Source organism: Desmodus rotundus, chromosome 3 (assembly GCF_022682495.2).
Source record: "Desmodus rotundus isolate HL8 chromosome 3, HLdesRot8A.1, whole genome shotgun sequence".
NCBI classification, from domain to species: Eukaryota; Metazoa; Chordata; class Mammalia; order Chiroptera; family Phyllostomidae; genus Desmodus; species Desmodus rotundus.
This window is the reverse complement of record NC_071389.1, coordinates 41,165,805-41,454,162: the sequence shown is the minus strand read 5'-3', so window position 1 is coordinate 41,454,162 and position 288,358 is coordinate 41,165,805. Positions and strand designations below refer to the sequence as shown.

General features: G+C 39.3%; 2 protein-coding genes and 1 pseudogene across 2 annotated transcripts; 2 read left to right on the top strand and 1 right to left on the bottom strand.

The window, feature by feature from the left end:
• Positions 1–84,220: 84,220 nt before the first annotated feature.
• On the bottom strand, positions 84,221–146,913 carry LOC112309080 (bridging integrator 3 pseudogene; annotated as a pseudogene).
• Positions 146,914–150,553: 3,640 nt separating this feature from the next.
• On the top strand, positions 150,554–219,688 carry C3H1orf87 (chromosome 3 C1orf87 homolog). The gene is made up of 13 exons (XM_053919692.2): positions 150,554–150,639; positions 151,635–151,817; positions 167,685–167,919; positions 178,425–178,553; positions 179,120–179,383; positions 181,131–181,252; positions 184,787–184,952; positions 192,450–192,548; positions 196,749–196,768; positions 203,994–204,058; positions 209,520–209,599; positions 212,856–213,063; positions 219,248–219,688. The coding sequence occupies exons 2-13, from the start codon at positions 151,711–151,713 to the stop codon at positions 219,406–219,408; spliced, it is 1,656 nt and encodes a 551-aa protein (XP_053775667.1). The 5' UTR covers positions 150,554–150,639; positions 151,635–151,710; the 3' UTR covers positions 219,409–219,688.
• A 39,344-nt stretch (positions 219,689–259,032) lies between these two features.
• Positions 259,033–284,489, top strand: LOC112297490 (cytochrome P450 2J2). Its single transcript, XM_053921591.1, has 9 exons — positions 259,033–259,323; positions 266,347–266,509; positions 269,114–269,263; positions 269,655–269,815; positions 272,631–272,807; positions 274,821–274,962; positions 277,346–277,533; positions 280,413–280,551; positions 284,049–284,489. Exons 1-9 carry the CDS (start codon positions 259,123–259,125, stop codon positions 284,225–284,227), a joined length of 1,500 nt encoding a protein of 499 aa, XP_053777566.1. The 5' UTR covers positions 259,033–259,122; the 3' UTR covers positions 284,228–284,489.
• The last annotated feature ends 3,869 nt before the right edge of the window (positions 284,490–288,358 follow it).

Here is a 288,358-nt window from a genome sequence, read left to right as displayed (position 1 = left end):
ACTATGTTGGATAATAGTAGCGAAAGTGAACATCTCTGTCTTGTTCCTGATCTTGAGGGAAACGCTTTTAGGTTTTGCTCATTGAACATGATGTTGGCTGTGGGTTTGTCATATATGGCCTTTATTATGTTGAGGTATGTTTCCTTTTGCTGAGAGTTTGCACCATAAATAGGTGCTGGATTTTATCAAATGCTTTTTTGTATCTATTGATGTGAACATGCAATTTCTATCCTTCATTTTTTTGTGATGTATCACATTTATTGATTTGTGGATATTGTACTAACCTTTCATCCCCAGAAGAAATCCCACATGGTCATGGTGTATGATCTTTTTACTGTATTGCTGGATCCAGTTTCCTAACATTTTCTTGAGGATTTTCAGCATCTATATTCATCAGAGATACTGGTCTATAATTTTGATTCTTTGTAGTTGCTTTATCTGATTTTGGAATTAGGATAATGTTGGCCTTGTAAAATAAGCTTGGGACTCTTCCCTCCTCTTGAAAATTTTTTAAGTAGTTTCAGAAGGATAGGTGTTAGTTTTTCTTTGAATGTTTGATAAAATTCACATGTGAAGCCATCCAGTCCAAGACCTATGTTTGTTCTTGACTAGTCTAGTTAAAGGTTTGTCAATCTTGTTTATCTTTTCAAGGAACTGGCTCTTGGTTTGTTTATTTTTAATTTTAAATATATTTATTGATTATGCTATTACAGTTGTCCCATCCCCCCCCCCTTCAAGAAAGGACTGGAAAGAAGTATTTGAAGTCATGAAAGGCAAGGACCTACATCCAAGATTACTGTATCCAGCAAAGCTATCATTTAGAATGGAAGGGAAGATAAAGTGCTTCTCAGATAAGGCCAAGTTAAAGGAGTCCATCCTGACCAAGCCCTTATTATATGAAATGTTAAAGGGAGTTATCTAAGAAAAAGAAGATCAAAAATAGGAACAGTAAAAATGACAGCAAACTCACAGTTATTAACGACCACACCTAAAACAAAAACAAGAGCAAACTAGGCAAACAACTAGAACAGGAACAGAACCATAGAGATGGAGATCACATGGAGGGTTGTCAATAGGGGAATGGGAGGGGGAGAGGGGGGGAAAGGAACAGAGAATAAGTAGCATAGATGATAGGTGGAAAATAGACAGGGGGAGGGTAAGAATAGTGTAGGAAATGTAGAAGCCAAAGAACTTATAAGTATGACCCAAGGACATGAACTATAGGGGGGGAATTTGGGAGGGAGGGGGTGGGCAGGATGGAGTGGAGTGGGGGGGGAATGGGACAACTGTAATATCATAATCAATAAATATATTAAAATATATATTTTATGTGCACTTGAAAGAGATGTATATTCTGCTGCTTTGGGGTGAAATGCTCTGAAAGTATTAATTAAATGCATCTGATCCAGTGTGTCATTTAAGGCCATTGTTTCTTTGTTGATTTTCTGTCTGGAAGATTTATTTATTGATGTCAGTGGGGTATTAAAATTTCCTAGTATGACTGTATCACAGTCAATCTCTCCCTTTATGTCCACCGAAATGTTTTTTATATATTTAGGTGTTCCTATGTTGGGTGCATAAATGTTAACAAGAGTCATATTCTCTTCTTGGATGGCTCCCTTTGTAGTATATTTAGCCTTTGTTCTCAGGCCTATTTTGTCAGATACAAGTATTGTTACTGCAGATTTTATTTTCATTTCCATTTGGATTAAATATTTTTCCATCCCTTTACTTTTAGTCTGTGTGTATGTTTCATTCTGAGGTAGGTTTCTTGTAGACAGCATATATATGGTTGTTGTTTTCTTATTCATTCAACTACCCTATGTCTTTTGTTAGAGCATTAAGCCATTTACATTAACAGAGTTGTCAGGTCCTTGCCACTTCTCCAATTAGATAAATCATTTCTCATGTCCTGAGGAGAGCAAGTGAAAGGATGGAGAAAGAAACTGGAATTATTCTTTATTAGTCCATTTTCTCCTGGCAGTGAAGAACAGTAATCTCCTACTGATACCAGGAAAATAAATCAGGGTGGTTCCTCCAATAGCAATGAAGAAAACCCAAAAAGCTAGTGATTAAGTTGAAAATCAAGAAAGTTCTAGGGTTTTATCTTCAGCACCTTTGCTAATGAGATGTGCAACAATGGGCAAATCACTCCCCCCTCTGGGCTGCAGTTTCTCCATCTGTTAAATAAGAGGTAATAGAAGATGATCTCTAAGGGCCCTTGTAACTCTGACATTTAATGGTTTCAATAAGATATTCAGAAATTATTCTTGAACCGCCTTTGTCAAAAAGCAATAAAATTTAATATAATATTTTAAAATCCACTATTCAAATACTAATGGACTTAAATGAGAAAAGTGTTAAGAAGAACTAAATGAAAAGCTTGAGCTTCTGACCTAATCCATCAACATAAATGGGTGGCAGAAAAAAGTGTAGAGGATAGAATCCTACACATTATCAGGAAAATTGACTTTTGAGTTAAGGAGTCAATCAGCAAGAATTTACCAATTGTGAAAGGTCCAATGTTAGGGATTGTGTGGCACCAACTCAAGGCATGGCAAGACAAAAAAACACATGGGCAGATAGTAATGAAAACCAAGGGTGAGGAAATTCTGTAATAGAAGGCAATGAGCTGGGCTGCTGTGTGACATGAAAGGCAGAGTGTACAGAGAGCAGCCATGGTCCAAAAAGGGAGGACACCATGCAACTATGCTGCTGGAGAGGGGCAGGCTATCAGAATATGGAAACATTTCCAAAGATGGTCAGATCTGTCCTGGTAAAATCTTTTTTCATCTGTTGGCTGCTTCAAATAAGCTACCTCATATATGATACTGATTTTAAATGCCTACTTTATCAAAGACTAATATTATATATATTATAGATATCTATTTACAAATACAAATTCTGGACTTCCCCCACACATTCCTATTCTAACATTAATACAATGAACAGCATTTTATTTGCTGTAGTTTTAAAGCATTTTACAGATAAGAATTGTGTTCTTCTTTGTGTCATAGAGTAACAGAAAACCTCCAATAATAGCTCAATGAGATAGGTTTATCGTTTGCACATAACAGGAAGCTGAAAAATGGGGAGTGCCTGGATTGATATGGACCTTGTTGACATCAGAAATAGAGTCCTCTCACATTTTGCTAAATATCTTGAGTGTGGTTTTCATACTCAGGTCATTAGTTCATGGTTGCAAGATGACTGCTTTGCCTCCATCATTACATATGTGTCACAAGCAAGAATAAGAAGGAAGAAAAAAGGAAAAAGGACTCCATGAGGACATGGACAACAGTGTGATGATTCCTGGGGGAAGGGGGTATAAGGAGACAAAATGGTAATGGAAAAATATATAATAAAGATTTTTTAAAAAGAAGGAAGGCAAAGAGCAGAAGACATGTATGGGAACTGAGCATGTCTTCTTTAAAGGGGCTTTCTCAGAAGTCCTGCCCAGAGGTATTAGTATGTGGAAGAATATATGGTCACTCCTAACTGAAAAACAGGTTGAGAAATGTGTTTTATTATCTAAGAACATTGCCTTGAATAAGGCAGAGGGTAACTTCAGTAAAAGAAAAATTTGGTGTAGATTAGGCAGCTGGCCAGATTTTCATCTCTCTCTCTCTTTCACACTCTTTCTCTCACTTCCTCACTCTTTCTCTCTCTCTTCCTCACTCTTTCTCTAGCTGGTAGGAAATTTTAATTTTATGCATATTTTTCAAAAGTTTTTTGGCATTTTATGAAACATGTCTTCAGAATAAACTTTAAATTCATAGGTTAACTTAGTGATAATTAATGGCTTCATAAAATTGAATAAATGCTTCCCTGTTTATTCAGTTCTGCTTAAATATCTCCTAATAAATATTATAATTTTTTTCATATGCTTCTCACATATTTTCTGCTAGGTTAATTCTAGGGATTCTATGTCTTATGAAGATTTTAGACTTTAATGTAATCTTTTTTTCTCCTAAATGTTTTGCTAATAACAGGAAAGCTGTAATTTTCACTTATTAATCATATACCAAGCTAACTTACTGAACTCAATTATAAGTTTTAATTGACTTTCATGGTGTACTCCTTAATTTTACGCATTTAAATAATAATATCTGCAATTAATAAAAGTCATACCCCTTATTTATCATCAAATATCTTTTTACTTTTTCTTGTCTTATTACATATTCTTATAAATTAAGGGAAAGCTTGCCAAAATAATTTATAAGAACTCTTCTAAATTTTATCAAATGTTTTTCAGTTATCCTTTAATATAATTTATTTTTTAATTGTTTAATGGAGTGAGGTATATTTAAAAATATTTTTCTGGTATGAACAATCCTTGTGTTTCTGTGATAAACCTTAATTATTAATGTTCTTAGTGTTATTGCATTGTTAGATTTTATACCCTGAAATTTTGCTCAGTATTATTCTACCTTTTTCATAAATAGTTTGACCTATTTTTTATTTTCCTTTATCCAATTTTTGCTCATTTTTGAAGCTGGGACTTTACTAGGCTCATAAAACAAGTTGGTAAGTTTTATCTCTTCTTATATGATCTTGAGATTTTATGTAATATAGGAAATAATTAATCACTGAATATTTATTAGGAATTGTAATAAAATTTTTTATGTTTTGTGCCTGTTTTAAAAGTAAGGGTTTTTTTTAAGATTTCTCATCATTTCAGGTTTATCACTTCTAATGTCAGTGTGGTAATTTTTAATTTGACTTCTAAATCAAATTTATTAGGCAGGGTATAATTTAAATATAATAAGTTATAACCACTTCAAATGTATAGTACTTTAAGGGTGCAATGACTTTTAGTGTAAGTGAGATTTGACAAATAAAAAATCCCGTGTAACCATATGCCCATCAAGATGCAGAACATTTACAACATTTCTAAAAGTGCCCTCAAGACACTTTGCACTCAATTTCTCCACCTCAGGCTCTGGGCAGCCACTGATCTGCTTTCTGCCACTATAAATTAGGTTCACTTATTCTAGCATTTCATATAAATAGAAGCATACTATATGTACTCTGGATTTTTCTGCTCAGCATAGTGTTTAAAAGAATCATTCATTTTATGGCATGAATCAGTAGTTTCTTCCTTTTAATTGCTGAGTAACATTCTAATGTATAAATAGACAACACATTTTTTTTTCCATTTGCTGATGAAGGTATTTGGAATATTTTCAACTTGAAGTTACTGTAAATAAACTGTTATGAATGGTTGTGTACAACTGTTTTGTGAACAAAATGTTTTCATTTCTTTAGAAACTAGTTAGTTATAGATTTACTGGGATGAGTAGTAGTATATGTTTAACTTTATTTAAAAAAAATACTGAACTACTTTTCAAGGTACTTTAAACATTTTAAACTCAATACAAATACTTGAAAGTTCAAATTGCTCTAATTTCTTTATAAAGAGTTTGCCATTTTAATTTTGGCCATTTTAATGGATGTGTAAGTGGTATGTCATTGTGACTTTAATTTGCATTTTCCTTATAAAGAATGACTTTGAACATCTTACATGTAACTATTGGTCTACTATATATCTTCTTTTGTGATATGTCTATTTATTTTTTGCCCATTTTGGTTTGGGCCATTTGTCTTTTGATTATTAAGTTGTAAGAGTTATTTTTATAATCTGGATACATTCTTTGCCAAATATAAAACTTGTAAATATTTTCTTTCCATTAGCAACTTAATATTTCATTTTCTTAATTGTATATTTCTAAGGTTAGAAATCTTTCATTTTAAGTCCAATTTACTAATCTTTTCTTAAGAGATAGTACTTTTTATTCCCTCAGAAATTGTTGTAACTCAATGTTGCAATGCAGCCTGCAATACTAGTCTCCCTTCTCCTTAAAAATGCATAATTGACTCTCATCACTGGGCTTCTGCAACTGTTTTCCCATCTACCTAGAGCCATGGCATACTCTTCCTCCAGATCTTTGCAGAATTCATTCCCTCATGTCAATCAATTTTCTTCTCAATGTCACCTCCTTAGGAAAGCTCTCTTCCTCCAAAGTTACTCTACTTTATTTTTTCTATGTTTATTTCAGAAGTTTTATTGTTTTAGCTTTTACATTTAGGTTTATGATCCACTTTGAGTTAATTTTCTTATATGGTATGAGGTAAACATCTAAATTCATCATTTTGCATGTGTATATCAAAGTGCATGTATATACCCGAGCACTATTGCTAAAAATATTAAGAACTGCCTTGCTATTTTTATCAGAAATTAGTTAACCATACATATAAGAGTATAGTTCAGAACTCTAAATTCAGTTTCACTATATGTCCAACCTTACTCCAGTACCATGTTGTCTTCATTACTACAGTTTTCTAGTAAAGTTTGTCATTGAAAAGTGTGAGTCCTCTGACTTTGTTCTTCTTGTTCAATATTAGTTTGCTTATTCTGGATTCATATGGATTTTATAAAATCCCATATAAATTTTAGAATTGGCTTTTCAAGTTCTGGAAAAAAAATACAGCTTAAAAGTTTTAATATGGATTGAATTCTATTTGTAGATCAGTTTAAGGAGAGTTGCTATCTTAACATTATTGAGTCTGCCAATCTAAGAACATGGAATGGCTCTAATTTTATGTAGATATTCTTTAATTTTTTCAACAATGTTTTATATTTTCAGTGCATGAGCCTGACACATCTTTTGTTCACTATATTCCTGAGTATTTTGTTCTTTGTAATTCATTATAATGTAACTTTCTTAATTTTATTTTCAGATTGTTTATTGCTAGCATATACAAACATAGTTGTGTTTTCTATATTGATCTTGTATCCTGTGATCATGCTGAACTGATTTTTTTGTAGATTCCTTAGAATTTTCTACATATAGGATCACGTCCTTTGCAAATACAGATAATCTATGACTTCTCTCCTAATCTCGATGACTTCAATTTTATTTATCTATTATATATGTATGTATATATTCATGTATTTCTATGTTGTGTTGGTTAGAAACTCCAGTACAATGATAAAGTAGAAAGAGCAGAAATGCACACATATTTTATATAACATAGATGACTTTCCCTTTGTTTTAAATAAATCCTTTGGGAAAGTTAGGAAGCCTCATCTGAAAGTAAAACATCTGAGTCTGATTCCTTTCCCACCTAAGGTTTCCAAATGTGTTTGAAACGAAACAACTAACACATTTCTGAGTGCTTTTTCTGCCTCGCCCAGCTTGACCTCCAGAAGCTATTTTAGTTCAAGCTTCATGAGACAGCTGGAGAGATCAGACTCCCTCCACTGGGTCCCCACCAGACAGAGTGGAAAAGAGGAAATGAAATGGCAGTGATCTCGGGATTTCTCTCAGGGCCCACCTGGACACATGGCCAGGAATCACGTGAGTGAACACTGTAAGGTTGAAACAGGAAACAAGAAGATAGAGAGGGAATGCTGTCAATGTGTCTTAAAGTGCCATAAGGTATCTTCCATAATCCTGAGGGAAGTGATTTCTGCCTATCTCATGGTAAACACACAATAAATGGTAGCTCCTAATATTAATATTACTGCCATTATCATTAACCTTCTCATTATTGTTATTATGTGTTCAGACTATACTCTGTTCTCTGAAAGGGGGTTTGATCATTCCCATTTTCCTAATGTAAAACCATTAGCATAAAAATCCATTATGAGTATAACCAGTGACAAAAATGTACAAATCTGTTAACAATTATGACTGCATGTCTCCTGTGTGCTGTTCCCCAGCCTAGAGGTGACTCGTGAGCAGGGGCAACAAGAGGAGTACAGAAGCTGTGAAGCCTCAGCTCCATGGGCTGGATGACCCCTTCAACCACCCCCCCTGCCTCCATCCCCAGCTGTATGTAGGCAAGCTGTCATTAGTTAGGGGAGCTCTGAATCCCAAGTGCAAGGAGCTTATGCTGTGCTTAGGAAATCACTCCTGTCAGATGCAGAGAGGGAAGTGTCCTGCTGGATCTTTGGTCATCTTCCCCTATAAGAAACTGTGCAAAGCTTGCTCTGAGAATCATTGCACCAGCCTCTTCTGTAACAATAAAGTGATCACCTCACCTCAAGATCAGGGTGTTCTTGGGTGTGATCTCTCTTTAATTCCCTGTTAGGCAGCAGTAAATTATTGAAGGTGGGTTTGTGAAGTAGAGTTCTGCCAGAGAGAGACTGGCACAAGAGAAATGGAGACAGCTAATTCTCAGGGGGTCGTCTTTGGCAAAACCCGCTATTGAGGCCTCATGCTACTTGTGCTCATAGCTGCCGAGAACCAGGAGTGCCATCTGCAAACTGTGATTCATAAACACTCTGTCAGTCTGCCATCTACCCTGACATCATAAAATAACAAGAAGAGGCATTGTAATAAAGAGGGGAGGTTTTCAACCTACCAATTAAATGCATCTAATTTATTTCTCTTACAGCTGAGGCTTTATTTATTAGTAAACAGCTGCATTTGTTACACTTTTTACTCAAAACGTGCCAACTGGCACTTTGGATGATCCATTAATCCTAAATAATCATCTGTGTACTTCATAGATCCTGGATATATAGGTCTATATGTATAAGAAGGGTATTAAAAAGCTAAAGCCTGCCCTTGCCAGTCATCTGGAGGGTGTAGCTCTGGGCATCAGGCTGGGTGAGTTAATATGACATGAAGTGTGTGCATATGAATGAGGTCTGGCTAAGTATTTGGAAAGATTTTGCATGTGGCTTTATTTCTTCCTTTTCCCCAAGTACATATACAGAAATGTGTTTGTTAATTTTCTGCAATTGAGTGTTGCTTACATTCTTGCCAAAGTCTAATTTGCTTGAGACTACCAGAAGCAGATTATAGGGTTACCTGTCTAAGTGGAACTGGGAGGAGATGGGATGAGAGGAAAAAAATATGTTCCCTCACTACCTGAACTTTTACAGCCCCTGCTAACTGGTGTGAGCTACTTGGGTTAGACTTCTATTTTAGCAAAAGTTATGCTAGTACATATACACACACGTACTCCTCTGTACACCTACACTCATACATACAGAGTATGGTATGTACAGGTGGAAAAGATCTAATGTAACCCAGTTTTTGCTTGTTTTCTTGATACTTGGGAAAAGCAGATTATTGAGAATCATTACAAGTAAGATGAGATGCATCAAGCAAAAGCTAAACATTTTGCTGGGCAACCTATGAAAGTATTGGATTTGTTGAATATCAATTTAGACCCATCCATATTGACTGAAAATAATGTTTAGTTCCATCGATTTTTTTATTCACATTAAAATAAGTTACTGAGGGAAATACCTTCATCTTCAGGGTGGGCTGGCCATCATCCTGAGTATAAAGTTTTGTTTTTATTTTCTGGGAAGTAACTGAAAGTATAATCTATGCAGAGAGGTGTGAATGACTGACTTTGGCCTACTTTAAATTCAGTTAAATTAGAAGTCCTCTATAATGTGGCATTGCATTTATGGTTGCTTAAATTATGTGGCTGTGTGATTGTCACTGACAGATACTTTTCAGACTAATATTTTATTATGGTGCTTTTGAATCAACAAACACTGATGAAAATGGCCAGACTCTCGTTTTCTCATTTGCTTTTATTTTTCACAATGATACCCAGTAACTTAAGTTGAGCATACTGTGTAACTTACATAATAACTGAGACTGTAAATTGAATTAAGAAGTGAAGAAAGTTTTGAATATTCACTTTGTCAAAATTATTTTTTTATTTTTATTATTTTTTACTTTGTCAAAAACTGTATTCATATATGGCCTTTTTTATGTACTATACTAATAAGATCATTACAAGCTACATGCTGAAACCATTTCTAGTAGTGGATGGATAATCATTAACTAGATATACGTACGCATGTTTATTTGTTAGAAAATAGCCACAAGTCAATTGGGCTATGTTGTTTACAAAGTTGGTTTGCTGTTAAAATGTGGAGTTTTGAGCCAGAATGCTTGGATCCAAATTCCCATTCCATTCTTTACTAGCTATGGAATCTTGGGTAAATTACTGTCTCTTCCTTTGTGAAATGTGGCTCATCTTCATCCTTGTTTCAGAGGATTATTACTCCTCTGAATGAGGTAATTCAGATACAGTGTTTAGCACAATGTCCAACTCATATAAGCTAGCGATAAATGTTACATTTAAAAACAAGCAAATCTCTGTAGAAAAAAATAACCACCAGTTAAGAATGCTATAGTAAGTGCACCTCATCTTTGTGAGGGACCACATCTCTATTGGTTTTGAGAATTCAGATGAATACTAATGTTAATGGGGTAGCAGGTTACCTTACATATGTCTCTTATTATAAGATAGTGTCTCCAGTCATGCCCTGGAGCAGGTCGGTTTGTGCTCATCTTCCCAATTCTGTGTTCAGTAAAGTAATGTTCAGTGACACCACAATCAGCCATAGTAGGATTATTTACAACACAGAAATCAGCAAATTCTACCAGTTGGGGCTCCTCCATTCCCAACTGGTATTGAATATTTAACGATTCATCCTCCCTATAAAGAACAAGCCCAAATCCTGAATGGGGGTCTCTTAAATAAAGCCACTATGCAGCCAATTAACAAAATACCTGATAACCTCATTTATAGCTTCATTATTTTCAATATGCACATACACCTAACAAGTTTCATTATTTAGTGTTTTACTTGACAGTACCCTAGAAACAGCAAATTAAAAGAGGCAAGGAAAATGGCAAAAAAAAATAGACAAACATCTGACTGATGTGAATATTCAAGCACATACAGTCTGGGGTTTTTTACTATAGGAAACAAAGAGCTCAGGATAGTCCAAGTCCTATTCCTGTGTTCATAATGAACTCTGAATTATCAAGGAAATACAACATGTGTTTATTACAATCTTTCCTTCCTTTAATAGATAAGTGTGAAGTATATGTAGTCATAGTCTAGAAGTCAGAATATTAAGGGCTGAATGGGGCCATCTTAGGTGCCATCAGATCCAGTAGGTTTCAAATCCTTTAGCCACTGGACAACATTTCAGATGGTCAATTATCACAGAAGCCGAATATTTGAGAGAGGGTAGTTCTAGTTGGGAAGAGCATTGATGTTTATAGCCTTGCGCTTTCACAATGAAGCACGTCCCTTCTGTGGAGGTCTTTGGGCACTCCAGTGGACAAGCTGAGAACCAGTGATAGAAAACACCTTCCACATATCCCAGGCTTAGACATGAGGAGGTACGATTACTTAATCAACCACAAAGTATTAGGAAGCCAATCTTAACCTCACTTTTGTTCTGGGAAAGGGACCACATGAGATGAGGTTCCTGGGGTTAAGTCAGGAGCTCTAAATATTTATACCTAAGAAATAATGACATTGGGAGTTTGCATAATAGTTTAAGCTAAACATTGATAATATTGATATCTACCATTTATTTGTCACTCACTAGATGTCAGGCATTTAATCCTCGGGAATTCTATGTGATACCTACTCTTTTAGATCCTATTTTACAGATGAGCAATGCAAGGCTTGGAAAGGTTAAGAAACTTCTCTAAGGTCACTCAACTGGTAAGGAGCCAACTGCTCAAAGTGACTTCAAAGACTATGCCCCCAAACACCATATTCATTTGTTTCCTCTCATACACTATGTTCATAATGTACAAAATCATGCAAAGTGAATTGCTAAGATCAACCAATCTGGGGGGACCAGAGACAGCTATCTAACTTAGTGCACAGAACTAGGACACAGAGCTGTCAAGACAAGGCTGAGCTAGAATATTGGGATCAAATGAGAAATTTGGAAATATGACTATCTTTGATGGTCTATAAGGAACAAGGCACATAAAGAATCCAGATTTGGATGGGCAGTTTGTGGCACAATTCCCAAGAGATATTAAGTGACTTTCAGAGGACTACATAGCCCATTAGCAGTCCAAGTCAGTAGTTTATCAACTGCAGCATAATTTGGAAAAGAGTCCCTTTGATATTAATGTGATAATATTGAAGAGCTTAGGCACCAAAAAGACTTTACTAATAAGGAAAATTAAATATTATGAAATTTATAAAGCCAAATAATTGAAAAAAAATCCTTTGCTTTATTTGGAACATAGATTCAGGTGTATGTTGCCAAATAATCTTCAAATCCAGAGCATAGAAATCAATGCTCATGACTTCTTTGTTTAAATTTTTGGTCTCTACTGACATTAGATAAGGAATAGAGAATCAGGAAGAGATGCTGAGAGAGACATCCTCCTGGTGGCCCAAACTGGAGTAAAGAGCCACCCTTAATCACCGCCAGATAGTCATCTCATTTCTACTAGCAAAGCATGAAAGAGCTGAGTCAGGAAACAACCTGAATTCTACAGCGGTGGGAAAAAGTAGGCTTATAGCTGTGAGTATGTGAAACAAAGTTTATTTTTGTATTAATACTTATTTATGAATCATTGAATTGTTTATTTGTATTATTGGTCTTACTATTATTATTGTTATTATTTTGTATCCTTACTTATGACTTACCTTTTAGGCAATGATGGCTGGTAATTTAACTTACTTTTGCCCACCCCTGAATATACTATCCACACATTCAACAACTCAAATTGCAGTTGGTCATAACATATGTTGTTTCTTTCCAACAACTCCATTTTAATGTTCTGTATGGCGTTTGGTGACTGGGCTAAAAGGTATTTGTAAAACTAAGAGTGTTTGTCGGCTCTGTCTGCTCCTTCCCTGACCCTCCTTGTTGATGAAACACCTTTTTGGTTCTATCTACTGCCCTTTAGGTTCAATGGGGCAGATGTGAATATATTTCATAAAATCAGGCAGATTATCTCCCCCTTCTCATCATTGTATGGTAATCATTAAGTCCCGAAAGCCCACGGTGCCAGGGATACTGGTCCAATAAGTAAAGCCGTGCTTGCTAAACAGATGGGAATGATGTTTCTTTGCCACTGGGTGAAATGGCTTTAAAAAAACATCAGCAACAAATATGGGAGCTGGGGGCAGGGAAAAACTGAACAATTGCTGCTGGAAGTCTGGCCGCATGGAATACTTGCCGCTTAAAAATCCAGTATTGCATTTGCTTCATTACAGTACTTTGTCCATCAGCTCATTTGAGTCTATTAACTTAATTGTTCTTTATTAACAAATGGGTCATTCTCTCTGGCAGCGGAGCAAAGCTCAAATGCCAGTTAAATACTTTGATAAATGCAACACCCCCTCCCACTCTGCTGCCTCCCCGAACATGCTGAACGCGCTATGAGTACGTGCGCGCGCACGCTCCATCAGATGTGCTTATACAAAAGGATCACGTCAAAAACTGGTTTTCAGGGTTAGCAAACTGAGAGAAAAGTGCTTGCTTTTACAAGGAAATCCTACTGTAATTACTTTTCATATTTCTTTTACAAATGTGTGTCATGCCTCTGGTAAAAATGTTTTTACTCTACAAAATGAGCTAATTTTAGCTAGAGGGAATAATGACAATAATCTTTTGGCAAATCTTTGTCAGGAAGTTCTCCTTTAAAATCATATGTACTTTTTCTCATTTTTCTTACACAGTAGTTCTTCTTCTTCTAATTATTATTCTTAATTTAAAAGAGAGAGGTTTTCTATTGTCTTTGTGTATCTTGGTCTTCCTTTCTCTTCTCTCCCAGCCCCCAACATATATAACCCTTCTTCTTAGGTGACATTATTCTACTCACCAAACCTGTAACTTTAACAGAGGGTGACAGGGTGACCTTGACGACAGATGTTCTTATGGCAACAGATGGCACTGGCAAACCCGAGAAGCTGCTGTATTCCGTCTCCATGCCACCTGTGCCTGGTCAGATTGAGTCCATCAATTATCCAGGCTGCCCGTTCCCCGCACAGCCAGCCGGATGGACTGGCCCAGAAGAGTTGCTGTGTGCATGACAATAGGCAAGGGGTTAGTGAGGAGGCAGTCAGGTGAGAGGCTCCCCTTCCTCCACTCTTCTACCTTCCTCACCTCTACTCCCCACCATCACTCACTCATATATTTAGTGACTTCAGTGAGTCAAAGGTGTTACACTGGTTTTATCCATTACAAGTCACCAAATGCCCTTTAAAGATAACCAGCTATGAGGGTGGCTTACATGAAAACAAACCAACTGTACTACTGTTTTAGACACAGACATATGTTTTATTATCTAGTGATTCTGCCACATGAGAAAGCTATTGTAGGACTAGGTACATAACGTGCAATATATTTTTTACTTATCACACTTTCAATTTGGCTTCTCCTTCCACATCCTGTCCCAACTGTGCTCTTAATCTCTTGTTTTGCTTCTCTGTGCCCAGGTTAAAGAAAATAAAGAAAACTAAAAGGAGGAAGAGTAAATAATAATAACAACAGTAATAAAATTAATAAACACCATGATTTCCTACTGTGTTAGTATGTGAAACAGGTACTTTGGTAGATATTCTATAGTCACAATCCTTAAGCTTCTTTTTTTTTAAGAATTTATTTATTTTTAGAGAAGGGAAGAGAAGGAGGAAGAGAGGGAGAGAAACATCAATGTGTGGTTGCCTCCTGTTCATCCCCTACTGGGCACCTGGCCCACAACCCAGGCATGTACCCTGACTGGGAATCAAACTGGCAGCCCTTGGTTTGCAGGCCTGTGCTCAGTCCACTGAGCTACACCAGCCAGGGCACAATCCTTAAGCTTCTTAACAAATTTACCACAGATAGAATTTTTCCCATTTTATAGTTGAGGAAATTGAGTCTCAGAAAGATACAGGGATATGCTGAAATTCTCATAAATAGCAAACATGAGAGCCAAGATTTAAACACAAGGTGGATGAGCTTTCCACTGCAAAACAGTGCTTCTAGCAACCAGGAAAATCCATGATCGGCTTGGCTAGAAACAAATAATATTGGGAGATGGGTTTGGGCCTCAACTCACTTTCTTAACACAGGCATCTGGCTTGCCTTCTGTATTCCCAGCTACCATGATAATCATATAATTTATTAATAAAGCAGTATGTGATCTCCAGTAAGTAGGTCAAACATAAGTGTAACCTTTTATTATTTTTCATTAGTACAACAGGGTGGTTAGAGTTGGAACAGTTTGGCCTCCCTCTACCCAAAGAAAAGCTGGAGTATTGTATGAAATCATCAGTGGACCTTAATCCAGATGGCGGTGTCATTTCTAAGAAATAGCATATGCTAGCTATTATGATACTTAAATGTAATGGTTTTATATCTCTCCAGTGGGCAAAGAAACCATACAACAGTTTTTAGTCTAGGAATTTTTTAATGGTACTTTAGCCCTCCAAAATAGAGTATTTCCACAAAGAAATTCAATTGATAGAATTTGGTTTAATAATAAAGGAATGTAAATTTCTGAGTTGTTATATGCAATAATAGGACAGCATCTGGATTTACTAATCTTTGAGTCTATTTTACATAATGTTGCCGAATTGGGGATGATTACATGCTTTTTTGATTTTAGAAAAATTGCCTTAAAAGTTATTTACACTCATTTTATAACAAAGAGGGCAGTATAACTAATTTTATTCTTAGTGTGATTAGCCATGAGTCATTTCCTAAGAAATGAGTTTAATTAACCAGGGAAAGAGAGTTGTAATAAATCATGAAAGTGGACTGTTTCTAAGTGGGGTTAAAAACATCTTATTTAAAACTGCCATCAAATAAATCACAAACCCTAAGTTATGTGTTAAGGGAATAAATTTTTCTGATTTTGAAAATTTCTGACAAAGGGGAGTAAAGAAGAGAAGAATGTATGGAAAGAGAAGCAGGTTAAATTAGTTGGAAAACTTTAAGAAAATAGTTGAGATAAGGAAAACATTATGCTAATTCAAAGTTAACTGTGTAATTTTAGAAATTCATTAATTTCTGTGTGTGCTTTTTTTTTTCTTTCCTTGTAAACTAAAGAGACTGAATGCAATCATTCTCCATCAGAGATTTGGGCAGCCATTCATATTGTTCACAAATATTTTGGGGGCTCCCCTATTTTAAGCACAGGGTAGAATTTCAATCTCCCACTAGTTTGAGGTTAGATATGGCCGTGTGACTTGCTTCAGCTACAGCATATGAGAAATGTTACCTGCAGGCAGAAGCTTTAAAAGCCAGTTCACAGTTTTCCCCATCTCCTTCCCACTGCTCTCATGGTCATAGTAGGACACCTCTAGATGTAGTCTCAGTTGATTGGACCTCTGAGTGACCAGGATGATTAATTTCCCTGCTAACCTACACTTTCCATGTGACATGAGCAAGAGATAAACTTTTGTAATGTTAAGCCATTGAGATGTTGGTGGGAGTTTTTGTTACTGCAGCCTAACCTATCTCATCCTATATAATAAATGAATGGATATAAGATCCATGCAGGGAAATAGGCCAGTAAATTTAAACTAGTGCTAATTCCAGAATTATTGAATCAGAATCTCCTGGTGCATACTTCAGATTTATGTGTTTTTAAAATGCTCCCCTGGTGATTCTGATGTATACTCTTGTTTAGAAAACACTAGAGATTCTGTGACTAAGTGAGTGAGTGGGCACATGAATAACAAAATAGCATTAATAGAAACTTTTAGTTGCATATTGCACTAATGGATAAGTATAAGAAAACCTTACAATTGCATGTTGCATTTCAGTTTACATAAGAACGTTTGTACCATTTACCTTATTTGGTAGTTAAAACATTAGTAGACTATAATGTGTGGCCATATATCTAATTGAGTACTGAGGATTTGAACCACCAATGTGACTTGCTGAATCAGTTCCCCTTACTTTCTCAGTACCCATTGTGCATTGTTCTCTCAAAAAATCATCTACTTAGTTGATTATGATGACTTTCACAATAATGAAAAATCTTTGTCCTCCAAAGGTCTCAGAATAGTTGTATTTTACTCCCTGTAAATTTGTCTTTCTCTCCATGGACAACCAAAGCTTCCTGGCTAGGTCCACATTGTTCAAAATATGTTGGGTTGGGTTTGAATATATGTAGTCACTATTTCTTACTTTTTCTATACTTATTTCTATACTGAAAGCCTTAGTATTTCTTTTACTCCAAAGTTGTGTGTAAGAAAGTATCATATGGAAAACTGAACTATTGAGCAAATATTAACTTGGTTAGTCTTAAATAGCATACTGAAGGCTCCTGAATTTTATCTTGGCTGGCAAGCAGAATACTAAGTTTAGTCTAATACATTAAACCACAAAATAATATCTGGCTCTTTATTTATCATAAATCTTTATATAGTTATTGCTATTTATATGTGAGGATTATATATACTTATTGACACATATGATCTAAACAATGCCTACATATAACCACATCTTGCTTTTAATATTATCATTAAGGGTTCAAACGCTAGAGTAAAACTCTTTGCATTGATATCTTGGCTCCTTCACTTGCTAGCTTATTTACCATTGAACAGAAAATTCTACTTCCTTGGTTCTCACTTTTCTCAGTTAAAAATGATTATCGTAATAGGACCTACCTTATAAAGTTGTTGTTAAAATAAATATAATCCAGTAAATTGTTTAGAAAAGAAAGGAGACATGGCTGGTGTAGCTCAGTGGATTGAGTGCTGGCCTGCAAACCAAAGGATCACCAGTTAGATTCCCAGTCAAGGCACATGCTTGGGTTTCAGGCCAGATCAGAGCCCCAGTAGGGTTCGCACAAGAGGCAACCACACATTGATGTTTCTCTCTCTCTCTCCTTCTCCTTCCTTTCCCCTCTGCCTAAAATAAATAAATAAGATCTTTAAAAATAAAAAAAAGAATGGAGAGAGGAGGAAGGAAGGAAGGAAGGAAGGAAGGAAGGGAGGAAGAATAAAGAAGAAGAAGAAGAAGAAGAAGAAGAAGCAGAAGGGAAGAGGGAAGAAGGAAAGAAGGGATGAAGGGAGGAAGGGAGGGAAGAAGGAAGAGAAAAGGATATGAAAATTAATTTAGGGGGTCAAGTAACTTTAGAGAAAACTGGATTTTAACAAATTCCCTTAGCAATCAATTTTCTAGAACTTTTAATACGTAATATTAACTGTGAGTCTATAAAAATTTTGACCACAGCTCAGGATGGGGACACCAAAGGCTCAAGGAAGAACTTCTGGAGGAGATTATATATGAGTTGCATCTTTAAGAAAAAAAAGAAGCAATAGCCAGAAAGAGTGTGAAGGTGGGAGTGAGGCAGGGTCTGGGTACAGAGAAGGTGTTTCATGCAGGGGAAAGGGCAAGGGCAGAGGCACAGATGTGTAAAACAGTACCATGTGTGGGGGGAGCCCAAATACATGAGCTAGTGTGGGCAAGGGCCAAGAGAGCGGAAAAATTGTCAAGGACTAGATTTTAAAGAGCCCTGTTGGCCATGTTATGAATTTGTAAGTTTCATTGGCAATGAAGGAATGTATCAGTTGAGACCCCACAAATGATAGATGGTATCTGCAAATATGTAATTGAGGAAAGTGCAATAAAGGGACTGTTTACAGAGGTATGGGCAGGAATAAAGAGAGTAGTAAGTCACAGTAAAGCATCCTGGGGTCAGCAACTGAGAGGAGGTAGTAGTATCCTGGGCTTTAAAATACAGAGTAGAAGGACTTTCAAGATCCTGGAAGGAGCTCCAGTTGCAGAGATGAAGCTGTAGCGATGAAGGAGAGGGCAACTCAACAGAAGGTAGGACCTTCAGGAGAAGGGTGCAGCTGCTGCCAAGAATGGGATGGAGAAATAGTCTACCTTTCTCTCAGCCTCCAGAGAGAGCAGAGAAGGGCAGAGAGCAGATCTGCTGGGAAAACCATGGAATGTACAGCACAGCATGAAGGAAAGTCATGTGGTCTGATCTGAATTTTAGATGTCACTGTAGCAACTCTGTGGAAAATGAATTGGAGTGGATATAAAACTTTAGAAAGGAAGACCTATGTTCCTGTCCATGCAAGAGATGAGGAAAGCCTAAAATGGAGATGCTCTAATAGAGATATAGTAGGAAAGACAGATTTATAGGAACACTGGATGTCAAACGAGGCGAGATTTAGTGACTAGCTATGGCTGGTGAGGAAGTTAGATGATTTAAGGATTTTTTACAGATTTCTAGCTTGGATGATAAAGAGAAAAGTGATATGAACAACTCACAGAGTGAATACAGGAAAGGAAGCGAGTACGTGGGGGAATTGGGGAATTCTACTTTGAACTCGGGGAGTTTGAGAGACCTGAGGAATGTTCATGTAGTGATTGGCCACAGGTACTTCAATATAGGATTCTGAAACCAAGTGAGAACAACCAGAGCTAGACACACAGACTTGTGAGTCATCAGACTGTATGATGGCCCACAGTATAAAAATGGAGGATGCCCCCCAGGAAGCCAGGAGATAAGAAGAGTAAGCTGAGAATAACACCAATATTTAATATCTGAATTCCACTGCATGACTCTTGGGAACCTGGGCACACTCTCAGTTCTTGGCTCTTGAATGCTGATAACCTAAATTTCCAGCAAGATATTCTCCTTAAAGTAATTGTATTGGTCTATTCCAGGAAAAGAGAGTTAATTTTCTGGGTCTCTGGGCCTGTCAAGCTTTCCTACATAGAGAGAATATATCTTTATTTTGGATTTATTGCTCTTTAAAAACTGAACTGATGCTTTTGTATAGACCTGGGCTGCCTAAAGGAAACGAATATTATTTAAACCATGTCCACTTCATTTGTGGATTCCTCAGCCACACAAGTCTTCAAAGAACACCTCCCAAAATTTTTTATCACAGAGTTGCTGTATGGAGCCCCACTGAAAACGAGGCCATCAGGTTCCACTTCCTTTTCCCTCTCCCATCACCCCCTTGCTGACCTCAGCTCTTCCAGCCTCCAGCCTGGATAGCTTCCCCATGGAACACATGAAAGCAGTTATGGCAACAGCAGCTATAAGCTGGGTAACCCGTTCACACATGGCTTACTGAGAACCTTACTTCAGTTGGTTGAAAACAAGCAATCTCTCATAGACATAATCACAGATAAATAGATCAGTAAATAGGTAGATAGACAGATGATAAATAGGGTTAGAGATTGATGTGTATGTACATATATATATCTCAAGGTGTGTACACATAGGCACACAAAGTTGTATGAATGCATGTGTGTGCACATATAAGTTAGCATGCAGGTGTGCATGTATGCATATGCATATAAATGTGTGTGTGTAGGTATGTTGTGTGTGAGGGTGCATATATGCATGTGAATGTGCCCTGATGCCTGTAAGAACAAGAGAAGAAAAACACGTCTATCTTCCCATCATAACAAGAAGACAGTAAAGAGTTAAAGCAATCACTTTGAAAACCATTTTCCAAAAAAGCTGTACCCTAAATTAATTTTGGCTGGTAATCTATATCGGGTTAAATAACTCCTCATTATTCTGTAACACAGCTGAGGCATCTCCAAATGTTTATCTTGTTTTGTAACCGGTACCTTCTGGTATATTCTAGTGCCAGCACTCCCGGCTCCTGCTATATTTCATTCTCACTATTTTTGGACTGGAGCTGCTGGTTCCAGGTGATTTAATAAATTGCTTTTTTTTTTTTTTGGTGTTCCTTTTAACTTACCCATCTGCTCAACACATGCGTAACTTGCAATCTGTCGGCAGTTTGCAGAAAGACAAACTGTCAGAGCTGCGTGCAGTTGACAACTTTGTTCCCAATTAGATTAGTGGTAATTTTAACAGATTTCAGGGCAATGGAGAAAGGGATGGCATGTTATTAAAGCATCAATTCTGACAAACCTGAGCACATATGATTTCAATGTAAATTATTTTAAATGCTTTAATTAAAACTAGAGAAAGATTTACCCTTTTAAACGGTAAGTGATAGCAAGACAAATTTAAAAGGAAAGAGAGTAACCGAGGTTTTTAAATGGTTTATGTTGTGCAAGGCAGTCCAGCAGTCAAGACGAGTGTAATATATGGTGGTGATGTAGAGGCCGAGTTAATTATTCATTGCTTCCTCTCTGTAGCAGATGTGATTCAATACACGAGGTACAGGATTCAGAGCCTGGAACACTCTATGTGAAAATCTCAGCTCAGGCTTCTTTGGAGCCATCAGGAAATTGCCAGAATCTGTTTAACACGTTAAATATATTCACAAGAAAAAAAAATCTTTTGGCTCTTTGTTTTTTATATGTTTCAATGCAGCTGCTTGTCTCCTCCACTAAACGCAGCACTCCAGCCTCTGTATTCCCACCCCATCTCCAGCCTAATACCCCTGAAGCACACACACAGATGTACACAAGTGGCTAAATCAGGCAAACCTGGGGATACTGTACCTCAGGTCACTTTACAGGCACACAGCTCGCCAGAAAATGCCGCATCCATAATTTAAATGTACTGCATCCGTCCCAATTCATAAATGCGGAGCGTCACTGACAGAATGTGCGGAGTTGTGGGAGGGAGCTCTATAGACTCAAGGACACATATAGGTGCAGAGATTTCCCTGATGAATTTGACAGCATGCTTGATTTATTCAGCCATAAATCTAACCATTGGTTTAATGCTTTCCATTTGTTCTTAGACAACACTGGGCATTTTATTATTGAAATCACCAATACATTAATTAAGGTTTAATATTCCCTGAATGTAATTGCATAAAATTCTTTTACATGCACATTTCTTAGTCACTTGGGATAGTCTCACCATTTTATATATGGGCCTTTTGAGTTGAGAGCTGTCTGCTCTTTTAGAATTATTGAAATGACTTGAAAAAGAAGGTTATTATTCTTGTAGATGTAGGTTTCATTAATTTTTCAAAATGTTTCAAAGTAGGTTGTTGCCTTGTGCCTTTAAAGGCATCCTTTAGGCGGATTGTTACTACACCTGAATTGGTTGAAAACTAGGCTGAGTTGGATCACAGTTGCACGTCTGAGGCAAGCTCAATCTTACCACATGTCTTTGTTAACATTACATGTAAGAAGTGCACGCATGCGCATCTTCCAGGGGAAGAAATTAGAAATAGCCCTTGAATCCATGCACAACAGATTCCGAGGGCTGTTTGGTGTGAGTATGGTGACTCAGTCTGAGATTGCATCTCAGGAATGACATAAGATGCTAGAATGCTGAGTCAAGTTCAACAAATAGCAAACTTCCCTCCCTAACAACATTCCACTAAGTCCCTCATATGAGCTTTTCTCTAAATTTCAGAGTCTACCATGCAGAAGGTTTTTATCTTCTTCAGTTTCCCTTTTCATTTTTGTAACAGAAGAAAGAAGGGGAAGGGTCATCAAGGAACATCTATAAAGGACCCATGGACAAACCAAAGTGGGGTAGGATTGAGGATGGGCGGTGGGGGTCGGAGGGGTGGGGGAGAGCAGTATTCTGAGTGGGGGGATGGAGACAACTGTACTTGAACAATAAAAAAAAGAAAAAAGAAAGAAAGAACAAAGTCTTTGAAATTCTCCAGACTCTAATAGGAATGTATCACTACCACCTCTTAGGTGAATGACTTCCAGCAAACCCTAGTATCTTTCTGAACCTCAGAAGTCTCTTGAGGATTAAATAAGACAATGCATTTCAAGTGTCTGGTATACAGTTGGTGTACCATAAGTGCAAATTTTCCCCATACCTCTCCTCTCATTTTACTGATGCTTTTACACAATTCTGTGTTTGGGGTTTGTTTATCCTTGAAGATAAAGAAATGCATAGGAGATAACAAAGTCCTCCTGTATCTCTTCTGATGGGAATCACACTCTGGTAGGCTTATTGTCCCTGAGAGGATACACCAACAAGTCAAGGCCAATTTGAAGAGAAAAGAAAATGAGTTTGCATATATTACAATTGACCTGATCCCTCACAGCTCTCATACCACCGGTGAACTAAGAAACTTGGGATATTTTTTAAAAACATATTTTCTTCATGCAGTTGTAATGGAATTATTTTCTTAGTTTTCCCTTTCTGATAGTTCACTATTGGTGTATAAAAATGCAACTGATTTCAGAATACTTATTTTGTACCCTGCAACTTCATCAAATTCATTTATCAGTTCTAGTAGTTTTTTGGTTGAATCTTTAGGGTTCTCTATGTGCAGTATCATATCATCTGCAAATAATGACAGTTTTACTCTTGCTTTACAATTTGGATGCTTTTTATTTCTTCTTCTTGTCTGGTTGCTGTGGCTAGGACTTCCAATAGTATGGTGAATAACAGTGGTGAAAGTGAACATCCCTGTTTTGTTCCCAATTTTAAGGGAAACACTTTCAGTTTTTGCCCATCGAGTATGATGTTGGCTGTGGGTTTTGCATATATGGCCTTTATTATGTTGAGATATATTCCCTCCATTCACACTTTGCTGAGAGTTAAAAATAAATTACCTATGAATAAATTTAATCAAGGATGCAAAAGACCTGTACTCAGAAAATTACAAGACACTGGACAAAGAAGTTAAAGAAGATACAAGTAAGTGGAAACATACTATGTTTATGAATAGGAAGAATCACATTATTAAAATATTCATACTACCCAAAGCAATCTATAGATTTAATGCAATTCCTGCCAAGATACCAGTAGCATTTTTCACAGAACTAGAACAAATGTTCCAAAAATTAATATGGACCACAGAAAAAACCTGAATAGCCACAGCAATTGTTGAGAAAGAAGAACAAAGTTGGAGGAATCATGCTACCTGATATCAAACTATATTATAAGGCCATAGTAGTCAAAACACCATAATACTGGTATAAAAAGAGACACATAGATCAATGGAACAGGATAGAGAGCCCAGAAATAAACCCACACCCTTATGGTAAATTAATATACAACAAAAGAGAACCAGAATGGCTATCATAAATAAATCCATGAAAAGCAAGTGTTGGCAAGGATGAGAAGAAAAATGAACCCTCATGCACTATTGGTGGGAATGCAGAGTGGTGCAGGCACTGTGGAAAACAGTATGGAGTTTCCTTGAAAAATTACAAATGAAACTGCCTTATGACCTAGCGATTCTACTTCTGGAATATATCAGGAGAAACCTGAAACACTGATGTGAAAAGATATATGCACCCCTATGTTCATTGTAACAGTATTTACAATAACCAAGAATTGGAAGCAGCCCAAGTGCCCCTTAGTAAATGAGTATATAGAAAATGTTGTGGTACATTTACACAATGGAATACTACTTGCCCATAAAAAAGAAGGAAATTTTACCTTTCACAACAACATGGATGGATCTGGAGAGTATTATGCTAAGTGAAATAAGAAAATAAGACAGAAAAAGATAAGTAGCATATGATTTCACTTATATGTAGAATCTAATGAACAAAATAGGCTAACAGACAAAATAGAACCAGACTCATAGATACAGAGAACAGACTGACAGCTGTCAGAGGGGAGGGGACTTTAGGGGGTTGGGGGAAAAAGGTGAAGAGATTAAACAAATGAAAATACTCATAGACACAGACAACAGTGTGGTGGTTACCAGAGGGAAGTGGGAGTGGGGAGATAGAAGAGGGTAAAGAGGGGATAAATGGTGATGGAAGGAGACTTGACTTTGGATGGTGAACACAGAATATACTATACAGATGTTGTATTAAAGAATTTTACACCTGAAACTTGTAATTTTATTAACCAATGTCACCCCAATATTTTTAATAAAATTTTTTCAAACCCCATGTCTTAAATTTCTGTATTATGATTTAATCTCTGGGCCTACATTCTGCCTCAGTTTCAGTCATGAGGGCTTGTGCCTCACCCAAGGAAGTCCCCAGAGAGTCTAACACCATCTGGAATATTCAGGACAAGCATTCTGGCACACAGTCCACACTGGTCACCTTAAATGTTCAGTGCCCTAGACTACATGGTCCTTTACAGTAACAGAGCTCAGTTACCGTCTTCCTAAAGTTGATCATAGGGAGTCTTGGCTAAAGGTGAGTACCAAGATGTCTAGTACCCATTCCCACTGGAGATCTGCTTTTCTCCAGGGTGTCATGGGAGAGGAACGCAGATTCTGAACCCTCGCTCTCTGGGGAGACCAAAACTAAACTGGCTGTCATCCAACAGCTTTGGATTTTGTAGCTCCAAAGCTCCTTCTCATACTACACCCACTAAATTCTTTATTTCAGGACCCTATGCCTTAATTAAAAATAATATTAATAATAAAATGACTTAATTCTGCCCTAAGGACTGGTAAAGCACCAGCTTGCCAGGAATCAATACCCCGCTGGGTTTGGCTTTGAGGGCCAGTAGTGAAATATTGTTCAGTCTTTCTGATTCTCCTACAGAAGGGAGAAAAAAAACCCAAAAATGTAAAATTCAATAATTATCTAGTCCCATGTGGGTGGCAGCAAGGATTTGGGAGAAGCTCTTTATATACATTATAAAGATAGACTAAATGAAATATAAAACCCATATGAATTTTCCTAAAGCCAAAAATAAGGATGCTGAGTATTACAATTCCTCAGTGGCTGAGTAAAGTAATGTCAGATTTCTTGGGCAATATATTCTAGTAGCAAAGAATAGGTACTCTTCCCCAAGTTCACATTCAGACACTTACAAGCTGTGTACCATTTGGCAAGTGCCCTCATTTGCATAATGAATGTCACAAATAGTACCTATACGATAGGCTGGTGGCAAGGACTAAATGAGTGAACACACTCAAGGTGGCTGGCACATTGTTAAGGCACAACAGACTAGCACTGAGAATGAACTGAAAGACCCCAGTTGGAGTTCTGGCCATGCCAATTCTGTCAGAGCCTGCTTCAGGGGCATGTGACCAGTGCATGTGACAGGGCTCCACACTCAGAAGGGCCTCTTAGTGCTCTATGGCCACCTTCTTGCAATCCTGAAAAATATATCTTTGAGTCTGTGTTTAAGTGAATTCTGACAAAACAAGGGAGCATGTGCCCTGATCCTGGAGTATCATATCTAATGTGGCCCCACTTCCAACCACCTCCTTCAGATGGGTTCTTGGCCACGTGTTACCACCCACTTGGCACTCTGGACCTGGCCTGCTCTCTCTGTTCCTGATCTCACCCCGTGCTGCTTCCTGACCCCACTGGGACCAGGAGTGCAATTTCTAAGAGTATAGATAATTTTAAAAGATTTTTCTCTAAATTTTTGCCCACAGAAAAGTGTACTAATTTTACTCACTCCAGCAGTATATGTATATATGCCCCTAATTATTTTAAATTATGATGTGTTTAGGTATTGTTTTGAATAGCATTATGTCCATTGTTTTTCTCATGTTTTATTCTCAGAAACTATTAGAAAACAAGCCATAAAAATCCAAACCTCCAGTCAGTTTACAATGGTAGGAAAGCTTTTCCTTCATAAGTAACAAGTGAACTCACAATCTGGAGGCTAGTCCTCAACTATTTTTTTTCTAGATGTGCCAGGGGACCCTCTTCATAGCATTAAGCATCATCCAATATGTTTAAGTATTTCTATGAAAAAACCTATCTGGCACAGTGAGAAAACATGTTTTTAAGTAAAACATTCAACAAACTGTTATGGATTGAACTAGATCCTCCTAAAATTTATTTGTTGAAGTCCTAACCTCCAGCATCTCAGAATATGACATTATCTAGAGATAGGGTCTTCACAGAGCTATTCAAGTTAACATGAGTTCATTTAAAGTAGGTCCTAATCCAATGTGACTGGTTTCCTTATAAAAAGGGGAAATTCGGAGACAGACACACATAGAAGGAAGATGATGTGGAAAAGACACAGGGAGAAGGTGGCCACCTACAAGCCAAGGAGAGAGACCTGGAAATGTCCTTCCCTCACAGCCTTCAGACAAAACCAAGCCTGCCAACAGTTTGCATTTGCACTGCCAGCTTTAAGAACTGTGAGACATAAATTTCTGTTGTTTAAGCCACCCATCTAATGATACTTTATTATAGAAGCCCTAGTAAACTAATACATAAAACAAGTTTAACTTTAGTGAAAAGAAGTAAAAAATGTCTTGAGCACTACACCTATTGTTATTTGCATCAAAATTTGATAATAAGTATTCGTATTTTTCCTCTACAAAGATTTTCCATGTGAGGTTTTCCTTGATTCTAAGATTCTGTTTTCTCATTGTCTCTGAAATTGGATGTACCTTGTAATTGATGATAATTCATTATTCATTTGGATGCATTTTTCTTCTTTTTTATTGATCCATAAATTGAATGCATCTTAAAATTAACAGCATCTTGGTTCAATGAACTGTAGTATTTATGCCAATTTATTTTAAATTATTAGCATTGATAGAGCATTTTCTATATATCAGGCTGCAAACTAGACACTAAATGTAAAGTGAAGGGAACATGCATGTATGCACATGAGTGGTATGGGGGGGCTGGCCACATGTACAAGGCTGCAACGCAATCATGAATGGGGCAAATATCATAAAGAAGATACAGTTGTATGCTGAAGTCCATTTATGAGAACTGATTACGTTTCACTCTTTACAGCTCTGCATTTTCTACCATTCTGCTGGTAGTTTTAAATTGTTGAGACAGAGAAAAAAATAGTAAAAAAGTAAAACAAAAAGATCCAAATAACTTGAATATAATCACAGTATCTATATGGTACTGTGTGAAGATAGGCAATGGAATAATTAATTATTAGAGATAGACTAAAGGAATATTTTTGATGAAGTGATTGGGAATATGTGTCTTAATGGGTTAGCAGGGATTTTCAAGTAGACAAGGTATAATTAGGGGACTAGAGAATTGAAGGTAAGAGATAATACAGGGTTTATATTCTAAAAAAGATAAAAATGCTTGAGTAAAGACAAGAAACCACATCACATATTAAGTGGCTTGGAATATGATGAAGTGGGGAGAAGCAAAGGCAGCCAAAGAAGAAATTGCATATTATGAGAAAATTAGAAAACAGTCTATGGAATTTATTATATAATGCAATGGATTAGCTAGGAGGCCTTCAGACTGTATGCAATGGAATGCCCAATTAAAAGTGGCTTAAATAATATGGACTTATCTCTTATATCAAAGAGTCGGGGAATAGACAAATTGGGGTTGTCAATTCAGCAGATCAACAGTGCCAAGGTTCTACATCAGTTTCACTGTGATTCTCTTAGGTTTTACTAAAGAATGTCAGGAGACTACTCAGGTCTAAATATCGCATGCCCATATGCTATGAGAAGACAAGAGGAAGGGAAAACCTTTACAAAAGTCCCCAGCTGATATGCACTTGTATATTGTTGACAGAATTGGGTCGGTCACATACTGTGTTGAAACAAACAATCTCAGAAGTATTGTTATATGCATATTGGCTTAGGGAACATCCACATTCCTTGAATAAACTATTGCCCAATCATGGACAAAATTGGGTTTGGATACCAAGAAAGTAGAAGTGGTATATGCCATATTTCAAAAGATTTGAAATTAAATAAAACTGGTAAAGATATTACTTTCATTAGACGCACTGCAATTAAAAATTTAAAGGCTTATTCATTCATTCAGTTAGTCATTCTCTCAATAGATATTATTCAAGCACTCAAGCATTTTTAGGAGGAGTGGAGGACATGGATGAATCAGAAAAAGAAACGGCACTTAAATATTGTCGAAGAGCCAAGAGACCTCTGTTTACAATGAAACAGAGAAGATAGGGCATGTATGAGGCTACAATGCAATAATGAGTGTGGCAAATATCATAAAGAAGATACAGTTGTTTGCTGAAGCCCATTTATGAGAACGGATTACATTCCACTCTTTACAGCTCTGCATTTACTACCACCCTGTTGGTAGTTTTAAATTGTTAATAGTGGAACAATTTACACCAGGGAAATTGGCAAGCACTACAAATCAGGGCTTTAAAATTTGTGGGGAGTTTTTTGTTTGTTTCCTTCAGAAAGCCAGTTGTTACGTATTTATACTAGCACAGCACTAGAGGTTTAGATACAGTGCTAAGAGCATGGTTTTTAGGAGGGAAAGATCAACTGTATTAAACTTATCATCTCATCATACTAAACAAATCACCAAACAAATGAATTAATTGGAGTATAGTTGCTGGCATTAACATCATAAATGTTCTTTAAGTTTTTCTTCTTCTGCTTTGATTTCTCTGTACCTTTGTGTGCTGATAAGGTGTATTAATCATGAAGACAGGAAGTCTTGGAAATCTCCAGGAAAATCTTTACAAGAAAGTATATTCTCTCCAGGTTTCCTACCCAATTTAGTAAAACAGGTGTCCTGGATTTCAGAAAGCATATTGCTAAAGAGATATCTCCCAGCCCTTCAGCTGTCTCTATATTTACACTGTCTTCTACATATAATCTCAAATTGCTAATCTCTTCCATATGGCAAGATCTCTCCTAGTGCTTTTTACGAATAGCTCTGAATACTATCTGTGGACCAGAAAGCCTAGAACCTGCGTGGTCTTAAAAGTCATCTCATCCAACTCAGTCTTTAGAAAAACCCAGGGTTTAGAATAGCCCACTCTTAAGTCACTTTCCTGTACAAAACAGAGAATGTAACCTTTTTGAAGTCATGTGGTAGAGTCCATAAGTTGCCTTCAGTAACCTAAGCATGTGATGAACAAGCCTACATAGATAATAAACTTCTTCCTTAGATAAACTTAAATCTCAAATTTTAGAATTCAATATCTTATTTGCTGCCCTGTGGGGATTAAAAAACAGTGGTGACCATCCTTAGTGTGAAAGGTATTTAGACAGATGGACCTTTTTTTTCTGAAATGTTTTGGGCAAATTAAATTTTATAAAATGAATTGATTTCTATCTGGGATATCTGCTTTGTAAACTAGAATCTGTTTGGGGGGTAAGGAATCCTCTTATGGAGTGATTGATTAGCCCCTCATTTAGGTTTTGTAAACATCAGTTATTCAGATATTGAGTCTTTTTGAATCAAGACCTGTCTCTATGCTTGAAGATCCATCATACATCACCATAATAACTCCTGTTCCTTTAAGCAGTCCTCAAAGCCTTTTTTTACTATTTTATCATATCTTTCTAGATGTAAACCCACATGTAAACTCATTAACAATTTTGACTGACTTAATATATTGCCAGTGAAAGAAAAGCAAATACTCAGGAAATAATTTTGTAATGAACCTGACTATTTCTTCAGAGTGACCTAGTTGGTCAAATCAATCACATCTGTCCAATCAACGTATAAAAGAAGTTATGTCACTTAACAGTTCACGGCCCTTGGTATTTCATATATACATTATCTCGCCAGATTCTCACAATAAACCTATCAGATGCATAAGTATCATCAATAGCATTTTCTGATGAGGAAGTTAATGTAAGTATATGTAAACTGATTTACTCAGAAAGCAAGCTTAGGGAAGAGCCAAATTTAGGCAGGTAACTAATGTTTTGGGCATATAAATTATGTATCAGACACTCTTCTCAGGAGTTAATTCATTTTCACAACAAACTTAGGAATTTTTCATCTCCATTTTACAGATGAAACTGAGACAGATGTAAAACAATACTCCCATGTTTACATAGCTAAAATGTAAGAGAACCGGCATTCCAACTCAGGTCTATCTGTCTCCAGACTGTGGAACCAACAGGCACAGTCTGACTAGAGGACAACAGTTTGGGCAGCAGCTTCCTGATCCTCAGATTGCAGCTAAGGTGATGTGATTTTGAAATCAGAAGTTGGCAATGGTAGATGCCATAATGGCGTGGGGTGGAGGGTTGGGGAGAAAACGCAGACAATTGTAACTGAATAAAAAGAAGAAAGAAAAGAAAGAAAGAAAAAGAAAGAAAGAAAGAAAGAAAGAAAGAAAGAAAGAAAGAAAGAAAGAAAGGAAGGAAGGAAGGAAGGAAGGAAGGAAGGAAGGAAGGAAGGAAGGAAGGAAGGAAGGAAGGAAGGAAGGAAAGAAAAGAAAGGAAGGAAGGAAGGAAGGAAAGAAAGAAAGAAAAAAGGAGATGCTGAGATCCTCAAACCTGCAGTTCACCCAGTGGATTCCTGTTGCTCCAGCTTCCGGATAATAGCAGATATCACGGTTCTCATGAAAGGCCAACTGTATGGTGGTTTGGGGGACCCATTTCTGTAGGTCTGCCTCTTCACCAATGTTTTAAGCCCCTATTTTGGGGTTTTGAGTCACCTTCTATTTAAAACAGGTCTCTATTTTCTGCAACTAAACTCTTGATGTTGATAAAGATAATACTCTTTTCATATGTATGCCTTGGTGAGGCCTCCAAAAAGCTTTAATCTTTTCACATTAGTGAAATCAGAACATTGTTTTATGCTCTGAGTCTCACTCAATGTGAATATGAAAGGAACACCTCCTCTTGATTTTTATAGTGTTGAGTGTAGGTGTTCTATGTCTCAATCATAGATACTATATAAATGGTAAACTGACTGTCCAAAGGGTTAGAACCAGGAAAAAGATCCCTGAGGCCATATTGAAGAACTGAAACTGTTTTACATGGTTGCATGTAGCATTACTGCTGGTGGAAAAGTCAAGAATTATTTGTAGAGAGGAGAGAAAGCTATTGCTAGGAAGACAACAGCTTAGAACTGATCTATAGGCTGAAGTAAGTATGACATTGAGAAAATGAGGAATAAAATTGGTAAATTGGATAGCCAAGTGCCAAATGAGATGAAGGATGAGTAATGATTTAAGGCAATTGCTTAGAAATGTCAAAAATGTTTATGGAGTACCCATTGAGCAATGTCCTAGGTGCCAGAGATAAAGAAGTAAAAAATGTAAATCATTCATTGTCCTTGTGAATTAACAGTCTAGCAATGTACAGCTTATTCATAATACCTAAATTAGTCACTAAGCTCTCAGGATCTTTATAGTCACATGATAATCACCCACACTACCATTTCTGTGTTCTGAATTTGCCATCTTGAACCACACTTCATTACATTAAGATAAAAAAAAGTGCTATGTTTTTTGTTTTTCTCTCCCATCATGTTGTCCAAGGTACACTTTTAGGAAGATGAGAAAGTTATCTCTAAACTACTAAGTAGATTCAAAATCCAGTTAATGTGAGAAATTGGGCAGAAAGAAGTAGGCTAATTACCTTCTAACTCTGCAATATGAAAAGTAGAAAGAATGGATAAATTATAAACAATAATCTTAAAATGTATGGATGAGCTCAGTAATATCAAAATAGGAGTTGGGATTTTAATGCCTTCATGAGATTAGCAGACACCAAGCAAGTGAAGTTGGAACTGGGCTCCTTGTTATGTGTAAGTAATTGATTATCCCATTGGAGTGTTCACATCTATACAATTTCAACTTATTTGTCCAGGCATCCTAGAGATCTATCACCTGCTTTGATCTATAAATGTGAAAAGAATCACCTATTAAATTTCAGAACCCCACACCTAAGCAGAATAGTGAGTAAAAAATCTAAATCTAGATAGTTCATACTAAGCAAAATCTCACCTGAGAAATAATGGAAGAAAGTGTAAAACCTGGAAAACCTATGAAACCAGGTAAAAGCAAGTGGAAATTCACCCATAGTTATATTCCACAACCCAGAGCACAATTGGGAAAACCAAGCAAGGTAATTCTCACTGAAAAATAGTTTATGGTTTATTAAAATAGTAAAGAATATGAGGAAATACACCATCATGAAAGAGAATAAGCAGATTCAATCTATGGGAAGAATTCTAACCCAAGCATCTGGAAATAATAAACTAAATTGAAAGGGACCTTAAAGTAAATATTTTAATATATTCAAATATATTAATGAGGAATGATGTTAACAATAGAAAAAAATGTCGGAGGGGTATAAAGGAACTTTCTGTACTATCTTTGTAATTTTTCTGTGAACCTAAAACCATTCTAAAATCTAAGCTCTTGTTTAAAAAAAATGAGCAGAGTCCTTAAGACAAAAATGAAACATAAAATAAATGTAGCAAATTAATAAAAGACTAAAATTCTAGAAATAAAAAGTAAAGTAATTCAAATAAAAAATTAAATTTGTTAAACTATAGATTAGACAGTTGAAGGAATTAGTCAACCCTAACATAGATCTCAGAAAATTATCCAGAAGGCATCAAAAAGAAAAGAAAAAAAAACCCAGAAACTATGAAGCAGTTATTAAGATGCAGAAAAACAAGAAAGAAAAGCTGCAACATATACTTCAGAAATTTCAGAGAAAAAGAATAAAGAGAAAGAAGAAAAGTCATAGACGAATAGATCATAGATGAAGTCATGATGGCTAAAAGTGTTTAATAATTTAATAAACACATGAATCTTCATTAGATATTACATAGAAGTAAGATTATCAAATATCAAGAAAAAGATTGAAAAAAATCTACCAAGGAGAGAATGCAGATTGTTCAAAACAGAACAGTAAGATTTTCATTTAGCAATAATAATAGATGCTAGAATATAGATTTAGTGCTAAGGAAAAACAACAAAAACCTAAAATTCTATATCAATCTATATATCATGTGTAGTCTATAATCTATAATCATGTATAATCTATATCATGTATTAATCTACTAAGGCTGCCATGGCAAATACCACAGAATGAGTGGCTTTATTTTCTTACAGTTCTGGAGGCTGGAATGCCAAGATCAAGGTGTCATCAGGGTTGGTTTTTCCTGAGCCACCTCTCCTTGGATTGCAGGTGGCTGCCTTCCAAGGGCTGGCACACATGTGCCCTTGCCTCTGTGCATGCATATTCTTGTTGCCTCTTCCTCTTCTTATAAGGACACCAGTCATATCAAATTAGATTATGACTTTCATAATCTTAATTACCTCTTTAAAAGCCCTATCTTCAAATGGTAACATTGGGGGGTCAAGGTTTCAATGTATGAATTTTGATAACATGAACTAAACAATTATCAAAAAAAAAAGGAGTGCAATAAAGATTTTTAGAAATATAAAGTCTAAAAGTGTTTTCCATCTCCATATCTCTTTTAAATAACTACTGAAGTAGGTACTTCAAAAAGAAGACATTTTAGTTAGAAGGTAATAGAGAGATGCAAGAAATAATAATGAGCAAAAGAAATCCCTGAAACATGTTGGTAAATCTAAATAAGAATTGATTCTAAGAAAAAAAAATACTGATAAAAGAAACAATTAAAAACAAGGCAAAATAAAACACTGGATAGTCTTATAAGCTCCTTATTTAAGAACATGGCTGTAGAGACTATAATATTATATCCATTTTTTCTTTTTTATTAGTTAAAAAAATCTATGTTGAGTTCGGCAATGTGACCGTCTAAGGTTTCATATTTCCCAGTTTCCTCTTGAGGCTACATATACTTGTGAATTAATATCCTGTCAATGAAAAGATGATACTGTGTGTGAGATGTTCAGGACGATTTCTTAAGATTTGATTCAACTACGTAGAAAAGCGTTTTTGCCTTTACCTGCTTCTCCTTATTCATGGAATGTGGGTAAAACAGCTCAAGTTCCAGTAGCCATATTGGATAATAAACTGATCTTGAACGTGGAAATCACACCCTAGAAAGGCAGATCAGAAAAACAGAAACGACCTGGATACCCAATGGCCATAAATCTTCTACATCATCCCTTGAACACCCATTTTTGAAATTACTTTATGTGATAATCTCTTGTTGTTTAATCTACTGTTATTTGGGGTTTTCTCTTAAATGCATCCAAAACAAACCTAACTGATAAAGAGAGAAGAGAAAGACATAAATTAACTTTAAATTTTAAAAAACACCTGTTTACAGGAAAATGCGAAAATAGTACAAATAGTATACACAACTTCTAAACCAGTAAAAATATAAAAATGTTGGTGGGCTGCTTGGAGTATTAAAAAATGTGTTTATTTGAAGAAAAATTAGGAAAAGAGAAAAAATGGCCCTAATAATTATGAAGACATTTAGGTCAAATATGCATGTAAAGAGTTGTAATAAAATTGTTTTATGAAATATAAGCATGGAAAAAGCAATATATTTATATTATGCTATTATTTTATATAATATATGACTTTAAAATATATGTAATAAATTTATAAATTAAATACGTTGTTCTGCCAATAAAAATACACCAAAGCCAAGTCAGCCCCACATGTTATTATAGTTCAGGACCCTGTTCACATACCTTCTGAACTCATTCTTTTTCCATTACCATCCTTGGCCTTGAGCTTTTTACTAATTTTCATTCCTGATTTTGACTTAGCTTTGAACTTGTTGACTAATCTGAGTTCTTTCAGATTGACTCCTGGCATTCTGAAGAATCAGATTTGCAGTCAGGTCTATGGATCACTCACTGTTGGTCAAGATCTACTGTTAGATTTGTTTCTAAATTTCAGGCTCTCGGCCAACAATACTCAAGGTTGGTTATAGGACATAGAAATAAGTATTCAGTTTATATTGGGTCATACTGGTGCTAAAAGGAACCTGCTTTAGAATCAGACTGATTTAACTATGAGACATGAGGCATATGTTAAGCGGTTAAGAATCAAGGTTATCCAATAGAAATATAGTGGGGGGCGGGGGGAAGAGAGGCATTAACAAGTAAATACAAAAGAAGACATATGAAGGGCCATAAAAGATATAAAAATATGTTCAACCTCTTTAGAGATTTTTAGAGACAAAAATTAAAATAAGGCAAGTTATCTTTTATTCTCTCAGACTGGCAAACATTAAAAAGGTTTCTTCTATTCTGTTTTGACAAGTCATAGAATGGGCACTCAATACTGGCAAATAGCAACTAGCTATTCATTGCAAGTAATTCTTTCCCCTGATGTAGACAGCTGGGTTATGTTTCTTTGTTAAGCTGTTGTTATTTGACTAAGTTCTAGATAACAACATATGGCAGAAGTGAAATACAGGGTCTGGCAGAAGTAAGGCCTGCTTGAGTGTGGTTGGTAAGGTAATAATATGAGTGTGATAATGTATAGTTTTAATTTGAACATTTCATCTAAAATGTCATATGGTATGCTTGAGTGTGATATTGTTATGTTACAGAATTACATGTTTATGATTTTTTAATAAAAGATTTTGTAATAAAAAAGAGATGTTATTTGTGCCGGTCGCTGTATGTTACTTCTAGGCCAGGCCCATAACATTCCCTGTTCTCTTCACTCTCACTCCCAACACACACATATACACATCTAGTCTCTTCCTTCCCTAACTGCTGGCTGGATTTAGAAGCTCAGGGAGACTTTGGTAGACATTTATGGAAGTTGGCAGACTCCATCAACCTGGTTCTCAATGACCACATGGACTCCCACTATGAAATCTATGGCTAAATAAATCACTGCATTCACATACTGGGTATTTCTTCATTCATTTACTTAACAAAAGTTCAGTATATGCCACATGACACTCACTGTGATGAATCCTAGGCAACATAGTGGAAAAAAAGGTAAGATACCTGCCATTGTGAAACTTCTGGCTTAGAAAATTAGACATTTACAATATAATTTTAAAATTTGCACAGCCACTATGGAAAGCAGTATGGAGGTTCCTCAAAAATTAAGAATAGAGCTACCATATGGCCCAACGATCTCTCTTCTAGGTATGTATTTGAAAATTTTGGAAACGTTTATGTTAAAGATATATATACACCTAAGTCCATTGCAGTATTATTGATGGTGGCCAAGACATGGAAACAACTGAACTGTCCTGTGATAAATGATTGGATAAAGAAAATATAGTACATATATACAATGGAATACTACTCAGTCATAAGGAAAATGAAATACTGCCATTTGCGACAACATGTATGGATCTTGAGAATATCATGCTAAGTGAAGTAAGTCACATGGAAAGGGACAAGAACTATATGATTTCACTCATATGTGGCATATAAACAGAAAGCAACAAGCAATTTATACTGAACAAACTCATAGACACATTCAACAGTATGGTGGTTACCAGAGGGGAGGAAGTGGAGAGAAGATGGAAAGGGTAGAGGGGTCAAGTTTATGGTGACAGAAGGAGATGTGACTGTGGGCCATGAACACACAATGCAATACACAGATGGTGTATTATAGAGTTGTACACTTGAAACATATAATTTTAATGAAATTCATCCCAGTAAATTTAATAAAAATAAATAAATAAAATAAAATTTGAATTATAATACGTTGTCATAAGGGAAAAGTATAGGATGCTGTGAAAGCATATAATAGATAATATGTAAACTAGGATATTGTTCAGGGAAAGCCCCCTATATTACATATATGCCTTAAATATAGCAATGATGAATAAAAATAATCATATTTTCCCAACAGTAATATTTCTACCAACCAAAATATGTTTAACTTACTCGAATAAACTTCTAATGATAGAGATAAAATAATCAAATATTTACTTTTAATATTTCATATATTAATTAATATGTAAATTAATGAAGTATACATGAGAGATATTGCTTTGTTCCACTTGATATTCATGGAATACCAGTTAGACTTCCTAGGATTGAATCTCAGCTCTATCACTCAATAGTTGTGACTTTGGACAAGTTTTGTCACCTGTAACATGGTGATAATAATGGTTACTACCACCAAGGTCAGTTGAAGCTTGGCTGTGGGACAACAGCCTGGCATAAAGTAAGTGCCAAATAAGTGTTAGCTATTACTATTAGTTTCTGTATATGCATCTTACATTCTAATGTCTTGGTTATCAAAATGATACAAATGAGATCATCTAACAAGCATCTTTACTTTTGCCTAACTTATGTGAGATTCTTTTACAACTATAATGCACTATCACTTAAGTTTTTATTATAAGCAATAAATACCCATTTGTATAATATTCAGCTAGTTTAAGTTCATTTATCCTGCAAGGTTACATTCATTATCTGCACAATAAAGCAACTTACCATAGTGTTCTTTCTCTTCTTTCCCTGTCTCCCTTCCTCATTCCCTTCCCTTCCTCATTCCCTTCCCTTCTTTCTTTTCATTTTTTAATGAAATAGGGGTTTTTTTTTTGCCAAAGTAAGAACTGTTCATTGTATAGAAAGGTAAATATTACTAATATATATTTTTTTAAGTAGTAGTCCCATGCTTCACTCTGTTGTGCTCTTCTATAGCCCCTCCCATATTACATAGATTTTCAATCCACTCCCCAGATTAACTTCCACCTGACTTTTCATTCATTTGGCAGTTTCAGTCCCCTTTGTGGTATTTAGCTTCTTACTTCTAATAATGATTATATTGCTTTTTTCTGTTTTCTTTCAACTTAAGACATTATTTATTGACTTCCTGATACTGAAGATAACATGTCACGAATTTAAACCTGCCCCACCAATCTTATTCCCTCCCTATTTACACTCTTCAGATGCATAGCTATCAATAGTTCTGTTTGAGTGAGTAGCCAGTGTTTACATGACCATAAATCATTGTTCATATGGAAGACACTTTGATATTAAAATTATGTTTCCCTATGTTGTACAAACTAAATTTTTTCTTAGAGTTAGTAATTGACTTAGATTTTTATTTTTCTGATTTTTCTGATATTCAGTCCTGAAATCATACCTAAACTTCCATCAAAAGTGTATTTATTTCCATATAAGTACATGAGGTAATTTATCTGTCAGTTTATCAATCAAATGTTCCAATCTACCATTAGTGATTGCTGTCAGACACATATAGGGAGCCTAAGTTTTATTTTTTGTGCCTTACTCAAGGAACTTTTGCCTGCCTCAAAATCACAAAGATTTTCTTCTGTGTCTTCTTTTAGATGGCTTATAGTTTTATTTAGATTTACTTAATTTTATGATTTATTTTGAGTTAATTTGTGGTTATAGTGTGAGATAAGGATCAGATAGTTTCACTAGAAAATTCTACCAAACTTTTAAAGAAGAATTAACTCCAATTCTACAAAATCTCTTCCATAAAGTAAAAGACAATCTAAATTCATTTTATCCAAGTCAGATTTCTCTGATACCAAAATCAGGCAAAGACAGGAAGAAAGAGAGAGAGACAGAGAGAAAGGGAGGAAGGAAAGAAGAAAGGAAAGGAAGGAAAGAAGAGAGGAAGTGAGGAAGGAAGAAAGGAAAGAACAAAGGAAGGAAGGAAGGAAGGAAAGGAAAGAAAGAAAACTACAAAACAATACCCTACATAAATATAGACACAAAAATCCTTAACAAAATACTAGCAAATAGAATTCAGCAACTTTTTTCCAGAGATGCAAATCTGGTTCAATATTCAAAAATCAATCATATAAAACTAAACTATCCTAATTTCTTTTTATATTTATTTGTTTATGTTTATTTGTTCCCACAACTAGATTAACTCAGAAAAATTCTATAGTAGTTTTAAAAGGGCATTCATCTAGGATTTGCAACATATCTGCTCACTTACCCAAGAGCTGATTTTTATTTGTCCAAAAATTTGGGCAAATGAACAGCTCACTAAAACAACTAAGGACAAAACACAATATAAAACAAAACAAACAGGTGTATTGATGAGGTCATATTTCAAAAAGACATATTTCATTAATCAAGGTCATTTTTTAAGGAAAAAACACTGAGAAACTGAATTACATTCAGCAAAGGACAACTAGAAGGTTAGCGTATGAACTATGTCTCATGAAGTAAATCAAAGGAAACTGGGATACTCAACTTGGAGAAGAGAAAATCCAAAGAAGCCATGAGTGATGTCTTCAGACAGCTGAAAGGTACTTGAATAGCAAGGGTAGTGTTATGGTACAGAGCCAAAACTAAAAAAAAATTAAAGGAAGTGAAAAAGATTTCATATGAAGTACAGAAAAATCCTTCTAACAATTAGAAATGACAAAATTTTCTTTTGAATTAGTGAGTTTTGTATCTGCCAAAGTACTCAAGAAAATTCTGGCAAAGCACCGAGATGGTTATTATAGTGGGATTTCCTGAATGGGTTAGAGATTAAGCTAGCTGACACCCTAATATCCCTTCCAACACAAAGATTCTATGATTTTATGGGAACAAGGTGCTAGATGAGTGATTTTGAATTTCACTGATGTCTTAAGCACTATGTCTAGTCTAAATTGTCCTGTTGCTTAATTTAAATGGCTTCAATTAGCTAATGTAGAGATGAGGTCTGAGTGATAAATGTTTACATTAACATGCTTTGAGACAGGATCTTGACAATCACGCCACACTGGTCTACTAAAACACACTTCAGGAGCCACACAAATAGTTCTCACTAGTTTTCCCAATTTTTAAATGAGGCTTACTTAAATTTTTCAGAATTCTAGAATGTATAATTACCTAAGGCTTATATGACAGTGAACAGCTAATTACTGTGTCTCTTTTTTTTAAGGCAAAGGATTCAGATTATTTAATAAAACCATCATTTGCCACTGGTGCCAGGCCAAGTCACAGGGTTCTTACTTAAATTACAGCTTCACCTTTAATGGTACTGATCGCTGTTGTATTCCTGCAGCCATCTCTTCAGACCTGCCAGGTAGCACACAGCCACCAGAAAGAGGGGCTTGGGAACTGGTGCAAGAGCCAGTCTTGTAGAGAGATTAGTTTTGACCCACTCTCAGTTACAGGTCCCAGGACAATCACAGTCAAATGTCCACCCCATACCTTTTGATGTGTAGCCTACATTTTTTAAAAAACTCAAAATAAAACAGCATATATTCAAAACTAAATGAATTTAATTTACTTCTCAGAAAAAAAATTATTGTTTCAATTTTGTAGATATGGCCACTGAAATTTAAAGGGTTACATAACCTGTCTCTAAACTTGTCTGTAAGAAGCAAAACTGAACTTTGAACCCAGGTATGTCTACCCCAAAGCATATTGACCCTGAAGACTACGGAGTTCTAGAGTTATGGCAAGGCAGGAGTAAAAGAGAAACAAACCTTTTCAACTCATGATTTGACTTAGGCACTACTTGCGTGTGCTGATATGCATGTGAGTGTTTTTCCACTGGGAGCAATAAGATCACTGCTGCGATATATACTTTTTATTATAAGAGAATTCTATTTCAGATAATTTTAATATTTTTACTTCAGCACCTGTGTTTTTATTGCTGTTCATTTTGGTTTGCATTTCAAGAGTAGTTTAAAAGCAGAGCTCTGATTCAGAATATTTTTTCACGGATGGTACAGCTAAAGATGTGAACCCATGTTCAGCTGATATAAACTGTCTCCAAGTGCAAATGCCTTAATTATTTTTCTCTTTATTGAAATATTTTTACAGTTGGACAGAGTAAGACTCAGTGAAACCAATATCTGAGTTACACATTTCCTAAGCCCCTTTCCATAGTTCACTAATCAGTTGTCAGAAGATGACAGCTAGAGAAATGTCCCTTAAGAGCAATACAGCAGAGGCAGTAATTAGAGAGTTCCTTGGAAATGGGGTTTGTTCCTCCTGAGGCAAGTGATCAGAAACTGTGAGGGAAGACCAGAGGAACTGAGTAGCAAGTGGTGGCAACTGTGGCTGCTTCCTCAGCTTCTTTGGGCTGAGAAATTCAAGGCCTCTTTGACCTGACCTGATGCGGATCCCCGGCCAGCAGGATCCTGTATTGTGGCAGCAATAGACAAATGCACATGGACTACAGAAATCCTGTGGAGAAAAAGGGACGGCATGGCCACTATCAAGTGAGAGAGAGCAAGAGGGCTAGAGAGAGCCCAAGAAAGACCCAACCCCTGCCTAGACAGGCTTTTATTGCTTTTCTGGGCACATTACATTGAAGATGGTCCTCATTTACTATGCACAGGATCACTGTAGGTGATTGATTACCTTTTGCGGACAACCAAGGACAGAATGCTGCTAATTACTTCAAAGAGAAGGATGCTACTTTCTCAAGGGGGAAAGTGGTTGAACTGGTTACACTCCATACTTGGGTGGTTTAGCACAGACTTTAGGAAGTTAAAGATACTCAGTAAACATTTGCTGCCTCAATCCAGGGTGAGGGAGTTTTAGCAAAAGCAAGTTTCGCAGCAGCCTAGGTACAATGCAGGCCTGATTCCCTGCGGGAGAACCTGTCCATGGGCATGGGTCCTGCCTGCCGGACCTCGCACCCACTGGCTTTTCCAAGTGGGAGCTGGGCAATATTTCCCACACATGGAACAGTTCCCTATACTGACCTCTGTTTACCTCTTATTTTTCCTGCTACTCCCTCCCTAGTAGCCTGCTTTCCTTCTACACTAATCTGCTGGCCATTCCTGGGATGCAAATTTTTTATGGTAAGAGCATATAACAAGATCTACCCTTCTAAAACAATTTTTTAAATACAGTGTATATAATACAGTACTGTTAATTATAAGCACAATGTTGCACAGCAGACCTACAAATCTTAGTCATCTTGTGTAACTGAAAGTACACCATTTGAACAGCAACTCCCTTTTCCCCTCCCCCCAGACCCTGTGAACCACCATTCCCCTGTCTGCTTCTTTGAGTTTAACTGCTTTAGATTTCTCACATAAGTGGAACTGTGCATTGTTTGTCCTGTAACCGGCTTATTCCACTCAGCATAATGCCCCCAAGGATCATCCACACTGTTGAACATGCCAGGATTTCCTTCTTTGTTTAAGGATGAACAATATTATATTTTATGTGTATTCCACATTTTCTTTACTCACAGTTCTATCTCTCCATAGACATTTAGGTTGTTTCCACATCTTGGCTATTGTACATAATGCTGTTATGAAAATTATCTCTCAGATCCTGATTTCAGTTATTTTGGATAAATACCCAGAAACGAGATTGCTAGGTAATATGGAAGTTCTGTTTTAATTGTACGGAAACCTCCAAAATTATTCCTGGATGCCTGTACTATTTTTCATTTCCCAACCATATAAGGATTCTAATTTCTCCACATCCTTGTCAATTTTGTTTTTACTTTAAAAATAGGTGTGAGGTGATATTTAATTGTGGTTTGATTTGCATTTCCCCAATGATCAGTAATGTTGAACATCTTTTCATACATTTGTTGGCCATTTGCATATCTTCTTTGGAAAAATGACTATTCAAGTCTTTTGCCCATTTTAAATCAAATTATTTGTTTTTCTAGCTATTGAGTTGTAGGAATTTGCTATATATTTTGGATATTAACCTGTGATCAGATATATGGTTTACAAATATTTTCTCCCACTCCGTAGGTTGCCCTTTCGTGCTACTGATTGTTTCCTTTGCTGTGCAGAAGTTCTTTAGTTTGATGTATTCCCTTTGGCCTATTTTTGCTTTTATTGCCTATGATTTTGGTGTCATGTCCAAGAAATCATTGTCAAGACCAATGTCATGAAACTTTTCCCCTATGTTTTCCTTCAGTAGTTTTAGTTTTGGGTCTTACATTTAAGTCTTTAATGAATTTTGAGTTGATTTTTGAATATGATACAAGAATCCAATATTATTCTACTTATGTTGAATTCATTCATTCATTCATTCATTCACTCTATGCTTTGTGTTGATATTTGGGCACTAGATAAAACAGTCACCTCCCCCAGTCTTCATGGTGAGGCCTTATCCAGGAGAAGCTCTCACCATTCAGCTTGACCAGAGTACATGGAGGCCTCTGAACTCTTACCTGCGTATGCATCCTCTCTGGACTTCTGTGTGTGAATTCCCAGTCACAGGGATTTGCTGGCTTTCTTTTTTTCTTCCCCTTGTCAAGGGTTCACAATTTCTTCTTCCCTTTTGTGTGTGTCTATTGCACCAGGGGGTTCTGGAGCAGCATTATGCCCTGAACTCTTCCTGTGTTCTCAGTGAGGGCTCGTACATTAGACCAAACTGCCGCATTTGTTGTCAGCATGCTCCAGTCGTCTGGAGTATACCTGGTCCTCTCAGCACTCTGACACAGGCAAGACACAGCCAATGCCTTGGGAAGTCCAGGGAAAAGATGGGATGTAGGTACATGGGCCAACTCTTTCCCTCCCCCAGAGAGAGAATGAAGTCTGGGATTTTTCACCCTCTTGCTCTGTGCTAAACTGTGGGGAGGGACTAATGGCGCATGCTTATGTACTATTCAAACCAACATCTTCGTTCTCAGAGGTTCCAAACTTGGGGTCCTTTCCTGTCACCATTCAGATTCAGGCAAAACAGAAACCAGTCAAGCAACCCTCATAAAAATCAGAACTTCAGATGATTTGTCCAGTCCTTTTCTCCCCTTTCCAGGGAGAATCTAGGTAGGAGCTGGAGGTTTCCCCTCAATCACATAATGCTGTGCGGGAGAGAGGGATTATGGTGACAGTGTTTGGCTTTTGCTCCCAGCTTCTTCACTTTGGTTGGTTTCATGCTTGTCTTGGGTGTAGGAGCCTCTCACCTGGTTTGTGGAGTTGCCACTGAGGGAAGTTGTCTTTGCTGTATTGTTCAACAGGTGTGTGCATGAGGAGGAAGAGGGTTCAGGGCTTCTTATTTCTTCCTCTTATTAACCCCACAGCCCGGCAACACAGCACTCTCTCACCTTAATGCCTTTGCACATATTGTCCCCTCTGTTGGGAAGGAAACTAAGTCCTCTTTTTCTGCCAAGTATCTAAATATCTTTCCAGACTCTTCCTTTATATCACTACTGCCTTATCGGTAGTCAACTTTATATGCCCCTCCTTTGCATTCTGGCAGGACCCTGTACTTACTTTCAACACACTTAACACTCTACTGTAATTACTGTTGTAGTGGTATGTTTTTTCCCATTGGACATTAACCTTCCTTTTGCTAGAAACTAGCACATTAACCAGAACATAGTAAGAAAAGCAAATAAGAAAGCTACAACATACACTTTAGATACATTCTTAAGACTATACTTTCAGGGATCATTTCTATAATTTGTTAGATACATTCCTTTTTTTTTTTTAAGAAAGAGAAGCCTGGAGCTTAGATTCTATAGAGCAATGCCACCAACTAGCTGTGCAATCTTGCATGAAGTCACACTCTGATTCTCACTCTCCATCTATAAATGGGGTTATTTGATTAAATCATGATTGGTCAACATTCTCGGTTAGCAGCAACACTCTTTTTACAATGAAATCATACTGTAAAGCCCAAACAAAACACTGGGGCTATTCTACATGGGAAAAAAAAAGACTAGAGCCCTGCCAGTGTGCCCTCTCCTTGTCCATTGCCCCACTCCCACCCTCCCCATTCCTGGAGCACAGTTTGAAAGCCATAGAACTAGGTGATATGTAAGACCCCAACCATCCGAAACACTCTTGGATTATTTATGCAATGGATTGAAGTTACATGTTTCTCACTGCTGTACCCCCTTCCCAGGCCCTGGGGTACATCTCTATCCTGACTAGGTTTTATTTTTGTTAGCCTAACAGAGTAAGGAAGTCAAGTTATTCTGGAAATCAATAGCTTTGTTTTGGCATCCAGAATATTTGTTGGCTGGTTTATTAGGATCTGTATTCTGTCTGACTAATGAAGAAAAAGAATGGTATGTGTATCTTGGCTTTGAAAATGGAATATCATTTTAGAATTCTGTGTGGGATTAAGACATAAAGTGGTGGCCAAGTGCTAGGTGTAGAAAAAATTTAAGTGATCCTGTATGTGTAGTTTTTAATTCCTTGTGGTTTCTGAAAGGTGCTATATAAAATTATTATAGACCTGAGTAGTCAGTTAAATTTTGGCACAGAGGGAACACTGGTTTATTTTTGGTGATATGGGGGAGTAATTAAAATAGAGTAATATGAGATTACTGTTTTTAACTTGCATCTAGTTGGTTGTTTGATTTATAGGAAAGATAAGATTATTTTACAATTGACTGGAGACAAATAAAAGTAGCTATAAAATTTTGCCTCTCTTCAAGCTACAGTTCCTGTTACTGTTAATTATGTCAGAAACATTTATCAATCTTCTTTTAAGGACCAGGCTTTATGTGTCTGATGATTTCTAGTCCTTACAACCTCATAGATTAATACTATTCTTCCCATGTTATAAGTAAAGAAAGTGCATCTCAGATATAGTTAAAATTTTACTGAAGTTCATCCCTGACCAGGTAGTTCAATTGATAGCATTGTCCCAATACATCAAGGTTGTGGGTTTGGTCCCCAGTCAGGGCACATACAAGAATCAACCAATGAATGCATAAATAAGTGGAACAGCAACAACAAGTCAATGTCTCTCTCTCTTCCCCTCTCTTCCTCTCTCTCTTTGCCCCCCACCTCATCCTCTCTCTAAAAATCACGTATATATACGTATATATATATATACACATGTATATATCCTTTTCTTCACAAAGAACTTACTGAAGTTCACATAACTTGTAAATTAGCATATATAATAGAACTGTCAAAAACACATGGAATAAACTATACACTTTTTATATCTTTTTATTCATGGACAGTGTGAAAACTGAAAATTTTACACCAAGAGATTAAAACCCACATTATCAACTCTGCACTAACCATAATGTAATAACTAGTAGCAGATTTGCCTTCTTACAGCACACAATCAGAAAAATGCACAAACTATGTGAACAACTGTTCTTTGACATCAAACAACAGGCAACTCAGGCGTGTAATCCATGGAAAAGATGAATAATAAAAGGCAGGTCCCGCAGTTGTCCACATTTTCTACCTGGAGACATTTCCTGTATTACTACACATATAGGGAGAACCCAAAGAGAATAATGGCCTCTCTGAAAGGAGACAGACCTCAGAATTTGGGAAGCTGAAGTGCATGTAATTTCCAAGGTACAGTAATAAAAAGAAGGAATTATGCTGTGAAAAATCTTAATGAATCTGTGTTGTTTCCTGTGAGTCTGGCTGAACATGAAGCTGTACATGTATAATGTGAGAATACATGAGACCAAACAAATACTAGCTATATAGAAAGAATAATGTATGATGCCAGTTGGGTACTGAAAATATCAAGGAGAACACTATGTAGAGTATATGATTGTCTAACCACTAAGCTGTATATCCCAAAATAAATAAATACTACATACATACATACATACATACATAAATGAAATTACCCCAAGGCTGTAAGCTGAACAATTTCTATAGCTCACACAGGGCTGCTTTCAAGATCTAACCATTCAGGGTGGAGAAACTGAGTTGAACACCAAGGGCATGCAGTAGGCATATTAAAAGGGCCTGTTTAAAAAGTCTAAATTAGGCATAAAATAAAGGCTTGTTTTAGTCACCTTTTAAAAATCTTAAAAATAAGGCTCAAAAGCCTTATTTGCAAGGGACTTAGTGACAAGTCAAAACCAAATTCAACAGCCTTTAGGAGATGACAACAAAATCCATGTGCTCAATAATGTTCTATTCACAAATTTAACATTTAATACAGCATATGTGATAAGGCAGAGGGAAACCTGACTCATAACAAGAGGAAAAAACAGTCAATAAAAACAAATTCAAGAGTGTAAGAACTGAAAAGAATTAGCATATGGGAATTTAAAACAGCTATTGTAAGACTAATGATTTAAAAGAAAATTTGAATATAATAAAGAGAGGCATAGAATATAAAATCCCTGGAGAAAAAAATATAATATCTGAAAATGTTTAAAATTACTAGATGAGATTAACAAGAGTAGATATGGCAAATGAACAGTGAACTTGTAGACATAGCAATGGAATGTATCTAAACTGAAAGATAAAAAAAAGGCTGAAAAAATAATTGAAGCTCTAATGTAATAAGAAACAACATTAAACATGCTAATATATATTTAAGTTCCAGCAAAGGAAAGGGGATGGTGAGAAAACTTATTTCAAAAAAATAATGGTTGTATTTTTAATCAATTTTATTAAACCACATGTCTATGAAGCAAAAAGCAAAAACAAAGTAGAACAAACAAAACCAAAAATCACACCAAGATATATAATAAACACATTGTTGAGAATCACTGATTGAGAAAAAATCTTAAAGGTATCCAGGAATGGTGCTGGGAGACAGACATGTTATATACATGAAAACAAATACAAGAATTTCTTCAGAAAAGAGGAAAATATAACAAGAACAAATGGGACACATAAAAAACAAATCGCAAATGATATACTTAAATCCAGCCATAGAAATATTGACATTAAATGAAAATTGTCTAAAAACTGCAATCAAAAGGCAAATATTGTCAGACTCGATAAAAAAGTATGATTACTCCATATTGTCTACAAAAAACTCATGTTAAATACAAAAACACAGACTAAAAGTAAAGATAGTGAAGATATATCATGTAAGAATTAGAAGAAAACTAGAGTGACTCTATTACTATGCAACAAAGTTGACTTCAGGATAAAGCATATTACCAGAGATAAAAAGGGTCAGTCATAATTATAAAAGGGCCACCAACTCATCAGGAACATGTAATAGTCCTGATATGTATCCACCTAAAAATAGAGCTTCAAGTTTGGAGCAGAAACTGAGATCTAAAAAGATAAACAGATCCACAGTTATAGTGAAAGATTTCAATGTGCTTCTCTCAATAACTGATAGAGTAAGTAGACAGAAAATCAGTAAGAACAACACTATCAACCAATTTCACCTAATCGACATTTATGGAACATGATACCCAACAATGCAGAATACACCTTCTTTTCAATTGCACATGAAACATTCACTGTAATAGATGATATGCTGGGCAATGAACAAGTCTAAATGCATTTCAACAGAGAGAAAGTACACAGAGTGTCTTCTCTAACCATAGCATAATTAAATCAGATGTTAGTATAAGAACAATATCTGGAAAACCCTCAATCATTTGGAAATTTGCCTGGGGCAAATGCCTATTAAAAAGCCTAAGAATATAGGGCATAGTTTGTTTTAATTTCACATTCAATAGCCTAATCACCCCCAACTGAGAATTATCTCTCCTCTCCAACAACACTTAGCATGCAACAGCTGATTTCCACATGTAGAGAACTCAAAAACGTCATCCATACATATTATTGTCCCAGAAAAATACAAGTTTCCTAAGATTTGGAAGGGCAACTGTATATAATTTATTTTATTTGAGAAATAAGTTGTATTCAATGTCAAGAATATAACAAAATTCAATGCAACCTTATTCTATCTGAACATACCATATAATTCTCACTACTCCATCCGGCATATATTTTTTATAAAGCACTCTTTCACTTATACCTCCTCACTAATCATGTTATGGAAAGTCTATGGAAACTCGTTGTATCTGTTGAGGTAGTCAATATGTCTACCACGTTCTCTCCATTTTATAAGTATCATTTAGACATCATTCATACTTTGATCCTGCTTTCCTGTTATTAAAACAGTTTGTACAACATGATCCTCTTTCCTTAGGGTAAGTTTATTTCCACAAGTCTCCTCAGTCCATTGCGTGAACAATTAGGACAATGAGGCCTTTTACCTAAAGCTAATAGTCCAAATATTTTAGAATCACCAAGGTGTATAGGTCAACATGTTTTCAATAAGATGATCTTGAAATACCAGCAAATGCCTAGCTTAAATCCAGGTATGCCAACCCATGGCATTTCCTTCATTTAATAAAAATGGCATGACTGACCCTTCAGACACTGTTCTCTTTAAGGCAGGGGAGGGACTGGTGGGGCTAATTTAAGAAAATGATTTCAGTGTGTTATGTTGTGTCCTTGGTGAGTTGGCCAACAGCACATTTAATAGCCATCAAGAACACTGCCCAAGTCTGGCACTTGCTGTTGATCACATCAACATGCAGTCTGCTGGTTTCTACAAAAGTGTTCCTGCGGCTGCCTCAGCCCACTGAGATCTGTGTCAAGGTTGTTAAATGTGGAGGATGCTGAATTTTGCATCAAATGCTCTGTCTTCCTCTCACCGAAGGAGTTGCTGTTCACACTGTAATTTATACCTATTTGTTTATCCATTTAACTGTATACTTATGTATACTCATTGTTTTATTGGAGTTCTAGAAAGCTGGGATTCAATTATAAGTTGATGGGGATTGTGTGAATAAAAACTCTTATTGGGAGATATGAAATTCATCGCCCTTCTCCAATACCAAGTTTGAATCCAACTTGTGGTCCCTGGTTTTCTCTTCCTTTAGGACATATTTTTTTTCAAGTTTACTGAGTCCTCAAACAATACACTCTTATGGACACCCTCCTGACCACATGATGATCCCACTCAGGCTCAAGCTGCAACAACTACTGAATATATCATTCCCCTTAAGAACCTATGGGGCACTCCATCAGGCTCTCTGGGCCATACAAAGATGAATGACACAAAGTGTCTGACCTCAAGGAGTTTGCAAGTTACTTTACCTAAATCCCCTTAATTAGCAGGATATGTTCATATAGTACAGGCCACTGATATGTTTGTGAAGCATTAATCCTTCCTAGAAAATCAGAGTGACCCAGCATCTTCTTTTGTTTTTGTAGGTGTCAATTCAGCACTCCAAAATTCTAAATTTCTGGTAGGTTGGAAAGCTGTTGACTTTACAATAAATTAAAGGACATGTGAGATATTTTTCTCTTGGGGTAGAAAAGGTGAGCAATGGGTGGGGGTGATAGTTCCTCATTTTTATATATGCCATTGGTTCTGAGATTATTGTCCACCTTAGAAGATAAAATTTCAAAAAACAGTAACCATCTAAAACTTTCCAGAAAAGAATGATGGGTATCAGGCATTAAAAGTTGTACTCAACACTGATGTATATTAGAGAAATGTTGGCAGTTATACTAACAGCAATTACATCTCCTGTCCATTGGGATTTGTTTCCCACTTTAAATGTCTAGGCACTTCACTCATGGTTCTGTGGCTCCTCAAGGAGCTTACTTTTCTTCCTTTGTTTTTTTCTTTTTCTCCAATACAAAATATATTCCATAAATATAATCCAGAAAGGTCCCCCTGCGAATCTTAAAAGTGAGACTTTCAGAGACTCTGTATATTAACAAAACCTAAATTTTCAGATGGAATAAAATTAAATAAAGCCAAGAGAGTAAAGGGCTCCTTTTATTTTCTTTTGCAAAGAATAAATTGTTTTTAAGTTATTGAACTGCTCTTTTTTTTTCTTTCAAGATTCTCTGTACTGTATTTATAACATGAGTCATTGTTTATATAATTTAATTAACATTGGCCAGTGCCTGCAAACTAAAACACTGTCTTAAGGCATTTGCTTGAAAAGTCTCTTTGTCCCTGAGCTGTCATTTCTTAGCATGATGGATAATGGATAGAAATAATTGCCCTGAACAGGGCTAGACAGCTTAAATGATTAGAGTTTCAAAGAATTAACAGTCTTAGCTAAACATCTTATTTTTCAAGATACATTATTAAATCTGAAAACCCTCTTAAAATGGAGCTATTGTCCATGACAGGTAAGTTTACACCAAGTATATTTGCAGAGAACTATTTAAATCAGTTGACCATCCAATACCTCATAAATTCCTCCACCGAAGTGACTTTAGGGAGCTTTGAATGTGAAGTGTCAATGCAGGACACACGTAAGTGGAAATGTTGAAGCTTGGTCTAACCATTCCAAGGCCCTGATTGATTCTTCACAGACAGCAGTGTGTGTCTCTTTTGTTGGTCTAAGTATGCAAGAATTTTCCATTTGTTTTGATTTTTAGAAATAAGATTCAATATTCTCCCATAAGTAGAATTGCATTCTCCAGGCAGGCCCATTCTCCTGGCTCTCCTGGAATTGCCTTCTGTGCCGGCTCTTGGAAGGATTTACTACCATTACTTTATTAGAGCACTTTTATTGTTCAATAAAATTTTTTACTTTTATGTCCAATATTGTAAATGGTGAGAAGATGATGGAAAACTTTGAGACTAATCAAATATCTAAAAAAGTAAGCAAATCAATTTAATAAAAGCTGTATTCTTTTCAAAACTATTTATTTTTTATATGCACAGTAAGCAGAGGTACCAGAGGACATTTGTGCTGACACTTCCTTTTAGGTACAGTTGGCATTCAATAGTATATTAGTTTCTGTTGTGCAACAGAGCGATGTAACTTTTATATGCCTTACGATGTGACCACCCTGTGCAAAGTCATTGTAGTATTATTGACTATGCCCCCCTTCACCTTTTTACCCATCCCTACCACCCCCTCTTCTCCGGCAGCCATCAGTTCGATCTCTGTATATATGAGTCTGTTTTTGTTTTATTTGTTCACTTGTTTTGTTTTTGTTTTAAGATTCTGCGTAGAAGTGAAATCATATAGTATCCTTAATCCCATCCCAGGTCAAGAGAAGAGAATGGTTTTCCTGCTTATGGTCAAGAATAGGTCTTCTCCTCCCTCCTGCTGACATTCAGTTTGAATCCCACCCTGTTCAAATTTCAGAAATATTTGAGGAATAAAATCTGAGGCCGTTTTAAGGAAGCTGTTACTGCTCAGTAGCACGGGAGGGGTAGAGTCTGTGATAACCCTGCAAGTTACTATTGAGAGACTGAGTTCCTGTTTCATCTCTAAAGGACATGTATCTCAGACTGATGATCTGAGATTCTAATGAGATTGCATATATGAAAAATTAGCACAAAACTGAGCCCTCTGCAGGCACAACAACATTTGCTTACATTGTGTAATGAGGGAAGTGTGACTAACAAATAAGAAACATCTTATTTGAGATATAAAGGAGGCAAAGGCAGCCCAAAGAAGATTTTCAAACAGGCAAATATAATATAGGGCCTATTTTTTCTGTGTCCTTCTCCCACCTCCCAATGGCTAATGCACTAGAAGGATTATTAATGCCTTTATAATCTCCTCCGGTGAGCAACCCTTCTTTATTACCAAGATCAGGTTTTGCTTAATATAATAATGTCTAGTATTTCAAAGTTACTTCTTCCCAGTGTATCTTCATCTAAGAAAACTCTCCTTCTCTTAGAACAATGGTTCTCAAATTTGGCTGCACATGTAACTAATTGGGGATCTTGCAAAACAAATAAATAACAGCAACAATAAAAAACCTGATGCCAGGATTCAACCCACAGAGATCCTGATGTAATTGGTCTTGGGTAGAGCCTGGCCATTGGGATTTCGGAAAGCTCCCCAGAGGATTCTGATGTTCTACTAAGGTTGACAGCAATGCCTTGGACATTGAATATCAGGAAAGCACTGTATAGCTAATGCCAGGGATGCAAATGAAAACACATTCAAGAGCTCTGTAAACTTATTTCAGAAATACAGATTCTAGAGCCTGGAGCCTGTCTCAGGTCTACTGAATCAAAATTTCTAGGAGTGGCCTCTGGAATACATATTTTTGGCATGTCTTTCAGATGATTCTTAAACAGTCTGCACAGCACTAATGTACAATGAAATCTGATTACTCGCTGTGACCTAATTGTAAGTCATATCTGTTACTCAGCCCTGGTGCTTCCTAGATCTGGTTCTTCCTCTCCAGCTGGTAGCTGCTGAAAATAATTTGTAGGCAATGGTTTGCCAAGAGAGGCAACAAAATATTATTTAAAAATTTGCTAACATTTACAAAATGCTTACCAAACTCCAAGCCGTGTGATGAGAAATTTGCATGCATTATCTTACTGAATCTATGCAATACTGCTGTGATCTGGTCCCAGGTTATAGCTGAGGAGATTGTAGTTTGGAGGGGTAAAGTCGTTTTCCCAGGGTCACGCAAGTGGAAGAGCTAGGATAGGAACCCAGATCTGTCCCACACTAAAGCCTGTCATTTTAGTTAACCTCCACATCAGTGGTTCTCAAAGTGTGGTCCCCAGACCATTAGTATCAGCACCATATGGGAATTTGTTGGACGCATAAAATTTTGAACCCTACCCTAGATGTAATAAATCAGAAATTCTGGGGCTTGGGTCCATCAGCCTCTGTTTTAACAAACACTTCAGGTAATTCGGACACATGCTAATGTTTGAGAACCACTATACTGCCTACCCAATGAAATAGGAATTTCCTCTCCAAGTCACTGAACAGTGTCACATGGGGATTCTGTGTGACTTTTCCAAGAAAATGAGATAGGACATGCCCTGGGGGTAGGAAGAGGGGGTCTGGATTCAGCTTCAGGTGGAGCAGATGAGATGTGTTTGGAGACATGTGAGTGACAAAATGATTGATTACCCCCAACAGCAGAAAAGGCAACAGAAAGACAGACAGAAGCCACTGTCTCCTTTCCCTTGCCTGGCTCTTCTTCCTGCAACCATTTCTTTATCCAGCTAACTCTAGGAATGCTAGAATTGACAGACTACAGATAAATGAGAAAGATTTAAGGTTGAAATTAAACAATAAAAAGTTTCTATTATGATGTGCACGATAATAATTGTTTTGTAGTAATGAGGCATAGATGATAAGTCATTTACAGTAAGAAAATAATTACTATTATTTGTACTCTGTCAATTCTAGCATTTCTAGAGTTAGCTGGAAAAAAGAATCTGAATGCCTCTCAAAAATAATTACAGTGAGTATTGCTTCTGCCCTCCATTTTGGCATGCTCAAACAAGTCTGATTGAAAGAGAGACCAAAATTTCCTATATTCTTCTATTTAAAAGCTGGCATGATCATTTTATATGTTTATGTAAAATGTTTGTAAGTGTTATCACTATATGTATATGCATTTTTTTAATTTAAAGTTACCACAATGATACCTCTTCCTTTTGACCTAATATGTTAAAAGACCTCTATATTAGTAGAGAATGATGGATTTTCCATATATCTTGCAGAGAGCTGCTTTATTCCTCCTGTGATAGCATGAAACTGAATGGGTGGTGATATTTCAGGAGACATGTGGGAAAAGACAGTTTCCATATAGTATTGGATCTTGGAAAACTCCACTCTTGCTTTCTTCCCCAGTGTCCTTTTAACAATGAAGTCTCTGAATAAGTCAAAGATTCTAGGAGCATTTTAAATTTTTGTTTACAAGAGGATCAATATGAAATATAGGGCAAAAATGAAACCATAGACTTAAGGACAAATAAAACACAATCAGTTAGTGGGTCACATTTGCCTTCCTTCCTTCCTTCCTTCCTCCCTTCCTTCCTTCCTTCCTTTCTTCCTTCCTAGTTAACCAAAGATTTCTTGAATATGCTCCAATGGCAAATAAAAAGACTAGGTTTGGAGTCACTCATCTAGATTTGATTCTTAGCTCCACCCTTATGATCTGAATGTCAGCTTGTTTAGACAATTCATTTACCCTCTCTGTGCTTCAGTTTCCTCATCTGTCAATGGAGAAAACAAAGTGAGGAAACATGCATAAAAATTCTTAGCATAGTGCTTGGCCCATGACTCAGTAAATGGATGTATTATTTATCTCTGCCCCTTCTACTTAGTTGGGCTGTAGTTCTCTTCAGAATAATGGTTCTCTTTTGCTCTTCAGAAACTTTCAAGGGTGAGTGATCAGCACAACAATCTCATAATATTGTGTATTGCATATTATTGTATATCCCTCTGGAAATAGGGTCCTAGAAATTTGAAGAGAATGGCCTCCTCAAGAGGATGTTATTGATTAATAATGATTGTTTTGGGAATTTCCCTCAAGTTTAGTTCCCATTGTCTACTAATTTGGAGCTGGCTGGAAAAATTAAAGAATTTCAGAATACCAAAAAGATTCAATACCCACATCTCAATTTCCCTATGATGCTCCTCATATCCTAATCCATTTTTTCACTTTTTTCCTTTATACCAGCATGCCATGCATGCATTTCACATGGGGGAACAAAAGTAAGTTATGTTCCCAATGGAAGAAAGCAATAAGATATATATTTAAATATATACAGTCTTCCTCAGCCAGAAATTCAGGAGCTTACTCTGAAACTTAAAATCTACAAGATTGCACATTCTGAGGCTGATATTTAAGCCCAAATTATTCTGAAGTAGAAATAGCTTGCTGTGTTAGAAAGAGCATGAATTTTATTATCAAGCAGACTGCTGCACTTTCTGGCCATGTGGGCGCAAAGCAATCTTGCTTGGAATTCCTCTAAGCCTTAGTTGTCAATAATACTTATTTACAGTGGTAAGGACTGAATCGAATAATGGATATAAAGTGTTTGGTATGTGGAAGGTATTCAACACTTGGCAACCATGAATATTTTTATTTGAGGTAGGTTTTTTATCCCCTACCCTTTTATCTGTTACTGAGCCCCACACTTTGATCTGAAAACCAGAATTCAACGCAATCTTCTAAGGCACCATAAGTAGCCATTAGTTGATTTCATCCACCATGAAGTTTAATGTAAAAAATAAACATTCATCAAGATGTCCTTCAGTAGGTGAATGGATAAATAAACTCTAGTATAGCCAGACAATGGAATTTTATTCAGCACTAAAAAACAAATAAGCTATCCAACCATGAAAAAACATGGAAGAATCTTAAGTGCATATTACCAAGTGAAAGAAGCCAATCTGAAAAGGCCATATACCGTATGATTCTAACTATATGACATTCTGGAAAAGGCAAAACTATGGAGACTGTAAAAAGATCACCAGTTGCCAGGAGCTTCAGGGTAAGGAAAGGGTTAAAACTCAGAGAACCAAGAATCTTTAGGGCAGTAAAAATACTCAGCATGATGTCATGATGCTGGATATACTTCACTATGCATTCCAAATGCGTAGAATTATGCATTTGTCCAAATCCATAGAATGCACAACCCCAAGAGAGAACGCTAACGTAAACTATGGACTTTGGGTGATTGTGATGTGTCAACACAGGTTCAATTGCAACACGTATAATGTGTCACTCTGATGGATGTCGATGATACAGAAGGATATGCATGTGTGAAGTCAGGGCGTATATGAGAAATCTCTTATCTTCCCCTTACTTTTGTTGTGAACCTTAAACTACCCTAAAATAATAGTCTTAATAAAAAATTAACATTTTGACCTTGGTCCAGTCCCAACTGTTTGCCTCTATCATTTATTATCTACAAAGAGAGAGAAATGTAGTTAATGGATCCAATAGTCACACATCCTATTTTATAGGGTTTGTATCACATAATCACAATTATAATGGATTGCTTACTGTTCAAATAGTATCACTCACCTCAGATTCTAAATCTCCATGAGAAATTATCTGCTTTACCTCAGCATCTCCTAGGAACTAGTACAGTATCTGGTACCTTGAAGATATGCAATATCTTTTGTGAAATGAGCCAATGAATACAACATGGGGGTATCGTAGAAATTAATTGTTCTTTTACTCAACTCCCTCAATCATTTATACAAGAAATATGTTTAAATTCTTGTGATGTGCGAGGTCACATTCTTTGTGTTTGGGTTGGCAAGGTAATATTCTCCTACATTATCTCAATTGTTCTTTACAAAACCCTGTGGGGAGCCTTTGCCACTAGGCCTATTTTACAAACAAGGAAAGTAGAACTTAAAGACAGTTTGGAATTTATCATCACACTAATGTCAGTGAAAAGGTGAGATGATACGTAATTTTTAAATTTCAAAATATTGTTATATCATTCTTATTATTGCAGGCACTAGTCTAAGCACTTTAGTTACATTAAATTCACTTAATCCTTGCCCCCAAAAAATGCTTTGAGGTGGTTACTGTTATTATTACAAGCTTTCAGATGGGGAAACTTGGGACCAAAAAAGGTAGATGACTTTCCCAAGAACACAAAAGTCCTTAGACATTAAGCAATTAATACATAGAGAAGCAGGACTTGAACCCATAGAACCCGTCCACTTAGCCATTATGCTATAGCAGTTCTCAGAAGCCTAAACAAAAATTCAAAGGAAATGCTGGATTCTGTGGAAGCTTTGGTTGGGGTTGGTTGAGTTATTGAGGGGATGGCTAGCAAATGGAGTATGGTGAAACGGAAGTACAGATGTGTTTTACGAAATGCTTGATTATTTGGTTTTTATGTCTAGGTTAACACAATGAGGTGCTACATTTGGTATATGCCCAGTCATTTTTGTTGATGTTACAATTGAAGTACACACTGTGAAACACAGTCTGAATAAGATCAAGAAATTCAAAATAGAGCATAAATCAAAGTAATTTCTAATTATTCAGCTGGCCAAATGTCCTTTTTTTCTTCGTATAATATACAGTAGTCCAGATAAGAGTTTCAACAAGAGTTGCCTTGGAATTTATCCTCAATACCTTTAGTTCAGTCCAGTTTCATCTCAGCACAGTAAATGTATTAATCCTTTCATTTAAAACCAAAAAAATATTTATTGGAAATGGGGCTGTAATATTGTTATTGTTATTGTTATAAGGTAAGAGCTTATTCTTATACCTTTGGGGATGGGGCATATAAATTGGAGTAAGAAATTCTAAATTCAAAACTAGTCAGTACTTGAGAAAAACTTCACCTCACATTTTCAGATGCTGATTGTATCCTGAGCAATTGAATACCCTAAAATATGGATATGGAATTTTACAACTTAAGGTTTGTCAAGCTGAGGACTTCCCTATGTCATTTAAAACAAACTAGCTATAAAATTATTAAACTTCAATTGTTTTCAATTCTAAGCAGTTGTAAAAGGAGATTGAGCTAAGAAAAACCTCAGAAGTAAGGGTGAAGGCACAAAATAGTGGGCTATAATGAGCCTTACCATCTTATAGCTACCTTAGTTTCAGCTAAGTATGTTCAAACAACATTGGCAGTAGCCCATCTGGCTGTCATTCAGAGAGAATAAACTCTTCCCTTCTTAAGGTAACTTTAAACCAACTAAACAACCTCTGGGATATGTTAACAAATCCTAAGTTTAAACATTTTTTCCATACCTATGTTTTTATTTTATCAAACTATATTGTAATTTTCCATTGTACAACTCATTTATACATTATGCATTCATTCATTCTTTTTACAAATATTTACCGAGTGCCTAATATGGATAAGACAATATGAAAACTTACATTTACTACCTCAGTGCCTGACATATAGCAGTTACTCAGTAAAAATAGTTTGAATAATGCAACATTTTCATCTGTTATTATACTCAATGTTCATTACTTACAGTGTGTCAACTTTTATTCATTCATTTAATAAATCTTTATTGATTGTTCTTGAGCTACTATGCCAAGCACTGGGGCCACAATGATAAGTCAAAGACACATAGTCCTTCCCTTAAGTGGCTTGTGATCAAAGATTCTCACCAACACATATAAAATGTTTATTGGGACTTGCTATGAAGGAGAGATTTTCATCAGTTGGAGTGGATGGAGGGAAAACAATTAATAGTCAAGAATTCTTAAGAAGTGATATTTGACTTGAGATCTAAAGAATCTCAAGCTGTTAGGTTTCTTAGAAGGGACTCCCCAAAGCAGCCAGAAGTGTAGGATCCTGCCCTAGAAATTTATCACAGAGAGATGGGTAAGGGCTAGGGGAGTAGCACAGAGAAGAGGACAAAGCCTAGTGATAATGTGATCTCGGGCACAGCTGTGCAGAGAGTATCTTCAGCCAGACCTTTCAGGGGCCCTGGACTTTAACTCTTGCCTCACAGTTGTTCTAATCTATGACAAGGTTGTGGGTCTTTCAAACTCTCACTTAGAGCCATTGATTAAATATCTCTGTGGGAGGGGTCTTAAACTCATAGGTACTTCTTGCCGGCAAAGTGGCTGCAGTAACCAGAGGGCAACCCTTCACAGAGGAGCTGAAGGTGCTGTGTAGCGTGAAAGCACACAGAAGGAGAAGGAGCAAAGAATTGACAGAAATGGCTGCTAGAAAATAGGGGTAAGGACAGCATTGTCCTTTACACTAGATGAGGGCAAAGTGTTCCAATATATGCATAGCTCCTATGGTGGACTGGAACCTTTCCAGGATGGGGAATTGAAAGAAATGCACAATGGCTGGAACCAGCCAAGACGACAAGGTAGATAGGGATCAGATGGGAGGGGATGGGATGGGATGAGATGGCTGGGATGGGATTGGATAGGATGAGATGGGATGGGGTAGAGTGAAGAGGCAGGTGAAGGCAGGTCATAGATTGGGTTAAGTCCACGACATATCCAAGACCAATGGGAGGTCACTGAGTGGTTTTGAGCAGGGCATAAACACACTTGGATTTGCACTTAAAGTTTTTTTCCAGCTGTAATATGAAAAATCGATTGAAAAGATGCATGTGTTGCAGGTAGGTAGACCCAATTAGAAAATAACCTAGAAAAAAAGTGATGATGCAACAAAGTTAGGTAGTAAGTAAGTAAGTAAGAGAAGTAAGAAGATTGGAATAATTATAGGTGGTAAAATAAATCACTAGGAATTGTTAATGAATTAGGAGTGTGGGGGGCACAAGAGCTACCACGATTTGGGCTTGCCTGACTGGATAAATGGCGAACACTGGAATGCTGGGACTTAGGGCAGATACACACAGTAATCACTGACTATCTGCTTTGACTCTAACAAATGGTTACCTGCTAACTGGCAATATTTTGGGACAAGGAGCGGAAACTAAAATCAAGACCAACTTCTAAGCAAGGGTTTGGCAGATCTAGAAAAGTGTCCAACAGTCCACTTGCTCCAGGGAAGGTCCCACTTTACGCACGAGACAGGACTGACTGGAGGACGGATCTAGCATCGAAAAACCATAAAACACCATTAGACAGAATATACTTTATGTTCATGTACATGATTCAACTCTAAGTCTAAAGTTTTCAATCAAGTGAAATAACGAATATCGTAGCCCTAGCTGGGCACCAAAGTTGGTCCAGTTTTTCTGCATTTTATGTAATGCTGGAATGAGTAACAAAGGAGATGGAGTTACTGGGTCACAGGGAATATAATTCCAAAGGCCTTGCTATGTTTGCTTACTCTCCAGTAGTACTTGAACCTGTATTCCCTGTACCCTCTTTGTTTTGCTGAAGGGAAGTATGTTATGGGGTGGGAGACTAGATTATTATTTTAGTTTATTTTTACTTGATTTCTTGTATAATTGAAGTTTTTAATGTCATTTTAACCCTTTTTTTTTAAAAAAAGGTCTTTATTTTCTTTACTCAAATATATATGCTGAGGTATTGATAATTTTTCTTATCCATTTGTATAAGTTCTTTATATATAGCAATATAAACTTTTTGCATATTTAGTCCAAATACCTTCCAAGTATAGTATTTTGTGTCCAGAATCTTTCATTCTAGTTCTCAGAAATTCTGTAAGATCTTCCTTTGGGATTTCTTTACTGCTTTTTTTTAGCTTGTAATGTTTTCCTTTATTTAGAGACGAAAGTGTAAGTCTGGATTTTCTTTTCTTTAAAAAAGTTCAGCAAGTACTGGAGCTGATAATGTGCAACTGTACAGATGAAACAATATTAGCCGTGTGTTGTTCTTGTTGAAGCTGAGTGTGGGAGTTCATTACACTATTTTTTTTACTCCTCTATAAGTTTTTACTAAAAATTTTTATCATAAAGATTTTAAAAATTTATTTATATTTCAAAGGCCAGAAAATAGTTCTGCATCATTGCTATAGTCTTCTACCTAGACTTCTGAGTCACTCTTCTTTCCTGTGGTCTATTCTCAACATGACGACCAGAATGATGTATTAAGATGTAAGCATTGTAGGTCCCTGTTTGACCCAAAGACCTAAGTGGCCTACAAGGCCCATACACCACCACATCCATTTACTATTCTTCCCCTTTGCAGACTTTTCTTCATACACACTGGCCTCCTAGCTATTATTTGAACAAGCCAAGCACATTTCCACCTCAGGGCCTTTGCACTTGCTTTTCCCTCTGTTACTCTCATCTCCTACCTGTGAACTCCATCTACTCCAGGTCTTTCTAACTCAAATATCTCCTAATTAGTGACACTCTCCCTAACCACTCTATGGAAAATAGCACCTTGCTTCACCCAGTACTCTATCTTCTTACTTCACTTTTTAACTATCGTCTACCATAGTATGTAGTTGTTGTTTTGTTTATTATCTACCTTCCAGAATATAAACTCCATATGGGTTCTTCTCAGTTTTAACTTTTACTCTATTTCCAGTGCCCAGAACAGAGCTGAAGAAAGAACTAGTCACTAAATAAATATAGGTAGAATAAATGAATTATACATTCAGGCATTAAGGAAATGTTAGGAACTATAATACATCTATAGTGAAATATAAAACAGTTATTAAAAATTGAAGAAATGCTAATGCGCTAATGCTAAGTGAAACTAAGCAGGACACAAAATTTTCACCTTTGGAAAAAAATATGAGTTAAAATAGGGAGGAAATTAATCTTAATAAGCCCCTCTGAATGAGAGAATTTTGTGTGATAATTTTGTATTTGTGTATATTTTCCAAGTTTTCTTGAAAGACTTTTAGAATAAATAGAAGAATTTTAAGAAAATGTATTTATCAAATTATAAATCTAAGTTTTTACTTCTGGGTCATATCTCATATGACCAGTAACAATATCTATACTCTATATTAATTTATACCTATTAATAATATAAATACTCACAATACATGTCACTAAGATTCTCCTGGACAACATAAAGATAACAAAGCTAATTATTTTATATTAGGTTATTAGTTCACATTTGTTCATAGGCAAGAACAAATATAACTGAGTACTTGATACACTCCACTTCCTGAAGTAGATAACTTGAGAGTTTACAGCATAAGCAGGGATAATGTTTATCTTGTATATTATCAAATCCTTTGCCCACAACATGGCAAATAATACAAAGCATGTGTTACCTAAAGAATTACTGAAGAAGTGAGGAAATAGAACCTGGGACCACCACCTTCAAGTAACTTAGACTAAATGAGAATGAATATCCATAGCATTAGACTTTGCTTCATCTTTTCCAAGATTTATCATACTGGTAATTATTTGATACATGTCTTTCCTCTTATGTTATAAAGTTTGTGGTGGCAAAGGCCAAACCTATGATTGTATTTCCATTACCGAGCCCAAGGCCTGCCACATAAGAGGGGAACAATGAATATTTGTGGCATGATTGATGGATGGCTATGCCCACAATTGCCAGCTAGCTAGAATGTATTAAAAGTCGTAAGAGGTGCAAAGAGGTTTAGGGACTTTAGGGAGGCAGACATTACATCTTCTTTAAAGGAATCTGCAAAATACAAGGAAAAGAGTGAACATTTGAGTTTGACCTTAAAGAACAGACCAGATTTTTTAAAGTATGAAGGAAAATCGAAAAGTATAATTTCAGGCAAAAGGAACAGAATGGTGGTATCCAGTGTGCCTCTCTGAGTTTTGGGGACTTGGCGCCTTTTAAAAGTTAGTCCTATTTAAAGAAAAGTTTAATTGTCAGGACCCACAGCTGGTACCTTAAGTGCCAGATGCTGGTTTTGTTTTATAGTCAACTGTGGCAACACCGTTTAATTGTATATTTACAAGCAAACACATGTTGTTTCATGAAAACTACTTGATAATTACACAGTGACTACTGGAACCCCTGATAATTACACACTTACACGTGTTACTGCTACCACGTTATCTCCTGATAGCTGAGTAATTAACTTGTCAACTCAGCAAATGGGGCTGGAGGGGAGGCGTCTGAAACGCTCGCGCCTTTCCTTATGAATGTCTATGGGTTCAGTCCGCACTTGTTGAACTTGGTACCGTCCTCCCCTCATTCACTTGGCACTTAACCTAGAGACCAAAACATTTTACACCTCCCTAAACTCCTAACCCTTGGTACTTCTTGTGACTTTGAACACATTTTACCTTGCTGAGAATTTTGGGAGTATCCTCCATGCACCCATCCATCCCTCCAGTGCATTCATCCAGCATGCCAGAAATACTTATCGGACCCTTCCCATGGGCCAGGCCCTGTCTGAGAGTCATTGTTGGTGCTTCAAAAAGAGCAAGAATCAGTTTCAAATGTTGAAACTGTTACTCTTCAGATCTGTGATTATTTTCCAGTTTCCTAACTTATAAAATGGACCTAATAGGGCCTAACAAGGTGCTCATTGGGATGACAGATCATGAAAAGACATGGCATAAGACAAGCACTCAAAAAACCTTAGTGACATAATGCCCAGCCACCACCTGCCCCCGCTCCAGGCTCCGGTTATTCTCTTCACCAAACTAGTTCTCAGAATCTCTACTTCAGATTGTTAAAATTATTGAATATGGATAAAATTAAAATAACAATCTTTTTAAATTCTCAAAATTCAGAGGTGTTAAGTCAAAAGACCTTTTTCTAAAATATATTAAAATTAATGATTTTGGCAAATAGTGCCCTAAATAAAAGGAGTGGTAGAGATAAGTAAGATACTGAGCCTTATCTGTTCACTATTTTAATAAAACCCACGACCAAATTGTTTTCTTAAAAAAATGGGTTACAATTACACAAAGTATATCCACTTAAAAGGTAGAATTCAGGAGTCCCTAGAACTCCTGGCCATTGGAAATTTTCACTGGCCTGACCTCTGCTCCCTGCTTTGTCATCCCTGTCACATAACTTCAGTTCTTAAGGAAGTGGCTTTCTGTCTGGAGAGCAGGGCACCAGACACTGTACAGGGACACAGATAACATAGAAGGTGAACATAACACCTACCTCTGGGATTAAATAAGATGTTATAGAGGCTGAGACCAATTAAATGACTTGTCCATGTTAACAAAAGTAGGAGGCAGCAGAGCTATGATTCAAACTCATCGTTCTGACTCCTAAACCATGTTCTTGATAGAACATCACCTTGCCTCAAAACAATTTACACAGTGCTCTGATAAACTTTCCATCCAATGCTTTATTATTTATTTGCATTTATTAAATGTCTACTATATGCTGATAAGATATTATGCCCTAGAAAAATAAAATTATGTGTAACTAGCATCTATTCAATGCCTGCTATGTGGCAGGCACAAATTTTCCCTGCAGAGTAGTTCATTGGATCATCCCAACAACAATATAGGAAAGACACCACTATTATTCTCACTAAATGCATGAACAGACTGAGGCACAGAAAGGTTATATAACCCACCCGATGTACATCCCACTGAGTGGTACAAGTGAGATTTGAACCTAAGCTCTCTCCAAAGTCCACACTGTTAGCCACCAGCCTTGCTCTGCTCTTTTTTGCTGAAATAACTTCAAGGCCCAGGACAAGACTGGAGCAAGGGCAAGTATGTTCCAGACCCTGAACACAATGAGGTCACAGTCTAACTGGGAGGAAAGACATAGAAAAAGAATTATCATTCAATATGCTGGGTGTTATAATGTGTGGTTGGAAGAGAGCCAGGATCCCAAATTCCTGCTCAGTTCATAAAGCTTTTGAAAAAATTATACAATAACATAAACAATGTCAACCATAGGTGCCCCGGTTATTCTTTGCCATGGTTTTTGTCTGAATCCCTGCCTACTCTAGGAATAGACTCCTTGTGAAATAAGAGAATCAAAAGTAAACTTGAGGGGGGACTCTAAGACAGAGCTCAGAATCAATCCCAAGTAACTAGTTTCCCTTTTTCCATTCTCTCATGGGAGCCAGATGATCCCGTCTGGCCCTCTGAGTCTTGGGAACTCCCTAGCAGATCTACCGAGCCTAAATTTTACATCCTAGCCACAGGGGAGGACAGGGACTGTCACATGGCAAATAATCATTATGACCCCTCTTTTCCACTAGTGAAAGGTTCTTTATGTATCACCAGAACTCTCCTTCTAGTTAAAGAAAGGAGAGGACTCTATGCAGCGGGAGCCCAGAGGATCAACTATGTACACTGCCTTTGAGAAGAGAGAGGGGCTACACAGAGGAGGAGACATTTGAGGGATGAGTAGGAAATACCAAGCATATGGAGAAGAGAATTCCTGACAGTGAGAATGTTCCGAGGCACAGAATGGGAAATGGTAAGGACTGATGTGCACTTGGGTACCTGGACAGGGAGGAGGAAGCACGTGATAAGAGATCTGGCCATAGAAATGTTTGGGAAGGAGTGTAAAGAATTTTGTTTGTCAAGTTGAAATAGTTCTAATTTTCAGGAGAAATCTTGAAGCATGGAACTGGCATGATTTATTTTAACAAAATCAGGTGCAGGAAGACAAGTCAAGAATGTCTTCCAACTTTTCAGAGAAGGTAAGGTTGTGAACAAGCCAGAGACCAAATCTGGGGGCTATTTATGAGGAATAACTTCAGGGTTTCGTGTCAGATGTCAGGAGAAAGGAAGCAGAGAGAGAGGAGCATGCCTCAAAACCTCCATGAAAGGGAAAGGGATGCATAAAATCACAAACAGTAAAATCCTATAAATCTATTCTTAAAGAATTATAATGGCAAAGTTACAACAATACATGAGCAAACTTAAGCTTCAGACTCCTGTTTTCCTGATGGGCATGGGTAGCAAGGCAGAAAGAGAGGGAGATTTAACCTGACTTCCAGGCAGAACCCTTCTGTCCAGTCCTGATACACCCCCATTACAGCCTACCGTGTCCAGTGTGGGTCAGTAGCCCTCTCAGACAGAAGAAGCCTGCCCATGTCAGAAGCCCCACCAGTGGCCTTGACTCACCTGTATTCACTCTGAGCACTACTAGAATGTTAACTTGCAGGTTGAATCTACCCAGCCATGGTATTCATCAACAACAACAGAAAAATGCTGGAGTCTAATCTTTTAAATTACGTTCATTGGGCTAACATATAAATTTCAGGTTTACAACTTTGTAATACATCTGCATACTCTATAGCATGCTCACCCAAAGTCTAGCCTCCTTCTGTCACCTTGTATTTGACCCCATTTACCCTGTAATCTTAATTCAAGGCACAAAACAAAAGTATTATTGACAATGGCTAAACCCATTCTCTGAAATATCAGTTTGAATAATAGCTAATATTTACTGAGAGCTTTCTTTGTTCCTGGCCCCATACTGAGAGATTTATATATAGCTTGCTAATACAATCTTTGATGTAGGACAAATTTGAGTTTAGGTGTCTATTCTCTTCCCAAATTTGCTCCTTATAATTCTCCACAGTATTACCAACTCCCATGGGAACAAAATTGGCCCACTGCTTATTTGGGCCAAAACGTAATAGAACTTTTACAGCTGGAATGGGATGCAATGAGGTATAATGGGAAATGTTTGAGGCTTTGAAGATGAGAAAACTGGCTTCAGTTCAATTCAGTGCAACAGAGAGACACTGAACCTCTATGCCAGGAGTTTTAATAAATGTGAGTTCACTATATGACAAACACTGAACTTGTGAGGAGGTTATTGGGAAAAGGAGGTACATAAATAGACACGTTCAGAATAAAGTGGGCAATATTAAGATAGAGGTAAAGAGAGTGACATGAGAGCTTGGGGGAGAAACACTTAGCACAACTGAGATGAATTGCTGGCCTAGATCTTAAAAATAAGGAATATCCCAGCCAGGAATGGTGAGAATCAAATCCCAGGCATTGAGAACATTGTAAGTGAAGACACAGAGGAAAGACTTACAGCATATGTATAAAAAATTATAAACATAAAGTGAAAAGTGGGGCATGTTGACTGTGTGAGCCTGGGAAAATTCCTTTACCTGTCTGAGCTCCAATTTTCTTATCATAAAATTATTTTAAGCAATGTCTATGTCATTGGCTGGTTACAAAGATTAAAGATGAAAACCTATAAAGTACCAAGAACAGTATTTATGTCAGAAATTCAAAGTAAGATAAGTCATAAAACGCTCACTCTGTGGGAAGGTAATTGATGTTTTATTTGAAGTTTCATGGTCAGTTATGATTTGGAAATATGGAGTTGAACTAAGTGCAAACTTTGAGCAGATTTGTTTACAACTAGAGCTTTTAATATGCTAATTTTCATTGTGCAGCTTTAAGAGAGAGAGTACATTCCATTTTTGCCAAAGCTTTCTTTTTTAAAAAAAATTACTTTATTGTTGTTCAATTACGGTTGTCTGCAAGTTTTGTTTTCTTTTTTTTTTTTTCCTAACTAAGCATCCCAAAGGACTCATGGCCTGTAATCACATGGGGAAATCTTGGCCAAGATGGGAAGAGCATATAGGATGCCCAGCGTAGCTTTAATCTGTATGATTTTTTCCTTTAGGGAAACTGTGTCTCATTATTTTATCACTATATTTGAAGGCCAGGATTGTTTTTATCCCATGATGAATCATAGTCTATGTTACAATGACCCCTAATAACTAAGGGTTCTATGTGTGTAAAGTCATTGAAGACTTTCCCTTCCAGCCTTAGAACAGCTGGCTTGGGCTTAATTCCCTGGCCTCTTAAGTATCTGATTTAATGTTGGATCAGAACCCCTTGCCTTATAAATAAGGAGGCAGCTTGGTGTTGTGGCTCTGAGCTCCACAGCGGTGGGAAAAACCACTGAGATACTAACTCTGAAGAACAGGATATTGTTATGCATCATCTAGAAGCACTCCTGTAGAGTCTACAATATTGTATCCTTGGTCAACCTAGACAATACTCAGTCTCAGGCCTCTGAATTTGGTGAGGCAGGAAGCCATGGCTTATGGCACAGAATTTCATAGTTCCAGGTGGATTTCATATTCAGTGATACGTGGGTAGTAACGTAAGGGTTGCCAGAAAGAAAGAATAAGCCAAGTAGAAAGACAATAGTATCTCTATCTAGCCTAAGGCTCTTAGAAAGAAAGGTCAAGCAGTTAGGAAGTATTCAATCTAGTTGAAGGAGGGCAGTGGACAGGGAAGACCGGGAAGAAAGTTATTTGCTTAAGTGCAATTTGACCAATTCAGGAGACTTCCAAATCTGGACCCAAAGCTTTTCCAAAACTACATCCCTGCATATTCAACCATCCAATAAACATATCCATCTACCTATCCGATAGGCACCTCTAACTTAATGTGTTTAGAACAGAACTTGTATTTCCCCCCCCACCTACATATCTTTAAAGCAAGACAGTTCCAAGAGATCCCACTGGTCTAGGGAAGCAACTTTCTGCCTGAGAAGGCCAGAGTCTGTGCGAACAATGCTAGAGCACAGGGTGCACAGGGTGCGAGAGCTCTGGTCCTGGGTGGTCTGTCACAAGGGGCCTCTCGGAGTGCTATGACTAGATGAAAGTCATAGAATAGTCAGGCAGGAAAAGAGATGTTAGAATATCAGTTCAGAAACTGTCTCATGGGATATGTTAGGAGCACTTCCTGTGCATGTCACCTGAGACACTCTCTCACACAAGCACATTGTATAGCTCATCCCACTACCTGCCCCTCTCTCTCTCTCTCTCTCTCTCTCTCTCTCACACACACACACACACACACACAAACACCTGCTTAGTTTCAGTGGTCAGTGAAAAAATGTTCGAGATACATTTTGAGTTACCAAATAGCTATCCCCAGTTCACATTTTATCCATAATAGCTCTCATTTACTAAACACCTATTATGAGCTTCTGCTCCACATGTCTAACCCAATTATTCTCGCAACATTCCTCTGAAATAGGTATTATAAATTGCATTTTGGAGACAAGGAAACTTAGGTAGAGAAAGTTTCAAACTGTCTGTGGTCACACAGCTAGTAAGAATACCAGTGTGACAGGAAGAGCACCCAGGTGCAAACCCAGGTCTGCCAGGCTCCAAAGCACGGGATTTGGTTAAGGCACCCGGCTGTCTCTGCAGGCTGTTGGTGTGGTGCTGAGTATGCAATCCCATCAAGTCAGCTTCCTGGTGAAAAAAAATTAATGTTAAAAATCACTGATCCTTTCATTGCCTTAAACTTAACACTCACAGCAGCTGGGCAAGCATATATCAAAGAGAGTTCTTATCCTTTCTCTGTGGAGCAGGAAAAAAATCAAATGAATGCTATTTCATTCTGGTTCACCTAAGAATTAGCTGTGTGAGGAAGGCAGGAAGCATTTTCTGCAGCCAAAGACAAGGTCCAGAAGCCTCGCTCCAGTGCAGCAACACTGACACCCTGTGGCCAAGTGAGCCCTCCCAAGGCTCTCCCGGAACCCCCTCCAGTGGGAGCCCCACCAGCCCTCCCAGACGCTCAGAAAGGAGCGCTAACCACTGAGCAGCAGGTCCAACCACTGGGTTAGAACAGCTGTTGGTAGAGTCCATTTTGTTCTCATCAGAAAGGCCAATACTGCTGTAGCCCACTAGAAAGCTGGTTTGTGGCATGAGAGAGCAGGAAATTAGTCTTTTTTCCTAATTTTAGTTTTGTTTATATATCAGTTATATATCCTTTACCTTGTTCCAAATATACTTATAGGCAATTTAAAAAGATACATAGACACTCAGTTAGATTATCTATTTTATAATTTGATGGGCAAGATGAAGCAAAGGTAGACAATGGTAGACACCAAAGCACAGGTCCAGACGTGAAACATATACAACATGCATTACCAAAAAATGCCATCCCAGGATATAGAGAAGACACACATTTTTCTCTGGTCTTCTACAAGCCAATGGAAGGGTGGAGGCCTCAGACTATGGTTACAGACTATGAGATGAAAACAAACCGTAAGTCAAAGAGGAGCACAGCTATTCTTAATACTAACAGCCAGGGAGGAAAAAAACCTTGCCTGAGGTCCTCAGCGAGGAAGGCAGACATAAAGGTCCTGAGTAACATCAATACTCAGAGGAGCATCTCTGGCCCCGATAATCTTTCTCTGTGGCTCAGCAACTCACCAAATACTGTGACTCTCCAGCTCACCCCTTCACTTTTGTATTCTCAAAATAGTACAAGGCGTTTTTTTTTCATTATTTGTTTGGATTGTGTATGTGTGTTTAGAACACTTTGTTCTTCCCCTTTACAATGATTGCTGCCAATTAGTTTTGTTTGTCTAAGATGCAATAAGATCCCATTTTAAGAAGTCAATGTGGGGCTTTTACTGAGGAACACGATAAATTAATCATTAAATCAATTGTATTGATTGGACCTTGCAAATCATGAACAAATGCAGTGCAAGAAATATTTCCACCGAGAGGTAAGGAAGGACTTTAGCACCCTAGGGGAAGGAGGGTTAGTTTTCGCTAATGTGCCGTCTCATTCCTTCCCTGAGATGTTAGCTTCATTCATCAACTCTAAAATAAATATGGAGACCATTTAATTTCAAACATCTACCCTCAATAATAGCTTCCATTTATTAAGTACTCAGTAAGCCCTCCACACTATGCCTAGTGCTCTTATACATTATCTCACATAAATGTTAATAAATCTGTGAGAAGTGCATTCCTATCCCCCTTTCATGAATGAGGATACTGAGGCTAATGAACATAGAAACTTACTCAAGGTGGCCCACCTACTGAGAAATGATGTCAGGACTTGAACCCAGTTCTGAGTAAACGTAAAGCCCATGCTCCCAGCAGGAAACTACCTTAAATTAATAAAAGAATATGGAGGTATGTTGGAAACTCTACAGAACACTTCCTTGCCTATTGCCAGGGCTTGCTCGGGCTTCCTCACAGTGCGCCAACACAAGTGCAGGGAAGCAGCATGTTGGAGACGAGATTAGGCTTCATGCGGAGCAAAAAGAATATTGATTACCAATGCCAAGACGATGAGCAGAGGCGCAGGACCAGTGCTGAGACCCCAGCAGACGCTGTGAGAAGCACTGAGAAGAGAGCCGGCAGTGACACACCCCGGGGAAGGCAGGAGGTATGCGGGCTGCGGCGCACTGTTGTCCACACGAAGTGGCGGGATTTGGGGGACATCCGGACATACTTTTCAACACAAAGTCCGCCTCATGCCCCTTGAGCACATCATTAAAAATCTCTAAGCCTCGCTTTCCTCATCTATAAAATGGGGAAAGTCATGCCTCCCTCAAAGTGCTGTTGTGAAGTTTAAATGAACACTGTCTGTGAAGCAACCGTCTGGTGCAGAGTCGGTGTGTAGAAAGGGTGTCCAATTCGTCCCTCTCTAATCTCCCTCCGCAGAACCTCTGAAATGGGCTTCGTGGTACAGTGTTTTTACCGCTAACTTTTGCCAGTAGTTCTAGTCAATTTGTCTCTTTATATTCTAAGCAGCATGCCATCAATCCATGCTGTGGCTCCACCACTTTTACCCTCCAGATCTCCCTTGGCCCACACTGCTCATGGACCAGGTAGGAAAGGGTGATCTGCTAGACAAGTGTGAGGAGTGGTGGTGATAGGCGTAATGCTAATGACAGAGGTCTCTGCTTTGTTGCCTGACTCTGCTCATTTTCATGGGAAAGAGCTATCTTGTCCCAGAAGACTGTGTTCATTGTTGAGGAAGCAAAGATAGAAACATAATGATCTCTCCTACCACCTTCTCTCCCAGAAGCATAACCTCTCCCAGGTCAGAAGTAAACTTCTTTTCAGGGTGATTCACTCAGAAAGACTGATATGAAAGGCAGACAAGGCACTATTGCTTGACAAAATATTAGCCATAAAAAAAAAGTAAGATTTTATTTTGCTGGGCAAATGTTTTCAACATATGCATATCCGTTGGCCTGTTAAAAATAAAGGTGGTTATTTATTCGTTCCACCACCTCCTGAAGAGGCCAGAACTAAAAGTAGTGGAAGAAAAGTCTCAATTCCAGTTGCAGCAGCATATAAAGGCTCTGGCTGAGTATTCAGCTGGGATTTGAGCTTGAGATTCAGGTACCAGATAGAGTTTAGGATTCTAGGGAGGAACAGGAAATGGCCTAGCTCTGAATATTCCTTTTCACTTCTTATGACCATTTATTTTACGGTTCTGACTGCATGCCAAAAGCCATTGGGAGTCCTCAAGAGTTTAAATAGCGATGTCCAATTAATAAGGCATAAAACCCTGCAGCTTCCTCAACCTCATGCATTTAGCCAGTCCTTCTGTGTTCTGAATGTCTGATTGATAGGAGACACTTGCAGGCCTGTGTGTCTGCATCCAGGCTGAGGATGGAAACAGTCGGAGTGGTTTCCACCACGACTGCTTGTGTTTGGAACCCTCCGAGTAGTCATGTCAAAATGAATTACAGTGCCTCGTGGATATTGTGTCTATGTTTGGAACAGGATGAAAGTTCTGGTAGTTTTATTTCTCTCTGAGACATTCTGGAACATTTTAGCAGTGGATTTGTCTCCTGGCTTTTTTGCACTACAAACTCCCCACATACTATTTTAATAATGAGGCATTCTGCTAAGGGATTAATGGGATGGAACTGTGGTGTTCAAAGTGACGATTAAAGCTGTTTGTTTTTTTTCCCAGTAATGCCTTCATCTCTTTCAAAATGATTATGTTTTTCTTAAAGCTAATGTTTAGATTTTAGATTTTACCTTTACTTGAACAGACTCAAACTGGAAAGTATATGGGAAGAAACTTGGTTCCAGGAATATCTGATCGTATTTAATGGGAGAGTGCATTAAATCTTTCCTCTTCTGTTCTTTTTTAAACTAGTGCAGGTATTCACTGCCCAGTTTAGAAAGGATAAAAAGCAGGGGAGTTTCGCAGGGAGGGCAGGGGCAAAGCTTTTCTTTGGGGTGAGGGAGAGATGCAGAAAGGATCTGCAATCTCTTCCCTTCATAATTTGTAGATTAGACAAACCCTTCTGCTTCTAATAGATGTTTCCTCATTAGACGGCACAACAGAATAAAATAATTGTGTTCTATTATCCTTGAGAGGCAGGGCCAAGTTTTCCCTCAAAAGACATTATCATATCAAACAACTGCTTTAAACGCAATGTGAAACACAGGCTTTGTGGGAAACCTTTGGATTTCTCCCTCTTGCCAAAGGAGTTCTAAAAGATGAGTCCCTTTGTTATGGATGGCTCTGGAGTTCCTCTAATAGGTGTACCAGATGAAAGATGGCTAAAGACATCCCAGATGGAGGAGTTGGCTAACAGCAGCGCCGTAAATACCTGATAGATATACAATCCTCTTGGCGTGAAATATGGTCTTTGCTCTGATTTACACTTTTAGTGCATATTTAAAAGAATGCCACATTTGCTGGTGGGGAGAGGGCATTAATAAAGAATTTAGATTTGTGGGGAGAGGGCAAAGAGAGCTCCACTCCTAGACATATACATTATTGTATTTCCCTTACTAGAGACCCTTTTTTCTCTCTAAGGACATACTCACTTTTCTGAAGGCTCCCCCCCCCCACCACACACACACACAAAGAGGGCAAACTCCATTCTTATAGATTGATTCTGAGCAATTTTGTGGGATGAAAAAGCTGTGGTGTTATGGAAATAGCACTGATTTTTGAGTCTAAAGGTAGGACTCCTTCATACAACTCTTTGCTTATTTTTGTCACACTATTGGCAACAGTTCTGTGACTGGTACTTAGCAGGCTCTTAGTATTTGTTGTTGATCCGAGCCTCAGTTTCCCAATATGCAAAATGGGAACTAGTAATATCTATACCACAGAGATTCAACCCACATTTCACAAGAACTCCTGGATGTCATGTTCTTTGCTCAGCACTTGTTTCAAGAAACCTACCTGCACATGTATCAGATGAAAGAGGAATGAATAAAAACACACCAACACATGAAGAGATCACAATGTAGGGAAGTCAAGCAAACCTGAGTTCAAATCCCAACTCAGCCACTTGCTAGTTTAGTGACATTGGGAAAATTACTTAGCCCATCTTGGCTTCCAATTGTCAACTTGTAAAGTGAAAAATTAATAGTTTCTACCTCATAAGGTTATTGAAAAGATTAAATAAGATGATGCATTAAAACTCTTAAGAAATTGCCTGCATATAATAAATACTCCATAAATCTCAATCAACAACTTGGCTTGACTTAATGAAATCTAGTGCCTAGAATGAACTCTTCACTAATTTTCCCTGATCAAACCATACTTGGAATGATATTTTTATTTTTTGACATTACAATTTGAACAGATGTTGGTATGTCCAAAAAAGAATCTCTGAACAGTTTGAAATCATTTTATGGGAAAAAATTGAATAACCTAGTATTTTGGTTTAAGAAAAAAAAAATCCATCACTATATGTAAATTTGAGGAGGAATTCAAGTCCTGGGGGATTTTCTAAGGGCAAACCTGGCCCCATCTGGCAGGGAGATAGGCACTGCTTTTATTTAGAAGAGGACTTCCGGATACTTCAGGCTTTCTGGAAATGGAATTTTCTGTGTCACATAGAAGTGAATCTCCTGACACCAAAGTTAAGAATATAGGCTTGCTCTCTGTGATGCAGATCCAAGCATAAGGTAGAGGATGGGACTTCCTTCAGCCTTAAGTGTTCTGTGAGTCCACATAAGTATTAGCGGGCTGACTCTCCCAATATTATATATTGAATGGCAAAAATCCAGAGAGATCCTGGCTCTCCAGCTCCTTGCTGCTGAGTGTGTGTCACAAATCCACTCTGCTAATTCCACTCCACTTATAGAAAGTCATCACTTTACTATGAGCTTCTCCAAGTGTCCTGCCTTGTGTACCAGGCCAAGCCCTTCCCATTTCCTTTCGATTCTGTTCCCTCCCATGCTCTTTAGATTTAGATCTTAGCCTGTTCCTCTCTAACTTTTTACCTCCCCGCAAAAGGAGCCAAAAATACTCTAAGTTCTCCTGTGTTCCTCCAACTAACACTTCATTTTTCATCTTTCATCTCAATCAATCATGTGCTTTTGCTCTCTCCAGTTACTGAACCCCTCTCTGTGACTCAATCCACCAACATCCCCAAATGCAGCTAACCTGATTCCAGCAAGAATCTCAGAACTCTGATATTGCCAAATGCAACAGACATCTTTCAGACATTTGCACACTATACTACTCTTACTGTTATCTTTGCAGGCTTGTATTTCCCTGTCCAAAGCCATTACACTTGTAGATACCTTGTAGGAACAGGGAGAAGCTCTCTAGAGATAGAAAGAGAATAGTCATAATATGGAGGCAGAAGATTCTGAGGACACATAAGAAAAATGACAAATGGTTCATTTGGGCTCACTCTGGCTTACGTACAATGTTGGTGGTGGGGTGTAAGAGAATTCTGCAAAGCCTAAATTTGAAGCTAAGAAATTGAGAATTGCTTATATTTTCTTTTTTTTAAATTTATTTATTTATTTTTATTCAGTTACAGTTGTCTGCATTTTCTCCCCTTCCCTCCACCCCACCCCAGCTAGTCCCACCTCCCTCCCCCACCTCTACCCTCCCCCTTGATTTTGTCCTTGTGTCCTTTATAGTAGCTCCTAAAGACCCCTCTCCCCATTATCCCCTCCCCACTCCCCTGTGGCTATTGTTACAATGTTCTTAATTTCAATGTCTCTGGTTATATTTTGTTTGCTTTTTTCTTTTGTTGATTATGTTCCAGTTAAAGGTGAGATCATATGGTATTTGTCCCTCACCGCCTGGCTTATTTCACTTAGCATAATGCTCTCCAGTTCCATCCATGCCATTGCAAAGGGTATAAGCTTATATTTTCAAAGAAAACATTTCATGTTTCTTCCTAGAAAATTGTCATGATCTTTAATTATAATGTATTGAATTGAAGACTTGTGGTCGGGAAACAATTTAGGAGGTTACTGCAACATTCCAAATCCATTTATTTTTCTGTGTCCTTCGCTTTGCTTCCTATCTAGTAAACTGTGTGGTTTCACTCAAGGAAATGGTATTCAAAGTGAGCACTTGTTGATATCAGAACAGAAACTAGTATCATCACCACTATCATGACGAGCTTCCCAAACAAAGTGTGGGCATGGAATATTGACAGTCCTCAAGGGGGTGCAGCGTGGGCTAGCGAAAGTAGCCTTGAAACACAGAATATGAATTGCAATTGTCTTTAAATTCATTTGATGATACCAACGAGGACAACATAGGTTTGGTGCTCTACATCTTTAGCAGCCTCGCTAACACTACATTATCTTTATTTTTCACAAAGGAAGTAAACCTTAGGCACAGAGTTTTCCAGACATAAGACCGTATTGCAAGATTTAATGACACTTTCATTTTCATTTACTTTTGTTATACCATCATTTATGGCAAGTGAAATTGCTTTCCTTTTAGGATGGCATTATACATCTTCTTTGTAAAATGAATTAAGATAAGTAAAAATTTAAGGAGGGTGGTGGCTTTTTGAAAAAATGTTAAATAGAAGTATAACTGCTGTGTAGCAATGGTGAAACATGAAAGGGAACAGCAGTGAATAGAATTTGGAAAACTGTAATTTGTTGGAAAATGTGGAATTTGGAATCAGACAAAATTGGCTTCATATCCAAGGCCTACTGAATAATGTAAGACAACTTAAACTGTTTTGGTCTTAACATCTTCATTTGAAAAATGAAGAACTAATACCTACTTAGGACAGTGGAGAGGAATTAAAAGAGGAAATATTTTAAAAGTGCTGAGCAAAACACAGTGCGCACCGTACATTTTAGTCCTCCCTTCCTTTTCCTTTCCTCCTGCTGATTGCTGGGATTGGCCATTGCTCTCTGCTCTTAATGCTCCCACCTGCCTTTCACGGTGTAACCTGCAGGCAGGTGCTTGTGTCTGACAGCCTCTGAGATCTCTGCTAGCCAGTTTCTTTACTGCAAGCTACCATGGGGCCTGCAGTCCAGCTTCCAAGAGGGTGGAATGACTGGATGCAGGTGGCAGGAGCTCCCAGACATCTCCCCACAGATGTCCTCCTTTCTCTTCTTTGTCAAAGAGTGGGGTCATTTGTTCCTCCTCTATGTGCAAAGCAGCTAACTCTGCCCTTCAATCGAAACTCCTAAGAACAGTCTAGGAGAAGAAACCAGTGCAGCCAAAACAATGAGAACTGCTGATTTTTGGCTTCTTAAAGATTCTTCACCAGATACAAAAGCAAACCCTACTGTAATTCTTACAAGCTTGGAAAAAAATTCATTTTTCTGTCTGAGCCACAATGTCCTCATCTGCAAAATGGAATTGCTAAGGCCCTCTTTTTAGGGTCATTGTGAAAATGTCAAGGCCTCTAGCACAGCGCCTGGCACCTGCTATAAAAGCTGCTCCGCAGGGTCCGCGGTCTCTGAGCATGGCTACGTTCATGGGCAGAACCACTGTTTTAGAGCCCCCCAAAATTAGAGAGTTTTAAATCTTTTCTCTCATCAGAAGAAGGTATCTTCCTCAGTATTAAAACTTTCCATTCTTCAGCTTGAAGCTCCCTACCTTGAGAGGTAGGTAGTTTCATTGTTCTATAGATTAACAGTTGTTACAAATTTGATTCAAACACTGAGTCTAAAATTGCCTTCATTTATCTGTTGTTCTTTCTGGAGCAAGACTGGCTAAGTCTAAGATTTAATTATTTATTCATTATTATTAGTCTGTTTCCAGGAGGCTTCTGATCTGTTATTCCTCTAACCCCTCTGGTTCTTGTGAAGGATTTTCCCACTGCCTTTGGTTTCTCAGTACCAGATGGTTTTTCTTTAAGTTTGTCCCATGAGCCTCATTATGGTCATTCTGATACAGAAAGAAAGGACCTTAAGACATTCACACAAACACCTTGTATTCTTCTAGGATTTCTATGCAGCAAAAACGAGTGGTTAATAATCTAGCATCTAAGTGAAAAGACAACAAACATTGTCTTCAAAACCTAGAGAGAAAGAGTGAGGGAGAAGGGCAGCCACATGGTGCATTTGGGAATAACCACCACATAGAAGAATAAATTCAGAATAGCATGCCTGGCAAGACATGAATAGCAGGCCAAAATCATATAAGATAAGAGCTGGGAGAGAGAGTTCTTGCATTTGCTGTATGTTTTGTTCTGATATTACTGTGAGAAAGTTGGGTGCTGCCATCGAGAAATGATATATGCAGCCACACAATACCCAAGTTAGCTCCCAGTTCTCTGAAGCCTAACCCAGGGCTTTTTCCCCTGTACCACAATGTCCCCCCCACCTGCCACCATTCTCCCTCCTGATGACTTCCCCCAGCCTCAAAGCCTCATTGGACCATGGTCAATGGAGTCATTTTCAGCTCTATCAAGTCTACACAGGAATAGATTTCCAACAAGGCTCCTGAAGCCTTCAATACTTAGAGTCAATGGATATAAAAATCTAGAATCCAGAAAAAAGAATTGAGATAGTCTAGTACAGATCATCATTTACAGGGGCTGGGAGGAGGGGAAGAAAATAAAAAAGAAAAGACAAGACCTGAATTTACTTTGTTAAGGTCACATATCTTGTTATTGGCAGAGCTGGAATGCAAGTAATTACAATAACTAATTTTAGTAAATAATTACTGTGTATTAAACGTAGCATGTTATGATCTTTATATACACTGCCTCATTTAGTGGTCTCAACAACTCTGAGGTGTACAGAACTTTGCCTGCTTATTTTCAGATGAGCAAACCAAAATATGAAGCACCTACCTTTCTCATGAGACACCGTACAATTAGTTATGCACAAGACACCAGGGAAACAAAGACTAAGACCTCACCGTCATCCACACAAAAGTGCACAGTCCAGTCGTAAAGACACACACACATGAACAAGTGAATCTTAGACACTGTGATGAGTGCAACGGTGAGAAAGATGGATAGAAGCGGCTCAGAAAATGAAGTGACACATTTTCCTCTGCTCTACATACAAACCTGGATCCCATTACTCTTTTTCTTAACATTATAGTAAAGGCATTTTCTGTGTTATAAGAACTGCTTTTTGTACAATCCTCATACTGTTCTATGAAATAAATGAACTATCACTTAAACAGAACTGTTTTATAATATTAACTATGACAAATAACTCTTCAATGAACATCCATAAATATGAAACATTTTTCCTCTGACCATAAAATAAAATTAGTGACTCAACTTGTTCCAATTTCTTTCCCCAAAGCCACTTCCCTCACTTTATATACAAGCAAGCTAATGTCCAAAAGCATTAAGCTCTTTGACCATATTAAAATAATTAATAAGTACTTGATCTGAGCCTGGAACACAGGTCACAAAGTTTTCAAGGTGATGCTTAAAAATGGCAGAAGAAAAATATTCCTCTAGGTCAGGTCTTCTCAGTCCTAGTATTGATACGGGCATCAGATAGTTCTTTCTTATGGAAGAGTGATTATGGGATATTTGGCGGCATCCTTTGCCTCTACTCAATATGCCAGTTGCACCCACACACATGCCAGTTATGACAACCAAAAGTATCTACAAGCATTGCCAAATGTTCCCTAGGTTGGGGGAGGGTAGTGGCAAAACTGCCCTTGGTTAAGAACCATTGCTCTAGAGGGTTCCTGCTGCTTAGTTTCTGAAAGCAGATAGATCCCCTTTGACAGAAATGCCAGTAAGAAGTCATCCTTTTTAATATTGAATAGACTTTGATTCACAACCACATGTGGACAAATGAATCAAGTAAAACCTACATATTAAACCTCAGCAAACTTAGGATAAAACACCTATAACAGTTTTTAAGTAGGTTACCCAAAGAACAGAAGGAATATATTATTTTGAAAAGCTTTTAGGATTCCTGCTGGTGTCCAGGAGAATATATGAACCACACAGGCAATAAAATGAAGGAAAAGAACATAGAAGTAGGCATCAACTCCATGGCTATTGTAGTCTTCCAAGCTGCTAGGATTTCTCTGAAAAGACAAACCATATGGAGAGCTTGTTACCTGGCACTAGTGTTTATGAGTTCTTAGGCAGTGATGCAGGGCCTTGGGAAGACACTGGCAGTCCGTGGGGAAGACGGTAAAGCTGGAGGAATTTTCAACTATTGCATAGGTGTACGGTTTCTTAGAGCACAGAATTCAGAAAATCAAAATCTTGAAATGGGTCCTGATATGTGACCACTGATTGCATCCCTTGCCAGTCTCATTTCAAGAGACCATGGGTAAAGAATGCTAGTGGATCTCCCCAAACCCATTGAGCATAAAGTGAACAGAATTTGGCACAATTTAAGCTTTGCTTGAATTGCTCTCATATGTAATATGGAAAGAAAAGAAGACAGAAGTGAGTAGAAAAATGGCCTGAGAGTTTGCTTGAAGATAAACTGCCCTATAATGCATAGAGTCAAGGGTTTTGGGGAAGGAGGACTGAGCCACTATTTTTCCTCATTTATCCTTGCATCCTGCATCTTCAATTTCACAACAAAATGACTGACCAACTGCACAGACTCCTGCGTATATCAGGGAAAAGGCTCTTAGTAATTACTAGCTGGGTGTTTGTATGCTGGTTTCTTTACTTCCCTGAACCTCAGTTTACTTCATTGAACAACTACTTCCCCAGGTTGATTTTGGGTTCACTGAGAAAATTCATAATTCAACCTGGACAGTGTCTGTTACATGATAAACACTCAATAAATGCTAGTTCTTTTTCACTTTATCACCCTTCAATACTCACGCTGTGGGCTAGTGACTATTTTTCTTATCTTGAATTTGTTTTGGCATTTTGCTGAATAAACTTTTCAATTAAAATCCAGATAAGAGTTGAATGGTAATCTCTGTGAGAGAAGGGATCATATCTGTCTTTTTCTGCATTATATGAGTGATATCTTAGTGCTTAGCATATATTAGGTGCTCAATAAACCTTGCTGAAAGAATGAAGGTATATGTATGAATGAATACACTGATCAGACAATAAAGTCACGGTATTGGGAAAGAAAAAAATTGCATTTATTCAGTGCCCACCCTTTGTTAGTCACCTTGATACACACTCTTTAGCCTTTGATTTATTTAATTTTCTCAAATTTTTGTCTCATTTTTTTAGAAGATGAAACTGGCTTGAGTAACTTGGCTGAGGTCACATGGCTACTACATGAGTTTGGCTGAGCTTCAAAGCCAAGTTTGTCTAACTTCTAAGCCCGCATCTCTGTAAGCTATAGGATGAGGAGCTATCCATAACACAGATGAATTATTAATGACCTTTATATCTTGTTATAAACTAAATTGTGTCCCAAATATGACATATTGCAGTCCTAAGCCCAAGTACCTCAGAATGTGAACTTATTTGGAAATACTCATTGCAGATGCAACTAGTTAAAATAAGGTCATACTGCAGTAGGGTGGGGCCTTAGTTAAAAATGACTGATGCCATTATAATAAGAGAGACTTATAAAGACAGAAGATGGATGGCCATGTGATGATGGAGGCAGAGACTGGAGTGAAGCCAAGGAATGCCAAGGGTAGCTGGCAACCAACAGAAACCTGGGAGCATTCAGGATACCAGATTGCTCAAAACTCAGCTCTGACTATGTTGAACTCTTGATTTGTATCTCAAATTGGCATTTTTAAAAATAGCCCTTTATTTACCTGGATATAATCATAGTGTCTGCCACCACCATCAGATAGACCTGGTGCTCTAATGCCAAGTTACACCCAAGGTAATTGCTGGCATGTCTTCGCTGGCACGACAAAATATGGCTGGGGAGACCAGCTCTCAGAGTAAAAAGTCCATATTGGCGGTAGAATATGGGGGGGGCTCCACCCGCAGGGCACCCCCCCCCCCTTGCTGCCATGGATGAAAATAAATCTACCAAGACATGATCTGCTTGGGGAGGAAAGGTGGCCTATCTCTCAAAGGAGAATGGCCAGAAGCACTTTCCTCAATGGGCTTTTATTGGGTTTAATTTGCATAGGAATACAGGGCTATAGTAAAGCTTAATCACTGTCAGGCAGTAATGATCAAACAATAGATAACATTCAAAGAACTCTGAGGGTTTATTTAGAGCCAGGGTCAGATAGCTAAAGGGCCATAAAACTTTGGGGAAACAAGCTCATTTCAGGCTTGGACCCTTATCATTTAAATTGAGGGTATTAGCAAAGTAGGTTTCATAGGATTTTATGCATTCTTTCTTAGGCCTGTTGCCCTAGGGAACCGGCCCTTTCTACCACAGGGCAGCATCCACCTCTGGCATTGTTTCAGGCTTAAGACATTGTTTCAGGTTTAAGTCAGGCAGGGGAAGTAGGCAGCCAAGAGATTAGGAGACTTCTTGCAGACAGAATGAGGACTCAGGCTATGTCAAAGCCAAGGGGGGGATATTTTCTATAGCCCCCCAAGTCCTTCCCTGAGGGCCTCTTCATGACCATGCCTGTCTTACATCATCCCTCCCTTGAAGAATCTTACCCAGCATTGGCTAACCGGTCATGCACTGGGGGCCAAGCAGGGTGAAGTAAAGTGCGCAGAGTATGTGCCCCTGCCAGGGAGATAAGTTTTGTCTCCTTAGTGGCTTATAGTCCCAAGGTCTCTCACTCAGCCTTAGCCAGGGGGGGTTTACAGCTTCTGAAACCAGGCAGGGCGGTTACCAACAGTAGAAAACTCAGGTTAGGAGTTCTTTTGTCATTAAATGCCAGCTATTTACCATTCAGCTCTCAAAGGAGACCTTTTGTATGAATCTGGGTGAGATGATGGACTCTAGCTGCTAAATGCTATTGTACATAGTATAACATTTTGAAAACTACCTAATGCATAAGCTTTTTAATGCTATAAAATATAGCAGCTAAAATTAAATGCCATTTACTTCATTTACTTTTTCAGAGATGAATTAATGGGCAGCCTGGTCAAATTCAAAGCTTTTGATGTGTAAAGCTTTATAAATGGAAGTATTTCATCAATAAGCAGAGTATCACAAAAACCTGTCTAGGTGGAGTGTTTTACTTTGTTTTGTTTTTTTGAGGGGGGGGATATATTTTTGAGCGGTTTATTGCTCCTCGAGCTAATAACCTCTGCAGAGCTAAGCAAAGATCACCCAATGAGCCCAAGCATTGCTCACTGAGAGCAAGAGAGTCAGCTACCACTAGCACTTGGCATTTGGCAGAGACTCAAATAAAGACTGCCTGAGAAGTGAGAAAGCTTTACAATGACAAAAGGGGAAGGTCAGTCCTAATAGAAGGTTCTTGGCCTGGGGAAGCTGGAGGTGGGCTGACTAGAAAAAGGGTATCCAATACAATTGGTGAGGGGGAGCATACCTGGCTTTCCCTTGTGGGTCCTAAGTCAGGGGATAGGGGCAAAAAATGAAGCAAGCTGTCAGTTCAGTCCTGACCTTTTGGGGCCCAGTCACTGCAAAGGTGTAATTTGGGTTTCAGGCTAGAACTCCTCCTTCATTGTCTTTACTCAATGGAACAACAGGAGGCCAAAGGCCCCAGGGGCAGCAATACAGGCTTCAGGCAAGGTACCCTGGGGCCCCAATTCAGAGTCATCCACTGTACTTCCTCCTCCTGGCCAATGACCTGTATCTAGAATTCTTTCCTGCCTATTCTTCCCTTGAAGAACAGCCTAAGGGCATTGCTCTCTCTTTCTGACCCAGGATAAACTGGCAGCACAAATCCACTGTTTTTGCTTTGAGGCCTGTGAATTAACCTGTGACATTTTCTGTGCTAAGATATTTATATGAGTATAAGCTAATTCTCAGTGACCTAGTGAACCTAGAACACTTACCTGCACTTGACCTAGGGATAGAAGTGGGCTAAATCAGCCTTTGTTGTGCTCAGAGGCTGGGTTTTTCAAGGCAGGAAAACCAGGCTCTCTCAGGTTCCCCAGGGCAGTATCCCAGGCATCTCTCAGGAAAAAAAAAATAGAAAGAAAGAAAGAGCAAGAGAGAGAAAGTCTTTGAAGTGGTAAAAGGAAATGAGAATGGGTGGACTCCCCACAACATCTTATGGAGATTGATGTGATCCCAACCATGCAAGCTAGGTTAAGACCTCAAATGAGCTGACAAAGCCCATGCCTGTCAAAGGCTGGATGATCTGGCCTTAGGCCAGGATGCATTTTAGATGGATTTTTGGAAATAAGAAAGCCCCTGGGGTTTTTCTACACTGCTTGCTGGTGTCTGCAAGCTCTTGCTATTGGGTGGGGAGATAGCCTGCTTGGGGCTCCTGGTGCCAGGCTTATTCTAAAGAGCTGGTGAGATAGAGCAGGAGCTTCCTCTGCCCCAACCCTGCAGCTGCCATCCTCTTCCCAGAGGGAGGGCTTTTGCTGGGTTGATGCCTGAGCCTACACTTGAAAAGACTAGAGAGATTGATACCCCAGGAGTCTTCCCAGGGTAATAGACACTCAGTCAGCAGCCACCATACACAGGGCTCTGAGCTCATTCAGTTTGGCCTCATTCTCCCACTCCTGATGCTTATCTGGGTGGCTAGCTGGTCAAGTTGATGGGTCAAGTTTCCAAAGATCTTAAGTATTTCAGAGTAGTGTGCCATCTGTGCTAGGATCAGGAACTCAAAGCTGTGCTGGAAGTAGTTGAGTTAGCTGTTGGAGAACCGCTGTATTTCATCCAGGAACTGCTTGATCTGGCTTCCAACTCTTCCCGCACAGGCTGAAGCTCATCTTGGGCCTGGCGAAGTTCGGCCAGCACCATCCCTGCCTTATCCTTTTCCTTGTACTTTCTTTCCCACATCGGCCTTCAATCGCCTATCATCCTGTAAGGCCCGCTCCCACTGCTTCACTGCCATGCTGAGGCTTGGGAAGACTCTGCCAAACTTTTTTAAGGATTCAGTCAAGGTCTTTTGGATCTGGCTCACCTTTTCCTGACTGAAGGCATCCATCTGCTTCATGGCCATGTCCAGCACCATCACCATGTTCAGAAAGTCCTGGTCTTGCATCTGGGATTGGAGAAGACGTCTAAGGATATTTTCACAGCAGATTTGAGTGTGGCTAGGTCATCATCTGAGCTCTCCTTCACGTCCTTCTGAAGACTCTTGGTATAGGGAACGGTTCCACGAAATGTGTGGGAAATGTGGCCCAGCTCCCACTCGGAAAAGCCAGTGGGTGCGAGGTTTGGCAGGCAGGACCCACGCCCACAGACAGGCTCTCCTGTGGGGAATCAGGCCTACATTTTACCTAGGCTGCTATGAGACTTGCTTTTGCTAAAACTCCCTCACCCTGAGTTGAGGCAGCAAATGTTTACTGAGTATCTTTAACTTCCTAAAGTCTGAGCTAAACCTCCCAAGTATGGAGTGTAACCAGTTCAACCACTTTCCCCCTTGATCTGTAACATCCTTCTCTTTGAAGTAATTAGCAGCATTCTTTCCTTCGTTGTCTGTAAAAGGAAATCACCTACAGTGAACCTGTGCATAGTAAATGAGGACCATCCTCATGTAATGTGCCCAGAAAAGCAATAAAACCCTGTCTAGGCAGGGGCTGGGCTCTCTCTGGCCCTCTTGCCCTCTCTCTCACTTAGAGAGAGTGGTCATTCTGTCCCTTTTTCTCCACAGGAGTTCTGTAGTCCGTATGAATTTGTCCATTGCTGCCACAACACACATATCCCATGGGCCGGGATCCGTATCACTTGGTCTGTACTTCCAGCTGCTGGAGTTTCTCATTACTCCCCTTCAAAATCTCTCTTCACTGTTCAGGTAGTAATCTGTTTCTTGAGCTGCTCAGTCTTGAAAGGCAACCAGCTCAGGGTCCTGAACCTGGCCCAGACACTGGGATCCTCAGCTGCAACTCAGTTTACCTTTATTCGTTCTCTCTTTTTTTTTTTAAACATGCTTACTTTACTTAGAGTGGGAAATTACACTGGGGCAAAGTCAATGCAGACATACGCATGAAACATATATACAAGGAATGCTCAGAGGGGCTCATGTCGGTGCAGAAGCAAGGAGCTCTGAGTGAGGCAGAATTCTGCTCTGCAGGTTTCAGAGGGAGCAGGGCGCTGCCAACACCTTGATTTCAAACTTGTAACAATCCGAACTGTGACATAATTAACTTCTGTTGTTTTACACCCCCTAGTTTGTGGTACAGTAGTCTCCCTTTCCCCACAGGGACACATTTCAAGATCCTCAGTGGATGCTTGTCCCATGAATAGTACCAAATTCTATATATATATTTTTTCTATATGCACACACCTATGATAAAGTTTCATTTATAAATGAGGCACAGAAAGAGATTAACAACTACTAATAAAATGGAGCAATTATAACAATACTGTATCCTATAATAAAAGTTATGTAAATATGGTCTTTCTCTCTCTGTCTCAAAATATCTTTTCACTTAAAGGAAGCACCCACGACTTTTCTTTAGCATATCTGAGTTGCCAGCATCACTACTTTTGCAGTTTGGGGACATTCCTAAGTACAATCAGTGTTCTTTGAACACAAACACCACGATACTGTGAGTCGGTCTGATAACCAAGTTGGCTACTGAGTGACTAATGGATGGGAACATATACAGGTGGATATGCTGGACAAAGGGATGATTTACATCCTGGGCAGGACAGAGCTGACAGCACAAGATTTTATCACACTACTCAGAAGAGTGTGCAATTTAAAACCTATAAATTGTATGTTTCTGGAATTTTCCATTTAATATTTTCAGACCACAGTTGACTGGCAGGGGGGTGGGGTGGAAGGTGGCAGGGACTGAAACCATGCAAAGCAAAACTGATAACAAGGAGGGAGACTACGAAAAAACCTCATAGACCCCGACAATGGTACGTTGATTACAAGAGGGAAAGGGGAGTGGGGAGGTAGCAGGGAGCAAAGGGGGGATAAATGGTGATGGGAGGAGACTTGACTTTGGATGGTGAACACACAATACAATATACAAATGATGTACTGTAGAACCGTATGTTCAAAATTTATGTAATTGTATTAATCAATGTCACTCCAATAAACTCAGTAAATTTTTAAAATAAAATTAAATTGTTAAAAGGGGGGAGACTACTGTACTGTGTCATGGCAGCCCTAGGAAATTAATACACATCCTCTGCACAACACATCAGAGCTTCCCGATGCACATGTGAACTCAAGTTCTCGGGGGAGCGTGTTTTTCTCTGTCACTGGAGGTGCTCAAGCACAAGGAGAAAAACCACTGAGTGCTGAGGCAGTGGAAGAATTTGAATTGTGTCTAAGAGTCCCACCTAAACCAGATCCTATAATCTTAAAATCTGAAGGGGACGAAGGGAAAAGATTCCAGGATTACAGTACAATATTCAGAAGTGACAACTTGTTTCTAATATAGTTGGATTTTTATGAATTTGCCCAGTCTTATAAGCTACAGCCATGAATTAGAAAATGATTTTTTTAAATGCTATTCAGGTCTTTCTCAATGGTTTATCCACCTTCAAAGAGTGTCTGTCTTCCAAGTGCATTGTGGATTTATTCGCTTTGTCTGTATCTTGCCATTTTTCAGTCTAGGACTGAAAATGTGTGTTGCATAGGTAAAACACCCTCCTGAACTAAGAAAACAGGAATGACCGAGACTCACCTAGGACCTCTGAAAGAGCCCCAAACTCCTCATATCCCCTTGGAACTTAAGAAGTATTAAATGACTGTGGTAGTGGAAACTACCAAAGCTACAAATGAAGCAAATTGTACCAAGTTCAAATTTCTTGGAAATGGAGCTTCCTGCCTTTTAGTATTAAAGGGATCTCAGTTTCATCTTTCTGATTACCCCCCACTATTGGACACTGATTTAATGTTTTCATAAAATTGCAAATAGGAGCCTGTTGCTTGACACCAGTTATAAATTAGGAAAACATATTCAGCTCCTCTGTAGGGATTGGTTTTCTTATGGGGAAAATGGCACAAGGCGAAGTGTAACTGCTTTGCATGGTTTTGTGAGATTTGTACTTCCTGGCCCTCTAGTCTTGAAGGGAAAGGAGAAAGGGAATAACATTTGCTAACCACTTACTAAAGGCCAAATTCTTTGCACGGTACTTAATTTAATGCTAACACAATGAAACATGATCACCCTCTGTTTTGACAGAAGACATAATAAGAAGCCCAGAATGATGAAAACACTTTCCCAAGGCTAGTGAAGGAGCACAGCCAGGTTCAAAGCTAACTTTTTCTGCCTCTGAAATTAACTTCTTTCCACTTCGTGCATTGCCTTTCTAAACTAGAAGAGTAATATCTCAGATAAGGGTGGACGGGGTAGTTTTTACTACCATCAACCTAAACCTTGTGCTCCTCAAGTTCTGACAGATTTTCTCCAAGGAGCCATTAAGAAATACCACTGATCCAAGGGCTATAAATTAACACTTTCTTCATATACTGCTATAAGCAGCTATTTCAAACCTGGGTAATATCTTCCTTAAAATAAGTATCAGTTGTCTGGGTATTTATGCTCTATCACTCTTGGATTTCCCATCCTTGACTTCATTAATAGAATTTTTCTTAATTCTTTTCCTCTTTTTATGGCTTTGCAAGGGGCTAATTTGCAGACAAAATTGCTAATTTTACAGTTGATTTCTGCTTTGTCAGCATGAAACTGACTGAGGAGTTATTAATAGAAGAATAGGATTCCCTTTTCATCCTCTTGCTCTTGACTGTAGCAGGAGGTGGGACGAAATCCATTATTTAACAACATTTGTTCTTCTTGAAAGGTCATCATTCCGGCCTTTCAGTTTTCACTAAACTATAGCAGTATCAGCAGCAACAGCAGCCACTTTGTCTTCTTAAAAGGCTTCTGGAATTCTTCCAGGTTATATGGTTGGTATAAAACTGCCTTTGAGATCCAACTTGGGAATGGGGTCCAGCTGGAAAATTTTCTCAGTATTTCTGTGCATTTTCCAAATAGTAATTTCTAGGCATAAGCATGTGTAAGTGTCCTAGTCACCTACATTCCTGGAATGGATGCTGAATTGGGGACATATCAGTGAGAATTGTATTTGGCTGATACTAGCACAGAGTAGAAATAATGGCAGCATAAATGCTAGAAATTTATTTTTCACCTAAAATGTATCTTAAAATAGGCATTTAGGATTAGCATGGTGACTTCACACTGTCATCAGGTACCCAGGCTCTTTCTGACTTTCACTTTATTACCAGGTTCATGTGGTTTCCATTCTCAAGGTTAACCCATGGTTTGTTTCAGATAGCCACTGGACCCATGACTACAAATACATCATGCACAGCAGGGATCAAAACACAAGGATAAAGGGAAAATCAGCTGTCTATCAATTTCTTGTGGAATTTTTCCAAAAGTCTTCTCAATAATTTATTTTTCTATTCTCAAGCTGCAAGGGAGGCTGGGAAACATAATCTTTTAGCTGAGTACATTGCTACCTCCATTAAAACTAGGATTCTGTTACTAAGAAGCAAAGGTAGGACAATTTTAGAGAAGCAAGTAGCATGTCTGCAACAGTGAGCAAAAAGGATGACTAAAAAAAAGTAAGCTAATAAGCCTTTATTAAGTACCTATTCTGTGTCTGGTTAATTAATTCCTTTAAGGCACAAAACTTACATATTATTGTTCATGTTATATTCTCAGCCTAGAATGCTTTCACCTTTCTTGCTCACCTGGAAAACTTGTATTAATTATTCAAAGTTGTTCTCAAATATCTTCTGCTGTCTGATGCTTCCCTGGAAGATTCTTCCCAGGAAGAACTCACCGATTGCTCAGCTCTATCCCTGTAGCACTTTAGCCTTACCTCTGTTATGCCCTGTAATTCCTCAGCAGCAGGATGCTAAAGAGAAAATAACAGGAGAAGGAGGTAGCACTGACTTAAACTCCGAGGTGTGCCACTTACTAGCACTGGGCCAGAAACATCTGCCATTTGAGCTGTGCTATTTTGTCTCTAGAAGAGGGAAGGCTAAATACCACCTCACAGGCTTAGCAAAGATTAAGTGAGATAATATGTGCAAAGCACAACTATGGGCACTTCTTACAATGTATTAGCTTATCTTATTAGGCTGTATTATACGCCTGTTATGATTTACAGCAAAAAGAAATAACACCTGTTTTATTTAAGCCATTATTATTTTATGATTTTTTAATAACATTCAATAGAAATTTAACATTCTAATTAATAAAGTTTCTGGAGCTATGTTATTCATATACCATTCCTCATAAACCTACTTAAACATATACTTTATCAAAAAAAAAGACATCAAAACTGATAGTCAAAGTAGAGAAATTGAATGTGAAATGACTGGCCATGAATAGTTACACATACAGCCTAGAATTAAATCTAGAGAATAGTAGTTATAGTTACAAAACAGTCTTTTGTATATCAAAACTATATATAATATGAAAATAACAATAAATTAACTTAACAGGAACTATAAAATTTCCGGGTCATATAAACCAAAACATCTAGTAAAAGAGCAGAAACTGGTGAAAAGTGATTGTCCTCATTTTTCACAGGACAGTCAATAGATAGAATTCTGATGCTGAAGATGCTACATTAGGGAATACAAATGTGAGCAAGTTACTTAAAATTATAAGTATAATTTTATTTAATGGAGCTAAAGCTATGAATGGAGCTGAAAGCCATGAATGGAGCTGAAAGGAAGCAATAACCTTCTAAATTACTAGATGAGAAAAACAAAGACAAAAATCTCCTAATATAGTAAGAATATTTCTAAAGAAAAGGAAAAAGCAAGGACAAAAGTTTTAAAACAACAGAAAATGTAAAAGAGAGATGTAAGACCATAATAATTTTCTTAAAATAATAGTTAAGAATTATAATAAGATTAAGATAAAATTTGTTTAATGTTTAGGTTAAATCAAAATAAAAACCGATATGCCTGAAGCAAAACATCTTTGAAAAATAATGAAAAGAAAGAGCAGGAAAAATGCCAGACTAGTGAAAAAATATAGAATACAGTACTATTATATGCAAGTAAAATTAAAGCAGATTGGATTAAATGTCTTAAACAAGGAAGTTTACTAAAAATACAAGATATAATGACACTATAAGTCAAATTATCTTTTAAGAATTAAAATATATAAAACTAAAGTGTATGAAGTAAAACTCATAAAAATGCAGGTTAAATAGCTGAAAATTTGTGAGCACAGAGCACTCAAATAACGTAATTTGAAATAAGTAGATATATGCTAACCTGGAGAAATAGCTAGATACATTAATTAAAATAGAGCTAAATCAAACTGTATCATCTGCTAACATAATATACACTGTCCTTTTTTTAAAAAAAGATTTTATTTATTTAGTTTTAGACAGAACAGAAAGGGAGAGAAAGAGAGGGAGAGAAACATCAATGTATGGTTGCCTCCTGAGCGGCCCCCACTGGGGACCTGGCCCACACCCAGGCATGTGCCCTTACTGAGAATTGAACCGGTGACCCTTTGGTTTTCAGGCTGGCACTCAATCCACTGAGCCACATAAGCCAAGGCAAATACACTGTCTTTTTAAGGACCCATGGAATACTTTTATTAAGTATCATATACTAGAAAAAAATGTAAAACCTTCAAGAAACTCAGAAAGTAAAACTATTACATACTATATTTTTGGCAAAAGTACAATACTAAAAACAAACAGCAAACCAATCATAAAAAATTTATTTCTAAATTGAAAATTTAGAAATGTAGACATGGTCTCTTAATTATATGTAAAAAATATAGATATCTAGAATATACCTAGGAATCTCTGAAAATTACAAATAAAAGCATTAATATCAAAATCTATTTAACTTTGACAAAGATGTACTAAGAGGAAAATTCACAGAATTTGAGTAAATTAAAATATATTAATTATATTCTTTCTAAGTGTTACTTAGAAAATAGATTAAACAAAAAATTGCTGAATAAGTCCTATATGAGTTCCCTAGACAAAGATTAATGAAATTTATTAGCCTTTCATTTTTCAAAAAAAGACAAAACTGAATGGGGAAACAATACAATATATAAAATAGGAATGAAATGGAGATAAATATGTACAGGTAACAAGGGAGATTATTGCAAAAATATTTGTGCAATCTAATGTAATAAATTTTGAAATTCTCAATGAAAGTGATTATTTTCTAGGCAAATATGTGGGTTTAGAAGTGGATTTGAGGAACAAAATTTGTGACTTTGTTCTGTAAAATGGTATACTGAAAACCCTATCAATCCTCTTGCTGTAAAATACCTGGAAATAATGAATAAAATAACAAAACAGGAAATTTGTAAATGCAAAACTGGGCTTACAAAACCATAAGAAAACCTCTTGATAGTGAGATATAAAGTAAAAACATGAACTTAGGCAGGTAAGCAAAACTGTAAAAGGATGCTACATTTTGTGTGTATTTACAGATACAAATATCTATCATGACCTACAATCTACCCAAGGTGACTTTATGAGGCACAGGGCCAGTGCAAAGTAAGAAGTTGAAATAGAGACCCCACAAATAGCTGAGGTTCCCAAATCACTATATCATTAATAAAAATGTGACCTACAAAATAAGGGAAAAAAGAAAAGTGCCCCACTAAAAAGTTAGCTGTTTTATCCTCGGATAGGAATAGAAAGATCAAAAAATCTCTCAGCAGAGTTGTTGTCTATACTGACAGTATCATCATTCCCAAAACTACAACTTAAAAATTTGATTTAGAACTGTTCTATTAAGAGTAATTTCAGGCAATTAAAATAAGCAAATATAATTCTTCTTTTGAAAAAAAACACCCTTAATCCAGGTCTCATGGAAGTTCCAAATGCAAAGCCCCAGCAAATATAAGTTCACAATAAACCTGCCTAAATCACACATCACACAAAAAAATCACAAAGCAAAAAAAAAAAAAATTACAAAGCCAAAGCACCATGAGTGAGAGTAAGCAGAAAAAAACCACAGTAAAAGTAAATCCCCAAAGACCTCATACATAAGTATTTTCAATATGTTTACAAAAGCGAAAGAATTTCAAGCTAGGGTCAAGCAATTATTAAAAATGCACTAGGAGACTTGAGAATGAATCAAAAAGAAATCCTAAATGTTGACTATGTAATAAGTGAGTTTAAAGACTTAAACAATACATTAGGTACCAGGTAAGATAGTTGAAGAGTACCTGCATCACCTGCAAAAGCATCTAATGATTTTGTCCATGTGTCCTTTATAGTAGTTCCTGTAATCCCCTCTTCCCTACTATAAAGGACACATGGACAAAATCAAGGGGGAGGGTGGAGGTGGAGGAGGGAGGTGGGTTCAGCTGGGGTGGGGTGAAGGGATGGGGAGAAAAGGCATACAACTGTAATTGAATAACAATAAAAAAAAAAAAGCATCTCATGAAATTGCCCACAATGTAACACATGCGAAAATACAGACAATACAAAAGAGTTTATGAGACCAGGGGAATAAAATGAGGAGATCTAATATATCTTTAATTATACTTCTGTCAAAGATGATTTTAAAAATGGGGAAGAGAAGATAGTTGAAGAGACAATCACTAAGAATGTTTGAACCTTGATGACAGAAATCCAATGAATCTGAAGCTGCATAAATAAAACAAATCTACACCTAGGCTTGTCCTAGTAACACAAAAGAGTACCCAAGATAAAGACCGATCTTAAAAGCAAATAAAGAGAAGAGTTAACTCACCTACAAGGAAACAATAATTAGACTGACACCAAGCTTCTCCAAAACCCCTAGAGAAACTAAGTAGAATGGAAAAAATGTATTTAGAAGGCTAAGAGAAAATAACTAAAAACTTAGAGTTATATACCCAATGAAACCATGTTTCAAAATCAAGGAAAAATTGGGCTTTCAGGTAAACAAAACTAAGTGTACCACCAACAGACCCTCAGTAAAAGATCTGTTGATGAAACAGGCCAGCCAAACACTTGACAGACACAATTTGCCAAAATCACACAAGAAGAAATAAACAACCTGAACAGGTCTATATCTTTTAAGGACATTGAGTCTGACTAGAGCTGGTCCTTGTCTGCTCTATGCTGGTGAATCACCATTTCCAACATCCACTCACTTTTTTCTCTGGAGAGAAGTTTTTTATTATTTCTATGTTCAATATTAATTTCCTTTTATTGAGTATTTTCTATGAGTTATTATGCTGTGCTAGCTGCTTTTGATATATACTGTTTAACTTTTTTTAACAACCCTCCCCATATTATAGATGAAGAATCTGTTCAGCAAATTTAGGTTTTTGTCCCTTGTCCAACAGTTAGCTGAGTGAATGAAATTGAATTTGAAAGTACCCTCCGACTCCAAAATCTATGCTTCCTCCACAGCCCCATGCTAATGCATAAAAAGATAGAGCTGATGCCCTGGAACATGTGAATCAATGAGACATAGCTTTCCAGTCTCTAAGGAGTTAATATTCTTGCTTGCTCCTGTTTTAGTGTCTTTTTGCCTCGACAACACCTACCATGACATCAACTTCAAAGCGTTAAACCTGGGTGTTTGATCTCCTGCCAGCATGCTTTCTGACATACACTGGAAAATACAAGTAGGAAACCAGAAATGGTTCAGTCATCCTGGTTAAACATTCAGGGCACCAGTCAGGAAAGATGTTGACCATATAATTAAGAATTAGAAGCACACATTAAAAAATATATATCAGTTCAAGCAGAAAGAGTGAGACCAGGGCGAGGTTCCTGGGTGCCCACAGAAGACATAAAGTATAAGCAACTGCTAAACGTTAAATTTTCTCTGGCTTTCGCTACATATGGTGCAATTCTAGGGTGGTACAGTTTTACCATGTCCACATGTGTTTTCATGAGTGAAGGGACGGGGAGGGGGAGACCATACTGGTTTTTTGTTTTTTTTGTTGTTTTTTTTTTTTTGTAGTTTCAAAGGCACAAGAAAGAGGAAGTGGTTTGGAAGGAAAAGAAAAGGTAGCCATGGTCTGCCTTTCAAGTGTGTGTGGCTTGAAGTGTAAGAAGTTAGGTAAATTGGAGAGTTCAACGGTTGTTGTAGTCATGTCTGCCTGGGAGATCATTTCTTTCATATGTTTTTATTGTGGTAAAATATATATAACATAACAGTTACTATTTTAACCATTTTGAAGTGTACCGTTCAGTGGCATTAAGTACCTTTACGATGTTGTGCAACCATCACCACTGTCTAGTTCCAGAAACTTTCTTTACCCCAAATGGAGACCCCATATCCATTAGTAGTCACTTCCCAATCCTCCTGACCCTGGAGATCACTAATTTTCTCTTTGTCTCTATAGATTCGCCTGTTCTGAACTTTTCGTGTAAGTGGAACCATGCAATATCATGACCAGCGACTTTCAATCAGCATCAGGTTTTCACGTTTGTCTACACGGTAGCATGAAGCAGTACTTCATTCCTTTGTATGGCTGAGTTATATTCCATCATATGGACATTGAACATTTTGTTTGTCCGTTCATCAGCTGATAAACATTTGGGTTGTTTCCGCCTCTGGGCTACTATGAATAGCGCTGTTTGGAGATCATTTTAGATCCACCCAAATCTATTTGTCAGGCCTTGAGGAAAGCTCTAAGAAGCCCACACTTATCCAGAGTGCCCCTGCCCCCCACACCTTTGCACAGGTACCAACTCCACTCTCTCACTGTGGAATCTGCTTCAATGTTATCCTCGAAGAGCCCCTCATCTTTCACCCTACATAAAGCAGCTCCTTGCCCTGCCAGTCTCCATTCTGGGCGTTTTCTTGTTTCTTTTCTTCATCACAATCATCACAATTTATTTTTTTTAATATCTGTCTTGTCTCCTCTTTTAAGGAGTGTGTTTCCCTTAAGGACAAGAGACCTTCTTTCTCTATCCATGGAGGAGTTGTTCTCAGCACCAGTGTCAAGGCCTGCCACATCACCAGCATTTAATAAAACTCTGGTAATGGAGATACTGAGCTAAATGGACTCCTGAGATGTTATGAAACCCAGTCCTTTGCTAGTCTTTATTTAAACTTGGCAAGTTTAAGTAAGTAAGGTGTTATAAGTAAGTAAGTAAGTAAGTAAGTAAGTAAGTAAGTAAGTAAGTAAATAAGGTGTTTAAGTAAGTAAGGGGTAAGTAAGGTGTTGCTTAAACACCTACTTCAGCGGATCTGTAAAGGTTGTCCAGGCACTGTGAGGGGAATGGTCCTGATACTATTTTGCTCAGCAGGCACCAGATTATGCAAACCTTTTAAACCATGACCGTTCTTCTTAGCCAAATATTCACCTGGCTCACTCCCTGGGTCTGCTTCAAGATCCCTGCTTTGTGATGCATACATTAACTATCTATTTACAACTGTGATGAGGGAGGGTCTCTTTTCTTACATGTCTCATCCCTCTTTCTAGAGTTAGTTTTCTCCTTAGCACTTATCGCCATCAAACTGTCTTGTCTATTGCCTGCCTTTCCCCATTAAAGTGTAATTTCAACAGGGCAAAAATTTCCAACAAAAAAAATTTTGTTCACAGCAGTGAACCAGTAACATTTCTTTGTGTAATGTACATGACGATGAAAAAGGAGATCTATAATCCAGTATTTTCAACAATTACCATGCATACAGGTGCTCCATTAATATTTGCTGAATGGATGAATGAATAGATTTTTTTCCCAGGAGGTGCAGGCTGGCACCACTGCCAGTCTGTAGATTTCTCAGCCACATCTGGATCATGGTATGTGGTACTCTATGATGCCTGGCTGTGAGTCACTAAGTTGTAGCAATGACCCTACAACTCTTGGGTTCTAGTCTTGTTCCAAACTACGGGTAATATGATGTGCTTTCCTAATATGGACCTGCATGTTCTTCTCCTGAGCTCCATCCTGCTCCCCTTCCAGAGATGTCTATGGTACAATTCCTGCAAGTCATAATATCCATCATGATCTGTTTCTATCACTTCTAAATCGATTGTCATGTTCAGTCTTATTGGAGCATGGGAAATAATATTTGTTGTGTAGTAGACATTGTATAAATGATACCTCATTTAATTGTGGCAAACATTCTAGAAGTCAAGTGGGTATTATTCTACCCCTTTTACAGATGAGGAAATAAACATTTGGAGAATTTAAGCCCAAAGTCATCCAGCACATAAGAAATCATGCTCAGAATGAACCATGTTTGACTCTAAATCTGTAGTTCAAAGAATTTCCAGCCTTGGATATTGCATTCATTTTCCATTGCTGAAGAAAATCCCTCATATTTAGCAACTTAACATGACACTCATTCATTATCTTAGAACTCTGATGGAAGAAATCTAGCACTAGATGGCTAGGTTTTCTGCTCAAGCTAAAATGATAGCATCAGTTGGCCATTCTTATTTGGAGCTCAGGGACTTCTTTCAAGCTCATTCCTATTACTAGTGGAATTCAATTCCTTGCAGTTGTAGACCTGGAGTCTCATTTTCCAGCTGGCTGTCCATTGGGGCTCTGCTCAGCTTCTAGAAACAACCCACATTTCTCATCACATGCCCCTCAAGTCAGTAATAGTATATCAAATCTTTCTCAGGCTTATAATCTCTCTGGTTTCTTCTGATACAAGCCAGAGAAAGCCCTCTACTTTTGAAGTGCTCATGCCATTTATTATATTAGACCACACAGATCATCTCTTTTTGCCATATATAAAAATGGCACAATCATGGAAGTGATAGCTCATCATATCCACAGGTTCTACCCACATACAAGGGGAAGGGTATTACTCAAGGAGGAGGATCCCTGGGTCACCCTTAGCCTTGTACCTACCACAGATGTGGTGAACCTGAAGTGAGACCTAGTGTTTCACTGGCAGCCACGTGGCTTTAAAGCAGGAGCCAATGTCCTGGTAGCTTTCTTGCACTCCACAAGGTTCCTAAGTCAGCCATGAACAGATTTTTACCTTCTATTTCATTCTCCTCCAATTCCATGAGATTCCTTCATTCTCTCTAAGAGTTAGATGTGCGAGGTGAGATCAACCAGTAACATCTCTTTGTGTACTGTACATGACGATGAAAAAGGAGATGGGGGAGAAATGAAAGCAAACTGAAATGAGTTCACAAATCTAACTAAAAACTAGAAAACTATATTAAGAATTAGTAGCCAAAATTACTTTTCTTATCTTTATGAAAGATACACTTGGAGCCAGACTTCTTCCTATTATTTTTGTCTTCGTGTCGAGTTTCGTGTTAAGCTGCAGCTGGAACAATGAAGCCCCATGCTGGTGCCTGCACAGTGAAGCCTGAAGTGCTCTGAAATGGAAACCAGCAATTGGTGCTAATTCGGATTCACAGCTGAGTCTCTTCAACTCAGACAAAGACTCTGCTACTTAGAGAGTAACTGGGCTCAACTTTCCCCTACATTTTACAAATTCTAAAATACTTTATCTTCCACTCTGTAAAAGACTGCAAATCTTGTGAACTTATATTGCCATTATCTTTCTTATCACTTTTGCAAAAGTTACTTTCTTATGTGTAAAAACTGCCATTTTATAAAATTCAATGTCTGACACACATTAATTGATTAACAAAATGTCTAGTGATACACCACAAGCTAAATCAGTGTTCTGTGTTATTTTACCTATTGTGCTGTTTTATTTCTAAGTCTCCTTTAAGACTAAGGCTACATATTTATGAAGTAGTGGGTTGAATTAGGGTACTAATTATTAGTATAAGCTAATCAAATTGACTTGGGTTCTGTGTCTGCTTGTAACCAGTCCTTCTGTGATCTTGCTTAGAGCATCTGAGATGAATCCACAAAGATACAGTGTAAGCAATGAGTCCACCTTAATCGATCAACAAAGTTCAAATGGGGACTGGCAAGTCCAGGAAAATGCTGAGCTACAAAAGAAGGTTCAGTTTGAACACTGACAGCCTCTTGCACCACTCAGATCTATTTGTTCTCTCTTGTCATGAGAAGCTCCAAAAGTACAACATAGCACCATTTTAAAAAATGAAGTTGTTCTCGCTGCTTCACTGAGAGGAGCGATGCCAGTCCAATGATTCCCATTCAACATGGCGGCCAGCTGTGATATCCTGGAAGACTAAAGTGAGTTTGTGAAACAAGCTACAGTCTACTGCTGTAGTTTTTGTGGAGGGAAAAACTAATACTCACTAATTCCTTCATCAACTATCCATCTGGATTCCCTCACCCTCATCCAGAGTGTTAGCTGGTTGGGGTTGTTCGCTTAGTGGGGTGACCCAGACTTTACTCCTAAGAGATCTGAGTACGTAGTTGCTCTGCCCTTCTTCAGGTATGTTTGTTGTAGTTGAGCATAGTCTTTAGGAGGCATGGAAGTGTAAAGAGACACCCCAGTGATTCTTGAATATTCCATACTTGCCCCTTTAGTGGAGCAGTCACCCCTTTGCCTTCCAGTGACAGGATAAATCACCACAGCCAGTACGGTGATGCTCTTCTCAGCCTGATACATGAGGAGACCAACGTGTTTTGGTGGTAGTTACAGCATTCAGTTTAGTGGAACTCTACTACCTGGAAAAGAGTTTGCCCCCACCACAGAACTAAGTTCTGTAAATTCTGTAACGGAAGCACAGATTCCACAAGTGGATGACTGAGCGTGAGAGTTGGGATGGGGTGACTCACTTCCATCCCTTATTTTCCAGAGCAATGTACTTTAGTTAAACAGGAAAAAATATCACCAAAGACATAAGCCACAACTTGAAGGACAGTATCCTACTCTGAAAGCCTTGTCACACTTCCAGTGCCTTAGCTGAGTGTTCACAGGCCATCCCATTCTTTTATCAGGCTGGCTGTTCCTAGGTGATAAGGTATATAGTAAGACCATAGACTCATAATCATAAGCCAATTGTCACACTTCTGTTGCTACAAAATGGGTCCCTTGATCAGAGGCAATGTTTTGTTGGACCCACATCAATGGAGACTTTTTATAAGCTTTCAGATGGTGTTGATGGGAGAGGTTCTATTAGAAGGGAGACAACACCAGTATATAGAGATTGTGTCAATTCCACTAAATTATATCCTCCTCCAAAGTAGAGGATTTTGATGTTGTTATCTGCTACTAGGTGGCTGCCTGGAATTCCTGAGAAATTGCTCCTTGGTCTTTGCTGCTGGCAAATTTGCGTTTAGCAGTGGCAATTGTTAGATCAGCTGTGGTGAGGGGAAGTTTATGTGGCTGAGCTCTTGCATAAGCTCTGTATCTGCCACCATGGCCTGTCTATTAGTTGCACCAGCATTGGAATACTGAAGAAAGGATATGGCTGTCATTCTGTCCTCCTGCATTGGGTGCTCTCCAGTGGCATTAAATGTGCAAACAGGGATCAGTGCATTCCAACAGCTATTCCCCCTGTTCTTCCTGATACACATTAAACAAATTCTGGAATTGCTTTGGCCTAAGCATTTTTCCTACAGAGCTAGGCTTGTACTTTTCTGTCAGGGCTACTATACTGAGACCTAACTCTGATTAGTATTTAAGAGGGAATGAGGGGTTTTAGGGGTCATAAAGGGAGTCATCCTATGAGGCACCTGCTTCAGGTGAAATAATAGCAGGGTCTCTAAGGAAGGGGAGGTTATTTTCCTCTGGAAAATGGGCTTTTGCTGCTTTTACTGGCCAGAAAGTTTCAAGAGCATTAGGGGTTCAAGTTTCTCATATTTGTTTACTCAAATGTTACCATCCCAGGTCTCATGGTTCCACTTGTTTTTGATCAAGGTCCTGATTTTGGCCTAGCAGACTTACTGAGATGATGCATGTACCCCCTTTGTAACTCAGACACCTTCATAATCAATTCCTGTGCCTGATTTTCATCACAGCTGTGTCCTAAGATTTCAGGCGAGAAAACTGACATTTAAATCTCTGAGAGAAGTCTTCTGGTTTTCATATTCTTCCTTAAGTTGAAATTGCCTCTCCTTTGTATTTCATTTTTCTAACTAAATCTCTAGTGCTTTCAAAAACAATCACCTCACTTTACAGCCTTTATAAACAAACAAAAACAAAAACAAAAACAAAAATCTTGTTCCTATACCAACTAAGGGCTACAACTTCTTGGTCTCCCAATGCCTTGCCCTTCAACTGAAGTCTCTGTTATCCACGGGGTGGGTGGAAGGGGGGAACTTAAGTGATTGCAATGCACAGCATCTTACTACAGTGCATGGCAATGGGTCTTAACTGCTTTTGGCCAAGTGGGCGATACCATTTTAAAATCTTGTTTTCTAGATTACTTCTGGTTTTAACCAAGTTTCTATAAAGCAGGGCCTGAGGCAAGGATTAAAGTGATGGTACTTTATATAGAAGAAGCAAGCCTAGAGATATGAAGATGAGAAAAAAAAAAAAAAAGGGAAACTAGGCCAGGAAATACGAGAAGCGATGCAATGCATTTTATCACCTGGTCACTCTTTCTCAATAAGTCAAGAAGACGTACAGTAACTTGTTGTTAGATGTGTTTGCTTGACCTGCAGGATTTCGTTGGAAGGTTTACAGAGAAATTTTTCACCTCGGAGAAATCCCCAAAGAGATCAATGAGGCGGAATTACCTGACTAGTTCCCTTCTCTCATTCGTCATTGCTCTTGGCTTGCCCCGTTGCACTATATCAACTTCTACAGCAAACGCAAGGCACAGGATCCTGTTTACAAAAATACCCAACCTTGAAAGTGTTTGGAAACCATAGGTTTAGAAACCATATAAATCAGTACGCAATCATGAAATCAAATAGCTATATCAAGCTGACTCTTAACTAAGGTATTCTAGGTAATTAATATTACATGGAGAGGATTAAGAAAGAAAGAATGGGACCAGAAATCCATAGAGAATTCTTGAGAATTTTCTTCTGGCTGACATGAAAATATGTTTAGATATTCATGCATATTTTTAAAATCAAGAAATAAAAATCACAATATATTTTATATAATCCTACCCTCAAAATAAATTTCTTCTTCTACTACAATAAATGACAATGATATAAATATCCACACACGAAAATTAAAATAGTTGGCATATATACATATACACATATATATGTGTGTGTGTGTGTGTGTGTGTGTGTATATATATATATAATCTTTAAAGCAAAACAAGTGCTTGAGTAAAGCACTTGAGTGACTTCGGGGCCCACACTAAGATAATTTTATTTTTACTTAAAGGTATGGTCAAAAAATCATGTAGGTCTCTCATGGATATGTATTTTTATACTGTTACTACAAGTAACAATAGTAACAGTAGTTTGTCTTTACTTGCAGTTCAATTTCCTGATACTTTTAGGCACCTCATTTACTCCAACAAAGATTAGACTTTCTGGATAGTAAGTATGGCTGATGTATGTCTGATATCATGGGCATAGAGAAAGTCATTGCTAAATTTTTGAAATTTGTAAACTTTTCCAAGTTTACCTTGAATACTTCTGAGGAACTTTGGAAGAACTCATTTGCATAACCAATCTCAGTGGCCTGAGTGATTTGAAACATGTCTCACACATGGACATATGAACTTAGTTTCATAAATGAGTTGGTCCCTGTTGGTCCTCTTTGGGAATAGTCTTTCTGCTTTAGAATATTTTAAGGAAGAAATGGGAACTATTCAATGCCTTGAGTCTTTCACACTCTGCCTCCTAGGTCTAATGGACCTTTAATAAGTACCCAATCTGAGAAAGAATCAAGGAGTTACTAAGACACTTGCAAATTACTGGACTCAGTAATTAGTGCTTCTTGATCTTTTATTATCCTCACTATGGCTGATTAAATGTGAATTCTTCACATATACAATTACCCAACGGTTTTTCTTTTTTTCCACAGACACTAATATATAAAACACAGGCATGAAGGGGTCCCTCAGGAAGTTTAACTCTTCCTATATTGGTGGGAAATGCTTCAAATCTGGCAAAAGACCAACTTCTAGAGCCTTTTAGAACATTGTTTGAAGGAGAGAACTTACGTGATATCAGAAGCTGTAAATTCTCACCTCAAGTCTACAACAGAGTACTCTTTCAGTAAATGTTTTCTCTTGCCATTATTATTATTATTATTATTATTATTCTCAGAAGTACTAATAACACTAGAGAATTGGCATTCTACTTGTTGTAACTCTTTTCCCCAGACAGCATCTTCACCAAAGTTCGAAGACTTAAACTGAACACAAATGGTATGTTAGATATCATCTGTTTCTTCACCAGATCTATGTTCCACCCTTCTGCACCATGTGATCCAGAAGGCTGATCCGTGCAAATGTGTAAATGGACTGCATTGCTCTCTAACTTCCAATTGGGTTTGGTCAATGGAGAATCCAACAGGATGTCAGAGGACAAGAGCAAAGTAAGGCTGTGTGTTGTCCCACTCCCTCCCATCATGATTGGTTAGTTGCCATCAACCAAAGGTCTCATCCCCTATCAGGCACTTCTCTTCACCCAGCTATCTCTGTCTTCAGGGTAGTAACCTTCTGTTCCCTTGCCCATTGAGCTAGTGCTTTCCTGTTACTAATCAGAAAACACTGCACTATTTGTGGTTTACCTGCACCCAATCATACCTTGGCAAATAATCTGTTTACTAAACTTTCTTCAAATTATCCAGTTTAAGTGTGGCATAGCTTTCCTGGCAGGACCCTGCCAGTCTTCCTGGTCTCTAGACTATTAGCTCTGTGAGGAAAGGGATCTCTGTTTTGGATTGTTCAGTGCTCTCTTCCCAGCCCCTAGTACAATGCCTGGCGTGTATTAGACACTCAATAAATATTTGTTCAAAGAATGACTGTTCTCTAAATAGGGCGTTAGCATAGGTTATGGAGTCAAAGGCTTTTGCAATTTTGGAGGCTCTCTTTAAGAAAAAGAATGTACAAATGTCTCAGTGCTGCAAAAACATGGTACCTTATTGCTCAGGTCCCTCCCATGACCTTGAATGGGTCCCATGCAAATGTAGGGCCCTGAAACTTAAGCTTCTTTAGCTTCAACCAGTCACTTCTTGGATCTCAACTCAGAGTTTCAAGGAATCTTCCAGTTGTCTTCACAAACACGTGAAGAAAGCAGCCTTGGTGTAATGCAAAATGCATAGAACTGGGAATCAGATACAGATGGGAAGGGGTTCCAACTCCTCTGCTTATTGGTTGTAAACTTGGATAGGGGATTTAACCTCCAGGAGACTTGGTCTACTTTATCTGTAACAGAGACAATTACCTGAAATAACTACGTAAAGGTCCTGGCATTAAAAGGTGCTTAGTGATTGCTCAGTTTTGCCTTTGCAGCCTCCCATCAAGCATTCCCCAGGCCTGCTTCCTACCTATTATGATCAAATTGGATTTTCACCCGAGTCCTCTGAGAGCCAGTCCAAGCAGCTGCTAGTTCAGGATCAGACCATGGCCCTGTTCACACCAAGTTCTGCAGTCAATATTTGCACAACAAAAACTTCAGCATGTAACACAATTTGCCTGCAGCCAAACATCCAGCCCTGTTTGCCACGGATTCCTTTGTGTCACCAGCCATAACTCAGCCAGATCTCTGAGGAACCATTTAGATGCTCTAAGCAAATTTTTTCATTGCTTTCTCGGAGAAAAAAATTCTCCTCATAATTCATTTTCTAAGTGATCCTCAAAGGCATGTCAGTTGCCTTCTACATAAACATTTTATTATAGGGTTGAACAAGCCACATTTTAGAGCCTGGGTTATAGGTTTTTTTTTTTAATTCAATGTACTCTGTTATTAATATTTTGTTCTTCCAATTACTTAAATATGAGTTATGCCCAAGTCCTTGCTTAAACAATGTAAAATTCATAAAGATAGGAATGATATGTGTTTTTTACATCATTGTGCTCTCAGAATAGAATATAGTGCCTGGCAAGTAATAGATACTCAATAAATATTTTTGAATTAGCAAATGAATGGTTGAGTATTTCCTAGGATAGCCTAGGAAATATGAGTTATAAGCATAAAATAAGAAATAAAATATGGGCAATAGTTTTTACTATATATCTACGAGGGTTAAATATCATGTGAGGGACAGAATTCTTCATGACTAGAGGTACTAAAGTAGAAACTGATGAACATGTGTCAAGAATTCTGTAAGAAAAAAATATTGTATCAAATTGAAGGTAATAGTTCATTATCTCTAATGTAATTCCAACTCTTAGAATATTTGATTTCCTAAATTCATACTGCCTCATAGCTATGTAGTGGTTTGTGGCAATTTGGGAACCCAATTGACCTTGGAGCTAATTCCAGTTCCAATACACTAGCTTTGGCCCTTTGACTAATTGAGCTTCTCTCAGCCTCATTTTCTGCATCTGGAGAGTGAGCATAATACAGACTTCCCAGAATTATTCTGGATTAAATGAGATGTTTAATATAAGAGCCCTCAAGTACCACTCTAAGTATCTATTAACTATTTAACAAATAGTACATCCCTTGTCTATGCCACCCCTCAAGTATTCCTTCTTCATAAAGTAGAATAGTTAGGGAATTCCTCATGAACGCAATGTAAGAAAGGATGGTGATGCAATTCAGAAGTCCTGGTCTCTCAGTCACTAGCCCTAACCACCTCCATGACTTTCTGCAAATTACTGTACCAGCTTTAGCCTCTGGTTCTTCAGCTATAACATGAAGGCCTTACATTACCTACTTCCTTAGATTCTCTCAAGTCCTGAAGAAAACGTATTTCTGCAAAGAGTTCCATTCACCTACATTTTAGAACTCAGAGCAGTATTAGACAACCCCACACTTCCGTGTTGATTTTTCTGACATGTCAGTAGGATCCTAGCATGCAGCTGAATCTGACTTGGTTTCATCAGCATATGATTATTGTGTACTTTGGGCTTTGTGAAGTACAATAAGCCATAATCAGCTACCATGACTAAGATGCAGGTGTCCGCTCTGAGGCAGACCTCTTCCACAATAACTTCATTTCTTCCTGGAATGAGACTGAAGAATTAATACACTGCAGCTATTAGGATAATATTTCAATTTTTTGAAAGGGAATGCTCTTAACACAGACGTGGTATCCCTCCTGCTGCTACACAATAGAGTCTCTAGCTCCTTCCATGAGGCCTCCCTCCAAAGCCCAGAAAACTCACTCTCTGCTAAATATGCACTTCCATAGCCATGTGGAGGAAAACAGATCATTTCAGCATCCTGCCCAGAAACCTGACAGCGCACGGGCGTGCCTTCCTAAAGTCTGATCAGTGCTTCACATAAAAAGTCTGATATCTTCTCATTATATTCTTTTCCTCTGGGAATAATTTTCAAAAAAATAATATGAATAATAAAGCATAACATTAAAGTGGGGTGAGCTATTCAGTGGATATGAAGAGCTAGGGGTCAAGAAAGGACTCTATTGCCTCTAACTGGGAAATTAAACTGCCCTTTCAGATTTTATTATAAAGGGAAGTAAAAGATTTTACTCAACTGTGAAGGCAAAAGGTTTGATTGATAGAGCTGTTATCCTTGGTTACCTTTATAATGACTTACTTTGGGTGAGTTGATTTTGAGAAGAATCTATTTCAGAAATAGGCCTCTGCCTCCATGTCTATATTTAAGTCTCAGCCACCCTTCCTCCACTCCCACAGCACTTTCATCATTGACGGGTAGTGCCCAGGTTCCAGAGGGTTTCAGGTCCCAATCACAGATGCACTGGCAGATCCTGGCTATACACTTCGAAATGTTCTTCTTGTCCATAGGTCTCAATGACAACCAAGCGTTTCTGCCACTTGTTCTAATTCCAGTAACTCACAAGGTCTGCTTTACTGAGGCTTTTCAGGAACTCTCTCTAGACCCAAGTTGCCCCAGCTGGAAAGATCTGTTTGGATACAACTGGAGGTTGAGTCCAGAAGGCACAGGGATATTGTGGACTAAAAGAAAGAGCAGAGAGGGCCATACTATAGACACCACCCTCCAAAGAAGGCTGCAGGAAAATAACTCCAATGTAGAAATCAGAGTGCTTGAGTTTCAGAATCAACAAATACTAAGTACCCACTGTAAGCTGCGGCTGTTCACATTGTTTCAACATAAAATCTGTATTTTAAGGCAGTCTCTGTTAACTGCATTTTATAACAAGGGCACTGAAGCTCAGAAAGGTTATATGACTTTCTTAAGGTCACAAACTTGCTCCAGAGTTGAAATTTGAACTTATTATCTCCTGACTCACATTTCTGTTCTTTTCATCATACTACAGAGGTTCCTTAATAACATTGGAATCGTGCTGCTGCTATTTGGTAGCTGGTCAAACCACTTACTCTCTCTGAGCTTTTTCTTTTCCATAAAATTTTGAGGATGGACCAGAGTGCTATTCTAGTCCCATGATGCATCAAAGAGGAAGAATTCTCCACCTATCTGGTATGAAAAGAATTATTACTCATTGCCTCCCAGAGCCAAAAGAACAGAATTAAAATCCTTCTCTGACCAAGATTAAAACCACTAATTATTAAGAGAGTCTTACAATCACTAAAATCTCATTTTCCAATGATTGTGGCTGTCCACAGCTTTTAGGATAAAGCTCAAAATTCATACCTTAATCCACAAGGCCCTTCATCATTTTTCTTACTCTCTCCCTAATCCCCAGAAACACATCTCACTCTACAGCCCCCGGCCAGTAATCACACCTTCCCAGTCTGCATGCCACTTCGCCACTCCTTTGTTCATCCAGATACTCAAACATATCTCTAAAAATAAACTCCACAGTGTCCTCTTCTGCAAAGTCTATCCAGACTCCAGGTTAATTTGGACGCCTCTCCTCTGTGTCCCCACATACACCACGTGTTGCTTACTCACAGAAAACCTCCATAATAGCCAACTGACTTGCTTTTCTCCTTGACCACATTCAGACTCCCTAAGGGCAGGACTAGGTTGAATTTGTCTTGTATTCTCAGCATGTATCAGGGCAACTGAGGCATGAAGTGATGAATAAATGATTTTGAGTAAATGATTACAACAAGAACAATCAGAAAATGGCTAAAAAGTCAAAAGAAAAATAATCTCCATTAAAGAGAAGACAAATTCTTTCAGCCAGAGAGTTTTACCTACCTGTGCAACTTTACCCATCACTCCCTGCTGCCCCCTTTAACCTTTTTCCATCTTGTTATAGAATGGCTGTTTTCTAAACCCATTCATGAGTTAACATGTTAAACTTTAGCTTATGCTCTCAATTTTACTGACAATTACTTTAAAAACTCATCCTAAAAACTCATTAATGTTCCTTATAGATTTCTACATTGGGAAGTTTTTATAGAGTTTAGCCCTAGGGAAGCTTAATATTCCCTTAATGAATTGGTATCTTTGCTCCTCTTTGACAATATAAGCTATATAATCAAGTCAAATTTCTCATCCGATCATAGCAACTATATAAACTCTCTAGTTTGAATATTTATATTTTTATTGTATTTTCTAGTCTCTGCTTTAACAACATTTATGGAGAGCTCATTGTATGTAGAAACTGTTCTGGAAGCTTGTATATCAATTAACAACATAGAATTAAAATTCTACCCTCATGAAACTTACCTCATGTAGAGGTATATAATTTTATGTACATTATACAAACCAATTTCAAAATTAATGCTGTACATATGATCTAAAGTTGAAGCTTATATTCATTAAATACCTGGCTGCCTCTTTATAATGCATTTATTTAAATATACTTCTCATCTAAATTCTGTAAATGCTGACATTCACAGATTTGACACCTATAAGAAAAACATAAAATGCTGATGGAATTAGCATCAACTCATTTCAGACATTCTTAAATAATGGTAATAGCAAGTTTATAGGCAGCCTCAGTAATCCCTAATCAGCATTTTCTAACACATTAGCAGTTGGTGTCTGGAGTCTGACATTTGCTGTGAATGAGTGCCTGACAGCTTTTGTTGTAAGTTTGGGCTTCTTTTGCCTAGTAATTTGCTCCCTGCTGTCTAGGGGGAGGAAACTTTACTTTCCAAGATGCCCTACAAAGTGTCAATGTCAATCTGCCGACCCACCCCAAGAGCTTACCACGCCCCACCAACACCAACTGCCCTGACCTGAAGGTTTCCTAGCCAGGGGCCAGGTATGATTTGTGCTGCGATTGTGAGGGCTCCTGAGATGCACTGGCCTGTCTCCAGAGGGTTTTTTGCTTTATTTTGTTTGTTTGTTTGTTTGTTTGTTTGTTTGTTTTACCCAGGACGTTATAAAGATAGCTGAAGAATCAGTCGAGAGCTGAACCTACTTCACGGACTAAGTATATACAGTTTCTAATACAGTTAACAAAAGCATAATTTACATTCTTTTTTACATACAACACAATGGGAACCTGATATTTAAGTACTAGTCAACTTCTCTAAAGGGTTGGAGAAATCTTTAGAGTGAAATGGCTAAGCCTATGGGATCTACTATATTTATCCTTTCTCCCTGTCATTGTATAAATGTTCCTTCTGGGACTCATGCTGCTCTTGTCCCACACTACCTGCTCTTATCAGAGCATCTGACTAGTGCAGTCCCGAGCTGAAAATGTATCACAGAGGGGAGAGAAACAGAAGTCCATTCTCTAAGTCTGACCACACCTACCCCATCTCTATTTCACTCTCAATACTATACAGATTACACATAGAGCAAAGCTATCTAATCTGGTTTAATTCACCAACCAATAATGTAATGATTTACTACTGGGCATGCAAAATAGACAGAGAGTGACTAGAGAACAGGCATAGCAACAATGACAAGGACTTGTACCTGGTACAAGGTTGCTCCTGATCCTGTGATAGAAGGATACCATCACCTGTTGACCCAAACAGTTTTGGTTTTTGTTTTCTGCATATTGAAATAATGTGACTTTGGTACAACAGCAAAGCAAATAGTAGCCTCTCCTCTTCATTACCTATGTATTTGGTTCCATTTTCTTTTGATAAATATACCACATTATCAACAGCTTTTTTTTCTTTCCTTTTAAGAAGTTTGTAGGAAACTGTGCTCTCAAGCTATTGATATATGAAACATCAACAAATCTTAAATTCATTTTACTAGAAGAAGCTCCTCCCAAAAGACTGTGTGAATATTGAGAAAAAGGCAAAACTATAGGGGTGGAGAACAAATCAATGGTTGCCAAGGTTGGCAGGGGGTGGTGCTGGGCTTGTTTGGAAAGAAATTACATGAAGGAATTTTGGTGGAAAGAGAGACATTGAATCTGTATGATGATTTTAGGAGTATTTACATGCTCTATGTGTTTATCAAAATCCACAGATTTGTACAGTCAGGAATTAATTTTATTTTATGTAAAATAAAAAATATATGTTAAAGTCTATGTAATTTGTTTGCATGATGTAGTGAGAACTCAGCTACCTATTTAATAATTATAGATTTGTTACACTACTGAAGATATAGGTTTATATCATCATTAGTTATTAGCATTTAGTTTTATGATGTCCAAAGCAATACTAGAATTTCAATAACCTATAATCAAAGAATCAGAGACTCTAAAGGCTGTAAAGGACCTTAAGTACAATTCATCATTAGATTAACAGGTTAATAAGATAAAACAATAATCATTTCAAGAGATTCAGAAAAATCATTTGACAATATCTGACATCCAATCCCACTAAGGAAAAAAAAAACTTTCAGCACACAAGACATAGAAAGGAACCTCCTCAATCTGATAAACCACATCTATAACCAAACAACAACAACAAAAACTAAAGCTAAAATCATGCTTAATAGTAAAAGATGGAATGTTTTCCCTTACAATGAGGAACAGTCAAGGTAAAAACCACTTTGGACCACTTTTCTTTAACTTTTTACTGGATGTTCTACCCAGGGGCATGAGGAAACTTAAGGGAGTTATGGAGTGACAGGTATTTTAGTATCTTGATTGTGGTAATCCTTTTATGGATACTTACCAAATTATACACTTCAAGTATGTGTGGGTTTTTGTATATCACTCTACCTCAATAAAGCTTTTAAAAATTATGCAATTAAACACAGTGACTTTACCCACTGGTAACCAAAGTCTGATCAGGATCAAGGACTCTCCACAATCACTTTGACAATAGTTCATCTTAGAAGTAAACAGGGAAATTAAAAAAAAAACAAACAACAAAAAAAACCTGACCAAAGCTGTTGTCAGCCCTGCTGACATAGAAAAAAAAAATGGAAAAAAAAAAAAAGAAGAAGTAAACAGGAAGCCAGAAAGTCATTGGATAGACACAGGCCTGACATTTGAGAAGTGGCTAAATACTTCCTTCTGAAAAAAAAAGAGTTTAAAAAATCAGACTTCAGAAAGCCTGGTCACTGGGAGCACAGACAAAATGAATTCCCGTCTCACTGAGAAGCAGGAAAGAATAGGGAGCATGACTATGGTTTTAGAATCCTACAGATTTTGCATCAAATTTGGAATTCACCAATTCTTGGTTGTGTGATTTTGATAACTTATTACACGTCCTGGGCTTCAGTTCCTGTTCTGTCAAATGAGAACAATAATACTTTTTTCCCTAAAGGGTGCTGCGAGGGACATTAAGGTATTCTGTTAGGTGACAGATACATTAGACATTCAATAAACATTGATTAATTTCCCCTTCTTTTCTCCAAAGTCTTTTAAGTCTTTTCTGCTTTAATTTTTTCCTGAATATTTGCAAATCATTATTTATTCAGCCATTTATTAAGTACTTTCTCTAACTCATAGACAGAGTGAGCATGGCATTTATCCAGAAAGAGCTCACAGTCTGGTAGGGAAGACCAATGTACAGACAAAATACTGTATGGCCATCCTACAGTCAAAGAGTAGAACCACAGCAAGGAGACTGACTAATCTCGCTTGGATGGCTCAGGCTAGATTTTTCAGAAAGGGAGTTAACAGTAGGCTTTAAAAGATGGGTGAGAATTAACAAAGTTTGTGTGGTTTTAAATGTGAAGGGAAAACATTTCAAGCTAAAATAACAAAAAGCTGTACATTACATTCACAGGCATTACTAACAAAGTGTTTTCTGTAGCTCGGGCTTCATAATGTAGTTTCTTATCCACACACATTGAGAACTACAGAGACACCTACAGCAAGAGTTGTTACTGCATAGCAAGTTGCCCAGAAACTCCGTGACCCACTCAGTAGGGCCTGACCTTCTACACAGTCTTCATGTCCTGGATCTTGCCCAGGCTCTGGGAAAGTAACTGCAGGAGGACCAGACCCTCAGTAATTTAATCTTGGAGAAGGAAGTCCTTCCTTCTACCAGGGGTGTCCAACCCACAACCCACGGGCTGCATCCAACAAGGATGGTTATGAATGTGACCCAACACAAAATTGCAAATTTACTTAAAAACTTTTTTTTTTTGCCTCATCAGTTTTCGTTAGTGCTTGTGTATTTAATGTGTGGCTCAAGACAATTCTTCTTCTTCCAGTGTGGTCGGTCCAGAGATGACAAAAAGTTGGACACCCCTGTGAGAAATTCGATAACCAAGTTTGTGTTTATCACAACATTGACATCATTTAAAGGCCTCTCCTTTCTTTGGCTATAGGAAACAGAAATTACAAGTCCCTTGTGCATGGAAATGAATACTAAATGTTATTTTTTCTGAACTATTTTCAGAGGAAATGAAACTAGTTATTTGCCTCTAATGAAACTGCTGAGCACCTTAGAGAAAAATACCAAATACGCATAATCATACCACAAGCAGCAAATCCGAAACATCTAGAATCAGATATTTAGCCATAAACATCAGGAGCCATGCATTGAATAGACCAGTGGAGTATCCTTCTCCGAAGCTAGACAGGTTAATTTGATGTACAGTCACAGACAGCAAACCTCCATTCCCATTGCCATCCCATTACATCTCCTTTCACAAAGAGTGAGTGTTCTAATATGCTGATTTGATTTGAAGTCAGCTGCATGTGAGAGACATCCATGAATATCTCCATGTACCAAATTCTTTATTTCAAGACTTGTGCTCATTTTACTGCAATATACTGCTTTTGAAAGAATGAGCATGCCTTTTAGAAGGAACTTGAGTAAACAAAATCCAGGATTGTTAAATTTTAGTGGGGAAAAAAGGTGAAATTAGGAAGGAACATGAGTCCAAGGTTATCCAAGGATGCAAGGCCCTACAAAGAAAAACTATACCTAGAAAGAGCTAAACAGAGGCAAAGGAAAGAAAACTATGTGCTTGGTACTGTACTTAATCAGAGCTAATGATAGCCAGTGATATCTCTATTATAAAGATAAATAAACTGAGACTTCAGGTAGTAAAGTGTCTAGTCAAAGAATACTATTAATAAAGGGCAGATAGAGATTGGAATTAAAATAAATCTGGTTCTAAAGCAAATGCTCTTAACCACCCTTCTATTCTAAAAAAAAATGCAGGTTACCAAGTTATTTATATAGTATATTCCACAGAACATACAATGTGTACCACACAATATACATAGACTAGTCAAGACTGAGCAAGTTACTCAGCCTTGCTCTCTAACCACTTGTACACCATCTTGAATGAGGTATAGAGAAGGCATTGGGCACAACGGAGCATTTAAACTAGGAGTCGCTATATAAGGCCAGATACTTCACACTGACACAACCGATACATTGTGATTAATCAATTAAAGGTGAGTATTCCTGCTAAGCCCCCAGGGTTGCCACTTCTTGAAAGGATCAGATCCATTGTAGAAAATGAGGTAACTACATTCTCTTCTATATGAATGTACTACGAGGATACTTTCCCCTCATTAACTACAAATGTAAGTAAACACATATGGAGCCATATAATCCATGACAGAGAAACCTCAACTAACCATGGAGGTAATGTGTGAGCTGAAATCAGAAGTGAGAGTTAACTAGGCAGCAGAGTTAAAGAAATATCCTAAACAAAATGACAACCTATAGAAAAGCCACCAGTGGTAGAATGAAGCAAAGGGAAATGTCTGAACAAGACCTTGACACTCTATTACAGCCACCTGTCACAGCCAAAATTGCTCTCTACAAATTTGTTGCATAAAAATAAAAACAAAACAGAACTCTCAACCTTCAGTCAGCCAGTTGGTTAAAAGCATTCTCCCTAGTGTTCTCTGCACAGTCTTACAAAGTGACCTGATTTCTCTTCCCAACACTAGCTCATTGTCCAGTAAAATCTGCTTGGCTGATTTTCCACAAGACCCTCATTCTGGCTATTTTAATGTCTCAACATAGTTGGAAGGTACAAAGTTTCATTCGAGTCCTGTCACTATGTCTTCCGTTACTGCCGATATAAAAAGGCCATTTGGTAGGGATGCTGCATACTGAAAAGGCCATGGCACTATAGGAGCATATTACCAAGACATGTGACTAATTAAAATCCTACACAAGCATTTATAAAGAATTTAACCTGTTCACACTCTCCCTTTGTGGGCTGTAGTCTTTGTATCTCCCTTGAAAGAAGGTTTAAAGATTTTCATAAAGCCATCAGCCTTCTATAATCATCATAAAAAAATCTCATTTAAATAGCACTTGGTTGTTTACAATATATTGTTAAATCCATTCTTTTATTTGCCCCTCCCACTTTCATCTGTATAAAGAGGACAAGAAAACTACTCTGAATTCTATTTTATACATGATCAAACTGGGACACAGAGTTTTAAATACTCTAATTTATTGCTGAAAAAAATCCCACTACCAAAGCTTAAAACACAAACGATTTTAATATAGCAGTTAAGTATTTGAGCAGGGCTCAGTTCTATATATTTTTTCTTCCCACACAGCATTGAGATCTCTCAGTGGAATTCACCTGGAACACGGCTGGCGTGGAAAGTCAAAATGGCTTCCCTCGTGTGTCCAGTGCCTTGGCAGAGAGAGCTGAAAGGCTGAACTCAGCTGGGAATACTTTTTAATTTTACTGAGGAGTAATTGACAAGTGAAATGATACATATTTAAAGTGTACAATGTGATGATTTGATATACATATGCATTGTGGAAGATTACCAAGATCAAGAAGACTTTTGAGCACAGTGACCTGCGACCCATGACCCCTCCAGCAGGATGGCCTCGGGTTAGTTCCCAAAGGGAGTGATCCAGTGAACAAGGCAGGAACTACATGACATTTATAACCTTACTTTGAAAGTCACATAGTTACTTCTGCTAGATTCTATTGGCCAAAGCAAACAAAACCTCACACAACTCAAGGGGAGAGAGCACAAATTCCATCTCCAGTTGGGAGGAAATATCAAAGGACTTGTGATGATGTTTCAAGCCTAACATAGGCTCACAGGAAATATTGAACTGCAATTTAAATCTGTGACTTTGACTCCAAACCCCACTCCCTTGATTCACTGTCTAAGAAGCCACCAACACCTCAAAAGCCTATAGCACTGGGCAACTACATGGGGAAAGAAGCTCGCAGGGAACTGTGGCAAACCAGAAAGCATCGACTCAGGGCTAGATCAAGAATCCATTGCCAACTTTGTCAATCTAGCATGAAAATCTAGACTTTTTTATGTGAAGTATCCCAATTGTTAATTATTAGTAAGTCATTCAAAATTTTAATACACAGTCTGCAACTTCTACCCTATATCACATTATTTGAATGGTTTTATTTTTGTATTTTGAAGTAATTACTTGTTTCCTTCAAAGCAAGAGTCTAGGTTACAAATTCAGGTTAGGAGTCAGACAGCCTCAGGTTCCAATCCCAGCTTTGCCACTTATTAACTCTGTGCCTGATGCTAAGTCACTGAGGCTCTGAGAGCCTGTCCTTGTCTGTAATATGGGGATAATAATAGTAGTTACCTCATAGGACTGCTGGGAGAAAAAATATCAGACGATGTACAAAGTAAGCCTAGCGTAGTTCATGACACATAGTAGGTACTCAGTCACTCTTACTGCTACGGAGTAAAAACATCCTCCCACACTTTGATAGGTAACAGTGTGAAGATATTTCACCAGGACTCAAAATACCTGAGTTTTATTCTGGGCTCCATTTCTGGAATAGTAATATCAGCCCTACCTCCCTCAATGTGCTGGGGGGAATCAACATAGCTATGCTAAACTGCTCCCAATATTTAAGGCATAGTCACAAATACCACGTGGGCCATTGAACATTCTGGCCCCCAGTCATTTGTCAGAATCAGAAAAGCAAAGGGCACGTTAGTTAAGAGTGAATCCAGGCGGTGGGTCAGCAATCAGGTAAGCCAGATGGAAGGAGGCGCCTACAGATCTGAGGTCCATTTCAGGCTGTGAATCAGAGTCCATAAAAACAGCCATGGTCTATACAGAAGCTGAAGGGACAAGCAAGTAGCAAGGTGAGCACTGGACTTAGAGTTAGGCCATTACTTAAATGACTGTACAGAAAGAAGTAGGTAAACAGGAACAAGTAATTAGAAAGACAGGGTGCACTATGGAATGTAGGAGGAGATGGGGGGAAATCGAGGCCACTGGACAACATACCAAAAATGGATCATTTGTTTCGATGTGTGTGGGTGTATGTGTGTCCCAGAACTTGTGAGGCAAAAATCTTGAATGGCATATTTGGCTTTCGTGCAGATTGGTGATTGTTTTCTTGTTTATTCGATCCACAGAAAGGTTAATTGTAGTAGTGACTGTGGCTGGGAAACAATTCTTGAAAAATGCTTTTGGTAACAACAGGTTGGCAGTGTATGGAAACCATCTGCTTCCCACAAATGTTAAGGTAAACTTTCAAACTTGTGGGGTTAGCAATTACAGATTGTATAGTAGTTTAGTGGAGGGAAAATACATGCTGTGTTGATGTAGACTTTCTGGGTCTTCTTGACACCCAGCCTAAAAGGAACACCATGTTATAAGAAGGATGGTCTCTGGGCATATCAAAACTTTGAGTAAGTCATCTTTGTTTGCACGTATTAAGACTCACAGAACAAGAACATCACACAAGGGAATATAGTATTTATACTGAATGTCTCCTAAGTAAATTAAGCCTCTCTGGTTTGCTCTTGCCTTGACCCACTAATGGGAACGGGATCATAGATGGAAGATTTGTTTCTTATAAAAATATTCAGTTTACTCTACAAAGGAACATAAAATGCTGCTCCTCTGACCCCGTGGTGTGAGCTGCTCTCAAGGGCTGCAATTGTGGTTGTTCCAGCTGCTTTGTCATGAAGAGGTCTGTTCCCCAACTCTTCTGACAACAGAGCTTCCTGGCTCCCCACCTCCACTCTGGAGGAGAGAAATGGAAACGGCTAATGTGCTCCCAACTTAGCAAACACTGTCAGGGCTGTTAATCCATCACTCTAAGAGTACGTCCCAAAGAGACAGATTCCAGTGAAAATCATTCAGCCGAAGCTGAGAAAGAACATTTTAAGTAGAGTGGAATTCAAAATTATGAATGGCAGCAGGGAGTGGACACAAATCATATCTGCTAATGGAAGTGAAAATTTTAATTGACCCCTAGTGGTTTCAGCTTGAACAGCAACACCTTATAATACTTAGGCCTTAGGTGGCTTATGTCCATTACTTATTGAGGAATGGCCACATAAATACATGAATTAAAGTTTTAGGCTATCATAGCTCTATAGGTGATTAACATCTTCACATAGCATTTTCATCCTGATTGACCATTTGTGATGATTCTGCTAAGGTCTGGAAAAGCAGGGTGGGAAATAGTGCTATCTACCTCAATTTGTATATGTGAACATCTTGCAGAGATACTTACAAAAAAGAAAACATAAACCCAGTCAGAGATTTCAGGGCTTTTAAAAGGGCACAGAATTTGGAATCAACAGATAATTTGTTTGAATAGACACTCTGCCACTAAACACTAAACCTTATGCTAGGGATTGTGCTGGGTATTTAAACTCCCTGAATCACAGAATTCTCGTAACCAAAACTGGGTGGATAACAATGATATGCCTCTTATAGGATTGCTGGATGTGACAGACAGCTGCCTCTCTACATGATGGATTATCTATTACTCCCTTCTTCCTTATTAATCAGGTTCCAGTTTTACTTAAGCACTCTTATACTTGCGGGCTATACGCTCAGAGAAAGGATCCTTCCCCAGGCCTAAGTGGTTTCTCTTTCAAACATGGCCATTCCATTGCCTTTGACAAAATCTGGTTTAGGCATAATCATGTGACCAAATTCTGGCCAAAGAGACATATGAGGGGAAGACGACCTCTAGAAAGTGACTTACGTATGTTAATGTCTTACATGGAACTCAAACCCATACAGACAAACATCACTTTCCTATCGTAGGACAGTGTTAGTTACATGTGACACCTGCAGCTGCAGCAGCCATATAAGGACCCTGAGAACAAAGCCAAGAGAATTTCAGAGAAGATCAGTGACAGAATGAGTTTGTGAATTAACAGCCAAAGAGCCATCTTATCTCTGGAGTTCTCATTATGTAAGATGATAAACTTCCTGTGTTTCAGCTACAGTTTTTGACTTGCAGCAACCAAAGGAACCCTCTCTAATGCAATATAAGGATCAAATAACTAATGCCTCTGGAGGACTACACTCTAGGTAGGGATGAACCAGAAGCAAATGGAGCCTTGCGATCCAACTTTAAGTCATCGCAGTCTCACTCAAATGGTATTCACATGATCTGTCCTCTACTTACCATCTTAAGCACAGACTCACTCTGGAGGAAAATGACATTACTGAGAGTTTCTGTAAGTCCCTACACACAATGCCTGGCATTCAATTAAACATGCCTGCCATACCAAAAAGCAGGACAAGGATCAAAACACAAACAATAGGAAAAGAACCAGAGGTGACCAGGTGTGGGGAGTCATCAGGCATGAACTTTAAAATAACTGTTAGTAACATGTGTAGAAAAATAGATGACAAGGTGGAGGATGTAATCAGAGAATAGGATTCTATAAAAATTAGATAAAAATTCTAGAACTAAAAAATATAATGATCCAAATTAAGAACTTAACATGGCTATAACAATGAATCAGGAGTTCGGTCAACAGAAGCGACTCAAGCTAACACAAGGAGAGCAAAAGTAGATGAAAATTTTAGGACACCATGAGAGACATACAAGAAATGATCAAAAGGTCAAACAATATGCAATTGGAATCATATAAAGGGAAAATACAGAGAAATAATCTAAGACAACACAGGTTTCCCTCACTATCTGAAAGTAAAGCATTCCTATGAAACCTTTTGTAAGCCGAAATGGTATAAATTGAAAAGGCAATTAACATTAATTTATAATGGAAAAAAATTTGAGTACTTTCACACCCAAAAGCAATCTACTACATCATACCAAATAACGCATTAAACCTGAAATAACACTTAACATATGGTAAAAGCAGGAATGCACAAAATAAACCCAGATTAAGCATAGGTGCTCACAGATACAGGTCAAAGCAATGACAGACTGATGATGAGATGCTTGCTGCCGTTCCCCCGGAAGAAGCTTGGCGGGAAGCTTGAGCCATTCTCACTGCTCCGAGTGCATGCTGCCTCTATAATAGCTCACTGGGAAACAAAACACTTGAACGCTATTTTCACTTTTTGCCTTTTTCTCATAAGAGTGGAAATCTGAAGATTTCTTTTGGTTAGCAGAAATGGGTGCTAATGTAGGTCTTTCATGAAAGTGAAGTGGTGTAACACAAAATTTCAAACATGGGGGGTACTTGTATTTGAGAGCTAACAGCTGAAAATAAGCACAGGTTGACAAGAGACTCAAAGTCACAGATTAAAGCAGGATATATATCAAGAAAATTATACCACATCATAATAAAATTATGAAAAACCAAACACAAAACCACTTTAAAAGCAGCCAGAGGAAACACTTACCTTCAAAGGAGCAATAATAAAACTTAATGGCTGATTTTTCATTAGGAAGTTGAAAAACTATAAAATGATAAAAATATTATTTAGAGCAGGGGTGTCAAACTCATTTCCACGTGGGGCCACATCAGCCTCAAGGTTGCCTTCGAAGGGCCAAATGTAATTTTAGGACTGAATAAATGTAACTATTCCTTAACAGTTAAGGAGAGCTCTTGGCACTGCCGCTGGGTAGAAACAAGGTGCCAGGCCGGATAAAACAAGGTGGAGGCCGGATTCGGCCCACGGGCCTTGAGTTTGCCACCTGTGATTTAGAGTGCTTAAAGGAAATGACTATCAACCCCCAAAATTAAAAACCAAAGAAAAATATACCTAGAAGAAATGTGTTTATGTCCTACACAAGAAAAACATGTATAATGATGCTTATCACAGTTTTGCTATTAGTAGCCAAAAACAAAACACAACCCAAATGTTTATCAATAATAGAATGGATAAATAAATTATGATATATTCATATAATGGGATACTACATGATAATAAAGGAAATGAATTATTGCACATAAACAATGATTTCACAGACCTAACATTGACTGAAAAAAGCCAGAAAGAAAGTACATATTGTGTGATTCCATTTATGTGAATTTCAAAAGCAGACAAGACTAACCCATAGTTAGAGAACACGGAATTGTGGGAAGGAGGAACACAGAGCTTTTTGGAGAGCTCTATATGGTCAAAACCTTGATTTGGATTGGGCACATGGAAAATTTTATCAAGTTGCACACTTAAGATTTGTGCTTTCGAATGTATGTAAGTTATTCCTCAATAAAAATTTTGTTTTAAATAAAGTAAAAATGTAAATTTAAATAAAAATATTTGCACAGAAGCTAACAAACAAAAATGCCTGGCAATAGAATCACACTAAAAGAAATGTTCAATGTAGTTCTTCAGATGTAAGAAAATTATCATAGACAATAAAACCAAAATGCAGAAAGTATTAAGGGCAACTAGTAAAGACACATAGTAGAGACACCTAGATGAACACTGCCTGTACGAAACAGTAACAATGCCTGGTGAACATTACCATGCACGTGGTACTTTTATCGGCATTGATAACACAAAATCAGGAAGAGAATAAAAGGAGTATAAATGTTCTACATCCTAGTAATGTCTGGGAAGTGGTAAAAGGTCTCATTTGTATTAGACTGTAATTAGTTAAGAATGCTTGTCATAATTTCTAGGGTACCCACTAAAATTATGGTGTGGTAATATGTAAGTGACAAGCTAATTGAGGGGAAATAATAAAATGATAGACATGGCAGAGAAAATAGGACCCAAAAGTTAACATATATTAAGTGTAAATGGACTAAATATTTCAATTAAAGACAAAAGTTATCAGACTGAATAAAACAAAGCACAGCAATATGCTCCTTACAATACACATTCTTTAAATATAAAGACATTGACAAATTGTAAGTAAAAGGATAGCTTTTGAAGCTGGATTTCCACAAATGCAGGCCCTGACACAAGAATTTGAGTACAAACAGTTTAATATAAGATAATGCCAGGGTTGTATGTACGGGAATGAAAAAAATACGACAGGAAAAGGAAGGAATACTGCATTAATGAACAGTTTAATTCTTGAAGGAGCCTTTAGAAGGACTCAGCAGGATGCTTGGGCATATCCTAGAAGAGCAAACATTGAGGAGATACGAGCAAGAATCAATAGCTTCTGCCACAAATGAAAGAATATACCACTAAACCCCTAATTAAAAAAATAAGTGCAGCCATACAAATATCAGACAATATAGGCTTTATGGCAAGACACATTAGCAGAAAATTTTAAAATAATATTTTATAAGCTAAAAGGAAGATTTAGTACTTATTAATTAATATGAACTCAGTTGCATAGCATCAATAATGAAATATAAATTGACATAAGTAAAAGGCAAAATAAATCTGTAATCATAGCTGCAAATATTAACATGCCTCTCTCAGTACACGGACAAAGATATCAGTAAGAAAAGAGATCTGAAAAACACAATGACACTATAGAATGAGTTGATGATATAGAACACAACAAGTGAAAGAAATAGTAACAGAACACACATTATTTTCAAGTGTACATAGAACGTTTATCAAAACTGACCATATGCTAGACCATAAAGTAAGTCTCAACAACTTGCAAATAATTGAAGTCATATAGAATATGTCCTATGAACACAGCACTTTACAGCTATAAATAAGTGATAAAAAGCTAAATAGAAAATCTCTAAAACTAACGATTATGCACATTATTTCTAAATGGCCCTTAAATAAAAGAACAAATCACAATAAGAAAATAAGAAATAAGACAATATTTTTAGTAATTTATAATAAAAATGCAACAGACCAAAATATTCAGAATGTTGCTGACTTAGAAGATAATGTATAACCTTAAATGCATATATTAGAAAAGAAATTTTTAAAGGCCGAAGTACAATATTTTTAAAAATCTACTCAAAAGTGGAAAGAAGAAAATGATAAAATTAAAATAATAGAAAACATGAATGAAGAAAAAGCAATTATTTGAATAACAAAATGAATAAATACCTAGCAAGACTGAGCAAAGCAAGGCAGGAAGGGAGGAAGGAAGTGGGGGGAGGGAAAAAGAGAGAGAGAAAGAGAGAGAGAGAAGAGGAGAGGAGCAGAGTGGGGGGAGGGAGAGAGAGAGAATCTGTTATTTTAGAAAAAAGCATATCACAACATATTCTACAGATTTTTTTAAACAAAGAATGATGACATAATATAAATAACTTCATGGTCATAAATTTTAAATTTTAAATGAAATTGTCAAATTGATTTAAAAAATAATAAAATTTGGTTAAAATGACACAAGAATAAGTAGAAAACATGACCTATCTATTGCTATTCAAAAAGTTAAGTCTCCAGTTAAAAAACATTCCACCAAATGTAGAAGTCTCCTCTAAGCCCAATCTGTTAATTAAGCCTCACCTGTTAATTTTACATATATGTAAGAAGGAAATGCCATCAATCTTGCACAGATAATAGAAAAGTAAGGCCATCTTTATGAGACCAGCATAATGTTGATTCAACAACATGGAAAGGATTTTACAAAATAGAAAAATGTCAGAGAAATTTTTCTCAAGAAGCTGTAAAAATCCTAAATAAAATATCAATATATCCAATCCAGTATTATGTAAAAATGATAGTACCCAAGGCCAATTAGGGTTTATTTCAAAAATAGAAACTCCTGCTTGATTTAGCTCTCAAAATTCAATCTATATAATTTAGCACAAAATGTCATAAGAACAAAGTGATATAATAATCTCAATAGATGATAGCATTTGATAAAATCCAACACCCTTTACTCTAAAATTCCTAGTAAACTTGAAATATAGTAAATTTCTTAATTTCTTAATCCACTATCTTTTAAAAACTCATATCAAGGAAACATTGAATACTTTCTCCTTGAAACTGGGAATAAGACAATATTGTCTGCTACTTCCACTTCCATTCAACATTGTATTGACTACTTGGCTGGTACAAAAAGAGAGAATGAAATTAAAAGTGTAATAAATGGAATGGAAGAAACTAAAAGGTCTTTATTCAATGATGATATGACTGTATGCAATAAACAATCTAAAATAATATACAATTAGAATTAATAAGTGAAATAGAAAGGTTAATGTAAAAAGTATATTTTATATAGTAACATATGGAAAATAATATATTAAAAATAATAGCATCACAGTAGACTCAGACAGAAAATACTTAGGAAAAAATTAACAACAGATATGCAAAACACAACTGTGAGATATGACTAAAAACAAATTAAAGAAAACCAAAATAAATGGAGGATAAATGGGGGTATATGCCATGCTGATGTACTAGAAAACTCATACTGTAAAAATGTTTATTCCCTTTAAAATGATTCAGTGGAATAGTATTGATTCAATAGTATCCCAGTCAACATCTGTAGCAGGATCAGTTAGTATAGTTTTTGTGAAAAATGGCCAGCTGTTTCTAAAAATCATGTCGAAATGTAAAAAGCTAAGAATTTTCCCCCCAAAAAACTTGAAGAAAACACTGAAAAATTTACTTATGAGATATCAAGACTTGTTCATATCTACATTGATTAAAACATTGTAGTATTGGTACACGGGTAGACAAATATGTCAATAGAAGACAAGAGAGGGTTTAAAAATAAACCTATACATACATGATCACTTGATTTCTGACAGATTTTCAGCAGTACAGTCAGGAAATAATGGATTTTTCAGAAGTGGTACTGGGTCAATTGGAAATTATTATGGAAAAAAGTGAATTTTTATCTCTTCCTAACAACAAACAAAAACTAATCCCCAATGAAATATAGATGGAAATGTGAAAAGTTGAAGATCACAGCTCCTAGATAAAAACAAAGAAAATATCTTGCCCTGGCTGGTGCGGTTCAGTGGATTGAGTGCTGGACTGTGAACCAAAGGGTCACTGGTTCAATTCCCATTCAGGGCACATGCCTGGGTTCTGGGCCAGGTCCCCAGTAAGGGGCACGTGAGAGGCCACCACACATTGATGTTTCTCTCTCTCTCTTTCTCCTTCCCTTCCTCTCTCTCTAAAAATAAATAAATAAAATCATTAAAAAAACACAGAAAATATCTCTATAACTTTAGGGTAAGCAAAGATTTATTAAACAGAATACAAATTCACCAATATAAAAGGAAATATTATAAATCAGACCATATAGAAACTAAGAACTTTTATATGCCAAAAGACAGCATTTAGAGAGTAAAAAGTCAAACCACAGAATAGGAGAATATATTGCCATATGAATATATAGCAAAGAATTTATATCCAGATTTTTTAAAGCCTATAAATCAAGAAGAAAAAGAAATACTAAATAGGCATTTCACATTAGAAGCTATCCAAATGACCAATAAGCATATGAAAAGGTACTCAACTTTATTAGACATTAGACAAATGCCAATTAAAATAAAAATAATATCACTAAATACCCAACAGGTTGGGTTAATCAACAAAAGTTCACTGACATCAATCCAATGCCAACAGGAGTCCCCAGTATGGAAGGTGATAAAAGAAGAGATTATGCTGGTGAATGGTTTGCAAACTGAGGAAAGCAGCCTTCAGGGGAAACCAAAAGTACACTCCCCCCAAACAAAGGGGAGGCCTGTTTATATAGAGAAAGTGTTCACCCTTGTCCCTGATTGACCCATTTCTATGTAAATGAGGAATCCAAATTTTCACAGTTTGATTGGTCCACATAACACTGTCCTGACTGGTTGGAACCATATATCCTGAATGGTCATTATAGAGGTACTCTGCTTGGTGGGTAAAGATGCAAATGAGGATAGAGCTGCCTGGCTTCAATTGGACAGAAATGGACTCAGCCCATGGGCTGAAATACAAATCCAGGAACTCCTTTATAAGGTTCAGCTCGGAAGGCAGTAATGCAGTACAGGAGGCTTGACATCACAGTCTGTAGCTTTTCACCGAAATGCAAGGTGGTGAAAGGCCTCTGGAAACAATGGCTGCTAGACTCTGATTATGAATTAAGGCCCAGTTAACCACAATGAGTCCTTTTAGAGAGGTATATTCTTTCCCAGGGACAACAGTATAAATAAAATCTCTGATAATACCAATGGTTGGTGAGTATGTGGAGCTACCAGAGCACTCATTCTCTGTGGTGAGAGAATAAACTGGTTGAACTATTCTGAAAAAACCTGTAGTCAGTACCTATGAAGCTAAAGATTCATCCTCTATGACCTAGCAATTCGGTTCCCAGGTACACAGCCAACAGAAATATGTTTCTGTTTTACCTGCATTTCAAAAGACAAACACTAGAATTCATAGCATCCCCAAACTGGAAACAATTCAAATGTCCATTAATAGTAGAATGAATAAAAACAAATACTTTACAGCAACAAGAAAGAAGAAGCTATTCCTACATTCAACAACATGGGCGAATCTCACACAAATCGTTGAGAGAAATAACCCTCACATAAAAGAGGATATAATATGTGACTCTATTGAATAAAGTTCAGAAACAGGTGAAACTAATCTAAGATATTGAAATCAGAGTAGTAATTACCTTTCATTAAGAAGAGGTATTAGGGGATTTGGGAGGTACAGGAAATGTTCTTTTCCTTGATCTTGGTGCTGGCTACATAGGAGCATGTACTTGGTAAAACTCAATTGATCACTTGTGATTTGTGCATATTAAGTAAATAAAGTGTATTGAACTAAGACACATGTATATTAATATATTGTGTAAAAGGAAAAGTATGTAAAAGCAAAATGAATGTACATGAAAGTACTCTACAAACAAGTTCTGATTACTAAATTGTGGAAGCATGGTAAATGACCAAGACATGTTTGATAAAGGCCAATAGGAAGAAAGAAAGAAATATACAAGTTAGACAAAGCCTGGTGGGGAGGCACAGAGAGAGGGAGGGAGAGGCCAACACCTCAATATACAGGGACGTTACACCTTGGGTGACCCCTGTTCTGCTAGATTGCCGATTCAGTGACATAACCTGTACTTACACAAAAACTTTACAACTGCAGTATTCAATTAACTCTTAAGTACCAAGCTCTGAGTTTTTCTTCAATTATGCCAACCAGGTATTTTATACCCATAATATACATGAGTATAATGATACATTAGAGAGATTAGATAACTGTGCAAAGTCATAAAACTAATAAAGACAGTAGCAAAAATTTGAATCCCTTTGTGACTTCCAGACCATATTCATAACTGCCACTGTCTACCACTAACACAATAGTCAGTAGTTACTATGTAGATACATGCTTAAAAGTCTAGCTAAATCTCAAGGCCTAGGGATCTCCCACTTCCCAAACCGTCTTCTTGATATTTATCTTCCTTTATCTTTGACAAACAGTGAAGATGTTACTCAAGAGAGGGAAGGTGATAAGGCACAGCAACAACTGGATTTCCTACAAAGCTGTCTGAAGTTGGGGCGCCTGAAGGGTTTGCAGGGTGTGCACAGGCAGGTGAAGACATGGAGCTCTACAACCGTGTTACCCACGTGCACTAACTTCCTGACTCATGAAAGAAAATATTCCTTTGCTCTGGAAGTGAACTGTGTCCCTTCCATCACGCAGAATGACCTCCTTTTTCTCAGTCTGGCCTTGGCCTCAGACTGACCCAACACCTATAGCGTCCAGACCATACTGAAAACCCTTCTGTGTGACACCTCCGTGCCCTCTGCACCACTTTCATGGAGGCACTGCTCGAGCTTTCACTGGCCTCATTTAGCACCAAGTCACTTCGTTCCCTGCTCTTCTGAAAATCTCTTTGAAATCACATTTGTCGTTCACCTACTGGGTGATTTTAAGGACTCATCTCAATTAATCCTCACCACACATCTTTGGGTCAGCTTATTGGATTCCCATTTTTGCAGAGGGGGAGAGTGAAGGTCACAGTGGTGAAGGGGTGTGTGCAAGATCACACAAATATTAAGGGATAAAGGCAGGATTTATCAGATACTAGAAACCTGTCTTTCCTTTCTACACACTGCCTCTATAAGGCCCACAGTTAGAGGCTGGTATGAACAGCAAAAAACCTTGAAAAACAGGAAGGAAAAGGAAAAACTAAAAAGCAGACAGAAACACAAAGTGTTTTCTGATCTGGGACTAAGTGGAGGGCCAGTCCTGTGTATTTCAGTAGCCTTTAAAACATTAATGATGGAATTGCATTATAATGACTCAGGTTCATTTCACAATCATTCAGCTACACCTATGCATGCATTTGTTAGACCTTTAGATAACATTAGGTGCCAGATACTGGGCTGAGAACTGGAAATTATTATTATTATTATGACAGCATGCTACCTACCCTCATTGACCTTACCATCTAACTGGAATGATAAACAATTAAATTAGCAACATGATAAAGTGTGCTGTCTGTTATGACAGGGGAAACTATGACCAAGATCATCAAGTAGAAAGCAAAATCATGATTCGACTTCTGTTGTTAACAAGGCATGAAAGTATAAAATATAACAATTTTAGATTTAAATCAAGATATTACTAAAGTAAGTTTGGGGGTTTCATAGGTAAGTGCCTTAATAACAAGAAAAATTAACTTTTTGGATGATACAAAATAAATAAGAGATTATTTTAACATGACTGAGGACTGTTTTTGTTCTACAGTAAAATCAAAGCTCATTAGCGTGTCTGGTTCCACCTTCTGTGTCTAGCAGGGTATTGCGGGAAGAGCAAAGTCTTTGGAGGCACAAACACTGAGTATAAATAGCAAATGTGCTATTAGTTTTCCTAGCTCTTTATTTTGTTTCCACTAGAAAAAGCCACTCAAGAATAATGGGCACAAGGTTGTAAGAACTAAGGAAGACAACATATATTTATATATATACATACTTTGTTATTATTCTATGAATCAGAACTTTCTGGTGGCAAGTGCCAAAAAACTAATTTAAATTAGCTTTAAAATTGTATTTATTGAGAACTATGTCCATATAAAACCTACACACAGATACTTATAGCAGCTTTATTCATAATACCAAAACCTAGGAGCGACCAAGGTATCCCTCAGTAGGTAAATGGATTAGTAAACTGTAGTACAACCAGTCAATAAAATATTATTCAGCTCTGAAAAGGAATAAGCTACTAAGCCATGAAAAACATGGAGGAAACTTAAATGCACATTGCTAAATGAACGAAGCCAATCTGAAAAGGCCACATACTATGTGGTTCTAACTCTATGACATTCTGGAGAAAGCAAAAATATAAAGAGTAAAAGATCAGTGGTTACTATAGATTGGGGGAGAGGGGCAGGTGAATGGGTGGAACATGAGGACATTTAGGGCTGTGAATAGTCGGTCTGATGCTATAATGGTGGGTGTATGTCATTATAAATTTGTCCAAACCCACAAAATGCACAACACTGAGAGTGACCTATAATGTGAACTGTGGACTGTGGGTGATTATGGTATGTCAATGGAGATTTCATCAATTGTAACCAATGTCTCACTCTGGTGGAGGATATCGGGGGAAGTAGTATACATGTGAGAATTAGAGGATATGAGAAATTTCTGTACATTCCTCTCAAATCTTTGTGAACTTAAAACTGACCTTTAAAAAAAAAAGTTTTCCTGTCTGGTGTTGTTCAGTGGATTGAGCTCCAGCCTGCAAACCAAGGGGTCACCGGGGTTTGATTCTTCATCAGGGCACATGCCTGGGTTGTGGGGCCAGGTCTTGTGAGAGGCAACAAATTGATGTTTCTCTCCCTCTCTTTCTCCCTCCCTTCCCCTCTCTCTAAAAATAAATAAAATCTTTAAAAATGTTTTTAAATGTCTATTTTATGATATTTATCGACTCCGATGACTAGAAAGGATGGGATGGACCTCACCTCATGTACTGCCGGACCTCAGGGCTTAAATGGCACAATCTGAATGCCCTCCATCTCTGGCCATTGGTACTCTGTTGGCTTCTTTATTTTCTACTGTAGAATAGTCTGAAGTTACCTGTCTTATTGACAACTCTACAGGAGAAAAAGTCTCTGTCTTTTTTTGGATATACAAATTCCAGGGGCTCTGATTCACAAGGCCTTCAACCTGCACCAACCCCTTGAGTCAATTAATGGGCCTAGAGTGAGAGAACTGTTGTGATTGACTAGACCTGGTCACACTTTTACCCTGTGGTAACATGGAGGGGTGTGTGGGGTTAGCAGCTCTATCAGATTACTGTGGAATATGTCTTGGGGAGGAGCGATTCTCAGAGCAAAGCATGCTGGAGAGTCGGTCTACACAATCTGCTACACACAGTGCCCTGACGACCTGTGGATTTCTACAGACACCTGTAGGTCTAAGCCTAGACACTGCACTTTTTAATTTTCCACATTTGTAAAATAAGGCACCGATAGGGCTGTTTGTAAGCAGTAAATGAAATAATAAACCCAAGATGCTTTGTACCCTGAACATAGAATAGCTCTGTAGATGGTAGCCACTAGTAATAACATTAATCCCGATCTCAAAGATGTGGGAAGAAAGGCCCAGAAAGGTTGTGACTCGCCCTTGGCCACATCCACTGAACACAGATGAGGAGATCACAAGGACAGGAGTCTGGAGCCCTGCAGACATCCTTTGTGCTCTGGGAATTATACAAATGATTTATCAATGATGACATCTTGCCCCGAGGGATAAAAGGCTCACTTTTAGCTGTGCTTAAGGCCAATCGTATAATAATCATAATGTCTTGTGCTGCATGGTGCTTTTATTTTTCAAAGTGTTTCCCATCAATTACATCATTTTACTTTTAAATATCCCTATGAGTCAGGGAAGACATTATCACCATTAGTTGTTGTTCTTATTATTGATTTTTTTAATGCTATGCTTGTTATAGACCAAACACAGCCATTCCCATTTTTAAACTGTTTGTAATATATTTTTTCATGAACCCTGGTGCTTAGCTTTCTCTGACTTAATTGTTGTCTTCAAATTCGAAACGGCAAATTTCCTTGACAAACAGCAAGATGGCTTAGGAAGAGAATGACTAAGGAGGGGGAGAGCTGGAGAAAAGCATTTTTACTACACACAAATGGATTACAAAAATCTGTGTTTCCCAATCCTGAACTTTTGCAGAAGTTCAAGCCAGGAAAACCAAAGAATCTGTGAACTAGCTAACACCACAAGTTAGCAGCTGTTCACATGAGTCCCAGGCAGTTGCCAAATGAATGCATTTCTCAATGTAAACAGAACCAATGGAAAGTCTGGGCCTCTTGAAATCTTGAAATCTTGAAATCTGCCAAACTACTCCAGCTACATGAAAATGAGTTCTTATCTTCTTTTTTCATTATACAGAGCAGGAAGTTTAACACAGAAAGGAGAGGTCTCATCTAGGTAAAGGTCAGGGGTCCCAGATTCTACCACTTGGCTCTGCCACTGAAAGCTGTATGATGTTAGGAAAGTGACAAAGGGTTGCTCCACCTGGGACACCACCTGGGGAATGCATCAAAGGGCCACCATATTAATCCTCAACAGAATTTAGCCAGGTGAAATCAGAGGCAGAAGATTCTAGATGGAGCAAAGAGCATGCATACTCTTGAGGAAGAGCTCTGAGGAAGATGCCAAAAGGCATTCATTCCTTAAGGCAGAACCTGTGGGAACTGATAGGCCAGAGATCAGATACTTATTTAATTATATAAAATAAGCAGCTACCATATAATGAAGATTGATCTTTCCATGGAATTTCACTCTTTTTCCTAAAACCATCGGTGTGTACATCTATAAAAGCAAAGCAGAGAGAGGCTTAGTTACTCAACTTGCTTTGGTAGCCAAAAATTCTTGAATGGGTCTCTCAAGGTAAACAGTTTCACAGCCCATCCAATGCGTTACGGAAAATCTGATTTTTTCCCCATAAATTACTTTATTGTTGTTCAATTACAGTTGTCTGCATTTTATCCCCACCACTCCCCCCCCACCCCACCAGAACCTCCCTCCCTCCCTTGCTTCCACCCTCCCCCTTGGTTTTGTCCATGTGTCCTTTATAGTAGTTCATGAAAACCCTTCTCCCCACAGTCCCCTCCGCCCTCTTCTCTGGTTATTGTTAGATTGTTCTTAATTTCAATGTCTCTGGTTATATTTTGTTTGCTTTTTTCTTTTGTTGATTATGTTCCAGTTAAAGGTGAGATCATATGGTATTTGTCCCTCACCGCCTGGCTTATTTCACTTAGCATAATGCTCTCCAGTTCCATCCATGCTGTTGCAAAGGGTATAAGCTCCTTCTTTCTTTCTGCTGTGTATTATTCCATTGTTTAAATGTACCATAGTTTTTTGATCCACTCATTTGCTGGTGGGCACTTAGGTTGCTTCCAGCACTTGGCTATTGTATATTGTGCTGCTATGAACATTGGGGTGCATAGGTTCTTTTGCATTGGTGTTTCAGGGCTCTTAGGATATAATCCCAGCAGTGGAATTGCTGGGTCAAAAGGCAGTTCCATTTTTAGTTTTCTGAGGAAATTCCATACTGTTTTCGACAGTGGCCTAACCAGTCTGCATTCCCACCAAGAGTGCACTAGGGTTCCCTTTTCTCCGCATCCTCTCCAACATTTGTTTGTGGATTTGTTTATGTTGGCCACTCTGACTGGTGTGAGATGGTACCTCATTGTGGTTTTAATTTGCATCTCTCTGATGTATAGTGATGCTGAGCATCTTTTCATATGTCTCTGGGCCCTCTGTATGTCTTCCTTGGAGAAGTGTCTGTTCAAGTCCTTTGCCCATTTTTTAATTGGGTTGTTTGTCTTCCTGGAGTGCAGTCGTGTGAGTTCTTTACATATTTTGGAGATCAGGCCCTTGTCTGAGGTAACATTGGCAAATATGTTTTCCCATAATTTTGGTTCTCTTTTCATTTTAATGCTCTTTTCTTTAGCCCTGCAGAAGCTTTTTAATTTGATAAGGTCCCATTTGTTTATTCTTTTTTTAAAAGTTTTTATTGTTATTCAATTACAGTTGTCTGCATTTTCTCCCCATCCCTCCACCCCACCCCAGTCGAACCCCCCTCCCTCCCCCACCTCCACCCTCCCCCTTGATTTGGTCCATGTGTCCTTTATAGTAGTTCCTGTAATCCCCTCTCCTCACTGTCCCCTCCCCACTCCCCCCTGCCCATTGTTTATTCTTTCCTTTATGTCCCTTGCTTTCAGGGAGATATCAGTGAAGATGTTGCTGCGTGGACTGTCTGAGATTTTCCTGACAATGTTTTCCTCTAGGACTTTTATGGTGTTACGACTTATATTTAAGTCTTTTATCCACCTTGAATTTATTTTTGTGTATGGTGTAAGTTGGTGATCGAATCTCATTTTTTTGCAGGTAGCTGTCCAGATCTCCCAACACCATATGTTGAAGAGGCTGTTTTTACTCCATTTTATGCTGCCTCTCCCTTTGTCAAATATTAATTGACCGTAGAGACTTGGGTTTATTTCTGGGCTCTCTGTTCTGTTCCATTGGTCTATGTGCCTGATTTTGTGCCAGTACCAGGCTGTTTTGATTACAGTGGCCTTGTAATACAGTTTGATATCAGGTATTGTGATCCTTCCTGCTCTGTTCTTCTTCCTCAAAATTGCAGCAGCTATTCAGGGTCATTTATGATTCCATGTAAATTTCTGAAATGTTTGTTCTATATCTGTGAAATATGTCAAGGGTACTTTAATAGGGATTGCATTGAATCTATAAATCGCTTTGGGTAGTATGGCCATTTTGATGATGTTAATTCTTCCAATCCATGAGCATGGTGCATGCTTCCATTTGTTTGTGTCTTCCTTAATTTCTTTCTTCAGTGTTGTGTAGTTTTCTGAGTACAGGTCTTTTACCTCCTTGGTTAGGTTTCTTCCTAGGTACTTTATTTTTCTTATTGCTATATCAAATGGGATTTCTGTTTCTGATATTTCATTATTGGTATACAAAATGCCTTTGATTTCTGAGTATTGACTTTGTATCCAGCTGTTTCGCCAAATTCATTTATTAGGTTGAGTAGTTTTTTGGTGGAGTCTATAGGATTTTTTATGTACACTATCATGTCATCTGCAAACAATGACAGTTTTACTTCTTCCTTTCCAATTTGGATGCTTTTTATTTCTTTTTCTCATCTGATTGCTGTGGCTAGGACTTCCAGTACTATGTTGAATAGGAGTGGTGAAAGAGGGCATCCCTGTCTTGTTCCCAATCTTAATGGGAAAGCCTTAAGTTTTTGTCCATTGAGTATGATGTTGGCTGTAGGTCTCTCATATATGGCCTTTATTATATTGAGGAATGCTCCCTCTATTCCCACTTTGCTGAGTGTTTTTATCATAAATGGGTGCTGTACCTTATCAAATGCTTTTTTGGCATCTATTGATATGATCATGTGATTTTTGTGTTTCATTTTGTTTATGTGGTGTATTATGTTCATTGATTTGAGAATATTGTACCACCCTTGTATCCCTGGGATGAATCCCACTTGATCATGGTGTATGATTTTTTTAAACATATTGCTGGATATAGTTTGCCAATATTTTGTTGAGGATTTTAGCATCTATGTTCATCAGTGATATTGGCCTGAAGTTTTCTTTCTTTGTTATGTCTTTATCTGGTTTTGGGATTAGGATGATGCTGGCTTCATAAAAAGAGTTTGAGAGTCTTCCATCTTCTTGAATTTTTTGGAATAATCTGTGGAGGATGGGGGTTAGCTCTCCCTTAAATGCTTTGTAGAATTCTCCTGTGAAACCATCTGGTCCAGGGCTTTTGTGTGTTGGAAGCTTTTTGATTACTGTTTCAATTTCATCAGCTGTTATTGGTCTGTTCAGGCTTTCTGTTTCTTTATTGAGTTTTGGAAGATTATATCTTTCTAGAAATTTGTCCATTTTACCTAGGTTTTCAAATTTCTTGGCATATAGTTCTTCATACTAATTTCTTACAATCCTTTGTATTTCTGTGGCATCAGTTGTAATCTCTCCTCTTTCATTTCTGATTGTGTTTATTTGGGTTCTCTCTCTTTTTTTCTTGATGAGCCTGCTTAAGGGCTTGTTGATTTTGTTTATCTTTTCAAAGAACCAGCTCCTTGATTCATTGATCCTTAGAATTGTGCTTTTAGTCTCTATGTCATTTAACTCTGCTCTGATCTTGGTTATTTCCTTCCTTCTACTTGCTCTGGGCTGTCTTTGTTGTTGTTCCTTGAGTTTTTGTAGGTGTAGGGTTAGGTGGCTTATTTGAAATGTTTCTATCTGTTTTAGGTAGGTCTGTATTGCTATGAACTTCCCTCTCAGGACTGCCTTCGCTGTGTCCCATAAGTTTTGCACTGCTGTGAGTTCATTTTCATTTGTTTCCAGAAACTTTTTGATTTCTTCCTTGATCTCATTCTTGACCCATTCATTGTTTAATAGCATGCTATTCAATTTCTATGAGTTTAAGTGTTTGGGTTTTTTTTCTTGAAGGTGGTTTCTAGTTTCAGTCCCTGGTGGTAGGAGACAATGCTTGATATGACTTCAATTTTCTTGAATTTGTTGAGGCTTGTTTTGTGTCCTATCATGTGGTCTATCTTTGAAAATGTTCCATGTGCATTTGAAAAGAATGTGTACTTTGCTTCTTTGGGATGAAAGGCTCTATATATATATTAGTTAAGTCCATTTAATCTAGGGCATTGTTCAATGCCACAATATCTTTGTTGATATTTTGTTGGGAAGATCTGTCCATTTTTGACAGTGGGTGTTAAAATCTCCTACTAGGATTGTGTTGCTGTCAATATCTTTCTTGAAGTCATCCAAGATTTTCTTTATGTATTTGGGTGCTCCTATTCTGGGTGCATATATATTCACAATGTTTATGTCCTCTTGATGGATTCTTCCCTTGAGTATTACGAAGTGACCTTCTGGGTCTTTTTTTATGGCTCTTCTTTTGAAGTCTATTTTGTCTGATATTAGTATTGCTACCCCGGCTTTTTTTTTTTTTTTTCCTGTCCATTTGCTTGGAATATTTGTTTCCAGCCCTTCACTTTCAGTCTGTTTCGGTCTTTTGTTCTGAGGTGGGTCTCTTATAGGCAGCATATGTGTGGGTCATATTTTTTTTATCCATTTCACTATTCTGTGTCTTTTGACTGGGGCATTTAATCCATTTACATTTAAGGTTATTATTGATAGGTAGTTATTCATTGCCATTTTTTCATACCTGTGTTCCTCTCTCTTTCACTGTTTTTCTTCTTGTTCCTAAAGAAAACCCTTTAGCATCTCCTGTAGAGCTGGTTTGGAGGAGGCATATTCTTTGAGGCTTCTTTTGTCTGGGAAGCTCCTTATTTGGCCTTCTATCTTGATTGAGAGCCTTGATGGATACAGTAGTCTTGGTTGCAGGCCTCTGGTACTCATTACTTGGAATATTTCTTGCCATTCCCTTATGGCTTGGAGTGTTTCCATTAAGAAGTAAGCTGCTAGTCTTATTGGGGATCCCTTGTATGTTACTTCTTATTTTTCCCTTGCTGCCTTTAAGAGTTTCTATTTATCTTGGAATTTTGCCATTTTAATTATGATGTGTCTTGAAGTGGGCCTCTTTGGGTTCCTCTTGATTGGGACTCTGTGTTTCCTGGATTTGTGTGACTTTTCCTCTCATCAAATTAGGGAAGTTTTCCATCATTACTTTTTCAAACAGGTTTTCTATTCCTTGATCTTCTCCTTCTGGTATCCCTATTATATGGATATTATTACATTTCATGTTGTCCTGCATTTCCCTTAACCCCTCTTCATTGTTTCTGAGCCTCTTTTCCTTTTCTTGCTCATTCTGGCTGCTTTTTTCTACCTTGTTCTCCAGTTCACTGATCCAATCCTCTGCTTCATTGAGCCTGCTTTTGATTCCTTCTACTGTGTTCTTCAGTTCAGAAATTTTATTCTTCATTTCCTCTTGGCCCTTGTTGATAGTTTCTATTTCCTTTTTCATGTTGATATAGTTTGCAGTGAGTTCATTGTAATTTCCCTGTAGTTTCTGGTAATTCTCTGTGAGCTCATTGAGCTTCCTTATAACCAGTGCTTTGAACTCAATATCTGATAGTTGACTTGCCTCTATTTCATTTAGCATTCTTTCTGAGGCTTCCTCCTTTCCTTTCATTTGGGGATTGTTTCTCTGTCTTACCATTGTTTGTGAGACTCTTCTTGTTAGCCTCTGCTTCTTAAATTGATCTGTTCTGACTCCCTGGGTTTATGTTGTGAACTTCTATTATAGAAGACTTGTGAGATTCAGTGGTACAGTCGCCTTGATCTCTTGAGCTCGCTCGCTGGTCTTGGGCTGTGGTTTATGTTGGCTCTCTGTATGTCTTTGGGTTTTGATTGTTGTTGGGTCTTTCTTTGGTGCATCCTTCCCTCCAGCTGGTTAACTGAGGGTCACTCCATCAACTGTGGAGAACCGTTCCAAGTGTGGGAAATGTGGCTCAGCCCCCACTTGGAAAACCAGTGGGGAGTGAAGTAGGCGGGCAGGACCCACGTCCATGGATAAGTTCTCCAGTGGGAAATCAGGCCTGCATTGTACTTAGACTGCTATGAGACTTGCTCTTGCTAAAAAACTCCCTCACCCTGAACTGAGGAAGCAAATGTTTACTGAGTATCTTTATTTTCCCAGAATCTGGGCTAGACCCCCCAGGTATGGGACAAAGCCTTTTCGACCATTTCTCCTTTTACATTGCAAATACCCCCCTTTGATGTACTCAGTGACTTCCTCTCCTGTGTCTGCAAAGATAACCACCCAAAACAAACCTTTGTATAGTAAAGAGGACCTTTGATGTTAAGGTCCTCAAAAACTTATAAAGGCTGCTCACCCCAAGGCTCTTGGCGCTCCCCCCTTGAGGGAGTGGCCAAGGCGCTGAGAGGTTCTCTCCTCTTGAGAGAGTGGCCGTGCCGTCCCTTTTCCCCCACAGGACCTTTTCCCCCACAGGACGTCTGTAGTCCATGTGTATGTGTATTGGAATACTGAAACCTCAACAGCAGATCTTGCGGGCCGAGATCCGCATCAACTGGCGCCCAGGAACAGGGACCCAGGGCTCCGAGCCGCAGTTGTGGTCAATACACCAACTTCGTGGGATTTGCACGCAATAGCCCAGGTAAGGGCAGACGGCACCGAGCGCTTTTTGGTTATGCCATAGGGTGTATTGGATTCAGGGGAAAAGGGGTTTCTTTCCAAGGTCGCCCTCTCTTGTGACCGCTTTACAACTGCACTTTCTTCAGTAAGCAGTAGCCTTGCTCTTTCTCCCAACTAGGTCGAGGCTTGGGAGAAAGAGCAAAGACTTTTCCTTTAATCAGCTTTAAAAACAGCAACTAGTTACAGGGATATTTTAAACAAGCCGCCTCTTGCGGTCCTTTCGATTCTTGCCTTTTCAATCCTTCCGCCTGCATAGGGAAAAGTGGATAGGAAATGAGTGTTTCGGTTTCGGCCGGACTCCGAAGATCGCTTTACAGAAGAATTTAGTGTCAGTCACAGGTTTTGTATGAGAGCCTTTGGCATTCACCAAGCTCCAAAGACAAAAGGCACTTCCTCCCCTCGGCCTGAGAAATCAGGTGTTCCCACGTGAGTCAGAACCTTGCGAGGGTGTCTGGGATCAATTCCCAAGACATGCAGAGGCCTTACAGGGACCTCCTCACTCTGGGGAATGCACATCACCCTGTTCTCTGTGCTAACCCCAGAGGTTTGCAACCTCAAATAATTTGGTAAACAGAAGTTACTCACTACCCCTCATATTTTTAGCCATGCTGGCAATATATACCTACAATTTTTTAACACCTCTTGTATTCCATTGTGCAGTATGGGCAGATTGTGTCGAAGCTGGTTCTTCCATGTGTACAAGGTTTTGAGAATTTCTCTTGCTTTTGTTCAGTTGCATGTTCTGAGTAAATTTCTCCACCATTTAGTTGTATTTCCAGATAGATCCTGTGTTGAGTTAGTGTGGTTTCTACTCCTTCCTTCACCTTCTTCTGTTGTTATCTGTTGGTGGTTCCTTTATTGGTGAGTTTCCTCTTCCAGCAGGTATCCTGGTGTTCACAGCTTTCACCTACTCTTGCCAGCCCAAAATGAAACACAACCCTCAAAGGATCAGATTCCAGTACAGCCTCTGAGACTTGGAGTCCCTTTCCAGACTCAAACTCTCTGTGGCCATCACCCATTTTCCACTCACTGGTTTCTGCTCACCATGAATCACTTCCAAACCAGTTGTAGGAGGATATAATCTTCATCTACAGATACTTGGTGCTCTCAGCCTTACTCAACTTTGAAACTGCTGGCAACCATATCTCAGAAAAAGAAATAGAAGTCCATGGTTCTTCTCTGCCCAAGCCACGTGGTCCCAAAAAGACTGGAAAATCTGATTTCACAGTCTGGGTAAGTCACTTCTAGTCATATGTCTTTGAGTAAATCACTTAACACTTAGGCCTCAGTTTCCCCACTGTTAAATGTTGACAGTCATAAACCAGTTCAGTCTTCTTTTCAATATTCCATATGAGACCAACACTTTAATGAATGGAGAATTTTGATGTGTTACCTCTTGTCCTATGGTTTTATGCTTTTATCATAAAGCCTGATTTTATCATCAGCCAGTTACCACTTTTTAAAAAGTGGGTACTTCCCTACATAATACAGCTCTTGTGGGAATGGTAAGGGAATTGGGACCCACTTATAAAGACCAAGCAGCAAAATGATTTGGCTGTTGGTTCAGTCCAGCCTGGGCTGTGCTTTGTGTGAGAACTAGCTCATCTTTGAATACAGCAGACTCTGCTTGCTTGGGCAGTGCTTCTAATTGAGGCACATATATTTTCACTCAATCAAAGGAAAACAAATTGTCAATGGCATATTGCTTTGATATTTAAACCATTTGTTGAATTTCTAGCCCTCCAACATGTCTTAAACAGAAGCATGAAGCATGAATAGGCCAAACTAGAGAACCCAGTATTTATGAGCTTATTCGAACCTTGTAAAGATTTGATCAGCAAATATGCCAATTGATACATCATAATGTTTTACAACTGCAGTTGTCTTGGTCTATAAAACCTATTATAATTCTGAAGGGATTTCTGCTTTCCTTGCAGACATTTCTGTTGTACTGCCACCTAGTGGTGTATATTAGAACTGGCAGCTCGGCTGCTGGAATTCCAGGAGGCAGATATTTTTAGGTGTAGGACTGAAAGTAATGATTCTGATAGGCATCTTTCTCCCCTGCCTCACTCATCTCGCCTTCCCAATACAAATAGCCCCCTCTACACATGTGGAGTGCGCATGCGCATACACACACACACACACACACACACACACACACAATTCCAGCCAGTATGTATAAAGCTCTAGTATGGATTATGCCCTATGAGGTAGAATAGGTCCCAGACCTTTTTATGCTGAAGAGCCCTGATTTTTAATATATACCAGAACATTACCAATATTAGTACCTTTACCCTAATTTTGATGCTTCCTTCCAAAATCTCTACCAGCTGGAATGCAATACAGAGAAATTTCTAGTCTTCTAACAACAGATACCCAGAAGTTGGTGATGTTGAAATGCCAGGATTGGTTCCTTGGGAGAATACTTGGCTGGGTAGCTCAGATGGTTGAGTGTCCTCTAACTACATCAAGATTGTGGATTCGATCTTGGGTCAGGGCACATGCATGAACCAGTGAATGCATGGGTAAGTGGAACAACAAACTGATCTCTCTCCTCTCTTTCTCTCTCTCTCAAATCATGTTTTTAAGTTTTTAAAAAAGAAAGCAAGAAAAAGTCCCAGTTATAATATGTTGAGCAAATGAAGAAGAAAGCTCCCATTCTACAGAAACTCTATGGGTTCCCACAGAAATATTGATTCCAAGGCTGCACGGTAATTTTGAGTCCTATTAGGTCAATGACTTTCAATCTCAGGAATTAGCATGCCCACAGTGAGCATTTGCAGTAGAGGTGGGATATACAAGGTCTGTCTGGAAAAAGTCCAACTATTGTTAATATAATAAGAATAGTTTGCATGCCATCAATGTAACCTGGCAGTCAAGGAGAGAGGACTGGAATGCACGTGCATGAACAACGACAACTTCACTGTACTAGTCAGTGGGGGCAGTAGACACCATTGAGTGAGCATATGTACTGTGTGGCTGTTGCATTCAAAATAACTCAGTGAGTAAAACAATGAATCTGCATAAAATTTTGCATTAAGCTTGAACATTCCTCCATGGAAACTATTCAGATGATTTCCAAAGGGGGCAGCTATGGGCAACTGGTGATTGGCAGCTTCATCACAACAATGTGCCTGCTCATGCATTACATCTTGTGCAGAGTTTTTTTTTGCAAAACATCAAATCACCCAGGTGACACAGCTCCCCTACAGCCCAGATTTGGCACCCTGCAACTTCTGGCTTTTCCCAAAATGAAAATCACCTTTGAAAAGGAAGAGATTTCAGACCATCAATGAGATTCAGGAAAATCTGATGGGGCAGCTGATGGCAATTGGGAGAAATGTGTGAGGTCCCAAGGTGCCTACTTTGAATGGGATTGAGGCATGATTGTCCTATGTATAATATTTCTTGTATCTTGTATCTTTTTCAATAAATGTCTCTATTTTTCATAGTGTCCAGCTGGATACTTTCTGGACAGACCTCGTGTATTTTGAGTGCCACAATAAATGGAGTAGACTCTTGGAATCTAGTGTTCAGGGATTAGGGTTGCTCAATGTCCTTCAATCATCTGGACAGTCCTGCATAATGGAGAATGTTCCATCCATAATGCCAATAGTGTCCCCACAGAGAAATGTAGCATTCGCTTAAGGATTGGGATAATTCTTATTCCTTCTTTTATTCTTAATAGAGAATTTTCAGGTCAGACTTTTGATTAGAACCTATGAATCTTATAATAAAGACACAGTCTCCCATTAATTTCAAAGCATCCCAGTGGGTATTAGGTGCATTCTGATCAACATACCAGCACTGTACTTTTGTTGATTTTCTTTTCTTTTCTCTTCAGGATATGGTAACAGGCTAGGAAGCCACTTTCAGATAACAGTCTTGCCACAGCTGCCAATGAGGGTACCCTCTAGGAGGATGTCAATTGCCGGCCAGATGTCAAGGATGCTGTGGTCCAGAACACTCAAAGCATCATGTCCTCAAGAGACTCTAGCAGAGCTGCATTCTGATTCTCATGGTGTTCAGACCAAGTGGAGGGAACTACCCTCTCTTTTCTCTTTTGGGTTACACTTTGTCACCTGCTCGCCAAACAAAGCTAACATGTTAATATCACATATAGGCGACTCTATGTACATTATGCAGGTGTTCTACAGTCTTTATGTACAGGTTTGTCTGTCATCACATTCTCACTGGGGGGTGTCTTCTGGAAGCTGTGGTCTATAATGGTTAGACTGCAGCTTGTAACTGAAGTCAAACAGGGTGTCAGCTGTGTGTCAGCAAAGCCTGTGTCACATGTAATGTACACCACTTAAGCTACTCTGGAGATAACAACAGGCAGATTACAGAAATAAGTACATAGACTTTTTTCATTGTGCTGTGGGTGGATAAACCATAAACAACATTTCTTTCATTTGAAAGTAGTAAATGCAACAGATGGGAAATTTTCTGTTAATAGTATATTAGAAATCTTACATATCTCTATTTAGTTTGTAAATATAATCTTGTTCTAAACCATAGTGCTTTTTCTGCAGATGTGGGTGTGGTAGATATTACTATGGCTCACCGGTATCCACTCTTCCTCTCTCCCCAGGCTCCCAGAGACCATACTTCTCAGACCCCTTTTTCACTAGGTAGAGCCATGTTACTCATCTGGCCAATGGGCTATCAGCAGAAACAGTGCATGAGTGACTTCTAGAACAAAATACTAAATTCAAGGTGGATAATCTCCCAGAACTTTCTTTTCTTGCCACAACCATCATGGAGGCATGTGTTGAAATGGAGGTGCCATAGGATCCACAAAGACCAGACAACTGAGGCACACAGAAAATAACCACCCAGGAGAATCGCCCAAATCCACAGCAGAGTTTGCATCAATGAAGATAAACTTGTTTTCTTCAACCACTGAGATTTAGGTGTTGCCTCTCACCACACAGCATAACTTGGACTCCCCTCACTAGTGCTGTGGGTGAGGTAATTTCATTCATACTGTAAAATAGCATACACAACTCTCTCAAAAATAATGTATGCATTTTTTCTTATACTCAAGGTCTTCTATAATCTGGCCTAAAGCTACCTTCTCAATGCTGTCTTCTACCATTCTCCAAATGAAACTAGCCACTATTCCTTGACCACATCTCACCATTTCTGGCTGCTTTTTTTACTTCTACTTATGTTATTCCCTCTGCATAACATATTGTCTCTTCCCTTTTTACATGTCAAAATTACTACCTGTTTTTTAAAAGCCAAATTTATATGCTAACTCTTCCACAAAATCTTCCCTAATACCACTATTCTAGAGTAATTTTTCTTTTCTTCAAATTTTTATGTTTATTTCTTGTTAATCCTTTTTACTTTATATCTTGTATTATGGTTATTTATGAGCACATTTTACCACTCCTATTGGTAATCTTGAGAAGGACATTTAAATCTGACTCATCATTTTATCCTTAGCACCTCAGCCCAGTGCCTTAAAATTATGCTCAATAAATATTTAATAGATATAGATATATCAGTGATATTACATAGTAAGTTTTAGCATAAAATCCATTTAAACCCTTGGGGATGCTATCAAGAAGCATTCCTTTTCTCAACCACTTCCTTCTGCCCCCTCCCAAAAGAGGGAGCATTATCCTAACTAAGTCATGTGTAGTAGTGGGTAGGGATATTGGACACTGAAAAATTCTACATCTACAATACACAGGGTCCCTCTTCTAGGCCATGAAGCACTAATAGGAAGTGGAACAGGCTTCCCCCTTTTCCCAGAAGTGCTCAGGAACTAAGGAGCTTATGGCACGCAGGCTTAGTAGCTGGTACTAAGAAGATTGGAACTGGGAGGAGAGTAGCAGCAGCACTGATATTTATTGAGAACACAGGGTGTACCAGAACCTGTGCTAAGTGCTTTATGTATGTTTTATCAATTTCTGTTCCACGGAACAGCAGGGAGATTGTATAGTGAGTAGTGCATAACCTGTAACCACACTGTATGTGTTTAAATTGCAACCTTACCACTAACTGTGTGAACTCAGACAAGGTACTTAACTTCCCTCTACCTCAGTTTCCTTAATTGAGAATAATACACCCTACCTCATAGAATTATGATGATGGTAAATATGTTAACTAAGTATAAACTCTTAGAGAGGGCTCACATATGATAAGTGCATAATAGATATTGCTTTGAAGAGAAAGGGTGATATAGTTATTATTATCCTCCCTGTACAAATTAGGATATTAAGACCCAAGAACATGCAAGTAATAAGTGACACAGTTGGTATTTACACCCAAGCTTTCTGGCCACAGAGTCAATATTCTTAATTCTACTACCCTACAGCATTTTTGAGGCCCTCAGGGTCACTGAGCAAGAATGTTACAAAGAAATCTATTCTCCATCTGGCTGGGTGGAGGAATGGTTACACAAGATAACTTGTGAGGTTCCTCTCAACCTTGAGATTTTGTAATTTATAGATGTTCAAACTTAAAAGCAAGTAAGGTTCCTTACAGTCCTGGGATCCAGGGCAGAGGTGACCAGAATGGTCTTTCTTTGATTTAGAACTTCTATTCTGAAGTGACTCTCTAGAACCTTTTATTATAACCACATTTTCTCAGGTTTCTTTTATTATACTATAAAAGTTAAATTCACTTATTCCAAGGAGAAAATGCAATGCTTTAGAGTCATACAGATGTGAATTTGAATCATTGCTCTATTTATTTGCTGCAAGACCTTAGGCAAGTTGTCCAACCTCCTATCAAATTAACCTCTACCAGGTTCCTGCACCTTGTAATTTTCTGGGTTCTGTCCTTCCCCATAGCTTAAGTGGGTTTGTACAAGTCAAGTTTGTACATGATTCTGCTGTCATCTCCCTTTCCTCAGTTCAACAATTCATTGTTTCAGATTTTTCATAACCCAAACTAGGCCAAATATATTTTTTTCCTAGTAAGTGAGACTAATAAATTCTGGGCTTAGCAGTCTCTTAAATGAAATGATAAGTCATGAATTGTGATGGGCAGCTTTCTTTCTCATAGCCTAGAGAACCAGAAAACACAAATAGGTATAGGAGAAAAGAAAAAAAGGAGACCGATGCCCAAAGAACAGCAGAAACAAGGATAAGTAAAAGAAAAATCTCTGTATCCTTGACTGTTCTAGAGGCCTGGGTTCATTCCTACCCTCGGGTTCCATGAGAAGTGCCCTTTTTGCAAGAGTTGGCTCTAGAGGAGTTTATGCTATTTACCAAAGAGTTCTGTCTAATAAAACACTATGAGGCTAGATTTCTCAACAGTAGAACAAAGAAAATAATGTACTCTTATAGAATCATTATTGAAATTGAATAAGATAGTACATCCAGGAACTGGCATATAGTAAACCTTAAATAAATAGTAGACACTATCCTTTGCTAAACTGTGTTAACTTATTATAATTACTATTATTATACTATTACAAATTATCCAACATACATTTGTTTTCTTTCATGTATGTAATATGTATTGGTGATCTCATACTATGTGCCAGCACTGTGTTTAGAATTGGTTGTATGATAAATAAGACACCCTTCTATTGTCAACAAGAGCAACTGAGCAGGGGAGAAAGATATTAAACAAGTAATTACAATTGAGAGTGGTAGGTGTTAAGACTGCTGGTTGAGGAGAGAAAGCCATCTGCTTAGGCACACTGAAAACAGATAGCTTCGTGGAGTTTGTCACACTTGGTCTTGAAAGTTAGCAACAGAGCCTTGAGGAAGGCATTTCAAGCAAACACTGCAATCATTTCAAAGGCATAATGAATAAAACTCCATAGAAGGTTTAAGAAACTGCAGGTAACTTGGTGCATGGTCAGTTAATTAGGGGGGAAAGAGTTGGAGATGAGGTTGCAGAAGTGAGCAAGAGCCAAACCAGGGAGGCAGAATGAAGAATGTGTGCATTCTCCTAAGGAGGTAAGGTTGACGGCAATAAACCCATACCATATACCAAACACTATTCTAAATATTTGTTAAGTCACTTTATCCTGACATGATGGAAGGCATTGGTATTATCCTAAAAGAAATAAAGTTCTAGAATAGCAAAGTACTTTGCCTGAATAACACCATACCAAATGCAGAGCCAGGTTTTAGACTAAGGCATGGTTGAAATGAGTCTTCATTTGGATGCTACAAAAATAATAATAATAATAATAATAATAATAATAATAATAATAAAATTAACAAAAAATATAGATTAAGTGGCTTAAACGACAAAATTTTTTTCTCACATTGTTGAAGTTTGGGAAGTCCAAGATCAAGGTACCAGCCAACCTGAATCCTGGAGAGAGCTATCTTCCCAGTTTCAACAGGTATAACTTCTAGCTGTATATTTACAGGGTAGAGGGTAGAAGCTCCATTCCCTTTGTTTCCTTGTAAGGGCACTAATCCAAACAGGAGGGCTCCACCCTCACGACCTCTTCTAACCCTCATCCAATCACCTCCAAAAGGCTCCACATTGGGAGCAGAATAGTGCTTCAACATATGAGTGAATGGTGGAGGGGATGTGTAGAAGTGGTGAGGACACAAACATTCAGTGGATAGCACACTGTGCTCCAAAAAATTCATATGTTGAAGTCCTAACCCTCTGCATCTAAGAACAGGAACTTTTACGGAAATAAGGTGATTGCAGATGTAATTAGTTAAGTTGAGGTCATACTGGAGTGAAGTATGCTCCTATTTCAATGTGGCTCATATCCTTATAAAAAGGGCAAATTCGGACACAGATCTGTACACAGGGAGAACCCTATATGAACATGAAGGAAAGTTCTACAAGCCAAGGAATGCCAAAAATGGTCAGTCAATCACGAAGAAGCAAGGACACAGCATTAAACTATCTCCACAAGCACCAATCCTAGTGACTCCTTCTTAGACTTTGAGCCTATAAACTGTGAAACAATAAATGTCTGTTGTTTAACCCACTTCCTTTACAGTACTTTGTTATGGCAACCCTAGGTAAACTGAATATAAGGCCTAGAATCAGCCTATCCAATCAATATGCTACACAGTCCTATTTTTCCAGACACATGATAGCATTTTAAAGAGGAAATAAACTTGGACATATTTACATTCTATTCTAAAATCATCCTGCCCTTGCTAATCTTTTTACCTAAGTCCCCCATTAATCATAAAGATCATTGGCTTGTGTCCTGTATGTTTCTTGGGCGGGGGGGCGGGGGGGAGTGTAATGGCCCCTGTTCTTTTCAACACAGCTCAATTTAATGTCAGTATTTGTTCCTTCTCTTTTTGGACAGGGACTTCACTGCAAAATGTCTCATTTTTATAGATCTATGATTAAACTGTTCAAAATCAGTGCTTTATTGCTTCCTGTTTATAAACTCATTCTACTTTGACTTATATGGGCAAAAACAAAACATTGGAGACATTTTTTTCTCTTCCTTACTCTGTTGGATGGTAAATGTGAAATCATGAAGTTTTAGGAGAGGGCATTCTTTGGTTCCCTTATTACAGCTATTCATCTTTCTTTGGGGGAAAAAAGAGAGAGAGAGAACTTACTCTATTGGATGAAGATGTTTCTCTGGAATCTTCCTCTGGTGGCTCATAATCTAAAGCTGTTGAATTCAAGGAGGGCAGTTTTAACCACAGTATTTAATCTTATGGAGACATTTATTGCACAGCTTTTTGTTTTGCCTTGTTTAATATAAACCACTAGAGAGATATTTCCTGGTTATATCATTTCATAAAGCAGAGTGTGAAAAAGAAAATCCCAGATAAGAAAACTCCACTCCTTTGGAATCCTGTCATGGAATTTGCATCCTCTAAGGGACCTACAGCCTTAAAACAATGCCTTGACTACATTAATAGTAATAATAATAACAACAACAGTGATTAACTAACGTCCACAGAGGAGGTGAGGAGTAGTGATGAAAAAGGCTACTTCTACAGTCAGACACACCTGGATTTTCATTGCCGTCCTGATCCTTCAAGCTGTGCTCCTTTGAGAAAGTTATTTACGTTCTCTCAGTCTCAGGTTCTTCATCTCTAAAATGGGGATATTAATTTCCTTATTGCATAAAATTCTTGGGAAAATTAAATGAGATATTGAATGAAAAGCTCTTAGCATTTGGCACATAATAAATATTGACTAAATTTTACCTGCTATTTTTATAAACAAAACATACTGGAAGCCTATTGTGTGCCATAGCCTCCATGAATGTTATCTCTAATCCTGATAGCAATCTTCAGGATAATTACTGTTTAGTTCCACCTTAAAGATAAAAGAGTTAAATTGCTTTTTCAAAGTCTCTTGGCTTTGGAAATGGCAAAGCAGATTCCCTGGGATCTCAAAAAATATATCAAATTTCATCTGAACACCTCCAAACTAATGGAGGTGCTGAACAATGGAAGGCTCCCTCCAATGTCACTATGTTTCAAGTTGGCAGCTGTAAATGTTAAGTCAAGGTAAAATCAAAGGATAGTCTTTAGTAGTAGAATATCTGATTTGATCAAAATCAATTTACCCTTCAAGCTTTATCACAGAATCTACAGTAAAACTGTAGATTGGCAATTTAATTAACTACATCCCATATATAAATCTCAGCATCAAAAACTGTGGTACATTTACACAGCAGAATACTACACAGCAGAGAGAAAGAAGGGTCTCCTACCCTTTGTGACAGCATGGGTGGATCTGGAGAGCATTATGCTATGTGAAATAAGCCAGATGGTAAAAGACAAACACCATATGATCTCACCTATAAAAGGAACCTAATCAATAAAACAAATAAGCAAGTAAAATATATCCGGAGACATTGAAATAAAGAACAAACTGAGAGTAACCAGAGGGCAGGGGAGAGAGGGATAATAGGAGAAAGAAGGGAAAGGGTCATCAAAGAACGTGTATAAAGGACCCATGGGCAAAGCCAAAGGGGGAAAGGATTGAGGGTAGGGGGTGAGGGGTGGGGTGGGAGAAAGTGGTAGCAGGAAAATAGAGACAACTGCACTTGAATAACAATAAAAAAAATCTTAGCAACGAAATTTAAGAGTCTCTGCATTAGTCAGGACTCTTCTGGTAAAGATTAATGAAGCCCATCTCAAAGTAACTTAAGTGACAGGAAAATTCATCCCTCCTCTGTATGGGATCTAGAACCTACCTTCAAACATAGTTGGATCCAGGCTCTTTGCTCTCCTCCCCTTCACCACAGAGGGTCCCTTTTCAGCTCTGACCTGGCTTCCTCTTCTCCTACTGAAAAAAAGTCAGTGTTGATGTAGATATCTTCTAACAGTCCCAGCACCTCATAGTTTAGAAACCCCAATAGATAGAATACTTTTTCCTTCAATATCTGTACACCAGTCATTGTTAAGAACTTTGGCTTATTTAAGGCATAAATGGGATCAGTCCTATGATGAAGTGGATCCTTCATCATAACAGCATTGAATTAATTCCCTATGGTTGCCATGATAAATTATCATAAAGTTGGTGGTTTATAACAGCAGAAATGTATTCTCTTACAGTTTTGGAGGCCAGACATGCCAAATCAGCCTCAATGGGCTAAAATCAAGGGGTGAGCAGGGCCTGGCTCCTTCTGGAGGCTGTAAAGGAAAATCCATTTCCTTACTTTTCTAGCTTCTGGAGGTGACCTGCATTCCTTGGCTCAGGACCCCTTCTTTAAATCACTCCTAACTTCTAGCTTCCACGGTCCCATCTCCTGCTTCCTCTTCTGCGGTCAAATCTCCCTCTGCCTCCCTCTTTTCTAAAAATATTTGTGATTATATTTAGGACCCACATGGATAATCCAGAATAATCTCCCCATCTCCAGATCATTAACTTAATCACATCTACAAAACCCCTTTGCCACAGAAGGTAACATTAATAGGGCCCGGGGATTAAGAAGTGGACAGCTGGGGGGCCGTTATTCAGCCTACCACAAGCATAGTCCAAGAAGATATGAAAACTGATGCAAACTAATAGTCATACTTTCAGGCAAAGGAAGACACATTTTATAAGAGAGAAACCACAAATTATACAAAGAATGGGGAAACCATTTTCGGCTTCTGGGATCTGGTTTGGCTTCTTGACAGATAATTATAATAATGATGATAGCAAGCACTGACATTGCTCACTATATGCCAGGCATTGTTTTAAGTGCCTTACATGTATAACTCAATTAATCTTCACCAAAAAAAAAGCATCCATATTGGGAAACTAAGGTACAAAGATATTAAATGATTGGCCCAAAATCACATTGTACTAGCAGATCTAGAATTTAAACCCAAGGTGAATATTCTTGACCATTTGATATGGAATTTAATGAATGGACAGCAGTGAGGCAAATGGACAAAAAGGTAAGGGGATTAAGAGGTACAAATTTTCAGTTATGAAATAAATAAGCCAGAGGGATGCATAGAAAGCCTGGGAGAGGTAGTGGAAGATCAAACAAGAGATCAAGGTTGAGGTCAGGACATAGAAGACTTTGAAACCATGGGCAACCTCCATGGCTGATGGGAGCCCTTTGAGACATACTAGAGGAAGGAGCTGTCAGTTTTGAGCCTTGTGCAGTCTGGTAACAATGTGAAAAGTCTGGGCCAGAGGAGTTAGAAGGATGCTGGCCCATCTCCTCTACTGCCATGGCATTTTGTGTAGCACAGAAAGTGCCTGTGTGTTTGCCCACGAGAGAGAGAGCCCTGGAGGGAGGCGAACTGTATCATGCCTCGCAGGCTGCGTGCAGTAGATAACACAGCAAACCACAAAACACAGTACAGCTAGAGGGCAGGAGGTAGCTGGTGTGGATGCTGAGGCTGCTGCTGCTGACAGAAAAAAAAAAAAGATAACATCATCATCAAAGTCAATTTAAAGTGCCTTTACCCATATTTGCTGAAGTCTTTAGCATAGTAGAAAATATCTGGATATTTGTAATGTAGGTCTATGTTCCAATCTTGGTTCTGTCATTTGCCTCTGTAGTCTTCTGTGGGATCTTGGGAAATTTCTCAACACTCTAAGAATTGTTTTCTTAACCTTTAAAATAGAAATAAAATTATTTTATTAGAAATTGTTGACTTTTTTAAGGAGGGATCTGACATAGTGATACAGCTCAAAAAAATTTGCATTCTTAATTTTATCCCCAACTTAACTTTAGGCCCTTGTTACTATTTTTCTCCGTTTTATAGATGAGAAAACTGAACCTCAGGGGAAAGTAGGGATTTATTTAAAGCCATACAATGGAGTAGCCTGGATTTGAACCGACAGTGTAAGATATCCAGCTATGTGCAAATCCCATAAAGGGAAATGAAGCTTAAGGGAAAGAGAGGGACAAGTGTGACTACAACAGGTGAGCTGCCTTGGCCTCAAAAAGGGCACTCACAGATCCTCGAAGAAGCCCCAAAACAAAGATTTAAGCCTGTCAGCAGCCACACACCCTGGGCACCAGTGGAGGAGGGACTCTGCCTCCCCGAGGTGGATAGAAATTTGGTTCCCGCCCAGCAACAGCCCTCAGCGTCCTTAGAGATCTGTGCGGGAGCAGCCTCCTGCCTGAGCCAGGCTCCGTGATTGGCCAGAGTTCTGGGCTCCAATCCCCAGTCCCTCCAGCCCCATTTCCGGGGCCTTGGTGTGGCACTCCTGGGGACAGTGCCTACCGCACACCCTTGAGCTACCCGGGTCCCTGAGCTGCCTGGGTGGGGAAACGCAGCCTCAGCGGTAAGGACGCCCCCTCTGTTCTCTCCTGGGAAAGGACTCAGGACTGACGTGCAGATGCTGGGAAGAGAGGGAACCCCATAATCATAAATTCTGGTCCTTGAAGTTTCCAGACAGCTTCAAAGGTTGCAGGTCCCACTGGATGGGGCTACCCTTACAGAGCGGGTCCTAGTGCTAACCAAACACCAAGTAAAGCTAGGGTCTTGGGAAGAACGCTGTTAGAGCTGAGACCCCAGCACTGGAAACGGATATGCCCTCACGCTCCGTGGGGCCTTGGTCAAATAGCATACTGTCTGTGGGCCTCGGCTCTGTAGTCTGTAATGTACGCATTTGGATTAGAATTACGTCAAAAGGATTTTCAGTCTCTGAGAGGCTCTGAAAAAGAGAGTGGTCAGCCCCGGGCACGGTTTACAGAACCTTAAATATCCGTTGGCATGTACCTGTTTAAACAGCAAGTGCTTATCTAGCACAGGATCTCAATTTCAAATTCATTGGTCTGTTGCAAAAGCAGATCACATAACAAAACAATCAAACAAACAAAAAACCTTCCTTCCTACGTATGTTGCTTGCTTCTTCAGATGCATTATCTCACTGGACTCACCCTGTATCCCCTGGGTTTTATGAAAGTGGAAACTGAGCATCAGAGTGGAATATAAGATCTTCGTATGTCCCACTGAAGTCCTGGTTACCACTCTAACCTCACAAAAAAATGCCTTTGGTGATATTAGGCTGGTAGAGTCAGAAAGTGGCTCAGAAAGCCAATTGTGCAGACCTCTTAAGTGGGAGTCCCAACTCTGCTAATTACTGGTTATGTGATGCTGAGTTATCACATAACTACAGTGTGCTTATTCTCTCAACTGTAAAAAAAGAATGATGATAGTAACTAAGAGTATTTTACTCATGTCTTTATTGGTTGTGTTAAGTGAAATAATATAGGTAAAGCACTTGATCCACTATTGACTGTTGTTACTGTTGTTACTGCTACTGTTACACTACAGTTGCCTCCTAGAAAGTCAAGAGGAGATACTTACTTATTTGTCACCCCCAAGGATTTGAGGGGTTTTGAGAAGAATCATGTCTGCAGTGTGCAACACTCCCCATGGGTCAGATGCGATGCCTAAGATGATGGTGAAAATCATTGGAAGTAAACACTTTCGGTACCTCGTGGAGAAGCCCAAGATGTAAGTTTACTGTTTGAAAATATGTGTTCTGCCTGGATGATAATGAGTTTTGGGGGTTTTTTTTAATCTAGAAATTTACATTAAACAATGCCACTCATGGAAAATTAAGTCATTAAGATGTAGGAGTAGAAGTAAAATAGTGTTGATAACTTGCATACACGCTGTTTTCCTGATATTTTTCATCTTTATAATTCCCCGTACTCCTCAGTTACTTGGGCTGCTTTTCCAAATATACGGGAAACACAAGCATTGAGACATTTATAAATATTAATAGAGTATTGCTGCTTCTCTTCATCAGGGTTATAATCCACCACATGTAGTAATTTTTTGGTGGGGGGGTTAAGTCATTAGTCAACTTGTTATGAATTAAAGGAGTGGAATTAATAATAAATTACAAATCATAAGATTTTCACTTCTTATTCAATACTCCTCCAAGCAGGGGTTTCTCAGAGCATAACTAAGAGGTCTTCCTTCTCTTCCAAGCTCGTCACAGTCACATTTAAGGGAGTTCACTCGTATATCTCTAAAATTTACTAGACGTTTGGCACAGAACAGGATGACTAGCTTTCCCTTCTAGACTTGCGGTGGTTCACAAGAGGAAAAGAAGGTACCAGATCCATCTTTCATCTTGTAGTCATTCCATTAAACAGTAGCTAGTCAACAACTGCCTTTCCCTCCTAAGATGATTTCTGTAGTTCTTTTCTTTATTGCAGAATCCCACAGACAAAACAAAGAGGCAAACAGAAAAAAAGAGCTGACCTCACTAAACAGAGGTGCAGAAAACAGTGGACACCACATCTGGCTATCATCAGAATCACCTGGAGAGTCCTTTAAAACAAAGATTTGGGGTCCGATCCGAGAGCTAATGAATCAGGATCTCTGAAGATAGACCCCTGTTACGGAGTGTAGGCTTTAGAAGGTCAAATCCACATCATCTCCCCATAATCAGTATTGTCAATCCTGCAAGATTCCAAAGTGGGTGCTGTTATCAGTTGGTAATGACTGTCATTGCACAGGAAGTGAGCTGTGCAGCACCTGAGAGTTTGGGATCCCTGCACAGCTAGGAGAAGTGAGTGGATTTTGGCTGTGTGCCCTCCTGGCCTTTGACATTGAGAAAGTTAATTAATATGTCTGGCCTCAGAGTCTAGAACTATCAAGTGGGGATAAAACACATCTATATAACAGGGTTGTTGTGAGGAGCCAATGAGAAAAATGTGCAAAACACCTTTCCAGTGTCTAATAGTATATTTAACATGCTTAATAAATGGTTTTGCTATTATTATTGAAGTAAATCTTTCCATGGATACAGACATTTAATGAAAAATCAAATCTCTTTCTACGAAATGTTTCTATCCGGCTTGTAGGTCTGTGCCTAGGAGGAAGATTACCTCTGTTTTGTAGATGAGGAATCTGAGACACAGTGATTACAGTAAGATCTCCTGTCAAATGTCAGTTACTGTCAAGAAAATAAATAATTATTAGTTTGCACGCCCTGCTGCATTCTCCTACCCAGAAAGCACCTTTACTACTCTACTAATTCCATTCCTCTCTGAGATTGTGGAGCCTCTTTCATCCTAACCCCCTTCTTTTTACAGAACTCTAATAAGTTCCCACACAGGTGAGTACGGGAAGGATACTTGTCCTTTTATGTAGGGAAAATTTCCCTTCATCTTATGAGAAAGTACCTTTTGTTTTTCCCATTTATTCTTTAAACTAAGAATCCAGGTAGTGAAAGAGTACATTAAATTGGCTACATTAATGGTGAAATAAAAGACATAGTTCTGTTTTTTCTATGACAGCTGAAAAAACAGTTGTTTTTTATATTAAGACAAGTATTTTTGTTTATTTTCTATGGGTTTGATGTTACTGTTGCTGGAATCACTTAGGACAATGCTTTACTAAAATATTCCTGTGTGGTTCAAAAATAAATAGTTCTCAAAAGGCTTCTTATTGCTGAGGTAAGGGCAGACCCACCACTGTCATTTCATGCACGTCCCGAAATCTGTCTTAAAGCATTTTAGTTGTGCTACCTCTGTACCTTTCAGCAGCAGGCCCAAGAGGGTGTTTTCTTTGGGTTGAATCAGTTGAGCCTATTAGTAAAACATGAGAAACATAAGTAAAGGCCAAAAAAAGGAAGAATTCTCTAAAAGGAGAATCTGAATTTAAATGAAAAATCACAAATTTATAATGGATGGAAAAAAACAGAAATCTTCCGGTATAATCACATCTAATTCACATTTCTCATAGGATAGGTAGAGAAGATTGAATAGTATGTTCTACGTGAAACTTACCTTAAATATATAAATTAGTGTATTAATTTGCTAGGGCTGTTGTATTGTAGTACCACAAACTGGTTGGTTTAGACCAACAGAAATTTATTGTCTCACAGTTCTAGAGGCTAGAAGTGTTCCCTCTGAAGGTGCCCAGTAAGGATCTACCTGTCCCAGGTCTCTCTCCTGGCTTCAGTTATTTCTTTGGTTTATGACAGCATAACTCTAAGCTTCACATGGCATATGTGGTATATGTGTCTGTGTATAAATCTTCTTTTTATGACCAGTTAACTGGATCAGGGGCCCATTCTACTCTAGCCCAACTTCATCTTAACTAATTGCATCTGCAATTACCCTATTTCCAAATAAGGTCACATTCTGAGGTATTAGGACTTCAACATATAAATCTTGGCGAGGACACAACTCAACCCACAACAACCAATCTTCAGTTTCACAGATGAGATGAGACAACCGAGGCCTTGATGGGCTTAAAGCGAGGCCAATTATTAAGAACTAAGACTGGAATTGAGTTCCCTCCCTCTTTCTGTAATTTAGCCAGTACAATTATTGACAGATAAAAGGAAAACACTTAATACCTACTTAAATATTTCTTTTACAAAAGATTGATCTATAGGCTTCAAAGAGTGAAACAAGTGTCCCCTCGTTGGTGGCGTCATCACTTCATCATTTCCCCCCTGGATCACTACACCAGCACTCTAATGCAGCCCCTCGCCTCTACTCTTCTCACTCTCTAATCCACCCACTAAAGCCTTGCTCCTCCACGTGTAGTCCATGGACCACCTCCATCAACCCTACCTGGGACCTGATTAGAAATGCAGAATCTCAGGCCCTTCTCCAGACATGAGTCAGAATCTGCATTTTGGTCAATTCCCAGGTGACTATTATGCAACCTGGGAGTGCAGCGCAGTTCTCAAGTACCACCAGCATCATCTCTCTAAAATGCAAGTCTAAGCAGGTGTCACCACCACTAGCTCCAGATTCACCTGTTCCCTCCCCCTATAGACTGCCATAACCCTCTTAAGGATTATGACATGACAATTTCCTAGACATTTCTGTCTCTCCCATTTAACTGTAAACTCCATGTCTATAACTGCACCCTTAGTACTGAGGACAAAGTTGTGTACGTGTTGAAAGCCTAACAAACAAATTAAAGCACAATGGACACCAAGAAAATTGAGGATCTAGAAAGGCAATATTTAGTTGCTTTAAACCCAAGTCTAAAGGCCCATGTTGCTAAAAGAGCATGCACATGTTACTATGGAACCCTGACGTGTTGTTACCTTTGATATCTCATCGAGAAAAGATATGCCAGGTAACAGGAGAATACTATTCTCATTTTCTAAAAGGAGATGAAAGTAGGTGATAAAACCACAGAACTTGAGGCTTGTGGACAATCCCTGGCAAAACTGTAGGCCAAAGAATTAAATACATTAGTTGTGAAGACAAAACACAAAGGTGATAGACACTAGAAGTTAATACATGTTGACTAAAAATGGACTATGTCAAACTGGTCCTATTCCCTTTATGATGAGGCTACTGCAGTCCAAAGGAAGGGAGTGATGAAGACATGCTTTTTAATTTCAGTGGGTCATTAGGCACCTCTCTCTCATAAAGCCTTGAAATAAGGCAGGTAATTCTGGACTGGATAGTATTAAGAATGGTGACATACCAGCATAGTGACTACTGAACAATTGATGTAAACACTAGGTGTTGGAGTTAAGGAGGTGGAGAGGATTTCTATGTGACCCTGTTCTTTGTCAACATTCTTTAATCCACAATTGAAGGGAGACAGACAAACCACTTCTGTGGTTTGTAAGTAGTGGTAGACTACTACTACTACTACTACTACTACTACTACTACTACTACTGGTAATGTTGATTTCATCATTGCAAAGATATATGCAAAGTCTGTATTTAGATAAGACTACATGTGAATGATTAAATGGAACAAAAAATGATTATATGGAACTGCTTCCAGTTCCTGGCATAAAGCTCCTAAAACCCTTGCAATTTCCTAAGAGACAGAGTACTGGGAGCATTTTTTTTGTTCTAATACCTGGTTATTGGCCCTGGTTCCTGATACAGAGCTCCTAAGTCCCTTAGAATTTCCTAGGTGATGGGGTGTCTTTTGTTTTAATGGGGATACACTCAGTGGGTTCCTATATAGCTTCAAGATGGAGGCTGATCACCTGAAAGACCAGGCCATGATTAAAAGCTTGGAACTTTCAGCCTCACCCCTGACCCCCAACCCCAGAAGAGAAGGACTGGAGACTCAGTTAACGATTGATCATAATCATGTAATAAAGCCTCCAGAAAAAATCCTGAAAGGATAGGGTTCAGAGAGCTTCTGGTTTGCTGAACACCTCTGTGTGCTGGGAGGGTAGTGAGCCTGGAGAGGCCTTGGAAGTTCCATGTCCCTTCCCCACACTTTGCCTGTGCATCTCTTTCATCTGACTGTTCCCAAGTTATAGCCTTCTAAAATAAACCAGTGATCTACGAAGTACATGCTTTTCCTGAGTTCTATGATCTGTCTAGTGAATTAATCAAACTGGAGGAGAGGGTAAGGGGAACCCTGACTTACAGCCCATCTGTCAGACACACAGGTACTAACCTGGGCTTGGGACTGACATCTGAAGAAGGTGGCGCAGCCTTGCAGGACTGAGTCCTTAACCTGTGGGATCTGCAGTAACTCCGTGTAGATGGTGTCAGAATTGGAGTGAATTGTAGGACACTTAGCTGGTACGAGAGCATCGCTCAGCGTGGGGAAAAGCCTGTACATCTGGTGAACAGAAATGTGTGATGGTAATAGAATATAGAGGGTAAAATGGAGTGTTTCCCCCTCACACTTGTGTTTGAGCTCATCATGAGCTGAATGTACCCTGATAGAGGGGTGCGAGAGGCCCACTGTACTCAGAACTGGACATGTCACCTGTGGGGTCGTGTGCTTCATTCTGGAGGTCACGTTTTGGAAGACACCCTGTCCCACTAAAGGTGTGGCATTATAGAAGATCCAGGGCGTGAAATGTGGCCCAGGGGAACATTTATAGAATCTGAGGATTGAATTCTTAACTAAAAGAGGAATTGGGTTCATTTCAAGAAACTCCTGTGAGTAGAGATACTTCCAGTGAATAAAGTTGGCCTCTCTAATCCCTTCCAGTGCCAAGAATCAATGACCCAAAGCACTTCATTCCATAGTTGCATTGCTGTTGGTGCAGCATTGTTAAGCACAGGGGAAGCTGACTGCAAGATTTTATGGGCAAAAGTAGCAAATATTTGTAATAATGTGCATTAATATTTACAGCAAAGAAATATATAGTTCTCCTATTTTCCCATGTGTCTCTGCTAGAGCCCATATCTTGTCATTTTAATCCCTCAAAGCCTTCATATTAATACATTCGTTTTTACTTGCTGGAACATTTTAAAAGTGTTAACATTTACAGATGTAAAAATCAATGCATATATGAACTTGCCCTGTGCATCTCTTTCCACAAACATTAAATGAGCACTCACTGACTGCCAAGCCTCGGGGATACAGCAGTCAGTGTACCTAAAGTTCTGGTAATGAGGGACACACAACAAACAGAAAAACAATGACCATTCGAGTAAGGACAGTGCAATGAGCAAAAATAAGGAGGATCATAAAAGCACATCAAATCACAGAAGGTGTCTCTCTTCAATAAGTGACTTTTCAACTGAGACTGTGTGGAGGTAAGAGTCAGAGCTATCCAATGAGAATCATCCATAGTCAGCTAGTGGTGAGCTGGCTAAGACCAGCCCCACTTTATCCCAGTGGACGTGGCTCACTAGATTTCAACTTTCCATAAAACAAGTAGTTTCTTCTCTCTTGTGCCTCAGAAGAGACTACAACTTTCCATAAGCCCTGAGTTCTGCAGATGTTGGACATCTGACTTTCCTAGCAACTGCTACAAACAACACCTAAGTCAACCACCTAGAACCCAAGCAGATTTTTTTTTTTTACACAAGGCTGCCTTATGCTTGCTGTATAAAAAATGGGACAGCTTTTCCTTCTGGGAGCACAGCGCCTAGAGATCAGGGTACCCATGTAGCTGCTGCTTTCCTGCCCATGAGGTCCAGCCTGCCCCAAATGACACCACAGGTGTTCACCACCATCCTGATGCCTCCATAGATCTACACAGAGAGTAGACCATGCAAATATCTGAGCAAAGAGCATTCTGGGCTAAAGGAACAGACAAAGAAACCACTCAGTGTGTTTAAGGAGGAGCAAGGAATCCAATATTGGTGGAGATGAGTGAACGAGGACATGAAGTCAGGTAGTACGTTGTGTGGGCCAGGGTAGAAACTTTGGATTTGTTCTATGTAGAATGAAGTGGTCTTTCAAGAATTGAGAGCACTGGAGGATACGGTGGAATTTATGCAGTCCAAAGGATGTTTCTTGCTGCTGTGTGGAGGATACACTGGAAAAAGCATGATTTAAAAAAGAGAGAAACCAGTTAGGGAATCATTATGGTAATCCAGTCAGGGGATGGTAGCAAAGAATAATTATAGTTCCTATATAAAATGTGGGTAAACTTCGTACTTTAAAAACTCAAGTCTCCTACTTACTCATGTTTTTAAAGAAATAACTGACCATAATGCCTCATTTTTGTTTACTGTTTTTCTTGATATTTAATCTATAGAACCCTAATATCCATGAACTCAGTCTCTCCAGAATATCGGAGTATACACTATTATCTCCATTTTCACAGCTTCAAAGTAATTAGGTAGTATGTCAAAATCATACTCTTCTTGCCCTGGCCAGGTAGCTCAGATGTTTAGAGCACTGTCCCAATACACCAAGGTTGCGGATTCCATCCCCAGTCAGGGCACATACAAGAAGCAACCAATGAATGTGTAAATAAGTGAAGCCACAAAAGTCAATGTTTCTCTCTCCTTCTCTCTCCCTCTCTCAAATCAGTAAATTAAAAAAAATTGAAAATCATAATTCTCTTATGCCCTTTCACTGCATTAAACTATTTATTGTCTCCTACAAATATCATATGATCTCACCTATACGTGGAACCTAATCAACAAAACAAAAAAGCAAGCAAAGTCTAACCAGTCATGGAAATAAAGAACAAACTGACAGTAACCAGAGGGGAGTGGAGAGGGGAGTAAGGGGGGAAAGAAGGGGAAGGGTCACCAAGGAACATGTATAAAAGACCCATGGACAAAGCCAAAGGCGGGTAGGATTGAGGGTGGGAGGTGGGGCTGGGTGGGGAGAGGGGAAGTGGTGGCAGGAGAATGGAGACAACTGTACTTGAACAACAATAAAACTAAAATAAAATAAATGTCTCCTACAACGGGTTTATTATCATTATCGGTCTAGGCACTGTGATGAGTATAAAAGGCATGAGATGCTATTCTGGACATATGGCTCTAGCACAGGATATGGGCATAAAATTATAATTAAGGGAATACAGCATTATATGAATGAATGCCAAGTCAATGTTATAAAAAACAGGTGCCCATTAATCCTAAACATTAAGACTGTGAAGTACAGTTGTTTCTTTCTTCCCCACTCCCACTCTCTCTCTTACTCTCTCTGCCCCTTGTCCTCTCTCTAAAATCAATAAACATATCCTTGGGTGAGGATTTTTTATAAAAAAGGGAATGGTGAGTTATAGTGCAGGAATCATGGGCTAGCAGCTAGCTGCAAGGCTGTTACCAACCCTAGGTCTGCAGAATTGAGAAGAGAAATATTATCAACAAGGGAGCATTCCATAGCTCAGGCCACCCTGAGAAAAGTAGTCACCTTTGGGAAAGAGTCATAAATATCTTGAGGGAATCTTGCAGGGAGAAAACCATCTCCTGTCTAGACTACTCACTGGCCCAAACCAGCCAGAATAAGAAGGCCTGGGAGCTGGTTAGCTGACTAATTACACACAGGTCAGCCTTTTGGGGTTGAGAATGAGGCAAGAAAATAACAGCAAAGGGACAAATCCAGCAGAGCAGCAATATTTAAATTGGTAAAAATTGGGGAACAATATAGGACTAGTTAAATAAACGTTTGCATATGTATACAATGAAATACCATTTAGACATTTAAATGTTCCTGAAAATATGTAAGTGTTAATGTAGGAAGCAATCTCATTATATTGTTGACTGGGACTTTAAAAAAATTATTATAAAACTATATAATTCTAGTTCAATTTAAAAGCAAAACACAAGTTCCTGTGTATGTATGTGGAAAATTTCTATAAAGGGATAATAGAGTTTGCCACATTTAGTTTAACAACTTATAATTTTTAGAAAGAACAGATTTATATCTGTAGCGTGCACTTTTTTGGGACTTGATTTTTTAGAGCAGTTTTACATTTACAGCAAAATTAAGGGTAAGCTACAGATATACCACATATACGCTTCTCCCTACACATGCATAGTCTCCCCCATTATCAACGTCCCCCACCAGAATGGCACATTTATTAAAGTCGATGAACCCACATTGACACAACGTAATCACCCAAAGTCTATAATTTTCTTTAAGCTTTACTCTTGCTGCTGTATAGTCTATGGTTTTGGAGAAATATATAATGACACATATCCATCATTACAATATCATACAGAACAGTTTCACTGCCTTAAACATCCTGTGCTCCATCTATTTATCCCTCTCTTCTTTTCCTATGGTACACTTTTAAAATCCATGATCTCTTTACATACCCCTGATCTAACTCAACCTAATTAAAGAAAATAACATAGCAGTAATCATTGCTCCCCATTCCCATAGATCGTGCATATCCAGAGGGTGGCACCGGGAGAGAACTGTTCATGCTGCATCCTTTCAGAGTGTGGAGGGAAGACCTGGCTCAGAACCTGTGCCTTAAGGCACGGAGATAATTGGTGAAGAGGCCAGGCAGTTGCACAGTTATTTTGCTTAGACTCGCAAAAGCAAAACAGGAGGGTGCAAGTGCAAAGGATGTTAAATTTCAAGCTGATAAAGGTTGGCTCGAAGATTTAAAAGCAGCATAGTCTGCAAAGCTCCAGGGTAAAATCTACCTGAGGACATTGTGATGATGCTTTTTTTTTTCCTGTAAAGTTAAGGATTTTGAAGAATTGTGCTTTATTACATCAGATTTTTAATCTTTTGTAATCTATTAGATGTAATCTATTACATCTAATTTTTACTCTCTTTTGTTTTTTTGAAAGTGAGTAATTTCTAGAACTGGGATTAAATATCTTTTTTCTTATGCATTGTTAAATAGATACTCCTCAGTTCCTATGTACGATAAAACTTTGATCTTTCAAACTTTAGTTTTGTCTATCAATAAAGAAAGTGTTGGAGGTCCAAAGGAAATCACGTTCTTTCTGTGCCTGGGTGATGGGCAGGTTTAAATAAAGGAGCTAGCACCTCAGCTTATGACTAATGTAAAGTTACCACTTGTCAAGGGCAGACCAAGCATAGGTATTATTTTTTTAATCTCACAGGTAAAAGACTGAAAATCAGAGATGAGAAGGAATTTGCCAAAAGTCACACAAGTTATATTTAGGGCTAGGATTCAAAATCAGTATTATCTGTCTGAAATTATGGGTAAATTTTATACATTATAGGAAAAAAACCTTCCCTTTTCATTCCCTATGCTATTACTTCTCAAATTTTAACATATATGGGAATCATCTGAGATGTTTGCTAAGAATACAGATCTTCTTGTCCTGTTTAATTACAGTTTAATAATTTCATAATGATCCAAGTATCTGTTTTATTATCCAGCACGCTGCAAGATTGTGACCCACCTAAGGTAGTCTGAGGCTCAATGGTTAGGAATCACGGTCATTTTCTCCAAGAACAAGCCATTCACCCTACCTGAAATGTTTCTCCCTCTCTTACTTTCTCTTTCAACTGATATATTATATCTTAATTCCTTCATGGAGTCATTTCATCCTCCTTAAGCAAGTTTGGTTTGAAACTCCTCTATGGTCCCATATCTCTTTTTACATTATTTTTTTCAGTTGTCACCTATTTTTATACATTTCAAGACCACACAGTCTAAAGACAATGAGTGGGTTGGATGTCCACGACAACCTCAACTAAAAGGGTAGTAATGCATAGCTCAAAGACAAGTCAGATAGAAGAAAACAGTCACGGTGTAAACATCTCTAATGGTGTAGAACTGCATGGAGGTGCAGAAAGAAGGTTGCAGAAGAGTAAGGTTGTTCAGTATCATATAATGGGAATTAAAAGTACATGATACCAAAGAACAATTGCTGGTTGAATTGGTTGTTAATTTTGCAGCCAAAATGACCTTAATTTGAGAAATCATTTTTATTCTGTGAAATAGGGTAGTGCAAATGCCACTTAAAACACATTTATTTTCATTGAGGTCAGAATTTGACTCAGTGTTAGAAAGAAAGAAATGTGATATGTTGGGACTAACTGCAAGAATGTATTGAATTCCTTGCCCCTGGGAAAGTCTCAAACCAAAGCTGAATGACAACCACTAGGTGTTCTGTAGGGGGACTTTAGGTCTAGGTGGGAAGGTGACCTAGATGCCTTTATATATGTTTTTTTATTAACATTTTAAAAGAGAAGCAAAATCCTGTTGTTTCGAACAGGGAGTTTGTATATAATGGGTGTGAAATTGAGGACTAATGTAGAGGAAGGAGGATGTGCTTTGGAGACTGGGTGTGCGTCCTAGATCTGCACTAACCAGCAAGGTGACCTTGGGCAATTAGCCTCTCTGATCATCTGTTTTCTCACCTGTGAAATGGTGATAATAATACCTACTTTTCAGGATTATTAGTGTAAAATGAAAGAATTTATGTAAATTCATAGGTGAGAGTTGAGACATAAGCATTCAGAAGTGTTGGCTTGTGTGATTACAAAGATGAAGAAATAAGGGATTCAAACATAGGCTTGGGAGTTAAAGTACTTAAAGTTTTGCTTGCAGAATAAATTTCTATGATAATAATACATGATGTGGCTTCATGGAATTAAAAAAAGAAAAAGAAGAAAACCCCTCACACTTCATCACAATAACATTTGCTACATTAGTACAGGCTTCACGTTAGAGCTTCCCCATGGAGTCTGGAGAGCTCTTCAGTTGCACTCCCTCCCAAGTCCCATTTTATTTTTTATTTTGTTGTCTTTAAAAAAAAAAGTCAGGTTGTGTTGATTATCTGTTATTACTTTCAGATAAGAGCATGCTTTCATTTACTGAAATTAGATCCCCATTCACTGCCTTGGCACACTCTGGGCTGTCTTCTCTAGAGGGTTTGGGGCTTGTTAGATAGCTCACAGTTGGAAATCAGTAGCATTGAGCGGCTGCCAAGACTGACAAGCCTTTAAGATGGCATCTGGTGACCTTTTTGCTGAGCCCCTTGGGTCCTCCGTTTGAGATTTGATGTTCTCAGCAGGGGTATAGTCCAAATCAAATGTGAGATCTAGTGGGCTGGAGCTACATGGGAGGTGGGCCCAACAGGGGAATCTCTGCCTTGCTTTGGGAAGGGGATGCCTCTAGACACCTGTGCAATATTTCTTTCCAACCCTGAGACTCTAAACTCTAGCATAGAGTGGCACTAAAGGGCTGGTTTACAGAGTGAGAGAGGGAACAATTGGGTAGTTTTCTGTACATTTACATATCATTCAGCAATACAATAATCCTCCATAATGGCTGTAGTTCCCAGACACCCCTTAACTCTTCCTCGTGTCCCTGAGAGCAGCAGCTGAGGGAAGAAGTACATATAAGGAAGCCAGCTCTGTCTTGCTTCCAAGAGAGTATTGGTGGCATTTTTTGAGTCTATGGAAATTGCTGATTTCTGTTTTCAGGACTGCAGGTAGACAGCACACAAGCACAGGAGAGCTGTGAGTTTGGGAGCAGCGGAACAACCCATGTGTATTGACAGAGACGTGTGTGCTAATGACAGACACATGCTGTTTCTCAGCTGGGGAGTCATTTTCATGATGATTTTAAATTGCTGTGTATGTTTTTTTTAAAAAAAACAGGTTTGATTTTGAACAGATTTAACAGGTTATTTTTGGTTTTATAGACTATGCCTGTTTTAACAGACAGGCAGATACATTTCACATGTCTCAGGCAGTTCTGTCCTGACACTGCCCACAGAAAGATTTTGAAGGTGATAGAGAGAAGATGATTTACCTCCCTTGGCCTCGGGAAGAGCTGACTCTCTGCCCCTCTGCCCAGTTTTGCCTATAAACCCTGCACTACCTGCTCTGGTTGCCTCCTCCTCTACTTTCCGCTCCTCACGTAATCCCAAACCTCCACGGATCCTCTCCTGACTTTTCTACGGGTAGTAGGAGCTCAGTGCAACCAGGTAGACAGGTTTAAATTCTGGCTCCACTACTGAAAAGCCAGGCAGAATTGGGCAAGTCAAACTCTCTGACCCTTAATTCCTTCATCCTAAAATGAGAATAATATGAACACCTAGCACTAGGGTTGATCTGAAGATTAAATAAACTAGTGTATGGAGCTATAGTTTGACTGTCATGTGCTTAAATGCTCTGTAGCACCATTATTTTTGCTACAACTGCAAACCATAGCTATTTCTCATTAAGTTTTTTTGTGGCAAAATTGGTGTACAAGACTATACATATTTCCATTATTCAACATTATAATTCAATATCTGTGTACACTACATAGTCTTCGTCACTGTAAGTCTAGTTACCATCCATCACCAGATAGTCGGTCCCCTGTGTCCCTTCCCCTCTCATAACCACCAGTCCATTCTTTGTATCTGTGAGTTTATTTTTGTTCTGTTTGTTTTAGTTTTTTTAGACTCACATAGAAGTGAAATTACATGGTATTTGTCTTTCTCCATCTGACTTATTTCAGTAATTTCTCTTATGAACTTCAAATAGCACTAATTCTTTGTAACATTCACTTGATATTTATCTCTGTGCTAATTAGGTATGTTTCATATTATTTATAGAAATTTATCAATTTCTTTAAATACTTTATAGAAATATATCTATATGCATATATATGTCGTAAGTGTACTCTCACTGAATTTTCACAAACATGATACTGCCATTCAAAAATCATCCAGATCAAAAAACCAATATCCCAGAAGCCCCCCTGCTATTCCCCCCTGGGCTCTGCAACTCTCCAAAAGATAACCACTATCTAGAAGCTACCTAACTTCTGGAAGCAAGTTATACCAGTTCTTAATTTTATTATTTGTGTTATTTTTGGACAACCATATGAAATTTTTTCTTGAGGTCAGGGACATCTCCTCTCACTGCAAGAACTATTTGCTAAATGTGCATGTTCTTCTTCTCTATTCCCATCTTGCTCTGTTGTTACTCACCTGCACCTGTCTGGCAAAGCCCCAGGACTGTCTTCTTTGCATCTCCACAGGGATTACTAGGCAATACTAGAGGAGCACATTCATCCTCTCAGACTGACGCCACAACATCACCATCTCCTGCCTTCACTGACACTCACTTTTGCCCAGTCAACCTTCCTGCTTTTTCTGATCAGCTGTCTTCTACACTTCATAGCAGCTATTTCAAGTCATCTACCCTTAATCAGACTTCCTACCCCAGTATTTCCCTGTTGAGAGCCAACCGGTAACCATATAGTATATGTCAAAAAGAAAATTCAAGCTGTCAGAATTTAATCAACATCCTGTCAGCAAATGTACAAATCAATTTGCCTACATTCTCACCTAACTCACTATTACCCAACCCTGAGGTTTCATTTCTGCCTCTGTTCCTTCAGTGACACCCCATTTCACTTTGTCAGGGTTCATCTTATTTTATCAATGAAATCTTCTTTTCTCTGGCTCCGGTTGTTCTTCAGCATCGGGATTCAAATGCATTAAAGTCCCTACCATCTTTCAATGAGATACTAACAAAGCCCTATCTGAAACCACATTGCTCCTCAGTCACCACCCTATTTCTCTCCCCACTTGCAACCAAACTTCTTCATAGAGGTCTTTATACTTGTCTTCAGTTTCTTGTCCCTGCTCTTTTCCAACCCACTTCAGTCTAGCATCACCCCCATTATCTCACTGAAGCTCCTTTAGCAAGATTACTGATGATGTCCTTATGGCTTAATTCAATGGGCACTTTTCAGAGCTTACCTTTCTCGGGGGTACCAGACACTGTTGATTATGCCTTCTGCAAGAACCCACATTCCTGGTTCCCCACCACCTTTCTGAGAATTTCTTCTAAATCTCCTTTTAGGGCTCCTCTTCTCTCTATAAATGTAGGTGTTCCTCAGAGTTCTTGCCTAGGCCTTCTTTCCTTCTCATGCTGCCACGACCAATAGAATTACTGTAAAAAGTATACATATATTTATATCATTGCCTATGGTTTGGTTTTACTCAAATCAACAAATATATATGCATGTTTTATGCTCATGACATGCTTTAAAATAGATCCTTTCTACTATGTACCAATAATAACATATAGAATTTATAGAATCCCTTTTAGATACAAGGTGTAGCTATCTTGAAATTTATTTTTCCTGATTATAAGATAATATTTTCTCATTAGAAAATTTAGAATAGTTTTATAAAGTATAATGTGATATAATATAATATAATCAAGTATAATGGAATATACTAAGTTTTACTACCCAGAGATAATTACTGTTTACTTCTGCCATATATCCTGCTAGATATACTATATAGTCTCATGCATAAACACATATACTCATATGCATGCTTTGTACATAGTTAAGACAATTGTATTTTTCACTTATTTGTATAATTGGACATTTTTGTGTCATTAAAATTATTCCTATTTTAATGGATCTATACAGTCCATCATATGAATACAGAATAAAATATGCAACATATATACCTACTACTAAGTGTTCAGTTTTATTTTTTTATACCTCCCACCCTCTGCAATCACCACACTGTTGTCCATGTCCACAAGGGCATTGTTAAAGAGCTTCAACTTTCTGACTATTACTGCATTCTGTTGGGTCACCCACTGTGTTAATTATGTTTATTTATGATGCCACTAGCATTTCTATTTTCAAAACAGGTTTTCTATATTTAAAATGGTATGTTGTAAATGCTTTGACTTATAATTCTTTAGTAATTAAACAAGTTTGGATAACTTTTAAATTTTGTTTATTATTTGCCTTTCTTTGAATCATTCCTATAGGCTTTTTCCTTTTTTTTATGTAGTACTAAACTTAAATGGAGGACTAATTAGAGAAAAAGAAGCCTCAAGGTAAGGAGCTGAGGAGAGAGAGAGCAGAACTGGAGCTGGCAAACTGCTTTGAGTTTCTTCCTTTTCTAGTTACAAACACTAAAAATGCCTTTGAGACTCGGTGAGCAAGATGCGTGATAATCTATAGGGCTCACTTTTGACACTGCCATTACTTACAGTAGGAGATTGGGAGCAGATGGATAGATTATCTTTGTGAGTATGAGGAAGATGGCGGCGGAAGTAAAGCCTAAGGAAATCACATGGCCTCTCCATGGTAAATGATCCACAGACAAATAACCAACATTTACTTTTTCATTCCACTATGCTTGGTTACCACTGTTCACACCAACAAACATCTTCCGTTTCTTATGCCAGCCTACTGCTTGTGAATCTGCCCTGTAAGTAACAGAGTGCAAAATCATTTCTTCACAGCAAGGAGAATGAGAACTTGAAGCCAGAAACTCAAAGAGTGCTCCAGAAATCTGTGACTGGTAATACAAAGCAGATGAGCAGCGACCCCCCAGCTCCCAACAGGCCCACTGAGCATCAAATCAATCACGACCCAGATGATGTGGAAGAGGGCAAGCACCCAGAGAAGAACCAGAAACCGGAGAACCACCAGAAACTCCTGACAGGAGCACTCAGTAGCAGATTTCTGGATGGCAGAGTGAGTGACCAATACCTCAACTCTTCTTGGTAATTGGCTAGTCAGGAAAATTCAGAGTTAAGATGGAAGCATAGATCCATACTAACATACATGTGTACTAATGGTAATTAATGTACTTTGCATAAAATACCATTAGAATGAACTTTTTCATTCTGAAGTGAATTTTGAGGTTGTTGAGTATATTGCACCTTTGTTGGTCACCAAGTTGAGTTGGTCTGTGGCTCATTCAGTGACGGTCACACAGTGGTAATTATCACTGTACATACAAATTTGGACTCGGTTGGTGGGGAGAGTGTCTGTCTTCTTCAACTCTATAAGGAGAGATCATTTACTTTCAAACGCCAGTGCAACCATATGTAAATATCAAAAAGTTATCAGCCCAGAACTATCTGGATAGAAATCTGTATCACTGCACTCTGTTAAGAATCAACCGAACAATCATCCACAACAAACTAACTTGATAATGATGAATCTAAATGATTAGTAATTTGTAATTAAAAAACAAGAATAGCAGCAATTGAATCCAAAACTGGATCCAAATCAAGACAAACTAACCATTCATTGATAACAAAGTACCATTTCCAAAAATTGCTGAAATAGCAATCAGATGGGTAGGCAGCGTAGGAGTTTTGCAGCTCTGCCAAGCATTACATGACAGCTGGATATTTTAGTAGAATACTGAGTTAGAATCTCCGTACACTCTAACATAACTATTTTTAGCTTATAACTTTAATAGCCCCTACTAAATCACTCAGATACAAGCTAGTTTTAGTTATATGAGAAAATAAGAGCCTACGATTGATGACGTTTGTTCATAAGAATTCTGAAAAAAAATCGCAATTTGGAGTGGTTAACAAGCCACCTCAGACCATACTCTGAAAGGTCTACTTGAACACTGGGGTCCAGAAATAAAAGGGACTTGCCCAAAACGTCAGTGGCACAGCCTATGCCGGAACTCAGGCGTCCTACTCCCCAGTTAATGTGTTCTTCTGTTTTCTCATTATGCGCCCTTGAATTTAGGACTTAGTTGGAGCAGGACAAAGCATCTGCAGAGGTATAAAAATCTATTATGAACTTCTAAAGACCTCTGAGTTTCTACCTGACTCTGGCATTAATATATATGTTGTTGTTGCGCCTCAAGGATGACCTTGGTAAGAATATTATAGGTATAAAACACTTCACTATTGCCTGATCGCTTTCAGGTAAATTGTATCATTTGCTCCTTGGACTTAATCTGTGAGGTTATTTCTATTACTGTGATATAGACAATAAAACTGAGTCTGGAGAAAGTCAAAGGGTGGATAAGATGTTTACCCAGATTTTCTTCTTTTCTCTTCTTAAAACTTCTATTGGTCTTTCTAATTACAAAATATTACATACTCATGTAGAAATTTTGGAAAGTGGAAGGAGAATATAATTAAGAAGAAAATAAAATTCAACTAAAGAAAACCAGTAGTATATTTCTTTCTCTTCTTTCCTCCGTATATAGGTATAGAATTAGAACCATGATGTGTATACTCTTTGTTATCCTGTCTGATTCACTCCATAGCAAAAATTGTGCCCCAGCTTCAAGCAAGTCATCCTAAGCATCCTCTTTAATGGCTCTGAGAGTCATACTCAGAATTAACACTTAAATAGCATTTACTATGTGCCAGGAGACAACTCTAAGCTCTTTACTTAATGTTAACTAACTGACTACTCTCAAGCACCCAGTGAGGTAAGAACACTTATTATCTTCAGTTCATAGGTGACAAAACGAAAAAACAGAGAGTTCAAGTGCCTCATCCATATCATAAGACTGAGAAGTGGAAGAGCCATAGGTGAAGCTCAGGTTGTAGGGCCAAAGTGTAGTCATCCCTTCACAGGGCTAAACTTGGCTCATTTAATTGATCCCTTATTATTGGGAATTTAAGGCACTTCTAGTTTTTCTCTTATAAATAGAGGTGTGTTTCTTGATACGCCCCCTCCTCAATGGGCTGCCTATTCCTGCCATAGACTCTGCATCAGCCATTATAACAGGCAACATGTTCATTGGATAAGCTATTCATGGACCTTCATAATCTGGATTCTTTGCTATCTCTGTAGTGTCAGAGGGAGAGGAAGTACTCCCCTCCACCCCTGGAAAAAAAAACCTCAACGAGGTTTCTTACAAGAGGCTCAGCAAGGCTAACACTCAACCACCAAACACAGCAAGGCCTCGTGGGAGGTGTGGGTCTAATTGGTTCTGTCTGCTGACTGTGTGGTACTGGTCTGCCAGATGGCAGCCACAGTTGCCTGGTACAGAGACCCTCATTACCACCTTGACAAGTGGTAAATGAAATCAGGCCTTGGTGGAAAAAAAAAACAATCAGAACTCCTTCCAGATCCTCATCCCTCACACATAGATGAAAATAAGCTTTCCTGCATGGTATGTAACAGACAGTCTAGACTGGCTGAATTTGCTCCAAAAGAGAAGTTGCTGATAAAGATAGAACTAACATGGGTGAGGATGGGCAAGTGTGAAACTCTTTTCTAAATTACAGATCCAGTTTGAAGGGTATCATTAATAGGTGAGAAGTACAACAGAAAATGTTAAACGAATCCATCATTTCATGAATGTGAGAACAGTTAAGATATCTTAGAAATGAACAAGTATAAAACTTCATTTCACAAATGAAGAGTGAGAGGCCCAAAGAGCTTAGTGATTTGTTCAAGGCCTCACAAGTGAGGAGCTTGGCTCTTCTCACCACCAGCCCTAGGATCTTTTTGTCTACAAATTCTGCTCCTTGTGTGTCTTTGAAAATATATATATATATGTTGTTTACATTGTTTCTCAGAATCATCAGCTCTGCCTTCTCTAAGAAAATAAAAAAGAATGTGTGACTAGCAACAAACTCAGTAGCACAGTTTCAAAAATAAAATTAGAGTGTGCTTTTTGTATCTGGCAGCATGAAAATGAAAGTGTTAGTACTTTAATACTCATCACAGTTGATTGGTGGTGTTTTCTTCAAACCCCTTTTGTGTGTTTTATCTTGCTTGTTCTGCACAATAGACTGTGAGGTAGGTGGAAGCACAGGATGCTATTCTCATTTAATAGATGAATAGACAGATGTCAAGGACATTTCCAGTTAGCTGTGCATTGGCGGCTCAGATTCAACATGATCAAAGCAAACCTTTGACCCTACTCTTCATCTTGTGGCCTGAGTCTCACGGCTCTCACAGTTACACCAGCAGGAAACCTGAGCGTGCTTTCCTTCTGTCTCTCCCTAACTCTGATATCCAACCAGTGTCTGAGGCTTTTAACTCCTACCTCCTTCATGTCTCTCAAAACTGCCCTCTTACTTAAGTTTCCTCTGCATCATCCTAGTCAGACCACTATTATACCTGAGCAGGAAGATTTTAATACCTCCACATTGGCTTTCCTTTTCTATGTTTCCTTCTCTGTATGGGTCAGCTATTATAATATGCCTGTGTAACAAATCACCCAATACTCAGTGGTTTATAATAATTAATAAGTTATGCTCACATCTGCAGATGTAAGCTAACACAGCATTTACTTATTTCAGTTTTACTTTCCTAAGCTTGGCTGCAGACCACAAATTTGATTCAGGTCTGCTCTGTGTTTTCCTTTCCCACCGGTCTGAATCGGTGGGCTCTTCAAGGCAAGTTCTTCTCATGGTAATGGAAACATTTCAAGAGGACAAACTCAACCACAAGTACATCGTAAGTCTTTGCTTGTGTCATGTCCCCTAAACTCCCATTGGCCAAAGCAACCTCCATGGCAAAGCACAACACTAATGGGTCAGACATATAGGCTACCTCCTTTAGGAGAAACTTTAAAACCACAGATGAAGTGTAACCCCTACTTAAAACATTTAAAACCACCATTTAATTCTCAATGCTGTAGTATAAGTTCAAATTCTTTGATTCACCATTTTAATGCAACTTTGTCTACTCTCTACTTCCCTCTTATCCCCACCTTTCATTAAACTGAACTCCAGTTTCCCAAATAGAGTTCTGTTCTCTGTTATCTCCTATATTTTCTCCAATGCTATTCTTTTTATTTGAAATTCTCTTCCCTCCATCTTTATTTAACCCTAATTACTCTGGGATCTCAAGTCAGATACAAGCTCTATCAAGAAGCATCAGCATCTGATCACCAGGACTGGGGTAAGTGCCTTTCTTAATGTACTTCCGAATCAATCTACGCATAACTGTAGAGCAGATGTCATCATACTATTTAAATAGGTTGTTTCTTTGTCTATCTCCTTCAATGAGTCTAAATCCCCAAGAGTAAGATATTATCTTGTTCATTGCTGTTTCCAAAATTCTCTCTCTATGTAGTAACCCAATGCCAAACCTTATTTAATAGAGAAATGCTAGAGGATTTCACATTAGTGTTTGGAAGAAGTCAAGGTATGATTTATTTCCATTGATTCTTAATATTATGTTGGAGGTATTAGACAATGTAATTAAACATTAGAAAGCAATTACAATCATAACTAGAAAAGAAGAGGAAAAACTGTTTTCAAATGATAAGACTATACACATAAAATCTCAAGTAGCTAATAAACTACTAAAATAGTAAGATAATTTGACAAAACAGAGTTATAACATTAATATACACAATTCAAGGACTTCATATATATATATAAACAAAAACTAGTTAGAAGATAAAATGCAAGATACCATTTATAATAGCAAGTACCATATTTTGCTGTGCATAATGTCCACTCATGCTTTTGTGTGCATTATAGATGGGATTATTATCTCCATGATACACAATCATTATACCTGTGTACAATGTGCATCCTTACTTTTCCTCCAAAAATTTGGTCAAAATAGTGCACAGTATACACAGCAAAATATATCACTTCTCAGCACTTTGGCTAAGATCAAGTGTAGTATACACAGCAAAATATGGTAAATGAATTACTAAATAAATAAGTCAAATGCTTAGACATAAACTTAACAAGAAATGTCTAAACCTTTTTGAGAGTAAAATATAAAACACTCTTGAAGGATACGAGAGTTATTTTGAACAATGGAAAGATGTGCTTGTTCTTGTACAGAAAAAGTTAACATCATCAATCTCTATCGAAATCCCAATGATTTTTTTGCAAGAAATATAAAAACCTATCCTAAAACTCATATGGAATTTCAACAACAAAGCTGGAGAACTTACACTTTCTGATTTCAAAACTAACTATAAAGGTATAATAATCAAAACAGTATGGTACTGTCATAAAGATAGAGACCAATGGAACAGAATAGGGAGTACAAAATTAAACCCTCACATAAATGGCCAAATTATTTCTTACAAGGGTACCAAGATAATTCAAGTAGGAAAAGATGGTCTTTTCAGCAAATGGCACTGGGAAAACTGAATATCCATGTGCAAAGGTACATAGTTAGACCCTTACCTGACACCATGTACAAAAATTAACTCAAAATGACTTAAATATAAGATCCAAAACTATAAAATTCTCTGAAGAAAAAAATAGGGCAAAATCTTTATATTGGGTCTGGCAATGATTTCTGAGACATGACTCCAAAGGCACAGGAACCAAAATAGAAAATTAACAAACTGTATTTCATAAAAATTTTTAAATGTTATTTATCAAAAGACACTATCAACAGAGTAAAACTGAAGAGCACAGAGTGGATGGAAATCACATATTCAACAAGAGAATAATATCCAGAATATATGGAGAACTCCTAAAGCTCAACAAGATAACAAACAACCAGATTTTAAAATGAGCAAAGGACTTAAACAGATGTTTCCCCAAAGAAAGTAAACAAATGGTCAAAAAGCACATGAAAAGATAGTCAACATAACTAACCATCAGGAAAATATAAATTAAAACAACAATGAGATACCACCTTATACACATTAAAATAGAGTTACTATCAAAAAAGAAAACAAGAAAAATAGAAAATAACAAATGTTAATGACCATGTGAAGAAAGCCTCTTGGCAGGAATGCAAAATGGTAACAACCACTGTGGAAACAGTATGGTGGTTTCTCAAAAATTAAAAATAGAAGTACCATTAGAAGTAAAAATAGATACCACCATTCCACTTCTGGGTATACAGCCAGAAGAACTGAGAGAAGGGTTTCAAGGAGATATTTCTCTATGCCCATGTTCATAGCAGCATTCGTCACAGTAACTAAAATAGGGAAGCAACCCAAATGTCCATCAACATTTGAATGGATAAACAAAATGGATATGCATACAATGGAATAACATTCATTGTAGAAGGAATGGGGCTTTTCAAATATCCATTTGATGCTGTTCGCAAATTTTCATAACTTCTATTGGGCTGGCCAAAAAGTTCATTTAGTTTTTTTCATATGATGGCTCTAATAGCACTTAGCTGTCTTTAACTTCATTCAAAACAATTTTGTTACATTGTATTGTGACAGCTGTCATGTCAGTGTGCATTTTTAAAAAACATAAAAATTGGTGTATTTTGTGCAGCCATTTTAATGTTGAAGATGGAAGAAAATACACATTTTTGGTATATTATGCTTTATTCTTTCAAGAAAGGCAAAAACACAACTGAAATGCAAAAAAGATTTGTGCAGTGTATGGAGAAAGTTCTGTGACTAATCAAATATGTCAAGAGTGGTTTGCAAAGTTTCTTGGTACTATTGACATTTGGCCAAATAATTCTTTGCTGTGGGGCTGTCTTACACATTGGAAGATGTTTAACAGCATCCTTGGCCTCTACCCACTAGATGCCAATAGTGGGAGAGAGCAGACGTACTCAAAATATCCAAATCAATAAAGTTATCGGTGAAAATAAAAAATGTGTCTTTTATTTTATGGAAAAAACTAAATGAACTTCTTGGTCAACCCACTACAACATAACTATATTAAAATGGTTTTATTTAAAAGCAATCTTAAAAATAAAAAACTTGTTTATCCTTCCAACACTTGAAAATTCCAATACCCCAAGAAGAGTTACTAAATTTGTGTTAAATTTCTGTGCTTCATTTGTCCCAATTCTTTTAGGCACATAACATAAAACCATCATTGCTCAGGAGTCATTTCAGGCTATGTGATATCCCCAAGTAGTATTTTGTGACTCAAAGTAAAGCAAATAAGAGAAACCTATAGCTTCAGAGACTTTATAGGTACTCTGGCAACATGAAACATGGTGATTCTTGATGAGAACTTCCCATTGTATTTTCAGTGACACTTTGGGGACACTCTTTGCTTTTGAAAAATGATAGCCAAGATGATTCATTATGGGGAACTGTTCCACACGTGGGAAATGTAGCCCAGCTCCCACTTGGAAAAGCCAGTGGGTGCGAGGTTTGGCAGGCAGGACCTGCCCACAGACAGGCTCTCCCATGGGGAATCAGGCCTGCATTGTACCTAGGCTGCTATGAGACTTGCTTTTGCTAAAACTCTCTCACCCTGAATTGAGGCAGCAAATGTTTACTGAGTATCTTTAACTTCCTAAAATCTGTGCTCAACCTCCCAAGTATGGAGTGTAACCAGTTCAACCACTTTTCCCCTTGAGCTGTAATATCCTTCTCTTTGAAGTAATTAGCAACATTCTTTCCTTTGTTATCTGTAAAAGTTAATCACCTACAGTGAACCTGTGCATAGTAAATGAGGACCATCTTCTATGTAATGTGCCCAGAAAAGCAAAAAAAGCCTGTCCAGGCAGGGATCGTGTCTCTTGGGCTCTCTCTAGCCCTGTCACCCTCTCTCTCACTTAGAGAGTGACCATGCTGTCCCTTTTTCTCCACAGGATTACTGTAGTCCGTGTGTATTTGTCTATTGCTGCCACAACACAGGATCCTGCTGGCCGGGATCCGCATCAGTTCATATCAGTGAAGGGACAAATACGAAACCCCACATACATTTAGCCTGAATAAGAAAGACATCATCAACATTCTGACACTGTTTCTCCATTTGTTCAAATTTGGTACTGTTCTTAAGGCTGGGAGTCAGGAAGACACAGATAGTCCTGCCCACACACAGTCTACAGCCTATTGGAGGGAGATACACAAAATAACCAATGAATATCCAGTATAGTTTTAGAATTTACAAAATATTTAAGAAACATTGTAATGCATTCTTCCTACCAGTCCAGGGATAAATATTGCCCCCTTTCATGGAGGAGACCACACAATTTAGTCAGTGATGTCTAGGCAAAAAGATTTTGAGGGCAAGAATTATACCTGCTGTGTTCACTTGAACCTATAGTGATGAAAATAAAGATACTCAAAAAATGTTGGTGTTTAAATGAGAGGGACTAAAGAACACCTTGACCGCATTGGAATGATGAAGTATTGGTAACTGCTTCTTTAGAATATTATAAAAGTATATCAAATTCTCAGAGGCAAAAAAGTGTATGTGGAAAAAATAGAAATATTTTATGTTACAAGTAATTTTCAGAGAAACATTGTTCCGAACAACATGTCTGAAATACCCAACCAAATATTTTACAGAATGGAAGTGCTCTGTGGACTGAACGTGGAATCTCTCTCATCCTAGGGTAGTGGTGAAATGCAGGGTTCAAACCTCATCTGCACAATTTACTAGGGAGTAAACTCTGGACAATTTTGACTTAAACTAGGCTCTGAAAGCATCCATCTCTCTCTGTTACACGCTCATGTGCACCTATGATATTTTCAATATTTAGCTTCCTCTCCTGTACTCTTCCTTCCTCTGTTTTCCTCCTCCGTCACCACTCAGCGTATTCAAATCCATATGTAACTCACCTTTCAAGCCTAGACTTAAATGTCATGGCTTCCAGACCTGGACCTCCAAGTCCAGGCGAGGTGGCTCCATGGACTGATGTGCTCGTGGCCTTGGAGACGGGTTGTGCCGTCACATTTGCTTGCTGTGCCTCTCACTATCCGCAAGCTCTGTGAGAGCGGGGGAGGGGAGGGGGGCTGGGTCTGTTTCGTTCACTGTAGGCCTGTGACCTATGCTGTGACCTTCACTGTGACCTTCACTGTGTGACAGTGCCTGGCCCAGACTAGGCAAACCATAATTATTTCTTAAATGAAGAAATACAGTGACTTAATTCCTGTAACCCTCGGCTTTCAAAATAAAAGAGGGTGCTATAGTATCTACCTTATAGGATGGTGGTGAGGATTAAATTGAATGACGTAAAAAGCACCCATATGAAGTCTATAAAGACTATGTGCCCAATAAATGTTTTGTTACTTTTATGCCTATTCTAGAACTCTCTGCCACTCCTGCTCCCTCTGCCCACTCTAGAGAGATCTTGATTTTTCTTTGAAATGCTTCATGACTACAAAGCATCTATAGGTGGCTACCCATACTGATAGGTTATTCAACAGGACTTTCGATTGAGTACAGACACTCAATTTTCAGCGATTCCTTCTGATAATGGCTCCTTTCAATGATCCGATATTAAAAATTACCATGTATCTTGATTTGTACCTGGGATTTTATTTTAATCAGATACGGCAAGGCGACAGATATAGAGACAACTGCCTTTGACAGAAGAGTTTATTATTTACGTTTTCCAGGAAAGGGGGTCATACCACACCACCCAGGGCCACCTAGGGAAGCAACAAGGTCAGTCAGGAGGTAGGAGAACAGGAGGGGAAACCACAGGCCACAGCCTTTGTTGGGGTTTCCATGAGAAAGGCAAGGGAGGGTAAGCAGATCAGGACTGGCTAATTTAAATAAGCCCAGTAGGCTTTGGGTACAGGTCCCTAGTTGTCTGGTGTCTGGACCTGGGTTGATGTCAGGCACGGGCAAATACTGGTTTAGTGTGTGAGGGTTAGCTAGCTAAAGGAGGTGGTTAGGGATGTGGACTCAGGCCTGGCCGGTTTGCATATGAAATGTGTTAAAAGGCAGCTGTTTGCTATCTCTAGAAATTAGGCCTGGGAGGGACAGTCTCCTCCAGCCAGCCAGGCCCTCTAGGATGTCAAACCATCATAAAATACAAGAAATAAAAACATGGTTAATACACCATATTCCAGGGCAAGGGGGAATGGGATTTTTATTATTGACCCCTGTCCCATTATTTCTTCTATTGTAACCTTCAACAGCATCGCTCTTGGGATGTAATTATCTGGGCTGTTTAATCCCCACTAGTCCATTCTTAACAAAGCTCTCAATTGCCTTTATGGCCCTTCCTAAATTTGCTAATTAAAAGAATCTAAGGATACCCTTATTTCTAATAAGAACCCCACTTTGCCTATAAACACTTTATGTTTGACCTAATTTTTCTTTCTGTATAGATACCTTCTTTCTTATACAAATGAAACAGTATCTAACTATTAATATATTTATCAAATGCTTGTTAATTACATAATGCTGAAGATGATATTGAGGCAAACTTTCTCCTTTGGGACTCAACGGCCCAATCACTACATGGGCTAAAGTCATCTGGAACTGGGAATATATTTTAAGGAATTGGTTGGCTCACTCATACTCTCTTTTCTTTTCTTTCTCCTTCTCTTCCCCTCTTCCCTTCTGAGAGTTACTACCATTTGTCTTTGTTTCTTTAAAACTCCCAACCAGGCAAAAGTCCACTGCAGCTCTGTACCAACTGGAGACCAGACCCTGTCCTATATCCATGGCCTCCCCAGGAGAAAACTTAGAGACTGGTCCTTGGAACAGATGGCAAAGGGAGGCTCTGACCAACCTGAGGTGTGTATACTGAGAGCTCGTGAGTTGTTTTCTATTGGGGATGAAGGGGTATTATTTGTTGACCATATATTTTGATGTGGAGCAGATAAGACAATCTGAGGATAGAGTGGTGGACACCAGACTCCATATGTCTAATTGGCTTTCCAGGAAGCTTTCCTGGGTCGTTCACAGGAAAACCTCAAATATTTCCACTGAACTTGCATCTTCCTCCCACTTTCCTCCTCCCAAATCTAATGGGTCTCTAAAATATGTTATTCTGCATTCTCATATAATCAAAAGTTATTTTGTAACAGACAGATGATATACCTTAAGGAGGCTTCTAACAGAATGTGTACTGAAATGATTTGCTTCTTTTCTTCTGAAGGAGAAGGCCCTGTGGCATTGTGAACTAATAAGTGCACCCAAATTGAACACTTGCCCTCAGGTATTGCTAGCGCATCCCATTCCAGGCTAGACATGAGACTAGATGTTCTGATACCAACCCTGCTAGGCTTCTGCTTCCTTACACTGGCCTTCAGCTATCTTATTCAGAGCTGCGTTCATTTTTGTTGCTGTTGTTGTGTTAGGATATTGGCCAGAGGCAAAGCGGAACAACAAAAGAAGACACTTTTCTTCTCGCCCTGATCAGACGAGAACTCAAGTCACGCCCTCCGAGTGCGGGCTTACTAGACAAGCTTCAGAAAGAGCTGAAAGTCCTGGATCCTATCTCTTCAGGATTGCTCCTTCAGTCTCAGCTGAGCCGCCTCTTCTTGAGGCATGAAGTCCCTCTACAGTTACCAACAGTCAGGATCCTCTGCCAGAGATTTTCTAGGGGGAACTCCCCTGAAATGGTATGGCCATCTTGCAATTTCCAGTGCGGATTCCTTTTATTTTACTTAAACCCACCAGAGTAACAGAATTAAAAGGCTAGTTTCTTTCTTGAAAAATAACCTTTACTATTATTCCCTAAGATACAAAGCTTATTTATATTTACATGTGGAAATCTCTAGTTAGTATAGACTAGAATATAGATTTAGGTCTTTTAATCCTATTTAATTTCTCTTTAAAAGGGCTTTCCTGCCCCAACTTTTATTGTCTACTCCTAAAACTACTGGGATAGGTACAGATTCAAGATAATGGGTGCACTTAAGTCCATTTACAAGCTGAGCAGTCTGTAAACTCCAAGGTAAGAATGGAGAACTTAACTAAAATGTATGACAGTTCCTAGAGAGTTAGAGTGGGAGGTATCTTGGGAATATAACTCACCACCATCAATTTACTGGTGAGGACACTGAGACCCAGAGGGGTGAAGGAACCTGCTCCGGGCACCCAGAGAATTAATGGTAGGCCCAGGGCTGAGATAAAGTTTCCCCAATACAAAGGCAGGGTTCCTTCTCTGCTTGCACTTCCCAAGCTCACACTTGTGAGTGAATACAAAATATGGTCCAAGTGTAACCAAATTCACTTGGAAGGAAGCTAGAGGAAAGTGCCCTAAAATAGGAAGAAGTAATGTCATTAGAAAACCATTAGTGAGCCTGTGTTGATAGAAAACCAGGCCAAAACCAACCTCATGAGAATAGTCTGAGGATTTAGTAATATAATAAATGCAAATTGCTTGGTTTCATTCTTAGCAGTTAGTAGGTACACAAATAAATGCAAGTTCTCTCCCCTGCCCATCTTTAACCTGAAACAATAAAATTAGTTGTATATTTGTGAGAAGTATTTACCAATACAGTGACAAGTTATTATTACAACCTCTATGACTCTTCAATCAGATTTTCTGGTTTGAAACATAGTTTATATCAGGGACTCTATCTGGCTTCTTTCCCCCACTGCCACCCCCTCCACTGCCCTGAAGCTGACTGCCCATCACAGTCCCTAGGACGTCATCCTGCTCAGCAATGGAAATGGACATTTCTTCAGTCCTGTCCTATGTAAAAAAAAAAAAAAAAAAATTAAAAAAAGCTTTGAGATTTTTCCACTTAGCTTAGTAACTAAGGCCTTGTCCTCAATAATCTGAATATATCTGTTGACTAAGTCTAAATATAAGCATATGTTAGATATAACATATAAGAGATGTGAGAGAGAGATAAAGAGAGAGGCTAGGTTATGATGTAGTAACAAATAGCCCCCAAATCTCAGTTGCTTAAAACACCGAAGCTTATTTTTCATTGACATTACATTTCTGTATTGAGTTAGCCACAGGCTCTTTTAAGTATTGCCGTTATCTTCACTCCCAAACCCAGGATGATGAAGCAGGCACTCTAGAATATTTTTGGACATGTGGGAGAAGGGAACAAAGAGCTCTGGAAGGTCTCATGTCAGCAGTTTAATCATCAACCCAGAAGCGGCACATGTTCCATCTGCTTATACCTCATTTGGCCAGAACTGGGCATGTGGTCCTACCCAAACACAAGGCAACCAGGAAGTACCATTTCACCATTTGTCTGGCAGGGACAATAATAGGAATATTTGGTGAAAAGCACTAATAATTATTATATTTTTAAAGCTGCTTTTCAAGCACATTTTATTTTGGCAGGCCTCTTTTCCTTCCATGTAAATGAAATGGGGATGTTCTGTTTTATATTTAATTTGCAGGTGAACTATGAAAAGCTACTCTGTTTTTTAAAAGTTGCAGCTTCAGATGACTCACAGCAAAGCCAGAGAGCTGCGGACAGCAACCCAAGGAAAGCTGAGGGTGGTAACCATCACAGCGAAAGGTACTTCCTCCCCTTCGTAGGCATGTTATTCCTAGACTTCCAGCACTGGCAGGGCCCTTGACAGCTGTTTGCTCTGAAGGCTCCCCTCACGCAGAAACTTACTGTTCATCAACACACTTGGCTTATGCTTTTAGTTTTCTCTCTCTGCACTTTACGTAGGTCGGCACAGGAAATTATTTGCAACAATTGCATATGCTTCTTAACGTCAAGCATAAGTCTTTTTTATGAGGATGCTGTGTAAAAATGACAAACCTCATTATGAAATAAGAAATGATTGCATACTAGTGCAGACCTCATCTAGAGTGTGGCTCCAGAAATATGTTCAGTCAGTGAACTCCTGGGCTACAGGTACCAGCACAGAAAAGTTTGAGGTACAGAATCAATAATCCCTTCACATAAACTCAAGGGAAAGAAATGATTAAAAATAAAAATAGGATGGGAGGAATATCACCACAGGTGAGACACAGTGAAGCATAATATTTTCTGCATTATCCGAGAAAAAAGACAAAGTGCAGTGGTTAGGAGCATAACCCCTTTGCCAGAAGCCTGGGCTCAATCCCTGTCTCTGCCACTAAGTGGCTCTGTAACCTTGGGGTAGTCATTTACCCTCTCTGTGCTTCCATTCCCTAACTGTAAAATGGGAACGATAATAGACTTCACCTAACTTCAGAGATTTGTACCAGTGACTGAGTTAACTAATGCAAAGTTCTGAAGAAGTCCCTGGCACATAGTAAGTGCTGTGTAAGTGTCTGTTACTATTTTTCAAGTATCCTTCCAGAAGATACTCTTTTTGGTTACAAAGAATATGACATCTTGACTGAGAGCCATTCAATAGGAGGTTACTCTTTACTTTAAGAAAGAGGTAGGGTGTTCTGTACAAATGTCCCCGGGCGAAGTGCTAGACTTAATTCCCTCCTACAGTGTGCCCTTGTTGACTCTGATACTTCATTCAACGAATGGTCACTGAATTCCAGCCGCTTGCCAGGCACACTTTGCTGGGAATAATGGATTCAGAGGTAGGCAAGGCCCGGTCACTCCTTCAAGGGCTCACAGTCCAAAGAAAGTGATTCTGCCATGCAGATATGGCAGACAACTATCACTCTGGGAGTAATTGTCCTACTGAGAGCTGTGAAGCCCTATAAATTTTTAATAATCAGCAGCCACACTTCATGTAATACAGATTGTGAGATTTGGGCCCTGAGAGGTAAGAGACTGTGTGCCAGAAAACATGGCCACTCATTGGCAGATATGGGTCTTGTGAGTCCTAGACCGGAAGCCTGTCCTGAGCCCTAAACTAGGTCATGTCTCCTTGTTGTATGGTTCCACGGGTTTTACCTATCATAACAGACATGCACTTGTAATCACTCATTTGACATTTGAGGTTAGGGATTGTGTCTGTCCTGCCCAACTCAGTGTCTAGCACGGTTCTAGCACAGTTCCTGGCACAGGGGACCTGCTCGATAAATATTTGTTGAATGTAATTGGCACCTCCAATTATCCGAAGAGCTTGCATCACTTCATGTGCAGGGACGTCTGGATATCTACCCTGTAAAAAAGGTGCATAAAGAGATCAGTTCGAACTCATCAGAGAAGGCGCTGCTTTACAGAAACCAGACAGTGTGTGTGTAGAAGTGCAGGACTAATGGCCTGTGATGAATCCAGGCTCTTTGTTCATTAATGTGCTGCTCAGGAAAATGTCCTCTCTTGTGTCCTGTCAGGTAGAGCTTTTAATGAGGCAGCTCTGTGATGTTTAAAAAGCCTCCAGCATCACTAGTGGAGCAGGAGTGGCAACAACCCTCATCACTTAAGTTGGATGAGATGAAATCAACTCCTGCAGCAGATTTTCTAAGAACCCCCACCAGCTGCGGCAAATGGGTTCCATACAACACCTGCCCATTCAGTAATCGGTTATGGAGATGGGGGCCAGGGCCTCATGAATTCCTACCTCCACAAACTGGCATCGCAAGGAAAGAAAGGAGGAAGAAAAACTTCTGATTCAAATCTGGGACAGACAGATACCTGTGACTGACAAGGCCCGAGTCACGTGTCCCAAGCAGCAAAGAGAGGCTGATAAAGAAAATAGCTGGCATTTTCCTCTGCTAGAGCTAGAGGCAGACTCCTGAGCTGGGGAACTCCCTGAACAAGGAGGGAGAGACGGTGCAGAGCTGGGTGACCAAAACAAAGATATATAACCACTTCTCCTTTCTTGTACCAAACTTTTGGAAAATATTAGCTATTATTAAGTAATTCTGATAGTTTGGTGCCAAAGGTCAAGGAAGAGTTACAGAGCAAAAAGAAAATGCAATCTGACCTTTAAGAAAGTTAAATATATCTCAAAATGATCAAATTGCAGGTACTGTATAGCATTTCCCAGAAATAATAAGGCACAAAACAAACTCAACCCACACCTATGGAGCAATCTCCTAAGGAAGTCAAGCATGAAACAATGACTAGGAAAATAATGATGATACTGCAACATAAGGGAGACTTAGTAAGGAAAAGAACAAGAAACTATAAAAGAGTTTATCAAGCAGGAGGTGCTGGAGCATCCTGTGGGCCTACTGTGTGCATCAGTTAGTTCCCAACTCCCATTCAGTGACAACATATTGGTAGGTTTAAATCAGCCAGGTGGGAGTATTCACACCATGAAATTCAGTAATGCTCCAAATCAGAGCTTTTATCTTGAGGAGCTGGTTGCAAAAGATTTATGGGCACACCACTGAAAGTAAACTAATTTGCATGAGTAGGGGGTTGGGGGACGTCAGAGAATGTCTCTCTAGGGAAGTGGCACTTAAGCCGAGTCTATGGAAATTAGGAAAAGCTTCCCTGCAGAGTAAATAGTTTGGCCAGATCCGGAAAGATACAAACCTTTGAGAACTAAATAAGTAAACATCTCAAACTAGTTTCATAAAATAAATGACATGTCATCACTCTGCTATTTTCACCTGTTCTGTAAAATAACAAAAGTCAGAGAAATCATTTGATTAATTACATACATTTGAATGCCATCTGATAAATAAATCATTACTTCCAAACTTTTCTGGGTTTTCCAGATACAAATAGCAAAGTCGAGGATAATGCAAAAAGTTCACCTGGTTCTAGATTTCTTCCTATATAGGCTCCTTGGGATCTGCTTTGCTTTGCTTATGACAATGCACAGTTCGGAAATTTGATTATCTGGGCTTTAAAAAAAAAACCCATAAGATCAAGCAGGTAAAGTAAACTATTATGAATGCTTCTACTTTTGTTCTCTCAGCCTGGCAAAAAGAGGGAGTATATTACAATTTGGGGGCTATATTCTAGTCGAACAGGTTGGTTCCTCTAGCATCGTGCTCACTAGAATGGAAGAGATTTGAGTTCATCTATGAAGTCACCACATGCAATCCCATGACTAGGATGCTGAGATTGCGAAGGCCATACTGGGTGGGTCCTCTGGTCCCTGGTGTAAAACAGAGGTGAGAGATATAGTATGAAAACACAAGCAGCTTTGAGTGGATCATCTTTTCACAGACTTTCCCCTGCCCCTCCAAGCAGTACCGCCCCTCAGCACTGCAGCTCACAATCAGAAGTGAACAAGAGCCTGTTGGAGATCTTAAAGATGGCACTGAGGACAACCAATGGCAACCTCAACCTAGAGAGCCTTAATCTGAGTCTTCGAAAAGAAGATCGCTCATTCTCGGGCTATCTGCCTCCACCCAAGGTAACCAAAATCAGACTTCAGATCTGTTCCTCTCTAAACACCTACCTCGAAGCATTGGGTCTACAGTAAGGAGCCAAAGTTATGCTCTGTGGATTACATTAGCCAGTTTTTTTTGTTTGTTTCTTTGTTTTCTGTGCCAGAGAGGAGAAAAACAAACTAGAAAAGGAACTGATAAATGTGCAGAACTGCCGCAGGAATTACTTTCTATGGAGCGACATTTTATGTTAACAATACAGAATATGAAAATACCCAAATAATATTACACGGTAAAAAACAAATATTTTTGCCAAGGTCAAATGTTCATTTCTCACATCTTCTACCAGCTTCCATGAGGCCAGTATGTGGTATTCCATTCCTTAGGAACATCAGACCGTAGGGACTGATGTGATACATTGCTGAGAGAGCAGAGCATCCTCTTTTTGGAGCATTAATTAACAGTGCTGATGTGTGTTTCATGGAAGGAGATCCAGAACCTAAAATCCCAGTCAGGAGGCTACCCAGGATACAGGCAAAATAGTAATTACCACTAATACTACAATTCTATTAACAACCCGTCACCACCAAGCTTTCCTTAGGTCTCACTAAGTACTGTGCTAAATGCTTTACTTACATCGTCTCATCTAACACTTACAAAATAACTACAAAATCTACATAGTTGTTATAATACTCACTTAATAAATTTTAAAAACTGAGTCTCAGAGAGGCCAGTTGAGTCACCCAAGGGCCTCAGCTAGCAAATGGCAGAGGCAGGATTCAAAGTACAGAAACAAACTGGAAATTAAGAGCCAGAAATGGAACACCATTAGCCAGAAAATATCTGGAAGATTCCTTTGAGCTCAGGACACGAAAGGTAGAATTCCAGAGGAATAGAAGGAATTTAAAATTACAGGGAAGGGAGAGGGGTGAGTCTCATTGGAAAGATTGAAAAATACTTTTCATCTAAGTAAATAGGGGTTAGAATTCAGAGTCAGAGAATTTAAAGGAACAAGTGATGGCCCCAGCTGGTGTGGCTCAGTGGATTAGGCGACAGCCTGTGAACCAAAGGGCCGCCGGTTCGATTCCCAGTCAGGGCACATGCCTGGGTTGTGGGCCAGCTCCTCAGTAGGGGGCATGTGAGAGACAACCACACACTGATGTTTCTCTCCCTCTCTTTCTTCCTCCCTCCCCCTCTCTAAAAATAAATAAATAAAATCTCTTTCTAAAAAAAGAACAAATGATGTTTACTAAGGAAGCAAGGACACAATATGCTAAAAGCAGGTTCTTATTCTAGAACAGAAGTAGCTTTCTCTGTGCTTTCATTTATAGAGTTAGCTAAGCGTGCAAAGGCAAAGCTTATGATAGTGTGTGTGTTTATTATACCTGCAAGCATGTTTTACTGGAAAGAGAGACAAAACTCTTCAGGAGATTCCACACATCCTAAATAGACATTTTTATATTCAGGATGCAATCAGTAGGAATAGAGTAAGAAGCATCAATTGTTTGTTATTAGAAACTACGTAGCACCATCCGTGAAGCCCGAATGTTCGCAGATGATACTGACAGAATGGAACATAAATGACTTGAAAATCAAAGTCAAGTTCCTTAAATTCTCTGAGTTTCAGATTTTTCATCTGGAAAAACTGGGTTCTAAATATCTGACTCCTCGGTTGTTAAACAACATAAGTGTGTGAAAGCTCGTAGTGCACTGTATGATATCCGAGCACTGGCTATCAGAGCAGACCTTGACCTTCTCCCCCCACGGATGGCCCCAAAAGCTGAAATTGGTGGTTCATTTCCAAGGAAATGGGACACACTTTCCTGAAAGCTGGTCTGCCTCTTGTGAGCCATCTGGCATCTCTTAAGACAGCTGGAACTCACTCAAAGTATATTACAGTTCTGGGAGGCATGTAAAATACAATTCTGTTCCTCCAGAACGTGAGACAAATTGAGGCCCAAGGGACAGTGGATATAGGAAGCAGCAGTTCCAGCCCAGCATCCCTGCTCTTGGACACAGGACTTCAGAGTGGCCTGGGCAGGGCCATCTGAGTTAGAAGGGGTTTTCTTTTTGACTGGTACTGAATCTCTTTGGGGTGCAGTGCACAGAACCATAGACCTCCTTCAGTTTCTTATAAAATCTATGCACCCTGTGCTGGACAGAAGTGGGGGACTGAGGCACATCTTCAAAGCCAACATTTCAGAGGGTTCACAAATAATCTATAGCTTCTAAGATAAATAAATGCAGTCTTGAAGGATAATGTATGGGTGTTGTCATTCAAATCAATGGAAAAGACAGAATGAAAACTTATCAAGTATCTGTTATCCTCATGCTATGAACTCACTCATCCTGTTCCTCCAGCACGTCTTTGATGCCATGGTGGCTTCTGGAAGGACTGCTGATGCAGTGTGGATCCACATACATTTATTAACCCTACCGACCATTACCCAAGTAGATTCAGTAGGTCTGTAGAACCTAAGAAGCTTCCAAGTACACAGCCTCGGTTTAACCCTTTTTGTACATTATATGTATTCTTCATTCTCTTTCCACTCTATATCCCAAACGATTCCCAGACCTTCCTCCCAGAAGGAGCTAGCTAGAACACAGGTGGCTGAACTTCTAATCACTCTGCTTCATTTTCATGCAACTTCCTCCTTAACATCAACAGGGAGTCCTGTTACTGGGGTTTGTGAATGCAAGCTTTGTTCCAAGACTCCAGCTGTGACACTTGTGTCCCTACTGACCAGGACTGTAACACAGTCTTCTGCAGTTTGTCAGCTCCTCCTTTGTATTTGGTTGTTTCTATAGCAGTATACTCTGCCCCAAAACTACAAAATTATTTCTGCTTCCCTTTTTCCAGCTCAACAGCCATCTTTCTGATCAATATGGCATGTTTGTTCTATGCCTGCATTCAACATGTTATTCACTCAGTGTGTTGTGGGAACTGTGATAAGACTGAGGACAACAGACTATTACAATTTTAGGAGCTCGGGGGAAAGGCAACCTTTTAACATGTTGTCACATTTCTGTATAACAAATGAAGTGACAGCAGTCATTTTGAACATGGACAAGAAACACCAACCTAGCCTAGCCCAAAAATTCTTCAGAGGAGAAGATGCAAATACTGAATCTTAAAGGGTAGGTGAATTTTTCAGAGAACTGGGGGAAGGAGCAGAGGAAAAAAACCAGAACAGTGTTCTAGGTAAAAGCAGCAATGAGAAATGGCCCTCAAATGAGAGAGAGCACGGTTAAGTCAGGGAACTGGAAGTCATTCGTAGGGGCAGAACACAGTGAGTGTGTGGTGGCTGGAGATGGTGGAAGATGATGCTCAAGTTGACGCTAGAATGGCAAGTAGGAGCTAATTTATGAAGTTCCTGTGGAGTGTGAATTTTATCCTGAAGGCACAGAGGAATCATCAAAGGATGTTAAACAAGTGAATAATGTGATCAACTTTGGAATTTAAAAAGAGCACCCTAATAGAATATGGAGAATTAGAGGCAGAGAGACCCTTTAGAAGGCTGGTCCAGTAATTCGAGCAACAAATTAAGAGGGTTTCAGCCAGGGCAGTGACAGGAGGGAGGGGATATTAAGGAAATACAAAAACAGGTCATGGTGACTGATTGGATGTGGGCCCCAAATTAGGAAGATCAAAAATGATCCCTAAGGTTCTTGCTTTGGCAACTTAGTAGATGGGGGTACCATTCTGTGAGATAGGAAACAGAAAAGTTTGAAGGAATATAGGAAGGGATAATGAGTTCAGTTTTGAACATGTTGATCTCAGTTGAGAGATTAAAACTATATAATGATTTAAGAATCTTCGGCACAGAGTTGAAGCCATGGGAGTAGATAGGATTACTAAGGGCATAATGAAAAGCGAGAAGGGAAGGCTCAGGAAGGCACTCATTGTTAAGGAACAGGTAGACAAAAAGAAGCCAACAAAGGAGACTAAAAATAATCAAAAGACACGGGAGAGTGATCAAGAAAGCCAAAAGATCAGCCATGTCTCAGGCAGTAAAGAGACCATGTATAATTAGAACTGAAAAGTATCAAGTATCCATTAAATCTGAAACCATGGAGGTTACTAGTGGCTTGGTAAACACAGTTTAAATACAGTGATGGGGTAAAATGCAAATGAAGCCACAAATGGGAAGAAAGGAAGTTGAGAGAGCATCTGTGCACCACCCTTTCCAGGAGCATTTTGGGGAAAAAAATATTTACTTCATATGCCATTTTCTAAATAAGATAAATAACTTATTTACATTTGATTTTTTAAAACCCCTTATTAAACAGAAGAAACTTCACACAATCACTTTCTTATTGAACAAGAGTCATCATTATAATATTCATCCTCTAGAGGATTTTAATAACCCAGAATAACTCTAAATTCCCAGGATTTTTGGTAGAAATTTCTACTACTCCTCCACAACTGTCAGCAGTCATTCCTTAGCAGCTATCAATCAATCTGCTTCTAGGAACCCTGATGTACTATTTCTAATCTGCTGCTCATTTTAGCCTTGAGCAAAACTCAATATTGCCAGAGGTAAATAAACCGTTTTTAGAATAACCTTTAAATATTGATGTTTAAAAATGCACTAATATGCTATAGTCATGGTGATATATCAATTCTTATTTGGAGTAAAATTATATAATGTAACTAATTTCTACCACTTGAAATTTATTTTTTGCTACCCCCTGTCCATATACACTCCACTCTTCAGTGCCTTCAACTCATTCATTCTCTTCCTCATTCATTAGTGTATTCATTTATTCAAAAATTATTGATCTTTTATTTTTTTAACAGTGTGCTAGGCAGTAATGATAGGAAAATGAAACACCGTTCCAGTTCTCAGTAAGCCACTGTGTTGTAGAGAAGCTCTAATAAACAGACAATCACTGCCCAGCATGGGAAGGGACATAAAACTATAGTAGAGTGAATAATGTCAAAATACACGCGGCTTCTGCAAAGCACCATGCTCTTTCTCACCCATTGTTTACAAAGTTTTTCTTCTGCCTAGAACTCTCCCCAGCCCCTTCGTCTTCTGGCAAACTCTTAGCCATTCTTTATGTTTCCTATTGATCTTTTCTTTCTCTTAAACTTCCCTGACACAACTCCTCTACACCTAGTAATATTTGCAAGTTTCAAAGCCAGATTTGTTGTTTGTTCCCTTCCATACAGATAAATGAAAAGCGTCTCTTTGTCACTGCTTTAAAGTCTAGGTTTTTAGATTGTTCTTAACTTCAATGTCTCTGGCTATATTTTGTTTGCTTTTTTTCTTCTATTGATTATGTTCCAGTTAAAGGTAAGATCATATGGTATTGGGGGGGCGGGGACAGTGGGAAGAGGGGATTACAGGAACTACTATAAAGGACACATGGACAAAACCAAGGGGGAGGGTGGCGGTGGGGGAGGGAGGTGGGTTCACCTGGGGTGGGGTGGAGGGATGGGGAGAAAAGGCATACAACTATAATTGAATAACAATAAAAATTAAAAAACAATAAAAAAATAAAAAAAAAAATAAAGTCTAGGTTTTATTATCATTCAAGTACGGTCAGACCAACAGGTCAGGAGATGATTCCCATTGAAAAAATAGTTGTTACTCATTGTGCCCAAGAGGAGGGGGTACGCCATACCACACAGGCTATGTGGAGAAGCACCAGGGTCAATCAGGAGGCAGAAAGGATACAGAGGAAATGTGGGCAAGAGCCTTCATCGTGGAATGGGCAAGGCAAGGTAACCAAGTTTAGAATTGACTAGTGGAGTAATTTGGACCCTGGGTCTGTCCCAATTTATCTGGCACTTGGCCCTGGGGTGACAAGGGCGGGGAAACAGTGGCAAGTATTAGGGCTCCAATAAAGGATGCGGGTGGTTTGCATATGAAAGGCACACTTTCAAGCCAATCTTTTACTATATCTAGGAATTGGCTAGCTCTGGGAGGAGCAATCTCCCCAGAGTCAGCAAAGCCCCAGGATGTCAAAGTATCAGATCAGAATAAAAAGGTGTGCTTGATGCAGCTGTTGTACTGAAGTTGCTCCCCAAATAATAATAATAGTAGCTACTATTCAGCACAAACACTAAATTGAACATTTCTTTTTCCTTCCTTCCTTCCTTCCTTCCATTCTGTTTCCCTTCCTCTCTCCCTCTTGTTTTCTCTTCCTACTTCTTTCCTTTCCTCTTCTCTCTTTCTTCTCTCTTTTTCTTCACTTTTCCTCCCTTCCTTCTTTTCTTCATCCAACAGATAGATATTAACCCAATGTCTACTAAAACCTGGGCATTCTTCTAACTGCTTATGTTCTCATGTAATCTCCACAGAACCCTGGGAAGTTGAAAGCACTAGTCATATTTAGTAAATAAAGTAACCAGGCATAGAACGGTTAAGTAAGTTCCTGAGATCACACAGATCACAGGCACCAGATCTGGTGTTCAGAATAAGTCCTGTTTTTTTCCCCAAAGTCTACATGCTTAAACATTGTGCTAAACATACAGCATATTCTATCACACCCTAAAAGTCTGACATGTTTGAATCTAAGTATCAGGCACACACCAACTTGAGAACTGAACTGGTTTGTCAACTAGGCTCAGAAAATAGGGACTGCTGGCCTAGTGGTATCCATCAGCCCTCCCGGAGCCTGGAGGTCTGGGTTCAAATCCTGGATATGTCTGATTTTTGGTGAACTACATATGTCTGATTTTTGGTGAACTCTTGGTGGCTTAGTTTCCTCATCTATAAAACAGGGTAACAATAAAACTAACCACATGCACATAAAGAAAATATTAAGTACATGGGAAACTGCAGGGACCATTAATTCATCCAACAAATAATTTATTGAGCATCTGGTTTCTAGACTAAGTTCCATGATTTATCAACTAGGTGACATTGAGGAAGTTACTTAAATCTCTCTAAATCTTGATTTCCTCAAATATGAAATGCAGATAGTAATATTAACCATGCTAATACAGCAAACTTGTTTTGTAAATTAAAGTACATTTTGTACATAGATGTACAAAAACATTTTGCAATTTACCTATATAACAAGTGTATGTAATTTCTAGGCCTTTTTTTCTTTTGAATATTTTTTATTGTTGTTCAAGTACAGTTCTCTCCATTTCCCCCCACCATTCCTCCCCACCCCAGCCATCCCCACTTCCCACCCTTGACTAAACCCCCCTTTGGTCTGTCCATGTGTCCTTTATACATGTTCCTGAAAACCTTCCCCCTTTTTCCCCCCATTATCCCCTCCTTCTAGGCCTTGACTACCAATTCTGTGGTTGATAAAAATTTAAGAATTTTAAAGTTCAGTGACTTCAGGGCAATGAATTCTACTTCTGTACTAACCATCTAAAAACTTGCTGTTGTTGAGAGTTCAGTTGGACATTCTTGTCTTGAATGATGTTCTAATGGTATTAATACAATGCACTCTGGGGTATTAATTCCTTGTCAAAATCATGTAGATTCTAATTATGGGATGGAAATTCTAATTTTAATTGCATTGCAGTGACACTTCAAAGTCTTTCTTATTTGCAGGTCAGGCTTATATGTGGGAAACATGGATTGTATGTGACTTTGAGCCCCCTGGAAACATTGCGTAACCATCAAGATCTGGCTTTACCAAAACGGAATAAGGTAAGTCGACCTTTATTCCCTGAGTCCTCTAAAGGGATGCCAAACACAGCAATCTGTCTTTAATCTAGAAGTTTTACATGTGAAACAATCAATTTCATCACCTAAAGACTGAGTTAGGAAATGTTTGCTTATATTAAAACCAGTCTTCTTAGCCATAGAAAAACAAAAGCAGTGAACTTCCATTCCCAACCATTATAAACTATCAGTAATCAGATTTGCCATTCTACCTTAAACAACTAAAAAATAGGACAAAGTATATGAAACAATGGTTTTCAGATATTGCACAAGAGACAGCACAGAGCAGTGAGTGATTCTTGAGAGGAAAAAAACAAACAAAACGAGGTAAGTTCAGCTTATTGAGCAAGAAAGGGGGATCCAAACTTAGGGCAGCATTCTCCTTGAACTATGGAGATAGAGTATGGAGTTCAGGAAGGCCAAGGAGGCTAGAATGCACAGTACAGAGCAGCAGAGAGGAGAGATCCCTAAAGAGTTCTTTCAGGAGTTTTCCAAAGAGTTGCCCTAGATTCTTCATGTGAGTACTGGCCAATGTATGCATTTGAGGAATCTGCCCAAGTACAGAGAAAGAAAAATCAAAAGAAAGAAGTGGAAAAATGCTTGGATCTCACACAGTGTTGGGAATAGTTCCTATTTGCACAAATCAGACAGGAACACATGTGGCATTGAGCAGACTCCTCAGAAGGATATTGTGCTGGAGTGAGGCCAAATCACCCTAGAAATTTCACAAATTTTACAAGCCTTAATAAAGTTTAAAATGATCAAACTGTTTCCAACTTACTTAACTGCACCCAAGAACAAAGCCCTCAGACTTCCAAAGGATTTAAAAAATATCAAAAATATAAAGTTCACAATATCTGGCATTCATAAAAAATTAGCAGGCATGAAAAGATGGAAAGGTATAATCTATTAGGAGAAAAACCAATTAATAGAAGCAAATTCATAAACAGAGATGACAGAAATAGTGTAAAAAGAGCAATTATAAACACACTTCACATGCTCATAAAAGCATGAACACAATAAGAGATATGGAAGATATAAAAAGAGAGCCAAAACCAACAACTGCAGTCTAATAATACGCTCTTAAGTAACCTATGGTCAAAGAATAAATCACAAGGGAAATTATCACATGTGTTGAGCTGAATTAAAATGAAAACACAACATACCAGTAACCCTTGGCTTTCTCTTTTCTCACATTTCCTATCCAACTGATCAGTAACCCATTAGTAAATCAACTCTTTGTTCAGAATATGTCTAGAACCTGGTCACTTCTCACCACGGCTCTCGTTACTTAACTAGAGCCCACCCAAATTACCATCACCTGTCTCCTGGATTACTATTAACTGAACACTCTTCTCCCTGTCCCCCAGTTTATCCTCAATACAGCAGCTATAGTGACCTATTAAAAACTAAAATAGCTCATGTCATGGTTTTGCTCAAACACTGAAAGAGTATCTTATTTTATGAAGAGGTTAAAAAAAAAATCAAAGTCCTTAAAAATGTGTTCTACATGCTCTGCTCCCCCATCACTTCTCCAGATCCACCTACAACTCTCTTTGTTCATTATCTTTCAGTCACACTGTCTTCTTTGTCTTCCTCTAACACACCAGGCACACATCCACCTTAGCACCTATCTGCCAAATATTTCCTCTACCTCAAATGTTCTGTCCCCAGAAATCTTCATGCTAATTCCTTCACTTTTTAAGTTTTTGCTCAAATGTCACCTTATCAATGAAGCCTAGACTAACCACCCTATTTAAAGTTATAGTCCCCACCCATCCTTACCTTTAACCTGCTTTCCTCTTGCACTCTTCTATATACTTATCAACTTCTAATGTATTTGATGATTTCCTGTTATGTGATGTTTATTGTTTTTGTTGTTGTTGTTGTTGTTGATTTCTGATAGACTGGAGACTATACTATTATAGGGAAGGCAGGATCTTTGTTTTATTCACTGATATATCCCAAAGGTCTAGAGCAGTGCAAGGCGCGTACTAGGTATTCAATAAATATGGTATTGTACTGAACTAGAAAAGGAATAGTCTCAAAGATACTTTTAAGAATACGGATACATGAATTCTGCCTGCTTTCTAGCTCATGGTCAAATTGAAGGCCTTCTCTAACCACTTCATCAAAGTCAGGTCCCTTGTTAATATATTTCCTAGCCCTTATCACTATTTGAGATTATGTATTCATTTGTGTGGTTTGTTAGTTTAATGATTAGATAGTGATCACCATGCTAGCAAAAAACACGACTGTTCCCCACACACTTTATTCTCAACATCCTGTAGGCTGGTATCCAGCACATGGTAGGTACACTGTAAATGCTGTTTAATTCATTAATTTATTTATTTAACAAGCATTTACTGAGCGCCTGCTGTACATCAATCACTATTCTAGTCATTGGAAATACAGATAGGAATAAAACAAAGCCCTTTCCCTGAAAGCTTGGATTCTAAGGAGGAAGAACGAGCTAGAGTATGTGGCCTATCACATGGTGATAAGAACAACACAGAAAAGCAAAGAAGGCTGAAGGTGATGGGAAACATCAAGTGATTAATAAATGATGGTAGAATGTTGAGTTTAGTAAAAGAATTTCTTCCAGACTAGCTTTAGACTTGGAAGTTCTTCCTTTTCTGAAAACCTTGTGGCGTGGTTGGGTGAGGGTGGACAGACGTGGTTAAACAGCACAAGCAGAGAAGTGAACTAACAGCCAAGCAGAAAACCAACAAGATAAAATTGGCAGGTTCCAAAAGGCAACAATATAAAAGGAGAACATACAAGTATCAAAGATCACATTATACCAGGTATTATAATACAGTTGTTTAAATGTTTGTGTTCAGAACCAAGATTCTAAGAATCAGAGATATTAGAATAAGAGTGAATGGGGAACAAATTAGGTTAGGCTACTTATATCAATATTTTCACTTTCCCATTGTTTAATGTGCATATCAGAGAAGCACACTGATTTCTTTATTCACCTGTCTTTGACCTTTGAATGTTCAAGGACATTAAAACCATGAAACCACTGAAGAATTGCATGTATAAGTGATAAACCTGTTTCATCCTTAAACAGACATTGGCTAAAGCTTCTTCTGGTGAATGAAATCCATCCCGTTAAGGGCTTTATATGCAAACCTATATCCTTAAGAGATTAAAGATGTAATTTAGACACACATTTCAGGAGCTGAATGCACGAATCATTATTTTAGTACATATTGTCCATTAATCTGCTGTTCAATTGGGAACCCATTTGGAATGTGGTTGCTTGCTAATTAGCAGGATTCTAGTGCTGAGCTGCTTCCTGATTAAATGTCCTTTAGAATCAATAAAACATCAGGAGGGATTATGGTGATGTTGGATTAGCCCCATCTAACCAAATAAAATGAATTGTGTTCTCTTCTTAAATTGTCACATTGTGAGAGCAGATGAGAGGAGCAATTTCGTGAATGCTGTTGCAAAGTTGTCGTTTTTTGTGTGTGCTTTTTTTGTAACACTGAGATTTTGTTTTTTGCAATTTGCCTACCAATTAGCAGAGACATTACTGAATGACTGCCAGGGTAAGGCGATTTTGAGAAAGACTTGATTACGATTTCAAATCTCTACTCTGAATCACCCTTATGTAAAATGAGTTCAGGTTGTGTTGGATGGAAATTATTATCCCTGTTCTTGGCCAGGAACATGTAAGTCAGAATTAGCATTTAATGTTTCTGTGTGACTTTGCAATAAATGGTAATTAAGGAGGGCAGAGAGAGAACAGGAGGCAAACTAATACTCTAAAATTGTATTGGCAAAATTAAATGCTTGAAACCCAGTTTAAAACACAAGCACACAAGCCAAATTGTGTTGGGCTAGGGGATAAATAATGAAGCTGCTATGGAAGCTTCGTAAATAGAGTGGAGCGATTGACACAGCCACAAGTAGGACTTACCGTACACATCTGGCCCATTATGGAGAGTGCAATTAGGTTGAAAAGGACTGGTTTGATAATCCCAGGCACAACCAGAGGATTTTGGGAGATAAAGGAAACATGAGGTGTCTGATTCAGCAATTACTTTTTAATGAGAATAGGAAAATTGTTAGGCAGCGAGCTATTAGAGATGTGGTTTGGATCTACCCATTGATTCAGTCTTGGAAACTGGACCTGGCTTTTAAGAGTTTATTAATTCCAGTCTTCTCTTCCAGAAGGCCATAATTCATATGAGGTAAAGATAATAATAGTAATAATAATAATAAAGTTATTGTTATTATTAATAGCCAATGCTTATATAGTGCTCACTATATTCCAGGCAACTTTCTAAGTACTTTATAAATATTGATGCTTTTGATCTTTGCAAATGCCCCATGAGGTAGGTACTGTTGTTTTCCAGATGAGGTACAGAGGGGCTAAAATCTGTATGCAACTGATGAATTAATTCATCAATAGGCTAAATCAAATGCAGGCTGTCCAGCTTCAGGGTCTTGGCTCTTAATATACCATCCTGACTCTCCTACGAGTCCTGTCAAATTCTTGGTTTATAGCACAGTGGCTAAGGACAGGGGCCTTAGGCAAACTGCCTGAGGTGCAAGGCCAGCTCCACCTTTGGGCTGGATACTGAATACAGTTCTAGAATGAGGAGCTGGGCATCTCCTGCTGTGCCCTCTAGGACCCAGGAGAGGTGTAGGATACAGACTCAACCACAGGGAGGCTTTTAAGTTCCAGGAGTGGACAGAATCCAAAGCAGCCCAGGGCTTGCAGGGAACTTCTCACTGGTTTGAAACCGCCGCTATCCCTTCAGCCCCCATGCAAAAAGGCAGCAGGAACTCTGGAATCATATAGGCCAAGATAGGAACTGGCCCAGAAATGCACTGGCTTTGGGAATTTGGGCAAGTAAATAATTTCTCTTAACCTTTATTTTTCATCTGTCAGATGGAAAAAGTATCCTTTTGTCTGAATTTGAGTTCATTGCCTGAGTATCAGGGAGGGGCTCTGCTTGTCAGAGGTAACTGCAAGAGGAGAAGAATACAGCTTAGGCTACACGACCATGAAGGTGAAAGCGAAGGGAGGCAGTGCAGTTAAATGAGCACCCCAGCAGGTGAATTAAATAATACAATCAAATAACCCCTGAACTGAGGGTGTAAGACATTGATATGAGGCCCCTAACATGTTCCAGGCATGGGGGCTAGATGCTTTACATGGGTTATCTCTTTTCAAACTCCCCAGAGTCCCGTGAGTTGTGTTTTTCATACCCACTTCACAGATGAGTAAACTGAAGTTCAGAAACCTTGAATTGTTCCAAAAGTGGGGCATCTTTGAATCTTTGTTCCTATTATGGGCTGAAATATATCCCAACCCCTGATTCATATGTCGAAATAATTACCCCAAGGGCCTCAGACTACACCACTTTTGCAAATAAGGCCTTTGAAGAGGTGATTAAGTTAAAATGAGTTCATTAGGGTAGGCCCTAATTCAGTCTGACTGGTATCCTTATAAGAAGAAGAAATTTGATCCCCTAGAGAAAAGACCATGTGAAGAAGACACAGCAAGATTCCTGCCATCTGTAAGCTTTCGGAAGAAGCAAACACCACCTTGATCTTGACACCAAGGTGCTGACACCTTGATCTTGAACTTTTAGCCTCCAGAATTATGAGAAAATACATTTCTGTTGTTTAATCCACCCTATCTGTAGCATTTTGTTATGGCAGCCTGAGCAAACTATACAGCCTCTAAAGGCTACCAGTCTTCTCCACAGGCTCCTACCTTTCTGCCTCCTTCTGACATACTTCATACCATCTCAGCTGGAGTAGATTACAGGTTCCCAAAGGAATGGCTAGAATGATTAAGCTCTTCAAATCATGGGAGTTAACCTTTGAGTCTAGCAATCTGAACAGACCTTCTCTTCAGCACTGTCCTGTGTGTCCCAGCTAGGCTTGGTGGGACTTGTAGGGACTAACCAAACAGATGAGAGATGGGGAACAGTATGTCAAAGGGAAAAGGAGCAGTATGTACCAAGGCAAAAAAGCAAGCAAAACCATAGCAAGTTTGGAGAACTACAATGTTGTTAGGACCAGAGCATACGTTTCACAGGGGAAGAAAAGTAGAGGGCTTGGGAAGTAAGCACCAGAACACCTTTGTATAAAGCTCAGAGCAACATGCCACCTACAATTAATTTCATCAAGATTACAAGGGCATTTCTATGAAATAGCTCACATTTTGTGTGTTTGGTGTATTTAGGCTTTTGTTTTGTTTCAATATATATGACATTTTGTATAAAATGTCATCTGCTTTACAATCCCTAATTAAAATTCCAATGAACAAATAAAGAGAGAAAAAATACAACAGTAGCAAAAACTAATAGTGCCATAATCTGGAAGGAATCTCTAACACCAATAAATAAATGGAATCTGGAAAATTCAGTGAGTTGGTTCCTCAAGCTTTACCCTGCCTGCCTAAAGGAAGTGCATTAGAAGATATTTTGAGCCTTCACCAGTGCCGTTCCTTCGATTTGGAGGCCCCAGGTCTTAAGCAAGCAGAAAGCAACAGATGCTGCTTGCCCTAGCTGCCTGAGTACTGTTTTCCGCCCTGCATCCCCAACCCAAGGATATACAAACATACACTTACTTACCTGCTATCAGCAAAAGGTCACTGCCACCAACTTAAGGCCAACAGGAGTTCCAGTTTTGGGGTTCATAACAGGAAAATATTTATTCAGGTAAACAGTTTACAAACCAGAGAGGCCCAGCCTCCAAAGGAAATCGAAAGTGATCCCGAGGAGGGTAGAGGGAAGGCCCACTTACATAAAGAAAGTTTCCATCCCCTTTCTCTGATTGGTCGGGATCACACATTCTGATTGGTATTGGGATCAGCGGGAGAAATCCCCGGTAACTGTGTATGCTGAGGAGTATATCGATTATGACATACGACACCAATTTAGTGTCAGTTGCTCAGCAGGTGGCGTGAGAAGATCCCGCCTCTGAGGTAGTCCCAGTTGAGGGCCCCCAGCCATCCAGGTGCTGGTTGCAGTTGCGCCCACCCTTTAAATGCAGGATGAAATGTGCCATGGGTAGGCCGAGGGAAACCTACACAGCTCATCTGTTGTGTTGTGCTGAATGGGAACAGCTCCTCATCTGACCCTGCATAAAGAGAAAACCCAACATGTAAGGCCTAATTTTTAAAAATACTGCAAACATAGAAAAATCATGATCCTGCAAACTCCAAATAACACCACATATTTAGAAATGGTTTACTCTAGAAACTAGAAAACACTTAAAAAACCACTTGTGTTCTCTGTAAGATATAAGTCATGTCCTTTATTAAAATGAATTGGAAAGTAATAAGCATAATGAGATGAAAAGGCAATAAAAATGAAATTTAAAAAGCACAAAAAGTAAATGGAAGAAATTAGAAAAACCTTGGGGAAATCTAAACAGTTTCAAGCAAACAAAAACTTCTACAGCAGAATTAAGAGGTAAGAAGGACTGTAACGATGTGTGGCGCTGGATGTTAACTAGACTTATTTTGTCATTTCACAATATAGTCATACATCAAATCATTTTATTGTCCACCTGAAACTAATATAATATTATGTAAATTATACCTCAGTAAAAAATATGAAACAATGAAGGAAATCTGAACACTGCTAGATATTTGAGGATATGACGGCATTTATGCTAAATGTTTACATCATCAAACCTTGTCTGTAACGGGCCAGATGGTAAATATTTTCGGCTTGGTGGGTCTACAGTCTGTTGCAACCACTCAGTTATGTCACTGTAGCCTGCAAGCAGTCATAAACAGCACAGAAATAATGGCTATGGCTATGTTCCAATACAACACTATTTAACAAAAAAAGAGGTAACCAGGATTCAATTTAAAAACAGGAAAACTAACCCTAAAAATATCTAAAACATAATATCAATTTTGAGAGGTTCCCACAAAAGCTAAAGAACAAAGAAGAAAATTTTTAAAAATAGTAGGTGTAGAAGAATAAGACTGGAAATTGAATGCCCAAAGCCTTGGTTTATAGTATAAGAAAATACTGGATTGGCCAGAAAGTCTGTATGGTTTGTTCCATAAAATAAGACACATTTTTCATTTTCACCAATAACTTTATTGATTTGCATATTTTGAGTATGTTGGCTGTCTCCCGCTATTGGCTTCTCGTGGGTGGAGGCCAGGGGTGCAGCTAAACACCTTTCAGTGCATAAGACAGCCCCACAGCAAAGAATTATTTAGCTGAAATGTCAATAGTACAAGGAAACTTCGCAAACCACTTTTGACACATTCAGTCAGTCATAGCACCTTCTCAGTACACTGCACAAATCTTTTGTGTTGCATTTTTACCTTTCTTGAAACGAGAAATCATAATACATCAAAAATGTTGAGTATCTTCTTCATTCTTCAATATTAAAATGACTGCACAAAGATTCACCAATTTTTATAAGTTCTTTTTAAAATGCACACTGATATGACAGCTGTTACAATGCAATCTAACAAAACTATTCCAAATGAAATTAAAGACAACTAAGCACCACTAGAGCCTTTGTAGGGAAAAAGGTAAATGAACTTTTTGGCCAACCCAATAGAAAAATTGGACAAGAAGTAAAAACAAAGTTACAAGTGAAGAATCTTTGCAAAGATGAGGAAAAAATTCTCTGTGTACACATTAAAAGGATTCACTATGCTCTAACTAAAGTAAGAAAAATGTATGCTTGACAATCCTAACAAAATTTTTCTATTACAAAGACGAAGAAAAGTATTTAAGGCTCCAGACCAAAAACAAAATAAAACTAAATCAAAGCAATAAAAGGCAAAAATTAATGAAAAATGAACAAAAATAAGACTGACTTCGAACTTCTGCAATAATGAATGTCAGAAGACAGTGGAGCTGTGTTCATGGAATCCCACGGGGAAAGAAATGTAACTGAAGCCAAGTTATATTACATGCTTGTGTAAGGCCACATAGTACAATGGTCAAAGGCAATGGATTTGGAGTCAGACATCTGGAGTTTGAATTCTGGCTGCCCCATTGATCCATGCCCTTGGACTAGTTACTTACATGTTTCATAAAGTAGTTGTTTCAGTTAAATGAGAAATGCACATAGAGTACTCGGAATGCTCACTGAAGGCCATTTTAACTTAATAAATTAGATTAAAGTCAGAATTTGAACTCAGGTCTGTCTGAATCTAGGATCAGGCTCACGCACCGTGTCCTCTAGTCCTAATTTCTCTGACTTGATATTGGGAGTTTGGCACTTGCTTCTGTGATTAGTATAATAGTGCCTATTATGGCAACCAGAGCCTCTTCTCACACTTAAGTTGTCAATGTTTTTTTGAAGGTCTTAAGGTCAAATAAAGAATATGGATGGTTTGACTTTGGGTGGTGGGCACACAGTACAATATACAGATGATATATCATAAAAGTGTACACTTGAAACCTATATAATTTTATTAACCAATATCACCCCAATCAATTTAACTTAAAAAGAATATGGAAGAAAGAAGGATATGCTTTACTGGAAGGATCTTAAGAGTTGCATTGGCTGTATCAGTCCTATACACCATTTAAATCAGACAATGTCTAAATTCAATACTTAGAAAATTCTCTCACGGTCTCCTCCCCTACTAACGGCACATAATCAAGAAAGGGCAAGAAAGTTTCCAGTGCCATTTTGTCCAGAGACCTTATCTTATATTTGATAACTCCTACCTATTCTGAAAAATAAATGTTATGCAAATGTGAGAATATCAAAGGATCTGGGTTTTTGTTGTCACACTGTTGTTTTTCAGAAGGTCAGAAGATGCTCTAGGCATAAGCCTGGTCTTCCTAAGAGGGCCTAGAAATAAACTGCAGCAAGCATAGAAGACAGGAGCTACTTCTGTTGCAGTTCATGGCCAGACTTGAGCTGGTATCACATCCTTGAGAGTGCTATTTCACCTTCTGCCCTGCCTAGACTTCAGCAGCTGATTCAGTCATCAGCTTATCTGGCTGGCAGGTCTACATACCTACACCTTATCTTTTCATGAGACCAAAAATAAATGAGGCTCTGGGGACCATATTTTGGTACTGACCTAAGAACTTTGCTGATTTGTGATATCATGTACAGGAAAAGTGTTGTGCAATATAAGCAAAATGAACTAGTTATATATCTAATGAATTATTTGTATTTAAGGAGAATAAAATCACACAATGCTAGAACTCTTCTAGAAAACCTAAGGCATATATCTCACCACTTGGTCTTTATTTTTGCTTAACTTCTGGTGGGCAAGAAGAAGATAAAAATTCTTATCAGTAGCAATTCATTTGCTAGCAACAGAAACTGACTTTTGCTAACATAAGCAAAACAAATATTTTGAAAGGATGTGGAGTAGCATACATAATTAGGAAAAAATAAAGCTTCAGCATGTACCAAACCAAAAATTATGAGACACAGAGGCAGAGACAGAGAATGGGAGAGAGGGAGGTAAAGAGGTAGGGAAACAGAGAAAGTGATAGATATTAATTGGACAAAGTAGATCACAACATCAGCTAGGGAAGGGTATGGGACTTCGACTGTGGTCCATTACCCCAGAGATGATATTTATATATAAATGGAGGATGGATGAATGCTGGGAAATATAAGAAATTTTTTTATATATTTTCTTATATAAGAAATATAAGAAAATATAAGTGATTTTCTTTTACTACCAAAGCATTCCTAAAGTATTTGTAAGCTTTAAATGACTCCCTCATTGTCATGTGCAGATGTATTGCTCAGTGAGATTTCTGCTTAGGAAACTTCACTAAACACTGTCTATTTGTACTCAGCATTTGTTTCTACTCCCGTCTATGTTCTTTGTCGTGTTGCAATACTTCCCATTCTTGGGAAGGCTAAAAAGAACATTTCCAAAACTCCCTTGACACCAAGGTTCTGGAACTGATTTAAGTTCCATCAGAGAGATGTAATTGCATGAGATTTGAAAGAAAGAAGGGAGAGGGAAGAGGGACAAAGATATTTTAGGTATGTATTTATTTGGTTGTTTATTTGTTTTCCTGCAGTAGTAGGAACCCCAGACCCTGGCGGGCCTCAGTGTTTCCAGTGGCCTAATGCACTTTGTACTGCGTAGTCACCAAATTCATGGTCAAGGGAAACTGAGACATGAGCCAGAATTTCCTGCAGACCCCTGGTTTCTAGATTGTATCTACTGAGGCCTGACCCTGAGGCTCACATCAGACATCAACCTCCACTCTACTGGCCCTTGCCGTCATTTTGTGGGCACCTAATTCCTTATGTTAAAGCTCTTTCTCATAGAGATATTTTTAAAAGCTTCTGTTTCCTGCATTGCACCCTCAATGACACGGGTATCAAAAAGCCCCTTCAAAACTATCAATATAAACCTTGAGATTTATTGGGCATTCTTCCAGAGAAATGATACCGATCACCAATATTTTGTCTCTTTTGCTTGCACAGATGGCAGAATTTTGTTGAGTTGTTGAGCAAAGCTTCCTCGGATTTGTCCTTTGATTTGCCTACAGGTAAGTTCAGTAATCTTGTTCCTTGAGGGACCTCCTATCCCCCAGAGCTGTTGTTGACTTGAATGCTGAGCTCTAGCTGGTTGCTTGTTGGGTTTGATCTTATTGCTACCAAAAATGTAAACGACTCACCAGTGCAGAAAAAATAAGTGAGAATTACCTTAATGACTATTTTTTTAGGCCAGTTGGATCATAAAATGCATAACTCTCCAGCTTTTATTATATCTTGAAGCATTCTCTAGTGATAGCCCTTTATGGTGAGTGCAGCACACTTACACAAGTTGGTATTATTTATTGGAACTTTAGTCACCCAGTCCCTTAGCTCTAGATGTCCCACAGTTGTGTACCTATCCAACTGATAGCTCACAAAAAACCTCTCCAAGATTTATATATGTATGTTTATTGCTGCACTTCCTAATGTTTTGATGAATGGAAGCAATGTAAAGATCCTTTAGGGACCATTTACTCAAATTACAGTCTATCCAATTGATAAAACTATGCAGCTGTAATAGCATGGCTGGCCTGATACAGGAAGATTTCCAGGACATACTATGAAGTGAAATTATAAGGATGACGTGGGCAAAATATTTAGCAATTGGCAGATTTTAAATATGACAGATGAAAGAATATGCATTGGTATTAATCCGCTGTTGCAATTTCTCTATTTACTATATCTGTCAGCTGTTTCCTGATTACCTTTGGATCAAAACGCAAGATATTGAGAGTTTGGGGGGCGGGAGAGTACATCAGTTTTTATTCCAGCAGAAAAATGGAAACTTTACTAGGTGTGTCAAACAGAGGGGCTTCACAGCAGAAAACTGGGGGATTGGCTATAGGAATATTGGCAGACTGAGAGAGCAGAAAGTGGATGGTGAGTATATTCATTTCCTCAGGGCTGCTGAAACAAATTACCACAAGTTGGGTGGCTTAAAATAATAGCAATTTATTCTCTCATAGTTCCAGAAGTCTGAAATCAATCACCTCAGCGGTGACATTTTCCCTCTTTGCCTTCTCTGGGTTTGGGTGGCCCGAGGCATTCCTTGTCTTGTGTCTGCAAACCTCCAAACCTTACCTCTGTCCTCACATGGCTTTTCTCCCTCTGTGTTTCTCTTGTGCCTCTGTTTCTAAATTTTCTCTTTTTTCTTATAACAACAGCACTCTTCGCTGGATTTAAGGCCCACCCTTGTCTTCAACTATTTGAGGCCAAGCATGGATCTGAAACATTGAAATATTCTTACCAGACCACAGCACTGGAGTGGGGAAGGTGTGGCCCACACCAAGCAAAATACAGTTGCTATCACTATAAGAGGGTAATGAAGGGAATAAATACCAGAGAAGGAATGAATACTGGGAAGCCAAAAAAAAAAAATTAAAAACCAACTCCAGTCACATGCATGGCCCATGAGGCCCTTTAGTTCTGTGAATACCTAACCCATTTTTCTTTCCTTTTCATCCTGGGTCAGCTAGATTCTCCTCTCAGCTATTGCTTAAATGCATTAAATACATTGTCTTCGAGATCTCTGCCCTTGCTATAGCTTTTGTCTGGAATGCTCATTCTCCGACATTTGCATGAGTTTCTCCTTGTTTCTTCACTCATGGCTATATTTATATGTCCCTATCCAAAATAGCAACTGCCACTATTTTCCATGCCCATAATTTGTTTTAGTTGTACTTACAGTATTATCACTACTTGGCATTATTTTATTATCTATTTATTTGCTCCTGTCCCTGGAATGCACACTCCACGAGAAGATTGTCTTAGTCATTTTTGTATCAGAGTGCCTAGAACAGTGCCTAGCGCACAGCAGGCACTGGTAGAACTCCAGACCGACCCCTACCTCTGTTGTCATGAGAAGGTAACTGAATCTTTCATTGCCTCCGTTTCCTCATCTGTCAAATGCAGGTGGTTTCTACCTCGCAGGGTTATTCTTGAGATAAGTAAGAAAATAGGAGGGAAGTGTCTGGCATATATAGATATTTGACATACAAGGTCTGTCCGGAAAAAGTGCAGCCATTGTTAATTTAATGGGAACATTTTGCACACCACCAATGTAACCTGGCAGCCAAGGAGAATGGACTGGAATGCACGTGCATGAACAATGACAACTTCACTGTACTTAGTCAGTGGAGGCAGTAGACACTGTTGAATGAGCATATGTACTGTGTGGCTGTCACATTCAAAGTGAGTGAGTGAGTAGAGCAACGAATCTGCATCAAATTTTGCTTTAAGCCGGACCATTCCTCTGTGGAAACTATTTGGATGATTCAGAAGGCCACAGCTATGGGCAACTGGTGATTGGCAGCTTCATCACAACAACTCACCAACTCATGCATCACATCTCGTGCAGAGTTTTTTCATGAAACATCAAATCACCCAGGTGACCCCTACAGCCCAGATTTGGTGCCCTGCAACTGCTGGCTTTTCACAAAACTAAAATCACGTTTGAAAGGGAAGAGATTTCAGACCATTGATGAGATTCAGGAAAATATCACAGGGTAGCTGATGGTGATGGGGAGAACTATGTGAGGTCCCAAGATACCTACTTTGAAGGGGACTGAAGCGTCATTGTCCTATATACAATGTTTCTTATATCTTGTATCTTCTTCAATAAATGTCTATTTTTCATAGTACATGGCTGGATACCTTCTGGACAGACCTCGTATATTAGTTTTTTTACTCACAAAAACTTCATTCAGTAGGTCCAATAAGGCCATAAGCTGTTATTTAAATCAGTTGTTATCTGCCCTGGCTTAACTTTAGACTTACCTAGGGAATGCTTTAGAAGTCCTGAGCTGGTTCTCATCCTAGAAATTCTGACTTAATGGCCTGGTGTGATCCTAGGCACTGGTAATGTGTAAAGCTCCCCAGGTCTGAGCTTATTAGCAGACAGCACTGAAGACCTCTGATTTAAAGTCGTTATTGAGGGACTGGGGGGGCGGGCAGGAGCACTGGCCTTATTACGATCAGAATCCGCTGGAAGCCTTGTAAAAACCTGGCCCTTCCAACACCTGGAAATCTCTAGGAGCCAGCTTGGCTTATTTCCTCCAGTACAAATCTTCAACTGACAGACTAGACAGATGGTTATTATTTGTCCTTCCTGCTGTGTTAGGAAGAAAAAAAATAGCTCTGCCTTGGGGTTTATCAAACAATTTTTACATGTGCAAATCATTACCTTTTTATATGCGGATAGGTATTAGGAGAGAGACAGGGAACCTGAAAAGAGACCAGGAAGACTAGCCTGTATTTTCTCTTAATAGAACTTCTAAAAGTGCAGACAGTAAAGAGAAATGAGAGTAGGACAAAGTCTAGGTTCTAGATTTTATACTAAAAGGGATAATGCATATGAACAGTGCCCAGAAATTTCCGGCACATCGTAGTTAATGTCAAGTCCTCTTCTCTGGGGAAACTAAATTTGCTTAAGGTCATAAAGTTATAATAACACAACAACAAATAATAAATCCCATATCGAGCATCTTCCCTGGGTCAATGTAATTTTTTAAAATCCCCACATAACTGCAAATTGCTGCTATCATTTCCTTTTCACAAATGACAAAACTGAAATCCTTAAACTTGTAAAGGAAAGGAACAGGATTAGCGTTCACGTCTGACACCTAACTACCTCTTCCTGCCCTTATGCTATACACTGATTCTAAAATCTCTTTAACTCTCCAACTCTGTGATTCAGAGTCATTTGAATGGTTCTTTCACTTACAGGAAACAGAAAGCTTTCTTTCACAACCTGGGTGAAATAAGCAGGGGCCATTGTTACTAGGTGATGATGGGTCCCCACGATGACTTAAATTTCCTGCAGATTAAATTAGATCTGCCTGGGTGGGACTGCCCTACCTGGCTGTCATCATTATCCTTGTTAAGCATCTATTAAGTTTTACTCTGTACAGCATTTGGGTTAGGCATGTGAGAATAAAGAAATACAGAGAAAAGTCCTTCTCTTCTAGGGCCTGCAAAGAAATTGGAGAAACAGAACTATCTATTTTATTTTCCAAACTCCAAATGAAGGCACATGGTTATTCATTTAGTCAAGACGCATGCATTGGGTCCTTATTCTAATGCTGAGGGCTGGGGCTACAGAGAAGATTATGAAATTGCATCGTTTTCTCCATCAAGAAACTGAGGGAGGAGATTCACAATGATTTGCAGGGGCAATATTAAAAGTCTGACAAAAGGCTTTTTGATCTGATAGGTGAATTTATTTACATACACATTGTTACATAGGTAATGCTATTAGTTAACATTTATTGAGCACTTGCTATGCTACAGGTATTTGCTTCACATTTTCTAGTTCATTTAATCCTCACAATAACCTATAGGTGGCACTTATACCCCCTTTACAGAAGAGGAAATTGATACACAAAGAGGACAAGTAACTTGCCCAAGGTCATGCAGCCAATAGAGAAAGGAGTTAACACTCTAAGCCAAGGCATCTGGCTTCAGAGCCTCTACTCTCCACCACTATTTTGATTAAAATGTATTGACTGAATCATTTTCTTTGAAAATAGTGAAACCCAACACATAAGCAATATGTATTTCTTAATGGCTTATTTGAATCATGCATTAAATATTGAAGCTGAAGTACCCAGAAATCTGTGCTGTGGGGTCATCGCACAGATTTGTAAAATCAGTGACTCTCCAGTCTAACAGGAGGTGCTGAGGGATGAATGAGTGATACCCACGATACTCTAGAGAATTTTAGCAGGAGGTCTTCATGGTTTTTTCCTGCATCCTAAAGAATTTTCTTCTATCTATGAAGGCAGCCAACTGAGCAAGTTGTACCTGGACAGTAAAATCCTTGGGTTAAGGATGCTCTTCAAACCTCCTCTGGCACAGGACCTCTGACCATTGAAAGGAGCGAGGAAGGGAGAAGACAAGGATTTTTACCTGAAACTGCAGGCACACGCCTATGTGGAGAGAGGGGCAGAAGTGCCTGCTTCTCTGTTAAGAGATAGGATCATTGGAAGAGGTCCCTTTCCTCTCCCCAGACTGTAAAAGCCCTCCTGATTCGGGGTGGTTCTACAGGCTATTGCCTGTGCTTACCTGGAACTCTGCTCCATGTGCACCCCCACCATCACCTTTGCCTAGAAACTCCTACTCATCCTTCAGGTTCCCAGTTTAAGTGTCACTTCTTCCAAGAAGCCTTCTTTGATCCTCTACCATTCCCATGCATACCCTAAAATAAGTTTTAATATTTTCACATTTCCTTTGTTATGTTTATGATCCTTTGTAATTAAATGATAATTTTGAGCAATTATTTAGCATCTGCATCCCCTTTGAGAGCTCCATCAGGACAGGAATAAGATCTTTCTCATCCACCAGTGTATCCCCACCACCTAACACAGTGCTGATCATATAGCAGAGCCTCGACATCTTCTTTGCCTGGGGGTTTGTGTATAGGTATTAAAATGAAGAGGCCAAACTAAATCCTTCCACTTTTTCTTTCTTGTCCAGGGAAAAAAGGAAAGGAAACCTCAGCCACATCAGTGCAGGCTGAAGTTCCAGTGATGTCTCAGGGCAAAACTGCACATATGGTATGCACCTGGGTATGCAGAGCTTGGGCAGGGCCTCGCCGATCCTTCACCTTCTATTCTCTGATGCTGGGTGGTGCCCTGGTGGGGCCCTCCCTTCTGGGTTTTTTTATTTCCACTGAGGCCTTGATGTCAGACTGTCTTTGACTTTGAGACTCTCCTCCAGCAGAGAAGGGAAGCAGAAGAATCAAGAGTGTAGACTGGTCCCTGTCCTAGGTGGTATGCATGCAGAGACCCCCATCACCACTTGGTGACAGGCTTGCCGTCTGCCCAAGAAATTGGACTTGTAGCACATGTATGTGTCCTTCCAAAGCCTGTGACCAGTCCACCAACAGCCATCAAAGTAAAGGGTGGTCAGGAGAGCTGTTTTAACACTGTCAGTCCAGCTCCAGACACTAGGGGTGACCTTTTCACCACACATCACATTTTAAAATATAATGGGTTCTTTCTTTGCTTAAAAAAAAATTCTGGCAAGTAGTTAAAATCTGTTTTAATATTCCCAGCACTTAGCCAGGAGAAGATGCAGACAGAATTGAAAACCAGCCTGAGTTTTTCTGTTGTTGTTGTTTTGAAATGCCCAGATTAGAACATAATTCATCTGAAAATGACGGGAGGGCTCTTCATGCACTTCACACTTTGAAATATTTTAGAAAAATAGTATCCACTTTAGCAAGCCACTTGCCATGCAAGAAACAACAGCAAATGCTTTTCTCCTAGAGTGTTAAGTCTGTTGTGATTAAGAATATAAAAAATATCCTTTGCTCTTTTATTTTGCCTCTTATTGGAGGATTTTGCTGCATCTCTGCAATAATTGATTCTTCTCACATTCCTGTATAAACAGCACTTGTTGTCTCACTTTCCAGAGAGGGAAATTGAAGCAGAAGTTTGGTAAAGCAATTTTCCTATTACTCCAGAGAAAATCATTCATTCATTCATTTATTCATTCAGTAAACTTGTCTTGAGAACCGACTGTGTGTCAGCCACTGACCAGACCTTGAAAATACATAAATGGCCATGTCACAGGCCCAGTCTTCAGATCTCTGGTAGAGAAGAGGTGTACACCAACAACTGTTACAATAGCCCGTGATAAGTGCTGTGTTGGAGAAAGGGGCTGCAAAGAATTGCCCCTCACCCAGCTTGGGACTGTCAGAGAAGGCTTCTCACAAGAAGAGAAATATGACTTGGGTCTTGAAGGGTGAGTAGGAGGAGCCCAACAATCAATGCATACATGGCAAGAGGGAACAGCATGTATACGGCATAAAACAGCCTTATTTTTTTTCTGGTTGTATGTGACTGGAGAAAAAGATGTGTAAGTAGGACTGAAAGAAGATAAACAAGAAGAAGAACTTGAATGGTCTTATGTGCCAAATGAGAAATTTGGGCTTCATTTGGACACAATGGGACCAAAGCAGTATAAAATGCATGAGTAAGTGAGTGAGTGAGTTAAACTTAATACAGGTCCATAAAAATTCCCCCTTTCCCTGTCTCTAGTGGTCAAACAGAATGTTCAACTATCTGAAGAAATATAAAGTTATTTAAAATCAGTTTCTCACAACCAAGAATCTCTTTGATTTTTCTAAATATCCACTGAACTGTATGTGAATATGCATTTTAGATTATCTAAAGCTTCCTTTGGATTTTTAAAGTGGTCAAAGCTCTAAGACTCACTACTCAATTTCCTTTATGAAACTTTCAGCTTTTCTCAAAATTGATTTTATCTAAGTGGAATTTTTATATATTAATCTTTTAAAATGTTCTGGTTGCTGGTCATCCATATGGGTACAATTTCATATAGCATTCCATTATTTCAAATGAAACAATTCTTCACATCCCTAGCAGCAGGTAAATTCACACTTGTTAACAAACTCAAAACTTGGCTTCTTATTGCAATTGCTGTTCTTTTGACCTATGGGATTTCCATAGCTTATAGGTGCAAAGCTTGAGACAAAAGTACAAAAGTGAAAAAAACAGGTATTTGAAAGTTGGGGAAGCACAGATGGTATACAAAAGTTAGAGGCATAATTCTACGGTGAATTAGTTCAGATTATTTGGGTTGCAATTAAGAGAACCAACTCTACCAATATAATTTACTGGAAGGACAGAGAAGCACATTGTGCTACCTAAAGACAGAAATATAACAATGAACCAAAATCAGGTCCTCGAACATCATCATAACTTCCTGTATCTTTTCTCTCCACTTCGTCGTCAGCTTCAGACTTCTATTTTCATTCTTTCTTTCTCTCTTTCTTTCTTTTTATTTCTCAGAAGACCATCTTTTTCTCGTTTCTGGTACAGAGTGGAAAACCTGCTAGAGTACCTACCTCTCACACAGAATGATCTTTGTTTGTCTATCTCTCTGTCTTTACCTTGCACCAATACTTCCGAAATCACTGACACATCTTGCGTTAGATGTCTAGTCTTATACTAAGTCCTTAGACACCTGTTGGTTCTCTCCACAACAATGTGGAGAGCAGCAATTCCTGGAATAGTGGGGTTAGGGAGATCAAACCATAGATGCCCTCTGTCTCTACATGGTAGGTGGCAGAATGTCTTATATGGCCGTACTGGGACTTGTCCATTTATTCTGTTTTTTAAAAAATCTCTATTTTGTACTGAAAATGGGGTTATGATACCAAAAGGAGCTAGACATAGGCTCTACACCCCTGTTCTAGTTTTGTGTCTACTATTCACTGTATGACCTTAGTAAGTCTCTAGTGCTCTCTGGGCCTCAGCTTCCTTTGTTAAATGAATAGGACAGATAGAACTAGAGGTGCTTCAAGGGCTGTTATAATAAGCCCAATAGCCTAAGGTAATATCACTATTGTTTCAATCACTCTTTGTCAAGAAACTCACATTCATGATTCATGATCCAGAGATTTTTTCCACCAAGAAATTATAAGCATTTCCTGAAGCCCATGCCTTGTGGACGCCACTAATACGAAACAGAGTAGAACATCATGAAAAGCCTCAGCCAGTTACAAAAACTTTGCTTTGTGTAAATCGGAAATGCAAACAATAAAATCATGATTTCATCCTTTTCCTTTAAAAAAATAACACTCAACATAGTAGTTTATGTCCAACGAGACTTGGCAGATACGGTCCTATGGCACTGAGAACTTGAAACTCACCCCCCTAGCTTTACAAAGCCAGACCCTGCAATAAATCTTCCTAGTTGTGTGGCCTCATCTTTGGCCACAAAACTGGACGACCTCCGGGTGGTGAATGTGTTGCCAGTGAGATGCTTGTGTTGTTTTGGTAGAAATCTCCAGAAGAGGAGTTGCAACCAGAAAACCTTCCCGCTGAGACTTCAGCCCCCAAAGATCCCCTGGACTCTCTGACAATCAGGCCAGTCTCACAGCCTTTTGTGAGTCCTGTGAGGAAGAATAAGTCTGCAGAATATGAGACATGGATCGACAGGTTCAGGAAGATGGAAAATGCCCTCTACCTGTGTGACCTGAGTAATACAGGTGAAGTGTGTGAAGTTTACAGCTGATACATGTTTCTCTTCATGTTGTAGTCTGAAATGAACACATTTTCTTTCCCTTCTTAACAAATACAATTTGTATATAAACCATGTGCCTGGCACTGTGCTGAGCACAATCAAGAAATACAATGATGAATCAGACATGAATGAACCCCTCACCAGGTTGCTTACAGTTTCTTTGTGTCTATGAATCTTCCTCCACTCTAGTACCTGAGTCTAACCCACAATTCCATCTCGTTCCCCTGTTTGAAATACTTCAGCATGCTTGCCAACAGGCTGAACTCCGAACTTCTTAGCAAGGCAAAATCTGGAACTTGTCTACCTGATGTGTCTCTTCTCTTCATCTGGTCTTTCAGAATATCTTCCCCAGTCAGAGTAAATAATTTGCCTTCCTCAGACTTGCCTTGCTTTTCCTGGGGCCTGCCTTTTCTAACCCTACACCGTCCATCTGAACTGTCTGCTTTTCTTTATCTACCCCACTCCTGACAATTCTCCATCTTGTCCACCTGGTTAATTAATGCCTAGACATCCTATATGTTGGAACTCAGCTCTGTTCCTCTGAGACTTGTCTGATTTCCCCAGACAGACCTAGGCAAACCTTTATCTGGCCTCTCAGAGTTCTTTAACTTACACTGTCATATCTGATACACTGTATTTTTTTTAATCTAAGGGCTTAGTCCTACCTCACCAGTAGACTACATTCCTTTTTTATCCCCAGCACCTCATACAATTCTGTTTAACATACTGTTGAGTCAACAAATAAATGAGTGAATGTCTATAAATAACTAAATCCAAGATGGAAGCTGGCAAACGCCATTAGAGGATGCTACGTGGGCATTCAGAGAAAGGTGAATTCCTTGCTAGTGAGGTGACCAGGGAACAGATCACCATGTGAAATGGATCATTAAAGATAAAATGTAGTTTGTATACAAAGGAATGAAATAGAGGGCCCTTTCTGGCAAAGGTGAAAGTTGGCCAAGCAAGGTGTTATATGTAAAACTCAATGCAAGAAGTTTGCATTGGGTAGACTATAGGGGCTATTAAGAAGAACATCAATTGAATGTCAACTATAATTTTAAAATAAAAATAATTTAAATAATAATAAAATATAGAAAACATTTAAAGAAGAATATTAAATGATAAAGGTAGCAATATGTGATGGGACCAGATGTAGGAAGCTCTTAGATGCTGGACCAGAGAATTTGGACTTAATTCAAAGGTAGTGAATAGCACTAAAAGTTTCGAAGCAGGAGAGTATATGATAAAGTTGTATTTCAGAAAGATCCTTGATGGCCGTGAATGAATAAAAGAGAAAATGAACGCAGGAAAAGGAGAAAGGAAGTCATTGCAATGTCCAAGTGAGGGAGAACGAATTCCAGAACTCAAGAGACTTGGGGAATAGAAAGCAGGGTGCATACACGAAAGCACACGGACTGAAACCAATTTAACCACATACTGTGGTTCATGAAGAGTTAGGGTATTCTATGTGGAATCTAAAAAGGTTGAACTCAAAGAAGTGGAGAATAGAATTGTGGTTGCTAAAGGAAATGGGGAAACATTGGTTACAGGGTACAAACTTCCAGTTATAAGATGAATAAGTTCTGAAGAGCTGATGTGCAGTGTGGTGACTAGTTAACAATACTGCATTGTATGCTTGAAAATTAGTACGAGAGTAGAGCTTTGATGCTCTCACTGTAACAGGAACAATGACAAAATGGTAATTATGTGAAGTAGAGGATGTTTTAACTAAACTTATTGTGGTGAACATTTAGCAATATATACACCTATCAAATTATCACATTGTACACCTTAAACTCATATACTGTTGCATTTCAATAAAACTGGAAGTAATTAATTTTTTAAAAGAGAGTTTGTGTACATGCTAGTACTCTCTAGAAGTAATTATATAATAATAGCAATACCTGTCTTCTCATTTTTCTGTGTTTTTCTTTTTGTTTTATTTTGTTTTGCATTTTCAAAACAAATTAAATATAGATCACATGAAGTATAAGTACCCTACAATACCGGAAGACTTTTAATAATTATACCAAAGAGAGGTAAAAATAAAATTTCAAGCAAAAATGTGTTTAGCTGAATTAGAAAATCATTTATTAAACATCTCTTATGAGCCCAGCACTGTGCTAGAGGCTGGACCAGGAGGGGAATGAGAGAGAATGAGATATGGTCTTTGGCCTCAAAGAGCTTTTAGTTAAGAAGTAAGACACGGAAATGAGCAATAGTTCAATACCAAGCTTTTAATAAAGACATCACGTAGTAAAGTGTTATAGTTAAAGACACAAGTCAGAGTTAAAGAGCCCAAAGGAAAGAGGGAGAGATGAAAAGAAGTACACTGTCTAATGTGAGCTGGGTACTCAGAGAGGGCTCCATGCAAAATAGAGCTCGAGAGTGGCCTACGGAAAGGTAGACGTTAGATAGCTGGGTAGGGCATTCCAAGTTTGAACCATCTTCTGAAAAGCCTAGAAGGTGGGAATGAGCGTGAGGGGGGTAAAAGTAAACAGGACAGAGCTGGAAGTTCATGTTGGATTGGATAGTGAAGTTGAAGTTGAGACCCTATTATGAATCATGAGGGCCTGAGTAGGGCCTCCTTCTGTACCCAGCCTTCACCAAAAGTTCAACCAGAGGAGAACCAATGAAAGCTGAGATAGATAATTTAAGGACAATACTGGAGAAAAGGAGATAAAAAGGTTATTGAAATAATCGTGAGTCTAGGTATTCCTACTAGGACTGAGAGAGTGGTGATGAGGTTACAAACAAAAAAAATGGAACAAAATTTTTTAAAAACTGAGTAGAAATAAAAGACATTTTAAAAAAAACAAATGCTGATTTACGATGATGGATGATGGATTGTAAACTTAGTTGCTAAGAGACTCCCCAAAGACCGAGACCTTTCTCATACTTCTGAACTGTTCTGAAGGAAAACGGAGTTTTGTTGACTTTGGAGGCAGATTGCAGCAGATCTGTAATGCCTTTCTCATGGCCTCTTCACTATTTATGCCTGTTTTCTCTGTTTCTATGAAATGCGTTAGTTCCTCAACAGCCAAGGAATGTGTCAGCCAGGTCTGGGAACATTTGTAACTATCTTTAATGAGGAAAAAGGATTAACTGAAGTCATTTTGGTGGTTTATTAACCACAGTATTTAGCAGACCACCACAGCCCTATTCTAGACACTGAGCAGGTGATGCCTACTTTGCCCACTGATGAATCACTGTTCTTTATTATGTGCAAGGAAATATGTAGGCCAGGGTGTTCTTTATCCAGGATGGAGGCAGACTATCCATCATCAAATTAGTGTTTCTGGGAACCTACTTTGCGCTTATTCTCTAATGGGGGTGGTGAAGAAAATGTCCTTGTGGAGTAAGAATAAAGAATGACTGAATTACTGGTCATGTGAGCTAAAGAAAAGGGTAGTTGAGATAAATGTTTGGATACAAGGTAGGTTTGGAATTTTCCCAGTGAACTAAAGGCTAGGAAAAAAAGGTATTTCAGAGTTCAAGGTGGCAGAACACAATGAGAGCCCTCAAGGACATTCTCCGCATGAGCCTGGACTTTGCATGTACTGCATCACTAACTCCTCACATCAGCCACATGCTGAAGGAATTAGTGTCCTTATTTACCAAAGAGAAAGCCAAGTTCAAAGTAGGAGGTTGAGCCCTAATTCAAACCCAGATCTATGAGACTTCCCACTACACCAAACTCCCATGACATACCAGAAAGAGCATGAGGTTTCACTTGTTGCTTTGTTTGTTTTTACCAAAAGACCTAGATTCAAGTCCAGATGTTACCAATTTCTGAGTCCTGAAAGCCAGTCACTTCTATTCTCTGAGCATGTTTCCTCATCTATAAAAGGGGACCAATTACAAGAAAACATACCTCCCAGATTTGAGAAAGGATCAAATAAGATTTGAAAACTACAAAATGAAGATTTTTGTTAAAGTGGATGTTAAAGAGCTTCTTCTTATTAGTACTTTCATTCGTGATTCTGGTGGGAGAAGGGTGAGTTTTCCATCACTAAGATGGATCATAAGGGTTATTTTATGCAGCTACCCTGGACAGCCCCCAATGATAGTAAATTAGACAGATACAAGTTCCAGTTAATGGACTTTGCTGACAGTAGGGATCCCTGACCAATGGTAATGCTTTAAAAATAGTAGAAAATTCCCCCCTGACACACACAGCAGCAGTGATTCCTAAATGTGTTTTTAACAGTATTTTAAATTTTTAATTAAAATATTATCAAATAAATTGTATATTTTTAAATAATTACTTCTTATTAAAATATATCCTTAGATATTTTCAATAATATTGGTGTTATAATAATTATCCTATAATAATACCTGCATTAATGAGTGCTTACTAGTTCTGGGCATTTTGCTAAGCACTTACTATTTTATTGATTTTTATACAACTTCCTTATTGCACTTTAAAGTCAAAGAAAACTGAGGCTCAAAAAGTTAAAGTAGCTTTCCCAGGCAGACGCTTGCTGCAAAGGCAGGGTGTGGGAAAGTGTTCTGACAGCAGCCACGCAATCCAGAGATCCAAGAGGTGCGACTGGCCATTCTCAAAGAGAGAGATTTCTGCAGAGAAAGGGAGTAACATTCTAATAGAAGAGATAGACAAGACACAAATCTGAATAGAATAGAAGCAAACAAACTGGGGTGAGATAGGGTGGGAAATAGAATGGGAATGCACAGCAGAGAACAGAAGTGAAAGGAATAAATCACATTAGGACCACCAGCCTGTACCCCACTGCTGAGAACGCCTATTAGGGGAAAGTTCAGAGGGGAACATCTTACTCAACAGGCCTTGCACATTCAAATATGAACAGTGCTTGGTAACTGAAATGGAGATGACAGATATTCGCTAGACCTAACTCTCATAAGCAGGCAGTGGCTTTCAATAACTGACCAGGGGACTGCCTCTGGATTCTTTGAGAAAGAATTTTACAATCATTATTACAGTCTGCATAAATAGAGGAAAGTGGTAAAGCAACATGCAGGGGGTATGTCTTTCATCCATATGAAAGATATCTAAAATCTCTTCATTGACACTGGTGGTGTAGAGCTTCACAGTCAAGAAACATATCTAGTAAACAATATGAGCCTTACTAGAAACAATCTCTTCCCCCTAATTCTGTATTCCAGTAGAGAGATTTAATACAGGACTTCAGCAACCTTGGGCAAGGGACTTACCATTTCCATGTCTCAGTTTCCCACTCTGTAAAATGGGTTCTCATGAGGATTGAATGAATTATTTTTAGTAAAATGCTTGCAGGGGTACCTGAAACATGAGTTTTATATACGCATATAAGTATCAGTCGTTATTGTTATCATTACACTTTAGCTAATTTTTTTCATATCTTTTTTTGCTCCAACGGGTTGGGGAGCTTCCTGAGGTAATAGACCATTTTTCTAAATCCTCTATACTCCCAAGCACTATTGTGACATATATAAGTTCACAATTAGGGGCACATGAATGAGTTGTCGATCTTGGCCGATGCCATGTTGTACACTTAAATTCTGCAGCCATTGAACCCTATCTAACCTTAACGTGGAAAACACATTAGCACTGGCATACACAAGATGTGGGTACCAGAGTACATCCTGCGATGATAAACACAGCTCTCTCTGCTGGACAGATTCAGACTCTGAGCCACAAGAAGTTTCATGATTTACCTGTGATTACACAGCAAGCTGGAGGGGGTCATGGTAAATACATTTCCAGAAATGCATTAAAATGCATGATTTGAATCCTTCATGTTTAGGAATATGGCTGGATACTTCACAGATAAAAATAAACCAGAACAATTAAAAATTGTTTTTAGTAGGCACCCCATCTGTTTCAAAAATTGGCTTTTAAAGTTTTATGGCCACAAAGAGTAAGCTTAAATTGCTTTAGAATCTATCTATGGATTTAATTGGACCCCCATCTTCTCTCCCCAAAGTCACCCTCAAAATCCTCCTGATATCCATGATGCATACCTGGACTGGAAATATCTTTTTAGGATGTCACTTGATTTTTAAGGGGCTTAAAGTGTCAAAATATTAGCATTTCACATTTACTCTGAAGTCATTCAAGCTAATACATTTTTTTATTCTTTTATTGTTTTCTCTTTTAAAAATTTCCCACCAACTCAACCTAATCACAGGAGTCCTGGAGAAGGAACAAGCCAGGCGCCTCATTCACAACTACAATCTCATTTACAACCTGTCCCTGAGCCCTCGGAAAATCGACCAGGCCTTGAGGAGATTTCGTTCGGGAGAAAATATGCTGTTGGAACCAGCACTCCGGTACTTAAAGGAACTATGATAACAAGCCCATATTGTGAGAACAGATGTTTCCTTTATCTCCCTTTCTACTCAGACACGTGTTTATCCCCAGCCTGAGTGTAGTGGTGGAAGCAGGCACTGTCAGAGTTGAGGCCGATGCAGCTAATGTAGATGCTTTGGACTTGGACTTGGTTTCTGGCTGTGATGCTCGCTCATAAGCAGCTCAGAATGATCTGAGAAGACCAGGTTTTCTCTTCTGAGGTGGCAAGAACCCAATTTCTTAAAATCCCCTTCTATTCTAATAAAGCTTATTATGAATATTGTATATTTTTCTACATCGCTGATCAAACTGTGTTCTTGCAAACCCTGAAATTCCATAGAGTAAAAAAAAACATGCTAGATGCTGTCAACTTCCCAGAACACTTGTCACATAATAGAGCTAAAACATCGTTGTTGGATGAGTAAGTCAGTCCTTTCTCTAGTCACTAGCCTGAGAAGACGTTCCACATTATAGGAAAAAGAAAAGTATTAGCAATATGTAATCTTAATACTAAGAAGCAGAATACCAACTGAGGTTTTCTGAACATGCCCACTATTTTCTCTGGTACAACACTACATAATGTTACACTGTCTGCAGGGATGTTTCCCCAGAGTACTGGAGAGTTTAGAGAAGGGTCTCCTGGGACAAGGGATGCTAGGGACAGGTAGCATCTTCTTTACTTTTTTTGGCATGAAAATCAAGCAAAACTTTCCAGCAGTTTCCATAGTTCTTCTCTCCTTACCATCCCCCCTCAAATTTGTACCTCCCTCACAACACACACTTAGACACACATCACACCACACAGGTGGCATGAGCTCACTGAATGAACGCTAGTCCAGGGCTTCAGATACAAATGTGTTCCCAGTACCATCATTAACACTGAGTGGCCTGGATCCTGGTTTTCTCAGCTGTATGGGAGACAGCATGGGGGAGTTAGGTTTAATGGAAAAAGCAAACATAAAGCCTTCTGACCATCCTCTTTTATCCATTTGATACAGGAGAGTGTCTCATAAAATCTTTTGAACAAAAGCTTAACAGAATAACAATTTGGATCCACTAACATGCATGATCTCTAAAGGCCCTATGGTCTAACCTGCCTTAGTTTTTCTGATCTTTGAATTGCCCAGAGAAATGTCTCTTGAGACAGACTGATCACCTCTCTCACATTCTAGAACTCTTGGACTCTGTAGCTGCCTTTTAGGTTAGAGGAGTAAGCCCACAGATGTGACTTTCTCATGCTAAAAAAAAAATACCAAATGAGGAAAATTAGAATGTTAAAGCAAACGATTTAATATGCATGGGGCAACTACTGCGTGCCAGGAACTTGACGTATTTTGGTTCATACAACTCTGACAATTCCGTAAAGCAATTTGTACAGCTCCATTTCACAGATGAGGAAACAGAGGCTCAGGGGAGTGATAAGTAAGGAGGCTGCTGGGTTCAGCCTGTTGATAATTGACCAGATGGATAAGGTATTGTGGGAAGCACCAGTCACGTGATACCTAAGAATGCCCTGGTATACCCTGCATCTCTGTAGGGAAGTGGACTGGAGAAGGTAAAGGAAGGCCCTGAACATGAAGCTGGGGTTCTCAGACTGAATCATAAGGTCCTGAAGGTCAATGATTTTACCCCGCTCAATTCTTTACATCTAGCATCTAGGATAGCTCCCGATAGGTGAGAGGTTGAGCACCCACCAAGTCAAACACCTGGAGGGGGCTCCACTGACATAGCATGAAAGGTGTCCCCAGAGCTATGTGACTACAGGTTGTGCATACCCTGCGCTTCTGTAGTGTTGACTGAGTGAATACTTCTGTAAGTGGGGTGGCCATGGCTGGATTGGGATCCACAGTCACTGCCCCCCCCACCACACACAATGGAGACTACTCAATGGAGAGTAGAATAAGAATAAGCTTTAAAACTAGCCCAAACCAGCTCTGGCAATTAGTAGGCCATAGCCTTGGCAGGTTCTTTAACCTCCCTGAGCTTGTCTTTTCATCTGTAAAACTTTACAAAGGAGTGTTATAAATGCTGAAAGCCAGGTCATTTGGACAATTCCTTGCATGTAGTAGAGGTGGGCCTTTCTTTTGTCCCTTCCTGGGCTGCTGAGCATCAGGAAGCTTGAACAACAGCCTGTGTGAGAGAGCATACAGAGGTGAGGTTTCTGCTACAGCAAAAGCAAATTTTGAGATCTATCTGCCTTGTAGAGCCAAGTGATCATTCCTCTTGGATCATCTCCTGTCTGGGATTCTCCACTACTTTATCCAAGATCTGTGTGTTTGTGCACACTCATACGAGACTTGCACACTTCAGAAGTAAATACTCATTAACATTAGTTTTTTTGCTGAATGGATATTAAAAGAAACAAAATTCAACTTCACTTGTAAAGAAATCTTAGGTATCAAGATGACATTGTAGTGGTTAAATGAGGCCTGGCTGTGAGATAAGCCACCTAACACACAGGAAAATGCTATGAGGCCAACACAATTCAGAATATTGGGATGACCTCTCTGCTAGGAATGCTCCATGATTTACTGATGAAAAAATATGTTACTTCTCTCTCTCCTCTTCCTCAGATCAGTGGTGTTTTGTATACTCCCCATGTCTACGTCACTGTGAACATCTAATGAACACTTGGTAGAGGGTGTCTGGTGTCTGTGGTCTTGACCAACTCTCTCTCGTCAAACCCGTCTAAATGAGTGTCCCTGTGCAGTGGACAGGTTAACTTCCAGGATGCCCTGCAGAGACATAGTGTCAACCACGTCTTCCCCAAGTGTTCAAAAGCCTCAGCCTCCGAAGACAGAAAGAGCACTGGAGACAGAGGCTGGATCTTGCCAGCTGGGCAGACTTTCCCAGATGTGTGATGCAGAGCTATTCACTGCCTACCCCACAGAGTCCATACTGACGGAGAGAATGCTTGCAAATTGCCAGGCTCTACACCTGGCACACAGACATGCTCTATAAGGGAAAACTGACTTAGTACTTTATTCTTATTTAGGACTTACCCTATTCAATGTACCAAATTGTTAATTGTCTTTTCCAGGTACAGACATCTTCCAAGCCAACAGCTGGCTCACTGATAGTGGGATCCTGAGGGCAGAAGCCATATGCTCCACATTCCTGTTCTTCATTCTCACCTGCACTTACTCTTCACTGTAACCCAGCTAGGTTGGTATTATTATGCCCATTGCACAGATGAGAAACTGAGGATCAAGGTGGTAAATGTACTTGCCTAAGTGACTAAGCTAGAATTAGAATGCATTGCACACTTCAAGTTCAACAGAGCTCTCTAGGTAACAGAAAGAGCAAATAACCCACAGAATTCTATTTAGTATGTGTGGTCTGTCTCCCTGGTGAGTCTTGAGGTCCCTCTAAGCCAGGACCAAGGTCTTGCACATCTTTGTCCAAGCACAGAGCCCAGATTCACCAGCAAGCGGCACCTGGAAAACGTCTGTTGAATAGAGCTCTCACATAAACATTTTGAAAACTCAACAGCTTTTACCCTCTTCTAGTTCTCCCAGCCGCATGGCGGCCTTCTGGGGACTGGAATAAAGGGTGTTTTCAGGACGCTTGGCGTGGTCTGTTCACACAAGCAGAGGCACAACTGTACAGATCATGCCATCCAAAAGGTTTGCTAAGTGCTCACTGACTCTTCAAAGGAATTTCCCAAGATCATTAAGAGAAACAATAACGGGGTTTGATATTCTAATTGGGATCAGAAATTGGACAGCTTTGGCGATGGCCAGAGAACTGTGAAGCTCTGAAAACAAATGCTCCCCTTTCTTCTCTCTCTCTCCCCTCTCCCCACTCTTGTCAGAGCCTTTCAGCTACAGTTCCAACGCTCCTTAGCAACAAAGGCGGGGTTCCCAGAGCCGGGGTGCCTCAGGAATGCCAGCCGTTCCCCTCATTAGCATTCAGGGCCCCTCATCTGCCCGCACAGTTGGCCCAGGGACTGTGCAAAAGGCAAAGTGGCTTGGGGGAGGCCCAGCATTTAGCGTGGTTTCTTGGGAAATGGGAAGCCTCCACAAAGAGTTTCCAAACAAAAGGCATCAATATTATTTATGGAGCCATCAGACTGCCTGGGGCACAATATGGCTCTGGCTTGGCCACATGCTCTCTCCCCAAGCTCTGTCTGAAGGTTTCGTTGGGCCTCTCCAAACACATCTTGGCCCTGAATGCCAATGCATTGAAAGTTCTCCCTTCTCCTCCTTTCTCTCCTGCCCAGTCTCTCCTCAGACTCAGTTTACCCAGGTTGGACAATGGGTGGACTCTAACTGGCAATGGGAGGGTCCACGGGAGGGGAGTTGACAGAGGGTAAGTGGTCAGATGGTAGGACAATTGTGAACAGATGGCCCTGCTGGAAATGAACTCCAGCGTAACTCACAAGCAGATTGAGCCCTGACAAAGACTGATCTGATGGAAAGCAATTGGCGCCTTGTCCCAAGCCCTTGCTCAAAACACACACATCCCATTCTCCCACACAATCTTCAACATTTCCATAAGGGGACCACTATCCAGGTTCTGTCTTACAGGAATTACAAAATACTAATCAGTAGGCCAATTCCTGGAAGATTCCAACCAGCAAAGCTATTTCTCAACATACTCTTAGAACCAATATTTAAGCAGAGCATCCCTCAGCCTTTCTACATTTAAATACGTTCAGAGATGTGTACCTTACTACTTGTCATCTTTTCCTCTCCAGACAGCTCCAGCTCCAATTGATTCTGCAAAAATTGGTCTCTCCTTTAATTCACTTTCTACCATCTCTTGTGGCCAAAGAGAATGTAAAGTTTAATCAATAACTGCAACAGTGACTGTACTAACTCTGGACCTTCTAGGCATCAGGGGTATAAAAAGGAGAGAGGGAGGAAGGAAGGAAGGAAAGGGAAGGAAAGGAAGAAAGAGGGGAGGGAGAGAGAGGGAGGGAAGGAAGGAGACATAGAGAGGAAAAGAAAGGAAGGAAGGAAGAGAAAAAGTAAGGAGGGAGAGAGAGAAAAAGCCTTCTTCTAGAACTGACTCAAGATGGGGAAGAGGCTCAGAAAGGGGGTGGGAACTGGGGGAACAGATGTTTAATCAAGTGCACAAGATTGCTAGGACTGCTGTAACCAAGTGCCGCAAAGCGAGCAGCTTAAACAACAGAAATGTCCTGCCTCACACTTCTGGAGGCTAGAAGCCCAAAATCAACTGTTTCAATGATTGGTTCCTTGGACTGAGGAGAGTCTCTTCCAGAGCTTCATGTGGTTTGCTGGCAATCTTTGTAGATGCATCAGCCTGATGTCTGCCTTTCATCCTTGCATGGCGTTCTCTTTGTGTGCATGTCTGTCTTTGCGTCTAAATGCCCCCTTTTTGTAAGAACACCACCATAATGACATCGCTTTAGCTTGATTACCTCTGTAAAGACCTTAGTTGCAGATAAGGCCACATTCTGAGATACTGGGGATCAGAATTCCAACATACCTTTTATGTGGGGATAAAATTCCTCACATAATAACAAGTATTCAGTACATAAATAATTGTCTGTGTGTGTGATAAGTATGTGTTCTCAGATTTTCCCTGGAAAAAAGGAGGGTGCAACCAGGAGTGAATGCCTTTACTTGAGTGGATTAGTAAGAGCTTCCTGGAGGAGAAGACACTTGTGCTAGCCCTGGGAGGCTGAGACAGATTTTTCCAGGGAGTGAAGGGAGAGGGTGTTTTCAGGAGGGCAAAGAGCATAAGCAAGCCACGTCTTATCTCTTTCCCACCTCATGGTTTTTCAGGATTTTCTATTCTCTCTCCCCAACACACACACACACACACACACACACACACACACACACACACTATGTTATGTACACTCATGTGTTCAATATATACGTGTAAGGACATGTCAATAAACATGTCCCTCCTAACAAGAGCTTAAAAAGATATTGTATAGTTCTTCCATGTTCTCTTTTTCTTCAACTACAAGCCAGCAATCTCTCAGAGAGCAGCCTAGGGCCTGGAATAAAGGCAACATGGAGCCCAGTAGAAATCAACATATGTATATATATGATACACACACACACAAATAAACCTTGAGCACAAACAAAAACTAAGCCACTAAGAATTTGGGGTTGTTTACCAGCATGGCAAAACTGGGTTAAGCTTACTGATACACCCTGGCAAGCAAGAAGAAAGGGGAAATAATTCCCAATAGCAGCCCTTGGAACTCTGTTGTGTGAGATTGCATATCCGGACTCTTCTAGTTTTCTGTCTCCCACTCAATCATGTAGTCTTTCTGTTCCCTGACCCACAGTGGGGAGGTCAAAGTGGAAAGTAGCCATCTGGCAGAGACTACATTTTCCAGCACTCCTGGTATCTAGACACAGCCTTGTGTCCTGTTCTCACCAGTGAAATAAAACTAAAGTCATATATGTTACTTTGTGGCCAGATATTTTAAGAAGCAGCTGGGGCTTCTCCACTATCTCTCTGTCCCCTCACGATGCTCTTAGTGATGAAAACCGTTCTTCTTCCTTCCTTCCTTTTGGATTCCCATAGGTCTGTGTTTCTCAGAACGTGTTCCCTGGAATACTAAGACCAGGTGGTGCTCCTCCAGACATGCGTTTCATAGTCAAGGAAAGTTGGGAAGCACCATAGGCTGTATCTCTTCTCCCTTGATGAGTCTGAATGCCCAATGAACACACAATTAAAACAACACAAAAAATTCTCTAACCCTGGTTTATTTCAAACTTATTTGAGCAAAGTACTTCTATTTTCAAATAATATTTGCCATCCTTCAGAACTAACTAGTATTCTATACAAGACACTGTAAGAAATTATGTCTTCAGTGAAGTTTCAATACCTTAAGTCATATAAGCCAGCAACCATGCTTATTTATTCAGCAAATAAATACATACAAAGTATATACTATGTCCCAGGCCCTGTGCTGCCAAAGCATCAGGGTTCTGACTAGGACCTGGCCTATAGAGGACATCAAGTAAACATTTTTGCATAAATAAAGAAGTGTCACAAAACTGCATAATGACTAATTGGCTTCCCATTACCCACTAAATGAGATCAACAGTAGCTTGGCTACTTACTGGCTAGAAAGAAACTTTTCGCCGCATTCCTTTGTCTCACCACTGCCCATCCCTCCTGCCTCCTTGGCCTCTATTTCCTCATCTTTATTTCACTGTGTCCTGAGGATACTATGCATGTTTGTGATTATTTTTTGCCTCTGCACATGCAATTTTCTCTTCTTTCAATACCCTTTTTACTTGCTTTTAATTGTTGAATTCCTTTTCATTCTGCAAGATCAAAATCATATGTTCCTTACTTTGTAATCTCAACCTTGACCTACACCCTCCATTTTTAACTGCATATGAGTGTGTCTCTAAATAAATAGCCCATCCAAGATAAGCCATCTCAACCTCAGAATGCTCCCACAGAACTGACCTTGGCTAATAACACTTCCTGCTCCTTATTCAGCCATAGTACCACCTGCCCTTATAATCAGCATATGGGAGAGTGAGTGAAGGATTGGAAAGCAGGTAAAAGAGGTATTCTGTTCCTCTTTAGTTCTCAGAGTTGAGAGAGGAATGGAGAATTATAAGGAGGTCAATTTTGGTTCAACCTGAGAAAACACACAACTAACAATTACAACTGATGAAGTGGACTGCTCTATAAAGTTGGTAGTTCTCTGTCTTTGGAAGCATTCTGGGTGGATGAAAATCTGTCAGTGATGGAAAACGTGAGTGGTTCCTTCTGTGTAGAAGATATGACAAATGCCAAAATATTTTAAGTTATGAAGCACTTGATAGGTTCCATGTCTTGTCTACCTTATCTTAATGGCAGAAAAAGGGAGAGAAGGTGCCCCCACCCCTAGATTGGGTTTGTCTCCTCTGCTCCTTTGTAACCATCACACTTGTAATCACATCAATGTCTTCAGTTGACTCGAGGTCCATGAAGCTCAGTCTAACCAGACCCCCACTATTTCTCAGGCAGATCTAGAAGAAATTCCTGTGCACAGTAGGAGCTTCAGAGTCTGAGATCCAGTCTATATCCTGTCTCTAAAAGGAGCATCTGCAGCTCATTATTTCCCCACTGCCTGAAGGAATTCACTTCTTTCCAGCTCAACTGGGATGCATTGCCTAGGGCATGTTTGCATGTATGCCCACTCTCCTCAGAAAGATACACAAGAATAGGCCAGGGGTAGGGTGGGACGTGAGAAACATGGTGACCATTTTGCAGACACGGAGGTTGAGACTCAGAGAAGTTCTGTACTTTGCTAAAGGTACAGCAGGAGTTAGAGACAGAGATGAAGACTTGCCTACCCTCCGTATAGTTCTTAGCGGTCCTTCCTTGCCAGACCTGCCAGGCCCACTTTTTTCTGGCTTATTATCCAGCTGCCAGTAGTAGATCTGCCCCATTCTGAGAGCCAGCCTGGAAGGGTGCAAGGGACTGTGTTCTCATACACCAGTACAGCTTGGGATTTGTTTCCTGCTGTCTTACACCAAGGTTCACTGAATCAAAGGGAACAGGAAGAGAACACTCATGACAACCTTCAGCGGTGGGAATTATGAATGAAGAGCTGAGACTCAGAGGCTGAGCAAAAGAGTGGTAGGTAAAGTCACAATCTAAACACAACCCTTCCCAGCTCCAACCCACCCTGGTTGCTTACACAAGCCAGGAGAGGACTGAGTTGCTTTCTCCTAGAGCTTCTAATCATCCTGGGTCTCTTGTATCTAGGGAGGAAAGAGAGGACCTCAGACCTCTACAGTTGTCTCTCTCTCTCTCTCTCTCTCTCTCTCTCTCTCTCTCTAATTTAAATGTATTTACTGAGCACCTACTATGTCCAAGTCTCAGTAGTTTGAATGGATTTCCTAAGATTTTCCCAAATTTTCTAGATAACAATGTTGTCCAAATAACACTGACTAACTTACACTTCCTTCCAATACTGCTCCCTATCTGGAATTGGGTTGTTGGTAGCTTCCCTCCCTGGAACTGATCAGGTCAGAAAATGTATGTCTACTACCAGCTCAGTCCTCCTCACTCTGAGAAGGCCACCAAGCCAACACCACGGTTTCCCTCAGTCCTCTCTGGGATCCTGCTGAGGCATTAGTGACTTATCCCTGTACAGATGACTCAGTTATTTGTTTTCTGAGGCCACCATGAATACCACAGGCATACCACAAGTGTGTGTTAGCAGAAAGCATTTGTCACTCTCATCCATCCAGTCACTCATTTACTCACTCATCAGTGTAACAAACACAAACACTACACTGTGCTTGGGGCTGTGCTGAATACCAGGCATCCAGAGATGTGTAAAGCAGGGCTCGAAATCCATTCGTGAAGGCAGACACTAAAGCTGTTTAGTACAACAGTGTAAGTGCTACGTGAGAGGAAAGCCAGGAGTACTCCACTACAACACAGGGGCACGCAGCTCAGCCCAGTGATAGGAACCTTGCTGTTCCCAGGAAAGACTCCCTAAAATATTTATAACTGAGCTGAACCTGACAGAGGAGAAGCAATTGGTCAAATAGGGGACTAGAGTCAGGTCTTTGAGTGGCAGAGCCAAATTTTTCCAGTAGACCAGGCAAGATGAGCAAAGCACCTGGGACATGAACCCAATCTTTGTTCTGGGTACTGAGAACTATGGTGACCTACATCGAAACACAATGTGAAGGTGAAGGAAGGGGAAGGAAGCTGGAGAAGGAAGGGTCAGATCTTGATGCCCCATAAGAGTCCGTACAGACAGCAAAGGGCTATGATATGATTGGATGAATGGTTTCATTGCTGGGGGCCTTTGGGGGGAGAGCTCTGAGATGCAAGAATAGAGGCAAGAAAAACTCTTACAGTCGATTGTATGACTTGGGTCAGTCACTTAATATTGTTGAATTTCAGGTTCTTCATCTGTAAGGTAAGCTTTAAAGTACCTCCTTTTCAGGTTCATCGTAAGTGCTGCATATGAGGTGTGGAAAACACCACACACCACAATGTGTAACACTGAACAGGTCTCATAAGATGGTAGCTAGGTATTTTATAATGTTCTTATTCTGTAATAACCCGATCACAAACACAAGGACCTCACATGAGAACAGCCTTTCTTAGGAAGGGCATGAGGGATAACGCCATCAGCAGAACAGCTCCCAGGGAGCCATTGACACTGACACACACACACACGAGTAAATAATTTATGTGTTTGGACCATTTTTTAAAAGCCCCATTATTATTCGTCCTCCCTGCCTCACAGTGACTCTGGTAGGCGCAGTGCATTAGTTAATTTCATGGCCCTGTTGTGAATCTGACAATATTTCATCCTCCTAATTCAAAATATTCATTCCGAGTGGCTCCAACTTCACAAATAAATAATTCCTGTTGGAAAATGGAGTTTTTCCATCTGCCCAGCCCATTTTCCATCTGTTCCTACCAGCTCATGGTAGGACGGAGCTGGGTCTTGAGGCCCCGTTGATTAGTCCTGATTTAAGAAGAAATGACTTCCTCCCAGATGGATTGTGCATTAGTGATAAAGATTAGTTTTCACTGTTATTAGTTACTATGTTAGAAGACAGTTTTAGAGATCTGGAAGAAGATCAAAAAGAACATGCTAGATAGAAAGGAGGAGAGAAAAGTCACATTGACTTAGTTCCCGTCATGCACAAGACACCCTTCCAGGCACTGTTCCATTGCAACAACCCAAAATGTGATTTTGTCCCTCTGACAAGTGAGGAAACCAAGGGTCAGAGGGGCTTGAAAACTTGCTTAAAATCACATAATTTGTAAATATGGAAGCTAAGACTTATTCCAAAATTCCGACTCTTTCCACAACCCCAGAGATTCAAATAAGCACTGTGTTTTTTGAATGAAAAGTACATTGACCAAAGGATTGTGATTTTGTTTCTTTTAATATTTAATAGAAGAGTACCCATGAAGTACAGATGATCTGTTTTTAGGTCCCTACCCTGTCTCAGAAAAAATAATGCACTTGATTTTGGATTCCCAATTTATTCTCTTACTGGCAAGGACAACTCCCTGCACTGGCTAAGCCGTGGTCTCCTCAACTGGAAAGCAACGCCTACCTTGTGTTGCCTCTTCGGTAAACTTCACAAGGTCTGGAAAAGAACTTCTCGAAGAAGCACGTAAGAATATAGGAGGGAATATAATTTGTCAATAGTAAAGTTCTGTGGAAATATTAGATGACATTTTCCTTTCTGTGCCTGCTTGTAATACTATGCTTGCCTGCAACAAGATAGGGAGCTTGTGTTGGGGTCTCCATCTATGCAATGCTTCCTTCATTGAGAAAGTCTTGCTACAAAAAAATACATATTAGCTGAACTAAATGGTTCGCATAGTGATGTAGTTAATTTACTCTATCATGGACTGTAAGCAAACAATCCACAGGCTGACACCAGTCTGTGACCCAAACACTGAGCCTTGCTATCTAGACCGTCTTGTGAACAGAAGATGCTGAACGCATTGAAATCTCAGCTCACTGCTTATTAGCTTTGCATGACCTTCGTGAAGTTATTTAATCTCTCTGTGCCACAGTTTCCTCTTCCATAAAATGAAGTGAACAATACGAAATTCATAAGATAGCCATGGGGGTGAAATGGGAATATATTTGGGTGCATATAACAGGGTCCAGGACATAATAGCCAGTGAAAATGTTATTTATTAGTATTATTATCATCATCATCAACCTAAAGCATCTGTCCTTCTGGTCTACCATAATGTGTGCTTTCCCCCCAGCAGAGGTCTTATGTTGGTTGTCACAAGTGAAGGAGGCTGCAGTGCTACAGGTACCTAGTGAGCTGAGGCCAGGGATGCTGCTAAACATTCTACAGTTAACAAGACAGTTCCCCCAGCAAGGAATTATCCAACGCAAAATGTTAATAGAACCTTGCCTTAGAGTCATTCCTTTGGGTTGAGGTCCCCTGCCATCAGATCAAGATTTAATAACAGATGAGGTTTTACCTAAACTTGTTTCTTAAAATGTCAGCCCTAAAGCCCTTTGATAGTATGTGGTCCAAATACCTGTTTTACTAAAGTAAACCTCAGAGGAGCAAGGACTTGTCTTCTCCTTGTCTACGGGTGAAAATGATATTTCTGTTTCTCCTGTCTTTCAGTCCTGCCCCCTGAAAGCATGCTTCTGCACACTGAATATAGAGACACAGTCTCAAGGTCACTGAGCTGCCAAGTGAGAGTGTTAAAATTGCACCCCATGTTTTCAGGTCCAGTGGCCGAGAGTCTCAGGTAGGGGAGAAGTCATTGTAGGCCAGGACACCTATAACTCAGAGACTAGGCTTTTCCACCTCTTGACTCCTCACCCCCACAGAGCCTGGCACAGGGGAGGGAGGAGTGCAGGAAGCAGTGTACTAGTGAAAAGCACTGGACTTGGAGTCAGACTTTGGACTGAGTCCTGCTTTCATATGAAGCCTAGATTATCAGCACTGACAGTGTATTTAGAACACTTCAGGGCTAAGTTTGGGAAATTAATCCTTTCTCAACCTCTCTCTCTCTCTCTCTCTCTCTGCCTCAGGTTTTCCTTAATAAAATCATAGTAATAAAATATACTTAGTACATAGAACTGTTTGCAAGATCAAATTAGATCAAAAGTCCAAGGCATTTTCCTGATACTGGTGAAGAGTACAAACAATTATTAGCTGTGTGACCTTGGGGAAGTTAATTCATGTCTCTGTACCTAAGTTTCCTCCTCTCCAAAATTGGCATGGTAATATTATTTCCTCTCTTACATTGCTGTTGTAAGAATTTAACAGGTTAATACACATAAAATACATAGAACAGTACCTGGCTCATAGCAAGTTTTATGCAGAGTGTTAGCTAAAATTGTAACTAACCATTCCTTGCCCTTTTAGTTCTTCCTAGTGAAGTCTAAGAGCCAACCAAAGTAATTTTCCTAAGTTAATCATGGAACTTTACAATAGCCAACAAGAAGCAGCCAAGTTTCTTCCAGACTCTATGAGAATCGCCTTCTCACCAAATCTCTATTTCAGGATTAGGAGACAACAGCACCCTCTGCTGCCTAGAACTGAAACAGCACTGTCATTCTCCCTGATAGCTTCATTAATATTCTGTCCTTTCTGCCCTGCCAATCTTGCCTCCTGAAAATGCGCTTCCCAAACTGATGAAATTGCTTCTATGTACTAATATCATCAGCAAAGCATTTTCCTAAGCAGCTGACTCATGACTTTTTTTTCAATCAAAAGGAAACATCCTTCTAGGCTCTAGTTAGAATTTGAATAGCTGCCTGTTCTCCAGTTGCCATTACAAAGCAACGCTCTGGAGCCTCGGTAACTGAACAGGGCATTCTCCCCACTGGGAAGGAAGCAGTGAAATTGGAGCATTATAACAAATTGTTCCCATCCAGCAATCACTTTGTAATGTGACCGTTTTCAAGGTAAACTCATTTGTCTTGTTGAACAGATGGTGGGGGTGGGGGCGGGGGGTTGGTACAGGGAGGACAGACCAACCTCTGTCTTTGCATTTCTGACTCCCTTCAGAAAAACTATTCCAGATTCAGAGGTGAGCAAACAGGCTGTTCACCCAGATGGGTCCCACGGCCAGAGTTAAATGGGACAGGATATTCCTATTTCTTCAGAAAACTAGTGTTCATTGAAAACCCACTATGCTAGACATTATTATGTATTATCTCTTCATTCCTCGCAACAGCCTTGTGAGCTAAAATCTGCCGTGCCCCATGAAAGATGCAGGGATGTGAGCCTGGGGTCATATGGCTGATGTGTGCTAGAGCTCAGGACATGAGCTGTTTTCACAATATCTCACTATCTCCCAACGTTTCAAAATCATTCTGGGAAAACTGAGATGACAATTTAGTGAGATAACACCAGCAGTGACCAGGGAAGAGGAGCCTTCCATGTGGGTTCAGAGAAAAGGGGTTCCCCTATCACTCTATTCATAGGGAGCTTCTAAAGGACCTGAGGTGGGACAGCCCTCCAAAGTTCCCCCCCAGAAGGATCTTCAGTTATCCTGGGGGTGCCTAGGATATAAAAATAACCTTCAAATATTTAATATTCTACACAAACTCTTCTAGAATGTAGAAAAGGAGGGACCATTGCCTAATTCATTTTTGAGATTATGCAGATACCAAAACCAAAGACAATACAAAGAAATTTATAGACCAATGTCCCTCATGAACATTAACTCAAAACCCTTAACAAAGTACTAGCAATTCAAATCTAACAGTACATTAAAAGTATAATACCTGGGAATGCAAGGTTGGTTCAATAATCAAAAACCAATCAATACAATTCACCCTATCAACAGACTATAGAAGAAAAGCCATGGGATCACATGAATAAACATAGAAAATGATGGAACTCAGTGCTGGTGTTCTGCAGATGAGAAGCTTGGATATGTTCCCGGGGTTACAAGTTACTAACAGATCTGGAGTTGGAGTCCAGCTCTCTACACCTCAGAGCTGCGTGGTACTACCATCCCATGCTGGGAGCCAGAGTCCTGACAGCATAGGGGAACAGTAATTCCAAGGCTTCACTCACAGTGATCACATGACTAGCTGAAGGGAGGGAGTGAGCACAAGCCAACTCTAGCCCACAGTACACGGGGCAATGCCTGAAGTTCATGTTCATAAGCACCAAAGGGAGCACTGGGTTACTGGGGAAGGATTGTGTATCCTCTGGAAATTTCTGAGGAGATGGAAATTGTAACTGTTCCAAGTGTAACATAAAAAAATCTACTTTATAATTTGAGAAATATGAGTCACAGCTATATTTCTTTTGAAACAGAGTTTTTAGACAGGAAAAAAGGCTATGAGCACTTTGGTAAAACTGAAATGACAGGGACCCCTCAATTCTATCATTCTCACCAACTGGGGTCAGCTCAGCCACTTCACGAATGTTCATTTTTGTCACTATCTTTCATCAAACCACTTGGTAAAAAGATTCTTTTTCTTTTTTTAGAAATTTGATATCTTGGTCACAGTTACAGAACTGGTAGTTTCTTAATTATGAGTTCTGATTATGTGAAAATGATGTCAAAACCAAAGTGTCTTTTTTTTCTCGGCAAATTCTCAGTTGTTCTGTCCTAGGAAAACTCTCTCTCCCTCTCCCTCTCCCTCACATTCCCCTCCCCAAAACACACACATGTGAACACACACACACACACACCTCTCCCTTCTCTGTCTCTCTGCCAGGTTCAGAACATGTGGCTGAGGTGAACAGAAACACTGTGTCACCAGGGCAATAACCAACTGCAAACTCCCTCAGCCCTGGCATCTTCAGAGTGAGGCAGAAATGGGTGTGCCTTTGCTCCATGCATTTCCTCTCATGCTAGCCCCTTTACATGGACTCAAATTGTTTTTGAACTTTACAGCTTAAAAAACACTCAAAATGTAATGCTCCCAATTATCACACAACCCCAATTTACAGACAAGGCAGTGGAGCTCAGCAAGGCGAATAAGTTTCCTTCACTCTCCCCATTGCTCACGGTGGCAGAAGTAACGCCTCCTGGAGTGTGGTTGGTAGGGTAATAATATGGGTGTAAAAATTTATAGTTTAATTTGAACATTTCACCTAAAATGGCATATGGTGTGCTTGAGTGTGATATTCTTATGTTACCAAATGACATGCTTATGATTTCCTAATAAAAGATTTTGTAATAAAATGGGGGCCTTATTTGTGCCAGACCCTGTATAGGACAGGAGCTGTGAGCTGGCACCACACTGGTGAATGTGCACAGGTGTTATGGCATGACTTCAAGGAGGGCACAGTCGCCTTGGTGGCATCAGAAAGATATATAAATAGTGACTTAATAATAGCAACCATTTAATGAGTTCTTAATGTTTTCCATGTACTGGGCTACATTTTTTTCCCTTCAGTGTCTCCTTTCATCCACACAGCTACCCAGTAGCATAAATGTGATTTTACCCATTTCTGTAATGGGTGAAATGAAGCTGAGAGGTCATTTAACATGTCCAAAATCACATATAACAAGTACATGGCAGACTCAGGACATGAACTTGGGCCTAACACCAAAGCCTGGGCTCTCACCTCTCTTAGCTGTGTCTTAGAAAGTGTAGGGCCTCAAAGGAGACACAAACAGTATGTTGTGGGGTTAAGTATGCAGTGGAAGTGGGGGCATTAGGGAAGGGGTTATGATTGAGAAGCAATTAAATTTGCTTGGGGGAGGGTATACCTGAGGGTATAATCATGACACAGTTAAGAGCTGCCTTGATCAAAGGACAGAAGTTGAAAAGGTAGAGCTTAATGAAAAAAGGACACCAGGTTTCTTGATGGAGGCGACGCTGCAAACAGAGGCTCAGAGGTAGGAACCTGTCCCTCGTATACAGCTGATCATCATTTTGTTTGCAGGGAGGTCATGGGCACTTGCTGTCCTGGCCAATTGTGAGGTGTTTTACAAGAAACGTGATTGAAATGATATTAATGATAAAGGGTGGAATTTTATTTCATGTAATTTTCACATAAATTATAGTCAAAATTATAACCTGTAAATATCTCAAGAAATCCACCCTCTATTGGGAAGATAAACAATGAAACAAGTAATTACAGCACGAGAATAAATTCTATGAAGGAGTAGGCATAAGGTGGTTCTGCCCACTCGGGCTTCATGGAGGCATGCTAGAGAACGAGGTCCAGCTGAGAATGAGGGATGTGTGGGCACCACCCCCACGCGGAAGGATGGTTCTGGACAGAGGCCACAGTTGGTGCGAACACCCAGACAGGAGACAGCCCGCAGCTTGTTTGGGAGGCTGCAGGTGTGGAGCACAGCAGAAGAGGAGAGAGCAGGTGGGAATTAAAAACATGTGAGGCCAGAGGGGCCTACAAGGGGTCAACTCATGATGAGACCGTGTGCTGTGTTAGAGAGAGAATGTGATAAGGTGCCCTGGCCCAGCATGGGCACAGGCTGGCTTCCCACTACAGTCAGCAAATCAATTACGCCCTCCACCAACTTTTGCCTTGTGTATTTAGAATGCAAGGAGTTAGCCTGCCAAACATCTGCTCTCGCTATTAAGTATGCCATGGTAACCATTGCACTCCCGTGCATCAGCGCCACCAGGATTGGTAATAATCACAAGTGTCAAAAATGAGAAAGAATAGAGAGAGAGAGCTGTGCAAAACCCAGTGGCAAGATGATTGGGCTGGCAGCTCCACTCTGGGGCCCCGCCAGCTGCACCTTCTGCTGCCCCTGTTGGGGGCAGGGGAATTGATGCAGCTCTGGCCTCCTCTTGCCCCTTCTGTTGATCCCTCTCCCTGGATTATTCATCCACTGCTTCGACCCACATTGGAAAATGTGTCTTGTCTTTGCCAGAACACCATATGTGCCCCTGTGTCATTGTGTGTGATAGATAAACCCGCCAACAGCTCACCAGCCCCTGGGGCCCTCTGGGTGAAGACCCCACGTTGACACAGGCAGGCAGCATGGTGTCCTGGCTGGAGTGCAGCTAGGAGGACAGACAGACCCAGCTTAGGATTTCTGCGTCCTGACTTCACAGGCTGAGACCCTGGGCAGGTCTCTTACCTTCTCTGACCCCTGTTGGCCCCTGTCATAAACGCAGAGTCGGAAAGCTCACCTCACAGGGTTGCTCAGGGACTGAGAGATGATGGGTGGGGATGGCATGATGCCTTTCACAGAATAAGCTTTCGAGGTTAGCACCTACAATCTTTTTTTTAGCTCTCAAAAAAATATGCTAGGCCCTATGTTGAGTACCTTTTTATTCAAATTTTTAACTCCACACAACAACTGTAAGGTTGATATCATCATCCCCATTCTACAGATAAGAGGACAGAAGTTAAGGAAGTTTATGTGACCTGTCTGAGACATAGAACTAGGGCAGGTCAGAAGGTGAACTCAAGGCTTCCTCCACAGCCCATGCTCCTACTGCTTACACCACTGCCTTCCACAGGCACAGAGCTCTTCATATGTCAAGATGAAATTTCTGTCTTGATTAATACTATTTATAGGTCCCACCTAGCTCTGCTGCTAGAGACACATAAAATAAGCCTAGTCTCCCTTCCAAACAAAAGCCCTTCGTAAATGCAGAGACAGTTCCCATCACCCCTTAACCTTCTTCACTCCTGACTAAGAGGTCCTGAGCTCCTCAGCCTGTATGCCCTCCTCCTGCTCCCCGTTCTTATACAGCCTGGTCCCCTTACAGCCACACTCTGCAGGATACCCTCCAGGCAGGCCAATACTTCTATCAAAGGTAGGCCTGGCCCCCCCTCAAGGTGCTGGGTGCCCGGGGCAGAGTTTCTACCCTCCCTATGAGTCACTGCAGGTAAGGGTATATATACACAGAGTGCCTCCACCCTAAGCGGGCAAGGGTAGTGCCATCATCTGGAACACACCCAGATTGCTTGCTTTTCTGCCTTTCCCTGCATCCTGTTCTGCAAGCGGACAGAGCAGTAACACGGGCTCGGGCGCCCTCTTGTGTGAAGGGAGAGAATGAGGAAAATGAGCACACCTTCAAGGTGAAAGAGAAAGAGGAAGAGGCTATTTTAAAACACAAACAAACAATGCCGCCCAGACCACCCTGCAGCTGCTATATATTTGTGTCTATGGCTTGTATGGCCCACCAGGTTATTGTGAGATGGGGAATTTCCCTGCAGGGGTCCTAATAGACGCCTAACTTCTGATGTCGCCATCTATCAGGAAAGAGGGAAGTATGTTTGCCACCTTCCCCACGTTTAGTACAACCTCATTCAAACCCCTACCCACAGCATTTTCCAGCTATGCTAGGGCAGAAGGAGAGGGACAGGTGGCCATACCTGGGCCCACGCACCTGAAGTGGAGAGACTATGGAGGCGACAGCAGTAGAGGACAAGGGAGTGAGGAAGCCTATGCCTGAGGCAGTACTGGGGAGCCATTAAGAGCAACGTGGGGTCAGATAACTCCTTGGACTGGCTCTCAGGACTGCTGAAATAGCCACCTCCAGTTCCTGCCCTCCTGCTTTCTGTGAATGTTATCTGGGAGGGTTTACCTAGTAAATCAAGCAGCCATTTCTTTCTCTACCAAAACCACACTGGGGGTGGTTGGGTAAGTCACTCCTCACCCATTGGGCAAGGTGGTAGCAGAGGTCCCTTCAGTTCTAAAATTCCATGGGCTCTAACATAGAATCATCACCAGATGAGTGGCAACCATCTAGCAAACTCCTGAGAGACGGGTCCCAGGATTACTAAGGCTTTTATAGTGAACTAAACAATATAAAACACATTTCCAGAAAACACTCAACAGGCATAGAGTTGACGTCATTGGTTTTCTTCCTTCACAATAACCGCTCACTCTTTAATAAACTAAGAATAAATGAAGGGGTTTTTTTACTGTCTTCATTTAGCTTCCTTACAACCAAGGGAGCATGGGTATAGGAATCAAACTCAGAAATGACAGTCGTCTTATCCCTCACATAGAGTTATAGAACATCTGTTTTCCCTGCTTAAAACTTTTCAATAGTTTCTAAACTTTAAGAACATAGCATAAAGCATGGAGTTATAGCCTTGGATGGAACAGCTGGGAGAGGCCCATGACAGAGTTGGCACAGAACTGCTGTCTTAGTAATCTGCATGCTCTGGGCCCCTGGTTGTGCCCCTCATCCCTGCCCCCTAGCCCTGCAGGTCCACTCTGTCACTGTCCGTGGATGCCCACTCACTGGCCTTCTCCATGTAGCCGGTGCTGTTGAACTGAACTGGGTGCCCTGTGGCTCTGCTGGGACTGTCCACAGAGAAGACCTCTGGTGTGAGAACCAGAACCAGCTGCCTGGGTCAGGCTGTGCCACTCCCCCATCACTTCTCCCCGAGACTCCAGGCTATCCAAGCACCCTGCCAGTGGACCTCTTCTAGGAGGGTCCAGTTACTTATTTGTGGGAGAAAACTGGGACCAAGCGGATAAAGGAGTGCAGTGGGGATGGCAAGACAGGAAAGAGACACAGAGAGGAGAGGTAGCACAGGAAGAGAAAGAGCATAATGAAAAGGCTATGGTATAACACAATTTGAAATATATTCACTCAATTTTACTTAAATAATTCCATCTCTTATTTGATAACTTTGAAGGTCTTTTTAAACAATCCTTTTGGGGGAGGAAAGGAGCAGTCACTTCACAAGATCTATATTGAGAGTTATAGTATTGGTTTCAAATAAGCCATTTCTGATTCCTCTCGGTTTCCTTTAATGTTATCACCTGCAGGTAGAATTCCCAGTGAGTGCAGACTTAACTGCATCACGGGGAGAGCAGAGAATTCTTCTTCTTCTTCCTCTTCCTCTTCCTCCTTCTCCTCCTCCTCCCCCTCCTCCCCCTCCCCCCTCCTCCTCCTTCTTCTTTTGAGAGGATGGGGGGGAGAGATGTGGGGGAGAGGTATTTGTTGTTCCACTTATTTATGAATCCATTGGTTGATTCTTGTATGTGCTTTAACCTGGGATCAAATACACAACCCCACAACCTTGGCATATCGAGATGACGCTCTAACCAATGAAGCTACCTGGCCAGGGCTGAGAAGAATTCTTCTTGCAATAGACACTTTTTGATATCACGACCTGGAGTTTACTGGGAATGTGAGCATCACAGACCTTGTCAGGCTAATAGACTGTCCAACAGTTTGTCTTTTCAAATCTGTTGAAAGTTGAGTCTTTGATCTTGAACTCAAGACACGAATGACTCAGATTTTAGACTTATAAAAATACTAATAAAACAGTATTCTGCTACAGTATAAGGCCAGTATATCAGTACTTAAAAACATCATGGTATGGCATAATCCCAGCCTGTCTACACCCAATGCAGCCCATTTCTCCTTATGAGATAGGAGCTTGAAATGAACTTTGCCCCACGACTTAGACACAGGAGGGAAAGGCTGTGTTGAGTGTGTTTTCCATCTCATTCAAAATTAAAGCTCAGAAAACTGAGCCTTGCTCACAGATACATGCTCAGATGCGGAACACACAAAGGCAGGTCTCATCTGCAGGAAGCAGATAACAAGGCAGGTGCAGGCAAGCAGAGGCCGCTGCAGGCTGGAAAGGAAACACCAGCCCAGAGAACACACTGATAACAGAATCCCCATCTCTGCTGCTCGTGGTAGGCCATGTTAATGCAGTTTAAGGATTATTTTCTCCTTTAAAGAATAGGTCAAGTTTTAAAAGCTCATCTTCTTCCAGCCGACAGGCTCATGCTTTGCCAACCTCTGTTAAACACTGACTCATTGGAAAGGAACAGCCCTTTCCAAAGAGGAAATTGGATGTATATTTGTGTAAACCTCCTTTAAGAGGTTTGCATAAACCCCTGTGATTACACGGCCTGCAGATTTGTTCCCGGCTTTGTGGCTCCTCCAGCAAGCGCTTGCTTTAGCGGTTGTCTCAGCTCATTTTTAAAACTTGTGTAAGCTTTTGTGTCTGGAGTTCTTAACCTGAACCGTAAGACTACATCTGCTCAAAGACTGGCTGGTTCAGACGTGGAGGCCAAGGTCATATTTCAACGGGAGGAAGAAATGGGGGAACGTGGATATACATTGTAAATGCAAAATGGTTGGTCTGGAGACCAGTTTTGCCTGAAGAGATTAGATTTCCTTGATCAAAATACTTCGTCCCTTTGAACCACCTAACGACATTATCTGAGACATGAACACCGTCACTTCATGATGCATAAACAATTAACCCATAAAGTAAAAAATTCAATCATAGCTGTTTGGATGGGTGAAATGGATGAAATTTCATACTACCTGCCTTTTTCCTCCAAAGTGAATTCAGCCAAATTAGTTGGTGTGGATGACAGTCACATCTGGAACTTTCATCCACTTTTATTGTCACTCGCCTTCTGGCAAAGATGTTTCTACTATAGCAATTCAGCTGTTGTTTTTGGTTTGGGTTTTTCTGTTTTCTTGTTTTTTGTTTTAGTTTTTTATCAGCTCTATTTGCATTTTTTCTAGTAAAACCTACTTAGCCCTCACCAGCAATCATCAGCTGTCTTTTTATGTGTTTTTACTTAAAAATTGTTGTCAGTAAAATGCAATATGATAAAGCAGAAAGAACATGGGCTTTAGAGTCAGTTTTGCTATTTGCCAGCTGCATGATCTACCTGAGTCTCAGTTTCCTCATCTGTAAGCTGGGAATAGTAGGAATAAAAAAAAAATCTACATCATAAGGTTTTTACAGTACCTAGGATGTAGCAAGCCTTTCATAAATGTCTCCATGAAGACAGTCGAGGAAGGCCTTTGGAGGAGAAGAGGAGAAGAGTACTGTAATGAAAGGTTGGGGCATCATCCTATGAAGACTGGGCTGCGCTTACATTTCACCAGCTGAGGGTTGAGCTTAATCTATATTACTTCTCTCCACCACCATCTTGCTTCTGGGTCAACTAATGGCAAGACACATGAGACTCCAAGACACAGGTCAGAAGGTAGCATCAGATCATGAGCGTGCCAGCTCTTTCAAAATAAATAACCCTCTCACACACTGAAGACATGGGAGCTCCCCCATGATTTTACAACTTACCCAACTAACACAAAGTTGTAATACCTTGTGATCAGCAGAATTCACATATACCCAAGGACCACTATAACATCAAGGGCACCACAGCTCCCTGCCATCATTACACTGAGACACTGATGCCAGGACAACCACATAGCAGGCATGGCAATGGGATATTTTGGGGCTCCATCTTGCCGAACAGATAGAAGCTGGGCCACTCTGACACTGGATGACCACTCACAGTATCTCTTACACTCTGTATCTTTTCTTGTAAACATTATAAATCTTTTCTTCTATGAATGGCACAGAGAGTAGCCCCACAGCTCAGCCCTCTGAACTCTGCTCTTGGGCCTCTACGCACACTCTCCAGTTGATTTAATTTCATCCATGGCTTTATGCACCAATTACAACCAATGCTTCTCCATCTGTATTTCCAGCCTGGCCTACGGGCATCTAATGCCTCAATGTCTTCAATGTCTGAGTTACCTCGAATTTAACAGTTCCAAAAATGAATCATAATTCAGCCACACATCACCACTCCAAACTTGCTCCACCCTTTTTCAGAAAAAAAAAATGACAACTGAGTTGGTTAAGTCAAAACCTAAGAATCATTCTTGGCTCCATTTTTCATATACTCAGTGTTCATGCTATCAACAAATCTTATAAGCTCTCATCTCAAAATATATCCTCCATCTGACCTATTATTGTGACTTTCTAAATATCACATGGGGCTAAATTACCGTCATCTTTCACCTAGACTATTAGAATAAACTCTAACTCATCCTATGCTTCAATCGTGCCTCCTCCTGATACAAATCTTCTTTCCATATCCCATGAAGAGTTAATTGCTAAAATGTAAGCCAAATCACATCATTTCTCTGCTCAAAACCCTCCTTTGGCCTCCCATAGCATTCAGAATGAAAGGCAATCCATCACTTTACCATCTTTATAATCATTCAAATTTTGCTAAATGAATCAAATGATAATTTTTTAAATAAATTCATAATATGGAATATTTACCCACATTCTCCAGAGGAAAGAATTCAGGAAAGAATCCATGAAGTTTGGATCTACTTCCTGTGTTTCAGGAACTCCCCATATTGTACATGCCACCTCCCCAGAGTAGAAGACAGAACTCTATTTTCCATTCTCCCTTGCAACTAGGACATAGGCACATGACTTAGCCTCTGCCCACAGTTGCAGCCTTGGCATGACTTTCACTCACAACATAAAATGTGAGGAAGCAGGCACTGGTTGGATCGTTTCTGGAGTGGGTAGAAGGCAAGCAGCGGCACTGTGAGCTTCTATGGACATCAGTGCAGAGGTCCTAGTAGTAGTATCTACATTGCCTTTCTCCACACTGCCAGGGCCTGGGAGAGGTGAGGATGTAATTAAAGGCATTCCAGAAAGGTGACTGGGGATTATTCTGGCTGTGTAACCTCTAGGTCCTTTTCTCTATAGAACTTGGAGGTTCTTTTATCTACCTATATCTTTTCATACACTTTGCTTCAACCATCTCATATGGGTTTTGTTTCTTGCCATGCTTAATCAGAGAGCAAATCTCTCAGCACCTTTGAAAAAATTAGTACAGCATTGTGCTTTCAGAAAGAGACACATTAATGTGTGAAATAGGGAACCTGTCACCAGTAGACTCTAATTGTATGTCTCACATATTAAAATAGCAGACACTAGGGTCACTGTTTTGCATTATGAATTTGAATTTGGAAAATATATTTGTACTAATAGAATATAACTTTTATATTTATTTTTATGTGAAATCTTATATAAAATCTTGACATCTAAATGTATTTTAATAAAAATGTTCCAAGCTGTCTCATTTACAGATGAGAAGACTGAACCCAATAGGAAGCTATTTGTTCTGGACCTCATAGCTGTCCACGGACAGATCCAGGGCTATACTCAAGGGCCCTTGACCCCCAATTTCATGTACTTTGTATTTCAAGAGGGTGTCTCAATTGAAAGCAGGGACTCGAACAGATGCTTATACACCAGTGTTCATAGCAGCATTAAATACATAGTCAAAAGGTAGAAACAGCCCAAATGTCTATATCCAGATGAATAGATACAGAAATGTAGATGAACACAATAAAATGTAATTTACTCTTAAAAAGCAATGAAGTTCCAATACATGTTACTACATGGATGAACCTTGAAAACACTATGATAAAGTGAAAAAGACAGACCCAAAATGACAAATATTATATGATTCCTCTTACATAAAATATCCAGAACAGGCAAAATTTTAAAGATTGTAGGTAGATCAGAGGTCAGTAGGGACTAGGTTCGGTGGGGATGGGTGATTACTACTTAATGGGTATAGAGTTTCTCTTTGGGGTAATGACTAAATTTTGTTATTAGTAGTGATGGTGGCAAACTTGTGAATATAATTAATATTACCAAACTGTACACTTAAAAGGGTTAAAATGGAAATTTTGTGTTTCTATATTTTATGACAACTTAAAAAACGTTAATAATGTAATACCCAAACCATGGAATTGTATGCTTTAAATGGGTAAAGTGTGTAAGTCGCAGTGTGAGGTTATACATATAGGTATGTGAATATATCTCAATAAAACTGTTTAAACACCAAATGATCTGGGTACAAATGGAACAACAACAAAAAATGTTGGAACATTAAAAAAAAAAAGATACTGTCTCATCAGTTCTTAGTCACTGGAGCCACTTTTCAATTCATTGGGAAAAAAAAAAACATGAAACAGTATTCGAAAGCTGAATGGTTGCAAAGAAATGGAATGAAGTTTTCTCAGACATCGATGAGATAATTCTTGTGGTTAGATACTCGAGTGGAGCCGCATTCACTTTTAAACGTGTGGCATATAGTGTCAATGTGGTGTTCTGACAGACACTAAACTCAGAGAGCCCCAAGTTTCAATTCCGACTCTGCTGTTACTCGGTGTATTGCATTGTCTCTTGACAACTGAGTAACACAAATAGTGTCAACACACAACTATAACATTAAAACTATAATGTTTTTACTATTGAGCCTAGTAGTTTATTCAGGTTACATTTTTGATTCATTTTTTGGTCTTTCCACAACTAATGATTATCTCTTTTTCTGTTTGCTTGATTTTCTATATTCTTTCTTAACTCTTCAAAAGTTATCTCTAAATAATATTTCTACAAGGTCAAATTCAAAATATGAACATGTCCCTATTATTTTTTTCTGGAGACCTGCCTATTACAGCTTTTCTCCTCCAGCTCATGTTCAGAAGGCTGTTGTCAGGTCTGCTCCATGGCTACCAACCTGGGGTTTCTCCTTCACTGCTGTCTCCTATTAAAGTTCCAGAACAACAAGACGTGGAGATTACATAGGTTTACATCGATCTAGGTTTATCGCATAATCGAAGCAACATAGCCTTCAGTAACTTTTTAGGCAGGCATTTGTATGAAGTAATTTTTTATACTATGTACTCCTGAAAAATCTTCATTCTCTCTTCACACTTTTTTATAACACAGCATTACCGATACATAATTCATATGCCATAGAATTTACCCATTTAGAATATACAGCCCAGTGGGTTTTGGTGTATTTACAAAGGTGTGCATCTTCTGCCATAATCTATACTTAGAGCACGTCGTCACTGCCAAAAAGAACCCCTTATTCCTCACCTCTCCCCACGCCAATCTCTATGGACTAAGTTCTTCTGGACGGTAAGTGGCCTTTTGTGTCTGGCTTCCTCCAGGGAGCAGAGAAAGCTGGGGATGTATCCACTGTGTAGCACGTGTCAGTAAGCCATTTCCACTTTTTGGTTATTATGAGTCATGCCTGTATGGAACATTCATGTACAAGTTTTCACGTGAACATATGTTTTCATTTTCAGGGGTAAACACCTCACAGTGAAATGGCTGGGTCACATGATAACTCTATGTTTAAGGTTTTGAGGGACTGCCAGACTTTGAGGAATTTCCCAGAACTGTTGCATCATTTTGAATTCCCACCAGCAATACATAGCATTTCATTTTGTCCACACTCTCACCAATACTTCAATTGTATGGTTTTTTTAATTAAGGCCATTCTAGCAGGTGTGATGTAATATCTCATTGTGGTTTTGATTTACATTTCCCTAATAAATAATGCTTTTAATCATCCTTTCATGTGCTTATTGGTCATTCATATATCTTCTTCAAAGAAATGACTAAGTCTTTTGCTCATTTTTAATTGTCTTATTTGCCTTTTTATTATGAACTTTTAGAAGTTATTTAAGGATAGGAATCCCTTATCAGGTATATTATGTGCAAATATTTCCTTCTATTCTGTAGGTTTTGTCACTTTCTTGATGGGTTAATCTGCAATGCAAAGTTTTTGAATGAAGTCAAAAGAATCAAGTTATTTCATTTCTTGCTTGTGCTTTAGGTGCTGTCTCTAAGAAATCATTGCCTACCCCAAGATCATGAAGATTTACTCCCATATTTTCCTCTAAGAATTGTACAGCTTTAACACTGGGTATGACACCCTTTGAAGTAATTTTTGTGAACAATGTGCAGTTAAGTTCCCAAATTCGTCTTTCTGTGTACAGATATCCAATTGTTCCTACCTCATCTGTTGAAAAGATTACTTCCCCCATTGAATTGCCTTGGCCCCTTTGTCAAATCTACTTTTATTCTGAATTGGTAATTTGGCTAGGTATTCATCCCAAAAATATTTACTGAGCCCTCATTAATTTCCAGGCAGGTTCCAATCTCTGGGTGTGCAGTGGTCAAAAGACTGAAGTTCCTCCATATCAGACACACTCAGTGCTTTAGACCTTTCAGAGTGCCCCAGAGCACTTCTCCCTGCCACGGTCTGCATCTGGAAAGTGCCCGGGAATCAACGCCTTCTAGTAGTGTCCCTCAACCGATGACCGAAGGAAGCTGACTTGTGTAATTACCCCAGCTCTCTGGGACCTACTGCACAAGTAGGGCCTCAACATGTATTTGTTGAATGGATGGATATGTGAATCAACGGAGGGTCCCAGCTTACATTTCCTGTACGTTGACTGTGTGCCTGTATGCATAATACACACTACCAGACAATGAGCTCTCAGAAAAGAACTAGTCTCCATTCTGGAGTTGTCCCTGCTTTCCACTGCCATTGTCTTCTCTGGTTCTGCCTGACTCCCCAACCAGCAGTCTCCCCCTTCTGGGAAGGTTTGTCTGAATGCCCCTCTCAGCTTTCCTTGCTGCCTCCAACACCAATTAAAAAATGCCTATAACTTCACCTGGCACTCTGCATGTTGGCATCTGGATCCCCCACTCCTAACAAGTCCCATGCCTCCTCTTGACTCTGCCATTGCTAAGTACCAGCTGATGATTGCCCAGACAGAAGCCATCTGCTGATTATTAAGGAAAGTTAAATTAGCAAAGGAGCTCCAGGGAAGTTTAGCAAAAAAGAACACCATATGCATAGAGAATTGGCAACCAGTGGGCCCTCTGACACGAGGTTCATTATGGCTTCACTGGAGATTACTCAGCTCATTGGCTCATGGGAAGCCCTTCTAATAAAATCTCCTCCTGCTCTTCCCTAGAGAAAAGGTGGCCCTAGAGCACTTCATTATCTTCCACTGTCATTCACTCCCCCTGAACCACAGTCTCATCTGGGATGGATGTGGGCCAGCCTAAGGGCACCAGTTCAGTTAAATCCAAATAGCACTTTTCGAACTTTGTATTGGGTAGCCAATGGTGGGCAGAACAAACACCATCCTTGTCCTCCGGAGACTAGAGAGTATCATGGTGGCAAAGGCCAGGGTCTGGATGGCAGAGATGGGAAGCAAGGTGGAAGATTTGATTCATAGTGGTTCTCAGAGGGCAATAAGGGTCAAAACCAAGAGTGTGAAAACTAACACTGAAAAACTGAGCCAAAGCTATCACACTAAGCCAAGGGCCAGAAGTTGTTGGGACATGGAATGGGAAAAAACAAAATTGGGAGAGAAACCAAGAGGGTCCTAAGTGACTAGTAATGGTAGGGCTGAGGCTCTCAGAGCTCATTTTAATGGCCATACATTTCCTGGTGCACAGAGGGGTCACAATAATTTTTGAAAAACACGTGGGCTCTTTTGCATGTTCATTCATTCAGTATGTGTTAATTAACTACTATCACTAGATCTTCTGCCTTATGATCCCAGAGATGGAGAGATAAATAAGACCTAAACCAGTAACAGGGCTCTTACAGACTTCTGTGAAAGATAAAGACCCCATACACTCACTGAAATATTAAGACACTCAGAAAAGATTCTGATTCATGTATCTGAAATAGAGGCAGTTTCTTAGCTTGTATTCTTTTAATGTGAAGCACCTTCAGAGAAATGCTATGAAAGGTTAAATTTGAAGACAATTTATTTCATGCTTAGAATTATAGGGAAGGTAGCATTTTCCCCCCTGGGCCTCGAAATCCACATGGACATTGGACATTCAAACATGTAGTCAGGAAAAGCTTGAGAGATAATTAAAATGGAAGTGGAAAGGCAGTAGAGTATAGTGACTAAGAACATGACCGTGGAATTCAAACTGGTCAGAGTTCCATCCTGGCCCTGACACTTAACTGTTAAGTGACTTTCAGCAAATTATTTGATGTCTCTGAGCTTCACTTTCCTCAGCTGGTGTAGACCTTGCTTTCAAAAGTGGCTGCAACATTCCCTCCCACACTCCTTATAAGGTGGTTTTGCCACTCTCCCCTTCATAAGGAGGACTCTGGCTCCCCTCCTTTCCATTTGGGCTGGTTACTTCTTTTTACCTGTCCACAGAATGTGGCAGAAGTGATTCTATGCCAATACAAGCTTAAGAAGTGGCAGCTTCTGCTCTCCGCCTCCTGGAAGCCAGGCCCCAAGGAAAGAGACTCAAACTAGCCTCCTGAGTGGTGGGAGACCACGTGGAATGAGAAGCCATGGGAGGGAAAACTAAGGTTTCCCAACACACAGCCAGCATCAAGGTCTCAGACATTACATGAAACCATTCTGGACCCACCAGCCTCAATCAAGTCCCTGCAGGAAGCCCACGTGGAACTGAGATAAACCTCCTTGCTGAGCTCAGAAAGCCCCAAGTCCTGACCCACTGAATTGTGAACAAGGAAATGGCGACTGTTCTAAGCTTCTAGATTTTGAAATGATTTAGACATTGACTGCAGCTGGTCAACAGCACAAAGGTCTCATTCATTCTCCACCCCTCACTTCCACAAGAGGAGGCAGAGTTCGGTTAGCAAAACAGAAACAACTCCTTGTATTCCAGGTGTAAGCAGTGCTGTATAGGAGTTAAGGGCTTACCTTTGGAATTGCTGGGGAAGACAACTCTGAAGTCTCAGCATGAGGAGCTGAAGTGGGTGGGTCTAAAGAGCTTGCGAGACACTTCGTGAAGATCTCTGGGAAACTCCCACCAATTGTGTTGGCCTGTACAGCAAAGAAATGATCCCAAAAGCTTGTCAACTCTGCTCTTACTGTGGCTGCAGCTGACTCCTGAGGACAACAGTTTCTCCTTCCCTTCTACCTTCTAAATCTTCTGTACTGCTGCTGCTCATTGGCCAGCTCTAACCTGAAACTGCGTGGGGAAGGAATCCTGGTAAATGGAGTCCATGGCTTCTTAGAGCCCTAGGATGGAGTGCCACCAATGTGGAACTAATGACAAAAATCCAGCCCAAGCAGTAACTTATTAATTGTCAGAAAGTCTTGATTTTCATGTTCAGTTTCTTCAGTGGGACCATACCACTCCCTTATGCTCCCCCCAAAACACCTGGGTATCCAAGAATGTCTGTGGGATATCCCCCTCTTTCTTCCCTGAGTGGTAGCACAGACAATAACAGCAGTCCTAGGACGGAGTGAGGGTGAGGAGCAGAATAATCCCGGGTGACAGGGGCCCTTAGGAAAGGCTCCTGCAACAGAAGAGTGAAATAGGCTTCTAGTCACAGGAGATCCAGGCCTCCCGCCACAGAGGTTACCACCTGCCCTTCTCCTGCCGGGGGTGACTGGGGTTCATTCTTAATGCAATTGTTTGAAGACATACACAGTGGGTAGACTTGATGGTAGGTATTAACATGTATTTATTCACTCCACCAACATTTGTTGAACTCCTTCCATGAACGGAGAAAGTTGTCCAAGATAAACAGTATTTTTCCCTCAAGTCTGGCAAAAAAAAAAATAAAAGACCTACAATACACTAATTATATATACATATACATATAGATATACATATCTCTCTCTCTCCATATATATATATATATAGTTGAGGGAAGTGTAAAGATGTTCTCCAAGCACCAAATGAGGAAGCAATTGATTCTAGGGGCCTGGGGTGGGATTTAGAAAAGCTCAAAGACAAAAGGCTTCTATATGCATACTTTTTAAAAATGACTAGACATCCACAGCTGCCAAAGAAGATCAAAGACATTCCCTTCACTCCCAAAGGAACAGACACGTGAAAGCATACGGTGCAGCCATAAACCCATACGTGGTCCAGGTCTGAGGTCAAGTGTGTCGGGTGTAGAGGAGACAGTGCTCACAGACTGGGTAGAAGGGTAAATTGGGTCAGTCTTTAAAGACGTTGCATGCCATTTTGCAGAGTTTGGATCCTCTTCCAATAGTTTCCAAAGTGGATTTCATTTGCACCAAGGGTTGCACAAGACTTTGTTAAGATGCTGAAAAATTTTTTGAACTTCTAGTGTTATTGCTACAACAACCATTAAAATGAAATATCCAAATAAACTGCAACAGTGTCAAACAGATTTTCAAAAATTACCAAGTACATCCAATCCCACCACTTTCACTATAGAATATGATTTAGTGCAATAAGACTTTTAACACTGGTAATAAAAATATAGTAAATATTGTCCTTACTTTTAATTCTTTCATTTTCATTTTGTGTTTTATAACATACACAATGTATGACCATAGTAAAACATGTACTTTATTTACAAAGAGCTAAATAAATCTATGCTGTGGGTGCATGCTGGAAAGTATGTACTAACAGACGTGCATAGTCAGAAGAGTTGGAGGCCACTCCACAAGTAAGGGAAAGCCATCAAAGGGTTCCACGTAAAATAGTGGATTACTAACGCCTGACATTGACACATCTCTCTGGCAACTGTTTGGAGAGTGGGTAGGGACAAAAAGAATTGAGGCCGGGACCGGGAAACCAGTGAAGAGGATGTTTCAGTGGTCCTGGTGGGAAATAACAGTGCCTAAACCATTTGTTTTCTGTTGTTTGAAACTCCTGGGATAAAATGCATTTAAGAATACGCATTTGATCCCTGCCTGATGCAGAGTGGCAGGGACAGAGGCCATACAGAAATTTTTAACTGGGAAAAAAATTTTTTTCACTGAGCTTTCAAAGACTATGGGGATTTCTTCTGGAAGAAAAGGAGGCAGGGGCATTCCAGCCCGTGGGATCATACTTGCAGAACCCCAAAGCAAGGAGTATGCCTGGCATGACCACAGAAAGGAGATGGAAAGGTGAGCTAGCCCCATATCACAAACAGCTAAGAATACCATACTCGCCGCAGGGAATTTGTATCCTGTGGTCAGTGTAAACAATGGGTGACCTCTAGAAAAACACTGGCATAGCCACTCCAACCCATGGCCTTAGGTCAGGGGACCTAGTGGCTGGAAGGAAGCAAGAATACAGCAAGAGTTCCTGCATCAAAGAGCTGGCTTGCTACTGTCATTTTACCTTGTGACCACTTGGGGGCGGTCTCAACCTGTCCCATCCCTAAACTCTCTAACACAGAACTTCAATCAGATTCAGCTGACCATTCCAAATTACTGCACTCTTAGGTACTGTTCTGCGTTGCCTATTTTGGGGACAATGCACTTTTTAGAAATCAAAAAAAGTTCTAATAGTGTTTTATGGGTTGTCACTAAATATGATTTGGGATTCCTCAGGTCAAATTCTAATCTGTTCTTTTAGTTTCAAACTGCACCAACAATATTCCATAGATAGGGTTCGGTAATACCCTCCCAGGCAGACAGTGCAAACGCCCTTTGCTTTACAAATTCCAGTACATCATGTAGCCTAACCCTCACCCCTCCATCTGATAGATTACAAAAATAAGGCTCAAGGAGGGCCATTACCAAGGAAACAAAGTGCCTTTGGGACATTAAAATAGCACGAGCACAACAGGAGTGGTCAGGAGTGCAGATCACCTGGATCCAAATCCTGTCTTCGCCACTTAATGGTCGAGGAACTTCAGGCAAGGTCCTTCTCTTCCTTGCCTCAGTTTCCCATATCACCTTCCTCAGGTTCAATTAGAGTCTAGAAAAGCTTTTTAAGTCTTCAAATGTTGCCAATATTATAAGTGCCATATGCATTCAGTGTTACAATTATAATTTCCAAGATTATATTTTTAATTTTTAGTTCTATTGTACTAATGTAAATATTAGCAGTTATTTTCTTCTGTGTAAATCACCATATTTTACCTTACAAGATCTAATCTTTTCATTATGTGTCTGAATATTTGGCCTACTTATTTTAATATCTCTCTCAGACTGCTTTATTTTCTGTACTTCCTGGAATGTGAATTCTTCTTCTCCTCCTCATTCCCCTCCCCTTCCTCCTCCTCCTCCTTCTTCATCTTCTTCTCACTGCTGCCATAGAGAACAAATATTTACCGAGCATCTACTATGTGCAAGTCATTGTTGATATCACAGTGAACAAAACTGATTTTAAAAAAATCTCTGCCCTTGTGCAGGCTACATTCTAGAGGGGAAGAGAAGGAAGTAAAGAGAATAAACAAAAGTCAGAGCATGCTTTGTGCTAAATGAGAATTTGTGCCATAAAGTCAAATGAAGCAGGAAGGTGAGGAGTTGCAGTTGGACAAAGGGTGGTCAGAGGAACCCTTCTTGAGAAAATAAATTTTTCATAGATGACATCTCATATGTAGAAAACCCTAAAGCTTTCACATACACACAAATTGTTAAAGCTAGTAAATGAATTCAGCAAAATTCTAGGAAGGATACAAAGATGAACTTAACAAAAATTAGTTGTATTTTTCTACATGAACAATGAACAATCTGGAAGAGATCTTGTTTTTTTTTATCCATTGTGACAGCCTCTGTCTTTTAATTAGTACATTGGCATTTAAAATGATTATTTATACAGATTAATATCTATCATATTTATTACTATTGGGTTTTGTTTCTTTGTCTTTCCCTCATTTTCTACCTTAATTGAGCATTTTATATAATTTTATTTTCTCATCTGTTTTAGCATATTAATTATATTTCTTTTTCGAAACTTGTTACGTGGTTGATCTAGAGTTTACAATATACATTTCCAACTGATTCAAATCCACTTTCAAATAACGCTACACTGCTTCCTCAGTTGTGTCAGTAACTTCCAATTTTCCTAGTTGCTTTCTCTGTCCCTTATAACATTGCCTCAGCCCTATCACTTATCTATAAACTATAATCACTGGATCAATTGTTACTCTTTTTATTTTGAACAAAGTGTTCTGACATCAATTAAGAAAAGGAAAATGAAACATTTATTTACCTTCATTGATTTCTTTTCTAAATGTCTTCCTTTCTTTATAGATCTGAGTATCTGATCTATGTCTTTTTTCTTCTTTCTGAAGAACTTCTTTTAACATTTATTGTAAGGAAGTATTAGTGGCAACAATTTCCCTCAATTTTTGTTTGAGAAAATATTTACTCCTCATTAATAGTCTTTGAAGCTTATGAATTTAGGATTTACTTGTATTATCCTTCTAAACTCTATTGTAATTTTTTCATTATCATTTATCACCCTTATATCTCCCTACCCCTCTATCACCAACTTGTTGTCTATGTCCATGAGTCCTTTTTCCTTTTTGCTTGATCTCTCGATGCCCTAAACTCCCGATAGACGTCATCTTCCTCTCTATGAATCTATCTCTATTTTGCTTGTTAATTCAATCTGTTCATTAGATTCCACATAGAGTGAAATCAAAAGGTGTTCGTCTTTCTCTGAATGGCTTATTTCACTTAATATAATGTCCTCCAGGTCCATCTATACTGTCATAAATGGTAAAATTATCTTTTTTATAACCAAGTAGTATTCCATTGTGTAAATGTCCCATACTTGTTTTATCCACTCATCTACTGATGGACACCAGGCTGCTTCCATATTTTGGCAATTGTAAATGACACTGTAATGAATATAGGGGTGCCTATGTTCTTTTGAGTTGGCGTTTCGGATTTCTGTGAATATACTCCCAGAAGAGGGATCACTGGGTCAAAAGGCAGATCCATCTTTACCTTTTTGCGCTCTCTCCACACTGCTTTTCATAGTGGCTACACCAGTCTCCATTCTCACAAATAGTGCAAAAGGATTCACCTTTCTCCAATTCCTTGCCAATACTTGTTCTGTGTTGATTTATTGATAAAAGCCATTCTGACAGGTGTGAGGTGATATCTCATTGTGGTTTTAATATGCATTTCTCTCATGGTTATTGACATCAAGCATCTTTTCATATGCCTATTGGCCATCTGGATGTCCTCTTTGGAGAAATGTCTCTTCAGGTTCTTTGCTCATTTTTTATTTGGTCTGTTTGTTGTTCCAATGTTGAGTTTTATAAGTTCTTAATAAATTTTGGATTTATAAAGCACTCCCTATCAGATGTATCTGAGTAAATGTTCTCCCTTTCTGTGGGTTGGCTTTTCATTTTGTTGATGGTTTCTTTACTGTGCAAAAACTTTTCAGTTTGATATAAATACAGAAAAGCATTTGATAAAATTTAGCACCCATTTATCATAAAATGACTCAGCAGAATAGAGGGAACATACCTAAACTTAATGAAGACCATATATGAAAAACCCACTGCCAGCATCATATTCAATGGGCAAAAACTGCAAGCCTTCCCCTTAAGGCCAGAAAAAAGATGGGATGTCTGCTTTCACCTCTCTGATTCAACATAGTACTGGGAGTCCTAGCCTCAGTGATGAGACAGGAAGAAGAAATAAAAGACATCCAAACTGGAAAGGAAGAAGTAAAACTGTCTTTATTCACAGATGACATGATACTGTACATAGAGAACCCCAAAGATTCCACCAACAATCTATTAGAACTGATCAATGAATTCAGCAAAGTACCAGGACACAAAATTAATATCCAGAAATCCGGTGCATTCTTAAACACCATTAACGAGCTGTCAGAAAATGAAACCAGTAGGAACTAGTATAAAGGACACATGGACAATAACAAGGGGGGGTGGAAAGAGAGGAGGGAGGTGGGGAGGATTGGGGTGGTGGGGAGGGGTGGGGAAGGGGAAAGGCAGAAATCTGTACTTGAACTACAATAAAAAAAACAGTTTAGAAACAAGAAAAAGGGAAGTGCTTGACATTCTGAGAATTCACTTTAAACAGGGGTGGGCAATGGTAGGTTTACAGAACACCATTAAATAATACAATAATTAATATGTGAATACTAATACCAGGAAACAAAGAAAATGAAACTAAGAAAGCAATCCAACCTACAATTGCTTCCACAAGAATAAAACAACTAGGAATAAACCTAACCAATGATGTAAAGGAGGTGTATTCGAAAATTATGACACTGAAGAAAGACATTGAAGAAGATACAAATGAGTGAAAGCACATGCCATGTTCATGGACAGGAAGAATTAACATCATTGAAATGTCCATGTTCCCCAGAGCAAACTATAGATTCAATGCAATTCCTATGAAGATTCCAATGACGTATATCACAACTAGAACCAATACTTCCAAAATTTATATGGAACCACTTATGGCCCCACAAAGCAACAGCAATCCTGAGAAAGCACAAAGTTAGAAGAATCACACTACCTAACATCAAACTACACTATAAGGCCGTAGTAATCAAAACAGCATGGTACTTGCATAAAAAACAGACACATAGATTAATGGAACAGAATAGCGAGCTCAGAAATAACCCATTCCTTTATAGTCAATTAATATTTGACAGAGGAAGCATACATGTACAATGGGCTAAAGATAGTTTATTCAATAAATGGTGTTGGGATACTGGACAGATACATTCAGAAAAACGAAACTAGACCAACTTCTTATACCACACACAAGAATAAATTCAAAATGGCTCAAAACTTTTATGTAAGACACAAAACCATAAAAACCCTAAAAGCAAACATAGGCAGTACAATTTCGGACATTGTTCACAGCAATTTTTTTATCTCCCCAAGCAAGGGAAACAAAAGAGAAAATAAACAATTGGGACTACATCAAACTAAAAAGTTTTTGCACAGCAAAGGAAATCATCAACGAGAAAAAAACACAACCCACAGAATGGGAGAACACATTCGCAGATACATCTGATAAGGGGTTAATATTCAAAATTTATGAAGTACTTGCAAAACTCAACACCAAAAACAAACAAACAACTAATTAAAAATGGATTAAGGATATGAATAGACTATTCCCCAAAGAGGACGTCCAGAGGGACATCCATACTTATGAAAAGATGTTTGATGTCACTAACTATCAGAGGAATGCCAATAAAAACCAAAATGAGATACCACTTCACAGTTTTCAAAATGGCTATCATCAATGAATCAACAAAGGGCAAGTGTTTGCAAGGATGTGGAGAAAGGGGAATCCTTCTGCACTCTTTGTGGGAATGCAGCCTGGTACAGCCACTATGGAAAGTGTGTGGAGAGAGCTCCAAAAGTTAAAAACAGATCTGCCTTTTGACCCAGTGATCCCACCTCTAGGAATTTAACCAAAGAAATCCAAAACACTAATTTAGAAGAACATAAGCATCCCTATGTTCATTACAGAGTTACTTACAATCACCAAGTAATGAAAGCAACAAAATGTCCATCAGTAGATGAGTAGATAAAATAACTATGGGACATTAACACAATGGAATTCTACTTGGCAGTAAAAAGGGAGAAAATTTTACCCTTTGCGATAGCATGGATGGACATGGAGAGCATTACCCTAAGGGAAATAAGCCAGTCAGAGAAAGACAAATACCATACAATTTCACTCACGTGTGGAATCTAATGAACAAACTGAACTGACAAGGAAAATCGGGACAGACTCAGAGATGGAAAGCTGGATGACAGCATGTGGGTGGAGGTGAAGGGGTGGAGGAATGAAGCAAAAAGGAAGAAAGAGTCATGGACATGGACAGCAGTGTGGTGATCCCTGAGGTGGTAGGTATAAAGGGACTAAAGGGAATGAAAAAAATACAATAAAGATTAAATTAAAAATGGAAAAAAAGAACTAACGAGAAAGCACATTGGAAGGTGTGGCTTCATCTTTGGTTTCAAATAAGTGGTCTTAATTTTTCTTCCTACAGAACTTTGAATCAGTTTGTTACAAACCCATGTGAACCATTAATTCTTGCAGCTTTCAGTTCAAGTCCAGTACTTCATTTCTACAAAGTCTATGAGAGGTCAATACAGATCATCTAATCTTAAATATGACATGATTCATTTAAGTCCTGGCACCATCTCTCACTTGCAGTACTATATTAATGCTGTACTATTAGACAAAAAAAAAAAATACAAAGGGAAGAAGGAAGATAAGTAACAAATTTTCACAGTGTGGAAATGGGTAAAGAAATGATGTTGTAAAAACACAACTCCATATGTTCCAGCTATTCCACTGTCGGATACTTATCTGAAGAAAACAAGACACTAACTTGAAAAGACGTATGTGCCCCCATGTTCTTTGCAGTGTCCTTTACAATAACCCAGAGACAGAACCAACCTACATGTCTGCTGATGGATGAATGAATAATGAAATTATTATGTGTGTGTATATATGAATATATATACATGTTCCATCATATATATGTATACATACATATACATTTAATATAAATAAATATATTAGGTATACATATATACATGTATATAAATACTATACATATTCCAGCACATACATATGCGATGGAATATTGTTCAGCCATTAAAAAGGAATGGAATCTTGCCGTTTGTGACATCATGGGTCCCTCAAGGGCATTATGCTAAGTGAAATAAGTCAGACAGAGGAAGACAAATAACAAGATCTCACTTACATGTGGAGTCTTCAAAGGTGAAAAAAGAAAACAAGCACAGAGATACAGTGCAAAGATTGGTGGTTCCCAAAGGCAGGGGGTGGGAGGTTGGCAGAATGGATGAAGGAGTCAAAAGGCACAGACATGCAGTCATAAAATAAACGAGTCCTGGGGTGGAAAGCACCGCACAGCCACCATAGTTCGTAATGCCGCGCTGCATTTTTGAAAGTTCGGAACAGACTGAGTAGATCTTACAAGTTCTCATCACGAGAACAATTTTGGGAACTATGTATGGTGACAGATATTAACTAGATGTATTCTGGCGGTCATTTTCCAAATGTATGCAAATATCGAATCATTATGTTCTGCACCGGACACTCAATTTAAAGAGCTGCAGTGTAATTACAGAATACTACATAGCTGTTAAAGCGAAGGGACTAAAGCCACACGTAGCAACCGGGAATGATCTCAAACACGGAATACTGAGGTTCTTCTTAAAACAGTTCTATACTAATTCTTTCAAAATAACAGTTATATTAATATTCCCAACATTGTATGCACGGATAAAAACTGTAGTAAACAAAAAGATGTAGCGTGGAAGGACAAAAGCAAAGGTCTGAGTAGTATCTCCCTCTGGACTTTGGAAACATACCTCTTCAGCCTTAATCACCTATCAAGGACTAGGGCCAGTGCTAGGAGCTTTGATGTCAGACTCTTACCTCCATTAGATGTTTTGCAAGCCAGTGGTTTCATTTACTCACCACTACTTCACCTGTGTGCAATGAGACTAAGAAGAGCATCACCTAATTTTGTGAGAGTGAAGTAATGTGTATAAAGCAACAAGTGCGCTGTCTGTCATGTAAGTGCCCAAGAAATGTCAGCTGCTTCTGTTGGCTTGACTGATTACTAGGCACCTTTCAGATCCCAGTACCTCCTGTGGGACCGTGATTGGAGAACAAGGAGCTCAAATGTCTGGGACCCTCTCTGAAATGCCTTGAAACCACAAGGCAAAAGCCAAGCAGTCCCAGGATAACACTTTCCAAGACTAGTGAGAGTTCTCCCTGTTATTCAGCCCCTGCCCGCTGCACGGCTGGGTGGGGAGAGGAGGAGGGGCGGGGAGGGATAGAGGAAGCTGGAGCAGAGCTCACCCTTGGTGACAGGGGGCAGGGCCGGGCGAAGGTCAGGACCAAGTTGGGTGGGGAGGGGTGTGGCAGAGTACAGAGGGGCAGTGCTGAAGGGTTTGCACTGACAGAGACAGACCAGAAAATCACCTGCTCAGATCACAGAGAAGCGAGAAGGCCCAGCCAGGTTCAGGGTGATGGGCTCCCTAGTGGCTGCCTTCTGGAGGGCGCTCAATCCCAGCACTTTCTTGCTGGGTGCAGTCGTCTTCCTGGTCCTTGCAAACTTCTTCAAAAGACGAAGGCTCCCAAAGAACTACCCGGCAGGGCCCAGGAGTGTGCCTTTCTTTGGGAACTCCTTCCTACTGGGTTTTAAGCAGCCGCATCTGTCCCTGCAGAAGGTAGGAGCAGGCTCTGGTGCTGGACCCGGAGTTCTGACTATGACCTGCAGGCGGAGGGCCATTCCGGGGACTGAGGGAGGGAGGGTGGGGGGCTCTGCTGCTAATGCCAGTCCTCTGGCAAAACCGAGTTGGAGCTTCATTTTCCTCAACTGGCAGGATCCCACCTGCCCTTCCTAGGGATGAAATATTGTTAACTGTTTACCATTGTATGCTAGGCAGATTCCAGTCTTCAACTCATTTAACGGTGTCTTGTTAAATGTTATCAGAACATCGTATTGTAATATGATGACCTTGTCCTCTTTAATATTGGTATCCTTGTGGGGGAAAAGCTGCACTTTCCCTTTCATGGTCCATTTCCCACGTGTAAAATAGCAATACCACCTAAATCCACACCACTTTTCAACTGAACTGCTCCCACCATGCCCATGACTGAGCGCCTTGTGTTCTGCAGTCACCTGTCTCCGAGTAATCATGCAATACGCTAAACTGTCTTTCCTCTGCTTGGATTTTCTTAGCGCTCCAGGATGCTTCTCCTTAGCAGGTTCAGTCTCCATTGGAAGCCACTTGGAACCCTTAGGACCTCTTTCCCCTCCTTTACAGTAATCTCCCATCAGGGCTCCCTAACTGGGGCCACTCTGAAATCCTTAAAATTTTCTCCAGCATCTAACACTTGCTCAACAATCCTCAACTGGTTTTCTGCCTCTCAACACAGTTTCCTTGCTGAGAGGCAACACTGTGGTAGGTGGTTTTGGAAGAAGAAATAAAACAGTGCAGGGTCAATAGTAACATGACTCAGAGTAGATATGCAAGAAGATTAGATCCCCTAGGAATGCCTGGAGCACTATAAGCATCTGCCTATATACTCAAGTCCTGATAGGGAAGGTTTTATCCGTTTCTGGGAGGAACACCCACCTAGTAACACTAACAGCATTAGTCACCGAATTTTAAAGCTAGGCTCCTAAATCTGTAGCCTACTTGAAGAAATGTATTGTTTAATTTCCAAGAATTGGGAAGTTTTCCAGTTTTCTTTTGGCTAATGATTTCCATTTTGATTCCATTATGGTCAGAGAACATAATTTGTATAATTTCAAGTTTTAAAAATATGTTAAGGTTGGCTTTATGACTCCAGATCCAGTCTCAAGCATGCTTGGAGAGAAAAAAAAAAACATGCTGGTTATACGTGGATTTCCAAGTGTGCATTACGTCCAAGCCCCTAATCCTGCCGTTCTTCAAGGGTCAGCTGTATTCTGCTGTTTTTGGGCAGAGTGTTTAATATGTCCATTAGATTTGTATTGCTTGACTGTGTTGTTTAATTCTATACCCTTTCTCACATTTTATCTCTTGGTTCTACAAGTTACTAGGAGAGTCATGTCGAAATCTCCAACTCTAATTACAGCTTTGTCTATTTCTCTCTTTATTTTCCCTTTATGTATTTGGCAGCTTGATTACTTGGTGAATAAAGGTTATATTTGTCATGTTATCTTGGCCAACTGACTCATAAATTATTAGATAACAGCCTTCTTCATCCCTGGTGATTTTTTTTGCCTGGACTTTGCTTTCTCTGATATAATATAATCAATGCAGCTCTTTTTTTTATCACTATTTGCATGGTGTATGGTTCTCTACTTTTTCACTTTTATCCTACTTATATCATTACATTTGGAATGAATTTCTTATAGACACCATATACGTGGGTCATCTTTTTATTTTGTCAGTCTCTTTGAATTGCTGAATTTAAGTAATTTATATTTAATGTAATTATTGATATGTTGAAACAAGTGTGCCATTTGATTTTTTTCTATGTTTCTTGTTTTTTATTCCTATTTCTTCTTTTCTGTCTTCCAGTGGGTCACTTGAACATTTTTTTAAGATTCTATTTTATTTTAGTGATTTGAGTATATGTCTCTGTATTTTGTTTTAAGTGGTTGCTCTAGAGATTGCAATTTGTGTACTTAGCTTATTGCAGGGTCGTAGTCTCCACATTTTACCACTTCAAGGGAATAGGGATAACTTGTGACAGTTTAGGTCTGCCTAGCCTCCCTGTTTTATAATATAAATGTCTTAAATACTACCTCTATATCCATTGAGGACCACATCAGACAATATTATAATTTTGCTTTTAACTGTGAAACAGTTTTTTTTAATTCAAGAGGAATATTTTCTTATGTTTTGCCATTTGTTTATCCTTTTCTGTTGCTCTTTGTCCATTCCCAGTGTTCTAAGTGTTCTACCATTACTATTCCTTGTATCTCAAGGACTTCCTTTAATCATTCTTTTAGAGCTGGTTTGCTAGCAAAACACTTTCTTTCCTTTCATTCATCTAATAATGTATTTCACCTTTATTTCTGCAGTACACTTTCAAGGGATATAGGATGCTAGGTCTACAGTTTCTTTCATTCAACAATTTTAAGTGTTGTACTACCTATTTCAGGCTTCCATGTTTTCTGATGAGACATCTGCTATCATTTAAATTGTTGTATCCTATAAGCAATGAGTTGTTTTTCTCTGCCTGCTTTTCAGAACTTTTTATTTGTTTTTAGTTTCCAGAGATTTGATTATGATATCTCTGGGTCTTAAATTCTTTGTTTTGACTGGGTTCACTGAGACTCTGGAATCTGTAGGTTTCTCCAATATGAGAATTTTCAGCCATTATTTCCTCACATAATTTTTTCAACTCCACATGACTTTTTCTCTATTTCTGGGACTCTTGGACAGTGATGGCACAAACGTTAGATCTTTTGTTTTTCTAACACAGTTCCCTGACTCTGCGTTTTCTTTTCTGTTTTTTCCAAATTTTCTATTGACCTGTCTTCAATTTTGCTGATTCATCTGTTGTCACCCCTCAGCAACTGAGTTACTCTATTGAGTATTTTTTTTTTGGTTTAGATTATTGTATTTTTCACTTCTAAAGTTTCTCTTTGGTTTTTATGTGTATTTCCTTTTTCTTTGTTAAGAATTCTTATTTTTACATTTTGCAGAGTGTTTACATTTGTTTACCAAAACATTTATAACAGCGGTTTTAAAATCTTTATCCTATAATTGCAACACCTGTATCATCTCAGTCTTGGTGTGCACTCATTAAAGTTGAGATTTTCTGTATTCTTAATGAGGCGAATAATTTTGGACTACATCCTGGATATTTTGTGTATGATGTTATATGTTCTGGATACTATGTAAATCTTTTACTTTGGCAGGATTTCAATGGTTTTATGCACAGAATTTTGACTTTTGTGGATTGTGGTTCAAATGTCAGTTTAGGTTCTAATGCCCCTGCAGTGCTATTCTGGTCTTCCCCCTTCTCTTCAGGTCTCCACACAGTGTGTTGCTTATAAGAACCCCCACAGGACTCCATCCTCCATTTTCATCAGGCTAGAAAGAAGGGGCATAGGGACAATGAGGATGGCTAGGGTAGCCTCTTCCTTACTGTGGGGGAGATTGAAGTCAGAGATCTTCCCATATGTGCTCCATGGGGAGGGGTGCCTCCATATCTCTGTAGAAGAGTAGAAATCAGGAGTTCATGGGCCCCAGGGGACTGGTGAACACCTGAATCTGCACACGTAAGTTTTCATGTTTACGGGACTTTACTGGAGAGCAGATCCATGGCATACACTAAATTTTCAAAGGATTAAAGGACACAAAAGTTAAGAAGCACTGCTATCAAGTTTCATTTCTTATTTCCTTAAGTTTCTTTTTCTCTTTTGCTTTATTGGATAAAAATATTTTGTAACTATAAGAGCAATAGACACACTTTGAGATGGTTTGAAATACACTTTTGTGAATGAGAAAGAACCTTACCCCTCTTGCACCCACAACCCCAGCACACACCCACACACACTCACACATATACACACACTCACACAAACTCTCGGCAATACCTCCATGGGACTTTGGTCTGTGTCTTTTCATAGTCCTGTGTAATAAAAGTAAAGTGATACCCATTTGTAACACTTCATTTGGGTTTCTACATATCCATAAATTAAGAAGTTGAACTTTTGGATACAAAAAATGTTTAGAAAACATCAACATAAAAATTCAGAAAATACTACATAGATATTGGTGGAAAGGTGTTAAACCTCAGTAAAATACACAAAAGACTTTCCTTTTGTCTATTGGAATTATAGGCACATGCGTGCGCGCATGTGCACACACACTGCTCGCTGCTGGTGGGAGTTCAGAGGGGCGGGTCCTCCCGCCTACAGCTGCTGGGATTGAGAATTAGTGCTATCTTTCTTTTTATTCCATTTCTTTGTGTCTCTGTCCTGATGGTTCTGGAGTGTAAGTACAAAGAGCAAGTAGAGTCTCACTCAACTCCTCTATCACTCAACCTCCACTTGTAATTGCTCTTTGTTCTAAATATTTATTTTGCTCCACCTAATTAGTTAATTCTCATTTGAAATTTTTATCCCACATTTGAATTTCCTGTCTCTCAGTACTTTTATTTGCCCCTCATATAGCTCCTATGTTAATCTTTTCTCTATTTTTCTATGTTCTTTTTTGAATGTAAGCCTGTGTTAGCCTTCTCAACGATCTGATATTTAACCACATCCATTCCTTTACTCTCTATTTTTTAAATGACTTGTTTAATGTTATACATTAAAAAGTATGGCCTATCTTACAAAGTCTTCTGAAATTCCCTCTGAGTCGTACATTTATTTCCATGTACAGCAATAACACAATGACCAGCACGGTGTATTTAACAGTTGTTGGATATCACCAGGGTCTCAGGGGGTCCTTTGACCTACCCATGTTTACACAGCTCATCATACCATAAAAGTTTGTCATCCAGTAATCTTGGACTATTCATATGCAGGGGCATAGAACGAGTAGAGATAGAAATCTGAACAAATCCTTCAGTAAATACTAATGGAGTACAGACTCCCTTCCAAGTACAGGCTGAGAATCTAGGTTGTCATTTAGCATAATCTGAGATTTTCAGCTGTTGTAAAAACATCCTTATTGAATATGCTGAAGTAGTCAAGAAACCCTTCTTGTAAAGCCTAAGAAGTTTACCCCAGCATTCAACAAGATATCCCTGTAGTTTCTTAGAAGCAGACTAGCTTGAGATGGAATCTTGGCTCTGCCCTTTAGCAAGACAGGGTATGTTGTGCTAGAGATGAACAAAGACCGGTAGAAGATTCTGGCCCAAAAGAACAATGGAAGGACTTAGTTCAGTCTTGATTTTTTAAATTTATTTTTTATTGCATTTTCCCATTACTATATATCCCCCTTATGCCCTCTTCCACCTCCACTCATCCCCCTCCTCCCCAATCACCACACTGCTGTCCATGTCCAAGTGTCCTTTTTCATTTTTTTGATTCCTCTACCCGCTAACCCGCACCCCCAAAGCTGTTAGCCTGCCCTTTATCTATGAGTCTGTCTCTATTTTGTTTGTTAATTCAGTTTGTTCATTTGATGCCACATATGAGTGAAATCATATGGTATTTGACTTTCTCTGACTGGCTTATTTCACTTAGCATAATATTCTCTAGGTCCATCCATGCCGTTGCAAAGGGTAGAGTTTTCTTCCTTTATGAGGCTGAGTAGCATGTCTCTTTGTAAATATATTGTGGGAGAAGGGTAGTGGAATGTGACCAAATGCATTGCACTTGCTCCATGGGTGTGATGGGGTCTAGGGAAATAACGGACACATGGGGGAGCACCAGTGCACAGACATCATGGAGAAGAGGGCCCAGAAACCTAGAGGAAACAGACCCCTTCTATTAGATCCCCTGTCTGCACCTAGACAGGGGACCAGCAGACCAGAGGCAGGGGCAGGCTTTACCAAGAGTCCTCTCTTGAATAGGCTGGTCAGGAAAGACTCTGATGGGTGACCGTTCCCTATCATGTAACCCATCTTCTACATACCTGCACCTTTGTGCATTCTCATGACACAGCCACACACTCTTCCATTCTCCCCTCTGCCCCTCTGTCACTCTCACTTTCACTCTCTGACTCTCACTAAACTCTAAGGACCCCACTCAACTCTAAGTCCTGGCATCACCTCAGATGTTCTTTTCCTTGAATCTGACACAATGCCTGCTAAATCCTTCCACCACTCAATAGCTTTGTCACTTTGGCTACATTACTTTAGCTATGACTTGTTTTCATTTTCTGAAAGGCAAGGGAAATCATTACTACTGTAGGGTATTGTGAGATTAAATTAGATAAAACTTGAAAGATGCTTAACGTGGTACCCAGTGGCTGGGTCCATCTGCGACCAGGAGTGGCTTCCTCCCTCACATCCCTGAGCTCTGGTGCTCACTGTCACCACAGGGCACATTCATTCCTCAGAGACTCAAGCAGCTGTGCACCAGATACCAGAAAACAAAGTTCCTTTCACATTGCCTCTCCCATTCTTCCTCACAGAACCATTGATGGAGGAGTCATATTCTGCCTTTTAAAGCTGGGGAGCTGGGGCTCAAAAAAATGAGGCAATTTTCTCAAGAGCCCACATCCAGTGATATATAGAGCTATGATTCACTCACAGCTCCAAGCTAGAGTGCTTTTCCTCATGCCTGCGCCACACCCTGGAATGAATTTCCTGTCTTCCAGAGCACATGTTGAGAAAGGGGACTTCTCTTTTGTTTAAACAGATATGATTCAGTAAGAAATCTGTGCTTGCTACTCCTGACTTACACTACACAGGTGTCAGCCTTCTTTGGTGAGCCACATGTGCTGAATTCTCTGTTCACTACACTCTCAGATGCTTGGGGTTAGAGACCTTGTTTATTTTATTATAGTTATATCTTCGTAACTCATTTTCAGGACAGTGGAAGATGCTCACTGAATTCATATAGGTTGAATATATGAAAAAATGTTTTATAAGGTATGTACATGTCCTATAGTGAATTAAATCCAAGTCTAGTTGAGAAGAGGAGGAGAATAAAAGAGGTAGAAACGTTCTTGTCAGCTGAAAGAGGGCACATGCCCATGCTCTCAATTCAAGTCCTCCAGCTACACACCCTTCCTTCTTTCTTGGACATGCAAAGATGTGAATATTCACACCTACTATTTATTTTTCAGTATGTGAAGAAATATGGGAATGTTTTCAGCATGAAGTTTGGTAACTTGCCTACAGTTGTTGTAACTGGATTGCCCCTAATCAAAGAGGCCCTTGTCCACCAGGGTCACAAGTTTGTCGAACGCCCCGTATCCCCCATTCGAGAACGGATGGTTAAGAAAAATGGTAAGGTTTTGACCAATGTCAGATGTGTATGTTTAATAATTCTAAGGTCTATTAATGGTGCCTCGGTGACTAGACCTCTCCAGCACACCCTAGAAACCACGCCCATTATAAAATTTCTGCCTTTAGTGGAAGCTTGATGCTCTCATTTCCCTACAAAGGCTCCCTCTCTGAGTATTGCACTGGGTCAGCCCTAATGTCAGGGATTTAGAATAAACTGTGTCTCCTGCATGAACTCACTGTGAGCGCTTTGATAAACAAGTGGCCAGGCTTTGATAAACAATGCAGCATTCCGTGATGCACTGCAAGAGCCAATACACTGTCTCCTTCTGGTCTCCCAGTGCAGATTCTTCCACTAGGATCGGGGACATGAATCTGCTTCCTTCCTCTGGTTTTGTCATTTCTTCTCCTTGACTGTAGGTCCTTATGCTTTATCATTAAGGCTGTGTCCACAGGCTATTTGAAGCCTTCCAGTGTACATTTAAACAGTTTGGCATGAATAGTTTACATTATCATTGAATAAACTTAAACATTTAAAAATCTAAACGAAAAACTCAAATTTATTACTCTACCAAAGCATGATTTTATCAGATGCTTCCCGTTCCTCTTTGAAATATTTTATCTATTAACTCTACATCCATCTACTCTATTATTTGCAGTATGAAGCACAGTGCTAAGCACCAGCAATAAAACAATGTGTGGGAGAGAAATAAATCCATGTTCTTATGTAAGTCAAGTTCTATTCAGAGAGAAAGACTATATTATCCAACTGTAATAATTTAAAGCCTATTTGTAGATATGTGCAGAATACACTTATCAGGATTATCTAATCTAGTCCTGGGATTCAGGAAAAACTAATATAAGTGACAATTAATTTAATCAAGTAAAGAAGCAATCAAGTAAAGTGGCAGACGGAATAGAATATAAAAAGTCCCTGAGGTGAGAAGAAGCACAGTGAACTTGAAGAAATGAATAAGTGGCTGATGTGGCAAGAAATAAAATGGAATAATTAAATGGATATGAAGCTGCAGAGCTTGGCCAGGAATACTTTATGCAAGTTCCTGATAAGAATTTTGGGTTTTATCCTAATAACAAAGAAGCTCTTAAATGGTTTTCAGTAGAGAAAGGAATCATCATGTAGACATTGTACATTTTAAAAACTTGTTTTGGTTGCAATGTAGTGACTGAAATAAAGGAAGCAAGAGTCTGTTGCAGCATTTTAGGTTAGAGAAGGTGATAGCTTGGACTAGGAAGGTAGCAAGACAGGGCAGTACACTAGGTTAAACTGGGACAGTGGCAGTGAACATACATGGACTTAATATATTCAGGAGGTAAAGCCAGTAGGACATGATGACCTAGAAGAAAGGGGAATAGAGGGAGAATGAAGTGTTTAGGTAGACATCTGAACAGGTATATGGATATAAAGAAAGGACATTTGGAGGACAAGGTTAGTTTGGCTTGGTTGGGGAGTTGTACAGAGAAAAGCATAAACTCCATCATGGATATGCTGAGTTTGAAATGCCTTTAAAGTTGGTAAAGTCAAGCAGACAGTGGTATATCTGTGTCTGGAGCTCAGACATAGAAATAGAAGGTACTATCAATAGATGTTATTTAAATGTTTAGGTGTGAGATTTTCCAGAAATGGAGTAAAGTGTAAGAAGAGAAGATCTTATCTCAAAGAACTCCATCATTCCAGAATTGGGTAGAAGATGAACTAGCCAGAAATATGGGACTTTCTCTGCTTTCAGGGGATTGGAAAAAATAATCTGGGAAGTGTAGTGTCCTGAACACCATTGGAAAAGAGTGTTTCAAGAAAAAAGTGTCTCATGTTGCTGAAAAGGCAAGTAAGATGAGGTTAAAAGTAACCCTGGATTTGACAGCAAGGAGGGCCATTCCACTGAGAGAGTAGAGCCAAAGTCAGACATTAAAAGGAGTTGAAGAGTCCTCTGGAAGTGAAGAATGAAAGGAGTGTGGCCTTCCCCATGTTACACGAGAAGTGATGGTCTGTTGAACACACCCAGATGCTGTCTTTTCCTTTGCCTGTGCGGGATATTCACCCCTCTGCTTTCTTCAGTCATTTCTTCATTTATGAAGGTTCAGCTGAGATGGGACCTCTCCTATAAGACTCATTAAAGCCTCGCCTCTTTACAAATATGGATTTTCTTACCTATGGGCACATTCTCAGTGTGTAGCACAACATCAATCCTTAAATATGACTATGTGACGAGTAATGAAGGCATGGGCTTTGCAGTCAGGTACACGTGAAATTGAATGCCTGCTCAGCTGCTTACTAATCCTGTGTGTCTTTGCAAACTTTACTTTATCCCTTGTGCCTCAGGTTCTTCATCTGCAAAATTGGAAAGGGGTTGATCATTGTATTTACCTCCCAGAGTTTCAGTGCGTACTAAAGTACATAATGCATAAAAACTACCAGCGTGCCTGTTATTGCCACCAACCAGTACATGCAAGCACTTCTATTCTTGCTCTGGGATGATTGCTCTGAATACTGTTCAACTGCCTAATGGCCTTTCCCTTTCTACAGTCTCACACAAATTCCCATAACCTATGTTGGCTTTCTTTTCATAATGCTGGCTCTCTTTTTTTCAGGACTGATCATGTCCAATGGCCAGATATGGAAGGAGCAAAGAAGGTTCACCCTGACAACACTAAGGAACTTTGGTTTAGGAAAGAAGAGCTTAGATGAGCGCATACAGGAGGAGGTCTATCACCTTGCCCTGGCAATGGAGGAGGAGAATGGTGAGTGTCCTCCTCTAGGACAGGTGCAGGAGACTGTGGCCCTGTCATTCACTGAACAGATACTAATTCAGTAGTTACATGCCTGTCCTGTGCCCAGCACTATGTTGGGCTCTGTGATATAACTGAACACCTAACTGTGGCCCTGCCCTCATGGAGCTCTAGAATTAAGCACAAGAAGGGCATTAAAGACATCATTGATTTTAAACCCTGGTCACCAGTTTGACTTCCTAGGCACTAAGTGAGTATTTGCTGTATGTCCGACACAGGCTAGGGTGCTGTGGCCAGAGTCTCAGGTGTGTTTTTGTCCTCAGGATGTCATATGTCATGTAGACTCTCAGTAGAAAACAGAAGCAAACCAATCTAAAGGATCTACCCTTTCTTCCACCTCCAGGACAGCCTTTTAACCCTCACTTCAAGATCAACAATGCAATCTCCAATGTTATTTGCTCCATCACCTTTGGGGAGCGCTTTGAGTACCAGGATGATCAGTTTCAGGAAATGCTGAAGTTGACAGATGAGGTCGTACGTCTACAGGCGTCAGTGTGGTCCCAGGTAAGGGTTTCTCTTTTCATTTCTTGGTTAAAGATGCTGGGGCTGATGTCAGGCGCAGGATTTTTTTTTAAGCTACAGTATAACCCTTTAAAATTGAGCTCAACACAAACTTATTTGAAATCAACCTGTGTCTATAGCATTGTAGATAACATAAGTAAATATTTACTATGTGCAAAGAACATTTTTAACATTCATGTGAAGCAGTGAACTTCACATGCTGTATACCTGTACACTTACATTTTTTTGGTTAAAAAGGACAAGTGTGTCATTGCCTTTGAGTACCCCCATCCATGCCCCTCCCTAACCCAGCCATCTCAGACATCCTGTCTCAGAAGTTTTCTTCTGTGCTTGGCTTCCCCCTGGGCACCCTGTTTTGAGGTTCATTTGTATTAGTTGCTCTTTTTAAAAATTCTGCATAGTATTCCATTGTATGGATATGCCGCTGTTTGCTACTCTCTTCTCTATTGAGAGACACTTGGGTTATTTCCAGGCTTTAAATGTTATAAGTAAAGCTACCATAAACATTCTAGTACAATTGTTCATGTGAATACATCCATTCATTTCTCTGCCATATATAAACCTGAACATAAAAGATGCCAGGTTTCCAAAGCTGTTACCCTCTTTTCATGCCCATCAGCAGGGTATCATCAATTTCCTAATTTCATAGGGTAAAGGCATTTGGGGGGTCAAACTTCACCCCTTCCTTGGTGGGCCCTGCACTCCATTTTTGTCCTGGGGGCCTTTGAGTCTGTCAAAAATTTTGTGAAGCTTCTTGGTCTCTCAGCCACCATTTGGATTTGGAAGGCAGGTCTAGGTAAAAATCAGCGCCAAGTCTGGAGGTCACCTCTCTGGTATCTAGAAACAGGTTTATTTTTTTTTATTCCTGCCAAGCATCTTTGCCTGGAGCTCTGTGGATCCACCAAAATGGAGAAAGATGTTAGTGTGAGTCCTGGCACATGCAAAGGCCGTAATGAATGTGAGCTGTTATTTTTATTATTTTTGTCGAAGTTATTTTTGAATCCCTTGTTCTCACTTCCAGACATGGTAGTCCCCAACTCAGCAACTCCATTTTTGCTCTTCCTATTAAGACAGAACCCGGGAAGTCATGAGAGTTCAGGGTACGCAGCTGACTTTCCCCAGGAAAATGAAATTTCTAATGTGGGTTAACTAGGGACAGCAGAGTAGGGTTAATAACCATTTCTTAGAATCCCAAAATAGACCAGGCACTTCGATGGACATCTGCACATATTTTATCTGAGTTAATTTTCACAGCAATCTTTTAAAGATGAAATGAAGCATCATGGTGTGTGCAGGCAGGTAAGAGAATGTGTGAGCAAATCCACATACTGATGCACCAGTTCTGGGTTAGATGCTTAAGAGACTTTATGTCATTTGGCCACCAGCATAGCCCTGGGGCCCCATCAGCAACTAGTACAACTACGGAGCATCAAGTTACATCCTCCTCCTCCTCCTCATTATTATTATCACCAAAGTAGTAGAGCTAGAAAGCAACAGAGCTATTAGCCAAACCTACCTCATGTAGTAAGTCTAGGTGATTTTCCATTAAGCTATGCTATCTGTTTCCTACTAGGTTATTATTAGAGAAAATATATTCAAAACCAACTTTATATTTCATTAAAAATGAAATGCCTACATGGAGATTACCTTAGTGGGGGCAAACGAATACATATATATGTTTAACAAACATGCACACACATACATATATACATATATGTATATATGCATATGTATACATATTTTGTGATATATTTATATATATCACAAAAGAGTGTTAACTGCCATGAAGGAAAATAAGACAGAATAAGGGGATGGAAAGAGGGTGACCAGGGTGCTCTACCTATTGGATCACTAGGGGAGGCTGCTCCAGGTAGATGACATTTGAGCAGCACTTCAATGAAGGGAGGGGCTGGAGTTCCAGAGATTTCAAAGGAAGAGCCTTCCAGGCAGAAGAATTAGCAAATGCAAAGGCCTAAACAGAAACATCCTTGATGCCCTTACAGAGACCAGTGGGGCAGACAGGAGAAGGTAAGGTGGCGGAGAGTGGCAGGTGTGTGCAGGGACCCTCTATGTAGAGCTTTGATGCCTAGAGAAGCCTAGAGAATGATGTAGCAGTTCACCTGTGTGTCTTGGGGAGTCATTGAAGAACTGATAAACAAAAAGTGAAATGATCCTATTAAACCAGTTTTTATCAACATTTCTCATCTCATGGCACATGTAAACTAATTACTAAAATTCTGCAGTGCACCAAAATACATATTTTTGGCTGATCTGACAAAAATAGGTATAATTTTGATTCATTCACACTGGACAGCTATTGTGTTGGTTGCTGTCATGTTTTGTTTTCTATTTTACAATCTATGGAAAAAAGTTCCATGCCTCTGAGTAAATAATCAGGTATGCATGTTTTAAAAATTCTTGCAGCACACTGGTTGAAAATCACTGGATTCAACTGTTAAATGATCACTCTACAGTTTTGTGGAAAAGAGACTGGTAATAGGGTTAAGAATGGAATCAGAAAAACTATTAGAGGCTGTTACAGCATGCAGACAAGGGACAGTGGTTTGTTGGAGGAGACAAAGCAGTTGGGGTGGTGAGAAATGCTCTGAAACAATATATTTTGCATGGAGCCCTGAAATGCTTTGCTGGAAGGATAAAAAGAGGGATGAGAGAGAGAAGAACAGTCAAGGTCCGAGTGTAGGCAAACAAGCTCTAGAAGAGGAACACTTCTGCTGTCTTAAAAAGTAGGAGACTAGGACCATGACATCTCCGTCATTGTTTTGTTTTTCTCAATTAGCTCTATAATATCTTTCCACGGATAATGCACTTCGTTCCCGGACCCCACCAAGCACTCCTCAGCAAATGGGAGAAGCTGAAATTGTTTGTTTCTCATGTGATTGAAAAGCACAAGAGAGAGTGGAATCCTGATGAAACAAGAGATTTTATTGATGCATACCTCAAGGAAATGGAGAAGGTGAGAAAACCATAGCTGTTTCCTGTGCTTTGTTTTTGAAGAACAAATGGAGATGTACTAGGTTCCTGTGGACGCTGTAACAAATTAACTTAGTGGCGTACAACAGCACACATATGTTCTCTTCCAGCTCTGGAGGTCATAGGTCTGAAAGCAGTCTGAATGGGCTCAAGTCAAGGTGTTGGCAAGGCTGGCTCCTTTGAAGGCTCTAGGGGAGAAGTCATTTCCTTGACCCTTCTGGCTTCTAGAGTTTGCCTGTATTGCTTGCCTCATGGCCCTCTCCTTTACCTTCAAAGCCATCAGTGTAGCATCTTCACTACTAACATCCTTAAACCTTCCCCTTACAACACTCTTGCCTCCTGTGATTGGTTGGGCCCACTGGGATTCTCCAGATTATCTTTCCATATCAAGACCCTTAACCTAATCATATCCATGAAATCCCTTTTTCCACATAACATCTCCTGGTTCCAGAGATTAGACATGGGCATCTTTGTGACTCATGGTTGAACATACAACAGGGGAGTAAAAATAGAGGCAGGATTTCATAGAGTGTAAGAGCAGCATTAACTTGCTCTGGCTGGTGTAGATTGAGTGAGCTGGGAACCAAACGGTCGCCAGTTCCATTCCCAGTCAGGGCACTACCTGGGTTGCAGGGCCCCTCAGTAGGGGGCATGTGAAAGGCAACCACATGTAGATGTTTCTCTCCCTCTCCTTCGTTCTCCTTCCCTTCCCCTCTCCCTAAAAAGAAATCAATAAAATCTAAAAAAAAAAGAGAGTAATATTAACTTATAACTTAGGTTGGATGAAGCAATTAGAAGTAAAGATAGGGGTTCAGTGACATTTGGCTTGAGGCCTTGGGAATGCCAAAATTTCTGCCTTTTCTTCTTTTAGTCTCTACCTGCTACCCATACCTGAAGGACCTATGTAAAAAAGGAAAAGTAAGACTTGAGCCTCCAAGCTTTCTTTTATTATGACTTGGGCCTGTGCCCAATTACCTACCCCTCCCTGCTTCCCCAAGACAGAACACAAGGGAAGCTGAGCTGGACGCCAGAGTTTACCTTCAAGGCTCAAATGGGGTCCCGTATTGCCCACTGTTCAACATGGTAGGAAAGAAATAGGGAGGGGGAGCCAAGTTGGATGTGTGGTGTTTCAAACGGCACTCCTTCTGATGAATGTACTTCATCGCATTAGTTGTGTAATTTTTGACTATCCCATTATTTGTTCCTCCTGTGGCAGTTGGCAGAATGGTGGATTTCTTCCCATCCCCTTTCTTATTTCACCTTATTGGCAAGATATTAATAGAAACATTGATTTCTGCTCAGAGGAGGAGACTTCACTTGCTCTATGGTGTGCAGGCACGGGACTCACTTAAGAGGAATATTGACAAAATGAGGCTTTCGGAGGAAGGTGGTAATGATGATGGGCTGTCCTAAGGAATGATTGGTAGATTCAGAGAGTTTTCACCTACCAGAAAAACATTCAGTGAGATACAAAACTTGTTGTACATAGAATTAAATTATTCTTTCTAGTATCAGTATAAATATTGTTGAGTATCTGCTGTGTACCCTTTGCCTCTCATACGATTCCTAATGTCATCTTCAGAGGCGTGTTTTGTTATTTCTATTTTATAAAACAGGAAACTGAAGCACAGGCAGGTGAAGCAACTTGCCCTGTGTCACAGAAATAGTGAACGCTGTGGCTGATTTTGGAACCCAAGTCCATCTCCCCACTGTACAAATACCTTCTCTCTCCACTGTACTAATTGCTTCTCCCAAATTATAGGCACTAAAAACTAGTTTTGATTTTCATTCACCCAAACTAACAAAAGCTTGCAGCACTTGGGGAGGACCATGCTAACAATATTGCTGTAATGAGACTGTCTCCTGAGGACACCAAAGGGGAAAGCTGTTCCTCCGAGGGCCCCCTCCTCCCAGATGCTCTCCCTAGGATGAAGTCGCTCTGTACTGTGATAACTGAGAACCCTCTATATCCACTAATAAGCATGGTGCTTTCTAGCATGTGAGCAATGCTACTTCCAGTTTCCATGAGGAAAACCTCATCATAATCACCCTGGATCTCTTCTTGGCTGGCATGGAGACAACTGCAACGACGCTGCGCTGGGCTCTGCTTTATATGGCCTTCTACCCAGAAATCCAAGGTGAGCATGTCAGTGGTGTCCTGAGCCAGCACCCAGTGCTGCCTCCTGGAGCGTGCTGCCCCAAAGGTGGGAGCAGAAGATGGCATGGCAGACTGGAAAGATGGCTAGGATGGTCACGAGGCCACGTGGACTTGTGAATGGGCACATTCGGCAATTTTTCTGTCATGATTGTGATGGATCCCAGCAATACAAATATAACACAGAGTCCCTGCCCTCAGGAAACACAAAACTAGCAGGGAAAAAAGTGAAATTAATTGTTTTTGTGGTGAATTCCAGGAGAGAGTTACATCCTCACGTGAAATTTTGTTCTGGGGGGGGTGGATGTCAGACAATACAAAAGGAAAAAAAAAACAAAAGAAAGGAAGGAATGAAGGTGGGAGAGAGGGAGGGAGGAAGGGGGAGAAGGAAAAGAAACCTGGTCCTAGCCTTCCCTCCTTTGAAGCTCTGTCTTCCATTGCCCTGCAGATAATGTTCAAACTTCCCAGTTTGAGATATCAAGCCCTCTGATGTGCCTCTTACTTCCTGTCCAACCTCAGCTCCACCCACGCTGCATAGTGGTCATTGAATCACATGTCATTTTCTTTGCATTGTCATTGTTATGCTTCTGTGTCGTCGCACCAGCTCTTCCCTCTACAAGAATATGTTTCCTTTATTTTCTGCCTGGTAAGCCACTAGCTCTGCTTGAGGAATCTGCTAAACACTGCCTCTCTTCCGAGGTTTTCCAGTCCCATGGGAATGACTAGCACTCTTTCTCTCTGGAGATGACCTACTGCACCTCCATGCTGTGTTTATTGCACATCACATCCACATCTTCCTCCCAAACTGTAGTTCATTCGAGGACAGTGACTGTTGGAAACACTTTTCTTTCTCCAGGTCCCAGGAGAGAGATCAGATTTGTTATTGTACAGTTTTTTAAACTGTGGGTACCAGTTTATGAAAGGGATGTAACATGAATTTAGTGGATCAAAACCAATTTTTTTCCTAAAATAAAAATAGAAAAGATCAGAGAGCTTCCCATGTACTAAGGATGTGTGTATGCGAATATATACATCTCCTGAGCCACGATGCAGAATGCCTTTGCAACTGTGCATTACATTATGTTTTTTAAAGTTTAAAAGCTGCTTAGTTAGGATACAGACTTGGTCTCTATCATAGAGGCTCCAAAATAATAATGGCTGAAGATGACAGAAGTTCACACCCATGTTCATAGCAGCATCAGTCACAGTGTCCAGGAGGTGGCAACTGTGTCCAGCAATGCATGCCAGGATAAAGGAAATGTGGAGTGTAATGCAATATCACTCAGCCTTAAACAGGAAGGGAATTCTGACTCATGCTGAAACATGGATAAACCGCGAGGACATCACGCTAAGTTAAATAATCCAGTCACACAAAGGCAAATACTGTGTGATTCCACTGTGTGAGGTATCGAGAGTAGTCACATTCATAGAAACAGAAAGCAGAAGGGTACATGCTGGAGGCTGGGGAACTAAGGGAGAGGGGTGAGTTGTTGGTTAATCACCATACTTTCAGGTCTGCATTTAAAAACCTTCTGAGGATTGGTTGCATAACCATGTGACTATCCTTAACAATATTAGACTATACACTTAAAAAAAAGTTAAAGTGATAAATTTTATGTTATATGTATTTTATCAGCATTTAAAATGTTGTTCAATGAACAGAAAAGTAGGAAACAATAGAACTTCATTGCTCCCAGGTATAAACGTTGACCACACTCTGCAGAGCCCTTTGGGCTCCACCTCTCCAGTGTGGTGTTGCTGGGTTGTGTCTAAAACGATGCCCTCGCTGGCGCGGCAGATATTGCTCCCCACGAAGGCTGCTTCTCCACCACGGAGAAGGGACGAGGTGGAAGGGCACGGTCCAACTATTAAACATTCCTCCTACACACATTCCATTAGTCTGAACTTATCACGTGATCACTCTTAGTCAAATGGGGAATCTGGGAGATGGAGGATTTGCCCTGATAACCAATATCCAACTAAAATCCATATTGTAGAAAAAGGAAAAAAAACATATTGGGGGACAATTAGCAGTTTCTGTTATTATTTGGGTGCTCACCTCAAGCAGGTAATATAAATCTTAAATATCCCTAAGATGGAGGTAGATTCAGTCTCACTAATACAAAGAGGAAATTGAGGCTCAAAGAGTTTAAGTAACTGCGGCCGTAATTTCCTAGAGCAAAAATGTTCAACTAGAATTGATCCGTCCCACGGCCTGCTTTCCACTCTCCACCTACCACCTTGAGAAACAAGAGTCCATAGAGCCTGCTACAGTGGTCGGCACTTTGACACTAGGTACTCCATTCCTTAGCTCAACCAGGCTCAAGGGAAGTTATAGAATAATAGAACTTTCTCTTCTCTTCCAGAAAAAGTGCACGCTGAGATAGACAGAGTGCTTGGCCAGTCGCAGCAGGCCAGCATGGCTTCTCGGGAGCTCATGCCCTACACCAATGCCGTGGTCCATGAGGTGCAGAGAATGGGAAATGTCGTGCCCCTGAATGTGCCCAGGAAAGTGACAGTTGATACCACCTTGGCTGGACACTACCTACCCAAGGTAATTAGGGACTCCAGCCTCACATCTTCAAGCTCATCTTTTTAAATGACAGGAATCTGAAACTGAAAAGTGACATGGATTCTTGTCAGAGGGATTCACTTAAATGGGGAGCAGCATATATTATTCCTTTCAGTATTAATTATTTTCTTCATGTGTGGCCTTTAGAACATTAGTTCAACTAGATATTAAGAGTTATTATGGAGGGGAAGGCGGATTCCTAGGTCAAACATGTGTAAGCAAAGACTGGGTTTTCTTTGTTGTGGGATATCTGTGTTTTTACTGTAAAATGTGAATTATGAATCTTTGTGGAGGTATGGCAGGCAGCCATTTTAGCCAAACTTTGCCATGCAATTTTCTTCTTTGCCTTGGTAGAGCATCTTTCAGGACTAGGGACCTGCCATACTTACTATGGAAAATTCTCCTTCACAGTGCTGGGGTTATAGAATAGGAAAATGTGTAGGGACAACTGAGACCACCTGGGCCAACATCTAACATAATATTCCCACAGGTGTTGTTTCAGCTTTTACTTGCAGCCCCTTGGGAGGTGGGGGTGGGGGTGTCTTTCCCATGAGAGAACCCAAACCAAGTGTGCTCAATATTCAGTATCAGAAAAGAAGAGAAGGAACTAACACTTACTAAGCAGTAACTATGTCCCATGGAATACATAGGCTCTTTCAGAATGCTTAATCAGTTCTCAGTTTAAGTCTGTTATTTCTGTTATATAAATTGGGAAATCAGGGCTCAGTGATTCACTTGTGTAAGGTCTCTCAACTACAATGTGATGAGGATTGGGTTCAAAAACCAGATCTCTTCTGATATCCGGGCACACCTTTTTAATACTACATCGTGTTCTCCATCCAGGAGTTGTTTTACTTTGACCTTAAATGAGTCATCTTGGGATTGCTCTCAGTTCCTCCCGGTTCAATTCCTTGGTCTCACAAAGGAAATTCTCATCTCTGCCCTCCAGGTGTATGATCTCAGCAGACAGCTCTCCTGTGCCCCCTGGTGCCCTCTCTGCACACTGCACATTTACAGCTCCCTTGCTTTCTCACCACCTTGGTGGACCTCTGTGTGTCCATTCTGGTTGTCTGTGTACCTCTGCATGTGTCCTCCCTGGAGACAAGTTTAGAGCCAGAACCAGGAGGACTTACCCATTGTGCACGTTTTGGTCACTGTCCCTGCAGACCCAGGAAAAGCAGCCATACCTGTAGCTATTGCATTCACTGACCTTGCTGACACCATGTTGTAGGTGAAGGCTGAGGTCTAAATTAATTCATAGGTGCTGCTTGCATTGTTACAGCAATTCATTTAATCTCCAGGGAACTATCCCAGTCCTACCCCTGATTTTTAATGGGTCAACTTCAATAACCATCCTGAGAACTGAGAGACCTAAGTTACTACATATTGGAGGCTCGGAGCCATGGCTTCGACGTCATATAGGCCTCGACGTTCAAATCACGGCTCTACCTCCGTTCCTTATGTGACTCTGGGCATGTTATTCAACATCTCAGAGCTTCCTTTTCGTTATTTGTAAAATGCCTGAAACCTACCTCACAGGTGGAAGTAAAAGGAGGCCATGCATGTAAAACATTAATCTAGAGCTGAGTAGAGAAATTACTTAAAATAGCAGTTATTCTTAATTAAATCAACAAATGTTCATTAAGCACCAAAATGCTCAGGCCTGGGAAAATGACCCTGTGGAAAATAACCACACAAGTACATACTTAGAAACCACGATGACTGCCCCCCTGAAAACACTCTCAGGTTTCTGTAAACATGAAGGCTGACTAGAAAGGGGAGTGGAAGCAGGAGTGGTCCGAGGAGGCTTCCAAGGGAAGTGATGTTTGAGTGAGGACAGCAGAATAAGGGTGATTCTGAAGGGTTAACTCAGTGACAAAATGAGGAGGAAAGACGTTCAGATACTGTAAACAACATTTAAAAAGGTACAGCAGTGAGTGGGAACAGGGCTGTCTGAGAAGCTCAAAGAGGCCAATGTAATGGGAGTGCAGGCAGAGAGAGAGAGTGGCCCAGACAGGGGCCAGACAATGGATCTGTCACCTCAGAGTGATGGGAAGCTAATGAAGGGTTCTCTCAAGTTCGAGGTGTAGGTGGGTGGGTAGATGGGTATGACATGAATTAATCCTATATTCGAAGCTCACTCTGCTGTCAGAGTGTGGAGCAGATTGAAAGCGGAGAGGACAAGGGGCACAGTTAGCCAGCGGTTACAGGAGTATAGACAGTAAGGTGGTAGTAAAGAGCCTGGACAATGACAGCAGACGTCGGATGGAGGGGACAGAATCCAGAGAAATCTGCAGTAAAATCAACCAGCCTCCCTGAAGAATGACATGATGGCACAATGAGGGAAAGGAAGGCTTTAAGGAGGACCTTGGCTTCCTTGCCCTGTACTTGCATGGACAGTGGTTCCTTTTCCTGGGTGACCTGACCTCCTGTGCAGAGAATGGGAGACACAGGGGTGAATGGAACACCTTTCACCTTGCTAGCACTGCCATGGTTACCACTTTGGTGAGCAGCTGGGTTGATGTTGGTACAGTACTGACTGGCAAAGCTCTTACATCGCATGTCCTCTCTCAAGTCCTACACTGCCTTGTCCCTGTGGAGAACATCCATGCTCAGTCAAGAGGAGCCACACCTCCCTAGTAAATTCCCAGGAGGCATTTTCTGTCCATCATTGCAAGCTGTACCATGGCAAAGATTAGGGCCCTGGGTAGGTTGGAGGGGGATGGCTGGGCTCAGAAGATGGTGGGATTGGAAGGGTGAGGATATGGTCAGGCTCTGGCTTGGGAGCAGGGGACATGTCAGTGCTGCATAGGGGTGCTGCATAGGTGAAGCCTGTCCTGAGTCTTTGCTGCCTTCTCCAGGGCACCATGCTTTTCACCAACCTGACTGCACTGCACAGGGACCCCGCAGAGTGGACCACCCCTGACACATTCAATCCGGAGCATTTTCTGGAGAATGGACAGTTTAAGAAAAGGGAAGCCTTTCTGCCCTTCTCAATAGGTGAGTTTGAAAACAATGAGAGTGCCTGAATACAGAGTTCCTCTGTCAGCCCTTACCTGCTTTTTTCCCCATCATCCTTTGCTCTAGTTGGAATGTCTCCACACTCCACATAGCCCTGCCCAGCGTGACTCCCTGCTACTGTTGTTACACCTCAGAATCCCCAGGGCTGGCATTGCTTCAGGCTGCCCTCACTTCCTGAGCCCTTGCTTGCCTCTGATGGAGACTTCAGCTTCACTTTGTTCTGTCCCCCAGAACACAGGGGACAGAGACTCAGGCCTCACCTCTTGCTCACAAAACAGATGGACACTTGCCATCTCTATAGAGTTTGTAAATGTTTCAAGTTCTTTATAAGGGCTACCCACTCACATGGAACTGGAGCCAATTTTTAATATAATAAGGGGATGGGGAGGAAGAAGGAAAGGAGCTACTGCTTTGATCATTGTGGGCATCGGGAGAGACTCTGGATGCCATGGCTGGGTTGGATGGGACTCTACTGTATATGCACGCCCCTTTTGCCTCCTTAAATTTTAATGGTTCTGTATAAATCCAGGTAATCCATTTGCATGGTAAACAACTTGAATGGTGTAAAAGAGGGTGCTATGCCAACTCTCTCGTTTCCAAGGCAGCCAGTTCCAAAAGGGTGTTATAACATTGTAAAATGAATAACAAAAATTCTTAGTATGTTTCCTAGTGTTGAATTAGGTAATTTTCATGGATGATTTCAAGTGATTTCCCAGTTGCTTAGATCTTAACACATTCCCTGAGCTGTTATGTGCAACTAGTCAGCCCTGAGGATATGACAGTGAATGAAGTAGAAAAAACAACTGTTCCTGTTCTAGGTCAACTTACAAGGTTCATGTTACTGTCACCACTTTAGACATAATGAAACTGAGGCTTAGGGGGGTTAACTATGGCATCTTTTTATACTGTTCTTTTACACACTTTTTTTCCATTTTTGCATTGACTATGCATTACTTAGGGAGAAAATAAGTGATTGCACACACGAGAGAGAGTGTCGTAGTGACTACTGTGGGGTGTTGGAGCCCACCTGGGGTGAGAAGGGCATTTGCAAATGGGAGGGAACAGCGGCATCATAGACTGGGCATCAGAGCACAAGCACGATGAGGCGGGGTCTGCACAGCGTGGCCTTGGCACCTAAGGGAGAGAAGTTATGCACACAGGACGCTGCTCCAATAAGCAAACATACTGCGGATAATGGGAAGAAGTTACAAATAGGGGAAGGGAGATAACAGAGCGAACTCTGTAGTGTTGGACTGAAATCAGATGTCGATATGAACTCAGATTTCTGATAAATAGGTAGATATACAAGTAAATGACATAAACATGGATGTACATATTTACATATATACTCACACTATATACATACACAGGTTTCCCAGCTCCACCCACTGAGATGCCCTGGGAGCAACACTGCCTGATACCAACGAGCTCTTCCAATGCCCAGATCTTGGTTTCTGCATAATGTCATCCACTGAAAGGAACCAGGATTTCTGGTGAAAATTGTTGATTCCAGGCTGGGGGAGGAATATTTTATTGGTAAAATAAAATAAGCTGAACCAGGGAAACATTTTTGTGCCCCAAATTAAGAAAATACCAGCTCAAATGCTCATTTAGCGCCAAATCCCAAGTATTTTGAGGCCAAAACACTAATAACAGATTTTACCTCTTTGAATAAAAATAAGAATTTGTGAATTCACAAAACATGAATAAATGAGTGTATAAATAAAGTAGGGAGGAAAGGATGCATTTCCTTTAGTACAATGCTAACTAATAATGCACAAGGAATGATGGAACTTTAAAAATTCCTGATCGGGCAACCATTACAGTAATTAGTAATTTGGCCATGAAAGAGCAATGAAAACTATTTCATTGAAGATTGGTTTATTTACATAGGCTCAAAGTAGTATTTATAAGTTACAAACAGAAAAAGAATAATTTTACAGGGGAGAATTGCTAGACACCACTTTATGGTCACCAGTAATGGGACAGATCAAAGTCATGTCCCACCTGACTGAGTGCAAAGAGAACACAGCCTCACTTGGGTGATCAGGCCACCAGAAATGCCTGACCTCACAACCTGAACCGAATCATGAGCAACATGAGAGACATGTACCAAATAATGGGCCCGTCATTTTAGAAAGTGCCAAAGTCATGGACACTGAAAAGTCACTTCCTGATGCTAAACTGGATCCTTTACTAAATGAAGGACATTGTTGGGAGAATGACAAAACCTCTTCAGGTCTGCTCCAGACCTGAAGAGAAGACAGATGGTGGTGATTTTCTGATTTGGTGGTTATGAGGGATAATGTCCTTGTTTGAGGGAATTCACACTGAAGAGTTTGTGGGTAATGTAGGCAATTTTCTCTCAAATAACTCAGGAGAAACAAGTGTGTTGTATTATTCTTGCAAGTTTTCTATACATTTCTAATGACTTCAGAATAAAGGGCACAATGTGGAAAGTATCACAGAATAGAAGTGTAACACACGGAAAGCTATTTTAGTAATGCTACCACCCAAATGATTAACATGCATTAGTCTTTTAAATTGTATCCTTCTGGATATTTTTTTATAATGAGACAAGGTTACTGACAAGCTATTTTACAACTAGAATGTTTAATAGTATCCAGCAAATGTACTAAGATATTTTGTTTTACCCTCTATATTATTATTTGGATTCAGTGTGTAGCTCAGGCACTATATAAAACACAGTTTCCATGGTAAACACTCATTTCCACTAACGCCTAGAGAATTTAATTTGCCTTGAATCACATGTCTAGAAAGTGGGAGGAGTTGAATTGGATCTCTGTCCTCTGCCTCCACTTCTGGACTCACATACCCGGGCCTCAGATGTGGCCGAGACAAGGCCAAGTGTGAGAGTGGAGTAAAGGATCCAGCCTAGGGCCCACATTAGAAGCAAAGGCACTTTGGGGGAAGGACTGTCAGGCATCAGGACTGCTCAAGGAGGGGAGCTGAAGCAGTTCCCATGTAGAGGGCCATCCATGTCAGCAGGGTCCCCGACCATTAAGGAGGAAAATGTGATCTCAGGGACAGATGCCTTATACTTTAGAATCCCTGCTCGGACATTACTGGCTTATACTTTTGGATAGTACTGTTCTAAGGATTGAAAGAAATTAACTTTTTCCTGCTTTTGTCATTGTTGTTTGTTCATTGATTTTTTACAGCCTGCAGGCTAGACCTCCACTAGGTCAACCCAAGCCTCCCACTTCTATCATCACCTACACCCTGCACCTTCACCTGCCGGACACCTGAAGGCATTGCAATGAGTCCATACACATGTTTTCTGTGTTTTGCTTAAGGCCAGTGATGGTCAGATTACATAAGCCTCTGTAGAGGAAGCCCCAGGGCCTAGCAGGCCCTTCCTCTGTTGAGGTTTTGCAAGATGTAGGAGATTTCAATCGCTGCTGGGCACTGACATCAGCTGGAAACATAACTGGTCTTATGTTCTTGTCTTTCAGGAAAGCGGGCGTGCCTTGGAGAACAGCTGGCCAAGTCTGAGCTCTTTATTTTCTTTGCCACCCTTTTGCAAAAATTTACCTTTAAGCCTCCAGACAATGAGAAGCTGAGCCTGGAATTCAGAACCAGCCTCACCATCTCCCCAGTTGACTACCATATCTGTGCTGTTCCTCGGGCATGAAGGTGGTAGGGAAGGAGAAGCAAAAGGAAAGCAAGAAGAATGGGCATGTCCTCCAAAGGCTTGGCCACCTTCTCTGAACTGAGGGAGGATAGTGGAGGTGCCTTTGAGCAAAGAGTGTAAGCATTGGAATCAGAGAGAACTGGATTCCAATCCAGTTCTATCTCTTCCAGTGTAGCCTTAAGGAAATCATGTATCTCTAGAAAACACCCGCAATGATATTCCTAAAATAAAACCAATCACATCAGGCCTTGAACTTGCTAAATATCTTGGATCTTGTCTTACTTTTTTTTTTTAATCAATCAGATCACCTGAGTAGGAGACTGAGAAACTGGCCAAAATACTTCACGTAATATGATCAGTCTCCTCATCTGTAAAATGAGGGACTTTGCTGAAAGCATCTCTGAGTTCTGTTCCTGCTCCGCTGTACATTGGTGCTGATTGTAGATGGGCAGGCATTCACACACTCCTTGCGGAATCAATGTAAAGCCACCAGGTCTCATCCCAAGCTGACAGATGGATTGGGACCCACAGCCAAGAGAGTACAACCATATTTAATGTGAAACTTTGGGGAATAGATGACTGGGAGTAACTGAAGTTTCTGGCAATGTAAAATGACTCCTTTTTTCCCTCAAAGCTCATTAGAGAGATTTTAATATGAAGTTTCATCCTGCCTAAGCATTACGTAAAGATTTTATCTGACTTTTATAACTTATTTCTCACCTAGTCTGAAAGCTCCAGGGCCACTTACCCTCTTCCTTTGCATCAGTGTTGAAAAATAATGTGCAAGCATATGACATTTTCTGTGGCATCCTGGATAAGGCACAGATTTTACCCCAAAGCAATCCAGGCTGAGAATCTTTTCTCTCCACTGTCCCACAGAGACACAGACACACACACAGCACTGTAAATATAAAACTTGGTCTGGAGTCGGAGGATTTGCAAGCAGAAAAGGAGCAGGACACCCAGGATAATCTAATTCAGGTGGAAACGTGCCCAGGTCAGGCACAGCTGAGCTGCATGCAATAGGGGGAGCTTCCAGCAAAGGGACTGTCAGGATGCCCTACATATTTACAGACAGGAGGCAGTGCTGGCCCTGGCCAGTTAACGACGTATCAGGCCAGCTTCCAGGGTGAGGAAGCTGCTTTGTGAGGACAGGGAATTCAGAGCTCTAACTCTTGTCAAAGGTGCTCCTTGGTGCCAATCCAGCACCAACAGGAACTCACAATTGAGGTGTGGTGTAAGAAACTGCTTTCAGTGCAGAACAGCTCAATGGTGGTACAGCAAGGCTGTGAAAACAGCAGAGCTGTGAGGCAGCCCCAGGGCCAGGTAGCCCTGGGGCCCTGCCCCTCTTGAGCTGGGCAGCTCTGCTCTGCTCTCCTCCACACTGGTCTACTCAGCTCTGCTCCAGTCCACTCTGTACCCGTCTGCCTCTCTCTGCTACTGCACAGGTCATTTTTCTTCTGCTCCAGTGAGATTTCTCCAGTATTTCAGTGTAACCTAGGAAACACTGTTGTCTTCAGTGGAGAGGGAAAGTGTGCTCTCCCAGCCAGAGTGGGGATAACATTTATAGACAGAAGTCCCCACCCCTGAACCCTGATTGGTCCACTTTCATACAAATGAGGACTCCAAATGCTTGCATTTTGATTGGTCCAAAAAGTTTGGCCTTATTAGTCAGAAGGGAGCTGCTCTGATGGTTAGTGAAGATGTTGATGGTATAAAGCTGCACTGATTTAAGTGGATGGGGAAGCCTCAGGCCTACTGGTTGAAACAAGATTCTAGGAACTCCTCAAGGCTGAGCTCAGACGGTAGAAACACAGTATAGAAAGGCAGTGCAGTGCAGGAGGCAGGCAGCTTAGTGTAGGCTTCACCCTCAAGTGTGGTTTGCATGAGAGGCCCCTGTCTAGAAATGCCTGCTAGGCCCCGTTTTGGGTGGTTGTTGTTGTTTACTTTAAGCCCGGTTCAGACACCAGGAGACCTTAGTAGGTAGGCGTCTTCATTCTCAGGTTCATTCTGGTGTCAAGCTCTTCTCCCCTTCAGCTAAATCCAGCCTACATAGTCAGCCTGTTGTTCATAAACTCCCGAGGGAAAGGGGAGGTCATTGGTAGTGAGGACATACCGGGGAATTTGAATTTCTTCTCTTTTCAACCTTCACTGTTACTTTGAGCAAGACATTTAACCTGGCAAGCCTCCCTTTTCTTCCTCTAAAACATGGTTATGATGGTAAAAACTTCACTCAGTGGTGGTGAGAATAAAATTACAGCGTAGCATGGGACACAATAGGGTGCAAAGAAGATGTAGTTTTATCCCCGTACCCCCACCCCCAAAGTACCGCTTTCTGCCTCTGAATGAATTTCCACAGGGTCCCTCACTTTTCTGGTTGCTCTTAGGTAACAAACATTCTGCTTGTGTTTGTCACTCCCAAGAAGCCTCAATGTGGTCATTGCAATTTGCAGGAATTTACAGCCTAATAAGTATACACTTTACAGAACTCTATAAATTAGCTAATTTAGTTTCCTGTTCCACCCAGTTTTAGAGTTGAAAGGTTTCCAGGTGAGGTGAGTTGGGGTGCCCCCAATACTCCTCTGAGTACCATATGCTCCCTCCAAGCATTTACCAGTTACTGAGGGAAAGGGGCTGCAGCCCAATTGAGCAATGGAATGGAGTGCTTCACCATCAAAACCACAGCCAGCTGGAAAATCCACCTGCAGCTCTATCCCTGAGTATGTACTTGTGTGCAGGGTGATGTCTAAAAGCTTCCCTTCACTACATGTGAATGATCCCTTATCACGTGGAACTACAGAGAAATACAAAATGTATACATTCACCCTCGACATCTGGAACAGAGCTCTCCAGAATTTTCTGTGATGAGGGTAATGTTCTGTAGCTCTACTGTATATCATAGGCACATGCCATGTGGCTGTAATGAGAAAATAAAATTTAATTGAAATTCATGATTAAATATCTAATGTAGTTAGCAGCCAGTAGATTGATCAGGGCAGGTCTAGAACCTTGAGTCACTTCATATAACTACTCCCCAAATGATGTGATGATGCCGGGCCAGCATTTACTACACAATTCAGAAAGTTAAATGTACAGAGTCATGGTCTTTTGGGATCATGAGAGTCTACCTTCAGTGTGAGAGAACATCACTCTTCTTTCTTCATTTGCAATCTGGCACACTAACTTTATTATTGGATTGAAACAAATATCTATTGAGCCTCCGTTAACAGCAATAGAATTAAACCTTTCCAAAACATAATCCAGTAATATGGGGCCTGCACTTTTCTTAATATTTTAGAACTCATTTTCACAAGCGTGTATAGATAGACAAATAAGATGCCAGTAGAAAGAAACCCCAAAATAAAGTAGGAATAAAAATATTGCTTAAATAAGAGAAGTATGGACTGCAGTCCCACAGTTGATACGGCTAAGTGATGACTTCAAGGATACAAGTTCTTTCTTCCTTGTTGGTCCACTGTCCTTGACAATTACCTTCAGACCAGTGGCATTCTAAAGAAGGGGAAACAGCTGGAAAGCATGCCCATTCTTTTAATAAGCACACATCACTACTATCTATACCTCTTTGGCCAGAACTTAGTGAAATGATGCCACCTAGTTTCAAAGCAGTCTTGGAAGTGCTTATGTTTCCTTCCTAGATGAAAGGTAGATGTAACACGTTAAAATATGGGGTTTACTAAGGACAAAGAGAGGATTGGAAATTGAAAGATGAATAGCAGTCTCTCTCAAAGAAAACAGAAATGTTTTGAATTCCACAATCATGCAAAATGTCTACATTCCAGTGGTGTAATTGGACAGGTAACTGGGAAAACCAAAAATCACTTTTACACATCTTCTCATTCACCAAAAAAATTCAAACATAAAACAAAATTATAAAAATTAAATTAATGCAATTACTTTTTCTTTCCTCATCTAAATATTCTAAGTCCTGTATTTAAAGCAGCAAATAGGAGTTATGGCCAAGATGGAGGCATAGGTAGATACACTGTGCTTCCTTACATAACCAAAAGAAGGACAACAAATTTAAAAACAAAAAACAACCAAACCTGCCAGAAAATAAAACTGTATGGAAGTCTGACAACCAAGAAGTTAAAGAAGAAACATTCAACCAGA

Excerpts from the sequence above, each read along its gene's own strand:
- LOC112297490 (XM_053921591.1), top strand. The coding sequence starts at position 259,123 with ATGGGCTCCCTAGTGGCTGCCTTCTGGAGGGCGCTCAATCCCAGCACT. Across the intron at positions 269,264-269,654 it reads GGCAATGGAGGAGGAGAATG|GACAGCCTTTTAACCCTCAC; the intron begins GTGAGTGTCCTC and ends TTCCACCTCCAG. Across the intron at positions 274,963-277,345 it reads CTTCTACCCAGAAATCCAAG|AAAAAGTGCACGCTGAGATA; the intron begins GTGAGCATGTCA and ends CTTCTCTTCCAG.
- C3H1orf87 (XM_053919692.2), top strand. The coding sequence starts at position 151,711 with ATGTCTGCAGTGTGCAACACTCCCCATGGGTCAGATGCGATGCCTAAG. Across the intron at positions 184,953-192,449 it reads GCTATCTGCCTCCACCCAAG|GTCAGGCTTATATGTGGGAA; the intron begins GTAACCAAAATC and ends TCTTATTTGCAG. Across the intron at positions 209,600-212,855 it reads AGGGCAAAACTGCACATATG|AAATCTCCAGAAGAGGAGTT; the intron begins GTATGCACCTGG and ends TTGTTTTGGTAG.